The sequence below is a fragment of the Cydia amplana genome, chromosome 19, assembly GCF_948474715.1.
Source record: "Cydia amplana chromosome 19, ilCydAmpl1.1, whole genome shotgun sequence".
Lineage (NCBI taxonomy): Eukaryota > Metazoa > Arthropoda > Insecta > Lepidoptera > Tortricidae > Cydia > Cydia amplana.
The window spans coordinates 13,007,679-13,242,721 of NC_086087.1; the positions used below are offsets into that span (position 1 = coordinate 13,007,679).

Below are 235,043 nucleotides of genomic sequence, written 5' to 3' on the forward strand. Positions count from 1 at the left end.
GTCTTAGATGGCAAATGGCGGTAAAAGGGTACCTTATAGGCACTGTAAACACCATATCTTCAGCGATGTAAAACAAATTTGCAACAAACGAGGAATGATGCTCAAATACAAAAGTTTTTTAAATAAAATTATCATTCACCTGTCCTAATGTTAATATCTTTAACTGTGCTTTAACGTTAATGATGCTTAAAGGCTTTCGTGACATATTTCGAAGTGTCATTTTTGCATTTGACCATTAACAACGAAAGGGTTAATATCCCTTATGCAAGCATCACTTTTTTAAAGTATTTCTAGCTGACCTCAAATCATGCAAATTAACAGCCTCAAAGAGGATTAACAAATGTTTTATTTAAAAAAACGTTTATACACCAGCATATTTCGAAGTTATACAGCTTAAGGTTGTATAAGAGTTTTATTGCTAAAAGCACTACATCAGATGCTAAGTCCGACCACTATACGGGGGACGGTTTGTTCTGCCTTCAACAAACTATGCGTCGTTTACATTAGTTATGCTTACTACTTATCAATTATTTCCAATATTATCATTACATTTCTGTCATCGATCTTTTATATACTGATCTCGGTTACTATCGGATAATGACGCGTTTACACAAATCCCTTAAGAAACAAATTCAACGTAAAAGCCGTAACAGACTGGCGTACCGGACAGCGACTTTGGTCTGGTCAGAGGCCTGTTCGGTCGTGTGGAACGTGGTGCGTCGTACGTCCGCTAAGGACGCAGCTATAAGCGTGAGCGAGAAATGCTGACCGTACCAAGGTCACGGTCCGGTACGCCCGTCTGTAACAGCTATATGAAAGGTCCTTGATGTAAACCGAAGTCGCACTGACATTCGTAATCGTATAATTGCATATGGCGAAGGGACGAATGTAGTCGCGCCATTAGTTAACTAAATAATCTCCATTGGGTCGGGGCATTAATCCGATTAGTATAAGAGATCAGACCGACGCGATTCAACATTTGACACTGGCATTCGTGATGTCACACTGTGTAACGACGCCATACTTGTGATTGGAGATAATGTTCTGTTCTTGGGAATCTGTTCAGGACTATACCGGCCAAATTTTACAATTCCTTGTCAACACCATAAAAAGTTATTATAGAAAAACAGAATTCACATGTCTTACCACAAGCATAGCGTCGTTCCAGTGCGTTAGGTATATCCGTTAACTTCCATTTCTGACGACCTCAAGTAAATTTATAAATTATTATTTAAATTGTTATAATACTCATTTATGGCGTTGTTAATAAACGTCTGTCCAATTTAACAAACTGTTAATAATCGTTTGTCATTATTTCTCATTTGTGTTTTTCAGACAAAATTTAGCAAAGGTTTGTTTGCGTTCATAAAAATAAACACAATGTTATGTGACATAAGGTTTGGTAACAGCTTTTTATCAGGAGAGCCTTATGGCCGTTTGCCACCGTCATAGTATAAAAAAAGGAATTAATTTTTTCCCTTTGAACGCCATATATTGAACCTTATCGGAATGCACGAAGGTTGATATTGGGCTGTAGCCGCGCGCGTCATTTGACGTCTTTGCCGGTCGAAGGGTTAACTTATTCACTGTTGAATAACGAATATCAGTGTCAAAGTCGATCGCACTAACTTACATTAACCAGTTGGATATTTAATACACACACATACGCAGTCATACGCACAGACAATCATTACATTTTATTTTGTATTGACGAGACATTCTTCCACATTTTAAATTACGCAGGGAACCCGGGCCGTACATTACTGCTTTTTAAATAAATTTATCACTACACGCGACACTGGCTTAGCTATGTTATACAGGGTGACATTTGAGTCGTGATCAATTTTTACTTTTTAAATCAATATAGTTACCATGAAAAAAACATTTTAACATTTTAGTCCTTATAAGAGAAACTTAAAAAAAAATAAGTTTCTTTATCATCTTCAATGAACGTATCGTTAAAACGAACAAATCCTTTTCAATACTTGATCACGTATCCCATGTCACCCTGTTTAACTTTATTGTAAAAAAAAAACTCTTTCAAAAGAGTTAAGCCGTTAAGAAAGAAGGTCGTTAAACAAATCGCCACAGACAAGACAAATAAATACGGGGATGATGGCAACACTGACGATTTGCAAGCTCGCATGCTCATGTCTAAACGCCGAACACATTTTCCAGCAATTGTTGATCAATGCGAGCAATATTGAACTTTAAGACGGCCACAATAAAGAACAACGCAACTGTAAATAAGACTTGATTGCTAAAATTTCATTTTTAAAAACATTAAAAAAAGAATGGAAAGTCCATAAGTAAAAAATACAATGGAGAGTGCACTCTATTGACGGATACAGGTTCGAAATACGAATAAAAGTCGCCTGCAGGAGGTTCAACTACGCCGAGAGTAGGGTTTGCAATCCGGATCCGAAATGTATGCAATTATCCGGATCTGGATCCGGATCCGCGGATCTTCCCATACATTTCGGATCCGTCGTGCAAACCCTAGCCGAGAGACAGTCAACGCTAGAAAAAGACTTAGGCTCAAAGGCTAGGCCTAACGCTTATAAACTATCGGATAGTTATCCGAGGTTATATCTAAGAAGAGCGCTCTCAAAGAGGGTAGACATTGACAAATAAAATAACTTGGGTGCCACCCTGTATAATACAGGCCCCGTAGTATGCCAATCGCTAACGCTCCGTAGCGAACGAAACGCAACTGTCACTGTCACACTATTATGATAGAGGACACAAAGCAAGCGATTGTCACCTTGGCTAGGCCACCTGGTTGGCATGTGGGGTCGGTCACTCTGTATACACAGGTTAGTATGTATGGTCATCCTGTACATAGAGAAAAAAATACATAGAGTGCTCACTCCATACATCAGTTTTAGTACCAAAAAGACTATTAGCATCTAGCATCGAGTAGCGGAACTATCAGTACTGCTACTTGACAATAGATGTCGCCACCGACCGGAAAGTCTTATGCTGTTGAGATAAGACTTTCCGGTCGGTGCTACATCTATTGTCAAGTAGCAGTACTGATAGTTCTGCTACTCGATGCTAGATGTAGATACTGAAATTAATAGTCTGAACTGATGTATGGAGTGAGCACTCTATGTATTTTTTTCTCTATGCCCTGTATATACAGGGTGGTATGTATTGTCATCCTGTATATACAGCGTGGTATATATGGTCACCCTGTATATACAGGGTAGTATGTATGGTCATCCTGTATACACAGGGTGGTATATATGGTCACCCTGTATATACAGGATGGTATGTATGGTCAACCTGTTACAGGGTGGTATGTATCGTCACCCTGTATATACAGGATGGTATGTATGGTCAACCTGTATATACAGAGTGGTATGTATGGTCAACCTGTTACAGGGTGGTATGTATGGTCACCCTGTATATACAGGGTGGTATATATGGTCAACCTGTTACAGGGTGGTATGTATGGTCACCCTGTATATACAGGGTGGTATGTAGTGATTTTGTTTGTGAATGCCTAGAAGTGTAGACCCTGGTGGGTTTGTTTGGCACACGCCGGGGGTGGTAGGATGCCAGTAGAGTACACGGAGGGAGCGGGTCCATGCGGGCGCGGCGGTTAGCTGCGGGAACAATACAATGAGTATGTGATTAAGACGAAACAGGAGCTGAGATTTAAATATTTTAGGTAAATATACCCGTCTCGCTAACGGAACCGGCTCCTAAAACTAGTGCGATAAGGACAAGGCGAAAAATCCTGCGTAAAAATCTCAAAAATCGAGGTTTCGTACTCGACTGTTTCCTCCTCGAAAACTTAACCAATCGTAACCAAATTTGGAAATCTAAATGATTATGAAATTATCTGTGTCGGACAGTTTTGCTTTTTTGGCTAATTGATATCAGTTTTGAATACCACGCCTCTCATTTCGGCATAGTCAATTAGGCCATTTTGGCCATTTTTGAAGGGCTCTAGCGCCTTAAAAAACAAAAATATCAAAAAAAGCAAAACGGTCTCTAGCTTCAAAACCCACGGAGGAAACAGTCGAGTAGGTTTGTATGGAGAAATGACCACTCCTGTTGGCTCTTAAATAATGTAAAAACTAAAAGGACCAAGCAATTGTCGGGTTACTCGTTATGTTTTGTAATTGAATTCTATATTAACCTTTTCGACGCCGTGTCAAACACAACGCTATCACGCTGGCGCCACGACACCGAAGTGTCAAAACTGAAAATGAACTTTATGCATATGCACGTAGGTCTATGTTGCTCTGTGGTCTGTGACCGATTAATCGGTCTTTGGCGTTGAACCTCCTGTGCGGATACATCGGTCATTGGCGTCCAAAAGGTTAATATATTTATTCGTTTTTAAATGTAATTTAGTAAAAGAAATATGTAACTCCGACGATTGTTTGGTAAAAGTATAAAAATGGGAGGAGTTTTAATGATATAGTCTGTAAAGCCATTTCCGTCAGTAGAAAAGAGCGGCAGGGTTATCGTCCCATATAGAAGAATAAGCTGTTTCTTTAATGAATACTAAAAACAAATCAAAATAATATGCAGATTTGTTCTAACTGTCAGTAATCAGGTGAATCAGGTCGTTTAGTTCGTTTTTTTAGCATTAGAGAAGAAAAGGTAAATAATCTTGACGTGTCTTTTTATTGAAAAACACTTTTGAACAATAAGTCACGGTAAATATGTAACAATTATGAATCATATACGATTATTTAAATTCTTTTGCTTTCATAAGTAATAGTAACTGATTTTAAAAAGCGTTTTTCAGTTAAAAGACACGTCAAGATCGCGTAGTCTATTTCTAATGCTAATTGAAACAAACTATAGCACGCCGCATAACCAGATAAATACTGCCACACACGCGTATATAAGGGGTGTCCCAAAAAGGACGCAAGATTTCAATTTGCCGCCATTTTTGTATTTTAGTGCTGGTAACCCTAAAAAAAAACTATTTGACAGCTGAATGTTTAGGGTTTGTAAAAATGGCGAGTTATACGAAAGATCAACGCGTTTTTATTATTGAACAATATTTCAAAAGTAATGAAAGTTTGGCGGGTACGGTTCGAAAATTCCGTGCAAAATGTGGTCAGAGTATTGACTTGACTTTATCAACTGTGAGCCTCTTGGTTGGAAAATTCAGGGAGAGTGGATCAATTCATGATGTTCATTCCACTAGTCCCACAACCACTCATGCTTTAAAAGAGGAAATTCGACGCTGCATTGGAGAAATTCCAGCCGCATCTATGCAAAATGTTCATAGAAAATTTTGACAAAAGAGTGCGTGTGTGCCAGCAAAACCTAGGAGGACATTTTCCTGACGTATTATTCCACAAATAACCCTATTTTATGTATTTCAAGATTTTATATACAAATATATTATAACGAAAAAAAAAAAGTGTTTTTCATCCATTTCAAATCTTGCGTCCTTTTTGGGACACCCTTTACATTAAGAGTTTGCGCAAATAAACAGGGGTCTGTGCCCCCTACACGTACAATCTTGCACGTAATGTGCGTGTGGTGTACTCACTTCTTTTTGTTCTTGGGCTGCGCGCGCGGCGGGGTGTTGGGGCGGCCCATGTTGAGCCCCGAGTACAGCTTGCGCTTGTCGGCCGGCTTCAGGATCTGGAACGAACACATCAGCGTCTCGTCCACAGACATCAGCGCGCCTGGAATATCAGAAGACGTATTTTTTACCAACTCAGCACCTAATTAAACAAAAACAATTCATCGAACATAACTGACATAGCGTTAGCTATGTACGAGGATCGAGGGCGAAAAAAATCAGAACTCTCAGACTCGTCTAACAATCCACTATTTCCGTATCCACGGAGCGTGAAAAGGTAAAAGGAAAGTTATTGGGACACAAAGAAGCACTCTTCGCTGCAGATAACTAAAACTGACCACCGCTAGACCTTATATCTTTGCAACAAGGCTTATAACCGCGTGGAAGATGGTATCGGTAGTACCTGGAGGATTGATAACAAGCTTTTCTAAGATATTCTTTTATCGGCGGGCGACTGGCTATTTAGTGTAAGGCCTGAGTGGACGCTCGAAGCGGAGCGTTCGGCGGGGCGTGCAGCGTGGCGTCGAGCTCCCAAGGGATTTGAGCAGCGTGCACTAAGGCCGCTCCTATACGCTTGCATTTGTTTAACATGCACGCCGCACGCCCCGCCCCGCTGCACGCCCAACTTGAGCGTCCACTCAGGCCTTACACTTAGGGTTACCAAACTTAGAAGTGAGAGACAGTGGTATTAGAAGCGATGGCCACTGACACAAAGGTTCTTGAGTGGTGACCCCGTCGCGTACCGGAATATGCAACTGATGAAGGGTCCCTGCAAGGAAATCCGGCGGCGGACAAAATAGCAAGAAACTATTTGATGCGCTGGACTCAGGACCGAACGTTGCAGAGATACGTGGAGTTTTTAATGGATATCGGATAATTTTGGGACATCCGTCAGATTAAGCGCAGGCAGGTTGAGCAAAGATCACTCTAGATTTTTCTAATAAAAACAGAAATCATCCTTTGTCTGGCAACAACCGCCTATATACATATCTTACAGAGTTTACGGACTAACTTACAAATATAAATAGCATAAACTTAAAACTAATCACTATTTTGGCCTGTACGACGTGGCTCCGTTGAATCGTCTGCTCTGGTGTCAGATCACACCGAGAAGTTGGCGCACTCGATGGTCCTCTGCAGTCTTTATAGACGACAATTGTAGATGGTTGAATAGAACTTACCCGCGTTGTCGAACTCGCCGCAGTAGTTGGGCGCGGAGAACAGGGTGACCAGTTGCCGCTTGGCGAAGAACTCGTAACCGTCTTCGACCACTTGGTGCGCGCGGCAAATCAGGTCGAACTCGTGCTTCGACAGGAACTTGCCAACCACCTGTAACGTAACAGTGTTATATAAAAACGCGGACTTTAAATTTAATATTAACCTTTCCCACGCCGTGTCAAACACAAAAGCTGTCACTCAGACGCCACATCATTGAAGTGTCAAAACTGAAGTTGAACTTTAAGTATAAACTCAAACTCAAAATATACTTTATTCATGTAGGCCTAGCAACAAGCACTTATGAATCGTTAACATAAATATTATCTTAAGCTAATTATCAGAGCAATTTATTGATGTTATTATTCCATAATAATATTGGATTATTATACAAATCAAATTTAACACAAATTTAAGAATTTCACAAAAGGATCGTCAAACATGAAAAAAATTGTATAAAAAAATACTAGTCTAGAATGTTTCTAGAATAAAATCTAAATGTCAAATAACGAATAACAATTAATCCCGTATATGCACGTAGGTCGATGTTGCTCTGTGGTCTGTGACCGATTAATCGGTCTTTGGCGTTGAACCTACGGTGCGGATATATCGGTCATTGGCGTCCAAAAGGTTAAGGGTTTTTTGTACCTGCCTATCTATCAACGTCATCGTAGTTAGTTATAGTGTGCTTATATGCGTGAAGCGCGACATGGTCGCTTTTGACATCGACAGGAACACTTGGGAGGAGCTCGCGTCCGATCGCGATGGATGGAGGGGTAGCATCGCGAAAGGTCGCGAAATTCACGACAACGCATGGTTCCAAGACCTTGCCCGAAAACGCGCAAAGAGGCACAATCCATCTGATGGTACTGCCGACATAGCCCTACTTCGGCTGCCACAAATGCGGTCGCAAATGCCGGTCCCGCATTGGCTTATACAGCCACGAGAGACGTTCCTAGCTTACAAACGCTGCATAAATCATCTGTCAAGATGTTAAAGGCTTGATGACGATGATGATATGCCATGACAGCTTTCTAAGGTATAACTGTTGCCGGCATATTTAACGTTGACCAGTTCGTTGATAGTTTGATTGAACTCGTCCCAGGTCTTTGATCTTCGAGCCATACTCATACTTTTCAAGTCTATGGAATAGTTTCTTTCACTCAACAGCTATAAGCCAAGAGCGTCATCCAGGATCCGTCAACACTTGGCGTCAGACCACAGCAGAGTGTGACGTACCTCGGTGCCGAAGGTGAAGCTGACGCCGCGGTCGTTCTCGCCCCAGCCCGTGGTGTCCTTGTCGGGGTCGGACCTCAGCAGACTGTGTCGCCCCTGTAGTGACGTACCTCGGTGCCGAAGGTGAAGCTGACGCCGCGGTCGTTCTCGCCCCAGCCCGTGGTGTCCTTATCGGGGTCGGACCACAGCAGGTCGCACAGCAGCCCCTGGTCGGGCACGTCCGTGGGCCGCATGATCCGCCGGATCTGCTCCATGGCCTGCAGGTCCGGTGAGAGACCGCCGTGGCAACAGAAGATCTTCTCGTCAACTGGAATACAAGAGAAACCTGTTTAGTCAAGGCGAATTTAAGACATACGTGTTGTGGTTGTGACCAGATGATAGTATTGGATCAGATCATGAAATGCCATTTTAGAATTGATCACTTCACGATAGTGTTAGGTTAGGTTTGACATTTTCATGATGTAGCAAACCGATCATTTCATGAAATGATGGCCACATCATGAAATTATCAATTCCAAGATCTGGCCACTTTTCTGCTAGAAAAACTACTAAGAATCACCCATAGCTAGAGTTATTCTCTATATAAAGCGATCAACATGGTATTAAGACAAATAAAATGAATAAATTCGTTGCCAGTCTCTTACAGCTTCCTCAATCCTGATTGATTCACATATTCGTGGATCGAAAGCAATATCTAAACAAGCCATAGTAGGTCTTTAATCGGGCTTTAATTTATTGCCAGAACAAAAAACTTACAAAAGTAGGTCAGTAACCTGAGAGTTTATTAAGTACGTGTTAGGTTTCCGTTTCTGTTTGCATTTCCTCCATCAATTTCATCCTATTAATGTTGTCTAAATAAAGATAACCTTCCTTAAACATATTAGTATTCAGGAGCATGTAGTTACAATAAAGTCTGACCTAAATAAAACCCTGTAAACGTTGAGGGGATTAAGCGTCGGCTCGTTCCGGGCGAAAGGATGGGTGAACATTAATAATAACCTGTCGAAAATATACTACCAGTGGGTAGATGATAAATATAACATTAGAAATAGGTATACTTATGTACTTGTCTGCAGTAAAGGTTACAATTGTTTTCGAGCTCCCGATATTTCGACGCAGTTCGAGTAAGTCTAGTGAAACTAACCGTGAATTATTCAAAACTGTTTAGAAATATACATATAGTCTGATATGCGAATAGGAATTGTAGGAAAAAAATAAGTACGTTCTGACGGTTCCAAGCAGGGATGTTGCGAACATCCGCATCCGCATCCGCAACCGCGGAACTTCCGCATTATTTTCAACATCCGCATCCGCATCCGCATAAAATCGATGCGGAGCTTATGCGGATGCGGATGTCGAACAAGTGGGTACAAGAACGTCTTAGCGGCGGCGTAAGTGCTAGGTGATTTCGTCATTAACTATAACGAAATCGTCTAGATCCAGAAAAGTCGGCCAAGTTACTGTTTATTAAATATAACGCACCTATATTCTTTCTCAAATACTAAACGTATCGTTTTTTTTAAATAAAAAAATACTAAAAATGTAATATTTGACATTTTCTAAGTACCTAATCTTGACATCCGCATCCGCATCCGCGGATGTGAGCCTTTAAATATCCGCATCCGCATCCGCGGATGTCAAAAAATCTGCATCCGCAACATCCCTGGTTCCAAGTACAGACTGTGTTTCCATAAGAGATATGCAAGGACGCGTGCGAGGGATGCGTTTGTTAAGAATAAATAGAATCACTTCATTTACCTACTCTCGCTCAGCGCAGCTCTAGTAAACAATAAATTCTATTGGTTCTTAACAAACACATCCCTTGATACACGCCCTCTTTTAACTTTAGTGGAAACTCGGCCCAAGAGCAAATGTGTTTTTTAACTTGGGATTCGATAAACAAAGCGTTTTGTTTATTAAATACAAAGCCATAAGCTGAGCGTAAACATTATTATCAAACTTTGATACTTGACAAGTTTAGAGAAGCGTTTTGTTAAAATATACGAAATGCAATTTCATTTCAAATATTGGTAGACTGATGTAAAGACAAAGGCTGGTATAATTTGATAGTGCCCGAGGACCTCTTGCTTAAATTTAAATTACATTCAATCAAGATTTTCAATGAATCAATGGCCTCATCTTTATTAATAATTTCTCTAGCCTTCTAAGGAATTTGAACCTATACATAGAGTATTAAGTTGAGTTTGGGTGGAAATTGAACGAAACAAAACAAATGCAACTCTATTCCGATTGAAAATGATTGAAATTTCATCGAACTAAACAAGTATTATAAATAGGACCGAGAGCCTAACGAAGCTAGGGTATACGCTAGGCTTGATTGGTTGATGAATAACTTAAAATACTCTTACAGTTCTACAGCTTGCCAGCGGTGTATTGACACACAATACGAGACGCGTAAGAAACTTAAGACTACGTAGAGATGCTAAGTTATTGATAGCTTAGCCGCAAACATATCAATCTTGCCGGTATGCATCGATCAAGAAGCCCGGGGCCGGGCCGTATTGTTGAGATAGATACTAATCGTCGACCACTTTCAAATGCCGTGATAGAATAGATTGATTGGACTCTATTTTGTGATGCAATTTGCCAGAGAAATGACTTTATTGATTGTGGTTAGGCAATCTTAAAAGCCACCAGTGCACAGTGGCAAGGCGTTCTATGAACTCGATTCTTGCCGATTTTCTTACTTTAAGACCACAGATACACTTGTAAGTTTTTCGTACGTAAGTAGGGACAGTTATGCTACATAATGAGAGATGAATATCGTTGTCTCATTCTAACAAATAGCTTTATCCCTACTTACGTAAGTAAAACTTACAAGTGTATTTCAGGCCTAAGATTTTTAATAAGGAAGCCAAATTCGCTCAACCTTGCATTAAAGAAGACAAAGGAGCTTTGTTTAAAAATCTAGATGTAAATGCGTTTAGGTCATAATTCCCTAAGGCTTCTTTGTTACATAATATAAAAGAGAACTTTTTATAAATGGAAGCAGCACATTTTTCTCTCATTTCCGACGCAGCCTACTAACGAGTTTAAGTTCTCGGCTCGGTATAATCCGGATAAGCCGGAGTTTCAGTGTCTATCTTTATTCAGGATTATTACTTTTTCCGGGCATTAGATATGGGAGTATTAGATACGGGAGTATGGGAGTACTCGATATTGGAAACTTATGTACTCTTTAGGACGAACTGTCATGAGATTTACTAAAAATGTTCGCTAGCTAAGCATAAGATTCTGATACTTTCTAGATAGTAAACTCGTCAATATATAAAACAATACGAGAGAAAATTGATTAATCAAAATGAGCTTGTATTGACAGCAGCGGGAGAGTACTCGAAGCGCGAGACTAGGAGGCAAATTCGCTCGTTCTTATTCGTAGAAGTATTGGTGCGAGCGAGACGCACGGGCGAATAATAACAAAATGATATATTTTTGATATCAAAATTTAAAATGTACTAATGTACATTTTGAATTAGCCTCTAGGTTCATCTCTGATGGCAAACTTGTCAATAAAATTCGCCGCAATTCGGCTCTAAATTGTTTATACATTAAAACCTACAGTGGTACACAGGTACAGTTGTGAGGCGAATAAGGCACACTTATTTGGGGAAACATGTCATGTCAATATTACTTTAAAGGGTAAACCAATTTGATACAAGATACGCGATATTTCGTTCCAGTTTTAGCGGGCTCTTATTTATCTGCTTCAGTCGTGCACAGATTGTATCATTCTAAGAGATGCGACCTGCAACCTTTATAGAAAACGAGAGGTCAACGTACGAGGGTAAACTTCGAGATTCGTCATAACACAATGATCAAATCACGACGTTATTATAATATAACTTATGAATACCGTTGTAGTTGAAGGGAAAGTTTCAATTCTTGCTTTTGCGATTAAATTTGGGAGCTATTATTTGGAGTATATATTGTTAGCCTTAATTGGATTTCAGCATCGAATCATCTAAACGTGTTTTGTAAACACTTAAGGACAAATTTGCTCATTAGCATATTCAACTCGAAGGCGAGCAGCCATTAATTAACATATCAATTATTGAAAATCGCTTGTATCTGCCACTTCGTTACCATTGATTAGCTTTATTAAAGCAATTATAGTTTTTTTTTTTACTTTTAGAACCAATAGCTTTTACTTGAGATAATGGATCGTCTCCCTAACATCTTTAATTAATACCTTTTATCATTAACGTATAGCCCATTACTCGCAAGATGAATGATTCACTCTGTCATCAGGCGGGCAGATCTAAATCATTTGTTGTTGATAGACTCCAAATGGTCGGAGTTCATATTAGCTTTATTTATAAATTATTCACATACTATCAAGCAAAACTGTACATCCACACTATCCACAGGTTGTCTAAATCAATCAGCTTTGTAAATTTCCATAATGTATTGATTAATCATATCACGCGCGAGCTAAATAACCTCAGGTAATCTGGAATTTCTGGAAGTCGCCATGTCAAGTGTCATCAATAGCGTTAGTTACTATAATATTGAGATTAAAATGGTGAAACTGGGAGAAAATACTTCAATGCTCTTTTATTCATTCAGTAGTTCATTAGTTTTTGCAACGGATTAAGGTATTATGAAAAACTAGCTTAATTCAGTCACGAAACACGGATACAGAATCCATAAATAAATTTGCCCAAGCGTAATCGATATACTAGTTAGATATTTCAAGAGAAAACACCCCTTGTAAGCTAAGACCACGAACAGCATCACAAGTTTGCATAGGAATTTAGTAGTAATTAGAAAAGGCTGTAAGCCATAATGCGCATGAACTGGTGTTCCATCATTCCGGATTAGCGGGGTACCCGTGCAATCAGCTGTGACTCGATTATCGGAAGCCTGGATGTTGTTTGCTGCGGGAAATCGACTAGGATTGTTCGCCGTATCTCATCAATTGATTGTTGGCTTGGAGTTGGAGTCATGTTTCCAAGTTAGACAATGAGCTTGTGTGTTTGTTTTACTATCATATATGTTAAAGGAATTCAATACAATCCTTCGTGTGAATAGAATATTTAATAAAACATTCTTGGATTTAGAAAACAATATGTTATGTTCATGAAATCGATACTAAAGAACATTTATTTCACACTTAAACATTTGCGATCGGACTATATATATCAAAGGAATTGCAAGGATTCATATCCCATCTCCTTATTATTTCATGATACTGTTCCGTTTTATTGCTACGTCCGTCGTAAAATAAGAAACACGACGCTGCTGGGGCCACTTTATCAAACCCCGAGCGGACCGCAAAAACACCTTCGACTTCTCAAACTGCGAACGCTAGAATTAATTAAAGTCACAACTTAGTTGTGGACTGTTGGAATTCTGCAAAGTCAACATCGAAGTAGTGGAAGTTGAGAAAACTTTACGAGCTGAGGAATAATATTTTTGCGGAATCGCGGGACGGGAGAAAAATAAGCTCAATCTTTACAAAGTTGTAAAGTCGGAGATATATGATGAGGGAAAACAATCCCAATCGAATTGTTTTAGGGCAATAAGGAGAGGGTGGGTCGTGCCAAGTGTGACAGTAATATGTATTAAATACTCTTTCCTGAAAAAGTGTGACAAGGGGGTTTAGAAATCGATATTTTGTGCGATGTAATTAATAGACGACCCCTTTTCAAGGTCTTACTTGCAATAGTTTTCTACAAAGGAAGGATTGTTCTTATTCTTAATCACAACAGACGCCAAGTGTTCTTGAAGCGAAGAGGAGTTTGACGAAACAGTCAAAAAACTGAGACTCGGATTAATATCTGGTCCAGAAATAACAAATGTTGATTATGACGATGTGGTAATTGGACGTGAGCCAATTGTTCGTGGTGATACTGATGATTTAACCATTAACGCACGGACAGTTAACTTCATATAATATGATATATATAAATAAATAAATAAACAAGAATTGCTCGTTTAAAGGTATTAGATTAGATAGATTAGTGAAATATTCTTAGAAGATAGTCTAAATAAGGTTTTAGCGTTAGTATCGAGCGGTCTTGTAATGAATTCCCAAAAGGCACAATTGCCTCGGGTCGGGATTAGGTACTTTCTCTCCAGTCGAGCAGTAAATATAATTAATTATCTCGAATAAACAGTAAACTTTGCCCGGAGCCGAGTAAATATTGTGTTGGAGCGCCATGATAGCAGCTATCAGCGGAAATATGCTTTCCTAATTTATCCATTCATAATACCAGAAACGCACTAAACAGACGTGAAGCCCCGAAGTTAGGCTACAGCAAAGAAACGTTTAATCTAAAACTGCCACAACAGTATCTGAAGTTGCGAATCTGTTTTATCTTACAGCACATATATCTTAGAAAAGGATTTACAAAATGACGTTAATCTTTTAAAAGATAAAAGTGAAATTTTTCTAAAAGATTTAGAGTACTTTGTATACGACGTACGAATACATGCTTATTACGAGTATTTCCTTCATGCTTGTAGAAGGTCATATATTTCTGAATAGCAGTATATGAGAGCCCTCTTGAACAAAGTTGGAGAATTTCCACTCGGAAGAACATGACCGAATAATTTATTGCAAAGTAGATTAGGTTGAAGGAGTTGTGTATACCATTCGAAAACGTGGGCTATCCTAGAACTTCTTTTTCTAAACACGTTTTGAACTGTTTGCAAAGAAATTTTTTGGGATTGTCTTATTGAATTATGGTGTTTTTTCTTTGCCGTCGTCAACTGTAGTTGCAAGAGTGCATGCGGCTCCGCCTCGTGAGCTCTACACGTGCACAAACGCATTGGCTGCGATTAAACAAGAGGCGGTCTAATGGTCTCCGTAAATGGTGAGAACTGTAACTGTTCCCCGATCCGGCGTAATGACCTCCGTGTCGAGATTGATTGCTGTTAGCGACAGTTTAAAGCTTTGACAATGGTTTGTGCGATCTATTAAAAGTAGCCATAATTGAGACATTTAAACAGTTTTTCTAAACAGATTGTTTGAATAAGTACACGTGCAATGCAAGTAGCATCGTGAACACAGTTCCTAACGTTCCTACCCAATAAAAGCCAACTAAGATCCGTAGCAAATTTATAGAATGGGATCCCCTAATTTTTGTAGACAATGTTACGTCCCTCTTCCTCTCCGCTCTCCCACATCGTTTCTCAAGAAATTTACAGATATAGGAAACAAATGGAAAGAACCCGGTTCAAGCGCTTCATGAAATCACCATATTTTTTCTCATCGCCCATATAAATCTATCGTTGCTTGAATAAATCTGCGTCAACAGGGCATCAAAGATTAAGAAACGAAAATAAACTCACGCGCGAGGTTGCCCGCAGCGCGTGAAATTGTATACAAAGAAAGCAAACTGAATACGTAAACGAAGAACATTAATTCCACGACGTATCGTCTTAAATCCAATATTGAGGCTGCTGAGAACCTATCTTAGCTGTAAATGGGCTTTACATATATTATGTGTTTGCTTTTGCCGATCGACATTTTTCGATTCGGAAATTACAACGAAGTTCACTTATCGTCACAGTCTTGACGCAAAGTTATAAAAAAATATCCATTAGGTACTCGTAATTTGGCTGATATTTCTTTTTCGCCGTAGCCAACAACACTGGCATTCCATTTCATAGCGTTACTAATGGTTTGATAATATTTCGATGATCCGAACCGAATAATGTCTGAATGATCGCCTCACCTTGTAATCTACCCACGTCATGCGTAAAGTAATTGACAGACTTGACACCAAAAACATGATTAGCAAACAATTCATCAACACGATATTATGTCATTAATAGTCATTATTATAATCAGAGTATCATTTAGTTTACCATTCATGCATTAGATATAATTATTATTGCTGTCGCTGCTGACATTTCGGCATTATCTCTGTATATTTGGCAATAAATTTCAGCCTGTTCGGGTAATGTCAGACTCCGTTTTGCCGGCGTGTGTACGGAACACGTTAGCCCAGACATTAATAACTTTCATATCGCATGACGTCACTCCAATATGGTCGGTTAGATACGCAATGGACCGCGTGAAATTTTTAACGAATCGCGCCGTTAAGGATATTTTAATGTTAGAAAGAGAACATTTTAGTAAAGCGTAAAATTGCAATAATTTTTCATTTGAACGTTCTTAATAAATAAGTACTTAAAAAAATTATGGCATACAAGAAAAATACAATGTCATGTCAATGTAAACAGACTAACAACGACCTTACTAAATAATATTTATTCAGCAAACACAATTACACCAAAAAACTTTTTCCAGTGAAATGTTTGTTGTTGACGATTTCAGGGTTACCTACTACGCTATCAATCACTCTATTTTTAAACCATAAATTTCTCTGCTCTATCCCTTCTCACCCCATTTTACGGTATGTCGCTTGCATTACTAGTTTTCCGCTGAATATTTAAATTAAAATAATACAGACGAACAAGATTGTAGACCAAGAAAACTTTTTTAATTGGATTTTTCACGTGCCGTCAATTCCTTCACCAACTTTGACAGCAAAATCTCTAGCTAGACAAAAACACAAGTTGTAAATAAACACGATAGAGTCTGTGCGGAAAGAGAAGAGTCTTGGAATGTATGGGGCCCAATACATTCCACGACTCTTCCGATCAGACTCTAAACAAAATTAAACTTCGCGTTTGGGTTTTTGTTTAACTTTTGACATCACAATGATGAGTTGATTACATTTCGTTAAACATTCAAATTGTCATCATTCGTAAAACAACTTTGCAGGATCTTATTTTGCCCTTGAGTGTGTCAAGTGTACGCGTGTAAGTATCCAAGGACGGTTTGCCCTTTTGCGAGGTAGTTTCCCTTTCTTATTACATCACCCTGATTTAGGAGTGGCCTTGCATACGTATAGGTTCTCTCGACAATGTCTTGGTGACCTCATAAACTAGCCTACCCAACCATGGACCTAGAATATTACGGACGGACTGTCACCTAAGACAAACTGTGACACTGCAATGGCGGACGGTTTGAATGTGTGCGTGTAGACGAGTGTTACCATGTAACACAAATTCTCCCCTAATGGTGAAACAATTATTTTTAATATCGTCCTAGTTGTTTTTTTTAATTTAAAATAAAAAATTAGGACAGTTTTACGTTAGACAATAAAAAAGGTGTGTACGTATCTGATTTTATAGGTCTTGAAAATGCGCAATATCGCACAATTACTTTGTGCAAACATTATTTTCAATACCTAATGATATTTAGCATCGTAATGAAATCAGTTCGTCATGTTTTTTTATTTTTTCATTTAACTTGAAACATATCTGGTTTTCAACAAAAAAATTATAATACATAACAAACAAACGTTAAGTATCGCTCCTTAGTATCGGGAAATTACCATACCGACCTAGTTTGAAATGCACAATCAATAATTTAACCATTTACCTAAATGATCTCTTAATAAATAATGATTTAATAAGAAGGGTATCAATTACCCTACTTTCGGGAAATTACCCTATTCATGTTACTGGTCACACTCCTGTTTTGCAGTTTGATAATTTAAAAAAAAGCGGCCAAGTGCGAGTCGGACTCGCCCATGAAGGGTTCCGTATTTAGGCGATTTATGACGTATTAAAAAAAAACTACTTGCTAGATCTCGTTCAAACCAATTTTCGGTGGAAGTTTACATGGTAATGTACATCATATATTTTTTTTTAGTTTTATCATTCTCTTATTTTAGAAGTTAGGGGGGGGGACACACATTTTACCACTTTGGAAGTGTCTCTCGCGCAAACTATTCAGTTTAGAAAAAAATGATATTAGGAACCTCAATATCATTTTTGAAGACCTATCCATAGATACCCCACACGTATGGGTTTGATGAAAAAAAAAATTTTGAGTTTCAGTTCGAAGTATGGGGAACCCCAAAAATTAATTGTTTTTTTTTTTTCTATTTTTGTGTGAAAATCTTAATGCGGTTCACAGAATACATCTACTTACCAAGTTTCAACAGTATAGTTCTTATAGTTTCGGAGAAAAGTGGCTGTGACATACGGACGGACAGACAGACGGACAGACAGACGGACAGACAGACGGACAGACAGACATGACAAATCTATAAGGGTTCCGTTTTTTGCCATTTGGCTACGGAACCCTAATAAAAACAACAAATTATCGTGATTTTACGTACTGATTGATAAACTTAAGTATGAAAAGTTATTCCGTGACTTTTTTTCTTTCGATCGGTACAATTCTAGCAGGATTTAACTACGCATGCCGGCATATTTTATATTTTTCTTCGACATGTTTACTTCAATGACGTTTCGATTCGTCTGACGGCAAACTGGTGGATGTGGGCTGTCAATGTGTGTGTGTCACGCGTAAATACTTAGAAACTGGTGGATGTTGGAATCACAGCTGTGTTGTAAGCGAAACTCTGTCCGTAATATTATAGGTTCATGTACCCAACTATTTTTCCCTAAAGACATGACGTCACCCTAAGGTTGGAGACTTTTGCACAGAGAGTGTGTTGTTTGCACCTGGCGCTCCGTTCCTTGGGGAAGAGGGAGATGAGTATATACGTTCTGTCCGTCTCTGTGATAACGGGTGTTTGTAGGGCTGTGAAGGGTGTCTGAGGCACTTGTCTTGCAACAATGAGTTGCGGGGACACTGGCGGATCTAGGCTGTGTTTTGTTTATCTGCTGAGAAGTGTTATCTTTGTTACATTGACAATGAAGAAATAATAAAGAGTAAACATTGAGTTATTTATTACTGTTAAGGACGCCCACTGATTACCAGTCCGCCGGACGGCATCGTCCTGTCAGTTGTTCGGAACTGTCAAATTTTTGTACTAACTGACAGGCCGATACCGACCGGCGGACTGTTAATCAGTGGGCCCCTTTATTTAGTAAAAGCAATAAGTTTAGGATATTAACTCGAATGTCCTAGCCCAGAAAAATCCGTAACAAACAACGCAACCACTAGGTAGTAATACGTTACATATTTAAAAATGTCCCGAGAGTGAAAAGGTAGGTTTGTTGGCACAATCTAGTACCATAATTTGTTTATTTGATGCAAAAAGTACTTCTTAAATGAGGCACTTGTTTTTACGAAAGCGGTTGCCAATGCCACCCAAATTACAAACCCTTAGAAAAGACTTATAGTATGGTTAATTACGAGTTCCACTAATTGTCGCAGCGAAAACAAAATGACGCTGCTGTTGTCAAAGAACGCCCCTTATAAGTTAACAAGAACTTTGCTTGCAATAAATAGCGGTTAGTTAAGTAGCATGGCGTCATTTACTCCAACCCTGGCAATACCCATGGGCGAGGGAAGTGAATGTTTATGGGCTAGACATGAGAAATTGTCCCTGCGAGGAAGCGACGTTTTTTAGTGACAATGTTCTCACTCAAAAACGTACTGTAAAACCACGCAACTATAGTCCAGTATAAACAGCAACACTCTTAACTGTCCATAGGTGGACCTTATACCTTTTGTAATGAGGTTTACGAACTGTAAGTTAACAGTGTGGGCGATGGTACTACAACTATGGTCCACAAGTTCAATACGTAATCAAGTCCAATGTTCTTTCAAAATGTGTGTGCGTTTTTTTTCTTCCATTTATAAAAATATTTTGCCATAGAACTACGAAATTCTGAAATTCACCTCATCTGAACGAAGATATTTGAATTATTTTTTTACCATAGTTGGTTATATTTACGGTACAACATGAGATAAGCGCCATAAAAATATGAACTTGCTGAGCTTTACTTCACGCTTGTGTACGGTGATGGCCAATGATCGGAATAGGTAGTGCCATTTGGGGTCAATGGCCTCAAACATTGTACTTAACATGGATAAGACTCGGGATTCCAAGACTCTTTATTTTTTCACGAAAATATTTCTTGGTATGTCTTTAATAGGCTACAGGACTAATGTTCATTTATGGTATCAATCGATCGGCTTTGTTTTTAGGATCATTTGTCTATATGGGACCCATTGCATTAAAGCAACACAAAAGTCAGAAATTATAGTCAAAGTCCGATGTTGCGTTTTTGTCCGTGAAATATTGCGTTTATGTATATAGTTGCTGTACAATATTTTTTTGGATAAAATGTAAGGAATAGAATGGTACCCTTACTTTTATCGTTTTTGGAAGTTAAAAAAAACTTAAATTTTGAAACTTTCTGGTCCTGTATTTTTGCAACATTTCCGTATTTTATTTTAATATCCACATTATTATGATAAATTGCTCATTTGCTATAAGATTTTGTTATAAAATTCAACATGTGTCATCATCCCTATTGAAGAGGTAATATGAAAACTCGGGGTGAAAAGGTATATCCATACTAAGCTTACACACCGAAGTCCCGTGAAATGACACTACCAATTCCGATCACTGGTGATGGCACATCTGCCTTAAGTACCTTACCTACCCGTAATATGTTTGTGCATCTTATGTCGCTAATATGAGAATATTATGATGATAGGATATGATATTACTATGATGTCATACGTAATAAAGTTTGACGCGGTAAAAAATCGTAAAGGAGTTTATAAAACCGGAGTGATATATATGCTATAAGGAACGCTGGTAGAAAAATACGAAGACATGCAGATAGAATTTAATACTCGTACAAAGTAAAGCATAAAACTGATCCCATTTCCTAAAGAAAACAGAAAACAAAGTGGATTAATGTACACGTAGCTATAATTAACAGCGTTACCATCGCTTTTAACGTATATTTACACAAACAAGTGGAAACGGAGCGTGAAAGTGCTAAACCTTAAACAAATGGTAATACTTCCGGCGTCTGTTATTTAGGTCGGCAAAGTTGACTCAATGATAAACTTATTATTACATTGTATTTAAATACCGCGACCTTTTTTCCAACCTTCGAAGAGAATTCAAGGGGATACAATAGATGGCACAAGTGACATATAGTTTTATCTGGCCACTGATAGCGTATATAAATATTGTTATCGCGTTGATGCGAACGATTGAGAAACGTCGCAGATAAAAACTATTTGCCAAGCTACTCTACGATAAATATATAGATAGTGATATGAAGTAACAAATGTCGGAATACTTGGTGCAAATTACTTTTCTTTTTCCCCAGAACTAGCTAAAGGATAAAACAGTTTATTCTGGTTATTGGTTGTTTCAAATCTTAGCTATTTATTAGATTAGGCTATTGTGTATCTAGGTCGAGGCCCATACTAAAAATCCCAACGTCTATACGAATCTTCACACTGAATTGCCTTTTCACCTATCCATCGGGCCCAAACCCAAACACCAAAAAGTAAATAAATCTAAGTTAGTTTCTGCCGGCCTTGACCTTCCTTTATAAATGATTGTGACTTGTGACAAGCTGAAAATACGGTCGCGACGCGACAGTGGCAGACGGGGCTGCCATTACCAAGCTTTCGACAACCGGCGCCGACGTGACAGGATATTGGATGGTAAAGTCGTTTTGGAAGTGTAGAATGTCACGGGGTTCTGTTTACATAACCATAGTAAATAGTAGTAGGAGCCAGAATAAATATTTCCTATTATTTATTTGGCACGCTCTGCCACTCAAGGCTCGATAGATTTCAAATAATTTATTGGTTTTACGGTATTTAATTTTTTTTTAAATTTGAACATGTGATACCTTATACTTGCAATATTATTGTAATTAATCAGTCTAATCACGTTTCTTTTAATTTCCGACTTCCCGAAATATTTATCGCATCAAATGCTGTGATTGTCAACTTCACGATCAACAGCGCACTTAGTTGATGTATTATAGGCAGGTGCTTTATTGCGGCAGTTCCCAACCTCCGCCCAAACATTAAGTCCGCCGAAACTTGAGCAAACATCCTTTGACGTCATCGCGTTACGTGTACTTTATTAGGATACTGAAATGCTAAATATAGCCTACGTTTAGCCGCAACCAAGCTCGAAAATTAAATTTCTCCAGCCATCAAATGTTTTCACGGCTTCACACTTTCAAATTAAATGAGTTGCTTTTACGTTTATTAATAGTCTGGTTTCGCAATTGTTTAGGAGAGTGCTTAACAACCTAAGTCTAACTAAATCCTAATGATCTCTCATGCACGATAGGGATTGGGTTGTATACCCACGCTGTGTAATATATTCGTAAGCATATTAATAATGTTTCGAACATTTGTACAAATTTCTTCACAATGTCTTCCTTTTATCGTATAATATTAGTATAAGTTCCGAAAACCCCCTTGTTAGGTCTAGAATTTGAGCCCAATCACGGCGAATAGTTTGAAAGTCGCAAGCCTGTGACTGCGGCTACCAGCGTGTTTAGTTAAATGATTAATGGATAAGAATACAGAGTTGGACCAAGCTAACTCTGCATGGCATTTGCAATGACGAAGTGTGGCAATGTCATAAATAATATCAAATTTATATGAAAATGTGACGTTTATAATGACACTCATTTTCTTATGTTCAAGTCGTAGCAAAGTTAGCTCAGCCGGACTCTATAAACGAGGAATTCATTTAGGATTAATTACTTAATAAAGAACTAGCCTAACAAATGTCCGAATTGCATAACTCTAATGAACGTATGACGTGGGCGCGGGGGTGGCTTGGCTGCGTCAAATGCACCGCAGTTGACAACACGTGACCCACATACCGTTGGACTCCTCCAATTTAAGCCTGAGGACTCTGCCGAGAAGGAACTTTTCACGTCTTTCATTTCAAATGCCTTTGCCACTAAACTAGGTCTTGTTGGGATGTTTTGATGAATGGGGAATGGGGAACTCGAATGTTAAGAAATAGTGTTAACCATTTTCATGAGGTTATTCAGATTTTGTGAGATGTGACTTATTTGTTACCTACAACACTCTTATAGAAGTAAAATACCGTCGAAGCTCATGGACTTCGCCCGGGTTTTGGCACATTTCTCAATACTTCTCTCAGATTTTCACGTAATTTAGGATCGCGATGATTTTGATTTGTAAGTAAACATTGATTGCTAACAAGGACTTTTTTCTGACCAATTCACATTTCTTAAATAAGATGTTACTGTTTATTACCAAGCATGTATGTTTGGCACAGGTGGTTGTAAAGTATCGCATTTCGCAACAATTTCACAATCAACTGACGCAGCTTATCTTTGGAATTTCGTGCACTTGCAATGCAATTTATATCTCGTGAAATCGTTAAACATCTTTTGATGACATTATGTCTGCTTCGTTTTGTTTCCGATTACAAGGGTAGATTTCAGGGTTGAGTAAGAAAATACCCCCTCATGAGCCGAAAGACGTATATAAATAACGATATTTCCAAAGAATCGTTCGGTGCCCTCATCCAATGACTCCCTACGATCCTGACGGATTGTCTCTCCACTAAAATAACTCGTAAATGCGTTAAGTAATCCTGTCAATGGATTTAAATTCGCAACACGAGCGAACGATAAAAGAAATCTATAAATAGCGACAATAGTCTAAATGCGTCCAACAAGATTGTTCACGATCAAGATTAAAGCACTCCCGATCGGGTCATCAAAGGCTGAGGAAGTAATTAAAAGACTGCGTACTTTTAAATTGAACAATTGACTCAATGATGTAGCATGGTGTCGCATAGAGGTTGCCGTATAAATAAATGCAAAAATATTCTGTTGACCCGCCGGCAAACTTGCCCGTGTTGAAAATGTTAAAGCTCCGTCTGTGTTGTTTCAGTATATCTGTTTCTGATACATCATGTCTGAAATAAACATTGTATAAAGATAGATCTTTTGATATAACACACCTGGCGTTTATATTAAGAAAGTTTTAACCGAAGATATTTTATTATTAAATTAGGTATGCCTCTTGCCTAGTCCGATTAAGTAATAAGTATATTTTCTGCAGACATTCTTGTATGTTATCTTGAAGGCAACTAGATTACTAGTGGTGTGATGACGATATTTAAAAAAAACACGGCTCAATAATCTCACTTTAAAACAACAAAACAGTGATAAATATTGGATTCAGAACAGTCCACTTCTGGCAGCACAATCAAAGCTATAGTCTCCTTTGTAGAGACCAAGTAAACACTTAAATGGAGCGAATTGAAACGGTCCCTGCGGGCGAAAAAAATCAGAACTCTCCGACTCGTCTAACAGTAACAATCCACTATTTTCGTATCCACGGAGCGTGAAAAGGTAAAAGGAAAGTTATTGGGACACAAAGAAGCACTCTTCGCTGCAGATAACTAAAACCGACCACCGCTAGACCTTATATCTTTGCAACAAGACTTATAACCGCGTGGAAGATGGTATCGGTAGTACCTGGAGGATTGATAACAAGCTTTTCTAAGATATTCTTTTATCGGCGGGCGACTGGCTATTTAGTGTAAAGCCTGAGTGGACGCTCGAAGCGGAGCGTTCAGCGGGGCGTGCAGCGTGGCGTCGGGCTCAGAAGTAATTTGAGCAGCGTGCACTAAGGCCGCTCTTATACGCTTACATTTGTTTAACATGCACGCGTGCAGCGACGCCCAACTCGAGCGTCCACTCAGGCCTTACACTTAGATATACGAGGTGACCTTTGCAACCTTGTAAGGTTAAGCGCCTTGTTTAAAGTTGGAATAGAGCTTACTGACACGTGGGGCAGACAATGTTTTCGTTTATGGGTGTTGTTGGAACTTCATTAGTGAAGTGGGGTTTGACGCAAGCCGCTGGCTTTGCATGACACAAGTTTGGTTGGTTTTGTGACGTAAATAAGCTAATAAGAGACAAGATTACCCTACCGTCCTTCGCAGCAAAACTTGTATCTCCCCTTTCGGTGTGGTATGGTTTGGTCCAATATATTCGTCAATTTCTTTTCCGATATTAGTGAATATTTCCGCAAATAAGCCGAAGTATGTCATTCATGAAATGGCTCCAGTGATATTAAGAGATTGGTTGTCATTTCGATAGAGTAGGGTAGGTTTATACACTTATACAGTATGGAATAGTCAAACGTCACATCTGTGCATGTACGGAATAACGCAAACTGAAATTCTCAAGCAATAGCTATACAATGCCGTTTGTCTTGATTTAAACTTCCTTCCTTAATAGCGAAGAGCAAATAGAGACGGAAACATCTGCAATCGTCGTGAACACCCTTTTTTCAGCATCAGGCGTAATTTCGCGCCGCGGTGGCCATCGGACAGGAAATATTAATACTTGGCCAGCATTGCCGGAATCGTTACAATGAATCCCCTTCCGAAATTAATATTTTGCGTACATCCTTCCTAGTCTTTGTCCAAGCTAAGACAATAGGCCCTTGTATAAGTGTTGAATATACAAGATCTTACATCCAATCTGCTTGTAAAGCACTAAAAATAGGTTTGAGATCTTACCAAGATCTTTAACGAAGTAGAATCTTCATTAACTTGTACCTTACCTACGTAAAATAATAAAATGAACGTTTTATGGACATAAAATTTACGGCAGCGTAATTCTTGTTTTCTGTGGCTTCTCCTCTACTGATATACTTAGGATGAAACCAATTAATTCTATGTCAAGTCACGTAACCTTCACCTAAATGTGACCTTGGATAAACGCAGGACTAGTCAAATATCAAACAAGCTTCGTGAGCAAAACGCGTGTAATTTCATCCCCTCCGCTAAATTAGGCCAGATGAAATTTACGAGCTCCATTAAATTCAATCTTTGCTGAAAATTATCTGGAGTTTGCCACTAAATTGGTTTCTTGAGTGTCATAAAGGCATTTTCTTCGACAGGTACCTAACATAGACAGGACCTTGGAGAGATATTTAGGACAAGCACTCACGAGGGGCGAGCCGCGGATAGCTTCTGTTGACATTAAATCTGACTACATACATACAAATTTAAGTTATTAAAAAAATTGTAGAAGTAATCTGCAATTTAGGGAAAGAAATGGCCGATTAATGTTCTTCTAAACTTAATTAGGTAACTTTCTTGCGTAAAAGTTCAATTTAGGTACTCAAGTAGGTACTAATGACCGGAAAACGTTTAAAAATTGTTCCGTTTTCGTGTTTTGAACACAAAACAAACAAAATTATAAGTTAATCCGATTGTGAAATAATTTTAATCTCAACAAAACAATATTGTTATTAGATTAGTTTACCATATAAAATTATAAATAAGTAGGTCAATTACGAATAACTTTTATCTACCTGCAACATCTACAGATTGAACCAGTCGACCATAGACATGATTTACACAGGGACATTATGTTTATCCGATGAACTGTGTCGGTCGCCACCGCTCATTGTGGCGGTCGGCAAATTACGGCAGGCCGCGTAACTTCGCAACTATTCAGCGACGTACATGCCAATCGTTTGTAATTTCGGTGTGTATTGTGTTTTGTTGTAAAATAGGTCAACTGATGCTATCAACTAGTGCGGAATTGTGTCAAACTCTCCTGAGGGAGAGAATTTCACAGTTCTGCCTGGTTTTTTATATACTAAAGTTTTTATGCGTTGTCATGAACCGATAATATTTTTTATTAGTACCTAATAGTACCTATTATAAAACGTATTCACTATTCAGCTACGTAGCGCTACGCCGTAGCCGCTAACATGGCTTTCCTATTATATAGTAAAGAATACTTTGTAGACGCGTTACGCCAATCGGCCTGATTTTTTGTTTGTTTATGTTTGAAGAAACGTCAAATCCGGGCCATCGTATATTTAGCAAAATTAAAGTACGAATCAAGCTGAATGTGTCGTGATATTCGTGAACATTTCACACAGTCGATCGTTTCAGTCAGTCAGTGTTCTAACGTAATTTTTCGCAGGGAGTTACATTGATGTAACAATGCCATACCAAAACAAGGCAATAAGTTAACTGTACCACTTACGAACAGAACACATAAAACGTGTAATAAACATGGATTCGGGCCAAAAGCTACGACTACGAACGGCTCGACACATATGAGATGTGATGCGAGCCCTCTGGGATACGTAGGATGATTTTATAGCTGTACTACAGTACCTTTTAAATACTTTTACCGTTTCTCATGTAAACAAAGATATAAATAGAAATGTCCTGTGTAAATGTGAAATCCCTAAGCGAAGCGAGATATCACAGCGCCAGACAGATATTTATAGCTTTCTCTAACGAACTTCAATACTAATATGTACTAAACTCCCAAGAGTCCCAAGTCTGTAGGAAATTTAATAAGTACATTCAACTATTTATTGAATTAGAATCTAAAAGAGTATTAACTCATAAATTATGGACAGTTTTGGCCGTAGCACAGATTTCCTTATCGAGGTTTATATTCTATGTATATTTAGAAGCACTTTGGAAATTACAATGTTTACGAATTTCCGCACAGATTGATCAGGGCCGTTATCTGTATTTTTGATAAGATTTAAATGATTCACGAATAGTCGTGACATGATAATTTATCGGAGCAGCAAATGTCCTGCGACTCTAGCTATTTACCTTGAACGCTAAATGGTAAGTTGAGTACACTCAACCTTGATGTGATATTTAGTTGCTAACCATGACAGTGACATAAATTTCGCACATAGTGCAAGGGTTTCCAAGGGACCCCAGGCAGTTTTAGTGAACCTGGTGCTGATTCTTGGGGAAGCTCCAGCCAGCATTTCCTGTAGCAGACTAGGAAGAGGATACTACGAGGGGGAGGCGTGTTTTACTCAAGGTAAATGCTTCAGAGATACCTATAAAAGTTGAACCCCATATAAACATTCATACCCCTTTTTAACCCCTTTTGGGGTTGAATTTCTCGAAATCGCTTCTTAACTCTTGTACACTTTATAAATGTAAACTGATGTGCAAATTTCATCTTTCTATCTTTTGTAGTTTCGGCTCTGCGTTGAGGAATCAGTCAGTCAGTCAGTCAGGACACTTGTATTTATAATATATTATATAGAAGATAGATAACTCTTTGGCCGTCGCTGCTAATCTCAATTCACCTGCAGGTTCACTTTATTTGCGGTTATCGCGCATGACCTCCATCAGCACTTATATAACATCGTGCGTGATAAGCACAGTCATAATACCTACGCCTTCTGACATCGTTCCAACTATAGTAGACGCGAACCAAACTGCCGACCGGGGTCGTAAAACTTCTTATTCACGCTCGCGTGAGAGAGATAGAGATATGACGCCGGTCGTCAGTTTGGTTAGCGTCTACTATTAGTGTCACCAGGGGCATGTATTTTTATCGCCTGTCACGTCCTAACAACTATGTATAAGTGCGAAAGTGACGGGCATAGTGACAGGCGATAAAAATGGAACCAAGATGCGCCCGCAGGTTGCCGAAATGCAACGTGCGTAGACATTGAGTGGCACGATGAACCGTATGACGTGCGATAGTGAAAACACGCACGACACCTGCATAGTAAACTATTATTAAGTAATGTTTGGCGGGCGGCCAAGTTCGTTTGCCCATAGCGAGGCTCTCTCTGCATTATTAATTCAGCTAAATAACAAAGTGCCATGTTACAACGTTAGCGATCCTTATGACAGATAGTCAAAGTCAGAATGAATGAATTTTGCATGAATGCCTAAACTTATAGCCCAATTCGAACGTACACTGACAGAATGATATCTGAATGATGTCATTTAGTTATGGTGCGTCTCGCTTGGCCCATAATGTACGGATACGGACATCGGATAAGTACCTTCGAGCGGAATGCACTATAACTAAATGACATCCACCTAAATTGGTAGCATTCCAATTCTGCAGGTATATTTATGAAAACTGAAGTGAATTAATCAAATACCTACGTCAAAGTATTCCTATTTGTCCTATTTGTGAACGTCCAAATGTATGTGCCGTTTGATATGACAAAACGTTATCACAGATAAGTAATTATATCTATTCCGGAAACAGTCCGTCCACTATTGAAGTAATAAAGAGATAAAATCAGGAGATTCATAAGAAATACCAAAAGGTTTTTAAGAACCTATCAAGATTTTCACAGACAATTGACTTCTTAAGCTGAAAACAAATTATCGGACGCGGCTGACGGACGCGGCTCACAGCCGCGACTTATAGGTATCTAGATAACGAATATACACTGAACTGTGCAAACTATCGGAGGTAAGCCGTGGACGTTACCTTGAGCCTTCGGACATCCGACAGAAATCTGGCGCGCTGGATGTTCCTGACTGTGCACACTTTTATGTCGCGCGCGTCAGCCGCGTCCGTCAGCCGCGTCAGATTATTTGTTTCCAGCTTTAGACTTGCCATCATTGGCATTATTGCAAATAATACTTTGTCTCTTTTAATTAACTACTGAGGCTTATGAGATTATGAAACTTGAGGATGAAATTCTCTTTTAAAAGTAATTATACTTTATACTTACTAAGACCGTTAAGATTACCCGAGAATAAAGGACCGTACCTACATTATTTCAATATAAAAGACTGAAAAGATTAATTAGAAATTTTATCTTTCTAAACAAAGTTCGTAACAGTACGGAAGAAAGAGCTGGCCATTCGTTTCCGATAAACCTCAACCCAAGGCTTTTTAGTAACGACCTTGACATAAACTTAGGGGTGACGTAACGCAGAGGTTAGGTTCAAAAAGGCAGTAAATCAACTAGACATTGATTGATACCTTTCCCGTATACCGTGATTTTAAATTCTCGGTTAGTGATTTCCGGTGTTCTTCCTTAAAACATTGCATTCGACACACGTGTGGTCTGAAGTTGATTTACTATTCCGTTAACACATGTAAGAGATATATTTTCCTGATTGTAACAGCATTGTCAGTGTGTCTTGCATTTAACGCCAATTTTTTTCCTGTTTGGTAACAAACAACTAAGTACTTCTGTTGTACAATTAAAGGATGTCAAAATTTTAGTTGATTTTTCGTTGAAACTTTGAAAAAAAAAAACAGGTATTCTCTACGAATATCTCTAATAATCGCCTTTATCCTATGCAATAAAATATAAGACAATTTTGAGCAAGGTAACGGTAAAATCGCAATTTCTGTCTTGTCTAAGACAGTTAAAACTACGACTAATGATCTTGTGCCATGAAATGTAAGACGGAATGCATTATACTAAATTGATTGAATTATAACCCTTATAAATGTAATCTTTTAACTCTTTAATTGGTTTATTAGGGTCAAATGTAATCCTTTAATCCGTCTTTGACAGCCGCTATGTTGCGAGCGCCCGCAAGCGCACGTGCTATCTCGAAATAGAAGCAGCCGCTAACCTTCGCAGGCCTTGAACCGTTTTAGAGATACGCTATACGCGTTTAAGAGCGTGCATGAAATAGGGGACAGCACAGGAGCCGTCAGATTTTTGGCGCGAGGCGTAATGTAAAGTTTATACTTCCGATGCAACCCACAAGATGGCAGAACCTACTATGCGGTATGGATGGTAGCATTGGTAGCACTGACTTTAGCAATGTACCTAAATGTTTGTTTCGGATTCAGGCCACAAGATGGCAGACCCTCCAACGCGCACGGTCTCTATAGGCGATCCTCATAACTTTCCTTGGAGGCATTAATTCTGTGGACTTTGGCGACGCCGTTTGAATGCTGCACGTTTTTCGCACGACCGCAATTTGTAAGGGCAGCTTTATGTCCGAATCGTGGTTATATTTCCCTTTCATTCGCGACATTTCGTCTGAGCCAATCTACTTTTATCGCATAAATCTTTGTGTATTACGGTAACGCAGTTGTGATTTCAATGGATGACTTGACTTCTTTTCGGTACATACAAAAATATAAACACAATCATGAGCAAAGAAAATGGACCACTAAAGCCAAAGTCTATTTTTTTATTCGGTAGACTAAAATGACAGTTCATAGTATGAAATTACACATGATCTTCATACTATGAAATGTCATTTTAGTCTACCGAATAAAAAAATAGACGTGAAAACAAAAAGACGCTGCTAATACAAGGATCTTTCATTCAAATCTTAAATCTATATTTTCACATTTTCGTTTGATAAGAAACGCACCACAAAAGTAAAAGGTGCTAGCTACAGTAGCTACATTTCTGTTATGTCACTTTTCCCTGAATGCGTCAGAAAAGGCAACAATAGGGCAACCTATCACGGCCATAGACGTAACGTTTACGAGCAGGTGCGGTGAACGTTGTCCATGTCCAGTTATACAATAAAGGGTAACAGAATATGGCGTGATAAAGATACGCTATATTGCAATTGACCTAATTTGGCTTCGTTGCGGTCATATTAACTGACTGGGATATTGTGGTCAGGGGACGTTCATTTATAACGTAATTATTCTAAAATGAATTTATCACGGGGGGAGTCATTTACACAAATTTTACAAGCGGGAATGCGAGTTTTCCAATGTATGTAAATGTAGATAGATGGTTGGTAGTTGCCTGTATATAAATTAAGTTTTTCATCGCAATTTTAATGTAGGTAGAATTTAAATATAGGTATTATTACACGACTGCCCCAAAAAAGGAGTGTATTGTTTTTAGTATGTAATCATTTTTAATGGCAATTTAAAGTTGAAAAGTAAGACAGACTGATCAACGTCACGCGCGCCGCTGCGGCGGATTACTATTAAACATAGACTAGGAATCCTCTAGACTGAGTTTAGAGCAATTATTTCATGAAACCGATGCTGCCAAAAATACGGGGGTGCGGGGGGACGAGGTGAGCGAATCCCGTGCCGTGATTGGTCCGTTCAAAGACACGGACCAATCACGGCACGGGATTGACTCGAAGATGGAGTAAAACTACCGTATAAGTGGCAGAGGGGGTAACGTTACTACGCTCAGTCTAGAGGATGTCTTGTCTGTGCTATTAAACTTCCCATACAATTTTTGCAAACTCTTTAACGATGACAACCAGTTTGGTGCAACCGACCCTAAGTGTAGCAGAAATTCGACCTATCAACGTAGTTGTGTGGATATTAATAAAGGAGGGAATCGATTTAACGAATATAATATATAGGTACATACTTACACCTGCTAGGTACGTTTCTAGAAATTAGCACCTTGTTGTTAAAACTACCAAAACCAGTCGAGCACTTGTCTTTCTTGTAAAGGCAACTTCTAATGATAAAATGAGATCACACTTCATCTTGTGTTTTGCTATACAAACAATTCTACAAGACACTATACTTTTTAAAGAGATTTCGAACAATTCATAAATTTAATTAATAGGGTAACATTTTTCCCAATCTAATGTGACATAAGGCAAACGTTGGCATTTTAAAGATTATGGTATTTTAGCTCTTTCGCATATAGTTGATTCCTGAAGTGGAAAGTGGTAATGGAGTTAAATCGGCCATGACAGTTGCCCTTGAACCGAGGTTGTAAACACGCCCATGTGAACCTAAAGCTTTTACACCCACATAAAATGGCGGGGTAAAAGTATTGCATTACATTAGGAAGGTATGTGTTAGCCTGTTGGCACAAGTAGTAATAATAGACAATTGTAAGTAGCGTGGCTTATAAATCTTATCGTTAAGATGGTTCCATTAAGAGAAGTCTCAGATCATAGACATAGCACCGCATAGCCATCTATGATCTAGGTAACCCTTTAAAGGTACAAGGGTGTCAGAAATTACTTATGCAAAATAGAACCCCATCACTTTGAAACAAGGTTAAAAATCATGTCTTATAAAGGCTTAACGTTTTCTAAGAGCTGACTAGACTGGTGTTTCGTTGTTTTTTCTAAGCTAACAAACATACAAGTTTATGTAAAGTACGAAACAAAAATGTATAACTAGCTTAAATTTACAAAATCACAAAAATCTTAACCACAAACTGTAAATAACATTAAGAGTGTCCAGCGGCGGTAGCACGGTCGCATTTTTATCGCTTGTCACCATGCCTGTCACGTTCCAACAAGTATGTAAGTGCGAAAGTGACGGGCATAGTGACAAGCGATAAAATAGAAACATGCTGCGCCCGCAGGGGGCCTAGCCAAGATGATAATCGTTGATAGACAACTCCAATCGAAACTTGAATGATGTTTGGTATAGTCACGTGACTTTTCGAAGCAACTGTCATGTCATCCCGATACATTTTCTTCTTTTCGGCGTTTGTCGAGGTACGATTGTCATGTTGGCTAAGCGCCCTGGTATACTGGCCTTACGATATAGTACTTAAAAGGGCAAGTTTTATGACTTTGTCCTTCTGTTATGCCTAATGTTATGTGAAACGAGCGAAGCTAGTTTCATAATAGGATCACACGTGTGTTTTAATGCGTTATTATATAGGTATAGGTACAGTAACATACACTGTATATATATAGATAGAAGCATCAATTACTAATTACAAGCGTCTCATCGTCATTTTATTACATCGCTATAACAATAAATTAAAAATTACAGGCCATCACATAATTTTGGAATGATATAAAAGTTGTAAACCCGAGATGAGGACCTGATTATGTCGGGACGAGACATCGACCCAGGCAATTTAGACCCTTCAACTTTGAGATATTATGCAGAGAGGCTGTTGATAATTTACTTGTTGGAGTCGAGTCAGGCTCTCAGCCTACAGTCTATTGATCCGAGACCGCTGAATTACAATGGCTTATTTAGCATATAATTATAGTAGAACCAGTTGAATACGATAAACCGCGTCATATGTTTTTTTACACTGTGACTAGTGTAACCTAACTTGTTTTCATACATTTTTTCACGGTTGATACGCGTTGAGAATCATTTTAAGCGAGTTTTACTATTAATTTTTGGTTTTCATCATTATTGTAAGGCGAGTATCAACTACAGCCTACAGCTGCTCATTTAGGTACATCTCCTAATTTGAACAAAAATGATTTTTCTACAATAATAATGAGATTTGGTTCAACAGCATGGCTTGGAAGTGCTAGAATTGCTAGAGTTGAATATGTGAGCGCTAGAATTGCTATAGTTGAAGATTAATTCAGATTGTGACACAATTACGACAATACGTGCGTGCAGAAATATCAAACTTTGCTATAAACAATGTCTCGTGTCATAAACAGGCTACGGGAGTTGGTAGCAAATGAACACGTCAACCACATGTGACACATCCTTCATAACCGAAAACATACATAACAGGGTTGGACCGGTGTAATGGATTGTTCGTACATAGGACGAGACGGCTAACCGACGGTAAAAGCCTTAAACACTTAATAGAAAATAATTTCCGTACAATATATTTTATTGGGAACTTAAGTCACATACGGCTGACAAAGTCGCGAGTTGCAGAAAGAATCTTGATATAGATACATACCTAAATGTATGATCGGTTTCTTGAAGTTTTTTCCAAACTAATATCGAAATTGACACCAGTAGACGTGAAAGAAACAGAATGGTTAAATCTCTCTACTAGTCCATTTTCATTAGGATTATTCTTTACCTGAACGATTTCGTAAGATTACGATATCCAATAACGACCGATATGTATCGTTCGTTTATCGAAATGGAAAGCGATTGGTAGATTATTTTCGTCGGACATATCGGGCAATGACTTAAGTAGCACTTTTGAGATTCTGTTACAAGAACACTTCAGTTTCCGTACGGGAATTTAAAACATTTATTTAGAGATGGACGTTTATCTCTTATTAAGACTTATTATCTTTGTATCTTAGTTATTATAACTTTCTCTTGTCACGATTTAAAAGACAATATAAATCATTCTCATGTACGATTAATAAGTAATGTTTCAATTGTAGTATCTATACCCGTGGAACCAGATAGCTTTAGCCAAGTAGGTCTTGAGAAAAGAATATAAATATATTATATGTATGTAGTATTATCATAACAACATAACTAACCTGACAGAATTTCCGATACTCAACTGTCGCAGTAAGACTTCCTTCATTGTGTGTCATCATACAGAGATTTTATTTAATAATTTTCTTTATGATACAGGATGCAAACGAGCAGAGGAATCGCCTGAAGGTAAGCGATAACCGTCGTCCATGGACACTACAACACCGGCGGTGTTTTAAGTTCGTCACCGGCCTTGAAGGGTTGAAGGTCGTATTGGTCCGGAAATACCGCGTAATAATATTAAAAGCCTTTTATAATATTATAAGGATGTAATCCAGTATGGTTAAGGCGGCCATTAATCAAGGAATGAAAGACAGACTTCTCTGTAATTTCATTTATATTTCAAAGAACTTTGAATGGGGCTATACAAGAAAAATACTGACAAAAAAGAGCGAAATTCAGGTCATCAATTATGTATGAATGAGAGAGTATAAGAAAAATACGGCAATAATTCGTTAATTTGGACGAAGTTATGTTCGTTTATTTCAGAAGTTCACTGGACTCGTTTGATGAAAGCCGATATCTCTGTATAAATTTAGTTACCTGAATCACTAACAATGTTTCACTTTTGTACCTCTTATTTCAATATAAAGTGAAACCTATATGCGAGCTTTATTCATAGTACTGACTCTTTAATAAAACTCTTATCAAAGTATCACTATACCTTTATGTATTCATTTATGTTATTTTATAATGTTATTTATGTATTTTATTTACTTTTGGACATTTTGGTTCGTTTACTTCTAAAATGTTATTGTGTATTCCGTAAGTTTGTCTATCTAATTTGAATTCTCCCTTCATCTACTCGAAAATTAGCTGAAAGAGATCCCTTATAGGGATAAGTTCGCTTTTGTACCTTTATCTCTGTAAATTTTATGTAAATCTGTGTTGTGTACAATAAAGTGATTACTACTACTACTACTCGTATCTTTAAGCTAAGAGCTTATTTAGTTCGCACTGCTCAAAATGACTTCCACATGACTTTAGTTAAGACTATAAGGCTTAAGCAGAGTAGCTACGTCTTCTGTATGTACCTACTTGTTACTGATTAAAACAGTCAACCGACAAAATGTCATAGTCAGAATAATTATATTGTAATGTAGAGGTACTGAGTGACTGCTAATTTACCAGTGGCATGTTTATTCAACTGTTAACACGTAACAAGACACTAATTATGCGTGTTCTTGACATGAAACGATTTCATTTCGCGTGTTATTTCAGATGGCAGTGCCGGGAAAGGGGGTCGCCGACCGCGAGTAACACGGCTAAACGGCTAAGGTGGTACTGCAGTGCTTGCATACGTATGGTTGCTATGGAAACGGTTAAGGTGAGAATGTATTGAATTATCTTCAGAAGCGAGATTATCGGTAAGATTGTCTGCAGAAGCGGTATTTTTGGAAATGATGGCAGCATTCATTTAAATATATACTTAGGCAGGTATATAGTTTAGGTTAGGACCAGGGATGTTGCGGATGCAGATTTTTTGACATCCGCGGATGCGGATGCGGATATTTAAAGGCTCACATCCGCGGATGCGGATGCGGATGTCAAGATTAGGTACTTAGAAAACGTCAAATATTACATTTTTAGTAATTTTTTATTAAAAAAACCGAAACGTTTAGCATTTGAGCAAGAATATAGGTGCGTTATATTTAATAAACAGTAACTTCGCCGACTTTTCTGGATCTAGACGATTTCGTTATAGGTAATGACGAAATTACCTAGCACTTACGCCGCCGCTAAGACGTTCCTGTACCGACTTGTTCGACATCCGCATCCGCATAAGTTCCGCATCGATTTTATGCGGATGCGGATGTTGAAAATAATGCGGATGTTCCGCGGTTGCGGATGCGGATGTTCGCAACATCCCTGGTTAGGACTATGAGAGCTCATAGTCCTAAACGATCAGCTTGAAATTTTTCAACTATAGTATCTAATATTTTACTATCTGTCATAAAGCCCAGTCCCCATATCAATTTACAAATGAAACCAGTCCCATATTACTTAACAAATGAGGGTAGTTTACAATTATGAACAGTTGCCGCTTGGTATCAAAATTTAGTCAGTCTCGTTCGCATGTGCTCTTCAAAATTAAAATGTGTAATGCACATTGCTGAGGAAGCTAATATATACATTACATTCCTCACATATTCATTATATTCGTTACACTCCTCTCTATCGATATTGCATATTAGAGCTATAAAGGCAGGCAGAAAACAAATTGATTATGCAAGCTAACATCCGCGCAGGCATCACGAGCGACTTCAAAACCGCTCCGCTTGTCACAATAAGCGTAACAATAAACCCCAATGCGGTATCGCACGTGCATACTTAATGCACGGGCGTGTGTTGCAAATGAGGAGAAAACATATGCATATGCATAGGGGTTGGTGATCCGAGCCAGACCGATAATCGGCCTGATTTCTGTACAGAGATATCGTAAACATACTCGTAATTGGTCATACGGTCTTTGATTTATGTTATGTCAATTTTTTATTAGCAGTAAGAACATGTATGAAACGGCAAAAGATAGCAAGTAGTTTTTTATCTTAAAAACCAACAGCAGATGAAGCGTCACATTAGCATGTCTTACTGATCCTGTCAAATGTGCGATTTTACATATGGAGTACTAGCGTCTGTCGCGACGAGCGAAATAAATTAGACAACTGATATATTTTCAGTGTATTTTCACTATATTTATTTGCAGTAAGTACTGAAAAAGACGATAAATGACAAAACGAAGTACCTATCATTTGTTTTAACACACCCATCAATAAATGTCAATAACCTTTAAGATAATACTCTCGTAATTTGCTGGAAGCCAAACACGAACTTGTCAATATCTTCGTAAAGAGAATGTATCATTTGTTTGGGACCAACTCACTGCCAAAAACTTGTATCGAATACAGTTTCAGGTCAGTGTCCTTTGGGACAAAGGCAGCTGGAGCTGATGTACTTACCGAAACTTCGCACATTATTTAATTTGTTACAGAGTTATAAACTGAAATAGATGTCATAAAGAAAAAAGTGACAAAGCCCTCAAGTAGCAGAGGACGGATTCGAACCCGGCGTCTTTAGCGTACGCAGCTAACGCCCGGGATCACTAGGTTATCCTGTCACGGCGGCGGCGGTATGTGTAGCAATTTCTCGCAATCTTTGAAAGACTAGGCGTCTTTGACCAACTCTGAGGTCAAGCAGTACGTGCTTGCGCCTCCAATGCAACATTTAATTAAAAAAATATTCGTTCCCAAACTTATTTATACAGAGTTATAAAATAGGTATGTCATGTCATCGATATTAGTTCGTCCAAAACCTACTCAATACAGATAATACATAAATTAAGGAAAATAATGGGTTTGGATGTATTTTTACTTATTCAGAATGTGCGGAACATACTATTTCTTTATCATTTTGGATATCAGAATCACATTTATCATATAAATTAGATGGTATATTATTATACAAAATATACAAATGCGCTTTGGAATAATGTATTTATATTACGAACAAAAGAGCTGAAATTCAGCACAATTATATTAGTTTATTTAAAGAATCATATAAAGAGGTCATGCGCCTAAAAGCAGTAAAATGTGAGGTCCAATATATAAAAGGAACTTAGGACGCTTGTCAAAAAAAAAAAGAAAAAGCAGGAAAGTCATAATCGGCGTTAATCCAGTAGACCGTCATTATGTTATATAATTCCTCACTAATGAAATTCTTGAAACCCTACGTGACTTCAAGAGCCGTCATAACCATAACAAAACAAATAAAGCGTGAACTGAACAAATTACTCCGGCATATATGTAGCATTAGCATATGTTCGCCTGAGGTGAAAAGTTAATTAAACTTTAAGTTAACGCGCGTTCGCATGTCCGCAGCCAAGCAACATCACGCTATGGTTGAAACACTCAAATAACGCTCGTATTAAGTTCCCATTAGGGTCATCATCACATCATCAAGCTGATTGAGCATCATCCCATAGACTAGTGTAGGGGTGATTTTAAGAATGAGCTCAAAAATCGAAGTTCGTTATCTCCATCTTTTTGTTTGAGCCAAAATCAAAAGACAAAAAAAATGCTTTTCGGAAAACTGAGTTCGCTAGACTCCCAACCCATTAGTAGAAGTGGGTCCAAGTCACGTGTTTCCAAGATAACACTAATAATATTAGTCCGATACCCTTGGAGAAATGGGTCTCTAAGCTAGTGGTACCAGCTCATGTAAATTCCTCCAGTTGCGTATATGTGATATTTAAAAAGAAAGAATTGAATTGATGACAGTTTAGATGTGTTTGGTTGTTACATAACTCAGGGTCGCAGTCAGGTCCTGTTCTATAGTTGACGCTTCTGCTGTCTGAGCGTTAAGTTGTATATTGCTCGTTTAAAGGTATAAGATAAATGTCGCTGCCTTCCCATACACATGTACGGCGACAACCGGAGACCAAGGGCTTACACTAATTTGTCTGAGCAATCGTCTCACACGGGCTTGGTAGCAGACTGGTATAATACCCCAGTGATACTCTAAAATAGCTTTTATGTGTATTTATATTGGGTGTAACAGTAAAGAGTGAGATGGAAATGCACGCGCGCACAATCGTGACTTAAGTCCGTTCGGGTTATGTAAGAATATGCGGATTCATTCGCTTTCACTGAACGAACGCGAATATTTTGAGCGTCGCGATTAAATAACAGGCGAGAGGTTAAGCCCGGCTTAGGAAACTAGTATTCGCTTCCGGTACTAGCACTCAAGCTCATTGAAGCATATGCAGACTCGTAGTTGTTCCAGCGTATGATGGTTTTTCGAATATTTGTATTTAATCCTTATTGCAAAGAGATAAGGTCTGCCAACGATCAGTTAATGTGTCGCTGTCAAAAATTTTGGACGCTGGTATCGACAAATTGTTCCGACATGTCATGAGACTATGTAGATTCTTGTGTGGACAGGTACAGTTAATTCTTTAATTATCAATCAATACCTTAAAACGAGCAATTATTGTATATTTATTTATTTATTTATATGTATATATATTTCGGGGCCCTCAGAAACGGCTCTAACGATTTCGATGTAATTTGGTATATGGGGGTTTTCGGGAGCGACAAATCGATCTAGCTAGGTCTTATCGCTGAAAAAACGCTAATTTTTGAGATTTTATTTGTTTTCCGAGCAAAGCTCGTTCTCCCAGATATTATCAATTAAAATATGTTATGTTCAAATCAATGATTTATAAATTTCTATCTAGATAGTACCTAGTCCTAGTCCCACAGCATTCTCAAAGAGAGCTAGAGCGTATGCAAATTTTAACAACTTTTTCTTCTCACTCTACATTTTTATCAGTTTCTCAAATTGGATGGCTACCTATGGCTTCTGCCAGAGAAAGACAAAATCCTAATAAGCCATCTATTCAATTGGCCCTAATCTATCAAATTTTATTGCAGGCGATTTATGTTTTAACATTGGGAATATTCCCTAAATAACAAAGAGGTGCAATATGCTCAAAAATATGTAACAACTAGGCAAGTATTCCTTAAAACCCATACCTAGCAAAACTCAAATGCTAACCTAACTAACCAGCATAAAAGCACAATTACTATGCTTACTTCTCGTCCGACCCCCAAAGGACACCGCGGTCGACGTATCCACTTTAATTTGTGTAGAACGCTTCACGTGATGTACTGGCTTAGTTAACTTAAAGCTTGGAATGAACGGTCTTTTGGGAATTTCATTGCGTAAGAATTTAAGTGAGATTTAACTTTGCTGGCGTCAGACACGTGTGACACTTGGGTTTAGTTTACTGCACAAACTCAACTACTTACATCATAGTTCAGTGTTCAGTTGAAAGTTGGCATGTGTTTTCAAGTGAGTCATTTCTACGTAAGTATTTTTAATTAGAAGTAAATTGACTTTGTTGCTGGGGTTTACAGAATACTTTTTGTTCAATTGAAGGTTCTCCTTTAACCAATTTATTTCTTTATTTGATTTTTTATTCTGATTGAACAGTACCTATGTCACATGTCTGACTATTAAGGGGCCCGCTGATTACCAGTCCGCCGGCCGATATCGGCCTGTCAGTTGTTCGGAGCTGTCAACTTTTTTGATCTAACTGACAGATCGATATCGTCCGGCGGACTGTTAATCAATGGGCCCCTAATGACTATACATGGTTAGTTAGGAACCATTGTTTTATTTTTTCTCTATAATATATATAATATCAAAAAGATCTAATACAAATGCTTTTACCGGCCTTCGTCATTGGGGATGAAATCGCATACATTATGTATCTATATAGTGCGTCAAGCAAATCTTGTCAGTAGCAATGTACTGCAAATTAAAGTAGGGTAACACCATGTAACACTCAAAGAGCAGAATTGCGCTAAGAAAAGCAGCAATGTATATCGAACCAAAACGTGTTTATTTTTCCGCCCTTCATACGTCAGTTTGAGTGAATTATCATAACCTCAAATTTTAGCAATGTTTACCGTCAACGAGCATGATTGTACATTGTAGGCACCTTAGCTTTGATTGAGGTCATGCATAATCTTGGCATTTAATGGTGACAGCAGAAATTTCTCTTGAAATAGAAACGATTCAGAATGTAAACAATAAGATGATGGCTGTCATTCACGATCCACATTCCACAGATAACACACAGATGACACGCGATTTTGGAATTATTCGAACGCAGTGCTGCTAACCCGCGATTTTTCAAATTTGCCGCCTTTTACTACTGACAAGATTTGGTTGATCCAGTATAATAATGTATGGGCTCCTCATGATCTTAGAGATCTTCTAAAAGGTCGACCATTTCTAATTTTCTACGAACAACAATCTTTAGCTTTGTCTAAAGATGAAAGATAGACATTAGACAATGCCTTATGCCTTTATGTCTAGCTTTTATAAGCCAACATATTCTCTTAGTAAAATTATATATTTGCATTTGTTGCTTGTCAGATTGTTTATATTTCATGTGAGTTATAATAAGATTAGACGTAAAACATAGTCTTTAAGATAAGATCTTAAGCTAAATAAATCTGTTATAAATACAGTTTCGTACACCGTCTGCCTGTAGACGTTTTAATTTAAATATAGTAACACCTGTTCCAACCTTCGCATTGCGGTTAAGCGTGAACTTGAAACAAGAGTATCAAGTACACGATATATTTATAACATCTTATAGAAATCTTTAATAAAAATGTCAACAAACTGAACGGGAGTATTAAGGGGCCCACTGATTAACAGTCCGCCGGACGGTATCGGCCTGTCAGTTGTTCGAAACTGTCAACTTTTTGTTCTGACAGGCCGATACCGTCCGGCGGATTGTTAATCAGTGGGCCCCTTTATAAGAAATGACCCGTTTTAGGACGGAGTCGTGATATTAAATTTGAAATGAAATTCTTCATCGAGATTGGTTCGAAAGGTTTCATCGATAAGTTAATTTATACGAATACGAACCCTCTAAAAGGTAATTTCGATTTTTCATTCTTCGACCAATTCATCGGTAACTTCCCGTGTGATTAGAACGGAATAGATTTTTTACTAAATTTGGTCTATGGTACTGGTACCTCGATTTTTTAGCAAAATAATGTAAATGAACATACATTATGCCATATTATTATTAAAATATCTGGGAAACCGAGCTTTGCTCGGAAAACATATAAAAACTCAAAAATGCCCGTTTTCCCAGAGATAAGACCTAGCTATATCGACTTTTCGCCCCCGAAAACCCCCATATAACAAATTTCATTGACATCGTTAGAGCCGTTTCCGAGATCCTCAATATATATATATATATAAATAAATATATAAATTAAATAAATAAATATACAAGAATTGCTCGTTTAAAGGTATAAGATATTTGCTGTGAGTTATTTTTCAATTGTTTTTCAATAAAAAGACACATCAAGATTGTTTATCTTTTTTCTAATTCAAAAAAAAACGGAGTATAAAATTGCACAATAAAGTCTACTTAGCTTATTGGAAAATTTACCTACTAAAAAAAGTCTATAACAAAGTAGCCTTAAAAAGTGTTTGGATAGCACACACACATACATAGATATACATGATAGAAAATCCAGACGAATATTTGCATAAAGTTATTACTTATTAACATTTTACATCTATGTGAGAGAATTGGCTGCTCGACCTTTTCGCCTTTTTGTCATTGCATAGGGTTTGCAATTCGGATCCGGAATGTATAAAATTATCCGGATCTGGATCCGGATCCGCGGGTCTTCCCATACATTTCGGATCCGTCGTGCAAACCCTATCTTTGCAATCTTTGCATCAACAAGAGATATGTTACGTGTCACAAGGCCACATACGGTGGGCATTTCTTATGTAACTGAGCAAAATTAATTAGTCCCCTGTCAAGATTATCCTTAGATTAATGGAGCCTAGGTATTATTTCGGTAACTAATCGGAGTAAATGGTCAGCTTAGTAGATTAGTACTCCGGCCCATTTCGGATGATCGGGTGGCTAATGAAACGAGCCACTGGGCAATGCCCTAATGAGGTACTGCCGACAAAAATGTTTGCCATCGGCGCGATCAGATTTACACCGGGCCAGTGAGCGGGGAACAAACAATACATTGCTCATTTAAAAGTTCATCATCATCATCATTAACTTAAGAGTTATTATCTTGTCGGTGGAGTATCTTTTAGCATTCCCTATCTTGCGCCAGCTCTTTGACTTTTTGATACGACACGACCCCTACTTTTTCTTTCACTTGGTCTAAAAAGCTGCGTTTGGGTTTTCCTCTACCCCGCTTGCGTCCTATCCGCCCCTCCAGGATAGTTTTAAAGAAGTAGTCGTGTCGTATTAAGTGTCCAAAAATTTTTTCGCGTCTATTTGCAATAGTGTTCAGAATACATTCATTTCATTTTTTTTATTTAGGCATAAAGAGTATTTGTATTGTATTGATATTTCAAGTAGTCTTTTCTTAGTAATTCTTGTTTACATATAACATTCTTGTAGTATTTGTTCATCAGTAGATACCTCAGTCTACCTACACGGTTTATTGATATGAAAATTGAAAAACGTAATAACCCGTTAATAAATAAACCAAGTACCTATTTCTTTTGAGGCCTTCATCTCAATATATCAGTTAGTAGTTGTACACATGTATACCAAAGGGTAGACAGATTAGATTTAAGATGCTAAACTTTCTTAATTAATCCTTTCTATTGCACCTGATTCCATTTCTACTATAACGTAATTTAGTTAAACAAATCTATTGAATTTCTAAAACATTTCGCAAAGACGTACAGAATACCAAGCCAGTAGAAGTCTTCAACTTTGTTGCAACTTGCAAGTGTTCTAGCGTTTAAAAATGTTTCAAGCGCAGCAACTAGCGTAAGGGCCCTAGACTTTCCCCAGGCCATGTTTAGACTATCTAGGTCTTGCGGATGTGAAAATATTCTACGTCTAGATGTTGCCGCGATAGCCGGTTTGGGTTCAGTTGTGTGCAGACCAGGATCAAGAAATCCAGATATGTTCACGTAATAGTTTCTAAAAAACGTGCGACAATTTCTCTTTGACTCAAATTTTACTTAACTACTGTAACGAGACGCTTACCGATATTTGATCTGATCGCTTTTAGACAATTTCGCTTCTATTATCGTTTTTAATGTGGATTTATTTCAACCATATTAAGATGGTACAAGTTAAACCGTCCTTTTAATTCTTCCCTGTACAGAGGTGCGCATTAGAAGACCTTACCACGCTGTAGCACAGAATAAACAATAGTACTAGCTTAGGGTTGCCATACGTCCCGGTTCGCCGGGACATGTCCCGGTTTGAAGCACGGTGTCCCGGCGTCCCGGCCGATAAGGAAATTGTCCCGGTTTACAAATCATAGTTATTTAGTAGGGGGCTGGACTTGGTTAATAATAATATAGGTACCTACATTTCTACGTTTCATATGGTCAAAATAAAATAAAAAATGTTTTATGGTATCTACTTTTAGCTAATGTCCAATTTCAGTTTCTCAGACACACAATCATTAGATGATTATGTAAATTATGTTATTTTATAGCTTTTAAAGTCTGTAATGTAGAGCTCGAATTTCAGGCTCCCTAGGGCCTAAAATCTCATCAATCAATGGAACTTCGGCCCTCCGAGTAACTCTTGTACATATGACACATATTATTGTTGAGTAACATTTGACGATTGGTTCGTGTTAGAGTGCTGCTTTCTTACAGCTCGACCTTCGACGTCACTTAATTTTTAACAAATATAAACATTTGTTTCAGAAGCTTGGCATTTGCCTCGCATGATAGCTCACCGCGCTGGTTATAACTGTTATAAGTACGCTTCGGGCTTATTAAGTAATGTGAAGATTTCTGAGCTCGAGCTTCAGCCTCACTTTTTACCTAAATTTTTGGTTTGTCTTCCAAAAGTTCCAAATCTCCTCTTCTTCAGCTTAGCCTTTGACCTCGCTGCGCCAAGCTCGGCCTGCGGTCTCGCTTTTTAATACAATGGACATTGGTTGGCGTCTATGCTCTAGCTGAGCACGGCTTCGACCTTGCATGAAAGCTCGCCTCACTGGGAAACTTCGGATTTTTAGGCCCGGCCCGGCCTTTTTAACACGCTTTCACAATTTTGTCACAAAAAATTTCGCGCTCGCTGCGCTCGCGTTTTTTGCTGGTTGACCCTGTGAATCTATATGATAGCTTGACTGGTCAATGAATAGTCATTTGAACACATGGAAAAATTATCTCCGAAACTACTGTGCTAAAATTTTGAAAAAAAAAAAAAACACCAAATAGTTCTTTACCTATTGATGACAGGAAAACCTATTAGAAATGTGCAGTCAAGCGTGAGTCGGACTTAATTACTTAGTTTTTGATGGTACCCCTACGGGTTTTTTATAGACATTTCACTTACGTTTCACGTGAAAAAATACATTGTTAAAAATTGTGTAATGTACGGAACCCTTAGAATGCGAGTCCGACTCGCACTTGGCCGGTTTTCTTTAAATGTCCCGGTCTGAGTCCCCACACATATGGCAACCCTATACTAGCTAGGTACAGAAAGATTCACTCTCTAACAAAACGTGTCTATTACGACAGATATGACCGCTAGGTGGCGCAAGCGCGAGCAGGCGTCCGTTCCGTAGCGGTGCACGGCAACTACTATGGCTAAACACCAAAATTGGTGTGGGCCGCATGTACTTGTAGGTATTTGTAGCGACGCGACGAAATCGCGGAGTGAGCCACGCCTGGCTGTAGTAACATACGAAGGCTTAAAAATGTTCAGGTCAATAATGTGTTTCGTCAAAACCACATAAATCATGTGTCCCCCTAAGTTTTTTACCGTCTGAGTCATCGGGTATTAACAGGACCGAGGGGTTGACTCATGTAGGATAAAATATTTATAACAATCAAGTGCATTAGTGCAAGTGCAAGTCCTTATGAAGACATATTAAAAGCGAATGCAGTTTAATCGCACAAGGAAAGATGAGTGTGATAACCAAGAATGTTAAATTCCATGTTACTACTGTAATTGGGGCATACGAGGGGCGTTCAAAATATTCTCGGTATTGATATCTTACAACCTCTTCTAAAATTTCTTTCGTTACTGGCCGCTAAGGTTTATTCATTGACATTAAAAAAAAGTATAATTCGAACCGATATGTTCTTTTGTTTTTCTGCAATTGCTGAACAAACATGAACATCATGTGGGAATTGACAATGTTAACTAAATTAGAACATCGATGCGTGATAAAATTCTTGACAAAACAGGGTAAAAATCAAAAAACCATAAAAGAGGAAATGGATTGTGTTTACCGTGAGTCTGCTCCTTCTTTATCTACCATTCAAAAGTGGTCAAGCGAGTTTAAACGTGGAAGGGAGAGTGTTGAAGACGACCCTAGACCTGGCCGGCCTGTAGTAGCTACTTCACAAGAAAATATTGATAAAGTGGAAAAACTTATATTGGAAGATGGTCGAGTGAAGGTAAAATCTATAGCACAAGTAACCAATCTCTCTATTGGTACCGTACATGATATTATCCATGACCATCTTAATATGTCAAAAGTAAGTGCAAGATGGGTTCCGCGAATGCTGACTCGGCTTCAAAAAGACATGCGTGTAGCTTGTTGTTCCGATTTTATTGACCTGTGCGGTGAAAATCCTGATGAGGTGCTGCAAAGAATAGTTACTGGAGATGAAACCTGGGTTCATCATTATGACCCAGAGAGTAAACAAGAGTCCATGCAGTGGCACATTAAGGGTTCAGCTCATCCCAAGAAGTTCAAGGTCATCCCTTCAGCTGGCAAGGTCATGGCCACGATATTTTGGGATTGTGAAGGAGTATTACTGATCGATTATAAAGAAAAAGGTGTAAATATCACAGGACAGTACTACGCTAACATTCTACGTCAATTAAAGGATGCAATCAAAGAAAAGAGGCGAGGAAAGTTAACCAAAGGTGTTATGCTTCTGCATGACAACGCCCCCGTCCATACTGCTCATATTGCCAAGGCAGCTATTGTTGAATGTGGGTTTGAAACTGTTACTCACCCACCGTATAGTCCGGACTTAGCCCCCAGCGACTTCTTTTTGTTCCCCAATCTTAAAAAGGATCTGCGTGGAAATAAATTTTCCGATGATGAAGCATTGAAGGCGGCAGTGGAGGAGCATTTTTACACCAAAGATAAAAAATATTTTTATGCAGGATTAAAAAAAATAATTGATCGATCTTTTAAGTGTATGAACATAGGGGGGGAGTATATTGAAAAATAAAAATATCAAACTTTTCGTACTTGTTTGTTTTCATTCTCATACCGAGAATATTTTGAACACCCCTCGTATCATAACGATATCTCATATGTAGGTAACAAGTTCATATTATTAGATTTCCCAATTAGAAATTAAATAATTAACAAAGAACGAAAAAATACCGTTTTCGTTCCCATACAAAAAATACCGGTATCCGATCCCTGGGTAACGGAATGGAAATAAAAATCTTGGGATACTTTAATTCCGAACTTTTTTTTAGAACGCGCGATTCTGAGTATAAATCAATTTCATTCCCTGGTACTAATTGTAAGTATCGTTACTAAAAATTGTTGGTTCGTGCGACTCTCGGCCCGATCCGAACTTTAAGATATGTCAAATATTACGTCTTGATACGATATTGATTAAATATGTTAGTGTCAAGTGACGTTTTTGTTTGAAGAAACGTCACTTTTGACATTGACATATCTAATCCATATCGTATCTAGAGTATCTAGACGTAATATTTTGACGTAAAGTGTCATTCTATGGAACTTGCTAACTATGTAAACAAAAGTCACTAGTACTTAAATTCATCATTCACAGATAATTTCAATATGGCGGTTTGTTTACATAGCAAGTTCCATAGAATGACACTTTATCTTAAAGTTCGAATCGGGCCGTCTTCCTGAATTTCCATAAACTTTGCTAATTATGTTTGCAAATTGTTGAGTTGTTATTATTTAAGTTGTCGATATTTACATGTGAGATAAAATTTCGACGCAATACATTTTTACGAGTACAACTTCTCGTTTATTTTGTTAAACGACACGTGGGTGCTAGTATGTAAATAAGATTATGTAAAATAGAACAACGTGACATCGATTATAAAAATATTATTATTGTGATGAAATCATCTCCGTCCTATCGGACCAATACATCTTAATCGTAAAATTACGTTTTACATACCTTTTTTGTCTGTAAAATCTTATAAAAAAAATAATTTATCCACCAACAAATATTTGTAAGAATCTTCGAAGTGCTAATAGTTTTAATTACATTTTAGTACAGTCTGCAGCAGAAGTTGCTAAGCGGGCGAGGTGTTCAAAATTACCTCGACGCACTCTTATTCTCTTAACAATAAAGTCGCGTCAAGATCATTTTGAATACCTCGCCCGCTTAGCAACTATTGCTGCTGACTGTACTTACAACAAAATTATTAAACATTGGCACATTCAACATATATTTAATAACCCTTCGTCGAACGGACTGACGCACGTTTAGGTAATTTAGGAATAGACCAGCAAGTTTAAATATTATTAAAATATTATAGTTTGACCTAGGTACCCTATGTTATTTAGTTACTCAGACAATTAAAGTCGGCCTACTTCCCATAAACTTTGGCAGTTTGGTCGATCAAGCTAAACTTATTAGACATACCTTTTAGTTAGACCACATAATATTACCTCGATCACAATATGGAGCATACTAGCTACCCGCCCCGGCATCGCACGGGCTACAAAAACCTAACCAATTTACACGATGCTTCTTCATGAATCACTCTATTAATTGGTGAAAACCGCATGAAAATCCATTCAGTAGTTTTTATGTTTATCGCGAACATACATACACACAGACACGCGGCGGGGGACTTTGTTTTATAAGGTGTTAGTGATAGAAAGCGCGGTAGATATAGTTTGTCAAAGGACCGTCTCATTTCAAAAAAAGACAGAGTGAATCATACTATCTTTTTCTTACCCAAAAGAAAAGCATGAGTATAGTTTTCTTGGTTCTTACTGACTGACAAATTGTTTTGATAAACTAGTTTTGCCAACCCTAATTTTCAATGAATCGCAACATTGAAAACGGGGTTTGTTTATTTATAATATGGTAAGAAAGGTGTGTACCGATATATATGGCCGATTGGCCACTTTGACCGTAACTATATTCGCATTGCATAATGCAGGGTGTAGTCCGATATACGGATACGACGCAGTCCCAAGGGAGACATTGCTAATTGCCGATACCTTGCAGCGAATCGATACGCGGTGTCTGGCAGCGATTTCCAACCTTTTCTATAACGACCACCACTTGGTTTATTAGTGTGTGTGTATTTGTATTTAGTACAGAGTGGCTAGAATATTCTGAAGATAATACTTAACACGTATTGTTTGAATTGTTTCAGTTAAAACGAATGTATGTAGTTTAAATAACATTTTTCGTTTCTCATGCTCTGAAAGTACAGAGTTTAAGTCGGGTGAAAGGCATAATTTCATCCCTTGGTTAACAATCTACTATTGTAAAAGATGTGTAAATAAGAAAAATATTTGAAAAAATACACTGTGGTTCAGCAGAGCCACAGTGTAAAATGTAACAGCGGACCGACGCCTTTGATGTTTGAAGTGCCGAAATCGCACAACACAGTAGGGTTGTCATTGTCACATTACAAATCAAAGTCTAGACGGCTTCGTGTATCGACTGTATCGTTTTATAGACTGTGGCAGAGCACCGGTTGTGAACCACTGGTATAAACATGCATTATATGTGTACATACTTCATATACATACCTATAGCAGCGACGGGTAGGCAGTTGAAGCAGTCTGTGAACGTTTTCCATAGCTTGATGTTATACCTCCGTTTGCACTCGTCGTAGAATCTGCGGACAAGGGAATAATGATGTTAGAAGCCAATTTTAATTGACTTACTATGCTAAAACTATGTTTACAGTACAAATGGTGATACTTTCCCAAACTAGTGCGGGAAATAGCACTTTCCGTGCGTATGTCGAAAGTTTAAAGTGCCATATGTACTGTAAAACGTTGTACGAGACACGTGCGAATAGGTAATTCGCAACTCGTGTCGATTTAAAAATATTTTCCGCACTTGTATCGTAAATAACTATTCTGTACAAATATTGTATGAAGAATATTGTTTGATTGCTATTTAACGCAAAATAAATGGCTATACGTTAATGTTGTATTGTGTGCTAGATTTTTTGAAATGCAGCTAATTAGCAACTATGTTGTCGAGTAGGTAACACTGTGAGTAAAACGAAACGATTGCGATGACATAAAAGTCGAGGTCTGCAGACGGTTTAAATTTCCCTGATAGTTGTGTAAGGCTTCTTTCATTACGCCGTTAGGTATTTAGTAGGGTCTACTGCGAAAATCGAAAGTCGAAACTTCGTTATCTCTGTTCTTGTTCTCTGTATTCGAGCTACAACACGATTCTCTGCCGGCCTAGTAGGGTCGACTACAAAGAGATGTATCCACTTTTTCACCTTACTGCCTTGTAATAAGGTGTACATCTCTTTGTAGTCGACTGTACAAGATTGGCGCGACAGTATCTCGCGGCGAGATAGACTACCCGTTCCTCTTTTATAAACATAGTTACAAAAAGACGGGTAGAGTCGGACCAAGAAAAGTCTGCAGCGGATTTGATAGCCCACGCAGTGCAAGTGTCATTTATGCGTCATAATTAAATAGAAGTTTGACGTTTAAAATAACACGTGCACTGCGTGGGCTATCAAATCCGCTGCAGACTTTTCATGGACTGACTCTAGTCGCGTTGTCGCGCCAATCATGTGCTAGGGGTGCTGGGGCCCGTTTCACTAAAGCTGGTAACATGTAATACAAGCGAATGTCACTTTTTGACAGCTTTTGCTAGAAAGGGACTTCCACTTGTATTACAAGTTACAAGCTTTTAAGAAACGGGCCCCAGGTCTAGCTAGGCGGTTCATAAATAAAAGAATGTAAAAATAACACGAATGTAAACAGCGGCGTAATAAGGAGAGTGCACATCCCATCGATAACAGGCCGTCACAGAACACTTACCTATCTAGTAAGCAAGGCGCGGAAAAACGCCCGCCATTTTGAAAACGTTACCCTGTTCCGCTGTTACAACACAGACTTCTTTATACCAATGTCAACGATTAAATATGCCCCAATGACATCAGTAGACCGTAAACGAACACTTTCGACTCGTAAATGGATGGAAATGGATCCTAAATTATGATTTGTTTTCAAAATTACGGGCGTTTTTCCGAGCCTTGCTATTAGGTGAAGCACAGAGATGACTCAAGAATCTCGCGATCTCATAGCATTGGGTAATTGGGTAACAGAGTCGGACAAAGCTTTCTCCGCATACCATTTGTAGTGACAAAGTGTAGTATTGTCGTCATTACGTCCAGTGCTTGCGTCCAGTTTAAGGCCTTACATACCCCGTCTAGTAGGCAAATGGTCTGTGCCGTAAGCTGATGGATGGCGTAAACACAGTAGACGTGCAAAAACACGCCTACGTGATCGTTTAAAATGGAAGCACAAGTTTAAGGACTCCGCTAAATGCTTCAATGGCAAGAGCGATGTGAAAATAAATTTATACTTATAAACAAAGTGATCAATGATCATGTACATAATGTATTTATAATAATTTATTTTTAATTTGAACTTGTAAATAGGGCGCAAATGAAATGCTACTTTATTTGGTTAATGCAAGGTTCTAATTAGAATGAAACGGAATGTACAGTCAGCAATACCATTCGCTTAGCATATTTTCATACTAACTTCTATGCAGGGGGGTCACTTTTCTCTGCAGCTGACTGTAGATATTGTAATGCACATTGGACCTCTTATATAAGGTTCTCTATAAGGGACAGAGTAATAGGGGATTGTTTTCTTGTGGACTATCCAGGTCATGACCATTTTAGTCTAAGTATGCATACTTAGACTAAAATGATTTATCAGGACACCTATTGCTTAAGTATCTTATAGTGACGCTGACGCCTGTCTGGAAAGTTTTTTTTACTACAAAGTCGAATTTTAGATTTACAAGGTGTTACTTCATTTTGCTATGTGTTTAAACAGACTTACTACTAATAATGTGTCGATCTACATGTAAACACGGCTTGCACTTGACCCGTCTCTTACGTAAACAGTCTTGAACTGAATTTCATATAAAGATTAATACGATTGACTAATCAAGGCCCTTAAATATAGGTCGCTAGTGGAAATATTTCCATCTTGAAATCAGTGTTATTTTGGGTGTAAACGTACTCAGTTTGTGTTATAAATAAAATCAATATTTTAAATAACTTCGAGACCGGCGACGCTTAAATCGCTGAAACGATTGAGATGAAATTCGGTATGGACTATGGAAAGAGTTTGAGGCCCGAGAAATACCAGGATAGTGTGTATCAATCATCAAAATCGCCCCAACCATACGTAGTAACTAGTAAAGGGCTAACGCAAGTACTACTATAATCATCAGTTAAAATAGGTTTACAGTGAAAAGGCAGACAGACTAGTACATCCATTACTTTAAACAACAGTATATTTATTTATTTACATGGGCAAAGGCCTCCCTCCTCCCTTTCCACGTATCCCGGTCTTGAGCCGTCTCCCACCAGTTCCTATCAAAGGCGTCAAGGTCATCTAGCCAACACCGTCGAGGTTTGTCACGACCCCGGGTTTATGTTGAAACAATGGCATATATGTTGCTTATAAACAACGTTCAAGTATCAACAAATGTTTGTAAACAAAACACAAGTACTGTAAATCAATTACATCTCACAGGAAATCGTAAATTCGCATAAGCATGGAGTATAAAAACAGTGTTTATTATGTAAAATGCGCGATAATGAGCGTGATAATGATAATATATTGTGCACGTTAAGATAAGGAAAACGTGTAATGCAGTTTGCAATCTCCGGGTCATTCTGGTGATCATTTATGCATCTTTAATTGTTTAAAGAAAGACTGGGGTTATAATCGGATAAGACTTCGTAAACATTTGTAGGGATCAAATTGGGACGTGACGAATAACTGCAGAAATCTGTATTATATACGGTTGAGTTGTTATCAAACGTTAGCATGCCAAATATCGGCTTCTTAGCATTATCAAAAGTGTTAAAAATAGCGCCACGTACTCACGTACCAGACATTTTTTTGAAATGCCCTGCTTTTTTGAAAAAATCCGCGGAACCTCTGACAGATACCAGCCTAAACAGGCTGTGCAAGAAACCCAAATATGTAGTACCTATAACCGCTTTTTAAGGTTTCGTACTCAAAGTGTAAAAACGGGACCCTATTACTAAGACTCCGCTGTCCGTCTGTCTGTCTGTCACCACGTCACCAGCCCTAGTAGCAAGGTCGCATTTTTATCATTTATCACCATGCCTGTCACGTTCTAACTAGATATGAGCGCCGCGCCGGCACGCCGCCGCCGCCGACAGAATTGTCGCGCCGCCGCCGCCGACGCTGCGCTATCGGCGTGGCATCGGCGTGACCTTGGTAGTTATTACTACTTTCGGCATCAGATAATATATTTTTAATCGAGTTTAGATCATTAACGGCGCCACTTCGAATAGTTTATATGCATTCAAAAGGTATTTTAGGTCCATATAATTCAAAAATATCGAAGGCAAATGCAAACTTATCTGTCTAGTAACCGCGCTACTAGTCTTGGGGAAACGAAATTATTTAATATCAATTTTAACATCAATATGCTTGTAATAAACATACTGATTTCCTTCCATTTTTATTGTGGAACGTTCCACATTAATAGATTGTATATATACACTAGACATATGTCAATCACAATGAAAAAATTGACTGTGATCAACTCTGGGTAACGTGAGACTCGAACCCACATCTTTGGATTACCGATCCAATGCATAACTAATTTTGCCAGCTACCATCCATCATTTACCGCGAATTTAACCATTGCAAGCATGGTTAAATTAAAAGGTATAAAATGGGGTTAATTTTGAGATATTAAGCGTTTCCACGTCCAAATGTCCGGCCGTGGGCTACGCACGGAATGGCGTCGGAATCGGGTCTCAATTAAACTTGGCCACTGTTCAAATTTCAAGCTTTGCTCTCTCGCAGCTCAATCTTTGGCCTTGCATCGCTCGCATGGAATTAAGCCGCTATCTGAACCTGCAAGTTTATGGCCCTGTTTGGAGCTCAACTTTCGGCCTGTTTTAAAACGCTTGAGCATTGGTCCTTATCCGATCTTAGCTCCATTGCAGCTCGGCCTTTGGCGTCGCACGAATGCGCCCGCAGGAAAGCTCCAGATCTTTAACACTATGGCTTCAGTCTTTATTGGCCTGCGCCCTCGCTCTGTTCTCTTGCAGCTCGGCCTCGCACAGAAGCGCGCCACAATCGGCGCTCCAGGCGTTCGGCCGTCAGCCAAGCTTACACTTGGCGTTCGATTCTTAGCTGTATGCTTACCTGCAGCTCATCATCCTCTGCCCTCGCATTGGGAGGCGTCGAAATCAAGTCTTCAGTTACATGGAGCTCAGCGTTGGGCCTTACTTTTTGACATAAATCGGTTTTGTTGAATCGATATTGGTTAATGACGGAGCTCGATTTCTTTGGACTGTCGACAAGACGTTTCCCTGATACAGTCAATCCACAATTTTTAACTTAGCACAAAAGATAAGGGCCTCGCTAAGATCTTCCGGCCAGAGCCCCGCCAAGATTAAGACCGCCTCTGATGCCACGCGATACCGCTTATCCACAGTTTATAGAGTTTATACGATATCAATTTTTTTCGTACCATTATTCAATAAATTATCCTTGAAACTAAAAAATGCATTTATTTCATAACTTTCTTACAGCAAAAACATGTTTTTTCGGTAAAATTTTGGTTTGAATTCTTTTTTCATTAATCGAAGGTATTTCAAGGCCACGCCGCCGATTCGCCGCCGCCGCCGACCAATTTTGACCGGCGCGCCGCCGCCGGCTATATGCCTATCGGCGCTCATATCTAGTTCTAACAAGCATGTAGGTAAGTGCGAAAGTGACGTGCGAAAGTGACGGGCTTAGTGATAGTCGATAAAAATGGAACCGTGCTGAGCGCGCAGGCTGTAACTCATGAACCGTGATAGCTAGTCTTATGTAGATTAGTTAGACATTTGAGATTTTCACAGATGATGTATTTCTGTTGCCGCTATAACAAATAGGTACTAAAAAGTACGGAACCCTCGGTGGGCGAGTCAGACTCGCAGTTGTCCGGTTTTTAATATTAAATAACATTCCATTTACTCTTCTCCCGTACGTATACAATGATTATAATGAAATCAAAGTCGTCGACCTCCTATCGTTTCATTTCACGACACTTCCAATATAATAAAAGGCTTTACTTAAATTACCGAACATCAAACTATTTGCTCGGCGGCCATTACTGTTATTGCGTGCCCTGTTCTCTGACAGCTCTTCAACCTTATTGTGAAGACAATAAGGTCCACCGGTGGTCAACGCTAAACGTTGCTGTTACTCGCGATTATTGGGGGTCGTTGACATTTTGTTTATTATATAAAATGACCGAACTTCAGGTGGGTACTTTTGGTAGGGTGTGGGCAATTCATTTAAGGTTCCGTCACACAGGCGCGTTTTCCAGGCATATAAAACGCTCACGCCCCGCTCACGCACCGCCCGGAAAACGCGCCTGTGTGACGGAAACTTTAGTTAACCAATCTAACAATCTACGTGATTTGGGTAAAGTATTTTAGATTGTCATCTGACCTTAAAAATCCTGAAAAAAGGTCATGATTTGGGTAAAGTATTTTCGATTGTCATCTGACCTTAATAATCCTGAAAAAAATAAAAAGCGGCCAAGTGCGAGTCGGACTCGCCCATGAAGGGTTCCGTATTTAGGCGATTTATGACGTATAAAAAAAACTACTAACTAGATCTCGTTCAAACCAATTTTCGGTGGAAGTTTACATGGTAATGTACATCATATATTTTTTTTAGTATTATCATTCTCTTATTTTAGAAGTTACAGGGGGGGGGACACACATTTTACCACTTTGGAAGTGTCTCTCGCGCAAACTATTCAGTTTAGAAAAAAATGATATTAGAAATCTCAATATCATTTTTGAAGACCTATCCATAGATACCCCACACGTATGGGTTTGATGAAAAAAAAATTTTGAGTTTCAGTTCGAAGTATGGGGAACCCCAAAAATTTATTGTTTTTTTTCTATTTTTGTGTGAAAATCTTAATGCGGTTCACAGAATACATCTACTTACCAAGTTTCAACAGTATAGTTCTTATAGTTTCGGAGAAAAGTGGCTGTGACATACGGACGGACAGACAGACGGACGGACGGACGGACGGACGGACGGACGGACGGACGGACGGACGGACGGACGGACGGACGGACGGACGGACGGACGGACGGACGGACGGACGGACGGACGGACGGACGGACGGACGGACGGACGGACGGACGGACGGACGGACGGACGGACGGACGGACGGACGGACGGACGGACGGACGGACGGACGGACGGACGGACGGACGGACGGACGGACGGACGGACGGACGGACGGACGGACGGACGGACGGACGGACGGACGGACGGACGGACAGACAGACAGACAGACAGACAGACAGACAGACAGACAGACAGACAGACAGACAGACAGACAGACAGACAGACAGACAGACAGACAGACAGACAGACAGACAGACAGACAGACAGACAGACAGACAGACAGACAGACAGACAGACAGACAGACAGACAGACAGACAGACAGACAGACAGACAGACAGACAGACAGACAGACAGACAGACAGACAGACAGACTTGCTCAAAAATGGACTGCAAAGTCGACGTTGCCGGTTAAAAAATAGGTCGCGAAGTGCGTAGTTTATGGTCATTCAAAAAATTAAAAAGTTAAAAACATTGCAGTCTCGATTTCGGGACTGCAATGTCGCATACAAATTCCATTATTTAACGAGTTCCAAACTTTTTAAAACTTCAAATGGCCATATCAAATGAAGGCATAGGTCCCTTAAACAGCCAAACAGATGATCAGCACTTGTAACAGACTATCGCACCGCACCGCGACCTTGGAGCGTCGCACCCATAAGTGAGAGCGAGAAACAGATATCTCTTTCTCGCTCTCACTTATGGGTGCGACGCTCCAAGGTCGCGGTGCGGTGCGATAGTCTGTTACAGGCTTAATGTTGGTACCGCGACTATTTAGGTGTCTCAAATAGGTTGGCGTATTTTCAGCAGAAAAATACACTTCTTTTTTTTTTAAAGGCGGCAAGCTAATTTTTTTAATGGTTGTATTTTTTTCTGTGAAAATTAATGGAAAATTAGAACGTTGCTTCTGTAAGTTCTGTAAAATATTTCTATTTCTTGCACCATTTTTGAGAAAAGCACTATATATGACTCGGCTGGAAGGCTACTTGCTGGCTTCGGATTCAATTAAACGGACTCCCAAGGTCGTCCGTTTAAAACGAATCCTCAGCCTGCAAGTAGCTACTTCCGAACCTCGACAATAATGTACTATTATTTTGGTGTAAAGATCGGATTGATTGTATCAATTATTTTTGACACGAATAAAATAAGCTTTTAATCGATAGATCGATATACATCAATTGTGTTGACTCTTAGTATACGATAATGTACCTACCACTTACAAACTTACAAATCTACAAAAAAAAACAATTGTACCTATCCCTGCTACGTATGCAACATTTTAGCTTTACTTTTTCTACTTTTAACAACCAAAATGTATACAAACGACATTATAATAACTGTTCACACTGTCACAGATGCGCTAAACGACTGCTTAATTACTGCACGTGTCGTGTGTGTGTGTGTGTGTGTGTGTGTGTGTGTGCGTGATCCTGATCAATCATGCGAGTTTAATTGGTTCAGAAGTAATTTCAAGTTAAGACGCCGGCAACGAACTTTAATAGGATTAACATTTTGTCAAGAATAACAACCTGCTTATTACTTGAAATATAATAATGTTACGTCTAACTGTGAAGTGTGAATATAATTATTATTTTAAGCGACAGGTTATTACAAAATTTCAAGAATACATTTTATTATACATACTTGATCGGACTAGTCAAAACAATGATTATGATTTTTAAGTGTAAGTAGGTATGGTATTGTATAGTTTTTTTAAACGTTTTAGTAGAATTCTGAGTATGATTTCCAAGTTTTCTTTGTGTTATATGTTACGTCGCAATATTAATATCTATCAATACAATCACGTCAAAATGATAAAACCCAAAAATTTACGCGAGATAGCAGAGTGACGAATCTTATCAAGTTTTTATCTTTACATGAGCACTTTGAATGGCCAAAGGTATATACTGTCAGGTGACAAGCAAAAGTCACTAATTACTATAAAATATTTAAACAAAAATCAACCTTTTCGTACTAATAGGGTTCACTATGGCTATGAACGTGGTACTTAGTGACTTTTGCTTGTCACCTGACGATACCATGTTCCTGATTTTAGTTTTAGTTTGATATTGTTATTGTTTCTGTTTTTTTCTGTCAATGTGTGTATTGCGGCAAGCTAATGACGACTGTACACTAAGAAAGTTTTGACCCGGTCCACATATGTCACCTTTTTCGATATTGGATTGACAATAGTGTTTGTTTGCGGTTTTCCATCAGAGATCCTATTCTATGCACATGATGCATTTATTTTTTATGGCTCCTCTACACGATGGGCCAACGCCGGCCACTCCAAGGGACGCAGCCATGCGGTAGAATGAGATAGCAATATCACTTGCTCCCTTTAACGCATAAATGCGTCCCTTGGAGTGGCCGGCGTTGGCCCATCGTGTAGAGGAGCCATTAGCTTGTAAGATTTTTATTATTGTATGTATGTATGTTAGTTTGTAAGGTATGTATCTATGGGCCTTAGTTGCCTGTTAATAAATGATATTTGATTTGATTTGATAACGACCCTTCTCTGTTGGACAGCCACATTTTATTAGTCCCAAATGTCCCAATGTAAACAATAGGACTGCCCATAAAGTGCAGACTAGGAAACGCGAGTGCGTGAGTCACATCTCTGAATCACGAGCGAGGTCGAGAGTTTCAAGTTCGCTATATATGGGTTGCGTCATCTTACTACAATGTGCGTTTTATCAGATCATTATCTTGCTTTCGGTAATTGGTGATAAATTGGGAAGTTAAAAAAAAAGAAACGGCCTTGCAGTATGTAAAAACATGTTTAGATCAAATCATTATTGTTTAACACATTCAGTGCCGAAAACCCGACTATCGGGTATTTTATGACTTCGTTCCCCGGCCGAACGACCCGATAGTCGGGATCGTGGTACTACAGCTTTATGACGAAATTTTTGTGGCCTGGCTCGGATGTCTTGTTTGGCTGGGTGGCAATGAATGTGTTAAACTTTAGAGTTAAAGGTTTTCTATGTAGGTATTGGACATTTTTGGGCTGTTATTTACACGACTGCCCAAAAAAGGAGTGTATTGTTTTGTATTGTAATGTTTTGAAACAGTGAATCAAGAGTAGATTAGAGTTGTTAAATAAAAATATATAATTTTTAAGTAAAGAAAAATTTACAATATTAATAAACAGATATCCAAGGCCACGCATGCATTAAGCATTCCATTACTTCCATATGAAGGCAGCGACGCGTGTCTAAAAGAACTACGGTTTCGTGTTCAACTCCCATGACTGTTAAATATAATAGTTATGTATTTGGGTGTTCTGTTATTTTAGAAGTTAGAGGGGGCGGGGGGGGGGACGAAGACACATTTTACCACTTTGGAAGTGCCTCTCGCGCAAACTATTCAGTTTAGAAATAAATTATATTAGAAACCTCAATATAATTTTTGAAGACCTATCCATAGATACCCCACACGTATGGGTTTGATGAAAAAAAAAAATTTTTTTTCTATTTTTGTGTGAAAATCTTAATGCGGTTCACAGAAATCACAGAATACATCTACTTACCAAGTTTCAACAGTATAGGTCTTAAGCCCCGTCTCCATATCGCGCGGCAAACCATCGAACATTGGCTCGCGATATGGAGACGGGCCTTTATAGTTTCGGAAAAAAGTGGCTGTGACATACAGACGGACAGACGGACAGACAGACAGACATGACGAGTCCATAAGGGTTCCGTTTTTTGCCATTTGGCTACGGAACCCTAAAAATGAGGGATTGTCATAAACGTCACATTTTTATAGAAATCTACAATTCATTATGACATTGCCACACATGACTCTAGGTAGCATAAGAATTTGCTTTCACTCTGTTCACACACAATTTAATTTATGGCTAATTAATAATCTCTTCTAGTCTGGGAGATTTTCTCCAGATTTTATCAGTGTCATCTCATGAGACTAATTAGGTGTGACAGACATTTGGTAGCTTCTTAAGATTTCGTTTATGAAGTATGAATCATATTGTTTGCTCAAAGCTCATTGTAATATTTATGACAATATTTTTCCCGCCGTAAGTTTATTTGACGTTCATAAGCGCATTGTAATTATACCTACTTGAATAAACTATCCTTTATTTATCTTTATCTTTAACAAATGTAAACAAATCTGTTTACCTTACAAGTATCATAAATAAATAATAAATAAAGCACTCACCCATAAATCCTATTAATGCTAGCACACTCGTGGTTCCCCCGTAATAAGAAGAAGTTCTCCGGATATTTGATCTTGTACGCTAGCAACAGGCAGATGGTCTCCAGCGACTGCTTCCCGCGGTCCACGTAGTCTCCGAGGAACAGGTAGTTGGACTCGGGCGGGAAGCCTCCGTATTCAAAGAGCCGGAGCAGGTCATAGTACTGTCCGTGGATGTCACCTGTTGGAGAGTGTTGAGTTAAAAAGTGATGGATGCTAGTTTTAACACATTCAGTGCCGAAAACCAGACTATCGGGTATGTTATGATTTCGTTCCCAGGCCGGACAATCCGATAGTCGGGATCGTGGTACTACAGCTTTATGTGACGAAATGTTTGTGGCCTGGCGTGGATGTCTTGTTTGGCTGGGCAATGAATGTGTTAAAGTCTCAAGTTATATAGATGTAGAATTGTAGATGATATATGTAGGCAAACTGATGCACAGTGACAAATTTTGTGTTGTCATTATTTTGACATATAATGACATCGCTTAAAGCAACCAACTGAGATAATGAGATTAACAACATAATTTTGAGGTACTGGTATAATCTTGGTTACAGCAACTATCGGTTATAACCAGTTCATTGGTCCCTTCAATTTCGTTATTTAAATGGTTTTGACTTTAGAAAATGTGTAAAACTCAGACCAAACATTAAACAATTTTGTATGGATAAATGTTGGGCATTGATTCAAATAAATAAAATCAATATAAAATGCACCTGGTGTTGTAATGTTATTGTTTACACTTTTATAATTGAATAATTTGAAAAAACTAAGATAACTAAATTAATAGCTTTACACATGATTGCATTTTCGCGGGATTACAATTTAAACAGCACAACATAAACAGAAAACAAGGAACTTTGTTGATAAAACCATAACATACCTATAGGTAGGTAGGTGTAGGTATAAACACATGTTTCAGTATTTATAAAACCACTTGCAAGTAAATATTTACTCAAGAAACATTAAATAATTTAACATCATAAATTTAATGAGTATGAATGTTTTTGTATTTTTTGTACCAATAAACTCACAATTCCAGATATTTATATAAATAATTCTCATGTCAATTCCTATATTTTAAGCCAAAACTTTTATTACATCAAATTCATAAGCACTCTAAGCAGAAAAGTAATATCTAAAAAAGTTGTATGCTTTCACCGGGTTAAAATTCAAAATATTCTACATCTGTAACAGATTTTTTTAAATGGCAAGTGGAAAAACTGAAGTACCTACAAGTTCCTTTATAAAATCATATGCAAAAAGTAAACCGTAATGCTGTATTATTGATGAAATATTAATATTATCTCAGAGCAGCCATTGGGAAAGTAGTTTATGAAAGTTATGCTAGAGTTTACCGATCAAACTATACATGGATTTGTTTATGAAAACGCTTTACTCACCGCATATTTTTAGAGGGGCTTCCAATTCAAGTAATATGGGCTGTGATAAGAATATTTCTCGCGATTTTAAGCACAGCCCTTTGATCTCGATTTCCGTTAACTGTACATTCATGCCAGGTTTCTCGCCCCGGACTGAAAACAATAACCAAATATAAACACGGAACCATTTAAGCTAAATAACACGAAATACACTGCACTTTCACACACAATCCGTTAAACAAATACACAATTTGTTTATCACTTTATATTTACAAAAAACACTGACGGTTTCATTTATTTCCTGGTATATCAACATTACCTTTTAGTAATTTTTTTATGACATTGTCGATGTTTAACTCATCTGTGTCTCTGTCTGCCATCGGATAGAATGTTTGTGCACGGAATATGACTAAATATTACAAGTAAAGAAAGGAAGATTGTAAAGATTTTTGCCGATTTATGAAAGGTACAACCTATTTCAGTTCTCGGCTTAAATGAGTTTCAATGGCGGAGACATCACTCACACACGCAAACAAAAGAAACACATCATCGGTGTTCCCAGCGATAAAAATGTTGATTCCCGCATAAACGAAATCAACTTTTTATGTTATAGTTTTGTTTAAGATCAATCCGTATGCTTACGACGTTAACCATGTCTTTTTAATGAGAAATTATAATGAAAGATTTGTTTCAGTTTTTTTTTAATGTGTCAATGAATGTTTGTCTCGTTTGTTTCCTAATTGTAAATGCAGTAAATGTAAGGTCACATTAAAATCTACACTTCTAATATTTATGTCAGTGGAATAGTTTTATTCCTTTTATCAATATAATAATTGTTACCAATACATAATATTAAAAGATTTTCTAAAAATATATATTTAGCTGAATGTTACCCACATATGGGGTAAATTTAAGCTCTGGTATCCCTTATTCAATTCAGTGTTGCAACTGAAAAAAAAAACAAAATGTCAGTGTTGCCTTAAAAAATTAAAACAACTCAAGCGTTTAATATATTTATACTTGGTCAAGCAGATCTTGTCAGTAGAAAAAGGCGGCAAATTTGAAAAAAGTAGGCGCTAAAGGATATTGTCCCATAGAAAATTTGAATTTCGCGCCTTTTTCTACTGACAACATCTGCTTGACCTAGTATATATAATAAATTTGTTGTTTTTATCCTATACTTTCCGTTTATTATGATTTATGAAAAAGCTAAAAAGCAGAAACGCTGTAAATAGCTCGAAAAAATCACAAATTGTAAAATATAATTTAAAAACAAGATTTTTTTAGAAATGAAAACACAGCTACAAAGTGTCAGTGTCATTTTGGCTGTCTCTGTTGTTATTATCATATTATTGATGTATTATTGGGTTTATTTCAGTTTATTTACCTATTTAGAGATTTTAGAGTCAAAATTAATTTACTGGAATTGTTAAAACATTAAGACTTCCTGTTTTTTCTTATTAACTTCCTTTTCTTAGCTTCAGTATTCTCTTAAATACAGTCTTGTTCTAGGTTAGGTCTCATCGGCAAAACAATACCTAACAGAGAGTGGATAATACATGGATAATACCATAATATTCAAAGAGAATATAATGACAAAATACGTGAACATATTACCGATAAAAACAAGAGCATATCTACGGTGTCATTTCCAGTATACCTACTGAGCATTTATTAAGTAGAGTGGGGATAAAAATGTACAATATTTAAATGTAGGTACGCCGATGCTCAGCATTTACTATATTGAGAATACAAAATCACTGAGCTTAGTGAGCTTCATAATCCTAATATCTAATACCAATTCAACGTTCGATCGTTCGGATCTTTGGTTCTTAATAGTAGAAAAGTGAACTTGAGCAGCTTAGACGAGACAATGTCCACCTTATCCAGTCTTTCAGGATGACGAGCGTAAGTCACGTTCGTTTCGTTCAACGTTGATACGAGGGGTGATTGGAAAGTTCACGGCCTAAGTATGAAATGAAATCCAAAGATTTTATTTAATATTTTTATTTCTCTACGTAGTCCCCGTCGAGCTCTTTGCACTTGTTCCGTCTGGATTCCAAAGCCCAGTGGCGGATTTCCCATAAGACACAGTAGGCTCGAGCCTAGGGCGGCGAGATATTAGGGGCGGCAAATTGTGACAAAAAAATCGCTGATGATAACAAGAAATGACTTAAAATTAGGCCAGGCAACGAATTCTCAAAAAAATGTATAGAGGTAAATGCTTGGAACACAATTTTTGACTTCGTAACTTTGTTTGAACTAGTTAGGAGGTGAACATATCAAAAGTCCCCGGCCGTAGTGCTATGCTATGCGTTCTAACGACTGATCATTGTACAAAATGAAAGCTGATTAAATTTGCTACAAGTTTTATTTAGTACCTACAGTTTTTCGATATCTTGAGGGCCACAGTTATGCGCGAATCGCGGCGCGAAGCCGCGAACACGAGTGTGGCGTCGATTTCACAGATTGTTCACGCCTTCGCGCCTTGTTCCCCGTTTTTTGTCGGTTTTCGGCCAGCGTTAAAGGAGGCGCGAAGCGCGAACTTGCAAGTCTCCACAATACACACTATTTTGGCTCATCAGTTGCAAGATAAATATTAATTCTATTATATATAGCGGCTATATTTTACGGTTTTACAACAAAACAAAATGGAAAAATAGCTACAGCAAGTATGATGCCTTAGATAAATGACAGTTAAACTCGATTAGCTGATGCTTTTCAGCCATCTTGGCTCGGAACTAAACTGCGACCCGAGAACCGAGAAGTTTCACCGAGAAGTTTGCGAGTGTGGAGTCATACGTCAACGTCGCGATATGTTCGCTCGGCGAAGTCGGGCCGCGATTCACGCACAATAGTCTGGAGGGGGGCTTGTATAGGGCCCTCCACACTCGTGCGCGAATCGCGGAGCGAAGCCGCGAACGTGAGTGTGGAGTCGATTTCGCAGATCTGCTACACTGTTAAAATCTTTCGGATTCCTTTCCTCGTGAGAACCGTGAATATTATTGATGGAAATTCAAGAGCGGCTATCTCAAAAACTAAACAAGATACTCTAGATCAGCCATTCTCAAAGTGTGTTCCGCGGAACCCTAGGGTTCCGTGACACCCCTGCAGGGGTTCCGCAAGAATTTAGAATTATGCTTATTTAATAAAAAAATACACTTCTAAAAACTATTGTTTTATTGTAGGGTTCCATTAAGTATTTCGCTTTCCAAAAGGGTTCCGTCAAAAAAAAATATTGAGAACCGCTGCTCTAGATCGAAAAACTCGACTGTATAAAACTTGTAGCAAATTTAATCAGCTTTCATTTTGTAGGTATTTATAATGATCATGTCACAACGACGCATAGTTTCCAAGATATTATAAGCGAAAACCGAAAAATGGAACCTTCAAATCAAACCCCCCTACCCCCGCTCAAGGGCTACGGCGGGGGACTTTTGATATTTTCACCTCCTAACGAGTCCAAACAAAGTTACTAAGTTAAAAATGTGTCCCAAGCATTTCCCTCTATACCTTTTCGTTGCCTGACCTAAATGTAGTCAATATTATGGGTGCTGATGCTGAAGGGGCGGCTACAGGGTCTGAGCCTAGGGCGGCAAAGACTGCAAATCCGCCACTGTCTGTGCTATTGATAGAAATGATAGGATTGAAGTGGGAAAGCTATGTATGGCGCCATCTGTAAAAACTTCGATCGGTAAACCCATTGTGAAGAGTATTGAGTCCTATTTTAGTACCTAATATTAAATAATAAAATTGTAAGTAGTATTCTTAATACCATCAAATCGTGTTGTAACAACTCTATATGACATGCGGCGTTTGCAAGCTCGAAAGGCGAGGGGAAGTCTTCAAAGTCGATAACGGTCGCCCATTAGAGCGACTAGAGCGAGATAGTTGCGCCAAGTGTAATGCTAGAGAAAGGGACAGAAGAATAGATGCGGGCAAGCATGCGGGCACTAATGCGGGGGTTATTTTCCTCAGTCTGGCAGTTCTTTCGTCATATCATAGCGCACGTAGTGAAAATAAACTAGAGCGTAGAAAATAAATAAAATGTCGGATTTGCTCGCATGTCGAGCATGTTTGGCGTGCAAGGTTCCGGTTTACGATATATTACGAACGAGATATCAACAGGCGTTTGAGAAAATGGCGACTATATCGGTATGTAAATTTGATTTTATAACTATTTTAAGACGCGAAGGTAAAGTAGATAAGTCGGCAACGCCATCTATTGCAGCTGTCCCGGCTACAATATTTTGTACTAGGTATTTCAGGCATCTGAGTATTTTTTTCTTAAGCTAACAATATATAAATATGTACCTAGTTAAGTACCTACTGTGTTAACTACATCCTAGCCTACAGTTCGTTTTTTTAGCATTAGAAAGAACTTGAAAGAAGGTAAGCGATTTTGATGTGTCTTAATTGAAAAACACTTTTTAAAAATCAATAACTATTACTTATGAAAGCAGAAGACTATAAAAGATCGTATTAGATTCATAATTGTTACATATTTACCGTAACTTATTTTTAAAATGTGTTTTTGAATTAAAAGACACATCAAGGTTGTTTACCTTATTTCTAATGCTAAAAAAACCGGCCAAGTGCGAGTCGGACTCGCGCACGGAGGGTTCCGCACCATCAACAAAAAATAGAGCAAAACAAGCAAAACAAAAAACGGTCACCCATCCAAGTACTGACCCCGCCCGACGTTGCTTAACTTCGGTCAAAAATCACGTTTGTTGTATGGGAGCCCCACTTAAATCTTTATTTTATTCTGTTTTTAGTATTTGTTGTTATAGCGGCAACAGAAATACATCATTTGTGAAAATTTCAACTGTCTAGCTATCACGGTTCGTGAGATACAGCCTGGTGACAGACGGACGGACGGACGGACGGACGGACAGCGGAGCCTTAGTAATAGGGTCCCGTTTTTACCCTTTGGGTACGGAACCCTAAAAAACGAACTAACTATAATAGTCGATATAGATAGTAGTAATAATTGACCCCTGCTTACGAAGCGGAGGTCCCGGGTTCGAATATCGGCGAGGGGATTTATTTGTGTGTTCATCACGAATATTTGTTCCTGTCTTGTGGATGTTATCTAAGCATGTACATATTTATCTATATTTATATAGGTACCTACATATCGGCGGCCGATCGTAATATCCACCAGATCATGAAATTTCTAGGCATATCGTGAAACGTGAAGATCATTGTCCCGTTCCCGCTAGGTGAAGCTAAGGTACCTATTTATTGGTTTATTTCTACACTAGCTGTTGCCCGCGACTTCGTACGCGTGGATTTGTATATTTGTGGTTATATATTCTACATTAGCTTAGAACATTATGCAGCAAAAGATCGCAGTAAGACGGTTAATCATTTGTTAATTATTAATATTACAACGCATGATACTTGTCTTTCACAACCTACGAAGCTTCAAGCCCCTAACTGAATAAAATTGTTCTCGATATAATCCCTCTCAACCAGAAGATTTTCATGTCCTCTATTTAATAAAACCTACTACTTAACTACCTATTTACGAAGTTTGAAGTTCCTAGCTTTAAATAAAATTTGAACCCTATACAAACTTTCAACCCCTTTTTAACCATTTTAGGGGATGAATTTTTACAAACGCTGAAATTACTTTTCTTGTATTTTAATACTATGCCTATATACAAAGTTTACAACGATTAAAGTCCCGCACTCAAATGAATGTTTGACCTCTATACAAATCTTCAACCCCTTTTTCACCACCATCATGGGGATGAATTATCAAAAACTCTGAAATTAGTTTTCTTCTCTTTTGATGAAATACCTTTTTACGAAGTTTCAAGTTTGTTTGCAACTTTACAAACTTTCAACCCCCTTTCGACCCTTTAAGAGATGAATTTTAAAAACGCTGAATTTACTTTTCTCGTATTTTAATAAAATGCCATTTTACAAAGACTCACAAAAATGTTTGATCTCCATACAAACTTTTTACCCTTTTTCACCACTTTGAGAGATGAATTTTCAAAAACGCTGAAATAAGTTTTCTTCTCTTTTAATAAAATACCCTTTTAAGAAGTCTCGAGTTCCTAGCTTAAAATTTGAACCCCATAAAAACTTTCAACCCCTTTTTAACCCTTTTAAGGGATGTACTTTTAAAAACGCTGAAATTACTTTTCTTGTATTCTAATAAATGTCTCTGTACAAAAATTCAAGCCCCGCACTCACAAAAATATCTGATCTCCATACAAAATTTCAACCCCTTTTTCACCACCTTTAGATATGAATTTTCAAAAACGCTGAAATAAATTTTTTGCAGTTTTAATTTAATACCTTTTTACGAAGTTTCAAGTTCCTAGCTTAAAATAAAATTTGAAACCCGTACAAACTTTCAACCCCTTTTTAACCCTGTTAGGGGATGAATTTTACAAAACGCTGAAATTACTTTTCCTGTCTTCTAATAATATCCCCAAATCCAAAGATTCAAGTCCCGCGCTCGAAAAAATGTTTGATATCCATACAAACTTTCAACCCCTTTTTCACCAACTTAGGAGATGAATTTTCAAAAATGCTGAAATTTGTTTTCTTGTATTTTAATTTAATAACTTTTTACAAAGTTACAAGTTCCTAGCTTAAAATAAAATTTGAACCCTATACGAACTTTCAACCCCTTTTTAACCCTATTAGGGGATGAATTTTACAAAACGCTGAAATTACTTTTCTTGTCTTCTTTTAATATCCCCAAATGCAAAGATTCAAGTCCCGCGCTCGAAAAAATATTTGATATCCATACAAACTTTCAACCCCTTTTTCACCACCTTAAAGGATGAATTTTCAAAAACACTGAAATTAGTTTTCTTGCATATTAAAAATATATCTTTTTACGAAGTTTCAAGTTCTTAGCTTAAAATAAAATTTTAACCCTATACGAATTTTCAACCCTTTTTTAACCCTGTTAGGGGATGAATTTTACAAAACGCTGAAATCACTTTTCCTGTCTTCTAATAATATCCCCAAATACAAAGACTCGCTCGAAAAAATATTTGATATCCATACAAACTTTCAACCCCTTTTTCACCACCTTAGGGGATGAATTTTCAAAAACGCTGAAATTAGTTTTCTTGTATTTTAATTTAATAACTTTTTACAAAGTTTCAAGTTCCTAGCTTAAAATAAAATTTGAACCCTATACGAACTTTCAACCCCTTTTTAACCCTATTAGGGGATGAATTTTACAAAACGCTGAAATTACTTTTCTTGTCTTCTAATAATATCCCCAAATGCAAAGATTCAAGTCCCGCACTCGAAAAAATATTTGATATCCATACAAACTTTCAACCCCTTTTTCACCACCTTAGGGGATGAATTTTCAAAAACGCTGAAATTAGTTTTCTTGTATTTTAATTTAACACCTTTTTGCAAAGTTTCAAGTTCCTAGATCAAAATAAAATTTGCACCCCAAGACGAACTTTCATCCCCTTTTTAACCCCCTTAGGGGTTGAGTTCCAAAAACGTTGCAATTACTTTTTTTTGTAATCGGCTATTATGCCTTTCTAAGAAGTTTCAAAGCATTTGTAAAGGATTCAAACTTTCAACCCCTTTTTAACCCTGTTAGGGGATGAATTTTCAAAAACGCTGAAATTACTTTTCCTGTCTTATAATAATATCCCCATATACAAAGTTTCAAGTCCCACACTCACAAAAATATTTGATCTCCATACAAACTTTCAACCCCTTTTTCACCACCTTGGGGGATGAATTTTCAAAAACGATGAAATTTGTTTTCTTGTATTTTAATTTAATACCTTTTTGCAAAGTTTCAAGTTCCTAGATCAAAATAAAATTTGCACCCCAAGACGAATTTTCATCCCCTTTTTAACCCCCTTAGGGTCTGAATTTCCAAAAACGTTGCAATTACTTTTTTTTTGTAATCGGCTATTATGCCTTTCTAAGAAGTTTCAAAGCATTTGTAATGGATTCAAACTTTCAACCCCTTTTTAACCCTGTTAGGGGATGAATTTTCAAAAACGCTGAAATTACTTTTCCTGTCTTATAATAATATCCCCATATGCAAAGTTTCAAGTCCCACACTCACAAAAATATTTGATCACCATACAAACTTTTAACCCCTTTTTCACCACCTTGGGGGATGAATTTTCAAAAACGCTGAAATTAGTTTTCTTGTTTTTTAATATAATACATTTTTACAAAGTTTCAAATTCTTAGCTTAAAATAAAACTTGTTCCCCATACAACCTTTCATCCCCTTTTTAACCCCCTTAGGGGTTGAATTTTTCAAAATCGCTTCTTATCTCTTGTACACTTTATAAATGCAACCTAGTGTGTAAATTTCAACTTTCTATCTTTTGTAGTTTCGGCTCTGCGTTGATGAATCAGTCAGTCAGTCAGTCAGTCAGTCAGTCAGTCAGTCAGGACACTTGCATTTATATATATAGATAATGCGACTACCGTCAAAACATTACACAGGAACTTTACGATCGGGCAGATTACACGATCGGCTGCCAACATACAAAGATAACAATTCCAGGTTTAAATGTAGCGCAGACACAGACTGTTATTGTGCTGGTTCCATTATTGGGTACCTCATCTTTACTTATCTCCGAAATCTTTAAGGGCCGGTACAGACGGACTGCAACCCAATTGCAATTTGTATGGGAACTGCACGCCAACTGCAATATTGGCATGCAGTTCCAAGTTGCAGTCGGGTTGCAGTCCCTCGGTACCGGCCCTAAAGCCGTTTATTAAAACCTCGAAATTTTCATTTGTCCGAACGCGATTTTTCTAAAAACCGTTGAATATTTAGGGGTGTAACCAAACTAACCAAACTTATGGCTTCTATAGAACGCCTTTTGCAAAAGCTTGGAAAATTAAACGGTTTATGAATAAGTTTTTGGCAAAAATTTCATTTTTGTTACAGGCTTTTATCGCTGACTGTTTTCTTACGACAGACAACTAATACTCATCGAGACAATTCTAGAAACCCCTAACACAATTAGGTTGCGTTGTTTCATCACAGAGTTCCTATGGCCACCTCCTGTCTCCATCATCAGATTAGCTCGATGGTACCATAATATTGCATTGTCACCCGACTTACATGTGTATGCAAAATTTCAGCTCAATCGGAAACCGGGAAGTGAATCAAATTTAACTTGCAAGATTCCATTACAATTTAGTTAGAGGTCGACCTAATAAAAGCGTGTTAAAAAATAATACGTTCGGACAAATGAAAATTCGGCAAATGAAACATCGGGCAACATGTCGCAACATCATTTTTTAACTTCTGTAACACAGGTCTTTACCTAGCTCAGTCAGGGACTTCAACACCTATCTGTACCTACTTGCTTTTTCAATAAAAATATTTTATTTATTAATCATTTCGAAGTTGCGACATGTTCATTCTACCGAAACGTGCAATGTTTAATTCCAGATGGCAGACCGCATCAAGCCACACGCGCTCTGTGCCCCCTGTTTGGAGACCCTGGACAAGTGCTGCAGACTGCAGGAGAAATGTGCCATATCAGAAGGTATCCTGAACCGGTTGCTGCATCAGAACCAGGTACCTTTAGACATTTCTATTTAAAATTGTACTTACTTAAAAAAATTACATTTCTTCTACTCAGAATCTAATCATAACTCTTCATAATTTACAGCTCACCGCAGACGCCATTGCCGCAGTCGATCGACAGCAGCACAATTTAGTTGACACCCTTCCAACCTTCACAATGGGGATGACGAGGCCCAGTGAGGTAGAAAAGTCCGAAGATATCAAGAATAAGAAAGGCTCTAATACTGAACCTTGGGAGACCCAAAAGCTTCAAGGTCCGATAGATGTCACAATTAATACAAAGTCTGGTAAAAGACAAAGTTCAGATCTAACGGACGAAGCCGTGCTTAGGATTGAGCCGGATAAAACTCAATGTCTTGAAGATCTGAAACATGTCGTAGTTAAAACAGAAAATCCTACAGATAATATCATGTCTTGGATCGAGCTTCGTAAAATAAAATGTCTTGAATATCCAAGCCTGTGTCAGATGGTTAAGGGTGAGCCTGGAGTAACGCAGAGTTCTGGAGTGACTGGTAACGTGGAGCCATCAACATCAACGAGTCATTTTGTCAAAGAACCACTGAACCAATCTAACCACACCATATCTATAGAAACAGTTAAACTTAAAGAGACGCCGTATATCCAAATTGATGCAGGAAAATTATTAATAAATGTAAAATCTGAAGATGATGAAAGTTTAATGGAAATTGATGAAGAAATGAACCAACCCATTGACTCTGAATTTAATGAAATAAGCGATGATAAAAATAATATAAAAGATGTCCTAGCTTCAAACACAAGCAAAGATGCCAAGGATGTTAAAGTACAACATTTTATAGAAAAGTGCAAGACAGATGGCAGGAGAATAAAGAAGGTATCGAGTGTTAAATGCGAAGCGAAACTAAAAACTCCAAAGCATAAACCAACAAATAACTTGTATCACTGCAACAAATGCCACTACCTAACCCCATTCAGCAAGAGACTGACGTACCATATGAAGAAACACTCCGGATTCGTCATATGCGCTGTGTGTGATTACCAATGTGCTACAAAAAGTAGATTAGTGTCCCACCTTCGTGTACATACTAAAGAACGTCCATACAAATGCAAAGAATGCAACAAAGGATTCACCGAACCGTGTAGTTTAACCAAACACATGAATATGCATAAGGGAGTTAAACCTTATAAATGTTTGTGGTGTGAATATGAGGCTGCTAGTAAGAATCATTTGGACAGACATATCAAAAGGCACACAGGTGATAAGAGGTTTAAATGTGAGCTGTGTGACTACGCGTGTGTTCAGAAGTGGGATTTGAAGAGGCATGCTAAAACTCATGAGAATGAGCGAGCTCGGTCCTTCAAGAGGGTAGCTCCGGTCATTTTAAAGGCTGTTAGCATAGCTAAGGAGTGATATAATTTATTGAGAGTACCTCTACACTTAAAGCCGTATCACACTACCGCACCTTGGTTACGGCTATAAGATACCCATACTGCCCTCCTAAGCCAAATAGCGCTATCTCAAAACAAATGATTTTGAAAATGGAATTCTCAGGTATAGAAACTAGAGTATAAGTTGGTATAAGTTAGCAATGATTTTTTTTAGATATTTAGCTATTCGGCTTAGCAGGGCAGCATAGGCTGGGATCACTATTATAAATTGCAAGAACGTGTTTAGGGTTTTTCTGAATGATAAACGCAGAGTTGTAATAAAGATTTATTAAATTTAATACTCACATTTTAATTCTATATCAAAACTCTGAATCTACAGACACTTTACGTAATCTAATATTTAGAGATTATTTTGCCGTGCAGATAAAAAATCAACTATTCTCCCTTACTCTGCCTGTATGGATGACGTTTCCTGTAATAAAAGAAAAAGATAATTAGTAAAACGTGGTAGGCACTGTTGACAATGAATAACCTACCCGTATTGTGTTCATTTTATTCAAGTTTTTAACCACATCTTCATATAAATTGAATATTTTCTCAAAATTATAAAGTCAGCAGCAAGGGGCACATCGGAAAATCTGTCACACGTTGCGTTAATAAATATGAGGCTCCTATGCTGCCTTCTACTCTAATATAGGGAAATAAACAAACTGTTTCGCAGTTTGGCGAAGTTTTGTAATAGGTATCTGTTTTTTGTTTATTAGCAATAAATAAAATTAAAAAAACCGGTCAAGTGCGAGTCGGACTCGCGTTCCAAGGGTTCCGTACATTACGCAATTTTTGACAATGTATTTTTTTTGTGGAACGTTAATAAAATGTCTCGTAGGGGTCGGTTCAAAAACTAAGTAACTCCGACTCACGATTGACTGCACATTTCTAATATGTTTTCCTGTCATCTATAGGTATAGTTTGTCAAAGAACTGTCTCATTTCAAACATAGACAGAGAGAATAATACTATCTTTGTCTTACACTCTAGTACTAGCACCCAAAAGAAAAGGATGGGTAGGTATAGTTATTTTTGTTCTTATTTACTGACAAATTGGTTTGACCAACTATAAAGATCTATTTTGTGTATTTTTTATAAATTTTAAACCCAGTAGTTCCGGAGATAAAGGGGGGGGGGGAGGGAGGTTGGACTGACTGACAGACAGACGCATGAGTGATCCTATAAGGGTTCCGTTTTTTCCTGTTGAGGTACGGAACCCTAAAAAGTATACTTACGCGGGGTTGGTTAGCGTGTATATCCCGAACTTGGTGTTGATGGCCTCGAGGTGGAAGATGGTTTCCACATAATCGCGGTCGGCGGGCACGGCTAGAGTCTCGAAGATCAAGTTCATGATGTAGTCTTCCACGCAGCTAAGATAAAGGAAGGTTGGTTAAATATAGATGGTCAAGCAAATCTTGTCAGTAGAAAAAGCCGCGAATTCAAAATTTTCTATGGGACGATATCCCTTCGCGCCTTTTCAAATCTATATCTATATAGGGAATGTGTTAGGGTCGGTTGCACCAAATTGAACTGTTGTCTTTGTTAAAGAGTTCGCTAAATATTGTATGGAGAGTTTCATAGTAGACCGCCGTGGCGCGCCGGGTGACGTAGTTGATCAGTCTGTCAAGTGCGGATGGTGCAACTGGCACTTAGAAATGTGTAAAACTGGCCAATTTTGACGTAGCACGCTAAAGCTAAACCTTAACTTTTTGGATACCGTCGTTGGCACGATAGCACATATGTGATTGATTAACCACATTATTTATTGGCATTATTTAAGTTAGGTCCACCAATGGTCACGTTGGTCAGTAAAAAATCAATACCTGATGGACGCCCTAAGTTTACTTGGTGCCTTTCGGTGGGGCAGGCATAAAGTCTATTTTTTTATTCGGTAGACTAAAATGACATTTCATAGTATGAAATGACACATGACTATGAAATGTCATTTCAGTCTACCGAATAAAAAAATAGACTTTAGGTTGCCCTAACAGCGGAGGACCGAAGCAAGTGAAGAAATAAAATACCATTCCACAATTCAAAGTAACAGAAGACGAAAGAACCCTTAGGGTCCTTCGCACCAAACTCTTTGTCTTCTTTAAAGAGTTCGCTAAATTGTATTGTATGGAGAGTTTCACAGTAAACCGCCGCGGCGCGCTAGGTGACATTGATCAGTCTGTTAAGTGCGGATGGTACAACTGGCACTTACTAAGCGCAGGGCTGGTATGGCACTAGTTTCTCAATCCTGTTAGGATGCAGGGCCACAACGTAGGGATCTGCTACTAGCTTGACGCTGGCCGGCTCCACTGGTTTACGCCCTTTGGGAGTCGGGGCTGGTGGCTGAAACACATATTTCAACAGGTACCTATAGATTCAGATGAACCCTTTTATTATTATTCATTTATTTATCTTTCCTCTTACGTTAGGTTATTTATAATATGAATATAAAAGTAAAATATAAAAACACTTACAAAACAATAAAAAATACATATAAACACATTATAAAAAACCTAACCTAGAATGCCGCCGGCAGCGGGGCAGGGCCCAAGCTACCGGTGGTCAGGGCCGCAGAGAGAGGAACCGGCGGACTATCCGCGCCGTGTCCAAGATCACCGCCTTCTGCATCTGGCCCTTGATCCAACCACCTAGCGAGAGTCTCTCTAGGTGTTGGTCGAGACTCTTCGCTATTAGACCGTTCGCTGAAACAACTATCGGGACAATGATCGTCGAATCAACATCCCACATGGCGGTTATCTCGTGAGCCAAGTCTAGGTACTTACTGGACTTGTCCTTCTCGGCTTTCACGAGATTCTCATCATGGGGGATGGTGATGTCAACGAGCACGGCCCGGCGTTGCGCTCGATCTATTATCACAATATCAGGCTTATTGGCTACAATAGTCCTGTCAGTGATAATAGATCGATCCCAATAGAGCGTGGCACGACCATTCTCAAGAACTGGCACAGGTGAATACTTGTAGTACGGTACTTCGCGGTCCACAAGACCGTATAGAAGAGCAAGCTGTTGGTGAATAATCCTGGCTACGAGATTATGTCTGTGCAAGTACTCGCCGTTAGCAAGATGAGAACAACCGGAAATGATATGCCTGAGTGACTCTCCGGGACGGCGGCATGCCCGACAAATGTTATATTATTATTATTATCATTATAGCCTCATTTATTCCTTAATACATTTAAAATACATTAGAAAATTACATAACAATTCGTAAATTATTTCACGTGCAAAATAACTTAGACTGGCAATTACACAATTCATTTCTTCAGTAGGTAATCTAATCTAGCTCATTTAATTAAACAATTAGATAAGTGTAGTTACGATTTATATAAATTTCGTTATTTTAATATTAAATATGTCATGTAGTTTAATTTAATTAATTATACAGTAGTATTAGAGTTTGAATTAAGGACCTCTCTTCGAGTGAAGGCCTCCTCCATATTATTCCATACATCTCTATCGTTAGCTTTAGAAATCCAGTATTTGCCTGCTACTCTATTTATTTCATCTACCCATCTCTGCCTTGGTCTTGCTCTTTTGAACGCATGAACCCTTTACAAAGCATATAATGTTTCCCATTTTAAACATAAGCCAAATAGCATCTGGATCCCAGTTATGATCTCAGAAGCCAGTAGTAGTGAACCACGTGGCTTCACTATACAATCCCACTTCTGACACCATATTTGTTCATCATTTAAATGACAACCCAATAACGGGGTCCCGTTGTTTCCCATAAAGTTTTAAGTCATAATGTATTGTTTGTCATATTATCATTAGTCATAAAACTGAAACCGTTAACATTTCAGGATTTTCGTCAGGTTATCCTATAGATAGGTTAGGTTAGGTTTGTTTTATGGCAATCCTGAAAAGTGACGCGTTTCTGAACCAAATGAATTATGATTTAACGAAAATGCGGGCAAACAATACATTATGGCTTAAAACTATTTGGGAAACAATAGAGACCCGCTTCAAACATGTGTTTTTATTTCGATCAGTAAGACTGATATTCGATTGTCATTTTTGAATTGTCAGTCAGGTAATGGGTTAAACTGACAATACTGGGAAGATGCTGATGTGTGATATAGAGAGGTAAAATATTGCTCCACCCTAGAGCTGTCTTGATAAGACGCTATTACTAGTTGTGTTTAGTTGTTTTTTAGACAGGCGGTCTTAGGGTTTTAGAAGCCTTGAAAATGTCCATACAACTATTTATTGTATTTGCATTTTAACTTTGTGTCTATTGACAACTGTTATCATGGAAACTAAAATCTAAATCTTAAAATTATAATTCCCTGATCATGGTGAACGATGTACCAGGCAAAAAACTAAAACAAAGATAGTACAAACATAGGATATTAAATGAATTACACGCACACGAAATCGCGGGATGATGACAAAAAAAAAACAAAATTAAGACCTTGACGGCACCGTAGCAAACTTCGATGAGGCCCTTGACTTCAGCCTCTAGGATACGCAGGAACTTGGTGACGTTCCACTTGGTGGTCTCCCGGTGGTTGCCGAGAAGCGACAGGAGAGGCGTCGTGTCGCATTTAGCTAGCCTGTAAACATGGCCAAAAAAAAGTTAAACGTTATTTTCAAACTTTATCCCGTTAAAATTGTGTTTTCTATCCATTAAATAAAATTATAATGTTATACTGTGTAAGAAAGTCCTATAATATAATATTTATTTATTTATATATTTATAAGATTCAATATGTGAAAACAGGCTTATTTCTGTTCTGCGGATCCCAATACCTGACTAAATGGTCGGTTCCTTTCACTAGCACCTTGACTCTACTGATCATACCTGACTAATTCGTCGATGCCTTCCAGTAGCACGGATCCCAATACCTGACTAAATGGTCGGTTCCTTTCACTAGCACCTTGACTCTACTGATCATACCTGACTAATTCGTCGATGCCTTCCAGTAGCACCTTGACTCTGCTGATCATACCTGACTAATTCGTCGATGCCTTTCTGTAGCATCTTGACTCTGGTGATCATACCTGACTAATTCATCGAGACCTTTCAGTAGCACCTTGACTGTGCTGATCATATCTGACTAATTCGTCGAGACCTTTCAGTAGCACCTTGACTCTGCTGATCATATCTGACTAATTCGTCGATGCCTTTCAGTAGCACCTTGACTCTGCTGTTCATACCTGACTAATTTGTCAATTCCTTTCAGTAGCATCTTGACTCTGGTGATCATACCTGACTAATTCGTCGAGACCTTTCAGTAGCACCTTGACTCTGCTGATCATACCTGACTTATTCGTCTATGCCTTCCAGTAGCACCTTGACTCTGCTGATCATACCTGACTAATTCGTCGATGCCTTTCAGCACCTTAATGATGGTGTTATCCGCGGCTAGATTCAATTCTCGCTTTTCCTGCACCTTGGCTCTCTGCTGTTCTAATGCTAGTCTCATGCTGACCAGACGTTTGGTTTGCATCTCTTCTCGAGCCTCGTTGATGTCACGCTGGTCCACTGGGTAAAAATGTGCCATAAGTTATAAGTATAGAAAGAATGGATAGAAATATTTATTTATAGATGGTCAAGCAAACTTTGTCAGTAGAAAAAGGCGCGAAATTCAAATTTTCAATGGGATGATATCCCTTCGCGCCTACATTTTTCAAATTTGCCGGCTTTTTCTACTTCTACTTCTGCTTGACCATCTTTATATTCGTAAACACAAAAGAAACAAAAAAGTGCCACAAAACGGCGTCATCCCAGCATGTATCCGGAGGTTATATTATAGGGGAATTTAAAACATTGTAAAAATAATAAATATAGTGTTAGACCAAGTTAACTCTGCATGGCATTTGCAATGAAAAAGTATGGCATGAAAGGTCATGTCAATTGTATATAAAAATATGACGTTTTTAATGACACTCCACCAAGTTAGCTTAGAAGAACTCTACGAAATAATATATATCTCATATATTATATGAGCCGTGTCTCACCGTGTTCATCTCCCGCCGCAGGAAGATGGACTCCTGCAGCACTTCGTACAGCAGCACGAAGCACTGGAAGTCCTGCATCTCATGCGACACGAAGTTGTTCACGAGTCACGACGCTAAGCCAGCAGCTAAATATAATAAATACAGGAGTCTCACATATGAGCTGCCTCGCTCTAGTCAGCTCCCACCGCAGGAAGAGGGACTCCTGCAGCACCTCGCACAGCAGCACGAAGCACTGGAAGTTCTGCATCTAATTCGCTACGAAGTTGTTCACGACGCTAAGCCAGCAGCTAAATTAAATACAGGAGTCTCACATATGAGCTGCCTCGCCCTGGTCAGCTCCCGCCGCAGGAAGATGGACTTCTGCAGCACCTCGCACAGCGGCACGAAGCACTGGAAGTTCTGCATATAATTCGCTACGAAGTTGTTTATAATAAATACAGGTGTCTCACATATGAGCTGCCTCGCCCTGGTCAGCTCCCGCCGCAGGAAGATGGACTCCTGCAGCACCTCGCACAGCAGCACGAAGCACTGGAAGTTCTGCATCTCATGCGCCACGAAATTGTTCACGACGCTGAGCACACGGCTGGTGCCCGCGTATTGCTGGAAGTCGATTTATAGGTTTTCGTGCTGTGCACATTATACGACCAAGCGTCCGAAAACAACTTAAGCGACTAATAAGCGATGGATGTAAAATAGTAACGGATCGATTGTAGATCAACGCCAATCGATCAAGGATCGACTAATATTATTCTGTGGTTGATAGCTCAATAAAATAAAATAAAAAAATTATGATAATTATTAAAAATAATAAGAACACCACACCAAAAGAGGTATTAAATCTCCTCAGTCCTTTTAAAAGGATATAATCAAATCGAATCATGATGAATGGAAAAAAGGAGGTTCCAAATTTAAAACTGCAAATATGATTTTCGATGTAATAAGCATAACGGGGGCGAAAGGGATGGTATACGAACAAAGATCTCAGACAGAAGCTCGTCGTATCTCGCTATCTCGCTCTCGCATCGCTGGATCTCCTCCTGCCTCTTCACTTCTTCTACTTCATCTGCTTCGCAAATTCTTCGGGAGCCCTTTACGCGCAAAAACTCCTCCAGTTTAGCTAGGTGGTTGATCTCGCCTTCGTAGGATTGCATTTCCTGTAACGGTATTAATATCTTCACTAATGTTACCTAAGAACTACCAGTGAAAAATTGGCAGATTTTGTCTAGGAGCATCAAAAAAAAAAAGAATAAAAAGTTTTAAAGTGACTTCTCGTCTGTCTATGTGACCGAATTTTGGACGGATCTTCAGCGATTCTTAACTACAGTACGCAAGCTTCGAGGAATTGTTCGAACGCCCAATTTCTCCGTCACAAGACATTTTATTAACTTGTGAGATGACTAATACCTTAGTTACTCCTCAGGAGATATCTCGCCTGGTTAGGATGATGGAGTCTAAGTCATCTGTAGGTTATGACGGCATACCAATTAGGATTATTAAGGACAATATTGACCTATTGTCAGAGCCATTAGCTCATTTTTATAATTTATGTTTTGATTTGTGTACATTTCCTGATCAACTAAAAATAGCTAGAGTACTGCCAATTCATAAAAAGGGATCAACTAATATTCCTAACAACTACAGACCCATTTCATTGTTACCTACACTGTCTAAAGTGTTCGAAAAATTGCTAAAAGACAGATTGTTAGATCATATCAACAGATATCAAATATTAAACACAAGGCAGTTCGGGTACCGTAAGAGTGTTGGGACGAGTGAAGCTATTGATGAGCTAATTAAAGATACGGTACTTCAACTCAACACTGGGAAAAAGGTAGCAGGTATATTTTTGGACTTAAGTGCGGCCTTCGATACTGTTGACCATTCTATCTTGTTGAGTAAATTAGAACACTATGGTGTGAGAGGAAACGCTCTTAAATTATATCAATCGTACTTAAGAAACAGGAAACAGTTTGTAGAGTTGAAACACATTGAGAATAATTGCGAGACAGTTCATAAATCACGTATGATTGATATAAGACGAGGTGTGCCGCAAGGCTCCATTTTGGGTCCTATATTTTTTATATTATTTGTTAACGACTTAATTAATTATATGAACGACTCTTTTCCGAATTTGAAGCTGGTATTATTTGCTGATGACACCAACGCTGTAGTGTCCGCTGATAACATAGCTAAACTTAATGACATAATTAATAGAGCCCTTAATACATTTTCTATATGGTTTACAGTTAACAATCTCACCTTAAATAGTAGCAAAACTAAATCGATTTTATTTAATACTAGTCCTACATGCACCGATTCCTTACTTTTAAATACAAATGGAGAAATAGTTGAACAGGTAGAAGTAGTTAAATTCTTGGGCGTTTTGATTGACTCTAATCTTAATTGGAAACCGCAATTACAGGAGTTGAATAATTCAATTAGTTCAGGTTGTTTTGCTTTGAGAAGCTTACGGGAGGAAGCGAAGACTGAACAGCTTAAGGTGGTCTACTATGCCCTCATAGAATCTAAATTACGATATAGTATTAAATTGTGGGGTAACAGTTATCAATATAATACGCAAAGTGCTTTCTTGATGCAGAAAAGAGCTATCCGAATTATAGTCAGAATACCACAATGGGAATCATGCAGGGAGCATTTTAGAAAGCTTAAGATCTTGACTGTGCCTTGCCTTTATATTTTAGTTCTGCTATCAGGTGTAGTCAAAAATTTGGAGGTCACTGAATGCGAATACGACAGAGCTGTAAGACTTGCAACAAGAAGAAAAGACCTTAAAAATAGTTTAGTGCCTAAATTCAAAGTTGTACAACATTCGGCAAGCTACCAGGCAGTTCATCTTTTTAATAAACTGCCGATAGAGTATAAACAGATCTCCGACTGCAAAGTATTTAAACGCAAGTTAAAGGCTTTTCTTGTTGACAAATGTTTTTATTCTATCGATGAATTTGTGAATGGATCTTTTAATTAGTATTGCAATGGTTACCAATTTTATTATTTATTTTAATGTTTTTTTAATGTAAATGTCATACCTACCTATTAATCTATTGTTGACATTATTATTATTGTTGTAGAAGTATTAAATTTTATTATTATATCAATGAAATTGTGTATGACATATTTTAATGGGAATTGTATGTAACTATTTTAAGGCCTCGTTTTTGAATATGTACTTGGTAGAGATAAGATATATTTGACCCTAGTTTTTAATGTGTTTAATGTATGTACTAATTATATGCATGTATTACTATTCGACACAATGTAGGTATATTGTTTAGAATTAAATAAAATAAAATAAATAAATAAATATTGTTTCCTGAACTCGAATTCTGCCATCTCTGGGGCTAAATTGGAAACTTCAAGCTTGAGACTACACATCACGTCAGTAAACAGGGCCCATACAGTCGGAACTTTTCCTATAGACTCTAATAGCCGCCCAAAACTTGCCAAGACAAATGCAATATTGTTTTTTTTTAATTAAGACTCAAAATAGAATGGAACAAGGACCTTTAATTAGGTCCCCGGGCAGCTAGAGGATAGGTAATATAGGTCCTTTACTTTACTCATCATCTCCTAGCCGTTTTCGGCCACAGCGACTGCTTTCTACTGCTGAGAGCGTCGCTGGTGCGCTCTCAGGTGACTGACGTAGCCAATTTTTGCAGCAAATGTGCGGCCTCACTCGCTGCAAGTCAGCACCCCTCCGACGTAAATATGTGATGGCCACAGGTGGTCTGGCCTTTAGCTCGTCACACTTAGTGTCGAGTTCTGTGCGACACCTGACTTCAAATCAAACTGTATTCATAACTCAAGATTCGAACCGCAATATCTCTGTTAAGCTGGAACAGCCCTTTCCACTTCAACGCCTCCAGCTTCCTGATGCACTCGTCCCTGTCCCCGAAGGCGAGGGCGGCGATCTCGAAGATGTCCATGAGGTACTCCTTCCCCTTCACGAGCTTGCCGATGGTGCGGTTCCATTGGATGTTGAAGCTGTTCCTGTAAATTGAAGATAATTGGATAGACGAGTTGCTGCAATACTATGAGATGCAGAACATTACGGCCCAAAGAATCTGTAATTTTCTGTGTGCAACGGGCATAAGTAATGATTATAATGAACTCCCCACTACGCGAGGAGAAAATCTCACTTCCTGGCCAAGGCAAGACGTAAAACTTTAGACAAACCACGGGCGGCAATTCGTAAAGGCCACAAACACCTACGATCTGGAGCATTCACGAATTCACCTCCCTTGGTATGTAATGTACTATTAAAGAGTTGTCACAATAGATCAATGGTCGATGCGGCACTCAAAGGCCCATAACACCCCAATAATAATAAAATAGACGAGTTGCTGATTCGTGAATTTCTGAATGGCGGTAGGTCATCATCAATTGATACGAAACGGTAACTGCCGGTTGGGTAAGGTCTGGTAGGTAATGCTCCAAAGCTACATTTTTGATAATTCCCACTCTAAGGAGAATTATGAAGGCTTAAGTTACCTCTCAACCATCAGCCGATGGATCTCTTCACGAACATGTTTGTTGTCCGTGTTGACGACACAAAACCGCTTGGTGGCCAAGTCCAATCGATTCTCCATGCGCCGAAGACGCGCGGCTGCATCCTCAATCATTGCCAGCTCCTGCATATGAATAATTAATACGTAGGAAAACAAAAACTGTCGCTTCTGTTTCCGAAATTACGTTTTGGCAAAATCGTTCGCGAATTAAGGGCATAATCATAATAAATAGCAGGTTTAATTTCTAAATTCATGTTGTGTACCATCGCCCACACTGTTAATCGACAGTTCGTAAACCTGTGTTGTTGTTTGTACGAAACCAAGGGATAGATTTAGAATTAGATTTCTTTATTTCACGATGAAAATTACACTATAAATTTGCTATTTCGCAATTTCACAATTTTTTTGCGGAGAATGAGGAAATTACTTACATCAGCTTCCGTCGGTACTTTCTTTATCAACTCCTGTATTTGCTTAGCGGCGAGGTAGTTGAGACAGTCCAGCTCGGTCTGCTGGTTGCGCTCATCTCGCACTTCCAAGTCCAAGTGTTCGTACTCCATGATCGAGTAGCGGGTACTCTTCTTCGCTACACGGTCGCGGATGGCGTGTTGACCTTTTTTTGCCAGCTGTAAAACAAGATGAATTAAAAGTATTTTCTTTCCTTCTTTCTTCTTTCTTTCAGCCGTCCTTTTACGCACGTGCCACAGAATATTTCGGAAGTGTGCTTCTTTTTCGGAATGGTATGTCTAAAGCTATTAGATGCGCCTGTTTACGATGCTCAAGTATTGTTCCCCTCGCGTGAATTACGTACGTAAGTAGGGTTGTGAAGTGCACGTGCAATGCTCGGAGCGATTTTAGAAAAAAAAGCGCTGTTAGTGCTGTCGCCAGGTCTGAAGTATAGCACATAAAGCGGTTACTGATAGGTATAAAATATTCTGTGTAAAAGTTATTGAAAAATGGTTTCGTGTAAGCAGTTCCTTCCTCTATCTCTATGTTGTATTGCAACGCGCTATTTCATGATACTTTCTTCGTACCCATTCATTACATATATTCATACATCGTCCCTCACACAGTTCATATTTTCTTGGTCTATCTGATCAGTCAGGACATTCTACAGTAAGGGGTAAGAACTAGCAAGTCTAACTCCTTTTACTTACGTTGATACATAGCAGGGTTTCCTTAAGCTCATGAGTCAATATGCCGAGCTGTTTCTCCTGAGGAGCGAGCTGCGGTTCGCCGCCAGCGCGCTTTTCCACGCTGCACATCGGCGCGAGCTTCTTGAACTAAAAAAAAGGATTTTTGCAATAACCTATTGACAGTTTGCAAGGTACAGAGGTGACCCAGGGGTCCCAGGCTCCTAAAGTTTGTTTCCAGTACCACAAAAAAAAATACCAGGGGGAGAGCAGGGTTCTCTCCAAATATACCTTGACTTCTCGGTTAACGACCCATGCCCTTGCGCTGAAAGTTTATTCCAGTACAATCATCATGGGAACAGGGTCTCGAAGAGTAGATTCACGTCTGATTTTTCAGTAGCTTGCTCTCTTTGTCATCATCAGCAAGAGAAATTATACCAATGACAAAGTTTTTGAGTAGGTATTACGCACACGACGAGAATGTTTGGAGGAAGAGAAATTCACATAGAAAAGTTCCTGCCCCGCCTCTGGTAAGCTATAAGCAGAATAGGCTCAAGGAGTGACCATATTCGGTTGACCAACCAAGCTTCTGACGGTCCAAAGTGAAATATTGAGGAAAACCACCGTATGCACGATCGAAAACCAGCTACGTACCCTTGGCCAGAAGCTTTGTTGGTGATCGGCCGGTCACCCCTTAAAATTTACCTATATTTATAGAATGGAGACCGAGGAAGCTCTTGCCCTCAAAAAGGTCTAGGACTGAAACTGATAACATTGGAAACTTATAATATTTGTACTTACAATGCGCTGTACATTGCTGAGCTCCGCTTCGGGGTCAATAGTCTTCTGTTCCACTTGCTGTGGCATTGTGATAAAATTATAATCTCAAAATAATATGAACAGCGAAAAATATTCGTCTGAAAGAACGTAAATACAATACTGACAGAAGAATTTATAATTTGTCACTTTTGAAAAGCTTTTGAACGTTGTGATTTCATGATTTGCTTTTCGCCATGAGTTAACGCTTTTTAATGAGTTTGCGTTAGTAAAAAGATCGCTCTACATCTACATCGATGTTCAGAAATAAAAAGAGTGGGCCGATTTTTATTTTGTCAGATTTTTATTAAATTTGGTAAGTTCCAAAAGGTCCTTATTTTGGGCGGAATAAATACTCTCTCTCTCTCTTGCGCTTAAGTATTGTACAGAATAGCGAAATCTATCTATTCACCAAATTCTAATTAAATCTGACAAATAATACTCACGTGGGTACCTAATTTAACGTTTACGCGAATGTACAGTAAGCTGCAGAGGTAACTGACCCCCCCATTGCCAACTGTCAAAGGTTTTTATAGCTTGCGTTAACATCAGGTTTCCCCTCTTTCTAGGTTTGTTCTACAGGATTTGCCTTAAAAGACTAAGTAGCATCCGGGTCATCTAATTTAAAAAACAATAATTTGACACTATTAGTACAATTAAGTAGGACTAATATGGTACTTAACGACACTTTGTTGTCCAACAATAAACAATTTGTTTGTTGTTGTTGTTTGTGACCTTTGGGTAGGAACTATAGGAAGAACAATTAAACACCACGGTACGTAAAATTTCATGCTTTATTTAAATTCCACAAACAAATGAAGGTAGATTATGTAAGTACATGATTTAAACCTTAAGTTACGATGAAGTGGCATTAAGTACGTTTGCACTGAATCAGATGATCTGTGAACACAGATACTATTTTAAAATTATATCGTTTGGATCACATAAAAGCTTTCGACACGTTGGAATAACAGTTATCGATAGGTAAATTATGGGTATTCTACTGACAAGTGAATGATAGAGAGAGTAACTAATGCCTTTTCTCTTATCGACAAAAATCCCGTGTATCATAGGCCTACCTACACCAGCACCGTATCATTTATTAAAGGTGTACCTCAAGGAGGCATCATAGGGCCTCAATTTTATCTTGTCATCCCAAACATAAATATGACCCATAACGATACAATCACAATGATCGGATAAAATGGAATGACTATGAAGTTATACTCGCCATAGAAATTAAGTTTGTGCTTAAGAAATTAAATATAAAAACTATTGTTAACATTCACGGTAGTTTTGCACACATGTACATAATTATTAAATCTTATGGGAGTCTATTGTTCCATTAACTATTATGTTATTAAGTTCGAGAAGATGTTTTTAATATTTTAACTTTACATGTAAAACTTGTGAAACATAAGGTACTATCGACGGTTGATGTCTTATTTAATACTAAATGCAGCTACTTTTTGATATTTTAGAAAAATAAGACTTGTAACAAAAGCCTGTAGCGATAATTAAGTAGCTAATTGACTTCTGTCGGCTGTACCTACTCTTATAGCTAGAATATTTTATACTCATGAGCGTTACCCTGACGTAAAAAAAAACAGTATTTACATATCGAAGTGTCACGTGAAACGTCCTACAAGGTATACAGGGCCCGGTAGTATGTCCCTGTTGCATGTAGAAGTCAGCAACAATCAAAATCAAAACGCGCCAATTTATCAGCAGCCCTCCATTACTTTTCTAATGAGAGGGTTCAAAAAAACGACGAAGCGCTTGGAGAAAAGGTAGGTAGTGCCCTTGCGCTTCGCTTTGCTCGTTTGGCTCAGATTACCTCGACAGTTCGCATTCAAAAGTATCTGTAACAAATTGTCCTGTATACAGAGACATAATATATCTATTTTAGCTAAGCAAAATATCAGAGAATGGCAGATATTTTTGACCCATAGTCTGAGGGTAGGTCGCGCGGTAGGCCGCGAATCACGAAACGTTACGTACGAATTTACAAGTATGTCAGAGAGGCAAAACTTCGTTCGTGGTTCGCAGTAGGCCATCTGATACGCTATTTTTGATGCTGATTGTACTCTTTTTTAGGGTTCCGTAGCCAAATGGCAAAAAACGGAACCCTTATAGATTCGTCATGTCTGTCTGTCTGTCCGTCTGTCCGTCTGTCCGTCTGTCCGTCCGTATGTCACAGCCACTTTTCTCCGAAACTATAAGAACTATACTGTTGAAACTTGGTAAGTAGATGTATTCTGTGAACCGCATTAAGATTTTCACACAAAAATAGAAAAAAAACAATAAATTTTTGGGGTTCCCCATACTTCGAACTGAAACTCAAAAATTTTTTTTTCATCAAATCCATACGTGTGGGGTATCTATGGATAGGTCTTCAAAAATGATATTGAGGTTTCTAATATCATTTTTTTCTAAACTGAATAGTTTGCGCGAGAGACACTTCCAAAGTGGTAAAATGTGTGTCCCCCCCCTGTAACTTCTAAAATAAGAGAATGATAAAACTAAAAAAAATATATGATGTACATTACCATGCAAACTTCCACCGAAAATTGGTTTGAACGAGATCTAGTAAGTAGTTTTTTTTTTATACGTCATAAATCGCCTAAATACGGAACCCTTCATGGGCGAGTCCGACTCGCACTTGGCCGCTTTTTTCTAAATCACATCCTTAAGTAAGTATATAAAATAGGGACCCTATGTATAAACACCTCTAAAAGTAAACAGTGATACTTATGATATTAAGGCCATTCCATTTCATATTGAACAACAGACTCCGTATAAAGTAAAATGTTAGGAAAAGCGCATTTCATATTTTACATTTCAATTCAGTCTTAACAATAAATTAATAAAAATTATATTGCGAAATGTCTTTTTAATTAAAAATAATAAAATGTAGGTACATAATCTAAAAAAATCCCAAAATTGACTGTGCCATTCTTTTTTTAATCCCACAAAGTTAAGCATTAGCTCGATTTGCTATTCACGTTTTTTATCTCATTCTTTGTAAAAAGAACCTACTCATAAAATTTCAAAGTTTGGTTTAAAATTTCCTGCGTATTTCGAAAAAAGTCTTTTATTTTAATTATATCACTAAAACAATCTGAGTGTTTTATGGTCCTATTTCTAGATAACCACTTCCAAAAAAATGCTTAGGTAGGTACTTAATGTCTCGAAAACAATTATTTGAAAAATCCTCTTACCAATAATGGCAAGATTGGAGATCAAAATAATCGCATATAATCTATTGAGACACGTTTTCTATCTGCTGGAGTTCCAACAGATGGCGCTAGTGAAGTATTATTTATTGCTATATTATTTGATAGTGGCGCCACCAACCACCAAAACACTCAACGTTTATACAGTATACGTAGTGGCATAAGAATTTGCTATGGAATTCAGTGATTTGATAGAAAAGAGTATCTAAAATGTATACAAAATTGAATCTCCATTGAATTTGCCACGAATAATATTAGTTAAGCCACCACACGCCACACATTAGTTATTTCGAACTTGTTGCAACACAATAAAATTATGTTTAACATGCGGATGTAAAGATATAAGATGTTCTTTCACAAATCAAGTGTCAGTAAAGCATGTTAACATTTGTATCATTTTGTCATTGGTAATAAAATAATACCGAAGTATTGGATTTTTTCCCTAAAACTCGACGTTTTTGTACGGGTAAAATGTTTCCTAATGAAGAAAAAAGGCACCTTCCAAAGGCCAGGTACTTAATTAAGGCACAGTTCAAATATAAGTAATTAGGTATATCCTCGTCTGTATTGCAAAACAACTTCACATACCTATGTGTACATTATTAAATTACTCGTGAAATTATCTAATTTTAAAAATAATGCATATTATTTGATACTAGTGATTAATTTATTTTATTCTAGATTGCAGCAGATCATGTAATTCGTATTCTGTATTGTTTTTGTAAATAATAATATGGCTATTTCAAAATAGTGGATCGGGGCGGCAAAAATATTATCAATTTTTTTTACTAAACAATTTGACACACTAATAAGTAATTATAAATGGTAATTAGATAAAGTATTCAAATGTCGTCTGAATTAAAAGAATGTCGGATGTCGTGCATTTCTAGTAAAATATGACAAAATCAATTTAAAAACGCCGCCCCTCTCGTTTCACATAATTATTTTATTTTATTACTTTTACTACGCTATCGGTGCAACTGTTTTCACTTTGAGTGAAACGTTAAAAATATACGTACAATCTCAAAAAGATAAAATACTACATATATTTTTGAGACGATCCTCTTTACTGGACGAGTGTACCAAATAATTTTAAAGAGATACAGTACCCATGTCAGTAGTATAAAATTTTAACCTAGAGTAAACTATACTTGGTCAAGCAGATCTTGTTGATAATTTGAAAAATGTAGGCGCGAAGGGATATTGTTCCATAGAAAATTTGAATTTCGCGCCTTTTTTTACTGACAAGATTTGCTTGACCAGCTATAAATGTGTACACTTATTTAGTTCATTCATATTCCACCAGTGGCGCTACTATCTATACAATATTTTGTTTTAACTTTAAGTGGTATGATAAAGTGTACTGCCCTTAAAAGAGATCGTCTGAAAAATATTCATAAATACAATTTGTTAAACCTATTTTAAATTCAGTTATATACACATTAAATTTAATGGGAATGTTAGTTAAGGAATGGATTGCGAACGAATGGCGAATTAAGGTATTCACTAAATGTTTTAAATTTAAGTAAAAAGTGATACTTTTTAAATGCATTAGCGACATGATTTTCTTACTTAAAATTGTCATTACTGGACAACCTTAGAAAGTCAAATCAAACGCTCTTTTATAAAGGTAATTGTTAAATAACAAGCAGTTATGTTAAGTGAATTAAGTAAATTATTAGAAATTGAAAATATTATTTTAATGATACTACTACTAGTAAATTATTTTTACGGACGTAAAGATGTCAGTTCTCTTGGTTCAGTCCGTATCAAGTTGAATCTGTTGTCCCTAAACCGCCTACCATTCCAAAACTCGCATCCGATTTGCTAAGAAATAATACAGCATGTCGTTTATAAATAAAATCATTGCATTAACGTGCAAATATATGTACTCTACACTCAGTAATTTAAAAATAACGTGTACAGTTACAATTAAAAACCTAATTAAGACACTAACTATCACTGCCATTGTGTACACATCACACGGTTTGGAAAATAAAATCAGAACGCACCCTAAAAATTCTATAATGGCGCCATCTTTCAAGATGGCGGCGATGATGACAGCTGTCAGTTTCTTATCGTAAAAATTCAGGGCGAAAGCGGCGATGAAATTAAAACTAAACGGGTCGTATTGTTTGACGATTAACAATATGATAGTTGATATGGTTTTGTCTATGGCTGGAGGTCCCAAGAGCGCGCAACAGATCACCGTTGAAAAAATCCGAGGAGGCGCGAGGCGCGCGTGGGTGCCGGCGGATCCGGCAGCTTGCGGCGCTTCTCTGACGTCAGCTTGTGCTTCATCTGCTCCTCGATCAGCTCTTGCATGTCCATCTGTAATTATTCGTGGTTTTGGAAACAAGTATTTATAGGCACTGTAAATGTGTGCCCGCCTAGCGCTAAAGCGTTGTCTTGCAAATATTTTTGTGGTTGAATTGGCTTTGCTTTGCTTTTAGTACCTAAATACGTAGGTATTCTAAGATAGTTAGTAGTTAGAAAATTATGTACTCAGATAATTTTTGTTTTCAATTAACCATCCACAAACGGTACTTCATGTACCGACGTTAGAAGACATTGTCCACCACCTTCTTCTGACACACTTGGTAGACGACCCTCTATGGAAAGGGTTTATATGTTTCACAAAAAAGCATGTTTGGAGAATTTAAATGCCTAAAAATCAGGTTTTATAGAGTGATCCAGGGGAACGTAATCGTGGCTACGAGTGACAAGAAAAAGTTGATTCACCCCGACAGTCATTTAATTCAGACATTAAACTATATATTCTACTCTAAAAAAATCGCGAATGGTCGCGCTTTAAGGATGCTGTACTAACCTGCCACTGTTCCAGCTGCTGCCCGAGATCCACCTTCTGCCGCACCGCCTCGTACAGCTGGCTGTTGGCCTGCATCAGCTCAACTCGGGTCTTGGCGAGCGATACCTGGAATTATACAACACAAGATATGAATATTAGTGGTTTTTTTTACACCAAAGTCCTCATCTGACGGGAATAAAGAATGAAGCTACCGATGTCAGGCGTGGCTCACTCCGCAATCTCGTCGCGTCGCAACAAGTACCTAAAAGTACATCCATCCCACACCAATTTTGGTGGCTATCCATAAGCCGCGCGTGGCGCTTGCGCCACCTAGCGGTCATATCTATCGTAATCGTAACAGACGCGTTTTGTTAGAGTGAATCTTCTGTACCTAGTACTATTATTTATTCTGTGCCGTTGTCCGAAATTGGAAGCCTGGAGGCCTAACCTCAGAACCAAAGTTTCTTCTAAAAACTGCTTACCTCAGCTGTCTTCTTCCTCTCTATCGCCTCGTCCCTCTCCTTCCTGGCCTGAGTGACGGCCTCGTCGTTCTGGAGGCTGCTGTAGTTGGCGTCGTTGAGCATTTTGTCTCTTTCTTCAGCCGCAGCGCGCAGCTCTACTTCTGCCACGGATAACTGAAATCAAACAGAATTAGCCAGTTAGCTCGATATCTCATAATAGATAGTTCAACAGATATTTGTGCGTCATTTATTTTCGGAGACGTACTCTGACTAATATCACCAAAATTTCGATGAGTATCTTTTTCGCAGACCACAAGTTTGGGCATACCTATGCCGCGAAATCGAGGTGCGAAAAATGTGTCGGTTTCGCTTCTCAGCTTCGTGATCGAATTTATGTTTTGGGATGTCTTGACTTTAGGAGAAACAAAGAAGACTACCTAAATACTTTTTTTATCATCAATATTCAGTCTTACATCGTTTGAGGTTGAGACATAGACATGTCGTCGCCGCGATAACAAAGCATGTTACTAACAAGCATTCAATAATTGCCGACAAAAACTATTACATTCGATTCACAAAGTCTCACGCAAGAAATAAAAACCAATCGTCGTAGTTTGCAGAAACAACTTCTTTCCGCGTTGGGTGACCCAATTACTATTGTAAGGTATGCCGCATATTTACTTGCTATTGTTTGGTGCGATTGTCTTGAGACGTAACTAGTGCTTCAATACGAAAATAAATTTTACTTCCTAATCCTTTTTGGATGAGGATTGTTAAATACAAGAATTCGTTAGTTAGCAGCACTTTCCCAGTCAAACCTAGGGATTAATCATAATCAGGGTAATTTTAATATTGTTGACAAAACTTCCGAACTCTTCTAAACTCTTTCATTTACTTTTCGTATTAGGAACAGAGTTAGTTCTGGTTTTTAGTTTTTTTATTCCTGGTTAAGAGTTGGTATGAATCTGCCCTAATCTCTAGGCTAGGGGTTTATTATTTATTATTTATGCTGATTATGAAAATATCAAATAAACTGCTTAAGAACTTAATTGCCTACGCCAAAGGAATCTGAGTGGAACAGCTTTTAAATGACGATACCAGGTTAATGTGTGTGTTTATTGAACATTGCAAAACCCCCTTTAAAACAATGAAGATTATGCGACCTTATTTGAGACGTAACAAACACTGTTCATACTTTCCTTTCCTGTACGGAAGTAAGATCGTGAGAAATAAAAAGATATTCTTATTGTCAATTAAGTAGTTTATGGTAGTCATATCTCGTGCGAGATCCGCCTTTTAATATTGTTTTAATTTCAATGTTGCCAGTTGTGAATTATCGTTAATTTTAATTTTACATTGTAATAGTTGATTTAATTGCAATTGTTTTAGGTTAATGCTTCTAGAATGTAAGGATGCGTTGACCATCTCAAATATCTGTAACTGTAGTAAAATATGTCCTATATTTTGTTTTTAAATAGGTAACTATAATATTAATCAAAAATTTATATTGTCTGAGAGTGTATTTTTAAAGAATGTTGAATTATACATATTGAATTATCTGATTCGACTTAAATAATATTGTGGAAATATGACTTATGGAATAAATAAATTACCTACCTACATTCATTAATATGTAAATGTTTCAAGTTGTGACACTTACATACTCGTATTATACATGATTAATTAAAACATCTTCAATTACGATTGCATTTATTTTAGTTATCCTTTGCGTACCTAGGTAAATCAGCAATGAAATTGCAATAACTCGTAATAAATCGAATACATTCGATTCAGAAGTTAAACAGTAGGTATCGTAAAATAAAATGTCTGTCTGTGGCCTAATCCCAGGTCAACCGTAACAAATTCTCTAATCAGAAATTCCTTTCCACCATGCACACCTAATGACCTTTCACATGCAGCAATCTAGTCAAATCGGTGCCCAGAGTCGCGGAAAGAAAAAGAAAGTAGAGCGTTGCGTGCTCTATGCCCGTTGAGCATTATAAACGACTAATGTGAGAACTCTATGCTCGATTAAAATAAAAAGTGAACCTAGTTTTTAGGCTATTTGACGCTCAATTATAATAGCGCGATTTCTAAGCAGTTTCATATCAAGCATTACGTATTGGATTTTAAATTGCTAAGTTTTTAACGAGATTACTCGGGTAACTCGCGTTGTTCTTATGTTATATCTTTATTTTTTTGAATTCACTTTTATATTCACGGTCCTAGATTTTTTCATACATAGGTACCTACATCACTTTAATTTTAAGATCAGTTTATTATATCAATTTTCGATATCATAATAATTTCCAGCTGAAAAATGAACGTGGCCGGAAAGTTGCGTCCAATTTACAATCATCATCTCATCTTCTTCGCGTTGTCCCGGCATTTTGCTACGGCTCATGGGAGCCTGGGGTCCGCTTGGCAACTAATCCCAGGAATAGTTTTTACGAAAGCGACTGCCATCTGACCTTACAACCCAGAGGGTAAACTAGGCCCTTATTGGGATTAGTCCGGTTTCCTCACGATATTGTGTGCAATTTACAATATAATAAAATAATAATACGGAACTGTCTCTATATACCTACTCTTTATTAAGTAACTCTAACTCTATACTCTCTATTAAGTACTCGCAAATAGCCAAAATCCAACAAAAATAATCATCGTCAACAAAGTTTATACAATGAAATAAAATCGTAAAAAGTAGCAACACACTTTAGTACCGTGGTACCGTGACCGTGCAATGCGAGGGTTGCATGACCCGCGTGACGTAACACGGTACTCCGCCCAGATTAATGACCTGGACTGTACCTGTTTAGTATTCGCTCCGTGATTCACTCACTAGAAATGAAATAAAATAAAACAGGGCTTCTATGCCAGAAGGTTATATTCGGCAAACCTATTATAGTTGGTCCAAACAATTTGTCAGTCAGTAAGAAGAAGGAAAACTATACTCATCCTTTTCTTTTGGGTACTAGTACAGTGAAAGCATATAACTAGTACTAGTGTAAGACAAAGATAGTATGATTCTTTCTGTATATGTTTGAAATGAGACAGTCCTTTGACAAACTATAGCTTGGCACCGATAGAACAAAGTGAGGTAGTGCAATGACAGCTGACAGCTCGTTAATAATGATTAACGATATATTTTCAAGTTAAAAGCGGAAAATTCACTCTCTTGCGTGGGACAAGTTCCAAGCCACGACCTCTGGATCGCTAGCCCCGTACTCTGCCATCTGAGTTACCAAGACCTTACCCAATACAGCGAATATTTCCACCAGAGGCTTGGGTGGGACTTTTAATTTGCGAACATGTGAAAAATATTGTCTACTCTACCAACTCTACGCCATTTTCCATAATGACATACAGAGTCTTTATTCAAAACAAACACAAAGAAAGTTGTAAGTAATTTAAAAAACAAGCCGTTCCCAATGACATAATCCCGGGGTCACGCATCCACTTTCACCCTGAACCCCGAATGGCAAGCGACCCGTGCTCTTACCAACCAGAGCGATACAATCCATCAGTTGAATCGATAATGGAATAGGACGTAGAACGTCTCTATCATTAAACAAACAAAAATAAACTGTCTATAGCTTGTCAAAGGACTGTCTCATTTCAAACATAAGACGGAGATATAGTTGGTCAAACCAATTTGTCAGTAAATAAGAACAAAAAAAAAGAAACTATGCTCATCCTTTTCTTTTGGGTGCTATTACTAGTGTAAGACAAAGATAGTATGTTGCTCTCTCTGTCAATGTTTAAAATTAGACAGTCCTTTGACAAACTAGAGTCGGACCAAGAAAAGTCTGCAGCGGATTTGTTAGCCTACGCAGTGCAAGTGTCATTTATGCGTCATAATTTCATAGAATTTTGACGTTTAAAATAACACGTGCACTGCGTGGGCTATCAAATCAGCTGCAGACTTTTCATGGACTGACTCTAGTTAGTTTTCGGAATAAGGTCTTAATATTTTATACGAATAACTCACATTCGAGTTACATAATAATTGTAATAAAAAATATAAAAGTGGCATTCCGCCTCTATGACTTGAACGTCATTTTTCCCGCCGTTTTTTACTTTTTCTAATCATCTTATAATCGGCCAGCATTTGCGTGAAAGTTACAACCTTGTAATGAGGTACTTTAACTTTGTGTCACCAACCAAGGCTAATCGCTTGAACTCTGCAGTTCGTATTTTTTTATTCAGTTGATCAAATAAGAACCTTGTTTTGTAATAGTTAAGGTTAATATAGGTACTAAATCGGCCATAATGGATGTAGATGGGATTCGAGCGGGTACATTTAAAAAGGTAACCTCCAAAGAAGCGAGGGCGTTTTTTCACGTTTAAGGCTTCGCCCTTGGCAGTGCCGTATTTATAGTTAGTCCAATAATAGTGACGCGTGGAGAAAGATCAATCGAAGGTAATGAAAACAACTAAATATTCATTTATCCTTTACATTTGTCAATAATGAAGTTTCTAGTAGGTACCTACGTCATAGATTATACCATACCATAGAGTTTGTGGTTCAAAATTAATTTAGGTACAGTAAGTACATGGTGCTACTTTCCCGAACTAGTGCTGGAAATATGTACTTCCGTGTGTATGTCGAAAGTTTAAAGTGCCATATGTATTGTAAAACGTTGTGCGATACACGTGCGAATAGATAATTCGCAACTCGTGTCGATGTAAAACACTCCCTTCGGTCGTGTTTTAATTTATTTTTTCTACTCCCGTACTTTTATTTGCCATTTAAAAGGTAGTACACACACCTTTAAACCCCTATGTTATAGTTGTCAAGACAAGTCTTTAGTCTATTCCCCAAAAATGTATTTGTGCATACACGCAGTATCTTTTTGGTACTTTTACGATACTTCGTGTAATCACCACTTAAAAAATATTGTATGAAATACATTGTTGCCAACATAATTTTAATTGTCATCTCTGACAGATGAGTACTAACTAGTAGAAACAATAAAATTGCTTCAGAAGTCAGAAACCCGCATGTGACACCCGTAATATAGCAAGATCCATAGACTAAGAACACCGCTTAGCATTGCTTGTTAGTCTCCATAGGCTACTGTGGCCAAAATCGAGAAAAAAACTGTCCAAAATTGTAATTTAACTAAGAGCAAGTACCAGGGCCTCATGAGTTACAAGAAGGTGTCGCTGACCAACCGGTCGTGGGGCGCGGGGCGCGGTGGCCGGGTCGCGTATCTTAGCTGTATACTTTTGGTTTGTTTACCTACATATATGTCCTATATGATTCCACTTGTTTAAAGTATTATTTTTGTTGAATGAAAAATATTTGTAAAATTTACAATTTTTTTTCAAAGTAAATGCTTGGTCGTAGAAAAAGTATTGTATGCAACGTTGTTTAACTGAGTCAAAAAATACTCGTGGCGTCTTTAATAACAATTTTCGGCTTCGCCTCAAATTGTTACTCACGCCACTCGCCTTTTTTGACCCCTCTTAAACAACGGTTGCATAAAATACTATATCGTTACTCGTTTCGAATTTCCTCTTTTCCGCACTTGTATCATAAATAACTATTGTACAAGTGATATTTTAGGAAATTATTTCATTCATCAATGGTGGATACGTTTAGTGAAATGACCGACGAAGGCGACGAATAGTAATTCCAGTTTGCAACAATGCCATCTATACTTGGTCAACCAGATCTCGACAGTAGAAAAAGGCGGCAAATTTGAAAAATGTAGGCGCGAAGGGATGACGTCCCATAGAAAATTTGAATTTCGCGCCTTTTTTTACTGACAAGATTTGGTTGACCAGCTATAATAACAATGATATTATATAACCATAGATAGGTTATACTCATACTTGAGGAGCACAAAAAATACTTCCATATTTACTTGTCCAATTTGTCACAAGGTAAGCGCTTCAATATTGGAACGCCTATAACCTATCTTGAGTTATAAGTCATTGTCTAATAACACTTTTAATTCGTTCTGCAATTACTTTATTGAAGTTTATTGGCTATCGATAGGCTTTATCGTGTTACGAGGATCGTAAACAAACGTTGTTTTTAAAGGAACGAAGTAGGTATAAAGTGCTTGAAATTCTTGATACAAAGTATGAAAGTAACGAATCTTTGTGAGAAAATTACAAAAATGCGACTGGCGATTACTAGGCGGTGGGAGGGGGGAGCGGCTTTCTTCTCTTGTTTATGATTTATGATCTTTTGTAGTTTATGCATTTTTCCCAGACAGTCATTAAATACAGCTACAGTTGTTCATCAAAACACGCCAATATAAACTTTGACGTCACAGCTACCATTTTGAATGAAGAAATAACTCCGGTGATAAAGGAAGCGTTTAAACTTGTTCCCAACCGTTTGCTATATCCAACGAGGTTTAATAGCGACGTTAACTTCCTTTACGGCTGCTAAATATGGCTTCTAGAATAAGAGAAACGTTTGTCGGATCGATACCATTTTAAACAACTATGTACAATAGCCAGTGATCGGAATTGGTAGTGCCATTTCACGGGACTTCGGTGCGTAAGCTTAGTATGGATATACCTTTTCACCCCGGGATTTCATATTCATATTCATATTTCATATTCATATTTTTATTGATAAAAGTAATTACACGTCAAGATTTGTTACATACAATTCGATTACATTCAACTAAATGTAAATTATATAATCGTTTCAATACAAATGTCAATTTCATTATTACAAATTGAAAATCCAAGTACACAGGTACATTGGAGACATTAGAAAAATGCAATAAATAATAACTTATGATCATATTACCTACTTCAATTAAAGACATGCCAAGAAATATTTTTGTGAAAAAAACCGGCCAAGTGCGAGTCGGACTCGCGTTCCAAGGATTCCGTACATTAAGTCCGACTCACGCTGACTGCACATTTCTAATAGGTTTTCCTGTCATCTATAGGTAAAGAACTATTTTGTGTATTTTTTTCAAAATTTTAGAATCAGTACTTTCGGAGATAAGGGAGGGGGGGGGGATTATTATCTTGAATAACGGCTAAACTATTAAGCCAAAAATTATTAAAAAAAATATATTTGAAATCCTTACAATGAGCTCTTTTATTTGATATGTAACACGACACGATATAGTTTGAAAAACTATAATTTTCTCATTTACCCCCCAAAAATGGCCTCCATATTTAAAATTCATTTATTTGCGTTACACGTCCATCTTTGGGTCACAAACTTACATATGTGTGCCAAATTTCAACTTAATTATCCAGTAGTTTCGGAGAAAATAGGCTGTGACAGACGGACGGACAGACAGACGCACGAGTGATCCTATTAGGGTTCCGTTTTTCCTTTTGAGGTACGGAACCCTAAAAATAAGAGTCTTGGAATCCCGAGTCTTATCCATGTTAAGTACAATGTTTGAGGTCATTCACCCCAAATGGCACTACCTATTCCGATCATTGACAATAGCATAGAATAACTAATAGTATTTCATACAGAATGGACACGTTACAACCCGCTCCGAAACAAATGTTGGTCAGTTTGAGGAGTTCAGCCTACAGTTTAATTTATTGCTCGTGTTACAGGCTACACCCGATATATTAGTCCACGGTTAACTTTCGTAAAGGGTATAATTTAACTGGTCTGCAAAAAATATTACTTTGGTCAGCAGACAAATCAGTTACTGTTTGTATAGGTAGGTACTAAGGTATTGTGAGGCAGAAGTTCGAATATCTGTGAACATAAACAGAAACAGATGGCGTTTAGGCACTAATCCCTAAGCTTTTTACCTAAAATTTAGAATCTGAGGAATAACATGAACGCAACTCTCACCAGCCTTTGTTCTATTTCCGTAGTCTATGGTCAAATATGGCGGCCAGTCGTTAGTGTCCATGATGGTGACCACAACGGAGGCGGCGTGGGTGAGGCTGAGTCAGGCTTTATAACCCGATTCGCCAAAACAGCTTTGTTATGTTGCTCGAGTATTTTAATGACATTCTAAAACAAACGCGTCTGTACCCGTACTGGCGTAAATATAAGTTACTGTAAAAAACATACACTTTTTTATAACCTACTATGCTTCCTGCCTTTGCACGGATATCATGTATTTCTCGAGAGTATATTTGTATTTAGTATTCATGGCCATGACCTTCTAATTGAATCATCAGATCAGCTCCTTGTTAAAAACATAGTCATCAAAAATGCGAAACTATAGGTGTACCTATAGGTACTTTAGGTGCAACTACTATAACTATTATCATGCCGCGATCAGAAAGGGATTAGAAATAACAGATTTCCATAACATCAATTCCTGCCAAACCTTGGTTTGCTAAAATCTCTAGCTAATTTACACGTTACCTTTCCCTGATCCTTTCCCAAAATTCCGACTTACCCGTTATAATATCCTTTAATTCCGTTTCCCCGTTTTACTCGTCTGGCTGAATGCGCCAGGAGCGCGATGCCATATAAAGAAAAAAAAAAAAAAAAAAAAACAGATTTCCATACACTTACGTCAAAATCAATATGGATTGACAGCTATCTCAATCCCTTTCTAATCGCGATTCAGTAATACCTACCTGTAGTGTAGCATAGCATAGGAAATGTGTTCAATAAAAGTATTAGTAATGCCAGTGCCAATTTAATGCCATTACAAATAGTTTTGCCAAATGCCAAGTAATGTAAGTAACTAATTAATAAAATTTCTAAAAACAATAACTTACGTAAAATTCCTTGCTACGCTCCGAATACTCACCCGTTCGTGGTGCTATGAAACTTTATGGACATAAATTGCCAGCGTTTCGTTTCGGCAAGTACCTATTCGGCTAATAGCAACGCGTTTCGGTGATAACATCAGTAATTTAGTTTATGGCCATGGAATTATATTGGTTAGCGTATGCGGTAGGTATTGTATAATAACATCTAGTTTTTTTTTAAATTGGCCTGACTTTACGAAAATCTTGACTGTAGTTTAGGTCAAAAACAACTTTACCTAATGTATTTATGAGATGCATGAATGGTCCCAAAACATTTGTTTGTGGTGTTTACATATTATAGCTAGGTCTGTACGGATATGATGGTCGTTCTTGTCTACGTGACAGCGTGATAAAACGGTGTCCGTCACTTTCTTTCCCACGGTGTTAAACAGTGACAGTTATTTTATCACGTGGATAAAGATGGATAAAGCTATCCATAATAGGCTGGCTGTTGTCTGTTATAAGTATGTTACATACTTAAATTTTGAGTCATATTGAGTTTTTATAACATAATACTTTTTTAGGTTCCTCCTTAACCCTTTAACCGCCAGAGTCTGATATATAAAACATTACATATCCAGCTCATTTCGCCACAGTCTGATAAATAAGACAAAGATCTGATTTGGTTTTTACAGCACATTTATAACTTCCGTAACTATGCCAACCTTACTCTGCGTAGTACAATTACTGCCGGTGGCGACACGAGCACGCTCGATCAAAAATTGCTGGCGGTTAAAAGGTTAAAAGAAGCCACTGAGGTTAAATTCAAATAGCGACCACATTGTCGCGCCGCATTGCGCCGGCTGCATTACTGGGGACAGTGGAGACTTATAGGTATATGTAAGAACTGTGAGAAATGTCTGCGGCGTTGTTGCTACTGTCTGGCAGTGCAGTGCAATTGGAATTTAACCTTTATTGGTCCTCGTTGACAGACTTCGACTTTTTGCGAAACGTTATTCACGTGTCACAACGTTTCCCTAATACGGATTAACCGGACAGCCAGATTAACAAAGATCTATCGTAATCTCCTTAAGCTGTGGCTCACGTTTCGCGAATTTGCCAGTTCACCTTGCGATCCAAAGAAGCGCCATTTTTGTAAGACTCATTTAAAAAAGAATTTAATATGTTGGTAATAGAGTCCAAATTAAACATAAACTAAGTGATATCAGTGGATAGCTTCAAAGTAGGATATAAAGTTGCGTGTCGACAATGAAAGATTTATTGAGCTGCTGTTCAAATGTATGAGACTGTCCATTCATTACCCACGGTATTGTTAATGTTGTTAAGAGTATTTGTAACAAAAATATCAACTCATAGGTTTTGTTCATATGTGATTGTTACAATGTAGTATTGTTTTGTCATTACATACAATAACATTGTATGTATTGTTCGATTGAGTGTTTATCTGCCTTAGGTTTCAGGTCAAACATCACACGGCTAACATGAGTGATATTGTCTTGAGCGAGCAAGACTTTGTTTATTAGTAGTAGAGCCCTAGATACGATGTTAGGATGATAATGTTAAACACAATTACGAATTTTAATTACGAAGAGGCAACTAAATGATAGCATTCAACAGGTATCATTATTAAAAACCTCATAAAAAAATATTGTACGACTAACTATAACTAACTTATAGGTATGACTGGGTATAAAACTGCAAATATATGTGTATAATCAATTACTGCGCCTAAAATAGTCAGCCAGAAGAACTAGAACTCGGTTTCCGCGGTGAAACATGGTTACAAATCGCAATCGATTCGATACCGAGCCGATAAGAAATGTCCGACTCTCGTTTATTTTCACACGGTGGCGACGGTCTTGACTCTTGACATCAGATTTATTTAATTTGCAACGTGACATGGATGATGTAATAGTTTGTGAATAACCAAAGAAACTATAAATAATGCATTAAACTTAGATGATCAAACTGATGTAGGTACCTACACCTCTTTGTTCTCGTAGTAGGTATTGCATATAATGCACATATAGCCGGCACGGTGGGATCCATACTACGGCATCCATGCTGTGAAATAACGAATGAAATGGAAATGTCTGGACCGAGTCCCACTCGTAAACATATATAAAGGATCGACTACGCGAGTCCAAAGGTGGAAGGGCCAGCCGAGCCAACGCGCTTAATAAAAAATATCCACAAACATATGAAGAGGAAAGCGGGCAAGCTAAAGTGGGACTGGGCTGGTCATGTCTGCCAAATACGAGCGAGCTGTGGGCCAATATCGCCACAGAGTGGCAGCCCAGCCCAAAACGAGGAATTAGCAAACCAGCTAGACGCGAGACGAGCTAGACTCCTCATTAAAGGAATGGACAGAGACAGCACAGGAGTGGAAATACTGCAAAAAGTGGGGGGCCTTTACCCAGCAGTGGGTCATTATAGGCTCCCAACAATAACAAGCAACAACGGTTGCACTCCGGGAGTGCCGATAGAAGTGAAAACTCACCTCACTATGTTAGCGACGCCCGGTAACACGATACATAGCTACGTTTAGCGGAGGTATTCTATTTATTTATTATATATTATTATCATTCTCAAATAAGATCACACTTTTTCATTGACATGTTTATTTACATACAACTGCCATGACAACGTCAAATTATTTGAACATACGTAGAGTCTTGAAAAGGAGTCCGCAACATAAATGTCAAATAACATTGAGTTTTTCTTTATTGATTTAAATGCCATTTAAATTATGAGTGGCCACCTTATGGGGCTTACGGTCACGTGATTGCCTTACGCCCCTTACGGTCACATGATCGCCTTACGCTGTCTCGAGTTTATCATTTTTTCCCCACCTCAAAAACTGCCCAGCGCCGCTAAAGAAGTTTTCACTTCAAAAATAAAATAACATGAAGAGGTCCGCTTTTAAGTATCTAAAGTCTATTTTTTTATTCGGTAGACTGAAATGACAGTTCATAGTATAAACATAAAATGTCATTTTAGTCTACCGAATAAAAAAATAGACTTTACGTAACCTACGTTTATGTTTTTTAAATGAAAACTCACCTTAGACGATAGATCCGCAATCACCTCATTCTTCTCATCGATCTGCCGTTCCCTCTCCAACGCCCTACGCGCATGCGAGGCGATGGAGTCGCGCACTCTAGATCCCTCCAACGTTGCGTACGCGGCCACGGCGTCGGCGCAAGCGGCGAGTAGGGCGCCGCGGCGGAGGGTGGAGGCTTCGTCGCCGTCGAGAGACGAGATGGACAGGTCGGAGTGGAGGCCTGGGGAAGACAGAAATGGTATATTAGGTATCTTTTACACATAGGCGTGGTCATCGGCAGCCCAATTGTTTGGTTTGCATGGAGTTATTGTTGACGGTAAGTGTAAGGCCTGAGTGGACGCTCGAAGCGGAGCGTTCGGCGGGGCGTGCAGCGTGGCGTCGGGCTCACAAGTAATTTGAGCAGCGTGCACTAAGGCCACTCCTATACGTTTGCATTTGTTTAACATGCACGCCGCACGCTCCGCCCCGCTGCACGCCCAACTCGAGCGTCCACTCAGGCCTTACACTAAGGGTAACATTCCATTTCTGACCGCAGCTGCACTACTGGTACTGAACGCGTCGCTGTTACTGTCAATTTCCATAATAAAATGAACAGTAGTGCAGCTGCGGTTGGAAATGGACAGTCATCTTAAGGTAACCGTACTAGTTAGTGCTCGACATGCTAATGCCCAATATATGACACCCTGCTGTCACCTCTATGGATAATGACTTAAGTTTCAAAATGACATGTACTGGGACCGCGTCGAGCACCAGTACGTTTACCTTAATATAATTTCCACCGATTCTACATACAAGTTGTTTGAGAGATCGGTGAAAAATTATATTTAATCAACCATACGATCAGAGTTGCGGTAAATCAGACTTTGGATTGGCTCACAGACCAACAACTAATTAAAGTTTAAAGGTTTTCAAGTTATATTCTTTTGGATCAAAGTAAATGTAGCCAAACTTATCGTAAATGATACCAATGAACTGGCGCTTTTATAGCCAAGAATAACAGGTTAGCTAGTCTCCGATTTATTTCAGTGATAGAGGTAAGTAATAGAAAAGATCAGGGGCCCGTTTCTCAAAAGCTTGTAACTTGTAATACAAGCGGATGTCACTTTTTGGCAGCTTTTGTTAGAAATGGACTTCCACTCGTATTGCAAGTTACAAGCTTTTGAAAAACGGGCCCCAGGTAGAAAACAAGAGGCTTGAGTGCAGAAGTGTAGAACAATTGGTCTATTATCTGAGATCATTAAGTTTTTGATCATTTGTTCATCCTTCAAAACAACATTATTCAAACCTAACCGCGAATTAAGATTTCATAAAATACCTTATTGACCCGACTACTTAGCGATTATTTCCACTTGATCTCTCCCGATAATTGCCACGTCACTGTTGGTTCAGTTTCGCCATACTGATTAGCTCTATAAGCATGGGAATGTGGTGAAACAATGAACAATTAGTACTCAGGCTTGACCGACTTATAACAACGAGGTTATGGTGTTCTACGGGATAACTGGCGTGTGTGGAAAGTGAATTAATACGTATGTCGTTAGTGCTGCGTCATTGAGCATTATTTTTATGTAGCTACCGCATAGGCACCATGCATACGTCACTGCTGAGCATATGACTTCCTTCTTGTACGCCACTTATCCCGGTCTCTGATGGCTAGTTTCATCCAGAAGTGCCCTACGATTTTTCAAATGTCGTCTCTTTATAATAAGTTATTATTATGAAAATTGTAGATACATTTGACGCGTATTAGTCTAACCCGCTACATTTGATGATGACTGTACTAATAGTACCTAAAACTGTCCACCGATGGACCTTATGTCTTCGCAATAAGGTTCAAGTATCGTCAGTCAAAAGCGTAGACTATGGTATGGCCGAATAGTAACTTACACGTTGCCCAATACCCATTACCTAGGGGATATGAAGTGTGGGAACGCGTGGTTAACTAGTTACATTATTTGTAGCAATTGTAAAAACTTGACGTATTTCGTTGTTCTTTGATTGCGTTGCTTAAGCAAATAATGACATAATGTCTGTAGGTCTTAGGTCGGGAGGAAGGAAATATTGAGAAAACTGAACTTATCCCCAAAGTCCTACCGTAAAATGGGGTGAGTAGGCGCAAAACTGACATTCAAACCTCGATAACATTTTATTTTTACATATGCAAACTGAATGGTGTATATAATAAGTGTTCCGGACGTTTGTATTTTAGTTTTTATCTTATTTTGGGTAGTTCCATTTCATAACTTTGACGATAAAGAGGAAAACCCACCTCACCCCGTAGTGCCTCGTATTTGGGGTGAGAGGGCTTTTCATACAAAGGTGATTTTGGAAGAATGTTGGATCGATTTTTTTATTATGCGTATTACTATAGCTCCATTTTAAATTGGAATACATTATTTTTGTAGCAGTAGCCTTAAAATCCCTTCTCACCCCCCTCTCAAACCTTCTCTCCCCATTCATAACCCACCTCTCCCCGCGAAACCTACTCACCCCATTTTACGGTACTTAAAAGAATTAGTTAAGGCAGGCATAGATTCACTCTCTAACAAAACGCGTCTATTACGACAGATATGACCGCTAGGTGGCGCAAGCGCGAGCAGGCGTCCGTTACGTAGCGGTGCGCGGCAACTACTATGGCTAGACACCAAAATTGGTGTGGGCCGCATGTACTTATAGGTACTTGTAGATGCGACGCAATCGTGGAGTGAGCCACGCCTGGTTAAGGTTACCACTTCACTGTTAGAAGAAGTTCTGATGTTAAAGTATAGCAATGAATACATTTTAAGACCGAAAATGTTCATGTTGAACAGGTAGGAAAGAAATACAAAATAAAGGACAACTCACGCTAGACCAGGCCGGAGCGCCCGGCGCTTCGTTTTCTATCGAAAGCACCACGTGATCACCGATCAGATGCGGAAGAAAATAGCGGTTGCACGGGGTACTTCGCTTGCTTGTTTCGTCCTCCCCTTGTGGTAACAGATGTATACCAAGTTTAAAGGGGCCCACAGATTACCAGTTCGCCGGATCAGCCTGTCAATTAAACGCAAAAGGTGACAGTTCCGAACAACTGACAGGCTGATATCGTCTGGCGAACTGGTAATCTGTGGGCCCCTTTAGGAACAACGAAGTCTTTTCTTAGAATTATTAGTCTACAAAATGGCCAACGGGTTTCAACTTTTCACATGGTTGATTCATGTTTATAAAAGAAACCTCACACGCGCCCAGATCCGCGTCGAGATGAAACCGAAGCTCGACCGCAAGGGCGTCGCATGCGCATTGTGCAACGCGGTTTCTTTCCCGTATCGAATAATGTTGGATACTTAATCTGTGACGCAACCTGAGGTCCTGAGGTCATTGTATAGTCATCATTACTTTCAATGACGGTGCAGCCCTACCAAACCCGTTTACCTCCACCCTGCACTAGCGCCATATTCTTGTTGTTGCTCATTTCTGTTTTTTATAATTTTACATTTTTGATAATTAAACGTTTTAAAATATCTACTTATATTCGAGCGATAGGAGGCAGATAAACAAATTTCGATTTTCTTTGATTTCTAGTGTTCCGTACAAAACTTTGTTCACGGAACTCTAATATCTATCTAATAGCTTCTGCTCGCGGTTTCGTCTGCGTAGAATGATGATGTTCGTGATAGAAATTATTCTATGGCCTTCCCTGTACTCAGAATATTCCCAATTTCCTAAATCGGTGCAAGTTTAATTGTGAAGAAGTAGTAGACATATATAGTTACTTTCATAGCGTTTTAAATGTCAAATGTTTGGTCGATAAGGGTGATTTTGTATTGCATCTATTTGCCGATAAGAACTAACGTTATAGTTTTTGTACAATTTTTCAACGTCCACGCACAGCCTTTCACCCCAAACAAGTAACAATAAAGACAACATCAAATGTAGGACAGCGGCTAACAACCAACAATAAACTCCTTACAAGGTTAAGACACACTTAACACACTTTACCTGTTTCTGAGTAAACGTATCGGAATGCTTATCATATTATAACAAAAGCAAGTAGGTATATTACGATAAATACAATACTTGGGAAAGTTTTCAGGAAGAAATGTGTGTAGGTACCTACCCTTATTCATAAAACTTAGCAAAAATAGGGTTTCCTAACAAAAACAAATGCCAACAATGACGAGGACAAACTCTTTCCAATGGCTTATTAGTCCGATGTACTTGCACCATTCCACTAATCCGGGGTTAACCAGTTAAACCTGTTGTTACCATGGTTACCAGTACAATTTGATACTGGGTTAACGGTTTAACCGCTTGCACCATCTGCTAACCCGGGGTGTTAGTAGGATGGTGCAAGTGGGCCTTGCCTGGCCGCGTAGCCAACGTGCCAATCGCTAATGGTCCGTAGCGATCGAAAAGAAACTGTCACTGTCGCACTAATATGGAAGAGTGATAGAGAGACACAAAGCGATTCGATGGCGAAGCGATAGCGATTGTCACCTTGGCTAGGCCGGCTGAGTGGACGCTCGGAGCGGAGCGTTCGGCGGGGCGTGCAGCGTGGCGTCGGGCTCACAAGTAATTTGAGCAGCGTGCACTGAGGCCGCTCCTATACGTTTGCATTTGTTTAACATGCACGCCGCACGACCCGCCCCGCTGCACGCCCAACTCGAGCGTCCACTCAGGCCTTACACTTAGACTTAATATTTATAGGCGTATAATAAATCCATAGGGATTTATACCACGATTTTCAATACTCTTAGAGCGATTAATTTTCCACGACCTTATAGATAACGGAACAGGAACCATCCACAATTCATTGTACTAACCCTTCCTACAACGAAACTTCCAACACATCTACATGTTTACCAACATCGACTGTACCACCGCGAGCCATCTCCGACACCATCGCATGATTCGCATGGCATTCTGTACATTTCGGCACTACGCAGAACACCCACGGAAACGGGGCAGGTCACGAGTTGAGGGTCATGTATTGTATATCGTAAAACCACCTTATTACCATACGTATTTACGTATAGTCCAAAAGCGCACAACTATGGTCAAAACTCAATTTGAATATTTTGTTCAGGTGTAACTATTATTCGAATGTATTATTTATATGGCAAGATCAAAGATGCTAATAAAAATGGAAGAAAATACTCGGAAAAATACATAAAGTCCTTATACTTTATACTTATTTTTCATAATTATAATCATTTATTCCAACCATGGTATTATAATATATTCTTATTTAGGTACGTATTGAACTAGTGGACCATAGTTATTGTAATTAATCATAGTTGGGTGGTTTCAAAATTTTGCAGGACTCCAAGCAGTATCACAACTACTGAGTGCCGTGACCGGGCCGTGTCCGGGCCGGAGCTTCCAGCGCTTACTTTTCTATGACAGATGACAGGTGATCACGTGATGATTTCCATAGAAAACGAAGCTCCGTCAGACCGTACCACTACACCGAAATCAGTACCAGTCAACAAACGCAACAGCCATTCAGGAAGCATCGATATATCCCAAATCTAAACCGTTTTGTTACGCAAAGATTAGATCACTCTGTCGTGCCGCGCCATGCTTTATCTTTTGCTATTGTAGTCTATGGTGCTATAACGGCAAAGGTCGCAAATCTATTTGGATCACGTCATAGCTTTACTGGCCTACTAACACTCACGCAACTATGGCGGAAACCACTTGGTTAACGTCGCAACGTGTGTTTTAATTGTTTTTAATATTTTCTAGAGTACCTAAGCATGTTAGGAAGTCTTGGATTGAAGAGCTGTTAATACATATTTTACAAGTGCAATATGATGATATTGTGATATATAAATTGCTATATGATATTGCAATTTATGTATCACAAAAAGTATCAACTTAGAGCATTTAAGGGTAACATTCCATTTCTGACGGCAGCTGCACTACTGGTACTAAACGCGTCGCTGTTACTGTCAATTTCCATAGTAAAATGAACAGTAGTGAAGCTGCGGTTGGAAATGGACTGTCACCTTAAGTAGTAACTGGAGACGCCTTGTCAGTCATTTTCTGTACAAAACAGTCTGCCGATTTTTGCGGGGGAGTGGCACGTCAAATGTATGGCTATTTGTACGTAACGTACAAAGCCATGTCAGATAAACGTCAGTCCATCAATTGCAGCTCTATAAAGCGACTCTGATGGTTATGAAATGCTCTAAGACGCTCGACCATATCCTAAAAATGCGGACAGAATTTAAGCATGCTGAAAACTTTTTTAACAATGTCCTTACTGTTTCTATTCAACTCAAGAATTAAGTAACATGTTTTATTATATAATTGACTAATTGATTATTTAGTACTTACCTACTTTTAGCAATTTCATCCCTTAACGACAAATTGAAGGTAAGTAGGTATAAAAAAACAAAGGTATATGTACCTACTCGTATTTAAGTGTTACACGTTCTGACGTCACTATGTTACAGCCATGGAAATGTACGATACCATATTATCCAACTACACACTAAGGAAATGAACTTTGTAGTATATTTGCTCCGTAACCTGGTTCTTTCGGCAATCGATCGGAAACACAATAAGAGTGTGGAATGGTTTGTTGGCATGCCATATTTACTACCTACTGTTGAAACGCAACACTAAAAGTTTACAGGCGAAATAACAATTTGTGACTATGTGGTGCCTCTGCCAACCGATAAAGATATGTAAGATTGTAGTATACAAGAGTATAAGACATCAGTGCGTATCAGCGTAATATGTAGTCAAATGTAGAATCCGTAGAAGGCATTTGCAATTTTGGTCTACAATTATTGCAGTATTTTCCTTAGCTATTATTAATTAGCCTTTCGGGAATCACTGATCCCTTACAGAATCTTTAAAAAAAGACTTTGAAATTAAATTTTAATTTAAGGACACCCTAGAGAGGCAGATGGGTTTCAAAATGTGGTCACTAGTAACGATGTTTTGTGCTGCTAAGAAATGTTAGAGTTAATTTAGGGTATCCAAACTGTTTATGTTAGACATATTGCATGTAAGTACATGTATGACTGACGACGGTCCTACCTAGCTACATTGTCGTACCTTCTACCATTTAACAAAACATAGATAAATAAAGTAAAAGCGGCCAAGTGCGAGTCGGACTCGCCCATGAAGGGTTCCGTATTTAGGCGATTTATGACGTATTAAAAAAAAACTACTTGCTAGATCTCGTTCAAACCAATTTTCGGTGGAAGTTTACATGGTAATGTACATCATATATTTTTTTTAGTTTTATCATTCTCTTATTTTAGAAGTTAGGGGGGGGGGGGACACACATTTTACCACTTTGGAAGTGTCTCTCGCGCAAACTATTCAGTTTAGAAAAAAATGATATTAGAAACCTCAATATCATTTTTGAAGACCTATCCATAGATACCCCACACGTATGGGTTTGATGAAAAAAAAAATTTTCAGTTTCAGTTCGAAGTATGGGGAACCTCAAAAATTTATTGTTTTTTTTTCTATTTTTGTGTGAAAATCTTAATGCGGTTCACAGAATACATCTACTTACCAAGTTTCAACAGTATAGTTCTTATAGTTTCGGAGAAAAGTGGCTGTGACATACGGACGGACAGACAGACGGACAGACGGACAGACGGACAGACAGACAGACATGACGAATCTATAAGGGTTCCGTTTTTTGCCATTTAGCTACGGAACCCTAACTAGCAGCGACAGTAAGACCACTTCGAGCAAACAAAACGCCATCAACGCAACCGTACAATTTTAAAACGTATCAAGTACATTCCACATTCATAGTTTAACGACTTTTAAATCTTGTGCTAGTATATAAAACAATGGAATACGTACTTGAAAGAACTAACAATACAACAGCTGTTCACACTGGCACGCTACGTCAGGCTGCATTCGGCAAAACAACAGAAATACGTAAATGGTCAAATTCTCAGGCTTTCCGAAAGAAAACAAGGAATTTTTATTAGACAACAAATTGAAAAGAAAATTCTTTGCAAAAACCAAGAAAACATAAATTGGTGAGTTTGAAGTTTAATTAGGTAAAGACATTAATAAATCGGCTTATATTTATATACAGTGAACCTATACAGCCCTTTCACATGTATAAGAGACAGGAACTGCTAAAGATTAAGATTTTTTATAATTTTGTGTTATTAAAGCTAATAATTTAATGTGTTCGCGATAAACTCAAAGACTACTAAACGTAGGTTATTTTCATACGGTTTACACCTGTCTGTAGAGTGATTCTTGAGGAAGGTTTAGGTAATTTGTTAAGGTTTTGTGACCCGTGCGAAGCCGGGGCGGACCGTTAGTTTATAAATATATTTTCTATTAATAATGCTGTTTCAAAATTGATTGCCATTCGCAATAAATAAAAGTTTAATAACTAATGACTAATCATCAAGGTTCCTCGAGTGCGATTTTCATCGTCCGTGGAATCGCCGAGCGTTGCTCAATGCCAGTAATGCTACCGAATTGTCGGAATTGAAGTTTTGCAAGCTGTAAGAATATTGTGTTTAATGCCATTTCATTTTGGGAAATGGGTTTTACAATGGCAGGGACAGAGACAGAGATAGACCAAAAAAGCAGTTGGAATATCGACTTCGACACACATAGCAAATGGTGGCAGGACTGTGCTCTCTCAGGCGAATTTCAGGAAAAGGCGATGCTATTACTTCTAAAATTTACATTATAAATATGTCTGTAATGGCCTACTTACCTATAATGTAGAATGGTCTATAGTTTCCGCTTTCATTTGAGAGGTTATATTAAAATCTCGTGCCTACGTGGCCTGCGTATGACAACCTACTTATACAAAATTTACTTTGGGTCCTATTAGGCAGTCTAACGCGATTAAATAGAAGGGACGTAGTTAGGAAAATAATAGCTACTATAATATAGGTAGGTATTATGTACATCTCTCACATATACAACACACTTCACTATTAACAGATCAATACGGACGCATTATCGTACATTATACTGCGCAATCATTACAAAATCGAACAGTTTCCACGTAACGCAGTGGCGTGTACCAGCAACACCAACTGACTGTAGAAATACCTTATGTCCTTTATAATAAGGTTTACGGACGGTAAGTAACAGTATATAGTAACGATGGTACCTAGTATGGGTCGATGGCGTGACGTTCGTGGTAGGCTGACGTTATTGGGGCTGAATTTTAATCATATCATATCATTAAGAAAAATAATCTACTTATCGATAGTAAATACAGAAAGCTGTCCACGATGTTAAAATTTTTAACATCGTGGGCAGCTTTCCACTTCTTATCCATGCTAATCTTGTGCAAAGAGACCTGCTGTATTTACTATCGATAAGTAGATTATTTTTCTTAATGATATAGACGATATAGTCTTGTTTTCAATTTAATTTACTCTAAAAGACACTGCACCTACTTAATCTTTCTGGTTCGACCCATTGGTTGACTGGTAGAGAATGCCTTAAGGCATTAAGTCTGCCATTTGTACCTTCATGTATTGTGCAATAAAGATTAAAATAAATAAATAATAAATAAGAAGAAGGAAACGATGGGGGAGGACCTTTTCACCAGTAATAACTAATAAGACAGCAAACACGAATGAAAGCAGATTCGCTTAACCCTCGCAATGGTACTTAGTTACGCGGATCACGTTAGATCTTTTCTATTCTAACCTGATTCACTAATAAAGGCATTAGACGCGCTCTCAGTGATACATGTTAAATCATCGGAAAACGTAACATAAAGGTACATTTTAAATTATGTCCCCTTATTTTATCATTTCGATCATCTTCCTTGACCAAAAGGTTTACCATCTTTGGAATTCGCCTTTTGATTTAAGGTTAACAAGTATAATGAGATTGATATCCCGGACTAACCTTGAATGTTTTGAAACACAAACACAGTAATACAGAAATGCATCAATGCACAGCATATATCTTACCTGAATCATCGTCATGCCCAGTGTTCAACTGAAGCGAGAGCGACCTCAGCTGCTTATAAACTTGGACCGCCTCCTTCCTCAGCCATCCATCATCATCGTCGTCGTCTGGCTCAGTTTCCATCTCAGCGTGTAGGGACCTAGCTGATTCAGTCACGTCTGTGGCGTCTGGGGTCCCGATCCTCTCGGCTAAGGTGTCGTGTGAGCGTTGGAGGCGTTCGAGCTCTTTCAGGGTGTTGTGGTAGAGGTGTTCCTGAAAAAAACAGTTGGGTTAGTAGAATTTAACACGAATACTGAAACCATAAGCCAGAATACATGATATCGAACAAAAGTAGAAATTGTTAAACGTAGACTTGTGTTGCATATTACGTACCTATAAGAGCAGGATTTAATTTTTTCATATAAAGTATTGTCTAACAAAATGAAAGATGTTTCCATTAGTAAAAATCAATCAAGGTAAGCAAAGATTGCGAGTTACAATTTGAAGAATGATAAAAACCAAAATGCGGCCAAGGCAACGCTCAAGTTTCAGCTTCCAACCAATCAGATAACGAACTGCATAACAGCTATTAACCACAATTTCAGAACAGATTTTAAATTAAAAAAAGAACCTTATTACGATGAAAGCAAAATTGCTTTTATAATAGCATGATAAAGATGATTTTAAAGTAAGGCATAATGACGTCATTGCTTAATGTACTGTAATGTTTTAGATGTGGTTTTAATTGCAAAAAGATGGTTCTAGCGTTTTTGTTCTTTTTCTTAGATAAGCAATGATAAAGAAGTGATATATGGAGAAAAAATTAATCAATTTTTTTCGTCAATTACAATGAACGAGAAAGTATTGATTATACGTAGGAAAGTTTTTTAATAATACAGAGCACATAAAACTCAACGAAGAATAAAAGAATATAAGTATAAAGCTTGAAGATGATTACTGATACTGTTTTATAAAGGCAAACACAATAATGCAAATGATAGTAAATTACAGTCACGAACTTAGATTTTATTTATTTGATAGGTGCGATATGATGTAACTTAAATATATTATGTCCCTGATTCTAATACTCATCAGAAATAGTATTGTGGTTTTAATAAGAAGAATTAGCAGTCTACACATTACAATTACGAAATATCTAAGAAGCGAAATTAAAAAGTATCGATATGTGTAGAAATGAGCGATAATTAGATTTAACTAAACGTCATTAAATTATACAATCATTATGCTGTGATGTCAATACCCTCTATCACGATTAACAGTCTTATAATAAATACTGTACTTATTGGTTTCATAATATCGTCACTAAATCAACAGTATCTTATCAGATCTCGTCTGACAGTTCGAGCGTGGCTGTCCGTGGCTGGATCTCGAGATAAACGTTATGTTATCAGATCATACGCTACACAAATGTCGACAATTTGCAACGAATAACTATGCTTGTATTCTAATTTTTCAATTAACACCATGGCCACAAAGAAACAATCGTAGTGGTTAATAAAATAATGATTAATTTCAATTGAATTTCATTACGTAAAGTCAGCACGAGGTATTTCTGAAGTTTTTGTCATTTACCTTCCAAGATTTTTATTTGATTTTATTTTTCTAATATGAAGGAAAAATGAAACAAACTATATTTTTATAGCATAATCGCTTACACTTTCTATCCCGTTAAAGGTTAATCACAAAACTTGTTAAAAAATAATGGAATCAATCATTTAGAGACCATGCCAAACACTAAACAAGATGCTTTTAGAACTTGTTCCATAACAATTACTAATTCATTTGATATGTGACTTCGTTGTGTAAATTTATTATCATTCATCATCTATTTTCTATAAAATAACTTGCAGCGTGCAGCGTCTTAACCGTCCCTGTTAAATGAAGTTACCATGACCTGTATATTATTTAGAAGCGTTTAGCCATACTGATCTTTGAGTTGCCTCTCGAGAGCCACGATCCTGTCGTTGGCTTCTTCAAGCTGCTGCATGAGGTTATCCTTGTCCTGCAAGGACCCCGTCAGTCTCCGCTCCAGATCCTCACCAAAGCCAGCTCTGCTTTGAGACAGGCTTTACACATGATCATGTGGAGGAATGTTTAATGTTCCAAGCCATACCTGTTCTTTGAGTTGCCTCTCGAGAGCCACTATCCTGTCGTTAGCCTCCTCCAGCTGCTGCGTGAGGTTATCCTTGTCCTGCAAGGACCCCGTCAGTCTCCGCTCCAGGTCGGCCTTCTTGTCGCTCACCAGAGCAAGCTCTGCTTTGAGAGATGATAAGCTGTGTACGTGGTCCTGTTGAGAATACAAGTTAGGATTGTATTATGTAGCTAACATCAAATAATATATCAGGAAAATCACATTAGAGAACATGCTCATCAATAACCTGTCAGCAGGTAAATACATTCTATAATATGATGTGATTTAAATAAAATAAATATTATAGAACATTCTTACACAGATTGACTAAGTCCCACAGTAAGCTCAAGAAGGCTTGTGTTGTGGGTACTCAGACAACGATATATATAATATAAAAATATGTACATAAATACATAGAAAACACCCAAGACTCAGGAACAGATATATGTGCTCATCACACAAATAAATGCCCGTACCGGGATTCGAACCCAGGACCGCGGCTTCACAGGCAGGGTCACTAGGCCAGACCAGTCGTCGTCGTCGATTTAGCTTTGTTTAGTTAGAATAATGAATTTGAACATGACATTGACGAGAAGATAACCTACTCGTGTATATTGTCGACAAGGCCCTATAAGGCGTGGTTTTCGGACACTAAAATACCATTCTTTAGTATAAATTTCTTGCTCACCTGCAGACTTGTCTTCCTCATAGAACACTGATCCTTCAATCCCTCCAACTGTGCCATCAACTGCGCCTCCGTTGCAGAAGATTCCTTCAGCTGCGCTGTCAGCCGCGAGTTCTGCGCCGTCAGCTCCGCGATGAGGCTGGCTTTTTCTTCATCGCGCTGTTGGAAAGAGATAGAATTATAATTTGGTATTTTGTATTCATCATTAGTCTTTGTACATCCAATAAACAAAGGTCCATCACCATCATAATTTCTACCTCTTTTCGGCCAATGCTGTCCATATTATGCCCTTCCCTCGTAAAAGCAACGCTTTTGATGTAGTAAAATCGCTTTACACAATGACAATGTATAGACCTTATCTCGTTGCAGTAAGGTTTACAAATGATCAGCTAATTGCGTCGACTAGGGAATTTTCTAGGAAATATAAAATAACAATATAAAGTAATAAACCTAAGCTAACAATGTTTCTGTTACGCCTCGTCCAAATTTTATTTTGAATGTCCTAGATTTCTATTTACTTACTTACTTTCAACAGTCTTCTAAAATATCTTCATTAGAAAACACAAACGGCTAATGTAAAAATCTGAATAACTAATCAATAACAGGTTCAATCGACGAAAGTTCAAAGCCAAGGCTAGCTTAAAATAAAAGCTTGGCAGCAATTTGCGATCATTAAAATTTTAAAGCCTCATGTCTATAAAAAAAAAACATATTCCAACAAGGCATCATAAACTTACATAATATAATGCATATGTTAACGACGGTATTCATAACACATAATAAATTACTTAATTGTTAGTTGGTTTCCTGGTTAATGGAACACTTAGTGAAACATTTAACGCACTGGTTAACTTTAAATAAGGTGTTGACGGCTACGAAAGGAAAGATATACTTATCTAACTAATCATATCATCACATACAATAGTGTTTCTTTAAGCTGTATCTTTTTACTGTCCAACAGATAATACGAAAATAAATAGAAAGATTATTCTGTCTATATTTCATAACTACTTTAATAATAAAAAACTGACCTTTAATTTAATAAATGTGCTAATTCATGACGATTAATTAGAGGTGTACCTCAAGGTAGCATCCTCGGTTCTAAGTTCTAATATTTAAAAAGAACTATCACGAAATAATATCCCGCTGTAAACTGTTGGAATATCCCATTAAGCTTCCGCAAATGTTTCTAATTACCCAATTTAAGATAGCGTAGGCTGTTAAAAGATTTCTAATAACAGCCCTTGGTTTCAAAACATGGTTTAAGCAAGCCCATCCGAGATCCGAACCTTAAAATCTTGATCTAAACATCAAGCGTGGTTAATCGTATTAATGGGTGTAACTAATTTTTCGTTATCCGCCAGGGGAATGTAGCTTTAAAGCTCTTGTTGATAATGTTGATTTTTCTATGAGTTTGTTTTGCGAAAGAGTTTTTTAACAAGACAGTCTGGAGGACGTCGCAGGCCGTGACGGGTTGCGACATTGTCGGCACAAGATATAGACGAATTGCATAATGAGGTAAACAAATATTGTCAACGTGATAGTTTTAATTGGGATCAGATATGTACTCTTGACATACATCTTACTATTTGCAGGGTACTTGAGGTCACGTCGTAGTGATAGTGACATGAGCTAATACACTTATAATCCAACCAGAAAATAATGAGTTTGTCTTACAGCGCGTCTATAATACAGGACAATACAATAGGTTTTGATCATGACGTATGTGAAAGTGTAAGGCCTGAGTGGACGCTCGCAGCGGAGCGTTCGGCGGGGCGTGCAGCGTGGCGTCGGGCTCATTAAGTGATCTGAGCAGCGTGCACTAAGGCCGCTACTATACGTTTACGTTTGTTTAACATGCACGCCGCACGCCCCGCCCCGCTGCACGTCCAACTCGAGCGTCCACTCAGGCCTTACACAAAGAATCCAACGACTCCTTCAAATTCGTCAAAATTTAGAGCAGAGAGAGATTTCAGAGCATCTTCAACTTTAACTCCTCCTGAGGAGTAGGTAGTCTACTTTTTTCAAAAGTAGAACGAAGCCATCGAATCTACAACAACTAATCATAGTCCAACATTCAAAAATGTTCCAGTGAAATAAAGTTAAATCTCTGCCGCTCATAGTTTAAAACAAATACCGGTAGCTCTAATGATAAAGGATGTAACAGACGGAAAACAAATGTGCTAGCATCCTCTGTTGATTGTTGACTAGCAGGGACAGTCCGGTTGTTTCGACATCCAACTTGACAATTTAATAATGATCATGCTACGGCAATCAATGTTGACTGAGAAGGTTGTCGCAGAAATATGGCAACACCTAACGCTGCAATTTAAAATAAATAGTGGATATTGTAATAGAAGCTTATTAAATTAGTCAACAAATATTTTACCTATGACACTGTAAGGGCCACCTCATACTAGCGTCTTTTGAGCGTCGGCGTCTAGTCAGCGTTATGGAAAATGACGTTGCTGCGGAATTGCGCCAACGTTGCATCGAGCAGCAGCTACAGAGTTGACTAGACGCCGACGCTCGCGAGACGCTAGTGTGGGGTGGTTCATCTATAGGTACCTATGCAATGAGAAGGCAATGAGTGATTGCCTTAGAAAACATTTTGTTTCTTAAGCACTATAAACAAACGTGGAAATCAGTAGAATAGTTAGAAAAAGGTCCAAACGATTTAATTGCCACTTAATTTGTCACTGCTAATCGAAACAAACATAAAATACCTATTACGCTTTTTATTATAATTCCCAATAGTGCTGTTAGATCCAACAAGCCCATTATAAGCTAATTTATGGGTGTGTAACATTGACCGTGTGTTTTGGGAACAAATACGTGGAAATTACGCAATTTGAGTTATGAGGCTTGTCCTTGACTGAAACTGTATGTCACCTTGCGTGGAAGTTGGTGGAAGGTAAGTCATAAATATTAGGTCATACGCGCAAATATAGCTAAGTACTTAGTGATTGTACGATATTAATCGGAACACATAATTTATTAACACAATATTAAAATGAACATTCGCGATACATCCAATCACGAATGTTCATTTTAGAATTTTCCAACGTGTTTTATCAAAATTTTCTTTTTATGTTCATGATTACTATGAAAAATATAGTCATTTCTGAAATTCTTGGTGATGTTTTACATTTTACTTTGTCATTTCCGTATTCTTTTGTGTAACTATGTACACTAAAATTTCGCAGGAGACTCGTGTCGGATATAATGGCGAATGGGATTTATATAAATGTTCGTCCAGATTATGGCCACTTCTAAAACATACTAATCTATTCTTTATATCCAACCGCACTATATAGCCCCCAACAATGGCTATTATAGCTGTGTGTATTGTTGTGGCTGTTTCACTTAAGTCACTACGGCTTTCGCTATTAAGGACAGAGATGGAACGCCTATGTTGCATACAGCCTTATGTCCTGATAAAACGAGACTATCATTCATCGAAACCCATTGTCCGAAACTTGTAAACAAGTTTGGCTTCAGCAACCCCCTCAACTGCTACAAATGGGATTACACTCGCCGAAATGTTAATTACCTGGAAAAGTGGACATTTGAAGGGTTTCTTCAAGAACCTACTTCATTTACTTCATTATTGTAATCCCTTTCTAGAATCTTTGTTAACATTTGAACTCTTCGTGTCAATAGCCTTTTAATAAGATATGACTAGATTTCGGACGTAACTGGATTTCAGAATTTTTATTATTTTTCACTCTTTGTTTCAAACCTGTGACTTGTGATAAGTTTTTGTCAAAAATGTAATTTCTTAAAACACGTTGACTGTCGTTTACGCCTCCAAATATTAATCATGTCATGTCAAAACGAAGGGCAAGTAAAATCAAAATTAATCTAATAAGGCAAAAACAACGGATGAGTTCATCTACCCACCTTCTGGCTCCGTCATCAGCTAGAAGCTCATGCCGAGATAGAATATTTCTGTGCCTACGAAGAAATCTGTTATTTTTGATTAATTTTCTCATTCCATCCATCTTTGTCACACTCGTTGTTAAACATAAGGTCGTCTCTTTCTCTTTCGGTGTGCAGGAGCTCGTTAGCACGTGCACATTTCTCGCTTGTCCAGCCGCGACTAAAGGCAACTTGTCCAATTTGTCACAAGGTAAGTGCTTCAATTTTGGAACGCCTATAACCTATCTTGAGTTATAAATCATTGTACACAGTTAGCAAGTTCTATTGAATGACCTATGAATAAATACTGTTTAAAATTTACAAGCAAGATTTTATGATATTGTTAGTTCGTCACTCAGTTACAAATGAAGTTATTGCAAGTAGGTACGAGTATGCTTTTTAACACATAACGCATTGTGTCCTCGTGTACTCTTTCCATCATTAAAGTACTAACCAAAACACATAACCTCGTTTTAATATTGTCCGAAGCCAACAATGCCTGGCCTTGGCTCGGTTCGCGCGATATGGCCAGGCCACGATGCTAATCATCGGCTTTTTGTCGATGCAAGGGCCAAGGATAGAGCCTACATTGTTTTACCAGGTTTCGGACAAATTAGGGGTTATTGTAGATTGTAGTCTGCTCTTTGTTTAGAATGAATCTATTGGACGACCAAAATTACCGTGAAAAGAATAAATCCACAATTAAAATTTAGCAGTCGTGGTCTGCTTATTTAGTATTCATTAACTTACTGCCCCTCTGCCCACAGGGGACCAAAAAATCACAGCTTTCTTGCGAACCAGGTTGAAAACTAGGGATTTCTACCGAGTTTCCGCGTATATATAATAATCAGTAGTTAACTGACAATAACACCTTTGTAATAAAGTTTACGAATTGTCAGTTATTATTAGTCTTGTAATCTATTGTTAATAGAGATAAAACCGATATTTCGTGGGATCTTCAAGATGGATGTAACAACTTTTTAACACGCTTTTATTAGGTCGACCTGTATGTAACCAACATGTAATGGAATCTTGCAAGTTAAATTTGATCCACTTCCCGGTTTCCGATTGAGCTGAAATTTTGCATACACATGTAAGTCGGGTGTTATGGTTCTTTTTTAGAACTGTCAAAACGATTTTTTAGTATGGAATTTATATGAAAACAAATATATAGTGACGTCACGGTAAACTCACCTACTTTTTATATTTCAATCCGATTTATTAAATACAAATTGTGTTTAAAAATAGCTGCTATCTATGTTTTTCTGATAATTATCTGGTGCTTTATTTCGTGCACGGTTTGAAATAATTTATTTTAAGTAAAGGAAACATCCCTATTGAAAACACTATAACCATGTGGACGGTGGTATATCTTTCCACTTTATACTCCTTTATGGCCCTATTATGTATTTCAGAAAGGCTGATAAGTAATTTAATATTCGACATAAAGTCTGCACTGTAACAAGTGTGCCGTCCAGACGTAACAATATGCAATTAGGTACATATTTTTAACGTTATAAGATTTATAAGAATAATATATAAATTAAACGGTTGTACGGTTGTGTTGTTGTGTGTGTTGTTGTGCACATACATTGTAGAAGATCTATTTGTATAATTTTTATAGTTCTGAAAATTAATGTTTCGAAATTCATTTTATGAAATTTCAGGTCATATATTATTATTCCTTATAATATTAAGTTTATATAAAACTTGTTTCCAAGCCTGCATATTCATAGAATTGTGTTTCTCATTTTATTAAACTTAATATTTTAATTTCATAGAAGGCTCAGTAACTCAATACTTACTTTGTCAGAAATTAAATCATAGATGTTTGTTGCAAAGAAAATTAACACATTACAATATTCATGTCATATAATTTCAAATTATTTATTCTTTACCCGTATATTATTAAGTAAATATTACAAACGTTTTAATAAATATTACAATATTTTTCAGAAATTGAATTATTACAAAAAATCGGGAAAAATTTAAAACTGTAATTAGTCTTCTAAATAAATACATGTAAAACTGTAATCGATTCAGCTTATTATTAAAATTACATTAAAACATTCAGTCTTTTATTAATATATTTTATTGAATCTATTTAATCCAGCAACAGTTTGTTTCTGCGGTGGTCGCAGTTCTAACCTAACCTAACCTAACCTACTTTTCTGGCAACAGTTTGTTTCTGCTGTGGTCGCAGTTCTAACCTAACCTAACCTACTTTTCTAGCAACAGTTTGTTTCTGCGGGGCTCGCAGTTCTAACCTAACCTAACCTACTTTTCTGGCAACAGTTTGTTTCCGCAGGGGTCGCAGTTCTAACCTGACCTAACCTACTTTTCTAGCAACAGTTTGTTTCTGCGGGGGTCACAGTTCTAACTTAACCTAACCTACTTTTCTAGCAACAGTTTGTTTCTGCGGGGGTCGCAGTTCTAACCTAACCTAACCTACTTTTCTGGCAACAGTTTGTTTCCGCAGGGGTCGCAGTTCTAATATTACAATTCTTTGCATTGAGTTTCTTTTCAATAAATTTAAATGAAGTGAATAAGTTCTGAAATAATAATATTTGAAAAGAAAATACTCGAACTAAATGTTATATTAAACAGTTCCTATGAAATAACAATCTATGAAATCTGTGTCTACGAAACAAGAATACACGAAACATAATTCTACTGTTTGATAAGTTTCTAAATTTAAAAAGTTTGATAGTAATATTCATTCAACTGAATTTCTGTGAAATATGTTTCAACCAAGTAAATAGTCTATGAAACAATAATATTGGAACTGAAAGTATATGAACCAAATAATATATGAAATAATTTCTGAGATATTCTATGAAATTTCTGTCTGTGAAATAGGGTGACACCAAATTAAACAGAAAATTTAAAATCGCGTGTATATAATCAGTCTGGATCTAAACAATACTAAATACTGTATAAATGTTTGACTGTCTAGGGCTTGACTGAGTAAATCACATATAAGTTTGCACGAAATCATCTTGTAATCAAGAGTTGTGGTTTACGTTGCAAAAGACGATGCAAAAAAGGATAGAACCGTTGGTGGGAATATACATGAAAATGTAGGCTTCGTAAATGTGGTTTACCTACTCTTGGTTTATTTATGTATTGACACATAGTATCTGGCTAGATTATGTCGATAATGATATAGTTAAATCGTGAATGATCAGATCATGACACAATACCCACATAACGTTTAAGTATTTTTTATTAATTTATTAAAAACCACTTTCTGAAATGGCTCCATGAAAATTAAAATTCTATGCTACTACTGAGTTTTACTACGTAAAAATATTACTCTAACTAATTTGATAACCGCTCAATATTTGTAATATCGGGAGTTAACATTTTTTTTTATAACTTCATTCCTATCCCAATCATGATTTTAGGCCATACATTTATTACGATAAGATTGACTTCACGTTACATTCATTCTCCTTTTACCTCTTTATTTGTAGAGGATTTTTGTCTAAGAAAGTTTTAACCGTAAAGTTAAGCCGAATCAATTTCTTCGACCTATGACCGACACTATTGTATTGTGCTAAGCTAAATAGCCGCACGTAATATTACAAAAAATTAAAGAATTCAGTTTTTACCAACAGTCCGCATGGTCGCTGCTCTGGCGGCCTAGCCAAGGTGACAATCGCTAACGCTTCGCGATCGAATCGCTTTGTGTTTCTCTATCACTCTTCCATATTAGTGTGACAGTGACAGTTGCATATATCCATGGCTACGGAGAGTAAGCGATTGGCACGTTGGCTACGCGGCCTGCTCTTTAGGAAAGAAAAACTTAAAGAGGTTTGGTCTTGACAGCGTTTGCGCTTTAATTTTTTGTTGTAGGTAAGTAGTGTTATTATTGTGCAGTTTTGTACCAGTTATAAACGAGAGAACAGAGATTTCTATATTTTGAACAAAAACTTAATGGATGCTCGTTCGAGCAGGAAATCTACTAATTCATGGCGAAACCAAAGAAGCACAGTAGGTAGCTTTTTGCACTCACTAGTAGTAGGTAAGATACATAACAGATGCCGAATGGTACCTACTTAGATAACCCACCTTCAAGTTGTAGCTTACGTTATAGTTCGTTTTTATTTAGCATTTGTAAAAAGGTAAACAATCTCGACGTGTCTTTTTATTTGATTGAAAAACACTTTAAAAATAAGTCACGGCAAATATGTAACAATTATGAATCATATACGATTACTAGCTGTTGCCCGCGACTTCGTACGCGTGGATTTGTATATTGGTGGTTATAAATTCTACATTAGCTTAGAACATTAGGCAGCAAAAGATAGCAGTAGGGACGGTTAATCATTTGTTAATTATTATACAACGCATGAGATTTGTCTTTCACAACCTGGCTACGAAGTTTCAAGCCCCTAACTGAATAAAATTGTTCTCGATATAATCTCTCTCAACCCCCAGAAGATTTTCAAGTCCACTGTTTAATAAAACCTGCTACCTAACTACCTATTTACGACGTTAGAAGTTCCTAGCTTTAAATACAATTTGAACCCTCTACCAACTCTCAACCCCTGTTTAAACCTTTAGGGGATGAATTTTTAAAAACGCTGTAAGTACTTTTCTTGTATTCTAATAATTATGCCTTTATACAACGTTTCAAGTCCCGCACTCAAATAAATATTTGGGTTCCATACAAATTTTCAACCCCCTTTCACCACCTTGGGCAATGAATTATGCGAGCGAAACTACCGTACGAACCGATGCGCGCGCGCGACTGACTGACTTTATACAAAGATTTAAGTCCCGCACTCGCAAAAATATTTGATCTTCATACACTCTTTCAACCCCTTTTTCACCTCCTCGGGGGATGAATTTTTAAAAACGCTGAATAGGTTTTTTTATTTTTTAATAAAATACCTTTTTACGAAGTTTCAAGTTCCTAGCTTTAAATAAAATTTGAACCCTATACAAACTTTCAACCCCTTTTGGACCCTTATAGGGGATGAATTTTTAAAAACGCTGAAATTACTTTTCTCGTATTCTAATAGTATGTAAAGATTCAAGTCCCGCACTTTAAAAAAAATTTTTGACCTCCATACAAATTTTCAACCCCTTTTTCACCACCTTAAATGTTGAATTTTTAAAAAACGCTGAAATTAGTTTTCTTCTCTTTTAATGAAATAACTTTGTACGAAGTTACAAATTCGTAGCTTAAAATTAAATTTAAACCCTATACAATCTTTCAACCCCTTTTTAACCCTTTTAAGGGACAAATTTTTAAAAACGTTGAAATTGCTTTTCCTGAGTTCTAATAATATGGCTTTATACAAAGATTCAAGTCCCGCACTCTCAAAAATATTTGATCTCCGTACAAACTTTCAACCCCTTTTTCACCACCTCGGGGGATATTTTTTTTAAACGCTGAAATTAGTTTTCTTTTTTTTTTAATTTAATACCTTTTTACGAAGATTCAAGGTCCTAGCTTAAAATAAAATTTGCACCCCATGATAAAGTTTTATTCCCTTTTTTACCCCCTTAGGGGTTAAATTTCCTAAAACGTCGCACTTATTTTTTTTGTAATCGGCTATTATGCCTTTCTAAGAAGTTTCAAAGCATTTGTAATGGATTCAAACTTTCAATCCCTTTTTAACCCTGTTAGGGGATGAATTTTCAAAAACGCTGAAATTACTTTTCCTGTCTTATAATAATATCCCCATATACAAAGTTTCAAGTCCCACACTCACAAAAATATTTGATCTCCATACAGACTTTCAACCCCTTTTTCACCACCTTGGGGGATGAATTTTCGAAAACGCAGAAATTAGTTTTCTTGTTTTTAATGTAATACATTTTTACAAAGTTTCAAATTCCTTGCTTAAAATAAAATTTGCACCCCAGGACAAAGTTTCATCCCCTTTTTCACCCCCCTTAGGGGTTGAATTTCCTAAAACGTCGCAATTACTTTCTTTTGTAATCGGCTATTATGCCTTTCTAAGAAGTTTCAAAGCATTTGTAATGGATTCAAATTATCAACCCCTTTTTAACCCTGTTAGGGGATGAATTTTCAAAAACGCTGAAATTACTTTTTCTGTCTTAACAGTAAAACATCCCACCAGCCCACGCCAATTACTGGGATTAGTTGCCAAGCGGACCCCAGGCTCCCATGAGCCGTGGCAAAATGCCGGGACAACGCGAGGAAGATTATTAATAATTTCCCCATATACAAAGTTTCAAGTCCCACACTCACAAAAATATTTGATCTCCATACAAACTTTCAACCCCTTTTTCACCACTTTGGGGGATGAATTTTCGAAAACGCAGAAATTAGTTTTCTTGTTTTTTAATGTAATACATTTTTACAAAGTTTCAAATTCCTTGCTTAAAATAAAATTTGCACCCCAGGACAAAGTATCATCCCATTTTTTACCCCCTTAGGGGTTGAATTTCCTAAAACGTCGCAATTACTTTTTTTTTTAATCGGCTATTATGCCTTTCTAAGAAGTTTCAAAGCATTTGTAATGGATTCAAACTTTCAACCCCTTTTTAACCGTGTTAGGGGATGAATTTTCAAAAACGCTGAAATTACTTTTCCTGTCTTATAATAATTTCCCTATATACAAAATTTCAAGTCCCACACTCACATAAATATTTGATCTCCATACAAACTTTCAACCCCTTTTTCACCACCTTGGGGGTGAATTTTCGAAAATGCTGAAATTAGTTTTCTTGTTTTTTAATATAATACATTTTTGCAAAGTTTCAAATTCCTAGCTTAAAATAAAACTTGTACCCCATACAACCTTTCATCCCCCTTTTAACCCCCTTAGGGGTTGAATTTCTCAAAATCGCTTCTTATCTCTTGTAAACTTTATAAATGCAACCTAGTGTGCAAATTTCAACTTTCTAGCTTTTGTAGTTTCGGCTCTGCGTTGATGAATCAATCAGTCAGTCAGTCAGGACACTTGCATTTATACAGTGTGGAAAGTTAACTCGGGCCCTGGAGGGAAACTACCTTAAATCCTTGAGCTAGCTCATTTTACTTAAAGGAGACATTCCTTTATTTTTAAAAAGAAACAAAACTGCATTCAAAGATTTTCTACAACTCGCTTGCCTCGCCCGGGACTCGAACCAACTAAAATTTAAAAAAACACACACACCCTATTTTATTATACTAATCGATAGTATTAATATTCAGGATAAAATTTCTCTAACAAACATTTGGTCTTAAAAATAAAAACAATCGTTAAATCTAACATTAACTTTATTTTACTATCAATTTGTTACACTTAAATTATTTAACTGATAAATTGTTCGAAATGAGCCCCGTGGTTCCGTCTACACAAAATTAGTCGCCGTTGAAATTCATTTCTTGTAGCCTTCATCAAAGTGTTGTGGTGTATGCTCCTAATAACATTTTCTACCGCAACCCTTAGCTCTTGAACGGTTTCATAGCAAGTTTCATAAATAACATTTTTTACATGACCCCATAAAAAGAAGTCCATGGGCGTCAGGTCTGGACTTCTTGCAGGCCATCTAATCGTCCCGTTTGTACCTATCCAGGTATTGAAATGTTCATTGAGGTAAGCCCTGGCAATTCTGCTGTTGTGGGCAGGTGCACCATCTTGTTGAAAAATGATATTATTTCGTTCCTCTTCTGGTAGAAGGTTTAATTGATTTTGTAGAAGCTCTAATATTTCAATGTATTTTGCTGCAACCAAATGTTTGTTAGAGAAATTTTATCCTAAGTATTAATACTATCGATTAGTATAATAAAATAGAGAGTGTGTGTTTTTTTTAATTTTAGTTGGTTCGAGTCCCGGGCGAGGCAAGCGAGTTTTAGAAAATCTTTGAATGCAGTTTTGTTTCCTTTTCAAAATAAAGGAATGTCTCCTTTAAGTAAAATGAGCTAGCTCAAGGATTTAAGGTAGTTTCCCTCCAGGGCCCGAGTTAACTTTCCACACTGTATATATAGAAGATTAATAAGTAAGTAATAGATAAGAAGTAAGTACTGATTTAAAAAAAGAACGTTTTTCAAGACACGTCAAGATGGCGTACTCTTTTTAACACGCTTTTATTAGGTCGACCTGTATGTAACTATTAACTTGTAATGGAATCTTGCAAGTTAAATTTGATCCACTTCCCGGTTTCCGATTGAGCTGAAACTTTGCATACACATGTAAGTCGGGTGACAATGCAATATTATGGTACCATCGAGCTGATCTAATGATGGAGACAGGAGGTGGCCATAGGAACTCTGTGATGAAACAGCGCAACCTAATTGTGCTAGGGGTTTTTAGAATTGTCTCGATGAGTATTAGTTGTCTGTCGTAAGAAAAGTACAGTCAGCGATAAAAGCTTGTACCAAAAATAAAATTTTTGCCAAAAACTTATTCTAATGCTAAAAAAACGAAACTGTCAGTCACAGATCATTTCTTTCTCATTCCATTCCCAAAACATCGTTACGATTGGTCATATTTTGGAAAAGGAAAATGTCCTCCACACCTCGATTTCCGACAAATTTACGCCGGATTTTTGGACGGAGCTGCAGGAGAGCAACTTTGATTTAAATTTCTTAAATCTGAAAAGGGTCTCAACTAATATTTCCTTTTAAAAGTACTGTAGGTACCTGTTTGACAGAAGTGTCCCGTGACCCGATCTTGGTGGTGAGCTCGCGGATGTCATTCTGCAGCTCCAGTATGCGCGCCTCATACTCGCCCTGTGTCGTGTCCAGCCGACGTGTGGTATTGTAACGTACCTGTTTGACAGAAGTGTCCCGTGACCCGATCTTGGTGGTGAGCTCGCGGATGTCGTTCTGTAGCTCCAGTATGCGCGCCTCATACTCGCCCTGTGTCGTGTCCAGCCGACGTGTGGTATTGTAACGTACCTGTTTGACAGAAGTGTCCCGTGACCCGATCTTGGTGGTAAGCTCCCGGATGTCGTTCTGTAGCTCCAGTATGCGCGCCTCATACTCGCCCTGTGTCGTGTCGTGTCCAGCCGACGTGTGGTATTGTAACGTACCTGTTTGACAGAAGTGTCCCGTGACCCGATCTTGGTGGTAAGCTCCCGGATGTCGTTCTGTAGCTCCAGTATGCGCGCCTCATACTCGCCCTGTGTCGTGTCGTGTCCAGCCGACGTATAGTATTGTAACGTACCTGTTTGACAGAAGTGTCCCGTGACCCGATCTTGGTGGTGAGCTCGCGGATGTCATTCTGCAGCTCCAGTATGCGCGCCTCATACTCGCCCTGTGTCGTGTCCAGCCGACGGCGCAGCAAATGCTTCTCTTGCTCCAATTCCTGTGAAATAAAATATACGATTAATATTATATCAGGCGAAGTATTTATAAAAAAGATTGGTACGAGAAGTAACATGGAGTAAAAAAATAATGAAATACGATCGCGATGCTTTCCTTTCTTGTGTCTAATTTGGACAACGATGCCTAAAGTATATCGCGTTCTCTTTACAAAACATGGTGTTTTATTGTTATATTGTTAGACACGTGTAAATGTAAATGACTATGCATTAATAATAAAAGATTAGCCGATTTTTTAAGTAATACATCGTCAGTTAAATTGTATGGAGATTAAGTATATAAAAAGTGATCAATTGTCATTGCTCTTGTGTTTTACATAATTTATAAAGCAAAAACAAAACACAATCGTTAGAAATCACTGCATATCAACGACACATTGTGACATTGTCACCAATGTCAACATGACATTCCTGAATACTGAATACCATAACTACGAGTAAAATCTTTCTTTCCACCATAGACAATAGACGGGAAATGTACACAGAAGTTACTTCCTCTGCCGGTGCCGGTTTTTTGCTGGCAATCAATTGACGATTTGATCTGATGAGCATTTGTTTTGCGGGGAAAACGAATTAAATCAACTTCTTAGCAACTGAGGCTAATTGATGTTTCATAAAAAATTTTAAAAGTGTCCCTAGTCCAAGTAAAAATTACCCGTTTTCGCAAGTTATACCTATACGGCTACCATCAGTTTGGCACTGACATAAACGCCGTCGAGAACGTATTTACTTTCTATACCTACATCTCGCTCGTGCTCGCATATTTGTGCAAACGAGATGTATAGAAAGTAAATTAAGTTCTCGATAGCGTATATGTCAGTTTTGACACTGTCAGTGACTCATGGTACGGGCTCTGGTCTATTAGAAACATTGGTAATATTGGTGAAAAGTCATCATCAATCATCATTTCGCTTGCCCTTGTCCCATCACTTGGGGTCGGCGCAATGGTTTTCCTTCATACCTCTATAATAACGTTCGTCATATCATTATTCACCTGCTTTCTTATCATATCATCTCACACACAGTTTTCCATCTCCATCTACTTTGTACTCGGTTTACCTTTTCTCTTATATTCCTCTACATTCATTCTTAATACCATTTGCATCACATGGCTTTCATCCCTCCGCATCTAATGCCCGTACCACGCTAGGCGATTTGATCTTTGTTTTTCTGTTGCACTCCTAGCAACTGGCTCAAAATAATATTATAAAGAGGATCGAAGATCAGAAATAATTCACTTCAGTTTATACTTACTTTAAATTCTTTAAACATATACCGATTAAAGCTAAATTAAAGCTAATATCTTTTAGATAGTAGTGTTTTTTCTTTTGTATCTTTTTACTGAGGTGTGCCAATAAAGAGTATTCTATCTATTTATCTATCTACCTAACTAATAAACGAGGCATAAGTCATCATCATTCTCTTGCCCTTGTCCCATTCATTTGGGGTCGGCGCAGCATGTCTTTCTCTTCCATACCTCTCTGTCACCCGTCTACTAATCATTCACTTGTGTTCGTTTTAAAGTATGAAGCCTAAAAACACACGCCAACGTCATTAATCAAATCGCATAAGAAAGAAGAGACACTTAGTTCCCAAAGCAATTATAATAACGATGTAGATTAGATCATTCGTTAACAAGTAGCAGTTATAAATTACCGTATGCAATTACCTCACTTGAGACAAACTGGTCGTGTGATTAGTTGCGCGAGCGCATGCAGGCATTCGAAGTTTATGCATCTGATCTTGATTTGACATTACTCGCAGTGCATCAGGGTGCCTTGCCAAGACGCCAATCGTTTGCACTACGGCAACGACACGCACGCACGTCTCTCTATCGCACTACTATGTAAGAGTGATAAAGACCCCGAAAGCGTTTCGTTGTCGTAGCGCAAACGATTGGCATCTTGGCTACGCCCCGCCCCCTGTTCCGTATTACTATTACTACCTAAGTAAGTTAGTAAGTTTATCGCACAAAACATGTAGATACGAGTATGTTATGTATATAGGTACATTAGTAAAGTACCAAGTCAAGCCGAACTTATCTCTTTGAGGGATCTCTTCGAGCTAACCCGTAAACTTATAAAACGAATAGTGTGCGCGGAATGCACTGGAAGTACTGGTAAATCAGAATCAAATCATGATCAGATTCTACCAATTCGAATGCCTCTCAAGGCGAGTCGGGAGTCAAGATCCGATCCGATACACATAGAGGAGATTATAGAGGGTTTTTTCTATGATACTGCACTGATTGCTGAACATACTTGATACTACCAATAGACTTCGTTCTTGGCGCGTTTCGCTTGTGACTATTTCAGAAGGGCTACCGCGAAAACCGTATTTCGCAAATAGCGGGGATCTTTCTCTTTTACTCCAATGAAGGTGTAATTAGAGTAACAGAAAAAAATGCCCGCAATTTGCGAGCTTCCATTTTCGCGCTTATAGCCCTGTTTTTGATAGCGAATTTAATTAAAGGTAATTTACTTGTAAAATATTAATACGTAACTTGCCTACGTTTCTATTAAAATAAACAAAACTATTTTTATCATGGGCACCTTTGCACCGGGAAAGAATGAAGCGGTTTGTCTTTTAAAATTTTTAGTTTTAATTTTTATTTGCAACCTTTATTAAATAAACTTAAATGTTTATTTTTATTAGTGTCAATAGGAACATAATGTAACTTATAATAGTTATAACATGTGAACCATAACGAACAAAAGACGAAAATAATTCAAAATAACACAGTCACGTTATTTTACTATGTAATACAAGAACAATAGTTAACAAAACAATTAGAAAATAGAAAATTCTACATTAGAAATTTGCCTTCGCCTTATCGTACGCTTGAGAGACGACCCACTTACCATTCTTGCATTATCAACTTATGTGAAGATCTGAACCAGAAACTATTCTCATTGATAAACCAATATAGTAAGACCTCCACAGCCGTAAAGAGTCTACGTAGCAGTAGCTCTTACTTATGATGGTTATTTTAAGGTGACCAGAGTGACAGATCTAAGTAACCTACAAAACTAGGGCGTTTTCACAAGTCTTGTCTGTTATTTTTACTCATGACAATACGCTTTTTTGTTCAAATGTCAACTTGGGATGGGAACTGACGTGTCAAGGAATTTGAAGTCATAATATTATTGTTGTTGGGGTTATTATTGTATCTGGTTGATTGACGGGTGTTGCATTTGAAAGTACTGTTGTGTTGTAAACTTGACATCAGTATGGTACAAAATGGTGAATTACACTTGACAGCACACTTCACAGTCCAGGGATGTTGCGAATATCCGCATCCGCATCCGCAACCGCGGAACTTCCGCATCCGCATCCGCATAAAATCGATGCGGATTTAATGCGAATGCGGATGTGGAACAGGTCGGTACAGGAACATCTTAGCATCGGCCTAAGTGCTAGACTGCTAGGTAATTTAGTCATTAGCCAAAAAAACCTATTAGAAATTAGCAGTCAAGTGTGAGTGGGACTTAATGTACGGAACCCTTGGAACGCGAGTCCGACTCGCACTTCGCCGGTTTTTTGAAATAAAAATTACTAAAATGTAATATTTGACGTTTTTTATGTACCTATCTTGACATCCGCATCCGCATCCGCATCCGTGGATGTGAGCCTTTAAAAATCCGCATCCGCATCCGCATCCGCGGATGTCAAAAAATCGGCATCCGCAACATCCCTCGTTACGTCACAGTCTTCACACAAAATGTGTTAAATCATTGAAAATTGGTTGTAGCAATGTGTAAATGTGTCAAAGTGTATGCTCCTTAGCATTACAGTCGAGTTCATAAATATGTACCTATGTGTAATTTTTTTCACCTTATTGCAATGGATTAAAGTGAAGAAATTTACATACTTTTATCAAATTGACTGTACTTTGATGTTGTGTTATACGACCTACGAGGTACTTTTATTATTAATAATATCTGGTTTACGGTATTATGAAATCCTTGTAGTTTCCTAACTTTATTATCACGTCCAATACGCGAGTTTTAAAGGTTTTTTTAATATATTTCAGATATAGATTTGATAGGCAGGTACATTATTTAGCCAATACTGTCAATTTTACTATTTCCTAGTACAATGTTCTTTAAACCTTGTTTCAAGTTAACGTTTACTCAAATGTATTGTTAGCAAACATAGACAATGACGTACATATGTTCTATTGTTTGAAATCGAAACCAGCTGTTTACTGAACTACCTACACTTTGTAAGTCGTTTTAACATCTTTTACTCTACATTATGTACCTACATTGTGCGTAGGTAGAATGTTTTGTAAACAAAAATAGTTTTATGAAATATCGCATCGCGTATATTGAATTTAAAATACGCATACGCAATTTAATCCGCTTATAGACAACTAGGAGTTAATCGTTTAATCCTGTATAAACGGTTAACTCCGAGTTAGTTGGCTAACCCTAGAACGTACAAGTGGCCCTTACATAGTCTTATTTCATGAAGTAACTATCGCGGTATTGAAAGACACTAATAAAAATAAACATTTAAGTTTATTTAATAAAGGTTGCAAATAAAAATTAAAACTAAAAATTTTAAAAGACAAACCGCTTCATGCTTTCCCGGTGCAAAGGTGCCCATGATCCTCAAGTATGAGTATAACCTATCTATGGTTATATAATATCATTGTAAAGTATTAGAAAACTCAGCAGGCGAGGCGTATTATGGATGGCTTTATCCACGTGATAAAATAACTGTCACTTTTTAACAGCACGGGATAGAAAGTGACGGACGCCGTTTTATCACGTTGCCACGTAGACAAGAACGACCATCATATCCGTAGGTCATACTTTATGCTATAATTTAGTCTTCCTACATTCAACAATGATATCGATTGTCTAACAGATAACAACAATAGTCTAGTTCAGTCAGCAGCAAAAGTTGCTAAGCGGGCGAGGTGTTCAAAATGATCTTGACGCGACTTTACTGTTAAAAGAATAAGACTAGAGAGCGTCTGCTGCTGACTGTACATTTGCGAAACATGCTCTAAAAATCAAGCACATAATTAGGGTTTGCCCGACGGATCCGCAATGTATGGGAATATCCGCGTATCCGGATCCAGATACGGATAATTTCATACATTTCGGATCCGGATATATCACATGTAAAAGCTCTTATTGACTGTTTCAATAAGAGCCCCCTTACCATAAACGCGCTACAAACCTCAATTAGCTAATAATCGTTTGCCCTTATCTGTCATTTTGACGTATGCATTTGCATGAAAGGGATAAACCCTAATAATAATAATATTATTAGATGCAGAAGGCGGTGATCTTGGACACGGCGCGGATAGTCCGCCGGTTCCTCTCTCTGCGGCCCTGACCACCGGCAGCTTGGGCCTTGCCCCGCTGCTGGCGGCACCCTAGGTTAGGTTTTTTATAATATGTCTATAAGTATTTTGTATTGTTTTTGTAAGTGTTTTTGTATTTTATTTTTATATCCATATTATAAATAACCTAATCTGAGAAATTAAATGAATAAAGGAAATAATATTAATATGATAATTAACTACCTAAATCAGGCCCGTAAAGTTTTATGAATAAGGGGGTTAGTTTCTTCGTCTCTGTCACCGGCAGAAAGCAAACTCCTTTAGCCGAATTTGAACTTACATTCCAATATCAAAATGATGTCATTTTGTTATCATACGCGCCAATACATGTACGAACAATTTTATTACACCTTTTCTACCCTACCTATGCCGGCATGGAGTCCTGCCGGCACTACTGCAGAAAGGATATAGATACATAAAAGAGGACTTAGTGGAACTATATAGGGCAAGTATTGCACTAAGATACATTCCAAGGGTATGGAGAGAGGTGAGGGCGGTTTTCCTGCCGAAACCGGGTAAGAAATCATACCAAGAAGCGAAGTCATTCAGGAGCATAAGTCTGTCGTCTTTCGTACTGAAGACTTTAGAAAAAGTGATAGATAAACATATAAGAGAAAAAGTGGAAAGCAGCGGAGACCCGCTACACGGGAATCAGCATGCTTACATGGCAGGAAAGTCAACGGAGACAGCTCTACACAACCTAACGGTAAGGGTGGAAAGGGCACTAGAAACGAAACAGTATGCATTAGGCTGCTTCTTCGACGTGGAGGGGGCTTTTGACAAAGCAACCTTCGAGGCCGTAGAGGAAAGTCTGAAGAGAGAGGGCATCCGACCGACAATAGCGGAATGGATAGGGAGAATGTTAAAGGGCAGATCCATTACGGCGGAGCTGGGAGGAGTAACAAAGTCGATTAGTCCGGATACGCGGATATTCCCATACATTGCGGATCCGTCGGGCAAACCCTAATTATGTGCTTGATTTTTAGAGCATGTTTCGCAAATGTACAGTCAGCAGCAGACGCTCTCTAGTCTTATTCTTTTAACAGTAAAGTCGCGTCAAGATCATTTTGAACACCTCGCCCGCTTAGCAACTTTTGCTGCTGACTGAACTAGACTATTGTTGTTATCTGTTAGACAATCGATATCATTGTTGAATGTAGGAAGACTAAATTATAGCATAAAGTATGACCTACGGATATGATGGTCGTTCTTGTCTACGTGGCAACGTGATAAAACGGCGTCCGTCACTTTCTATCCCGTGCTGTTAAAAAGTGACAGTTATTTTATCACGTGGATAAAGCCATCCATAATACGCCTCGCCTGCTGAGTTTTCTAATACTTTACAATGATATTATATAACCATAGATAGGTTATACTCATACTTGAGGAGCACAAAAAATACTTCCATATTTATTTCTCTGCCTACGAAGAAATCTGTTATTTTTGATTAATTTTCTCATTCCATCCATCTTTGTCACACTCGTTGTTAAACATAACGTCGTCTTTTTCTCCTTTGGTGTGCCGGAGCTCGTTAGCACGTGCACATTTCGCGCTTGTCCAGGCGCGTCTAAAGGCAACTTGTCCAATTTGTCACAAGTTAAGCGCTTCAATTTTGGAACGCCTATAACCTATCTTTAGTTATAAATCATTGATACTTTATCCAAATCATTCGACGCGAGGGACATAATCTCTTGAGAAAAACCATAGGTTTAATTAAACAAAAGAATTTTCCTAATCAGTTACGTTCAGTATTAGCTAATAATTATGTCTAACGAGCTCTTTTACATAAAGCCGACAAAACCTCGACAAAACGCTAACGACATATTGTTTATCAGCAATGTTACATTTCCCATGGTTTTCTCACTTTCCACGAATCATTATGAGTGCGCGGAACAAAGAAATAATTAATGATCTCGGAACATTTCTAATGCGAGGCTTATGAGGTTGCGTGCAAAAATTCCGAAAAGTAAGGAAAGATAATCTATGGGAAATTTCACAAGAAAGGAATTTTCCGTTTTGAATGTTTTCGAGACTGTTCCATGTGAAAAGTTTCGGATTTTGAATTGTCAAATTTACAACGGAGTATTGTAAGTTACTGAGATTGAAATGGAGCAAAAATGTAAACCTTTGTAAGACCTTTATAAAAATTGTATTATATTTTGTTATTACATTATATTTCCATTCCTTAACTGGCACCAGCTTCAATAATTATGGCTATAGCTACAATGCAAAGCAATGGAATCTGGCCATTTTGCCAAAGTTACCTGTTTCCATAATTTTTGACTGTATACCAACTGTATTAGTACCGACCATACATTTCATAGCATGAAGGACGCTTTCACATTTAATGATATAAACATTATGAGTAGGTAGGTATAAAAATTAACTATTCATGCTACCGTGGCTTAGTTCTCATTATACGTTAATTAATATAATTTTAATTATGCTTTAAATATGCCTGGTTGTTATTATAAGGCGAGTGCAATGCCGAAAATATATATTAATACAACTTCTTGCGTCATTATTTAAATAATGATATTATAATGATTTAGGGTTCTGATGTGTGCGGTGTGTGCCGACGGAAAAATTCTAAAAAAAAATATAGTTTTGCAGATAATTCTATTCTAATTCCACAATGCAAACTTCTTCTATTATCTGTGATATTTTCTATTTATTTTCTGTAACTTGTACATATTTAACTACGAATTGAATGCTTGGGCACCTTGTTTTATAAATAAATATGACATTAATCTATCTAAAAGTAATAGTTTCACTAGTTCTATCACGAAATTTACCTACAGCAATTAGCTTCTGCGGTCATACTTAAAGTTAAGGAGTATAAGGCCTTGATTTCTGCCTTAAATGTACCTAGACAATATGTTAAACTTAGATGTAATATAAGGTGCATATTAGGATAACTTCTAATAGTAAAAAAACATTACATTCACTACCTATCGGTGAGTATATTTTAATATCGCATAGATCGGAACCCTTTTTACACATCACGATTCTGTTTTGGTCAATTAATATTTCAGTTTCGTATAGCCATAATTCACAGTTTTAAAACTTTTCACAAATTCGAAAAGCATTAAGTCAACCCAATTGCATTGACTCACTTAGAACTTTATGCCGTCGTGTTAAGGTTTTTAGTAGAGTGAGGTCTGTAAAAGTTAATTAAAAGTTAATATTTTAATTGCACACGCTTCTGTATTGTTAGTTTACTTGGAATGAGTTTGTACTTTGTAAAGGGTCGAATAAAGAAGAGATTTATTTAGATAATATTTCATTCGTTATGAAATATTAAAAATGATCATGATTACGTATACTTCCACTAATTCGAGATTATAAAGATATTGAAAAGAATCATTAATAAAAAACTTTTACATTCATACCAATATACAGGGTGGCCGAATAAACTTTAAGTAAACATGTTTTTCTGATGGTGTTACGTTTCAATGTTACCTATGTAAAATGTAACTATATTGTATATATATATAGGTTTATTATTTTCTGGAATAGAATGCATGAGAGTTCCTAGAAATATGTATGTTCATACATAACTCTAGTCTCTAAACTAAATGTGTTTTATTACTTGCATGTCTGACAACTTTAATCGGTATATTATTTTTAACGATCCAAGCGTTTCACGACTTAGTCTTAACGACACTTTAAAAATGTCTAAATGGTATCATGTGTGACCACAGCCATCACATTATATCTTCTACTCTATCACTATCGTTCTAAAGTTGAACTTTAATTAACAGATATATAAACTTAAACGATATATCTTAAAACTTAATAAGGCAAATTTGACTAATATATGACCCATATGACTTTAGCAGGTAATCTGCGAAGGAAAATTAACTTTAGATAATCAGTTTCAAGGTCCTTTCTTGCTTGCTATATTAGCTGCGCGTGAGACTAATGCGTAGACCCGGAACAAAAGCAAGAGTTTCCGGCTGCGACATTACTGGTAAGTGTTGTTGACAGGTTGCGCTTGACATTTTGTGTGAGACTTGTTTTCAAAATATTTTTGCATAATTGTTTAAATAACTCTCGGTATTTTTGTTGACGCTATAACTTCATTCATCCGGTACCTAGTTAGAGTCCGTCTTAGGTAACTTTACACCGACTTATAAGTGAGGGACTGTAATTATAAACTGTGACATGTAAAGATGACATGACCACACTTTGTCATTAAAGATGCCATGCCAAATTTGCTTGAACCGACTCTATCACGCTAATGCGGTTTCCGGATGCTATACGACGGTTCATGTGATAAACAGTGTGATAACATCAAAAAATGTCCGCAATATAAAGCCTGGTCAAAAAACACGCCCTCTAGCGCCTTAATAATAGAGTCATATTAGGAAATAAGAACTGAAAACAGACCAGACTTTACATTTACTCCATTTAAGCAGGCATTTAGGCAGGCATTAGGTAGGTACCTCTTTTGGCTCTTTTTATAGGTAGGTACCTATAATATTAGTTAGTTTCAGTTATGTATTCGGCACTTGCACAAAAATAACTTTAACTAGGTAGCGTAATATTAAGGTATCACGCGCATGCATTATAATTTATATAAGTAAGCTCTAAAAATAACATTATAAAACCATAAAAGTGTAATTGGCAGTCAAAGTTTACGCGGCCAGCCATAGAAGGTATATTTGCGCAACATTTTAAAAATATTACGATTTTACTACCAAGTTTACTTTTACAAAGTCCACAGTTACGTCGTAAAACCAATAAACTTATAAATAAACTGGTAAATGACTAACATTTTGTAATTGGAGGTTAATTCGTTTTTAATGTAATTGGCACTCAACAGAACGATGCGCTAAGTACTCATAAACACTCATAAACGTCCTCAAAAAGAAACAGTTGCATAATACATTTTTGTGATATAACAATCCCCTAACAATCAAATACCCCCTTTTGTTCTTGTTTAATATATTCTACACAGGTAACCGACTTATATTATATTATAATCGACTATTTCATTAGTTAGATCACACACAATGTCGAAAACAAATATCGTGACAATTACAAAAGTCGTGTCGTAAATGGCTCTAACCCTGATTATTCCATGATGCACATTAAACTATTGTGTATAATTTATGTCTATGCTATGTACCTATCACAACAATTTTTAATGTAAAATTGTATTCACGAATTTAGTGTCGATACAAACCCGATAGGGTTTCACGGCACTTTTCTGTTTGTGTTAATGTAAGTTTTTAATATCGAATAAATAATTAAAAAAAAATCGATCGCCAAAGACGTGAACTGACGCGCGCGGCTACAGCCCAAAATCAACCTTCGTGCATTCCGACAAGGTTCACGATACCGCGCCGCCCGCGCCGCGCACGATAGGCGTGGCGATGGCGTTCAAACTGTTCAAAGGGTTAATAGTGGTGTTAGTACTAGTGGGTCATTATGTCTTGATCCCACAGATCGGTGACATGTTATGACATGTGTGGATTACAGTGGCCGAGTTGTGAGTTACATTAGTGATAGCTGTAATGGTTCTTGGAATAAGTGATTGTGGAGGTATAATGGCTATTTGAAGGCTGTGTTTGTTTCTAAAGGAAATTGTACCTACGAAACATAATTATTACAATGTTTTTTTTTGCAAAGAAGGAACTGATAAAAACGGTAAAATATCGACATCCAAAAGTCTTGTAATATATATAATTTACTTTGAGTATAATGACATAATTTTAATACTTATTTTATTTTACACCCTGTATAAAGTGATGCTAGATCCATACATACCTGCCTAATCTTAAGGACAAACATGTCAAGAGTGCTAGGGGTGGCTGCTAAATATAATATATCCTATCATTTATCACGATTTATGTTTCGATAAAAAATTGACAGTATTACTTCCCTGCTCGTCAGCTTTCCGACCCCTTGGGGCTACTTCATTCTTCGAAAATGGAAGTTTCGTAGGTTTGTCTCTCTATCACTTGAATACGAATAGTTCGGGGTTATAGCCCTTTTAACCGACGAAAAAAACGGAGGAGGTTCTCAAGTCGACGCGTATATATATATATATATATATATATATATATATATATTTTATGTATGATCACGCATAACTTTTTACACAGTAGTTCGATTTTGATAATTATTTTTTTATTGGAAAGGGTATACCCCGAAGTTGGTCCCATATAAATTTGGAAAAAAAATCCAACCTTAAGGGTAGGAAAATAGGGGATGATTGATTTTTCACTCACCGATTGTAACGTATGATCACGCATAACTTTTTACAGAGTAGTTCGATTTTGATAATTATTTTTTTATTGGAAAGGGTATAACCCCGAAGTTGGTCCCATATAAATTTGGAAAAAAAATCCAACCTTAAGGGTAGGAAAATAGGGGATGATTGATTTTTCACTCACCGATTGTAACGTATGATCACGCATAACTTTTTACAGAGTAGTTCGATTTTGATAATTATTTTTTTATTGGAAAGGGTATACCCCGAAGTTGGTCCCATATAAATTTGGAAAAAAAAATCCAACCTTAAGGGTAGGAAAATAGGGGATGATTGATTTTTCACTCACCGATTGTAACGTATGACCACGCATAACTTTTTACAGAGTAGTCCGATTTTTTTTTCATTCATGTGTCGCGCTCTTAACAATGCGTTAAAACTAAAAATGGAAAAATAAAAACTTTTTACAAAAAAAACCGACTTCAAAAAGGATGAAATAAAATATTATCCTTTTTGAAATCTATGCGTTACCAACTGATATGTTTGAAGTCGGTGCCAAGCCAAGTAGTAACAACACCAGTCAAAAATAATCAGCTTTATGGCTATAAATCCCATTTTTGACTGGTATTGTTATTACTTGGCTTGGCACCGACTTCAAACATATCAGTTGGTAACGCATAGACTTCAAAAGCGGCCAAGTGCGAGTCGGACTCGCCCATGAAGGGTTCCGTATTTAGGCGATTTATGACGTATAAAAAAAAACTACTTACTAGATCTCGTTCAAACCAATTTTCGGTGGAAGTTTACATGGTAATGTACATCATATATTTTTTTTAGTTTTATCATTCTCTTATTTTAGAAGTTACAGGGGGGAGGACACACATTTTACCACTTTGGAAGTGTCTCTCGCGCAAACTATTCAGTTTAGAAAAAAATGATATTAGAAACCTCAATATCATTTTTGAAGACCTATCCATAGATACCCCACACGTATGGGTTTGATGAAAAAAAATTTTTGAGTTTCAGTTCGAAGTATGGGGAACCCCAAAAATTTATTGTTTTTTTTTTCTATTTTTGTGTGAAAATCTTAATGCGGTTCACAGAATACATCTACTTACCGAGTTTCAACAGTATAGTCCTTTAGTTTCGGAGAAAAGTGGCTGTGACATACGGACGGACAGACAGACGGACAGACAGACGGACAGACAGACAGACATGACGAATCTATAAGGGTTCCGTTTTTTGCCATTTGGCTACGGAACCCTAAAAAGGATAATATTTTATTTCATCCTTTTTTAAGTCGGTTTTTTTTAGTAATTTACTTAAAATTCCAAGTAAATTATAGTCTCTCAAATGTAACATTAAGTTATTGTTCTCTTATTTTACATTCGTTACAGAAACTGTTGAGTTCTTATTCTAATCCAGTATAGCAAGATCATCGTTGTGTGATGACGTAATAACAATACTTCGGCCTTCAGTAACAAAGAAAAGCAAAAAAATTAAAAGAACAATTTAAAGGCTATAAATAAAAATCTACTATTATATTTCAACTGTCGTAGGCTCGCTGTTATGGTTACTAACACCACTAGTTTTATGGGTCATTACTTACTAACCTGACCAAATTGCCCATTCATTGCGATTTAACTCCCGCCGAAATGATGTTACAAAACCAGACAGAAAGGGAAATCGGGTTAAATTTAATTTTATAACTGAACGTTTGTACACTAACTCGCATTCCAAAACTTATCATTCCTTTTACAAAAGGAATCTCGTCTTTAAATTTCACTGCTTTCGGTCTGAATTTGGTTAAAGCTGTGATGGATATTAGGATGTTTAGGATGGGTGTACGCACAGTTGTGGTCTGCGGTGGAGCTCAAGTGTTCAAGACCTGACTTCCATTTGGGTAATGTGACACATGTTCTGATGGATGGCCAGTTAGGTTAACCGTGTTGCTAGAAAACTAAATGCATTTATAGTGCTAGAACGCTATCTCTAGTTGCTTCTTTCATACAACTGTACAGAAACTAAATATGTACATGTAAAAATGCGTAACTTACGTATATTTTGTTATTTACCTCCAGTCAAGCAACGACCAATTTAGGTAGAACACGAAGCTAAATTGTTAAGTAGGATTTTTAGGGTTCCGTACCCAAAGGGTAAAAACGGGACCCTATTACTAAGACTCCGCTGTCCGTCCGTCCGTCTGTCACCAGGCTGTATCTCACGAACCGTGATAGCTAGACAGTTGAAATTTTCACAGATGATGTATTTCTGTTGCCGCTATAACAACAAATACTAAAAACAGAATAAAATAAAGATTTAAGTGGGGCTCCCATACAACAAACGTGATTTTTGACCGAAGTTAAGCCAGGGGGGTGTCACTCCGCAGTTTAGGTACATTTGGCCGGCGCGCCCACCGGGCAGGCGTATAGCAGTGGGCTGCCGCTCGGCGCGCACGCGCACGATAGTCGTGTCACGTGGCGCTCGCGCAAAATTGAAAATACACAATGGCTTCGAAACTTACTTCCGCGAGAATCAGACATGCTATCTTCGGATAAAAAATGTATGTTTACATAATCAACGTTTGTAATTCCTACATATTTATCTTAAAAACAATAAATCAGTGGGTATAGGTATAAAAACTTGTCAAGTGATAACCCCGTGCCGACACTCACAGCTCGGTCATAAAACTGCGGCGCGCAAAGGAGATTCACGGTTCGTGCGCGGTTATAACTGTTATAAGTTTCAATTTTGCTTGCAGGCGGCGATATAGGTGTAATTTTATACCTAAACCTGACTTTTGTGAAGGAGTGAATTTTCTGTACGGTAGTACTATTAGTTATTCTGTGGTTAAGCAACGTCGGGAGAGGTCAGTACTTGGATGGGTGATCGTTTTTTTGCTTGTTTTGCTCTATTTTTTGTTGATGGTGCGGAACCCTCCGTGCGCGAGTCCGACTCGCACTTGGCCGGTTTTTTATATCTCGCTGTTAGAGACCAGGGGGCCTAGCCAACATGACAATCGTTGATAGCAAACACAATCGAAAATTAAAATAATGTAGGAAGAAAATACACAACACCGAAGAGGTTGTTGACATAAAACTGCAAGTCCCGTAAGGTCGTGCATCGGCGCGCGTGAGCGTGACGCTCTGAGTAAGCCTAAGATCAGCTCAGCACGACGCAAAGACGTGCGCCGGATTATGACATTTGGGACTTATTGTTACACTAACAGGGCTAGAAAACAAGCAACGGGTTGCACTCCGGGAGTGCCGGCAGAAGTGAAAACTCAATGACATTGTAACAGTTTTTTGTGTCCGTCTTACGAAGCGTCTTACGTCTTACGTCAACATATTTTTTCTTGACTTTTGCAGTTTTAATTTCCTATATTTATTAAACACAATGAATGATGCTATGCATAGTACACCAAACGAACACCAAAAATTGCCAATCGGGGGAAATAATAGATGTGTAAGCGAATTTTGGCATAGTTGTAGGTAAAGGTGTCTTACACAACATACTGAAAGTACTGATGGATGGGGGTGGCGCTAACGGGCGGGGGGGTGGTTTACATGTCCCTTTTTTTAATTTTTCATAAATAACTCGTAAACGGTGGCTCATAGCAAAAAATGTTCTTATACATCAGTAATCTACATAAAATTGCCCACAAGAAAGATTCCATACATTTTTTCGCTAGGATCAATAGTAAAAAAGATATTAAAGCGGGAAAGTTAGTTATAAACAATTCTATGCTCCCTTTTTTAGTTTTTCGTAAATAACTCGTAAACGGTGGCCTATAACAAAAAATATTCAAAACATAAATAATGTGCATAAAATGTTGTACAAAAAGGATTATATACACTTTTCCGCTACGATCAGTATTTAAAAAGATATTAAAGGGGGAAAGTTAGGTAATTATATTAAATTCTACTGTAGTCAATTTTTATTATGAATGTGTTTATTATCTACGTAAGAAATACAGGAAAAGTGAATGAACTCACTGTCTCCGGCGAGATCCGTACTCATGACTCTGGAACCAACCCATCGCTCTGCCAAGCCAACTGAGCTACCGAGACTTACCTGAAGTCAGCGAAAATTTCTACTACTACATCTTTCATATGAGCCTTAAGGTACCGTTTGGATTCAGACTACGCCAGCATTACTGCTACAGTATTCCACCGGGACATTACTGCCAACTGCATTACTGTCGCAAATGACGAAAATCGCGCAGCAATATTGATTTTGACATTTGCGCTGTAATAATGTTACAGTCGACTGCACTAGTTCAGGAAACGTCAAAAAGGTAATTTTTCAGGCAGTAATTCAGGCGATTGGAGCAGTATTGCAGTGCGACATTACCGTCGACTGCATTACTGTCGCAAATGCCAAATATCTACTCAGCAACATTGATTTTGACAATATTTTGCCGATGTACGACCGGGTGTCGGGTGCGATGCGGCTGCCGGAAAGCAGGAATTTCGTGCTCCAGTGTCTGTGGTGTATGCTCTGGCTCATGCACTAACGGAGCCCCCATCGAAATCACTGTCAGCAATGATGATGATGATGAGTTTTTAGTTTTAGAAATTAATTTTTCCCCACCTCAAAAAGTGCCCAGCGCCGCTAAAGAAGTTTTCACTTCAAAAATACAACGTTTATTCTTTAAATTTTCAAAAAGGCTTGAAAAACAATTTGAATTACTAGGCAAAAACCAAATATAATTTTATTAGACATGACGAGCTTAATGATGAACACGGCTATCGATAACGCCATGATAGAGCTAAACCTCAAGTTAGTTTTTGTCAAATTTAGTTAAAAATTATTATAAGTAATGTTTTCGAAAACGGAAGCCTTTACCTACTCGTACATTCCTAATCAATCAGCATATACAAATAACCATTCAATCATTGTCGTTTACATGTTTCCAAACAAAAGCTGTAGCAAAACTGATAAGGTTCTAACAAGCCGGTTTCCATCACGTTTTACGATTCACGTGATTTTAATAGTTTTCTAACGAACTGCGATTATTTCGTCACGCTTTGAATTTTGATATATTGATTGAATATGAATATTGGTTTTATTACGGCTCTTTGTATTTAAATATTAGCGAAAAATTATTTTTTATGGAATTTCCTTCCCGATTTGATAAAATGAGTGATTTTCGGCCCCGCACTATCGTACTGCCGCGATTATTACTTTCAAAATTGTCACTCAGTTTATTAAGGAAGTTGGCAACATCATTAACGTTTCTGCAGTAATGCTGCAACAGTATTGCAGCTGCAGTTAACATCCAAATGTCACCTTAACGTACTTATGCGTTTTTATTTAACTAAAATACAGCGTTTAAACTTGCCCATGGATGCCAACATTTCCACCGCTTTATAACACTGCCATAATACACGTGATAATCTCTCTAACAGCATTATAATTGTTTAATTGCTGAGAAACCTGCGCTTTCCATCCTGCTGCGGTCTTTCCTTCCTGCCCTTGTGCGAAAATGATAACTCGTTGAACTTGTCTTGTGCGTTATTAGCTTTTACCGCACATGGGAAGTTACATGAAATCATGCGCGACGCGTACAAAGGTGCTTCATATTTCGGGGTTTAATTGCGGGTATTTTTGAGACTTAATCGCGTATAATTGTTTAAAAATTACCTCCGACGTTTCGAGGACGACATTGTTCCCGTGGTCTCGGAGAATACACCCTGTTAAAATGGTAATATATCCTTCAGCTTATCGCGACTGAACACATCTTGCGAATTTTTGTTTCGGTGTCATCTTGTATTGTTTGAATTATACTTTTGAACCACGATTTTCTGAACCGCAGCGTAGAAATAACTAAATTACAGGCAGATACCACCAGTATCCGGACCACCATTACAAACCATTACTTAACCTTGATGTAATCCAATTCTGTAATTTATATTACAGCAGTTTCCTTATACTTGATCGATGGAAGGCCGATCTAGTAATTCTTTAACCAATTTAACCAATAATATTGGCTCAAGATTCTAAATTAGATTCACTCGCTACGGTCGTGAATCTACTATAGAATCTTTCGCTTGCACGGGACTCAAAATAAGCACTCGAAGAAATATCAAACTTTGATCTCTTGTTGTACAAATAACTATTGTAAACAAAAGAATTGTAGCCGGTGATTTAATTTTGTAATGCTATGAGTATTGAGTAGGAGTCTATTTTTACGGCGTGGGAATCCAGTTACGCGTCGTCGTCCCGGGCCTAAGGAGGGCCCTTTTTGGGGGGATATGTGGGACTCTTATCGGTTACTTCCACTGAGAAAGAGGGGGAGGGACCCATCCACTAAATAAATCCACACCGACGTTACCCACAATATGCCGTTTGGGGGGTGTCCGGATCGCCTTGTTTTTTGAGCTTTCTGTAGGACTCAGTCAATTTGTGTAATAATGTCCTTTGACTCCTATAATAATAATGTCAAAAGCAAAACTGTTTTATCGGATTTCCGTAATATCAGCAGCAGTCATGGCATGGGACAAGATTTTCAAATTATGAGTATCCCTAAAATATTGTAGAAATGCGCAATAGTACGATGCCAGTTTTTATCCATTTAAAGTTAAAAGAAGAGGCATGTGAATTTGCTGACCGACTTTCTTTTCTTGGTTCTGTTAATCTGATTTAGAGTACGTCGCGATCTAGATTGCCTACATTTTAGTTACAAGCTAGGTGAACCTAATATACACTCGCCGTCAGATTTATCGGAGCGGCCATGGTGCTCACAAATGTCTGAACACGCCTCTATTGTCAAGGGGCTAGAGTGCTTGTCCAGATATTTTTGAGCACCTCGGCCGCTCCGATATATCTGAGCTCCGATGGCGACTGAGTACAGTTTAGTCTAGTGAGAGAGTTGAACAATGGTTGGAGATACCAACTCATTACTTTAGTACTAATCTAGACTGTTTATTAAATGTGGAAAAAAAACTGTTCTCCATGGGAAAGGTGGATTTCAAAGCAATGGCAAATTTTGGGCCGCACGGGTCAAACGTCATTGTTCAATGGAAGGACTAATTCACTGGAATTCACTACATAAACAAAGAATCATTATTATACAGTAAAATGTAAAAATATGGGTGCACTCGTCATACCCAAAAGTATGTCCCATAGCTCTTATGTCAGCGAATTAAGTTCGCAGATCCAGACATTATATATTATCTTACGTTTTTTTTCATGCCTTTATTAAATAAGTGTTTCATTAATAATATAACAGCTTACCTACCAAGAATTCTAGTTAAAAAAATCCTTTATTTTAACCGACACCAAAGTCAGGTTTTACCTGTAACAAAAAATAAATTCAGACTGTCAGTAAATATATGCACTTTTACCATCACATGTTTACACGTAAATCATTTACTTCACAAAGCCTAGAAACTGCCCATAATCCGTATTAAATAACCGTCCAGTAATACGCATTCCGTTGTGCAATGTCTCGCTATATTGTCTTACGGAACCGCTCGGGTTTCGTATGTAGGAAATGCTGTGGGAATAGCTTTTGCTGGATGAAAACTATTGATATGTACTCATATCATTATGATAGGGGATATAGTGTACGGAGTCGTGGTTGCACTTACATATTTGGCTTACATATTTCCTTTACAACTCTGGCCAAACCTCCAAAAACAGGCAAGCCGGTGGGAATCGACTTTTATGGACGCGCCGCCACTGCTAAGTGCTAACCATATAGCTCTCAATTCACCGTTAAAATCAAAACCAGGCCATCAGGTCTAACCTAGCCGGTTTGGTCTAGCAATTCTAGCATGCCCTAATACAGCCTAAACTGAGGAAGCCAACTTCCGAACAGGTTTTAGTGTAGATTTCTAGAACTAGGAAAATATCTGCCTTATAAGGGATGATGATGTTGTGGCGAACTTGATTTAGCTAGATAATTACCTAGTTGGCAGTGCTAATATTATGAGTATTAAGGACCCGTATTTTGATTTAAAGGCATTCTTGAAATACGATCCCAACTTTTCATTACGTATTAGGTAGGTCCTTGCTCCATGGTCCATGCTCGGCATCAAACTTCAAGACCGAGTGTGGAATGTCGAGATCCGACGCCGCACCAAAGTACTTATAGGACGTCGGATACGTCATTACCAAACTTAACGAATTTGGCAGGTCGGCCAAAATGTTAACGGAGTGGTGGCCGCTTTTAGACGAAAGGAGTGCCTGGCGTCCGTTGGCTCGTAGGGTGGACGATATTCGGTAGATTGCGGGTCACTTCTGGATGAGATTGGTTCAGGACCGGGATAAGTGGCGTACTCGAAGAGAGGCCTATGCTCAGCAGTGGGCGATAAAAGGTCAAGTCTGAGGCCAAGGTAGTTGAATAAAACGTCTTGAAGTTTTAAGAAAACCTTTAGTAATACGCGTAGGTGCTTTAATTATAAACCAACTATTTTTTAATAACTCGTTATTAAAACTGTATCAATCGCCCATTAGCAATCGGCATGCAAGAGAATGGCAATATAATAACAATAACCCTTTAATTATAAATAAATGCTAACAAACTGAGCTAGGTTGGCATTTACTTGACGCAGCGAGTGGTATTTACGGCGACTTTTCCTTTTACGGACACAAAGGACAGTAAAGGCTGTTATACACGATCTGACCGTTAAACGGTCGGGTTGATAATGCGGACCATTCGCAGCTATGTATTTATACTTAGTCAACCAGTCTTGACAGTAGAAAAGGCGGCAAATATGAAAAATGTAGGCGCGAAAGGATATAAATAGAAAATTTGAATTTCGCGCCTTTTTATACTGACATGATTTGGTTGACCAGCTATATTTAATCTTCAATCGTATAAAAGGCGGAGTTAATCTATGAGGCATTCTTTACCAGACAACCTTCTATCTATGATATACCTACTTAACTCCTTGAAAACAATGACATGCAATTTTTTTATGGGTGTGTACAAACACTCGGTCGTTAGCTTTTCTTTTCGTCTTATGTAAACATCCTAGAGTTTGTCAGTAATGTCACAGAATAAATAATAGTAGGTACTAGGTACAGCAGATTCACTCTCTAACAAAACGCGTCTATTACGACTTACGACAGATATGACCGCTAGGTGGCGTAAGCGCCGGCATCCGTTCCGTAGGGGTGCGCGGCAACTACTATGGCTAGACACCAAAATTGGTGTGGGCCGCATGTACTTGTAGCGACGCGACGAAAACGCTGGAGTCACGCCTGGTTTTACACGATCTGACCGTTTAAACGGTCGGACTGATAATGTGGACCGTTCGCGGCTATGTTTTTATTTAATCTTCATTGCATAAAATAAAATACAATCGTACAAAAAGCGGACTTAATGCTATAAAGAATTCTGTACCAGACAAGACAAAACAATGGCATGTAATTTTTTTTATGGGTGTGTACAAAAACTCGGTCGTTAGCTTTTCTTTTCCTGTATCTTCAAAGTAGTATTATGTACCTAAACATCCTGGAGTTTGTCAGTAATTATATAATTGGGTTAATGACTTGCTATTATTAAAGAATATTAGGATCCCTACTCTGAAAGATCATAGAAAGTGTTTTTGTTATAGTTTAACTTTGATACCCATAACCATGGACTAACCTATAGGACCCGCAATCGCCATTTTGAGTAGCGTGACTTTATATTTAGTTCCCAAAAGTATAGCAGATGTCTCTAGTAGTGTCAAATGTTGCAATAAGTGTGATTCTGTATCAATGCCATGTGACGGGTTGGAATGACAACTATCGTCATGCTCTCGTCTTGCCTCAATGTTGATAATATATTTCGTGAGATGGCGCTTCGACCATACCCCGTACTGAATTCGTTTCATTTGACGCATTTTTTTTGGATGTTTGATATTAAAAAAATATAAATATATTCATTCATATAAAATATAAATATAATAGCATTAGCGATGTCTTACTAATTTTAATAACTCGTAATACATTTTTCTGTCACATAATATTAATGTTACCGACGCGCGGTAACACGATACATTACATTTATAGTACATTATTGCAGAGGCCGGGAAAGAGCAATTCGTGGATGAGTTTCGATTTTGTCGGACGACGCGAAGCGGAGTCCGACAAAGAAGACGAATCCACGAATTGCTATTCCTGCCGAGGCATATATAGTGCTTTTCTCCAAACATGCGAGGAAATAAGCTCAAATAATAATTATTTAAGCATCAAGCATCACTCAAATCGAACCTTCACATCAAGAATGTCAAAAACAATTCCCCTCTAATTAATTTTTAAAAGTTAAAGGCACAAACTTATTCGGCCATTCAGTACCATTCAATATTCGTTCATTCAATATAATTGTGCAATATAGTTGGTCAAACCAATTTGTCAGTTAGTAAGAACCAGGAAAACTATACCCATCCTATTCTTTTGGGTGCTAGTACTAGAGTAAGACAAAGATAGTATGATTCTCTCTGTCTATGTTTGAAATGAGATAGTCCTTTGACAAACTATAAAAGCTTTAATATTAACACGGATTTAGATCCTTAAAAAATATATAAAAATAATCTTTGATTTTATTAAGCAGTATTCGCACGATCAGACACGAGCACAACGGTCTTGTAAGAACGAGACATGAAAGGCTTACTATCTCACTCTATCCTATAGCTTGAAATGATAGCTGATCGGGTCGTGTAGACGCGGCTCGCGGCTATAATAATTGGCTGTTTACGTTTTTTATTTTTAAAAAGTAAAAAACACTACAGTAATAAGTTATTACTGTAGTGTTTTTTTACTTCCCGTCCGCTAGAAAAGGACAGCGATAGTTTGATTTTTTTAAATTAGAGTTTGACAATAACGAAGATCTTCCCGTACTATTTTTGCTACAATAAGGTGAACATTTCCGAGCATATTGGAGAAAAGTATTTTTACCTATTTGTAATATATTTGATAAAGTTCTATTTTTTTATTGACATATTTATTTACACTGGGTACCATGACAACCTCAAATATTATACTCAACATATGTAACAAGTGCGAGTTGGACTCGCGCACGGAGGGTTCCGCACCATCAACGCGGCCAAGTGCGAGTCGGACTCGCCCATGAAGGGTTCCGTATTTAGGCGATTTATGACGTATTAAAAAAAAAACTACTTGCTAGATCTCGTTCAAACCAATTTTCGGTGGAAGTTTACATGGTAATGTACATCATATATTTTTTTTAGTTTTATCATTCTCTTATTTTAGAAGTTAGGGGGGGGGGGGACACACATTTTACCACTTTGGAAGTGTCTCTCGCGCAAACTATTCAGTTTAGAAAAAAATGATATTAGGAACCTCAATATCATTTTTGAAGACCTATCCATAGATACCCCATACGTATGGGTTTGATGAAAAAAAAAATTTTGAGTTTCAGTTCGAAGTATGGGGAACCCCAAAAATTAATTGTTATTTTTCTATTTTTGTGTGAAAATCTTAATGCGGTTCACAGAATACATCTACTTACCAAGTTTCAACAGTATAGTTCTTATAGTTTCGGAGAAAAGTGGCTGTGACATACGGACGGACAGACAGACGGACAGACAGACAGACATGACGAATCTATAAGGGTTCCGTTTTTTGCCATTTGGCTACGGAACCCTAAAAATAGAGCAAAACAAGCAAAAAACGGTCACCCATCCAAGTACTGACCCCGCCCGACGTTGCTTAACTTCGGTCAAAAATCACGTTTGTTGTATGGGAGCCCCACTTAAATCTTTATTTTATTCTGTTTTTAGTATTTGTTGTTATAGCGGCAACAGAAATACATCATCTGTGAAAATTTCAACTGTCTAGCTATCACGGTTCGTGAGATACAGCCTGGTGACAGACGGACGGACGGACAGCGGAGTCTTAGTAATAGGGTCCCGTTTTTACCCTTTGGGTACGGAACCCTAAAAAGGTAAGTAATGCATAAAGGCGTATCCAGACTAGTCAATTTTTCGCCAGTCTGATAAAATTCTCCGATCGAATCAGGCCGAGCGGACGCAAATACCAATTTGATTCCCCGATCAAATAAGCAGGTGCGGACACAAAAATGCCAATTTTCACAGTAATTATCTATGGAATGCAAATTGGTGATTTAATTTGTGTACCTACGTGTGGATGCTAAATGAGATTGGCCAATTAGTGGGTATCCAGACGGGACTGATCAAATCAGTCGATTTGTTGAGGAAAATATTTGGCCAATCTTATCTTGCCTAGCGTCCACACGTACAGAAATTAAATCACCAATTTGCATTCTACTATGAAATTTGTCATTTTTGTGTCCGCACCTGCTGATGTGATCGGGGAATCAAATTGGTATTTGCGTCCGCACGGCCTGATTCGACACGAGAATTTGATCAGATTGTAAAAAGTACGTACAGATCCTAGCATTCCATAGATACTAGCTTCGAAAATTGGCATTTTTGTGTCCGCACCTCCTGATTTGATCGGGCAATCGAATCAGTGAGCCAAATTGCCGTTTGCGTCCGCACCTCCTGATTCGATTCCCTTCCCTTCCAGATTGGTGAAAAATTGACTAATCTGGATACGCCTTTACGTATTTGACGTATCAAAGATATCTTTGAAAAATCGAATATAGGTATAGATCAGTAAATAGGAACAAAAAAAACTATACTCATCCTTTTCTTTTGGGTGATAGTACTAGTGTAAGACAAAGATAGTATGACTCTCTGTCCTAGCGAGCGCAACTTTGAGATATTCTGTCAGAAAACTTTCAAACGGGAAGTAAGTAAACATCGTAATAATTTCAATGAAATCTAATGATATTACAGTATAATTATTCGACATATTTGGACGACGGCTGTATTGACAATTACATTAGCATTGTGGTTTTCAGTTAAAATGAACGTGCTTCTGACGGGAACAGGGTTTTTCGTGCCATAACCCATGAAATTTGGTCGTTACCGGCACGTACTGGAGGTGCAAGACATCTGGCAAGGCGACAGGAGCTACATAATCAAAGCCCGAGTGGTTCGTCAAGCCTCTGTGACGGCGACAGCGTATAAGACAGCCTTAATTCGTAATATCAATCGTCATGTTACTAGAGTAACATGCGATTGTTTATAACAAAAGTGGCAAATTCAAGCAGCATTGCAGCACTAATTTACTACATCAATCATGAAGAGAGTTCCACCTAAACCAGCCAGGAACAAAAATGGGGCAAGCCAAGTGTTCGACAATTTACGAACGAAAAGTATTCCAAAGGGAGATACTTCCACGAAATGTATCCTACATCAAAGAAACACAAGTGTGAACCTTTTCAGTTCGATGTCACAGATTTAAAGGAAGATTGTGCCTTGAAACGTGTACTGGAAGTTGCTGAAATAAATTGTACAGAAGATATTGAAATTTCCGTTAGCAAGGTTGTCGGAAAATTTAGTAGAACAGACTGATATTAATATTCAAAAAGAAGAATGTGTTACATGTCTTGAAAACTTTAGTATTTTTAGAAAAGAGTTTGATGTGTACAAAAGTGAAGCTAGTCTAAAAAGTCATAGAAAAATTTTTTTTAGTCATAGAAAAAACATTAGAAAAACTTTTATGAAGCAAATGTTGCGCTGGCAGATAAAGACATTTTTAAATTCTGTAGTGACACAATAGAACAATCAATGTCTGAAGAGTGGTACTCGGCGAGGAGACTAAGAATTTCTTGTGTCGGAGTGATTGTTAGCAAAGATCAGCCTTGGTTGTGCACTAGTGTAGATGGTGTTGTTATATGCGATGAATGTGTCAGTGTTAGTAGAAGTTAAATGTCCTGTATGTTGTAAAAACCACCTATTGCAGATTTTGATAAACAAAAATGTAATGTCATAATGTGCAATATTCGCAGTTTGTGAATGATCAACCAGAATTAAAAAGAAGCAAACCATATTAACTTATACCCAAATCCAAGTGCAAATGTATGTCACTGGTATGACTATGTATGATCTCTTTATATATTCACCAAAAGGTAGTTGTATAGTAAGAGTAGACAGAGACAAAGACTTTATTAAAGCAGCAATTTTAATAAGTGAATAATTTTACTTCGCTCATTATCTACGGCTCTTGTATTCTACAAGAACAAACCAAACTTTGAGTGAGAAAAACCAGCCAAAGCGTAGTTTTACAGAAAAAATATAATCAATACAATGTTAGGTAATTAACTTTTCAAATAGTAGTATGTAGTAGTAGTATTAAGTAAAATAATATGTTTAAATGTTGTTAACTCAAAATGTTTATTACTGTTTTTTTTATATGTATAGTAAAGCTGAATATTGCAGTATCACGCTTTGTGAAAATTTGCAATACGCATACCTAGCTGGAAGGCCTGTAAGTAAGGAACTCAACATTTTTATATCTTAGAATCCTAGCATACCTAAATATTAACCTGACCTTATTTGATTGTTTTTGTTTTGTTTTAATAATCTTTAGCTTTAGACTATGTTTGATTCTGATGTATGTATTGTCCCTACCACATAAGCGTTTTGGCATCCTTAGCTGTAAGTTTATGCATGTGACTGAAATAAAGGAATATGACTAATGGTATGTACAGTAGAGTTCATAAATATGTATGCATTTCTTAACCTTAATCCATTGTACTTGACTTGACTGTACATTAGACTTATAAAAATGTTGATCAGTCCAGTGCTTGGACATATTAAACCCTAACCTGACTGACACATTTTCATAGGTCCACGGGCCCATGTTATAAATATGTGGTGGTCAATGCCTGTGGTTCCTTATGCTCCATGTGCATAAGGGTCCTTCAGGCATGAAAAGTCACATAATATTTACAGGTTTTATGTGTGAAATAAAAACAAATTTAAATAAAAATGCAATGTTTTAATAGCTTTTTAAATAATGTAAATATTGTAAAAATAACTGTTGTTTTATTTGTTTGAAAATATAGGTGGTTGCAGGTTTACTAGTACCCAACAATTAACCTTTTAACCGTCAGCAATTTTTGATCGAGCGTGCTCGTGTCACCACCGACAGTAATTGTACCACGCAGAGTAAGGTTGGCATAGTTACGGGAGTTATAAATGTGCTGTAAAAACCAAATCAGATCTTTATCTTATTCATCAGACTGTGGCGAGATGAGCTGGATATGTAATGTCTTATATATCAGACTCTGGCGGTTAAAGGGTTAAACATGTAATATATCATCAATATGATAAAATAACATACTAGAACAAATTAAATTATTTTTAGAAAATATTTTAATTTGTTATTATTTTGAGTAGTCACACTACTATATAAATTATAAACTGAAATAAATGTCATATACTCAGAAAAAGTGACCCTAGCCTCTAGTGCCCCAGGCTGGAATCGAACCAGCGTCCTCTGCTATCGCGGCAGGTGCCTGTTACCTCTCGATCTCGGTCGGTGGTCTCTGTTTTTTTCTGAGTATATGACATTTATTTCAGTTTATGATAAAATACATTTACAGGAATTTTATGTAGTATCTGATAAATTATTAAGTGCTGCATTATTCTTTCGACATGAATTCTGACTCGAGCTATTTTATAAGTTGCATCGGTCACTTCCCTTGTAAATTCACCTTTATTCTGGAGAAAAGGTGGCATAATAATAGTCTATAGGTAAATTAAACAAAAGTCGTCTCCTTCACGATTTTCGTTTTTTGTAAATAACTCGTAAACGGTGGCCTGTAGCAAAAACTGTTCTGATACATAAGTAATCTACATAAAATTTTCTACATTAAATATTCTATACGCTTTTTCGCTAGGATCAATATTTAAAAAAATATTTAAGGGAGAAAGTTAATTATAATCAATTGTTAATATTTTTTGTAAATAACTCGTAAACGGTGGCCTGTAGCGAAAAATGTTCTGATACATAAGTAATCTACATAAAATTTTCTACATTAAATATTCTGTACACTTTTTCGCTGGGATCAATATTTAAAAAAATATAAAAGGGAGAAAGTTAATTATAATCAATTGTTAATATTTTTTGTTAATAACTCGTAAACGGTGGCCTGTAGTAAAAAATGTTTTGAAACATAAGTAATCTACATCCAATTTTCTACATTAAATATTGTATAAAAAATTCGGTAGGTTCAATATTTAAAAAAATATTTAAGGGAGAAAGTTAATGGGGAAGTTAGTGCACTGAGTTGTCCCTTTTGTCCCAGGCGATGCCGCTTGACACAATTGTTCCTTGGATCATACTTAATTGATCTGAAGTCTTAACCTGGATATTAACTTTTGGCTTCCCCCCAAAAAGGGAGAGGAGAAAAGTGGTTCCGGCTGTACACTGCGCTCTGTTTGATATAAAACCGCAATCCGATGATTGATTGACATAATTGTTCTCCCAGAAGCAGGTTCGTGGGGTATTTGTCTTTGGTACGGTCGTATAGAGGGCGGCTGGGTCAGCTCCATAAAATTCCGACTTTTGGTCTACCGCTTCCGGTCAGAAAAATGTTTGACGGCCCGGCCAAACGGTCGGATTTAGGTGGGAGGTGCTCGACCAAATGTCATATTTTACCCTGGCAGATTTTGACGCCGCCATTTTTTTTTTCAAAATGGCCGACATTATTTTTTTATTTTTTCAAGTTTGTCCTAGCGCGCCGAAATTTTGGTCACGAAAAGTCGGGGTCCCCTAGATTCCTATGAAAAATTTTTTTTTTGTAAAATGTTTATTTGCGGAAAAACTGGGCACTTTTATTTTGTATGGTAACTTTTAAACGATGGATGATAGGTGGGGGGTGCTCGACCAAATAACATAGAGGGCCTCGAGGGAAATAAAACTGCATTGAAAAAAAATCAAACTGGCCGACTTTTTTTTTTTTAAATTTCAAGTTGCTCCGAGCGCACCGAGATTTGGCATGGCAGGAGGCCTACGGCCTTCGGCCCGCCGTTTCGCTTGTCTAAGCCACTTTTACTATTGGGTCGTGTTTAAGCTCCAACTTCCCCCTCTCGTGTAACGCTTCGGGTCTTCGGCCCTACGCGGAGCTCGGCCTTCGGCCTTCGCGAACCTCGACGCTTCGCCAACGCTCGCTTATCAAGACAGTTGACTTGGTAGAACGCTTGGAAGCGCTGCATTCACGCAGCTCGGTTTTCGGCCTCGCTTTAAATTACTGGGGGTTGTACGCTTGGGAGTCGGTGTGAAGGCTCCGGGCCTTTGGCCCTCCGCCGGGGTCGGCCTTCGGCCTCCCAGCCTGAAGCTCGCCCTTCGGGCTCGCTTAACACAGTTTTTGTATAGGATTTTGCTTGGTTCGTCATTCCCGCAGCTTGGCCTTCGGCCTCGCCTAAAATTACTGGGGGTAGGCCACGCTTGGACACTCGGGGTGAAGCTCCAGGCCTAACGGCCCTCCGCGGGGTCGGCCTTCGGCCTCCCAGCCTGAAGCTCGCCCTACGGGCTCGCTTAACCTACTTGGAAATTTGACTTTTGCCCGTGTCCGCCGCCATGTTGGACTTTTCCAAATAAATTTTTCACATAGTATTCTTGGGCCCCCAGGCTTGTCGCATCCAAATCTCAGCGCGCTCGGACTAACTTAAAAAAAAAGGCCATTTTGAAAATTTTTAAATGCAGTTCCATTTTTCTCGAGGCCCTCTATGACATTTGGTCGAGCACCCCCCACCCATCTCGCACCGTTTAAAAGCTGCCATACAAAATAAAAATTACCATTTTTTCCGTCATCTTGGGTTTTATAAAAAAAAAAAATTTTTTATAGGAATCTAGAGGCCTCTATCTCCTGCCATGCCAAATCTCGGAGCGCTCGGACCAACTTGAAAAAATTAAAAAAAAGTCGGCCATTTTGAATTTTTTTCAATGCAGTTTTATTTCCCTCGAGGCCCTCTATGACATTTGGTCGAGCATCCCCCACCTATCACGCACCGTTTAAAAGTTACCATACAAAATAAAAGTGCCCAGTTTTTCCGCAATTAAAACATTTTACAAATAATCTAGGGGACCCCAAGTTTCCGTGACCAAAATTTCAGCGCGCTAGGACAAACTTGAAAAAATAAAAAATAAAAGTCTGCCATTTTGACAAAAAAATGGCGGCGTCAAAAACTGCCAGGGTACCTCTATGACATTTGGTCGAGCACCCCCCCCACCTAGGTCCGACCGTTTGGCCGGGCCGTCAAACATTTTTCTGACCGGAAGCGGTAGACCAAAAGTCGGAATTTTCTGGAGGTCACCCAGCCGCTCTCTATACGACCGTACCAAAGACAAATACCCCACGAACCTCCTGGGAGAACAATTATGTCAATCAATCATCGGATTGCGGCTTTATATCAAACAGAGCGCAGTGTACAGCCGGAACCACTTTTCTCCTCTCCCTTTTTGGGGGTAAGCCAAAAGTTAATATCCAGGTTAAGGCTTCACATCAATTAAGTATGATCAAAGGAACAATTGTGTCAAGCGGCATCGCCTGGGACAAAAGGGACAACTCAGTGCACTAACTTCCCCATTAACTTTCTCCCTTAAATATTTTTTTTAAACATTGAACCTACCGAATTTTTTTATAGAATATTTAATGTAGAAAATTGGATGTAGATTACTTATGTTTCGGAACATTTTTTGCTACAGGCCACCGTTTACGAGTTATTAACAAAAAATATTAACAATTGATTATAATTAACTTTCTCACTTAAATATTTTTTTAAATACTGATCCCAGCGAAAAAGTGTACAGAATATTTAATGTAGAAAATTTTATGTAGATTACTTATGTATCAGAACAGTTTTTGCTACAGGCCACCGTTTACGAGTTATTTACAAAAAATATTAACAATTGATTATAATTAACTTTCTCCCTTAAATATTTTTTTAAATATTGATCCCAGCGAAAAAGTGTACAGAATATTTAATGTAGAAAATTTTATGTAGATTACTTATGTATCAGAACATTTTTTGCTACAGGCCATCGTTTACGAGTTATTTACAAAAAATATTAACAATTGATTATAATTAACTTTCTCCCATAAATATTTTTTTAAATATTGATCCCAGCGAAAAAGTGTACAGAATATTTAATGTAGAAAATTTTATGTAGATTACTTATGTATCAGAACATGTTTTGCTACAGGCCACCGTTTACGAGTTATTTACAAAATTATTAACAATTGATTATAATTGACTTTCTCCCATAAATATTTTTTTAAATATTGAACCTACAGAATTTTTTTATAGAATATTTAATGTAGAAAATTGGATGTAGATTACTTATGTTTCAAACCATTTTTTGCTACAGGCCACCGTTTACGAGTTATTAACAAAAAATTGATTGATTAATTGTTTGATTATAATTAAGTTTCTCCCTTTTATATTTTTTTAAATATTGATCCCAGCGAAAAAGTGTACAGAATATTTAATGTAGAAAATTTTATGTAGATTACTTATGTATCAGAACATTTTTTGCTACAGGCCACCGTTTACAAAAAATATTAACAATTGATTATAATTAACTTTTTCCCTTAAATATTTTTTTAAATATTGATCCTAGCGAAAAAGCGTATAGAATATTTAATGTAGAAAATTTTATGAAGATTACTTATGTATCAGATCATTTTTGCTACAGGTCACCGTTTAAGCGTGCAACTTCATGTGATGTTGAATAAAACTTTTCTATGTCTATGTCTAAGAGTTATTTATAAAAAACTACAAAGGGACCTTTAAATCCGATTTAAGTTTTCTAACACAACATGACTGATCAGTCCATCAGCGTCACATAACATAAATTGACCTCCGCATTGGATAGACAGCAACATTGAATGTTCCAGTATTCAAAGAAACTTAATTGCTAAATTGGGAATCAAAACAACTAAACATGTGCCAGAATCCCCAATTTTAAACTACTACGTTTTTTGCTTATCGATGTCAGTGTCGTAAGCGCCATCGGCAATAAGCTCCCTTTTCATAGATAATAGCACAAATATCAATGATGGTCGGCCGACATCTTTGCCCCCCCCCTTTTTTCGACCCGTCCCCCCCTCCATAAACCAAAACCGGTCAATTCGTATTCTAGAGATCACGAGGAACACATCCATACCAGTTTTAGGTATTTAGAAGAGATGTCGACGACTTTTCTCAAAACAGGCCGGTTTCCTCCAGTCTAAAAAAACAATTTCTTTTCCACTTTCATCAATTACATTCTTTATTGCCGGAAATCCCTTATCAGCCAAGACAATATCCCAATTTTTTAAGTAGTCTACTAATCCTGACTCGTTATTTGGGAGACACTTTTTCTTCCACCACATTCTTTTGACTTGAACGATATGAAGCCTCCCTGGAGTAATACCAATAAGCACTTTTGAGGTAAAACCCTTTTTATAGTGTGAGTAGCAATACACACGATTAGCAAAACTTGATGGTACTTCTATACTTGCTCTGTAGGTACTATAGGCAACTCTGTACTCTAGTGTTACTATACTCCGGACGGAAGCATTCTAGCCAAAAAACCAAATTTGATGTAACAGCTGCTACTTCTTCAACATACGGGCAGAATATTCTTGACACTGTTGTTCTATGAATACCGAACAAAACACTGAGTGCTGAAAATGTGACACCAAGTTTTATTTTCATCAAGAAAAGTAGAAGTCTATCTTTTTCACTCACCATATAATTTATTTGTGTAGTTTTTAATAAAAAGTTGAAGTTGTTAAGAGTAACACCTGCAAGATCTACAAGCTGCGGCCGATTGCATAACAAATTACAACTTGCTACAACTAATATTACAAGCGGAACTCCTTTTCTAATTTAACTTATTAAATAAGGAGTTCCGATTGTATTATTAGTTGTAGTTTGTTATGCAATCGGCCCCTGTTCGTTGGTTTTAATAAATTAAAATCCAGCAAAATATTTACTGTCAGTTATGGTGGCTAGATCCAGAGAAATACTTTTAGCAGTATTACAGACTTCGAGTTTTGTTATTTTAAAATGCTTAATAATCTTCGTACACTGGTACTGATATCTACATATTTCTGTTTGAACTTCGGCATCACGTTTTTTTACCATAAAATATGTACCTGTTGCACGTAAACGTCTTTCCTGGATTTTGTACACCTGTATACAGGTCCACTTGACATTCACTATCAATATTTTGAAGTCACACTAACACTATTTTCCAGCAATTCAAAGTCACTTGTATTAGTTGTATTAATAGCACTAACAGCTTCTATTTTTTCGCGTTTCTTCGTTCCATATAACGTTGGAACCTCGATATTGCCGCATTTTCGTCAATCCGTCTTGATTTGTCTCGATTCTTGGAACATAGCTGGGACTGGCTTGTTCATCACTTTCATCAGCCTTTCTACCAACAATAAAGTAAGCACTGCAAATTCTGTCGTCCGGTTTTGAGTGCCATCGGGACTATAACAAAATAATTCACCGTTAAAACTTGATACGTTTACAACATAAATCAAATTTTTGCGTATTTAAGGAAGGTATGATTTTAGAGGTTAGGTTAGGTGACTTACTTTTTTTCTCCTTACGGCAATTATCCATTTATTGCGTGTTCTTGTTTCCACACTACTTTTGGAAATCTATAAAATTTGCAGTCACTATTTCTGCTAGTGTTTACACAATTAACGACAACACATCTTGCTGTGAAGACCATTTTTATCTAAAACATATACATTTGATTGCTATCTGTGACAAAAAACGAAAGTCAGCCCTAATTATAATAATAACAACTAACTCACACAATGACACGTGTACAGATGCGCTGTTCACACATAGAAACGCAAATGATGCGGTAGTATACTCGGTCAACCAGATCTTGACAGTAGAAAAAGGCGGCAAATTTGAAAAATGTAGTCCCATAGAAAATTTGAATTTCGCGCCTTTTTTTACTGACAAGATTTGGTTGACCAGCTACCTAATATTAAAATTATTGCGCCATCTATCCATTCGTTTAAGAAAAACTAAGAACTACACCTTAACAACTACAACGTCTACAACTCTTCTAGTGGCAGCGCCCTCTTGCGGAATGGGCTACACAACCTACAGCCCGCTGAATGACCGACGCCATCTAAGTCTAATACAAAAAAAATGTTTTCTTCCGGGGTACGCTACTCAAAATGGCGATTGCGAGTCCTAATAGGTTAGTCCATGCCATAACATAACTTGATTCGGTATGACATAAAATAACAACAGCTCATATCATAACCACAACAAAACACCAATCAAAACAAAATTTGAATTTCGAATTCATGGCGTCTCACGCATTCCAATTTTAAACGTTGCTCGTTGCTCGTCAAACTTGACGCAAATACCTTTATTTTTTGCCGCATAAGAAACAAAATCAAATAAAGAATGGTCGGAAAACATTAAACAATAAGCGCAAAAGTAGGGCAGAAGGCGAAAGTGAACTGATCCATAATTAAGTTTGGATTATTGAAATCTGACATCTAAGTGAGGTAGATGCCTCAGTTTTCGTCCGGCTCTAGTTTTCGTCCACTTGATGAAATTTGAATATAAACCTACATAGCTGCACAGGATTTATTGCAATTATTAATGTCTAAACAATATATCTATCTCTATAAAAATGGTATTTCGCAAGTAGCAAATTATATATCAAATATATTATTTGCTAATCTGTCAAGTGAACGAAAACTAGAGCATTGCACCGCATATAGATGCGGTTTTGTTCGTTTTTTTTAAGTTATTACAAAAAATACGTGCGTATTAGATATTTTTTCCGTAAATATCAATGGCGCAAAGGAACACTTAAGGTCAGTTAGGGTAAGATGGGGCTAGAGGGCAAAGTGTACTTTGGTTATTGATTCGTGTCGAACTGTCTTTTGGCGTGACCTATTATATAATTTGTGGCATGACGTAATAGGTCACGAAATGTCACATTTTTATTGAAGTATCTTTATTTTGAAATATAGATGTACAGTAAGTTCCCTTTTTTACGGAACGACGCATGTGGGTATCGTCCATTAAGCTATACGACCTTGTCCTACAGTCTTTTATATCTATACTTCAACAATACACGTGATGCAACCCGTTGCAAAATCGAGCCTATTGTGTGAAGCTAAGAGTGCATTTTGCAAGGGATAATGGAGTTTATAATTGTTCCATATATGAGTCGGCCCATTTACTTTGATGTAAAATGTATGAACGAAGTACTTTGTAATTACAGTATAGTAATGGAGAATCGCTCAAGATATTGTGTTTGGTCCAAGTAATAAAATGTTAGCGAGCTGACATTTAAGTGGTGAGAGGCACCACATTGTGTCACGTTTTTGCGTAAATTGATCCAACAGGAACATTTTGGCAAATAGGGCAAATTGTGTTTCTAGAAACTTACTATGTTAGTAATATAAAAAGCTAGCTTGATAATATAGATAAAAAAAATAAAATAAAAAAAATAAAATAATAATTTGTTTATTGCATTCGGAGATATAAAGAAGAATGGTCAACCTCTTCTTCTTCTAGGGATCTCGTCATTGGCAAAATTCGATTAGTCTATGATAAATTTGACGTGAAACATCCATCAGCGTCACCTAAGTAAAACTTGAATGCAAATAGCAAATAAAATCGCTATTTACTTAAATCTCAGACCACACCGTCAGATTACTTACATTAGTAAATAAGCCACTGTAACCCGACATTATCACATTAAGTTTACCGTATGAGTGGATGACTAACCGATAATGTAAACGTAACTTACTTAGCTCGCGACAACGTTAGCTTTTTGTCGTAAAGTACGAGTATTACGTTTTGTTTGAATTGCTTTGTAACGATTATCTTCAAGATGTTATGAGACCCTATTATTAAACTAATCATGATGTTTTAGAGTTCATTGAATAATCACACGTGTAGAGAATGTTTCAAATAATCTTAAAATGAAAGTATATGTCTGGATTACTTTCGAAATAGTTTTAATTTTAAAAGACTTACCTACTCATATTCAGGCGAAATCATCAAACGTTACTTTAAAGTAAATTACTATATCTTCCATAAATTGATATAAGTAGGTCAGAAGGACTATTGTCACAAACATAAGTGTTCCCGTTGTTCCATCTGTCCCCAACTAACCTTATTCTGCAAAATATTGTAACAAACCCTTCGATTAGACCTCAAGAGCTCTTTCAAAAACAAATAAACTTGTATCTTTCTTTCATGCCTTGGTAATAAATTTCCAAAAACCAGGATTCATTCCACCCACGGCCTCAAATGTTTGAATATAAACCTGCGACCGGTAAAACCACTCGGCAAGGCACTCTTGCGCCGATTCAGCGCGTTGATGTCATTATGACTCACTGGGCTGAGGCTGTATGGGTCAGTTTGTAGTAAACAGTTTCAAAACAGTATGTATAATATGTACAAGTATATTGCCTCGAGTTATCAGCATTTTGCTTATTTTTTTATTCACAAACTTATTTACCAGATATCAAGAAGCCTACAATCGCTCATGTAAGAACTTTTCTGCGCTTCGTTCGCTCGTTCGACTAACAGTCTTACTGTTTTTTACACAAACACTGTGTTCTTAAGTTAACGGCCTAGTTTGCAAACCGGACCGGCCCAGCGGCTCAAAGTCGACACTCGTGCGCATCACCCTTCCTTATCTTCACCACGAGTGCGAAAGAGACAACACCGCACCAAATCGGACATTGAATTAGTATTTGAATTTAAACGATCTTGCCAATATGTGGGTGTAAGTTAATAGCTTTTATAGGTTATCTGCCTTAAAAAGTTAAAATGATATTGTGAAGTACATTTCCGTCACTTTTTATAGTCAAGTGTAAATGTGACGTTATCTATGAAAAGGGACCTTATTGTCGATGGCGGTTAGGCCATTATTAACAATGCTCCGATATAAATACAATGCCGCGCGACGCTGTGCGGCGTAAGCGCCATCGACAATAAGGTCCCTTTTCATAGATAATGCCCCAAATAATGATTTAATGATTGTCCAAACTGATATTCTAAATAAAATAATGATGCCAATGTTTTCAATGACCATAAGACCACGGAAGGTTATTTATTATTATTGTGTCCGCTTACGAATATTATGAGGTCAATGTGAGTCATGTACCTATGTATAGGTGATGTATGACTGTCTAAAAAAAGCGGCCAAGTGCGAGTCGGACTCCCCCATGAAGGGTTCCGTATTTAGGCGATTTATGACGTATTAAAGAAAACTACTTACTAGATCTCGTTCAACCCAATTTTCGGTGGAAGTTTACACGGTAATGTACATCATATATTTTTTTTAGTTTTATCATTCTGTTATTTTAGAAGTTACAGGGGGGGGGGACACACATTTTACCACTTTGGAAGTGTCTCGCGCAAACTATTCAGTTTAGAAAAAAATGATATTAGAAACCTCAATATCATTTTTGAAGACCTATCCATAGATACCCCACACGTATAGGTTTGATGAAAAAAAAAAATTTGAGTTTCAGTTCTAAGTAAAGGGAACCCCAAAAATTTATTGTTTTTTTTTCTATTTTTGTGTGAAAATCTTAATGCGGTTCCCAGAATACATCTACTTACCAAGTTTCAACAGTATAGTTCTTATAGTTTCGGAGAAAAGTGACTGTGACATACACGGACAGACGGACAGACAGACAGACAGACAGACAGACAGACATGACGAATCTATAAGGGTTCCGTTTTTTGCCATTTGGCTACGGAACCCTAAAAAGCACTCAATATCTACACTCTACACCTAACAAAGGAGTGGAAAAGAAGAGAGGGAACTTTTGTCTAGCACTATGGTAGGCACTACGTTTATAAGTAAATATTTTATACTTCCCATCCCTCTCACCCGTATACCCGTTTTAGTCTTACCTCCCCTACAGTATTGTTACTAAAACAACCAAAGAATCGTGATTTAAACTCAAACTCTATAGAGACAAATACTGTCTGTCGACTCTGTCAGTCATGTTTCTTTTATCAAATTCACATATATTATATGAAGGCTTAATTCCTTTGTAAATAGACAGAAAAACCTTGAAATCTGGGGTTTAGTCAGTCGACCTTCGTTCAATCGAGAACGAGATCCGGTGTAGTCGGAGTATTCTATTTCAGTTTGATGAAGGAATTTGACACTTAATGCCAAGGTCTCAAGCTATTGCTTTAAATTTAAGGACTACTGAGTGGGAAATATTAATTAGGTACCTGATATTGTCTCATTAACCTTTAATTTTAATATAGTTTGTTGTAATTTTAATTTACGATGGTCACTTGCCGCCGTTGTTCGGATCCAGAAATTAAATTACCGAGTTTCTCAAAAATCTGTATTTTTATATTTCCGTGTCCATGTTGAACTAGGCTCCAATTTTTCTCAGTTGTGGTATTTGATCTGACTGACTGACTGAATTCATTGTAGGTACTCTGTAGTTAGCAATATATCAAATAGTGCATGCAAGTTATTGAACCGTCTAAAGGATGACTCACGTTAGACCGGGCCGTGTCCGGGCCGGAGCTTCCGGCGCTTACTTTTCTATGATAGATGACTGGTGATCACGTGATGACCGGCCCGGCCTAACGTGAGTCATTCTTAAATGAGGTTCAATCATATCAATCATAGTGGCATAAATAGACCATGTCATCCCTTAACGGTTTGAGCATTCTAGTTTAAACAACAATACATTTTGCACATGTATAGGTACTGCAAAAATGTAACCGTTGCTCGTAGGGTTAAGCCCACGTTAATTAAGGCCGATGGCCACTTAAGGGCTTACATTATCCAGATGATTGGACACGTGCCCCGATAAAACCTAATTGTGGCAGATGTGACACGCGCCAAGCTGCGATCCTGACATTTCATCTTAACCTATAGAAAAACGTCTTAAACGCTACTGCCGCTAAACGCTGCGGCTTAAAGGACTTGCATCACCAGCTATCATGGTCGCATTTTTATCACCTGTCATGCTATGCGTCACTTTCGCACTTACATGTTTGTTAGAACGTGACAGCCGTGGTGACAAATAATAAAGAGCCGGCCATCTTAGCCCTACGCCATAATAGTTTAAAATAACACTACCGCTAATCTATTTACAACCTTTTTTGGATTACAATCATGTCTTATTAAATAAGTAGTAAATGCCGCTATTTTTCAAGTGTCGTGTATATGTGACGTTATCTATGAAAAGGGACCTTATTGTCGATGGCGCTTACTTACGTCATTATTAACGATGCTCCGATATAAATACAATGCCGCGCGACTTTGTGCGGCGTAAGCGCCATCGACAATAAGGTCCCTTTTCATAGATAATGCCTCATATATGTATTAGTCGTTTTGGTATGTTGGATGCAGATGCAGACTCCCTCAGCTGTTGGTGTTTAATTATGCTTGTACATGCGGACAAAGACGGCTTTTACCGTTTTTAGGGCAGACTTATTCTTATCGAATTTCCTTCCGTGGGTGGGATGCGTATGGAGAGATATGGTACCGATTTTTGGCAAAATACGAAGTAATAAATAGGTACAATGAGTTTCATTTGAAGCAAAGTAATTGGAAGAGTTCGAAGCCGAATGATTATATGCTAGTTAATCTTATTGATTGCCTTGTAAATGTCAAGCAATGAAAAAATAATAGATCTACGAGTAGGTATGTAACATAGTATGTACTACATAAATTTAGGATCAGCAATAATTTTAGCATTGTTTTTCTTTCGTACGTATTTTACAAAATGACAATAATAAACTAAAATACTAATAAAATAGGTACTATAAATACTAATCAATGATAATTACCTACTGTTTTCATTTTTAAATAACGTAGCCATACCTGCTATTATCATCGTAATATTCTCATTTAGCTACACAAACGCAATAGTAATAAATACGCCATTTAAGAAAAACTTTATTGTTGAATGTCAAGGCCATGCTCACAGAACATATTAAAGAGATTAGAATGGCTATCGCGCGCAGTTAGTATCGGAACCGGTGTCGCCGCTCGTTCCTCTCCACATTTCCACATTTCTCGCGCAACGGTAGTAAAAACTTGTGTGCCTGGAGAATGGATACGCCTCCTTTAAACAGATTTGATGTCTGGCTTCTTAATCTGAACGTTATTGTGGCGCAAAAGGCATGTTTTTCGGTCAGCGCGGGCGAGTACTAGCATGCGAGCGTTTGCTCATAACCGGCGGCGACACGTACCCTGCTCGCATCGCCATTCTACTTGTTCTGTGGCCATGCTGCTATAAATGCGGAATTAGTAAATATCCACAGTATCCGTAGTAAGTGGTACCTTTTGTCAGAAAAGTCACATAATCATTAAAAATAGTTATAGGTACCTACGCATTCGGTCAATGTAAACTAGAAGGCACTTAAATAAATTAAGCCCAACACTATGATATATCTCATGTGTGTGTTGCGCTTGACATAGATTTGTAGCTAATTGTATGCTAATATGTTATCTGTGGAGAATAACAATGATTTTTGTGGGCATACTTTGTGTTCGATATTTTAGAGTGCAAAATAAACTATAGTCTAAAGTTATGGAGTAAGAGCGGTTTCGCACTACGTCTGATGCGAATCCGACCCGAATCCGTGAAAAAATGGTCCGAAGTAGCCATAGAACTATTTCTATGGTAATTTACGCACTAGATCCGTCTGATTTCTTTCCAAAATCGGATGACGGAGTGCGTAAATTACTCAGATCATAGAAGGTACTAGATATCTGACGGAGGCGTGGCGCGTGTCGCCGCAACATGGTCAGGCTGACCTTTTTTCTTTCCGCCGTAAGACCGGTAAGACAGTCGCAATTTAGCTCGCGCTCGAGCTAGCGGCTTTGCGATAATAGAGACAATGGCCTTTGTTTGAAAGATTAAGGTTCGAAGCGAATAGTTCACCTGAGAAGAGCCATACTATACACATTTTCAATAATGCCTTAAGCCGATGAACGAATTGTTACTAACGTAGAAAAAGCACTCAAACAAAACTACAAGATCTATAATCCAGTTTAGCCCCTTATCAATAACATTGTGATGTATCACTCTTGTAAGATATATGTATCTTATGATAACACTTCGAACGTACGAGAATAACCTATTACTTCCCCTCCAGGTTTCAACATTTTTCACTGCATTAGTAAGACAATCAAAAATAAGCCTTAATACCATGCCTCAAGGAATGTGGTTGATGTAATAATATATCACTCACCCTCATCCTATTACTTACATTTCAGTTCCATCTCAAGATTAGAACATTGGAACTGTATATTTATTACCCATATTTTTGGGCGTGGTGTGGTAGGTCGGGAAATCCGCAGGTAAAAAGGTCCAGTGTGAACGGTATTTTAATGGTCGTACTTATGAAAAAATATATAAAGACCTAGCCTACTTGGTATGTAGTAACCCTGAAGTTGTGGGTTTGAATCCTTATATATTAATAATATCTATTAGCTAATTGAAAACTGTTTTTATGTCCTGTCTTAACCACAGTAGAACTCTGAACTGTACATTACACTTTTGTACGAATCGTAAGATTAGATTGACTATTGCAATTCAATTTCACAGGTTGAATAAATCACCTCTACATTAAGTACTAAATGACTTTTTCGAGTTCTATTTAGCTGAACCACCTTTCGGCCTCTGAAGAGTCTGAAGCTCACGCCGCTAACTCTTTAGAAGAATATTTAAAAAAACAAATTTAAAAGTCTGCTTTGAGTTTATATTACGCTCCACCTTTACATTACATAATACATAGTACATAGTATAAAACAAAGTCGCTTCCCGCTGTCTGTCTGTCCCTATGTATGCTTAGATCTTTAACACTGCGCAACGTATATTGATACAGTTTTTTTAGTAGATAGAGTGATTCAACAGGAAGGTTTAGGTAAAATTGGTTAACCCGTGCGAAGCCGGGGCGGGTCGCTAGTACGCAACATACTCATCTCCGTTTTTTGGCACGAGCGCGAGTACAATGAACTCAACTTCATTAAGATAAAAGCTCTCGAACTTCCGGCTTCCGTACGCCGAAAGTTCAGCTGCTCTGACAAATAGCGGAAGCTTAAAAAGCTCAACAGCTGTGGCTTTTCAACCAAAAAGGACCTAAGTCTCTGTAAACCGTACTGCAATAAAAATAAGGGCTATTTTGTCTTTGAGTGTGTAACATATTTTGAGCTAAGATTTTAATTACTTAATACCTCTTGAAATTTGATGATTAAGTTTACAACTTCCGTTTTGAGGGTGGAATTAAAACGGCATGTTTGAACAGCTGTCTTTTTATGACAAAAAATACGGTTTAGAAATAAAAATAGGACTCTATAAGTAAGAATTGGTACAGGGCGCAGTATACTGAATGAAGCTAATTTCGGATTTTTAACCGACTTCCAAATCTAAAAGGAGGAGGTTATCAATTTGGTTGTATGTTTTTTTTTATTTTTTTTATGTTTGTTACTCCATATCTCCGTCATTACTGGACCGATTTTGAAATTTTTTTTTTTGATTGTATGTATATGCATACAGATTGGTCCCGTTTTTGTCAAAACCCAGTTCTGATGATGGGATCCATGAGTAATCGAGGGAACTCCTCAAATCTTAAAGGCATACATATAGTGATTTTTGTATTTTTATCAACAAATCAAGCATATACATTTAAAAAAGTGACATTTGATGAAGTGGAACTGCTGATGATGATCAGAACGGAACTCTTCAACGACGCATAGTACACGTTTGACGATTTGTCCTCTTCGTTATATTTGTTAAGCAAGTTAAGTTTTTAAGCCACATTTTTGTCAAGCTCGAGTTCTGATGATGGGATCCATGAGGAATCGAGGGAACTCCTCAAATCTTTAAGGCATGCATATAGAGATTTTTGTATTTTCATCAAAAAATTAAGCATTTTCATCAAAAAATTAAGCATTTTCATTAAAAACTGTCGCATTTGATGCAGTGGAACTGCTGATGATGATCATAACGGAACTCTTCAACGACGCATAGCTCGCATTTGGCGATTTGTCCTTTTCGTTATGTTTGTTAAGCAAGTTAGGTTTTTAGGCACATTTATGTCAATCTCAAGTCCTGAACATGGGATCCATGAGGAATCGAGGGAACTCCTCAAATCTTAAAGGCATACGTATAGAATTTTATATATTTTCATCAGAAAATCAAGCATTTACATTACACACTGTGGCATTTGATGAAGCGGAACTGCTGATGATGATCAGAACAGAACTCTTCAACGACGCATAGTACACGTTTTGTGATTCTGAATTTCGATTTTGACTTGGACTGGGCCCCGGACTCCGGACTCGGACCCGTACTCGGACTCGGACCCGTTCTCGGACTCGGACCCGGATCCGGACACGGACCCGGACCTTGATCCGGAAAACCACTATGATACCTAAACTAAACAAACCACTATGATTACATTGATTACCATAAAATGTATACATATTACCAAATAAAGTATAAGCGCCGTTAAGTGGGTCCAGGCTAGTAGTTAGAGAAGTCGGTTTTTTTCTATTAAAGATTATACATATTGATTTTTTTTTGAGGCAGTAGAGTGTGCGGGACAGTAAGTGCGGACACGTTGTTGACGACGTGAATAAATAATATTGAATTTGAAATCTCACTCACGTTTAAATAATTTATTTATTTATTTAGAAATTTAATTCAGGCAACAAGGCCCATATTACAAATACCTTACAGACTAACATACATATGTATTTTATAAACTTAAAACTAAACACTAGTGTAGTGTAGTGTAGTGTAAATAATGTGTGCGTGATGTTAAAATATGATCCGTCTGTAAAGTTGGTCATATACTTAGTGTGTGTTATTTAATGCTTAGTTTTTAGCTATAAAGCAGTAAGTACGACCGATTTTATATGAAAATTTTATGAAAACATGTGCCTACTATTAAATCTTAATCCTGAAATTCAATTTACAAAGTTCATTTGTATTTGAGATACCGCCTTTTAGCCAAGGAGGCCAAAAATAGAGTTCATCATATGATGCATGTATGTTCAAATATATTTGAGCACTTTGGCCGCTCCAATATATCTGATGTTATCTGTAAGTACTTCATAAAACAACAAAACAAAATAGGCCCAAACTATTTTCACTTACAATTTCACTAAAACCAAGCAATTAGCCATCCTACACATCAATTGTGTCCAAATTCCCTAGAAAAGCGGTCATCTTCTAAAAGGTCGAAGTTCCACGTTCGTAAAATATCGACATATAAAGTTCGTTGGCCTCTTACTTAGTGTACACTGGCCACTTTGAATTCTCGAAAAATATTCTTTTTCTACTCCAGCACTTAAATGTGTCAATTAAATGACTGACAGTGATATCTAAAGCAATGTCATTTGAATGCTTTGTCTATAGGCTCATAAGATGACTGCTAGCAGTCATCTTATGAGTATAATACAACTGCTTTATTTTTTTTAAAGATACAAGTTCCGATCATCTTGATTGAAAGAGGTATGTTTTCATTTACAATAATAACTCTTTTTTTTTTTAAATAATAACTCTTTTTTTTTAAATAATAACTCAATTTTTTTTAAATAATAACTCTTTTTTTTTAATAATAACTCTTTTTTTTAATAATAACTCTTTTTTTTAATAATAACTATTTTTTTTTTTTTTGCTGCAGCTGTCATAGAAAAAGTAATGTATGCAACAGCTCATAATTGGTTCTTAAAATTCTCGGATCTTTTTTTACAAAACTCGACTACGTCTCGTTTTGTAACTTCGACCCTTGAATTTTAAGAACCCTTATTATATCACTGCTGCATAAACTACTATAAGATATTGAACCAAAAATATAGTTTTTAAGGCATTAAAAGCAATTGAATGCGTTAAAACAAAAAAGCGAAAGAGGTATGTCAGGATCGTAGCAGGTGGAAATCCGTGGTCTCTGCCTACCCCTCCGGGAAATAGGCGTGATTATATGTATGTATGTATGTATGTATGTATGTGAATGTGTTAAAAGCTATATTCCTTTGTGCAATCATGTTGCCCCAAACTAAACATGTAAATATACAGGGTGTCCCTAAAACCAACGCCAAGACTTTATTATATGTAGAACAGCAGACGGGCTACAAGATTGCGGTACTCGCGACGATGCTACGAAAAATCACGTGACTATTCCATACATTATTAATTAATTTTCGAATGGCGTTATCCATCAACTACTTATTGTCATCTTATGCGATTGTCAGTTACAGTGTCGATGGTACTTACTGACGTATTAGTTCATACGGGCATGTGGCATATTTACCTGAAAATAAAACATACTGTTAGTAAAATATTCATTAGTAGGTACCTACTTGTTTTAGAACAGTGGTTTCGCCGAATGGAATTAATCATGTGCTGTGATCAACAACAAACATTTTATTTTATTTTTCAAGATCGATACAATTTGTTCTAAGAAAGACTGTAATAACACCAATTATTACAGTCTTTCTTAGCCCCCCTATTAGTATTTCTAATTTTCGCATTAGGTTCTCGTTACCATTAAGTACTTATTGATTAAAACTTTTCTTTTCACTATAACAAAATTAAATTATTACATTACTATCGCAACTTTTCCTTTCCCACTGCACAATGCACGTATTGCCATAAATTAGTTGTTATCGACTCACTTTCACTCACACGAAAGCGACGAAACAATGCCAAATGTCAATCCAATTAACTAATATCCATACGTAGTCACAAATATATGAACATACACGTTTTTATATGAACATACGATTAGCTAATCTCAATATATTGTCACAAATATATGAAATAAATACACGTTTTTCACGTGCGCTGTGGTGTGGGAAACGTGGTTGAAATTTAAGTTTAGTCGTGTAATGAAAAACATGCGATTGCAATTTGTCTGACATCATTGCACCAGGTAGGTATATCTGTCTCTTATGTAACCCATTTGCAAAATATATAACATAATATATCATACATTTTGCAACAGCGAAAGAAATACGTACAGTCAAGCAATTATTTAAAGATTTTTGCGAGAAGCTTCAAGTGCCCAAATGAAAGGATTTGTATTTTTTTTATTTGTAACTTGATGTTACATCCGAGATTACGAAACTAATTCATCATTCACTAGGAACCATTTTCCTTCATTGCCGTCTGCGTAGAGCTTAGCGTGTTTAATATTAATTAATAAGATACCTAACTATAATAGATTCATCTAAATCCCTAACCTAATAATACCTATTGACCTTCTTCGTTCAAAATCTATACAAATTACTTAATTACAACACATTTAGATGAATAGCCCGCGAACTATTGATTTATATCTATACAATTAACGCCTCTGATTGAATCTATCGCTTCGCAACTATTGCTTAAACGTCACGAAGGCAAATGAAATCTATCGAAGCTAGAAATGAGAATGTGGCTAATGTAATACTGACATTATATCCAATCCGATAGACCACATTGATACATACTTGTGAAATCGATATCGATTTTCACTTTCCGTCGATATTTTGTATGGCACGTACAGGTTGGTGTTTAGTGAGATTTAATGGCGTAAATTGATGATAATGATCAAGGTTTCTTATCAATTGGGTTACATTTGGAGTTATTATATTAATGTCGATCGGAGTACGTGATTAAGGCGAAAACACACTTATCCCACGTATATATTTAGGTATACTATAAGTAGCACAACTGAACACGTTAAAATTTAAATAGCGGAGATATATTCCGTTATCTGGACCTAGGATGTGCTCCCGCGACTGGTTTTCCGTACACAAAGTCTCCAAACCGAGTGTTCGTTTCTCGTCATACAATCCCAGTACCGGGAGCATTCTTTATGGACCGTAAAAGAGGTAGGTAAAAAATTAACGGAACGTGTAGGTAAGTATCACTACATAGTATAAAACAAAGTCGCTTCCCGCTGTCTATCTGTCTGTCTGTATGCTTAGAACTTTAAAACTACGCAACGGACGCAATTTTGATGCTGTTTTTTTTAATAGACAGAGTGATTCACGAGGAAGGTTTATGTATAATTTGTTAATCCGTGCGAAGCCGGGGCGGGTCGCTAGTATTTAATATATCATTTTCAGTTCGACGAATATATATAGTAAACAACGAGTTAAGATGAAGTACCTATATTATAGATGATTCAAACTTACAAAGCTCTGGAAGGTAGGTACTCTTCTGGCTCCCAAAAGGAGAATTCCTAAGTTGAGTTGCACTTCAATTCCTAGCCTGCTAGCACACTAATTATAGGTACCAGTTGTCTTTAGTTGACCAAAGTCACCAAAGATGCCTAGGATTCATATACTTTGAAGGTATTCATATACTCTATAACTCGGGGACGGGTGCCGTGCCGCCGTGACCGCTGGTATATACTACATGAATTTTCTGACAGTTTGATGATTATTGCCTATGCTGCTTCCGGACATACCTTCATGACCAAAAAGGGCAACAATCTGAATATTCTAACGTATGACAAAGCTGTCACGGTCAGCAGGGAACTGGAACGATCATAATGCACCATGTCATTGGACTTATTGGCCATTCACTGGCCTTGGGCGACACGTGCATTCCGACCGGGTGTAAATGCTATAAATGGTTTATCGTCGTCATGGAACAAGAAACAAGTCAACCAAATGTTATATTCGATAAAGACAAAGGCTTATTACAACCTTTTGCGTCGGACACTGTTGAGAGGGAGAAGGGTATATGTTTTTTCTTGTCCCGCAAGTTTCCTGCAAACAGGAGTATGTACGCTAATCAGTCTAATGACTAGACTTATATAGACCGGGATATGAACCATGATTACCTTTAGTATTGTTTTCGAGCTCCCGATATTTCGACGCATTGACAAGCAGGAGCTAATTCGGCTTTATTTTCTTTGTGATCCGCTTTAGGACAAACAGTTTAACCATCTGAATAATACGCAAGCCGATCGAAATCGTGTGCTATACGCGCCCAGCCACTGTTGAATAGAAAGCACATAAAAGACGACACGTTTTGTATTGAATCACTGCATAGGTAATAAGTAGTATAAAACAAAGTCGCTTCCCGCTGTTTGTCTGTCCATATATATGCTTAGATCTTTAAAACTACGCAAAGGATTTTGATGCGGTTTTTTTAATAGATAGAGTGATTCAAGAGGAAGCTTATGTATAGGTAATTTGTTAACCCGTGCGAAGCCGGGGCGGGTCTCTAGTTTTGTATAAAACGTGACCTGATTTCAATGCTCTTATATATTCAACTAAATAGCAAAACGTATTAGTTCCATAAATAGTATTGGTGGAACATGGAATCAAGTACGAATCTACGAATCGTAATTGAACGGTCACGAAATTAGTCAAATCTAGGTGACTGGCAGTTTTACTTCTGAGCTCGCAAAAACACGGTCATTGACTGCTACTGCTAAATCCTGAACGGCATTGTACTATAGTTATAGTCAGCGGTAAAAGTAATTGCCTAAACGGGCGAGGAAATCTATAAAACACGGCCGCTTGACGGATACTTTAGTAATTACCTTTCTCGTCGCATGACTTTCATCCACAGAACATATTAAAGAGGTTAGAATGGCTATCGCGCGCAGTTAGTATCGGAACCGGTGTCGCCGCTCGTTCCTCTCCACATTTACTAACACTCGCGCAACGGTAATAAAAACTTGTGTGCGTGGTGAATGGATACGCCTCCTTTAGACAGATTTGATGTCTAGCTTCTTAATCTGAAGGTTATTGTGGCGCAAAAGGTATGTTTACTTCGTTTTTCGGTCAGCGCGGGCAAGTAGCATGCGAGCGTTTGCTCAAAACCGGCGGCGACACGTACCCTGCTCGCATCGCCATTCTAACTTGTTCTGTGCTTTCATCCCTCCACATCACATGCCCGTATAGTTTGTATATACTACGTAAGTACGCTAGACGATTCGCCCTTACTTTTTCTACAACTATCAATCGGGCTACCACGTGACAGGCATAGCCTAGTATCGGCCACAGTACATTATTAATTGTTAATAAGGTTTTTTCTTTTAAATAAATATTATTCTTATTCTAGCTGCTTTTTGTCTTCTGCTGAGTAGGTACAGGATACAGAGATCGGGTATAAAACTCTTAAACGCTCTGGAGTCGAGAAACAAACAGCTCTTAGTAACTAACCTGTTTGCTACGTAACTTTGATTGAGTTTCTTGATGTAAAGATTGGCTAGTCGCCACTGATGTAAGTTATATGAAATATCTTAGCCTCCATCTGAAGTTTTATTGAGACGAAGGAGGCAAAGATAAAGATTTATTTGATAAAATAAAAGTAAGTACCATATAGTTTTCACCTCAGCAGCTCGAACAAGGGTACTTTGCTACTTAAAAACAGTGAGCAAAATCGCATTTTGCTCACTGAGTGAGACAAAATGAGCAAAATGCGATTTTGCTCACTGTTTTTAAGTAGCAAAGTACCTTTGTTCGAGCTCGTGAGGTGAAAACTTAATTGTTGGTATATCTTAAGAAAACATGAGTGAATAGGTAAGTGATGAAGAAGGAATACATTTTTCGGGTTCTCTAATATGTTCTCACTGCTGAGGTGAAAAGTTTTGTGAACTACACGAGATCAAAGTTATTTACATCTCGTGCGCTTTTGAATCCCTTACTACGCTCAAGCTTCTAAATTAGATTCACTCGCTACGCTCGTGAATCTAGTATAGAATCTTTCGCTTGCACGGGACTCAAAATAAGCACTCGAAGAAATATCAAACTTTGATCTCTCGTTGTACAAATAACTATTTTATACTAATTTAGAAGAAGGAAAAGCTCTAAAATGGATCTAACTCGTTACGGCTTTGATTTTGTCGATAAATAATCTCTATATCTGGCTAATATCCAAGAAATTGATTAAATTTAAAAATACTGCCACAAAACGTCGTCATGAACCGCCTAGGCCACCGCCCTCCCTAACTGAAACTGGAGCAACTACATTCATCAGCTCATTCAATTTTTTACTTTATTTTTATAACAGCAAGGTACACAATTCATTGATGTTTTAAAAATAGTTCATCAACGCCAAAAGGTCGTAAGTTAGGTGATAGTAGTATTGAAAGTTGTCGTTTCGTGTTGTTGTGGATAGATGGCGTTGACCTCGTGCGCAGGCGCGCAAATCGCACGATCGGTTGACGTGAGGACAGAGTGAGGTTAGATATGGTTGCGATTTAAAAAAAAATGGTCAAGAGCGATTATCAACACAATACTTTGTGAGTTGAAGGGCCGGAAGTTGTATATGTCGTCGGAAAGAGTAGGTACCTAAATTTGCTTGTATGACAAATACAGCTCTTTATGGGATGAAACCGCCGTCCGCGCGCCATTTTTAACGTTAACCGCTTCATGAAACTAAAACTGGATGTAATACTATAGAACTGGATTTATTACTACCTAGTAGAAAAGCATTTACGTGCTTGTTTTGTTTTCATAGATTTCGTAGTCGTAGAGCATTACCGTAATTATTCTTCATAAATTACAAATTATTCACTAAGGAAGTTTACTTGATTAAACGTTTCGAAATACAATACCTATGTATGTACTTAACATTGAATTTCCATTAATACATAAAAACTGTACACGCGTTCTAATGCAAGGCTACAATTGTGATAAATATAGGTACGGCGTAGTTTACATAAAAAATGTCCATAAAAACAGACCGGGGTAAAAATATTGTGTATTATGTATTTTTACAGTACACATGGTGCTACATTACCGCCCTAGGGCGGGATTAAGGACAATACGTGCCTATGTCAAAAACGTAAACGGTCATATGTACCTACTGTAAAACGTCGTGCAATACACGTGCAAAAAGGTAAATCGCAACTCGTGTCGATTTAACACTCGCTTAATTCAAAAACGATTTTTTTATTTTCCAATACCAAAACTTGTTACTTGTTAGCACTGTGCAGTACATATTTTAAAGTGTTTTATGATATGAATGAAAGATGCAAGATGTCAGAGTAATTGAAAACTAATGCTTATAAATAAGTTTAACCCTACGTTTTCAAGGTGAGATCGTGACTCGGATCAGGCGGAGTCAGTGATCGCGTCATGATCGACGTGAGATCATCTGCGGTTGCGATTATCTATAAATGATTAGGCCAATAGATTGAAAATTGATAAAGGGAAATGTTACTTAAGTAAATATACAGATAAAGTTATATGTTGAAAATAACGAATGCTGCTTTGCTATAGGGATATGATGGAGTTCGTTTCGCGTTTGGCTTGTCTACAGCTATATTTTATAAATACTAATTCATTGCAAGTAGATTAGCCTAGTATGGCAGTGACCCGCTCTAAGAGATGTAGTGCATAATTATTTTCCATCGTATTTTCACGGAAATCTTGCTATTTCAGTCAGTCTCCGTACAAAAAGTACTGAGGTTGACTGAATTAGCATGACAAATGCGAAAGTTTCTGAGAAAATACGATGGAAAACAATTATGCACTACATCTGTACCGGTTAAAGCACAGAACATATTGTGGGTTAAAGCATTTGTTTTAGTGATTAAAACAAATAACTGTTCCTTCGAGTACGGACCCTGTTTTGTTCAACCTAAACCACAGGGCGGACACGCCATACATCAAAAATGATTTGCGTTTATATGTGTGCGCGGCACGTCTGTACACGCGTCATTAATTGTGTATCTGACGGACTTCTGGCATGCTCTCAGTAGAGCGACTTGCACACATTCATGTCGCGGCCACTCGCGGGGCGAGGAAATCCGAGTCGGGGCGGGGCGGTGCGTGTCGGTTCTGTATGATAATACTATTACTTATTCTGTGCCTAAACTAAAACTTCACTGTTACCTGCTGTTACTGTTAAACAGCTCCAAAACAGAATTATATTTTTTATTACAACATTTCTTAACAGTTTAAAAGCTCTCCAACGCGTTTTAACAGTTTTATTTTCTGCCACCATTGGCAGTTAACACCACTGACAAGGTCAGGGGCTAATGAAAATGTATTCCGAAGGTTGAGGGTGCGATAGTCATTAGTCGTGAAATATAGTGAACTACGACAAGGCAGGCAAGGGTGTAGTCACGTAGTACCTACCTACACGTAGGCGATGCGGTCCGTAAATCCTCAATTTCTACCTAGGGCAGTAATTTATTTTTTCATCACAATTACTAGGCGAAGTGAAATTTCGACCGGGGGCTGTTATGTACAGGCAAAGATTTTAATTTCGGACCCATTTTATACAGTCACGCTCCGTGATTGTTACGCCATGTAGGGTTCTAGCTAAATTGGACATTCCATAGCGTAAGTATGGAAGAACCAATTTGGCTAGGACCCTAAATGGCGTAACAATCCCATGTGGTGACTGCACCTTGTCACAGTGACAATAGTATGCGAGGTCTCTAGCGACTTTCATATTGATTGTCACTGTGACAAGGTACGAAATGGGTGATAAATTAAAATCTTCGACCGTACGTACGAAATTAGGCAGAAGTTTTACTAATTACCCATTTTTTTCCTCACAAGTGTGATGATCACGGGCAATACAGGAATTACGAATTCGTGTTAATCAAGCACGCGCCTTCGGCTTCGGGCTTCAATTCACACTCGTTCGTAGATTCTTGTTTACCGCCCTTAATACACAATGTACTGTTGGGGCTGTAATATTTTGCATTATTTTATGCTTCTTACTTAGGGCCACTTGCACCATTCACTAATCCGGGGTTAACAGGTTAAACATGAAGTTACCATGGTTACACTGGGTTAACGGTTTAACTGGTTAACCCCGGGTTAGTGGGATAGTGGTGCTTAGAGTTCTACTTAGTATTCCCTTGGGTTTGGTTTTAAATAGTTCAAACATCGACAAATTTCCTTGTAAAGGTCGCACTTAGTATAGGCAGCCTACTAAAAAGCCTACCTTTTTTTTATTAGAGGGGGAATTCATTACGCCAGTGATTCCCAAACTTTTTTTAGGCATGCCCCCTGCTGCCTAAAATGCAGTTACCACGCCCTTCTTTTCGCTTCGATGCAAGGAAACGGAGAACTATTTCCCGAGGCCCCGCGCCCCCCTTAAAATGTGGTCACGCCCCCCACTTTGAAACCCCATTACGCAAACCACTTAGGCGCAGGGATGGGCCTGGGCTGCTATGCCAACACCATTCTATTCAGCTTTATTAGGAGTGCTATTAAGTCGTCATAGCGATCTATACAGACCGAGACGGATCTGGTATGAGTCACGGTGAAATCACCTTTTCAAATGCCATACGGTAGGTATGATGTCAGGGCATAAAAACCTGTCACGTTGGTCCTTGAATGCCATCTTAGGTCACTTTAGTATAATACTAAAGGAGACGGTGAACCTGAAGTATAGGTACACTTTCGAGCAATAATAACAGATACCTTGAATAGAAGATGTCCTTTGAAATCGATCGAGTTTAAAGGGTACCTAGGTATAATTTTGAGTGTGTGCCTTACGAAATCTAGACGAGATTAGCTTGGGACAAGTGGCGTTTTTTGAAGAAACAAGAGTTGTTTCTACAGCTTTAAATTTGAGACCTTCAATATCATAATTATAAGGCTGCCTTTCCACTGTGGTGGCATAGATGAGCGGAAATGAGAGGAGACGTGCGGGAATCAACCAATAACATTAGGTCTCTCCTCCGCTGGATTACAACCAATGCTATTGAAATAATCATCATAATTCAATTTAGGATAAGGAGATGAAAATAATTGACTAGTTCCTACCCGAGTGGAGCAGCGGGCACAGCTAGAAGATTAACAGAGCAGTACAGTTACTGAATCACCAAGTCCTTGTCCGATTTCGAAGCATTGTTTCGACACGCAGCCCTTCCGTCCGTCGGAAATGAAAAACTCTTGAGATTACTTCAATGCCGACGCCGTCCAAATTATGCGGCGTAACGCATAGTTTTTAAACGACTCATACGCATATTATGTACTATAAGGTCTACCGCTTAACTCTGATGAGTGCAGGATTACCATACGTCGGGAATTCCTGTGACAAGTTAGACTTTTTGGTAGTTTTTAAACATGTCAAAACAGTGTCAGAGAGAAGAACGGAATCTGGATTACTCCACCGACAAGAGCCAGGCTCTTAAAATTATGATGATGATACACTAAGTCAGATTAACAAATTGCCAGCGCAAAGAGTACCTAATTCTAGTCAGTTAATCATACCTAACAGATCTTTGCGTGTCCAAGAACAGATCGGACAAGATAAACAGAGATGTATACCTATTTATTATCACATTAACAACAATATGTTAACCGTTTATGAAACTAGCAATTACCTACTTTGACAGTAATGTTCGGATAGCGGTTTATTCATACCTAGCTTTTACCTGAAGATGGCTACAGTTAACTTGCAACGTTTCGACTGTTTCGAAATTGTTAAAGCCGAGAAAATCTTGAATCAAAAATCAGTTTATTGGATTCTCTAATCTCTCTAATTAATGACCGACTCATACTACGTCAAAGTCCAAGAATTACGCAAAAAACGCAGTAAAACCCCGGAACATCGTGATCGTGAGCTATCCGTGCCCGTGTACGAGTAGGTAGGTATGTATAGCTATTATGTATGAGCGCAGCAGAGCGTGCATGACCGTCCATTTTCCACGTTCTAGGGCCATTGTGCTGCTAAAACTGTGTTTTGTGAGCCCTTTCCAAAGTATTTTAAAGTATTTAGATGCCTTTTCATTGTTTTGCTAACTTTTATAGTGCATAGGTATATATTTAGTAAAATTACTGTACATTTTTGTATAAACTAAGACATCTAGATTTGACATCATCATTCCGCCTTTGGTCATTATACTGGGTTTGCTAAATAAAACTTGCAAATAACATGATTTAGCACCGAATGCCAACTAGCCAATTACTTCAGTGTGCTAAAAAAACTACATACTTAGCAAGCATACATTTGCGTATACTTCGAGAATTATTTTAGTATGTATGACACGCTTAGTGCGGTACACATTTGCATAATTTACTGCAAATTCACGAGTACTTACACCAAAATAGTGAATTTGTGTTAGGGTTATGAAAATAAATGTCTGCAAAATAAATTTAAACGTCAAAAAGACTCCAACGCTTAAACTTTAAATTTTCTCTTATTTATTATTTATTTTCAGATTTTTACGTCTAGCAATTTTACGACATTAAAATTTTAGAATTCAAACTCAAAGCGTGGTATAAAAACATGCAACGGTAATAACGTCCAATGCAATGTATTACTTATTTATTGGATATATCGTGGGTAACATATTGTTTTTATAGTTATCTTAGTTCATCAATTTTGTTCAAGTAAGTGTAAACGTTTGCGTTTAACAAGAACAAAAAAAAAGTAAATAGGTATTTGTAAATTAACATTTAAAGTGTGTAAGATACTTACATACATACATAATAAAGAGCTATCGTTTAAAAATCTTGATTTGTAAAAGTAAAAATAAATGTTTTTTAGCTTTTTTAATATTAATGTTCTGTGCCCCGATTTTTTTTTTCTGGCTTACTCCCTGCAATTTTGCCCAGGGTGAATTTGCCAATGTCGGTGTTGACTTTCACACGTGAGGAGAATGTTCGGTGTAATAATTTTGTATTTTTGGAAGGATGTAGTTGGGAAACCCTAAAAACAAATAATTGTTATGAACATCACAGACAAACACATGACGAATACAAAAATTAGCAAAAAAAGCGGGAAGCGGGTGACAGAACGTTAGTAGTGCCAACGTGTGAAGTGTGATCGTTTGCGTTTAACAAGAACAAAAAAAAAGTAAATAGGTATTTGTAAATTAACATTTAAAGTGTGTAAGATACTTATCGCATAATAAAGAGCTATCGTTTAAAAATCTTGATTTGTAAAAGTAAAAATAAATGTTTTTTAGGTTTTTTAATATTAATGTTCTGTGCTCCGAAATTATGTTCTCAGATTACTGGATTATCAAACGTCAAACTTTGACAATTAAGTATATACCTACTTAGTTATAATATAATAGTACGGAGCACTATACACTGCCATCTACATCACCTGTCAAAAAAGTAACACTAACAATATTTTTCAGAATTTACAACTTTTCTACAAATATTAACTCTTTGTTAGAGATAAACAGAAGTCTTGTCCTTTACATCAAAAACATTACATATGGCAACGCGCACATTTCTCCATAAAGATCAAAGCAGATGGCGGTTCCGCGCCGGCGCGTGCGCTTGCGCCGATCAAAACCAAAGACGTATGTGCTTTAAAAGTTTTATGGCGCATACGACGTTTTGGCATGATGGGGTTTAACGGTATACATCTGTTTCCGTCATATGCCACCCTCGCTTTTTTGGCGTCGTTTTTTTACCTGCTGTAATGATTGGTGTAATGCCTGTAATAGAACAATTAGGGGATGCAAGGAAATATTAGCGTGTATTAGACTTATAAAAGAAATCAACTTTACTGGTTTTGGTCTTCACAGAATTGGAGTCGAATGAAGTAGGTACCTATATTAAAACTTTGAACTCCTCAAATGCATCAATAAATATATACATGTATTTGTTTTATTTATAAGGGTAAAGGGGGCAAAGATTTTGTTCAGGTAACCCCCGTAACCCCGTGCTAATATTGATTCCAGAGTAAGCGAAAAATTCCAAAATTAAACCACAATTGTAGCGAGAGTTGAGGGCGCTCAAGTCCGCAAAAAAAAAACAACACACAATCAGATCCGAAGAAATTTAACTGAATACCAAAAAGCCGCATATTTTATTCACACCAAATAATTAATAGGTACCTATAAAGAACGTTTGAAACGTAAAATTTCGTGAAACAAAGAGACCGCGCTTTGCCCACAAACCATGTAGAACAGAAATAAATCGTTTCTATAACGGAAGTGTAATGATCATTGCATTGTTGAAGGTCCATGACATGGGGTTTGTTAGCGCGCGACGAGAGCGTGCCAAAATGATCGTTGGCCTGATGATACAGTGCCTATTTCATGGGAAATAATGTTAAGGTACCGGAAAAAGGTGTTTTTATCGTGTTGTCTGCCGTATTATATTTAATTAGAAATACATATTATATTTAATAGGTTCTATAGAGAAAGCTTCTAAAAGAAGGATAAAGTTGGTGAGTTATTATCAGGGTTGTTCTCAGTTTATATGTCATACGGTGAACCTCAACTCCTCCTTCAAACTTTGATGGTGTTTACTGTTTACACACACTGGCACAAATCTGGTGAATAACCCATCAAAAGATTAAACAGACACACTCATATAAATTAGAAGTAATCTAAGCGTTTCACTTACAAAACATACCGTAAGTATATGTCAGGGTTAAATTAGGAAAGCAATCACAACGGACTGCTATCAACTATGACTGTTGACAGACAACTGACGTCATTGGGCCCTCGTGGCCAATTTATCAAACAAACAGTAAAACCCTTATCACAAACACGTAAAGACCAATTTGGACTAACCTGTCAATGCTTTAAGTTTGTTATCCTTTACCCACCTGGGTATTCTATTGATTTTCCCATTAACACCACTTTGTTTGACATTTCTTTGACTTTGTTTTTCGTATACTTAGTTCAGGTATTCATTTGAGCTTTTTACATTCAGTGATTGAATTGTACAGTGTACACTTTATGTCAGAGCACTTTTTTTAGTACGATAATGATAAATTAATGCATATGTTGGCGGCCGATCGTAAGACCAGGCATATCGTGAAACGTGAAAATCTTTGACCCGTTCCCTGAGTCGACGGAGCCCCGCTACGCGGGGCTCCTATTTCTGGGCAGTTAGCCCTTCGGGCATCTAAAGCAACCTAACGAACCTATCCTACCTATATATTGGTTCAATGACACTATCGTCAAACCATTACACAGGAACATTACGATCTGCCTGATCTTACGATCGGCCGCCGACACATATATAGTATGTGTAATGATAAATGTATATTGGTTATAGTTTTTCTATGGACAGGTGGTTACCATATTATGATATTATGCTGAAGTTTCCAAGTGCATAAGTTCTCACATGTGTTAACATTTATACCGATTTGTTGACAGCCTAATGAATGTATATGCTTCACACGACTTGTCGTTTTCTGTGTGAAAAAGAGTGTCACGGATTGTGTTAGGTGGTTATCACTCCGATGAGGTTTCTGGATGCGACGTCAGAGATAACCGCCTTAAGGTACATTTTGGATTCAGACTATAAAGCATTGCTGCTGCGGTAATGCGGCGCGATAATACTGCCGAATATATTGCTGCCGCAAATGTCAACAATCGGGCTACGATTTTAACATTAGCGGCCAAACACATTTTAGAAGAAAAAGGTTATTTCTATGGACAATACAATAAAAGTTAACGATCCGGGTGCGTATATAGGTACGAGTATCATGTGTTCTTATTTGAGTCTAAAGTACTGAAAAAATGTACGCGTGTGTAAGGGTGCAGTTTAAAAATTAGCTTTATTATATTATATTATTATACAATATTAATTAATACACTTAGCAGCTGAAAGTTGAAGCACTGCACTTGTTTTTGTTTTACGATTAATGTTCATTTTGTTAGTTGTTTTAAGTGTTTGTCAAGTCTGTTTTTGAAACTGTTCTGTTCTGTTGTCTGTTGTTTATATTCCCTTAACTTTGGGATGTCTACAGGAAAGACGCGAACGAGTAGCATAAAACATATAGCCCATGTGGTCAAATTACGTTGTGGTAAGTGGTAAGTTAAAGAACTCTTCGTGCATGCAAATGCCCACAAATTAACATTTGACAGAGTTCTAATGAGGTTTACCTTCATTACAATAATGTGCAACCTTTGGGTAAGGAAGGCCGTCTCGTGAAATCTGCGCACACGGCGCTTTAGGAAGTGTTTTGGCCTTGTGGGAGATGCTTTGTTGGGGATTAAAAAAATACTGTGTTGTTTACAGGCGCTAGTGGGCGGGAGTGGGATAGGGCGATTTTATTTTTCTGGATTAAAGGAGTTGGGTTATAAAAACAGATTTAATAAAACTTAGCTACGGAAAGGTACTGGTCTGAAATGCAGTTTTGAAAAGAATTTAGTTTAAGATGAGAAGGGTAAACTGATCATTCTAATAATCTAATTTCATAACCCGATATGATTTTATTTCATTTACGATGCATGAAAAGAAACAACATGTGCAAGCACGGAATGACATGGTGCGCAAGCGAGACAGCGCTATGCATTTGTAGAGCGACGTCCCGTTCCCACCTGTCATTCCGTACGGAAACCGAATGAAAATTCCGTGCGTGTGCGGCCAGGGTTTTCAGAACATATATCGACATCTCAACAGCAGAACGCAGTCGCTGTGGCCGAAAACGGAACGATAGATGGTGTACTTAGACTACCCTACGGGTTATATCGATAACCAACTAACGCCTGAGCCTGACTCATACACAGCACCGTTGCCTGCCAACAATCAGTTGGACTACTCCAAATCACAAATAGCCACGCTCCAGTACTTATATGACTTGTATTGTATGTCAGCGTAGTAGACTGAAAAGTTTCACACTCGCGCGCATGAAATACACAATTGCACAAATGACTTTCATCATTTCGATTCAGTTGACCCCTGAAATGACATGAATGAACGATGAATGATGAAATTACATAAACGATGAATGATGAAATTGCATTTTTTGGCAGGGAGAGCTCAATCTAAAGCCGGACCGTTAGCGGGGGAAAATTCTTTAAAAACGCATAATAATCGATGTTTTCATTTCTCTAACTTTACAGTTAACTTTTTAGTTTTACATTTGAAACCGTTATTATTTGTAAGTAAGGTTAAGTTAGAGTGGCAGCCCAGCTCAAAACGAGGAGTTGGCATCCCACGTCGGTGATGGCGAGATGAGCTAGACTCCTTTTTAAACGAATGGCCAGAGACTGCACGGATCAGGAAGGCAGAAAAAGTGGGGGGAGGCCTTTGCCCAGCAGTGGGACATTATAGGCTCCTAATAATAATAATAAGGTTAGATGGGATAAGAAAACAGTTCTAGGGAACCCTCATGATACTGTTCCTCTTGCTTCGAGCAAAATAAACTAGTTATGTCTCTCTTGACTTAACTCACATGACCATACACCTTTTAGATACATGCATGCTGGCAAATCAAAATACCTACATGTTACTGCTGCATTCATGTTCATATTTAGTTGAATAACAGTAAGTCAAATCTAAAATTAAATCCAAAACATTAAAAGCGCACTTCAGCCTCGGAGGCCGATTGTGCTTTAGCAATTGTATATGGTTGTCAGCTTATTTTGAGACGACCTTGACTGTGAGCGCCAATCAGCGTTAGCGGCTCACTGATTGGACCTCTAGGCATAGCACAGTCTAGTGTTTGCTATGTTAATTAAAGAGGGACGTGTAGGTCTATCTCACTGCGAGATACTGTAGCGACAATCGTGTCCTAGCCCGGCTGACAAAACGCAATCAGGAGTCATCTCATAAGGCATTTCGGTCGCACTTATTGGTGCACTTGAGATGCCTAATTTTAACCATGAATCAGAGTCGTATCAAAATGAGATGAAAATGTCAAATAATTAAAACAGAAACAGCCTAAGTATTAATTACTATTTAAAGAAACAAACATCGAACTGTAAAGGAAATACCTATTGAATATTAAGTATGCGTGCCTGTAGCTTCCTCTCGGAGAACCATCATTATATAATTACACACAGCGAACTGACTATTAACGTATCGATACTTGAATGAGTAGAGTTAGATTTTAGTAAGTGAAGGTTAATATATTTTGTATTTAGTTAAGGTTGTAGTTAATGAATGAACAGTGTAATGTAAATGCCATACGAACATACGATATATAAATAAATACATAAATATATATTAAGAGCGCTAATTAGTTGAGCAAATCGGTCGGACATCACAAAGTTAAGAGAATAATTTTTGCTCTGCACCCTTACCGCTGGGATACATTTTTACCTGCTTTAGACTCGAATAAGAAATAACGTGATACATATATATCACCTAGGTCGTTAACTTTTATTTTATTGTCCACAGAAGAGACTTTTTTTCTGAAATGTGTTTGACCTTTGAAGTAACCAGAAAAAGCTTAGGCTACAATGATTATTTGGCTTAGGAGAACAATGATGTTTACACTCATATCTACTTGTATGTGTTTTATAATTGAGACCATATAATATTAACTAGACGGGCCCGCAGCTCCGCTCGCGTAAATGAAATAAAGAGTCTGTCTTATGTTTAGTTAAATACCGATATTATTATGTATTGAACCCTGCCAGGGTTTATAACTGTGGTAGGGACTTCTTATTTGTAACAGATTGGTATGTCGATAACTAATTCGCAAATTCCTCAAAAAATGATGTGATTTGATAAAAGGCTTCATGAATGTGTAGTCGCCATTAGATATATATCGCAGCCACCAAGGTCGCTCCAAAATATCTTATCATGCACTTTAACTACATTATAATTTACATTGTTCAGATATTTGTGAATACCTCGGCCGTTCCGATATATCTGATGGTGACTGTTCAGCAAGAAGAAAAAATCCTACCTGGTCGAGTCGTATCGTATTACGCGAGAAAACAGTTCCCGAATTGTTTATATCTGTAAAGTCATTAAGTATAATTATCATACACACATTATTACGGGCACCATCCCTCCCGGGCTTCATATTAACTTGCTATCAACTTTGTATTTTTGGCCCATCTCGGCAGCCCGTTCCCCGGACGAATGGTAATGTTTGCCGAAGCCGTGAAAGTCAATCTGAATAATATAACTCAAAAAGCTTACCGTGGGACTTAGTCAATTTGTGTAGTAATGTCCTATAATATTTAATTTAATTTAATTTAATTTAAAAAGAAATTTAAAACAATAAAATACAAATTATTAACACGATAATCATACGATAATACTAATTTGATTGATATTATTGATAAGTCATATATGGCATAAGTCACTGGTAAGGGCATAGACTAAGGTTGAGGTAGACAGCACTTTTTATTTTACTTCGTGTAATAAAACACCGCAATAACTGTATACCAACATGACAAACATAAACATTTGGTATGTCTGTAGCACCACATCAAATAATTTTGTCTGTAGCACCACCGAAACGAAAGCAACCGAATGTTGCCGAAAATCGTCGACCATCGTAAAATGAAGATTGTGTTGAAAATTTCTTTTGGTTATTGTAAATTAAATACGCATCGAAAGCGATAGTTTTTATGCTCTAGTTCTATTCTCGGATTTAGATAATAGATTTAAATAGTTTTTTCTTATCATACGTGCGTCGTATTCGAGAAACGTGTCAAAAACTTTTTTAGAAATTTGTAAGGCGCCATCTCGCTTCTTCCCTCGTTTTTTATCCCGTTCTGGTTTTTCAATTTTATATATATAGATAGATACTAATTTTGTTACTAGTATCTGTGAGAAGCACTGCAAGGGTGGGAATGAACGCGTATCATAATATGTATTCATAATACAGCGAAGTCAGAAGTCGTAATTACAGAGAATCAGATCGAAATAATTGCTAAGATTGATGATCGTTCTGTATTCGATAAAGTATTTTTGAATATAGACATTTTTTTTGGTATCTTTGTGAACCGATACATGTATATGCAAATATTATGCTTAACCTTTTCACCTCCATTGACTTGATATAAAGTGTTATTTAATACGTCATAAATTCGTAGAAGTATGACGTTTAAAATAACACTTGCACTGCGTGTGCTATCAAAATCGTTGCAGACTTTTCTTGGCCTAACCAATTTTTGACCATGCGTTGATGACACTTTATTCATTAACGTGGCGATGGCGGCGAAAAGGTTAATCATAAATTCATTCGATTCGACTATGACAGTGTACAAACGAAATATTTATCCAAATGAAAGCGCATGCACTTATCATATGCAAATAGCGAGTGCATGACGATTGCGTGTCCTCACGATAGACCGCCAACATTATGAAAACGGTTACATAAGAGGGTCGTTCACATCATGGCCGCATTGCAACTAGCCTAATATTAAACCTGCATATCATTTGGACTAAAATATGACTCACTTATTGCGATAAATCCACGCGAGTTAAAAAACAAGCAACAACGGTTGCACTCCGGGAGTGCCGATAGAAGTGAAAACTCACCTCACTATGTTACCGACGCCCGGTAACACGATACATACGTTTAGCGGAGGTATTCTATTTATTTATTATATATTATTATCATTTTCAAATAAGATCACACTTTTTCATTGACATGTTTATTTACATACTGCCATGACAAAGTCAAATTATTTGAACATAGGTGAACAAAGAGTCTTGAAAAGGAGTCCGCAACATAAATGTCAAATATATTGATTTAAATGCTATTTATATTATGAGTGGCCACCTTACGGGGCTTACGGTCACGTGATCGCCTTACGCCCCTTACGGTCACGTGATCGCCTTACGCTGTCTCGAGTTTATAATTTTTCCCCACCTCAAAAAGTGCCCAGCGCCGCGCTAAAGAAGTTTTCACTTCAAAAAATTAATATGAATATTTCTTGGTGTAGGATTCGGTCTATTTAATTTTACTTCCCCTCTATCTCTATAATAAACTAGGTACTTATAGCTGGTCAAGTAAATCTTATCAGTAAAAAAAGGCGCGAAATTCAAATTTTCTATGGGACGATATCCCTTCGCGCCTACATTTTTCAAATTTGCCGCCTTTTTCTACTGACAGGATCTGCTTGACCAAGTATACCTATTATCCTATATTCATTCTTAGGTCTCAAGTTAACTAATTTACAAAATTTCATGAAATCGGTTCAGTAATTTCGTAGCAAAAAAGGTAATTTGTCTATACAAAGTTACTTATCCATTTATAATTTTACTTCAATAGGTTCTATATGTTTATACATATAGTAGTAGGCATAATAGTCTAATAAAACATGGTCTTCTCTTCCCAGAGTGACACAAGCCTACGTCACAATAACATTGCCACTTTATATAGCGCTGTCGCATGATGACGTAGGCTTGTGTCAATCACGTGGTCAAGGTCAAGTCGGAAGAGAGTACCAGGCGGAGTATATTATTATACCATTAGTAGTAACTGTAGGTAATATGTATATTTGGGATTCGGCCGTATGATTTCGATTTTCATTTGTCATTTCAGTTGTGTCTGTTATCTCAACTTACGATACCTTACCAATCTACTGTGTGTCAACACTCAGCAGTGAACATAAAAACTGACAAAAACGTCCAAATAAGGTACAGTCATTCCATCAAATTGATACGAACGTTGACTTTAGTTCAATCAGGCAGGCTGTGAGTGTACATATGTAGGTTAATGGCCTCTGATGTTACATTACGATGTGTCCTACTTCATGCCTCAAATTACCAGAATAATGTGATCCCACCAAAAACATTTTCATGTAAAATGTTGCCAAGACGAAACCACAAGGCTCACACTGACAAAAAGTTATCAGATCTCTTGTAGAGCCAAGCTTCTAACTCTACAAGCCCTAACTTCACAAACTCTACACCTTAGTCAAAATATGTGGCTTGACCGTTTCGCTACTGTCACATGGACGTAAGGTGAAAAATGTAGGTATTCACTATTCATTATTTTTTATAATACAATAGTTCTTGGAGTAACGAAACGGCCAAACCACATATTTTGACTAAGGTGTAGAGTTTGTGAAGTTAGGGCTTGTAGAGTTAGAAGCTTGGCTCTACAAGAGATCTGATAACTTTTTGTCAGTGTGAGCCTTGTGGTTTCGTCTTGGCAACATTTTACATGAAAATGTTTTTGGTGGGATTTCACTTCTTTTTGTATGTTGCTTCCATCCCCTAATTTAAAGGGTTGCGCGTGTGATTTAAGGTACTATTAAAAATCCTGAAATACGTACCTCGGGGCATCTTTTATACATCTGCTTTTTACTGATTCCCCATACAAACTTCAACCCTCTTTTTCCCCTAACGCCCTTTTCCACCCCCTTTTCGTCGCCCGTTTTGGGGTTGAAAACTATTCTATACCATTCCCCATTACAAAAACTATCTACGTACCAAATTTCAACTAAATCGGTTCAGCGGTTATTGATTTCCCATACAAAAATCCACCCCCCTTTTCCCCCCCTTAGGGGCAAAAAATTTCAAGTTTTTGAATTATTTTGTTGTTTGTGTACTAATACTATCTTACATACCAAATTTCAGCTTCCTAGGACTTCAGGAAGTACCCTAGAGGTTTTGATGATCAACAGTGAGTGAGTGAGTCAGTGACGCAATTGGGGTTTTTTTAGATATGAATAAAATCTTAAGTATAAGAGCTATGCAATTGAAATTTTTTATGTTTAATAAGTCTACTATTGACATCATATCCCGAGAATTTTGTTTATCTGGTATAATCCAAACCCAAGTTATGAGGGTTAAAAAAAACGACGAAGCGCTTCGAGAAAAGGTAGGTAGTGCCCTTGCGCTTCGCTTTGCTCGTCTTGGCGGGGGCACTGCCGTGCCCCCAGATTTATCAAAAAACTAGACCCAAATGTACTTTTACATTTGTATAACTTCTTACTTACATTATGTGTAGTATCGTAAAGTTACCAATTTCTTCACCATTAAATACGAGTAAGATAAACATTGCTTGCTTGGAACAAGCATCTTTAAGCGAAAATATCGTACTAATGTCACACATTAATTAGTGCTATACTTAAATACCTACGTTTTTCATCATACTTCTTCTTCTTCCTCCTTGGCCTTTTTCCTATTTACTTATTGGGGTCGGCCTTTCTTGTCCTTTTCCTCCATAATCCACGATTTTTGGCGATTTCAGCGTCTGTATTTACAACTTTCATGTCTTTTTCTACTGTCGTCAGCCAGGTGGTCTTTCTTTTTCATCATACTTCATCGATAGAATTCAACTTTACGTATTCTAGAATTGCTAACGTCTCTTCTTAGGGCCCGGCCACATGTCAGCGGTGCGGCGCCGCCGCCGCCGCGCGGCGCGGCACCGCAGAAATCTGCGGCGCCGCAAACCGCTCTGCGGCGACGCCCGCCGCAACGCAAAATTTTGCGGTGCCGCGCTGCGGCGCCGCAAAGCGGTGCGCGGCGCCGCGCGCGGTGCCGCAAAGCGGTGAGTTTCGCCGCGCGCGGTGCCGCCGAGCGGCGTGCGGCGCCGCAGATTTCTGCGGTGCCGCGCCGGTATTTTCTTTTGAAATGATTTGCATCTTCATTCATTATACGAAGATATGGGTTCACCCAAAATTTTCTTTTCTTTTGTTTTTTTATTTCTGCGCCTTCTTAATAGCGCTGGCAGTACACCGAGAAATTCAGTAAAATGCTGCAAATGATGTTAAAGGTATGAAAATCGGTACGATTGATCTTTAGGATATTTGAAACAATTTGACCCGAAGCACCATTAAAAAAAAACGAGATGAGTTAGCTTTTTTTTGTATGGAATTTTTAAAAAACTGTTTTGAAACCTATCGTGTGTGGTATTAAAGGAAAGGGCTTTCTGAGCCGATTCCAAAAATATCATATCATTACATTTTAGTCATTTTTTTTAGGGTTCCGTACCTCAAAAGGAAAAAACGGAACCCTTATAGGATCACTCGTGCGTCTGTCTGTCCGTCCGTCCGTCTGTCACAGCCTATTTTCTCCGAAACTACTGGACCAATAAAGTTGAAATTTGGCACACACATGTAAGTTTGTGACCTAAAGACGAACATGTAACGTAAATAAATGAATTTTAAATATGAAGGCCACTTTTGGGGGGTAAAAGAGAAATTTAAAAATAAAGTTTTTTAAACTATATCGTGTTACATATCAAATGAAAGAGCTCATTTTGAGAATCTCAAATATATTTTTTTTATAATTTTAAGATAAATAGTTTAGCAGTTATTCAAGAAAATAGGCAAAAAATGACCATTCCCTCCCTTTATCTCTGAAACTACTAGGTCTAAAATAATGAAAAAAATACACTAAATAGTTCTTAACCTATAGATGACAGGAAAACGTATTAGAAATGTGCAGTCAAGCGTGAGTCGGACTTAAGTACTAGTTTTTGATCCGACCCCTACGGGTTTTTAGGGTTCCGTAGCCAAATGGCAAAAAACGGAACCCTTATAGATTCGTCATGTCTGTCTGTCCGTCTGTCCGTCTGTCCGTCTGTCTGTCCGTCCGTATGTCACAGCCACTTTTCTCCGAAACTATAAGAACTATACTGTTGAAACTTGGTAAGTAGATATATTCTGTGAACCGCATTAAGATTTTCACACAAAAATAGAAAAAAAAAACAATAAATTTTTGGGGTTCCCCATACTTTGAACTAAAACTCAAAATTTTTTTTTTCATCAAACCCATACGTGTGGTGTATCTATGGATAGGTCTTCAAAAATGATATTGAGGTTTCTAATATAATTTTTTTCTAAACTGAATAGTTTGCGCGAGAGACACTTCCAAAGTGGTAAAATGTGTGTCCCCCCCCCCTGTTCTAAAATAAGAGAATGATAAAACACTAAAAAAAATATATGATGTACATTACCATGTAAACTTCCACCGAAAATTGGTTTGAACGAGATCTAGTAAGTAGTTTTTTTTATACGTCATAAATCGCCTAAATACGGAACCCTTCATGGGCGAGTCCGACTCGCACTTGGCCGCTTTTTTAAAGACATTTTACTCACTTTTCAATAAGTTGAAATTTGGCACACATATGTAAGTTTGTGATCCAAAGACGGACATGTAACGTACACAAATGAATTTTAAATATGGAGGCCACTTTTGGGGGGTAAAAGAGCAAATAAAAAAATCAAGTTATTCAAAATATATCGTGTGTGTATCAAATGAAAGAGCTCATTTTGAGAATCTCAAATATATATTTTATATAATTTTAAGATAAATAGTTTAGCAGTTATTCAAGAAAATAGGCAAAAAATTACCATTCCTCCCCTTTATCTCTGAAACTACTGGACTAAAATTTTGAAAAAATTACACTAAATAGTTCTTTACCTATAGATGACAGGAAAACCTATTAGAAATGTGCAGTCAAGCGTGAGTCGGACTTAAGTACTTAGATTTTGATCCGACCCCTACGGGGTTTTTAAAGACATTTTACTCACTTTTAATGAAGTTAAAATTTGGCACACATACCTATGTAAGTTTGTGACCCAAAGACGGACATATATGTAACGTAAACAAATGAATTTTAAATATGTAGGCCACTTTTGGGGGGTAAAAGAGCAAATTAAAAAATAAAGTTTTTCAAACTAAGATATCGTGTTACATATCAAATGAAAGAGCTCATTTTGAGAAAAGTTTGTAAATTTCTGTACCTAAAAGTGTTTCAAAATAAAGTTTTTTTATTTAATTATTAATTAAACTTTGGAATGATCATTTTAAGATAAATAGTTTAGCAGCCTTTATCTCTGAAACTAGGTACTGGGTCTAAAATATTGAAAAAAATACACTAAATAGTTCTTTACCTATAAATGACAGGAGAACCTATTAGAAATATGCAGTCAAGCGTGAGTCGGACTTAAGTACTTAGTTTTTGATCCGACCCCTACGGGTTTTTTAAAGACATTTTACTGACTTTTCATTAAAAAAAACATATTGTTAAAAATTGTGTAATGTGCGGAACCCTTGGAACGCGAGTCCGACTCGCACTTGGCCGGTTTTTTTTAATTATAATAAAAATAATTTTCAAAACATACCAAGTTTGGGCTTCTCCAGATACAATACCGTTCAATATTTTTTTGTAAAATATACCTCAAATTATACCTAATATCCTATGAGGATATTAGGTATCTAACACTAAGAAAGCAATTTTGAAAATAATTACATGAAGTACTTTTTTTTTTTTAATTTTTCAATTTTACAAAGTGTGATCTATGAATCTCTCAATTAAATATTTAAATAGAAAGCATAAAATTAATATAAGTATAACGGTTTTCCAGAAAGTCGCTTATATCTCGGAATCTATAAGTCGTAGTAAAAATTATTTATGTAAGAATTAACTGAAAAATCTCACCTATAACCCCCCCCCCCCTTTCCCCGAGTTCTCCACCCCCCACTCATGAGAACTTTTTCTTACTTAAAGCTTAGATATTACCAAAGGAACATGTAAACCAAGTTTCAATACTCTTATTTTACCCGAATGACATTATGAGTATAATTCGGCAGGGGTATTATTTAGTGATGGGTAGGACATCAATTTAAAATGAGTTTGTATGAGTACCTCATTTTCTAAAATGAGGTGTTACAATGTCTTACTTCAAATGAGGTGAGGTACTAGCATATTTTCAGCATCGACTATTCCATTAATTCCAACAGCGACAATTTTTTTATGGAAGGTTTATGTATAATTTGTTAACCCGTGCGAAGCCGGGGCGGGTCGCTAGTTATTATATAGAAGTGACTAACTTACCACCTCAGATTAATGTGATGCGCGCGAGTAAATGAGTAAAATGAATAGAGGAGTGAAGTAAGACATTTTTGCGGTACGAAGTACTGCGACAAATTAACAAAATGAGTGGTACAAATGAGGTGCCTCACGAGTGAGCGACTCAACACTAGTATTATTACACTTTGTAAAATTGAAATAGTATTTTATGCAACCGTTGTTTAAGAGGAGTCAAAAAAGGCGAGTGGCGTGAGTAACAATTTGAGGCGACTTAAAAAATATTGTATGAAATACAATACAATATTTTATGAAATACAATACAATATTTTTTAAGTGGCGATTACACGAAGTATCGTAAAAGTACCAAAAAGATACTGCGTGTATGCACAAATACTTTTTTGGGGAATAGACTAAAGACTTGTCTTGACAACTAAGTATAACATAGGGGTTTAAAGGTGTGTGTATGATGACCTTTTAAATGACAAATAAAGGTACGGGAGTAGAAAAAATTAAAACAAATATACTAAATGTAAATATTTTCAAAATTGCTTTATTAGAATTAGATATGAGGATATTAGGTATAATTTGAGGTATATTTAACAAAAAAATTTTTAACGGTATTGTATCTGGAGAAAACAAAACTTGGTATGTTTTGAAAAATATTTTTATTATAATTTAAAAAAAATGACTCAAATGTAATGATGTGATATATTTTTGGAATCGGCTCAGAAAGTCCTTTCGTTTAATACTACACACGATAGGTTTCTAAACAATTTTTTTTTTAAATTTCATACAAAAAAAAGATGAAGTCATAACTCCTCTCGTTTTTTTATTTGTTGGTGCTTCGGGTCAAATTGTTTCAAATGTCCTAAAGATCAATCGTACCGATTTTGATACCTTTAACACCATTTGCAGCGTTTTTTGGCGAACCGCTATCGCTATAACAACAGCAAGAGCAGAACACGTGTGAAGGGATCCATGTCTGATTAAACAACTGGTAGTCGAATTTTATTCTTTACTACGCAGCGTGGCATCGCACGCGGCGCCGCACGCCGCTTGGCGGCACCGCGCGCGGCGAAACTCACCGCTTTGCGGCACCGCGCGCGGCGCCGCGCACCGCTTTGCGACGCCGCAGCGCGGCACCGCAAAATTTTGCGTTGCGGCGGGCGTCGCCGCAGATTTCTGCGGTGCCGCGCCGCGCGGCGGCGGCGGCGCCGCACCGCTGACATGTGGCCGGGCCCTTACACATCTAAAGTAGATTGATAAGAAAATATAGTCAATATTTTATCGTCGCATTGCCGAAATGACAATGACTATCAAGATATGTTCTGAATGTATTCGATATCATTATCAATGTTAAAAAGAATGTTAGATACATTGTGTGACAAGCGCGCCTTCATTCTAGATCGCAAAATTTTACAAAACAAAATTATAGTCGTAAATGTATTGCATGCATTATTTTCACAGCCTATAATTTTCCTAATAATGAAGTCACTTCGGACAGCCTTTGCATACAACAGGGTATACTTTTTTAGCTAGACCTCTAGCTTGCTAACTTTTCACGTACATACGTACTTACATTAGTCTAGGTGATAATTAACGACCTAAAGGCTTCGTCACACAGGCGCGTTTTCCGGGCGGGGCGTGAGCGGGACGCGCCGCTTTTACATATAAAACGCTCACGCCCAGCTCACGCCGCGCCCGGAAAACGCGCCGTGTGACGAAGCCTTAAGTGGCGAAGTCGGAGCCCATGCACTCTCTTTATTCTCTATTCCAGCGGTTCTTAGTCCTTGTCCCATTTGTCTTGTCCCATTGTCCCATTGCCCATCCCATTTGCCAATAAAAACAGTTACTAACATTTAACTCTGTCCGATTTTGCTCTACCCAATGACATTTAACGTCTAAGGGTATTTTGGACATTATGGACGGTTTCACAGAATAGAAAAATACCTCTTTTACGTGCGTTGTTGTTAGCATTAAATTAGTATCGCTATACAGCGAGGAAACGCGGCCAGCCTTCTGGGCACCCTGCCCGTTGATGGCGATTTAGGGCAACATTTTTACCTGTAGCATAGTGTAGTAGGTTCAGTACCTAAATGTTGTATTGATTTCATTTCTATTTTTGTGTGTTAATAAACAAATTTATTTACGTATTAAATTGGTATTACATATACATTTCCGAACACGGGTGAGGATTGTGTAGAAACGTGTAAGACACGTACATTGCTCATGCTTCGGGCGGTTCTCGATTGGAATTCCTAATACGCATCATGCGATTGTAATTTTTATTAGACCGACGTTTTTTGAATACGTATTGTGAAGAAATTAAACAGAAATTTTACACATTGTACATGTACATACCAAAGTAAGTTTGTAGCTACTACTACATAGTTAACCAACTCACTAAAAGGGTATTTTTTTGGTGTGTGCATGTGTGTCTATAAATTTCTTAGTCGCAAATGGCTTGACAAATTTTAATGAAAATTGTAAGAAAGACAAATTCAATAATATTATTTAAACAAAGTGTCTGTATATCTGAAACTGTTTCGTCAAATATCTCACATAGATATCGCTTTTGTAAGAATTTCATATACCTAATTTCATACATTATTTATGTTGATAAGATGTAGTCAGGAATGAAGCATAACAGCTTTAACAGCGAATGATGTATAATATTTAATTATATTTATGTGTATGAATGAATTAAAACATTAATCACATTCGTGTATAAATCGCGTGACAAACGGGCACTAACTAAGTAACTATGCTATGACAGTGTTAACTGCGTGCGAACTGCCAACCAATTGATCATAGCAACATTAGTAACAATTAACATAGTACCTATGCATAATTCTAATCTCTTTCATTATATAAAGAAGCCCCTAACGGCGTGCATATTGATTTCAGTACCTTGTATACAATACACACATAGTCCTATAGTTAACTGCCAATTCATACACCCTATTACCAACACATAAGTTCTATCATTGGTCACGTGTTACCAGTACAGTAAGTTTATGAAGTACGTGACATCAAGTATGTAGGTACGGCCTTGATATGACCGCCATCGCTTATTTAATCAATGGAAATCGATTTTCTATGGTGGACGGTAATGGTGGCCTAGCACAGCAGGTCGAAGCGATTAGAACTATAAAACTGGAGTTCATTATTTCGTATAAATGTGTATTTATATTTAAAATACAATACACATTCATACGGAACTACGGGATGGTGTCAGAAAATATATGTATACAGCGCACACAAAAGACAAGAGATTAAACTCAACGCCAAGAAAAAATAGGTCACAATTAATGAAAACGTCTATGAAAAAAACTCCGATACCTAACAAGAAGCAGAACAACGAAAATACTATTGATAATTTTGATATTGAGTCTATTTGGACTGATTGCCTTGGAGCAAAATGGGTAACGGCGGTAGCAAGTTTTTCTTGGAATCCAGAGGAAAATCCTTATACTATCATGAATTCAAATGAGATATCAACACTCGAAAGTTTAGTTAAATAAAGCATAGCCGCCTCGTCGTCGAACGGCGTACGCCTGGGTCACAAGTGTCACAACGGAAGAACAGCGCTGGCTTTGCCAGCTACATGCTGAGTTGTGACCCTTTTATGGCAAAATGCACGTAATGTTATATATGCATTGTATATTTGTCAACAAGTTTGTGTCATCTGTGTTTGTCATAAATAAATGTATTTTCTTTCTTTCTTTCTTTCTTTCAAATATCGGGTAGGGAGGAGAGAATTATTTAAAACCATTTCCAAGTATTCCTTTCACTATTTTCTATGTGAGCTTTGACATTATAGCTATGATCCGAGGATCGCCGAGTGTGGGTTAAAGCCATATGTCACTGTCAACCCCCAGCCTTGACCAAGGGTGTGCGAGCAAGGCTACACAAATAGCTATATCTACACACTATTATCAGGAGCAAAGTAGCAATGTTCATAATAATCTGAATACCACTTTGTCGAGAGAGACACTTAGCTCGCTTAGCTAATTCTGGTCGTCTACAGATTTAAAAATGAAATGGAGAAATTAGACAACGCTCTACGTCAGAATGCACAATCCTACCATTTTTAAGTGTTAAAATAATAGTGGACTACTAAAATAAGGAAAGAAATTAGAGAAGAAGTCTCGGTTTCTACCAAGTTTCACAAAATAGGTAAGTACAGACCAATCCCCACAAACCAATGCCAAAAACTGAATGCAAATGAACGTATCCAAAGTAACGGGCAGGCTTAACCATTAAGAATCATCTAATAACCAGCCAAGAAGCCGTGCTCCCACTATAAATAAGTATGTATTCCAACGTATCACGACAAACTAATATCAATCAGTGCTGGCAAATGAACGTATCGGGTAATATTAACGCGATTATTGCGACGACCTAGAGTTAGGTAAGCCGCTAATTGGATGCGCCGGACCGGCACTTCCTTCCGATGATATGCGTACTCGTGTTAGGAAGATGCAATGTGTAGTAACTATAGGTCTTCTTGCTAGTACTTACCTATATCCACTGGAGACGAACCATCCAACAAAAGCGGTTGAGCTGATGGCTGATTTCGGAAACTGATCCTATTTTTAATTAGTCTCAAGTAAATTATTGAATAACCCTGTTCAAAAAATTCTTATTTCTGGTGTCTTTTTTGTCACCGCAGTATTTTTATAGGCGTTTTCTTCTGCAACCATCCATGAAAGAAAGAGAGTCAGTTTTTCTTAGTTTTATCACTCACTGGTGAATGATAAGCCTTATTGATAATACCTTGTTAACTTAATGCCATGGTGTTAAAACCTTGTGACCATACCATGAGTTGAAATACTTGGAAACCAAATCGCAGCTGACCTAGATTATTGCCATAAATTTAGACCAACACCGCAAGTTTACAAACATACCGTAAAATGGGGTGAGTAGGCTTATGAATGGGGAGAGAAGGGATGAAAGAAAGAAAGAAAATACATTTATTTAAGTCAAACAGAATCCAGTTAAATACATAGGTAGTGTAAAAGGAGGGTGAGATGGGATTTTAAATCTACTGCTACAAAAATAATGTATTCCAATTTAAAATGGAACTATAGTCATACATACTCATAATAAAAAAAATCGATCTAACAATCTTCCAAATCACCTTTGTATGAAATCCCATCTCACCCCAATTAAGAGGGACTACGGGCCCCGTTTCTAGGTCTACGTTAATGCAATTGAAAATGTTGGCCATTAACCATTATAAATTGAACCTTAGACCGTAACGGACGATTACAGTTTACGGTTCAATTTATAATGGATAATGGCCAACATTTTCAATTCCATTAACGTTTCGGCCAACACTGCTACGGGGTGAGGTGGGATTTCCTGTTTATCGTCAAAGTTATGAAATGGAACTACCCAAAATAAAATAAAAACTAAAATACAAACGTCCGGAACACTTATTATACCAATCATTCAGTTTGCATATGTAAAAATAATGATGAAATGTTATCGAGGTTTGAAGGTCAGTTTTGCCCCTACTCACCCCATTTTACGGTACCGGATATAAGCTGACCATAAAACCACGGGCCAACCCTGCCAACCAACGACCAAACCAAAAATTAAACTGATTTTGGGTATGAGTACAAGTAAGGCTGCCCACAAGGTGTTTACAGTTTTGCATCTCACAGAACCGGATTTTATTGCTCATCGATCATACTTTCTCAAAGTTAAGGCGCCATTTCACTCACTATTATAAGAACCTAAACCAAAACGTAAGGCCATTGTTCGTGAAATATGAACAAAATGTGACCTTCGAGTACATCATTCGTCCCGGCTCAGATCAGAGCGTATCTTATCCAGCAGGAACCAACCAGTAGACTTCCGAATATCGTCAACCCATTGAGATGACATATGACCGGCATTTCTTTTTGGATAATTTCTCAACGATCAGAAAAAAAAACCTAATCTATAAACTATTTGCACAGCAAAACAGCATTGTTGTGCAAGTAAGTATTTTTTTGATGGATGGTTAAATTGTTTGAGGAACGATTAAAAATATTTCTTTCTTTTTCTGAAACCGGTCAACAATCCGTTAAGAGGTTGGTCCACGCGCAGCCAGCCGCCGTAAAGTTTGGTAAAGTTTCCCACGTTCTGAACCTTATCATGTTCCGACTTCCTCACTCGACCATGAAGCTTAAAGCAAAGAGAATTTAGTATAGAGGCGTATTGTCAAAGTAAATTTTGTAGTCACATTAAATTTACTGCCAAGAACTCCATTCATGTTACACATGGACAGTTAAAGAGTGTTGCTGTTTGTAGTCTTCCCCCATGGCTACATGTAGTCTCCACATGAACCATTAGGTATACATGTCAGTCTCCCCATGACCACAGGGTCCCTGACCCACTGGCCCGCAAATCATCGGGTGCCCGCGCGCAAGGTCGCGGCCCCGATCGAGTTTTGGTGCGCCGGGGCACTCTCACTCCGCTAAACGCAACGCAAGTGTGGTAAGTCGGTATCTTCCAAATTAAGTTCACAAAAAGAATAGATTATGTTTTATTATTTAAGTACTGGTATGTTTTTGCAATGCAGATTGAACAAAATTCTATCACTGGGCTGTAAATCGTCTTATTTCAAATTTATTTTAATCGAAACGAAATACCTACCAAGTGGAATCTTTGTTTAAGTTTACTTTGAATTTTATTTGTCTTGTTTTATGCAGACTCAGATCATTAACTTGCGTTAATAATCTGTCTACCTCATTAGTTCGTTTGTTAATGCCCATAATCAAGTGCAAACTGCAAACCCATTAATATACCCAAAGTCTAGTGAAAAACAATTAAATATTCTTACAACGTGTGTTAAACCAACATCGTTTTTCACTAAGCCTACATATTTATTCGTTCCCAACTATTGCGAAATACGTTACGCGCATGGCGTTGCCATAATTTGCTATAATTTAACAAGATTTAAGGGCCTACCGCGAACCACGTTCGACGTGTTGCCTCTCTGTCGCACTTGTAAATTCGTACGTAAGTGTGACAGGGAGGCAACACGTCGAACGTGGTTCGCGGTAGGCCCTCTGATCAGACCGGTGATACCAGCGAGCTCTGTTATGCCATCAGCACATTAGCAAAGATAGCACCTGCATTACACACGTCATTACACAAAACATATTACATGCACATGATACAATCTTGATATAGAAAAAGAAATATGTGTACAAAAGTGATACCGAATTTAAGTATAATTTCAAATATAGAACATCAACTTGGGACGTGAATAGATATAAGAGGATACATATCTGGTCCGAATATCATCATCTTCCTCGCGTTGTCCCGGCATTTTGCCACGGCTCATGGGAGCCTGGGGTCCGCTTGGCAACTAATCCTAGTATCATAGTATCTGGTCCGAATATATTTAACTTTTTGTGTCAGTTAAATCATGAACCATTTCGGAGAAAAAACCGTGTGTATATAATACTTGTAAAATCAATATTCTGACTTCTGTAATTTTGCCGTTGAGAGTACGAATAGTGCAAATGATTGAAATGAAAATGGTTCGAATTTGGAACAATTGCGCTGTTAGATTTCTATATTATTTACGTGTTGATTGATTGGTTGATTAAATTTGACATGCGTGTATTAGTCATAAATTTCGATCTGCTTGGTTGATCGGTGAAACGAAAAAAAAACTATGAAAATGTAGGGCATCGATTAAAGCTTAACTTGGCTTGCTTTTATTGTAATTTAGCCTAGTAGTTTCACTTTCAGAAGAAACTTTTAATTTCGGTACTTTACTACTATTTGTATTGTATTTTTGCAATGAAATTGACAACTGTTTATGGGCTAGCTAGATTTCATTATAATTATCAATATTATCATGCTTTATTTGTAAAACCTGTGGTACACATACTCTTTTGCCGGTTGGCATACAAATGTCAAAGAGAACGAAAATCTAATTCAATAATATAAATGTTTCAGATTTCTTTGCTTATAAAAATTAATATTTTGAGAGTAAACGTATTTTTATCTCTAATTAACTACTAGCAACTGGTAAATTAAATATCAGTTATCAATGATAGTTCCAAAACAAGTCGGGGTTCGAACTCACGAATACTCGCCGCAATTGGCAACTCGGTTACCAGCGCCTTCTTTTCAGAAACGCAAACCCTTTTGTAGATTGGATCAATTTAAATTACTAGTACTTATACTTCCATATAATCAGCTCTCAAAGATCAATAGCTCATTTAAAATAGGAATGGCATTCAAGATTGGCATAAAAGATGTGCCGCAGATGCCGATGCCGATACCGCAGCCCAGTTATATGCGCTTGCGGCGGTGACCTCCAACTGGTTTCGGTGGCTTCCGCGAATGTATCAAAGAGGTATTAATGCTGTAGAGTGCTTTTAAAGTGCTGTTGAAACTGTTGAGAGTTTCAAATGATGAGTCAATAAATATCTAAGTATATGCAATTATTCGTCCGTCATCACAAAAATGTGAGGCATTAGGAAAATGTAACAATAATTGATATTGATCATTGGTTTGGAACATCTCCAGTGGGTTGAGTTTATTGAGTTTATTCAATGTTTATTAAAGATATTGTTGTTTTGTTTGTTGTTTTTGTTTTGTTGTGTTTGTTTTGTTGTTGTTGATCGATTGCTTGCCCTTCACTATTTTGCTATCGAATTTCTCACATAATCTTCCAGATAAACGCGTCACATTCATTATAGGACTGCTGTTTGCTGCTGCTTTGGAACCCAGGGTCCGTATTCCAACTTTTCCTTTTCTTTTCATGAGACGAACCATTAATTAATCTTGTAAGACATCCATTACAGTATCGTCATAATATTTGAACGCTACAAGACTAGCCAAGGAAGCCAGGATAATTGCGAAAACCGGTCCGACCGGCCCCGGTCAAGTCCCTCAAGTAACGTACCCAACTACCCATTGTTTTGCCAGTCTGTTGAGTACAATACAAACAGCAACACTTCTAACTGTACATCGGTGGACCTTATTACAAAAGGCATAAGGTCCATAAGTTAACAGTGTGGGCGGTGGTACTATATTCGACAGTTTGATCGTAAACTTTATTGTAAGGGTGTAAGGTTTATCAATGGGTAGATAAGTATTTGATGCATAATGTGAATTATATATCCATTTTTGCTGGTCGTTTCGATAGTCATGGCCGTGGCAAAATGGAGAGCTTTCTAAGGAGAAGCGAAATGCAAAAAAAAATGAAACTGAAGACACATGTAAAATGTACGATTATGAAATTCATGAACGTCAATTTCCATATTTTGTCTCTGCAAATTCGGTGCAGTGTTAGCCTAGATGGACTATGGAATCAACTAGTAACAATTATGTTTTTAGTGTTCTGTACAAAACATTGTTGACGGGACACTTATGGGATCACTTCGGTCTTGCAAATCAGTTAAATGCGTTTTTTTTCTGACATACTTATAATATACAATACACTGAAGCAAAGTTAATGTTACGCTGTAGTCAATTTTATTTGCAAGGTTCGCTTTAATTTCGCCATGTAATATAAACCGTAATTTCGTACTACGCTAATACATTTTTATAAAGTAACACGAATCACCTGGATTGCAAGGTTCGTGAGTCATTTTTAATTTAGCAGCATAATAGACGTCCCGCTGTTTTGGAAGTTTCAAGAATGTATTGACACAACTGTAAAGGCATTTTAGTGGGTGTTTGCATTCGTGTTATAGGTACCTATGCAAAAAGATTAGCATCGCGCTAAATCATCTTTCGTCATTTTATTTTAGAGTTGCTAATGTACTTATTATGTATGTAGGTAAGTAGTAGGAATGATACCGGTCTACGGAGTATTTAAATATAGATTTTCTATAGTATCGAAAAGATGTCTGAGATAATTATAATTAATTAATTAATTAGATTAAGTATATATGTACCTACCTAGTTTAGGGATACTAAAATAATGAAAGGGCATCTTTATTTAAGGTGGCTTATAAATAATTTAATAAATAAAACATACATATTATGTGAGTCTTTGACAGTTTCGATGTAATCAAAACTCAATTGACGTAAAATTAAATAAAAGCTATAGTGTGTACACACTATAGATACCTAATAATCTGCTTGTGAAACACATAATGAGTCACACTGACCATTAAACGACAACAACACCCTGAGGTAATTGAGATTGAGACAAACATGACAAAAGGCTACTTAAGAACGCATATTGAATTTGTACGACAATACTTCAATCGAGAGCGAAACCGCCGTAAACCGTTACTTAGATGAATCACATCAGCTACCTTGCCCACTCAAAAACTGGCACGATGGACATCAGAGATATGTATACAGTTTTACGTCTTATTGCAATGGATTAAGGTGCAATCAAACATCAAACATCAAACATCAACATTTATTCAGCAAATAGGCCACAAGGGCACTTTTACACGTCAACATGGAATTTACATACAGCAAAAAAAAATAATGTAAACATATCTTTGACGAGAGTAGCAATGCTAGTTCTGCCTTCGGAGTTCGGACAGCTATTGCACGAAGATCCAAGCTAGACGAACCAATGTAACTTTGACTTGAGGATGAGTAAATACTGTGAGTAATCGAAGATCACACTAGACTGGTTAACTAAAGCTAGTCAGTTAGCAATGGAAATTATAGTCAGAACAAAGGTTCATGTTTCATCTCCAGGTAGTAAGAGCAAGGGTATTGTAAACGCGTACCGAGAGTCAAGTCGAATCTTTAGATGATCCAGTATAACGGCCTGGCCATGAAATTGCGCGACTGGCTTCGGCTAAGGCGACAACCATAGGTTGGAGCGCGACACAGCGATCGAACCAGTCGCGAAATGTAGTGGCCAGGCCGTAAGGGCCAGTTTCACCAATTGCAAACAAATGACCGAGAAATCCTTCGTGGGCTCGTGGCTAATTGTTAAGCTATCACTTTATTAAGAACAACTATCGAATTAGCTTGGTCCAACTTTAGATACCTACATCGGTTCGCCTCAGGGTACGACTCTTTTGAGTTCGGAAGGTAAGTAGGAATGAACGGGAAGGATGGTCATTCATAATTAACACATGTTGCTCGCCCCAATTTTTTCAGTGTTGCCAATTTTTTGCAGACTACAAAATGTGCTGTTGCTGTTATAAGATTTATGAGATAAGTGTGTGTGGGCATTTCTTGGAGAGAACTGATTTACGCACCTGGTTGTAAAGCGAAATCAATATTTTGCGAATATGTCCCTCTTTTGGTGTATCTGTAAGAAATATGAGCAGTTTTCTATGATTGTGGCTCTTTGTGAAAGGAAATGTAACTTTTTTTAATGGTTCCTTAGATACCACTAAGAAAGCGCCCAATGTTTCAAAGACTACTTTGAAATGGGATCCTAAGCTGGAAGAGATCCCTTACAGGGATAAGTTCGCCTTTGTACCTTTATTTCTGTAAACATTATGTAAACCTGTGTTGTGTACAATAAAGTGATTACTACTACTACTAACTGAACCAAAACTTTCGTAACTTTTTATGGATTGGATCCTTCATCGTGAAGTTGAGTAGGTACCTATGTTCTATTAACTTGATTGATGCTCATCTATATCAATCTCCATATGGGGCATTATCTATGAAAAGGGACCTTATTGTCGATGGCGCTTACGCCGCACAGCGTCGCGCGGCATTGTATTTCTATCGGATAATCGTTAATAATGGCGTAAGCGCCATCGACAATAAGGTCCCTTTTCATAGATAACGTCACATATTTGTATAAAGGCTTCGCTTTACTACGTTATTCAAATAGTAACTAAAGCCTCGAAAATTTATCATGAACAACATTACAAGAATGTTGATTGGATATTTATTTTAAATACTTATTATTAAAGATTTTGTACACAATACTCCTATCAGTATCGATTTCTCAACAGAACAATGATCTATTAAGCAATCCGCAAAGTAATCATTATTATTCAAAGTACAGATTTGAACCGAACTTAGTATGCGCCTGGGCAGGTATGACACGTCTCTAAGGCAACGCGAATAAGGCCTGTGCGTACGAATTAGTCACTCAGGGTAACTACAGTACATAATAATAAGTTGTCAATTCTGTTCTGATCAATAACATATCATCTTTATCAGAAAGTCTAATTTATGATTTATAAAAGTCCAAAAAAATTCTGAAATATCCAATAATACATTTAAAAAAAAACACATTTTATTATTTACTGTGATTTGAAATTGACCTGATTAAAACTTGATCGTGATTTTTTCAAGGTTTTGAAAGAAAGCAACTACTTTATCGCCCCTTTTTATGTGCGACAGAAAAACCGAATGGCAGGAATTATTTTTTTCTAATGCCAGATGCAACGCCGGAACTATTATGCCAGCTGTGTAAGCTAATATCGAGTCGATGCCTACCATCGTTCACATTCGTAAACCCTATTTCTAAATAAATTAATATTATAGGACATTCTTACACAGATTGACTAAGTCCCACAGTAAGCTCAAGAAGGCTTGTGTTGTGGGTACTTAGACAACGATATATATAATATACAAATACATAGAAAACACCCAAGACTCAGGAACAAATATCTATGATCATCACACAAATAAATGTCCTTACCGGGATTCGAACCCAGGACCGCGGCTTCACAGCCCACTAGGCCAGACCAGCCGTCTAACTGAAATTTCTAAGAAATAATTGATGGTAATTTAAGTTATCTTTACAGCTGATTGTATTTATTAGGTACCTTTATTGTAGTAGGTAATAAGATAATGATATTAAATTGCAAATCAAACCATTAATGAATCATGAAGTAATCAGTAAAAACCAGATAAAGGATGAGTAACTAAACGAAAGTAATTATTATACTAAAATTATCATTAGATAAACACACCTTTTGGTAATAAATTAATGTTTATTTTTATCGATAGTGATACCGGATAGTATAGTTGATAAAGACAATGAAATAGTAAAAGGTATTGCACAAAATATTCATATCGGATCAATGTAGATAAGCAAAGATTCATTGATTAATGATTTACTCAATTTGATAGTACTACTATGTAATTAATCATTGTTTATTTTAAACAACAATAAAAATATTAGCAAACAGGTCCCAACAATCTAGAAATTTAAAATGTAATTTATAAATATAATATACTTAGCAGCTAAGGAAACATCAGCTGTTCACAAGTTGCATGATATTTATGAAGTATGTATTATAATGCAGACACAATTGAGAACTAACAAAATTTCGTAATATGTATAAGAATAAGTAGTTAATGTAGTCTTAACCTTTTCGACGCCGTGTCAAACACAAAAGCTGTCACACTGACGCCACGTTACCGAAGTGTCAAAACTGAAATTGAACTTTATGCATATGCACGTAGGTCTATGTTGCTCTGTGGTCTGTGACCGATTAATTGGTCTTTGGCGTTGAACCTACGGTGCGGATATATCGGTCATTGGCGTCCAAAAGGTTAAATGCAGACAAAGCAAGCACGAACAAAATATTCCATAGCCAACCGATTAGCGGGTCGGTGTCGCAACGTCGTCAGTATCGAATTATCACGTAGTTTCTTGCACCGCGTCACGGCTGTTTTGTCACAAGATTGTTTGAAGTAACGTTCATTGCGCGCTTCGGATTTATTGGAAAATAGTAAGTAAAAAGTTAAGCCGGAAAACTCAATCCATACTAATATTATAAATTCGGAAGAAACTCTGTCTGTCTTCACGGTTAAACCGCTGAGCCGATGTAGATGAACTCTGGTATGTTTAATATTAGTAGGGATTGCGTCATTGTTAGATAACAACAAAACATTGCAGATAGACTAGTAGGTATAGGTATTAGGTACTTATTCAAAGTACAAGATTTAAATGAATTTTTCATGTAATTTGGCTATTGTTCGGTATGTTAAAAAGTAACATGCATAAATTAGTAATTATTTATCATTAACAATAAATATTCAAAACTTAATGTTTAAAATTTAAACCTAAATGGCATAAATGACGATAACAATATTTAAAGTCACAAAAACTTGAAATAAGAAAGTTTTCAGAAAAAAAATATAACAATCCCAAATCTTACGAAACCTTTTTAAAAGCCTACAATCGCGATTACCGGCGCCGTCATAATCCTTAAGAAAGAAACGGACGCAACGAAGAAAACAGTTTTTGCAGCCAAAACCCTATTGTTGTGGGATTTCGTCACTTTCCAACCGCCGGTGACTTCCCCATAAACGGTATTTAAACCGACGGCTGCGGTTTTGTACGGAAATTCGATGAAGAATCCAAACCGTTAAAAAGTTTTTGAAAATGGATCCAAGGATCCTATTTGGTTAACATAAAAAATTGTCCTAATGTTTTTTTGTTTTTTCACTAGACTAGTAGTTAGTTAGGTATTTTTTTCACTTGACTAGTAGTTTGTCACTCTTTGGATATGAGGTGCAGGCAAATATCATCGCAGTCATGATGATTTATGTTATATTTTATTGTTTATTGATAATACTGTATAGTTTCAAGGTGTTCACTTGATAACAAAATAAGCTGATAAAAATAATACTTCATTTCATTTCATATTACCTATTACAAACTGTGAATATTATAATTTTTATGCAAAAACTAACCTAACGTTCATTAAATTTGAAACTAACCAACTATCCGCTGGTACAGTCGCCATCAGATATATCGGAGCAGCCGAGGCTCTCACAAATATCTGAACACGGCGTGTTCAGATACTCTATTGTCAAGGCGTTAGTGTGCGTGTTCAGATATTTTGAGCACCTAGGCCGCACAGATATATCTGATGGCGACTGTACTTGAAAAATAGAAGTCCGTATAAATGTAAGTGAAAATACTTAACCTCTCAAATGGCTACAAATATGTGTGGAGTGATAATTTGTTTTGTCTAAACCTAATCTAGTTATTGCCATCAAATACATCTTATCGAAATGACATAAAAGGTTTTCTGTAAAACAAATTCCATAGAAGCGTTATCAGTTATAACAAGTGCAGCGATAACGATAAGCGATAAGGTACGTCACCTCTCGCGTGTTGTTTCATGGTGGAAAACATTTGATAAGCTGTAATGGTTGACTGTTTTCATAAATCAGGCTCTTCTTCTTCTGCAGCCAAAGTGTAGAACTAGACTAGCACCATCGTAAACCTAGAGTAACTTATACATACTGTGCCATAAACTGTTTTTTGACAAGTTTTCTTTATATATGACATTGATACATCATCAAGGCGGTTTGTTTACAAAGGGCCTCTTTATCGCTCGAATACGCAAGAGTGATAAAGAGGTTAGATAACAAAATTTCGACTCTCTCGTTTGCGGTACACCCAATTGTGACTGATTGTGGAAGTGGCGCCCCCTACGCAGAGTTTCGCGTAATATTCCCTATCGTGGTATTCACACAACTCTTTAAATCTCTCTTATATTTTCACAAAAAGATACATGTTATATGTAAAACAATTAGTGGCAGCAGATACTTTTGAACACGAACTATAGATGAATCCCTGTTTGTATAAACTATACGAGTGTGACTGTTGGTATTGTTTGTCTGTCTGTATGTATGTGTAAACACCTTATTGTACACAAGACAAGTTAAGATTAATATCATCACAAAATAAATAGGTACAATGTAATTTACGGCGAAATTATCCCCGTAAGGGAAGGAACTGTTCCTACGTAACATATCAATTTCATACATAGAATGTATATTAGATTGTCTGTAACCGATTGAAATAAGGGCCGATATGGATAGCCGATATGGCTATTGGATTATAGAAGATTAGGGTTATCGTAAAACATGCATTTTACTTGATTAAGCTTGTTATAATAGAAACAAGCTATGAGTCAGGACACTCAGTTTATTTAGTAGAGTGGGTATTTATATGCCAATGATGTTATATGTACTATGTATAAGTAGGTCTTATATGTAATCCTAATCTACGTTTCTATCCTAAAGTGTGGACTGAATGAAGATGTACATAGTGACAAAAATTAAGAAAGGTATGTCGAGATGGTTTGGACACGTGGAAAGAATGAGTGAAAGAAGGCTGGCAAAGAGAGTGTATAAGGGAGAAGTATAGAAGAGGGAGTTGGAAGGGGCAGACCTCGGCGGACTTTCTCTGATCAGATCGGGGAAATCCTAAAGAAAGGCCAGGCCAAGAGCACCCTAAACCGGCGAGCGTGTATGAGGAATGTTATGAAAGTAACGGAAGCGAAAGAGGTACGGTACGAGTATGTCAGGATCGTATAGCAAGTGGAAATCCGTGGTCTCTGCTTACCCCTCCGGGAAATAGACGTGATTATATGTATGTATGTAATCTTATGTTTAGGATGTATTAAGCATTATTAGAATAGATACAACGACCCGTCATGGTCCTACAACTGTTTCCTGCGATCTTGACCACGTCCACCTTTTTGGAGGCCTTTTTATTCAATGCGCTACGCCTTCCGTTACGTGGTCACCATTCGAGAACCATTTCATACAAATAGAACCGCTCAAACCCGACAAATAGGTAAGTACCTACAGACAGATCTACAGATATCAGGCCCCGTAGACAACATGCCAATCGCTAACGCTCCGTAGCGAACGAAACACAACTGTCACTGTCACACTAATATGGAAGAGTGATAGAGATACAAAGCGATCTGATAGCGAAGCGCAAGCGATCGTCACCTTGGCTATGCCGCCAGTTATCAATGTAACCATCTAGTCTACTGTTAGTTACGCTCTCAATAAAATAGCAATTCGGATCGCAAAAACTCAACAATACACAACTGTTCACACAGGAAGAGCATTCGACTTCAAAAACATGATTCTAACAGGATATCAATTTAGGGCATTCTCACACACGAATTTACCTGATTATGAGTGCGAACGAGAGGCACCGTGATTGATATTTGATATCATGTTGGTAAAATATCTGAACATGCCTTCAATCTGTGAACGCAACTTTAATTAGTTTTCCATACACTAACGCATTGTGCATTTGACGACTGGTCTGGCCTAAAGTGTCATTCAATAGAACTTGCTAACTATGTAAACAAACCGACATACTAAAATTGACACTGAATGTCAATTTAGTAGTAACTTTTGTTTACATAGTTAGCAAGTTCTATTGAATGACACTTTACTAGTGGGTAGTGGCTCTGCCTGTGAAGACGCGGTCCTGGGTTCGTATCCCGGTAAGGGCATTTATTTGTGTGATGAGCACAGATATATTTTCCCTAGTCTTGGGTGTTTTTTACTTATTTGTGTATTATGTATATATCGTTTTCTGAGTACCCACAACACAAGCTTGAGCTTAATGTGGGACTTAGTAAATCTGTGTAAGAATGTCCTTTAATATTAATTTATTTATTGTGCTGATGGTTTAAATTAAATGCTTTAGTCACTCTTTAGTGTAATGGTACTTAATGCATTGCTAGCAATGCGTAATTGCGTAGACTAATTTAATAATTGTAGTATGAGTAGGACTAGTATAGTAAGTACTTATAGTAAATAAACGATTCTATTCAATTACACCCATACAACTAGCCAATTATTTTACGTATTTTAGTTTAATTATTACAGTCGTAGTTTTAATCACTGATTGTTAGATTGTTACTAACGTAGTTGCATGTTTAATAACAAAAACGTTAAATCAATATCTACCTAGTCAACACGCACGCTAAAAATATGAGATAATTATTAACCCTTTAACCGCCAGAGTCTGATATATAAGACATTACACATCCAGCTCATTTCGCCACAGTCTGATAAATAAGACAAAGCTCTGATTTGGTTTTTACAGCACATTTATAACTCCCGTAACTATGCCAACCTTACTCTGCGTGGTACAATTACTGTCGGTGGCGACACGAGCACGCTCGATCAAAAATTGCTGGCGGTTAAAAGTTTAAAGAATTTACTTATAATATATAATTTTTAAGTAGGTGAATAGGTTTTTCTTTAATATGATGTTAATTAAATTTGTTATTTTAGTGTCAATAACACTAATGTTATTTCTGCAGTTGCAATCACGTTGCAATACGTATTTCCTTTGTATACTTGTAAATAACATTTAGAAATATGTGCATACAAGTAGGTACCTATGTACTTCAAGGTGATGAACTGATGAATGTTTATATTTTTAGCTTAAATTAAAATGAGTTTTCAAATAATACCTATAATTATTATTGTAATTTAAACATGTAACAACATATCAAAACACTAACGTTAATATCTACCCAAACTCCTGTATAAAACGTTGTTTAACGAAATGGATCCGTTCCGTAAATTTAGGATCCAATTTCATAATATTACCAACGACGATTTTGTAGCAAAACAATGTACAGTCGCCATCAGATATATCTGAGCAGCGAAGGCGCTCACAAATATCTGAACACGCCCCTATTGTCAGGTCGTTAGAGTGCGCGTTCAGATATTTTGAGCACCTCGGCCGCTCCGATATATCTGATGGCGACTGCAAGTAGGTACTTATATTATTAAATGAATCGTATCTAAATATGTACCGGCAAAAACAAATGAGCGAGAGTCGGATTAGCGTTAGCGGGAATACTTCATTGTTTATGCAAATTTCTTCATCTACTTAGTTTTTAAGGCAATTTCGCGGTTAGAATTTCTTTGTATAAGTATCGTGAGTGTGAGGTAGGGTTTACCTATATTTATACAGGTATGTATAAACGAATAGGTACCTATTTCCTTAATAAGGCCGAGTCAGAATTCCCTTTCAAGTTCGCCTTTACGTGATACGTTTCTTTGTGAAAAGATTAATAGAAAAGTGAGAAACCAAGAAAAAAAATGCAGATTTAATAAACTTTTTATGTGTAAATTACCTTCCTCGGTAATTATCTCGATAATAACTGACCAAAAAAATACGCATTGATTGGACTATTTCGCCTTTTTTGCAAATATTGCCTTGAAGACAAGTTAAAACCTTCAAAATTTACTTAACTTTCACAAATACCTTCTATTTACATTGAATTTATAACAATCCATTCTTTTGTTCATAATTAGAAGTAGAAATTTCACGACCGTTGCGCCAATAAGGAAACAACATTACCACTATCAATTAACCAAACTATCTAACAACCTTATTAAATAGACATAAAGTTTAAATTCCTTTAATTTTTGGTTTAATAGACGCACCGTACAGTGTACAATGGAATAGCTTTGAAATGCAGAGGCGACTTTGATATTTCAGTTTTAAAGCCATAATATAGTATTATATAATGTGGGATTCCTTACAGGTAAGAAAATATCATTTTATAGTAATCTAACTAGTTAATATACACGAACGGTTATCTTACAACCGTTTTAAAATTATCAAAGTAAGCCCAAACTTTGCTAAAGTCACCCCATTGACCCTATTTACCAGTACCGTCAACCGGGGTGAATAGAGATGGTGGGGGGGGGGGGGGATTGGGACAAAACTTAAAATGTGATTTACCTGACAATTTCTTAAAAAATACCCACACAAAATGTATCATTAGTATCATTACATTGAAAATAATAGTAGTTTGTACGATACAATTCAACGCCCTATTCACCCCGGTTAATGGTACAAAAAAAAGTCTAATCTGGTCTAGTCTTACCTCGAGTTTTTTGGAGTACTCCTCAGTAATCCTCTCCTGATCCTTCTTCAACTCCTCATTTTTGTCCAAAAGCGCTTTCCCCAACTCCGCTGCCAGCAGCAAATCTGACTCCTTCTGCTGCAACTGACTCCACACGTCCGGCTCCATACTTTCCGTTGCGGTCGTCATTTCTTTCACGTAATCTTCCAAATCCTGGTAAAAATGTTCGTCGGACAAACTTAAAGGTGTCAAACGATTTGCACTTCTACTCCTACTTCTTCTATGCTTTGTGTGTGCGTGATCCTGATCTCCTTTGCCTATAAACTCTGTCTCTGATGTAAAATGGGGGTTACTTTGAACACTGTCACCAGCCATACTAGCTTTGCACTATTTTGGTGTAGCTATTCTTTTTGAACAGCTTGTCGAACGCTTGTTGCAATTTCACAGGTTTGGGGAGTTTCACTTTAAAAATGTTTCTTGGCAGGTCGAAATCCTTTTTTAGGGCCATGGTACCATTGGTAGCACTGCACTCGCGAACGCGGCAAACGGAACTGGCGAACGAACGAACGAACGAACGAGTGGCGCGTGGTTGCGTGGCAACGGGTCGGACACAACAGAATGAGTGCGATGCGGTGCCGTGGCGCGGTGCGAACGGCAAAGATTAAGGGGGGAGAAGGGGAGATAGGTAGAATGTTTTGTGGTGTTTTTTACCTGCCGACGCAAAATTTAAATGTTACATTATATAAAGCTGAAATGCCTTAGGAAATAATAAAAAAAATTCACGACTAAAAGTAGATCGAATCATCATCATCCTCGCGTTGTACCGGCATTTTGCCAGGGCTCATGGGAGCCTAGGGTCCGCTTGACCGTAGATCGAATATGTACCTATGCGTTTAGAACGTGAAGCTGTGTTGTTTGTTTGACTGTTTGTATGCTTTAACACGTGAATGATTTTTTGCAATAAAATTGCGAATAAGTTGCGACACTTTGTATGTCACAGTCACAGTGACAATATTATAATCAAACGTGACTAACGTTTTTTTTTTTAAATAATATCTACAGCCTGTTAATTAGCGTAATTTATTAGATTTTATGAAGCCCGTAAAACCTTATTACTTGCCTACCTTAAAACAACACGGTTTTATGAACTGCCACATCTGTTACTATTCAATTCTTCGTCCCTAAATAAACACGTGTATCTGAGTGAAACGGAAACAACAGGTAAATCCACAGCCGGTGCGTTGGAAAGAGACCACTATACACACTCAAGGTCATCCGAAGAGAGTGGTCAAAAATGGTGAAACAATTATTTTATTGTTGGTAAACTGCTTCGTTACAAAATTATTTTTACCGGTGGCCAAATTCGGAACTAAAATTTTCATGTACAAAATCTATATTTTTCATATAAAGTAGCGCCAATGTTGTTGAAAAATATAACTTTGTTAATTTGAACACTTGGTTACTTTCTAATCCTCGTATTCTGTTTTTTGTGTCGGATTAAAATGAACTTTATAAATAAACGATGAAGGTCGGTTTTTAAAGTTATGTTTTTTTATATATGTATTGGTTAAAATTAGAAGTTATTATAGGAAGTGATATCATTTTCTGATATAAAATCCTTTTTAACCCATTCCACAAAAAATAACCTTGATATTTTCATGGTTTGCACGCCTATCTTTATTAAATAACTATATATAATAGTCTAAAGTAGTGTAGTAGTGTTTTTAGTTAATCAGTCTATGAGCAAAAAATAATAGCTAAATCTTTGTTTCAAAATTGAATGCATATTCAACGACTTCTGGTTTATTGTATTTTTTGTACGAATGCATGAATCTAAACTTATGTATGAGAGGTAATGAATAATGGTGGTTAAGTCATAAACTAAGATAAAATGAGCAAAAAGCGTTTTTGCACGTCGGCGCGAACAAAAGACATAAACGAACGCGCAAACCCTAAGGTCCGTAGCGTCAAGTAGCGTTCACTTACTGGGGCCTATCAGCACATGTCGAGTTCCATCACTTTTAACGGCCTCCGTAGCCTAGTCGGTAGTGGCCCTGCCTACGAAGCTGGAGGTCCCGGGTTCGAATCCCGGTAAGGGCATTTATTTGTGTGTTCATCACAAATATTTGTTCCTTAGTTATGGATGTTTTCTATGTATTTAAGTACTTATATGTATCTATATATGTATTATATATATCGTCGTCTAGTACCCACAGCACAAGCCTTATGAGCTTACCGTGGGACTAGGTCGATTTGAGTAAGATTGTCCCATAATATTTATTTATTTATATTTATAAGTACCTATTAGGTACTTATTATCTATCTAATACCTTTAATCGAGCAATTCTTGTTTATTTATTTATTTATATATATATTTATTTATTTATATATATATTTATTTATTTATATATATATTTCGGGGATCTCGGAAACGGCTCTAACGATTTCGATGAAATTTGCTATATGGGGGTTTTCGGGGGCGAAAAATCGATCTAGCTAGGTCTTATCTCTGGGAAAACGCGCATTTTCGAGTTTTTATATGTTTTCCGAGCGAAGCTCGGTCACCCAGATATTTAAGTTTATGTTATAGCGCCCATATACGAGTACATGTACATACCTACTTATAATAGGTATGCCACTAGCCACTAGCAAAGAGAATAGATAGTATAGAGGGTCCTGTCATAGTAAATTTTATAGTCATAGTTATAGTCATAGGTTAAATTCGGAGTTCCGCAAGGAAGTATTCTTGGCCCCACTCTTTTTACGATATACATGAATGACGTCCTCAATCTCAAAATTCCAAATGCTGAAATTCTGTGCTATGCAGACGATACGGTAATACTTTTTAATGATACATGCTGGAAAGACGCAGTCACCACAACAGAAAGGGGCATGCAAATAGCATCTAACTGGTTCCGTGCCAATCTCCTAACCCTGAACTGCAACAAGACTAAGTTCCTCTGTTTTCACAAAACCGCCTCGTCACAACCATCTTTCAACCCTACAATAAAAATCCACTCATGTACTGACTTTCCCACAAACCCCTGCAGCTGTAATTCTATTGAGAAAACTAATGTTATAAAATATCTTGGTCTTTTAGTTGACGAAAACCTGAACTTTAAACACCATATTCATAATCTCTCCGGAAGAATCAGAAAGTCAATATATATATTCAAAAAACTCCGTAATTCAGCAGATGAATCCCTATTAAAAATGATTTACACTGCGCTTTGTCAGTCTGTGATCAGCTACTGTATTACAGTTTGGGGAAGTGCAGCAAAGACTTGTATGTTGGAAATCGAAAGGGCCCAACGCTCCGTTCTAAAAGTGATGCTCAAAAAATCCTATCGGTTTCCAACCTCTGATCTCTACGCCCAAGCTCAAGTTTTAACCGTCCGACAGCTTTTCATACACAAAATCTGTTTATACACACACAAAGTCTCTAAAACACTGCCTTTATATAACACCTTAGTTAAAAAACGCATTTTCAATCTACCAATTCCCGAAGTACGTTCCTCATTTGGAAAACGTTTTGGAGATCGCATCAGAGTGACAACTTACAATTCCATACTTAAACAGTGTAACCTTAGATCTAGCACCACCATAGAAGCAAAAAATCTCTTATTTAAATTCTTAAGTTCTCTTAGCTATGCCGAGACAGAAGCTATGTTAGATAGTGTACTTTAAAATTAATGTATACATAAGTACTTAACTATATATAATATAGTTTACTTTCTTTGTGATGCAATATGATTGTTAGTTATAAGTTTATTTTGCCAAAAGCTGGACTTTATGTTAGTAACTATCATTCTGTTGGTTAAAATGTATTCCTGGTACACCGCGACACAGGCGAAGCCTAGTGCGGAGACCCCGCCACACTCTGTAATTTGTATTTTTGGAAATAAAGATTATTATTATTATTCACTTTATTTATTTCTGATCTTAGGTTAGGTTATTTTATAATATGGATATAAAAATAAAATACAAAAACACTTACAAAAACAATACAAAATACATATAAACACATTATAAAAAACCTAACCTAGGGTGCCGCCAGCAGCGGGGCAAGGCCCAAGCTACCGGTGGTCAGGGCTGCAGAGACAGGAACCGGCGGACTATCCGCGCCGTGTCCAAGATCACCGCCTTCTGCATCTGGCCCTTGATCCAACCACCTAGCGAGAGTCTCTCAAGATGTTGGTCGAGACTCTTCGCTATTAGACCGTTCGCTGAAACAACTATCGGAACAATGATCGTCGAATCAACATCCCACATGGCGGTTATCTCGTGAGCCAAGTCTAGGTACTTACTGGACTTGTCCTTCTCGGCTTTCACGAGATTCTCATCATGGGGGATGGTGATGTCAACGAGCACGGCCCGGCGTTGCGCTCGATCTATTATCACAATGTCAGGCTTATTGGCTACAATAGTCCTGTCAGTGATGATAGATCGATCCCAATAGAGCGTGGCACGACCATTCTCGAGAACTGGCGCAGGTGAATACTTGTAGTACGGTACTTCGCGGTCCACAAGGCCGTATAGGAGAGCAAGCTGCTGGTGAATAATCCTGGCTACGAGATTATGTCTGTGCAAGTACTCGCCGTTAGCAAGATGAGAACAACCGGAAATGATATGCCTGAGTGACTCTCCGGGACGGCGGCATGCCCGACAAATGTCGACCGTACCGTCCTTCAGGATATATTTCCGATAGTTGTTCGTCATCATTACTTCGTCCGCAATTGCACAGGCAAAACCCTCGGTTTCTCCGAAGAGGTCCCCGAATCGTAACCAGTTCACCGACGCGAGCAGGTCCACATCGGGTCCCGTGAGGGCCTTGTAGAACCGCCCGTGTAGCACCTTACTCTCCCATGCCGCCTTGCGATCCGCAGTACTTAGTACCACAGGTTTGCGCCAGTTCTCGTTTGCCAAGGAGAGCGGCGTGAGGTTCCTGTCTACTGCCACCACATCACGATGCATCCCACACTCGTTGTTAAGGAAATAATTCCTGAGATTGTACACCTCGCGGTTGTGGAGATCCTTGGCGTTTAGGAAGCCTCGGCCTCCACATTTCCGTGGAATGTACAATCTCATAACTGACGAGCGTGGGTGTAGCATGCGATGTGCGGTGAGCAGTGATCGGACTCTCCGATCCAGGGCATCCAACTCGGTCTGAGTCCACCTTAGTATGCCAAAGGAGTATGTGAGTAGGGGCATTACCCAGGCGTTGAAGGCGCGCACTTTGTTGCCTCCTGACAAAAGACTGTTAAGGACTTTTGTGAGCCGACTGAAAAAGCGCTCCTTCACCGACCGTCTAATACCCTCGTCCTCAAAACCCAACGACTGTGACATACCAAGGTATTTATAGGTTTCTGATTCAGAGATAGATCTGAAAGACATTGTCTCAGAAGGTTGTAAATTTGTTGAATTTACAACCCTCCCCCGCTGTACATGCATAACCGCACATTTATCGACACCAAACTCCATGTTGATGGCACTACTGAAGACTTCGGTGGTTTTCAGTAGCTCCTTCAGGTCTTGGTTATTTGGTGCAAATAATTTGAGGTCATCCATGTACAGAAGGTGAGAAATGACTTCACCCTCTCTCCGAAGCCGGCAACCTAGTCCCAAATCCTTCAGCAGGGTGCTGAGGGGATTCAGAGCTAGGCAGAACCATAGGGGACTCAGACTATCACCCTGAAATATTCCTCGCTCAATTCTTATGAAATCCTGCGGGCCAGGGCGGTCATCTCCGCTTCCTGGTTGACGAAGGACTGTGGTCCACTGCCTCATACACGCGCTTAGAAAGGCTCTCAAAGCTGCATCAACTTTATACAGCTCTAAGACCCTCCCCAGCCATGAATGAGGCACCGAATCATAGGCCTTCTTATAGTCAATCCAAGCGGCTGAGAGGGCCTCCTTGTTCCGCCGGATTTGTTGGCAAATGGTCATGTCTATGAGGAGGAGCTCTTTAGTACCACGGGACCCAACCCTACATCCATTTTGAGCGGGGGCCAAAATATTGTTAGCGACAATGTGCGCGTTGATTTTTGTCCTCAAAATGGATGTAAGGAGCTTATAGAGTGTAGGTAAGCACGTGATGGGTCTGTAATTCTTCGCTTCCGTGGTACTACCGGACTTATAGAGCAGGAAGGTAACACCAGTTGTTAAGGAAGGTGGGAGAGAACCAAGCTCGAGGGCTTGTTGAAATTGTGCTGCCAAGCACGAGTGCGAGCATCGGAACCATTTTAGCCAGAAGTTGTGCAATCCATCCGGCCCAGGACTTTTCCAGTTCTGGGACGTGCGGATGGCACAACTTACGTCATCGGGGGTGATAGTGACTACCCCCATAGGTTCGATGGACTCGCACTCACGCTCGACAACATTCATCCAACTCCCCTCGGTGTGTCCGACAGGCACCGACCAGATGCTACGCCAAAAGTCAGTCATGACAGTAGGATCCGGCGGCTGCATGTCGGACACACGAAGGTTGGTTTCCTCCCACCTTCGGTACACCTTCCTTTGGTCACTCTGGAAAAGACGATTCTGCTGGAATCGATCCACACGCTCTCTGTAGCGGCGAATACGGTTTGCCCATGCATAGACTTTCTGCTTTAGAAAGTCGATACGCACCATAACGTTGGCCATGTAGTCGCGGGGCCTGATATCCGTCCCCGCGAACGCCTGGTTTACAAAGCGCATTACTCGGGGGCGATTGTTGCCCCCCCTGAAGCAGATCAGCTTTGCGATAAGAGTCCTAAAGGAGCTGATACGTCGCTCGATCCGTATTTGCCATGCGGGGGCACCTCCGGCGGTCCTAGGTGCACGTTCAGAGTCCGGAAACTTGACTCGTGCAACACGGCACGCCGCGATGGCTCCGCAATACATGATCGCGTGCGTATCATCTAAATCTTTACTAGTCCGTAGATATGGCTCTAGTAAAGCATTTAGGGCTCCCATTAGCGCTAGATTGCGTCTATTCATAGGCAAACGTGGTAATCGTGGCCTAGTGTTGGGAGTGGAGCGATACTGCGTAATCGCCTCATCCAGAGTCCTCCTCAGATGCTCATTGGCTGTACTACTCTCACTCTGCGCGATCTCCTCCTCGTCGGCGTTGAGATCCACCCGCGCTACCCCCGGCGCCCGGTCGGGTGTGGGTACCGGATTCGGCGACGTCGCGGGCGGGTCCTGCGCCGAGGTGGAGGCCGCGCAAGCAGAGAGAGCCTCCAGGCGAAGCCGATCAAGTGTCGAGTCATCCAACCGCTTTAGCCGCTGAATGACGCGCACCTGATCCGATAATCGTTGCTCCGACACGGTGATGGTTGGTTCAAGTGCCTGAAACAGTGGAAGCATTCGGACACGATAGGCGCATAAGTTGGTTCCCCCCTCTGTAGCCCCATAGTAGGCGCGCATGACGTTCTCATTTATGGTTTGAGACCATCGCATGCGACGCACTACACCACCGGTAGCGGGAGCCGTGGGCGGGGCAGGATGTCCCGCAGGCCCCAAGCGTGCCGGCAGCGGTGGCCGCCCTCGTCGCGCAGGTGGTCGTGGCGGCGGCGGCGGCGGCCCGCACTCGTCGCTCGACTCGCTGGTGTATTATTATTATTATTCTCTTTATTTATTTTTGGTCTTAAGTTAGGTTATTTTATAATATGGATATAAAAATAAAATACAAAAACACTTACAAAAACAATACAAAATACTTATAAACATATTATAAAAAACCTAACCTAGGGTGCCGCCAGCAGCGGGGCAAGGCCCAAGCTGCCGGTGGTCAGGGCTGCAGAGAGAGGAACCGGCGGACTATCCGCGCCGTGTCCAAGATCACCGCCTTCTGCATCTGACCCTTGATCCAACCACCTAGCGAGAGTCTCTCAAGATGTTGGTCGAGACTCTTCGCTATTAGACCGTTCACTGAAACGACTATCGGGACAATGATCGTCGAATCAACATCCTTGTATTATTATTATTATAGTAAAACTGAAATGTAAATATATATGTATTTTTTTTTATAGTTTTATACATTTTTATTTTGAGTTTTAATTGAGTGTCGATAGATGGTAGTAAATTTACTATGACTATAAAATTTACTATTTATTATTTGCTAGTGGCATACCTATTATAAGTAGGTATATATTATATATGATTTTATTATTTTAATATCATTTCGACCCATATTCTTTCACTGATACCTATGTTATTAAAATTGTTAAATATGAAACGGTGTCGTCAACGCCATTTAGCCGAGCATAGGCCAAATGTGTGTGCGCCATCTATCCAGGAATGACTTTTTCTTGATTTCCGAGGCACGTTTTTTCCTTAGGCTTTATTCATCTTTGCCACTAGTGACCAATGGACATCAGAATTAGATCGAATCTAACTGTTGTCATTCAGTTATCGTGCATTTCGCTCGTACATGTCCGTACATGTATTGGCGTGGGTAGAATAACGATAACTAAAATATACTTACTTTACTCTTTGTAACTAAATAACATGATTCAAATATCATTTTGATGTCAGTGTGCGTTTGAATTGGCTTGCGGATTAGTTCGTAGTTACGTCGTTATTGATTTAACAACAATCGACTGTTTCTTCAAGACAACACTCGTAGCTTGGATTGTTTATCAGACATTTTGTTGGGGTAAGTTTTTAACATAAATAACTAATTTATATATAACTAATAAATAGTTTTTTGTGAAGTTTTATATTCGTAAATGTAACTTATTTTATTAACAATTTGGATTTTTTTTTGAAGATATCGAGTTACGATAAACAAAATATCGAAGTAGGTATCCACAAAAGCGATTTTATGGCTAGAAGAGATCTCTTTCAGCTCACCTTTAAGCTAGCTAGTAACTTTTTTTGGCCTTTGTTAGGTTAGGTACCTATGTTTTCAAAAAGATGTCCATACGTCAAAATACGATATGTAACTTTTAACAACTACAAAACGATTGTTAAATATATTAAAACGGGTCACTCATGTACCTACCTATTTTAAGTCGAAACTAGCTCGACTTTATTCCGAATTGATTGTTACTCCATTTAGGGTTCTAGCTAAATTAGACATTCCATAGCGTAAGTATGGAACAACCAGTTTAGCTAGGACCCTGTATGGCGAAACAATCCCGTGTGGTGACTGTACAAGTGTCTTCCAGAAACCTCTGTCTGGTGCAAGATGTCGATCCCAGAGGATATGGAGATGGAGAAGATCGCAGAAGATGAGCTGTCCAAGCTACAGAGACAGGTCAGGACATTATCTATTAATTATAAACACTAGCACTACGAATTAATAATAAACTCTGATCATGCTAACTTTGCACAATCTTCGCAGTATGACTCTCCATACAAAATACTATTCCATCCATTACGTGGGGCCTCATTCGACAAGCGACTTTTGACGTCTCGTGTTGAACTCCCGTTGAATCTGAACAATCCTGTGTCAAAATTTGACATTAGCGATCCACAGTTAGGTGACATGACAACCAAACCAAACCATTATAAACCTTAAAGTAGTAATGAAACAAAGTAGATTTTTGTTGAATTATTGGTTGTATCAAATGATAGTATCCGCACTTCATGAACATGCGATTAATTCAACTGTTGAATTGAAGTGGACGCGAAATCTGACAGTTGTGCATCTCGAATAGGGGCCCACTAGGAATAGAAGAAGTAGTAACTTCTTCTTCTGCCTCGCCTTTTTCCCGTTACGCGGGGTCAGCTTTCCCAATCATGCGACGTCATTTATTTATTTCTTTCTTGGGTGTCTTGAGGAGTCCCAACACCTTCATGTCCTTTCGGACATTCATCATCCAAGTTGTTTTGAGGCCTCAATAAACAAAAGGAGACAAGGAGAGGAAGTGGAAGGCCATTTCCTCTCTTTTTTGTACCGATGGAAAGGCACTTTTTAACCACGTTATCGTCTGGTTATTACGTGGCCGTACCATCCTTAGTTTAGCCTCAGACATTTTATGGGTTAATATGAGCCACTTTGAAACTCCCCCTTATAATTTCTCGTTGCGCTTTGTCCCTTAGGGTAATCCCGCCCGCCCAGCGCAGCATTCGCATCTCCGTTGTATGTAGCTCCATTCATTTCCATTGCGTCCTACATCTTGCCAAATTTGACAAAACCCACCAAACTCCTAATTCCAGTTCCGAGTGATGGAGATCGACCGTATGTCGGTGATGACCAGCGTTCAGCCAACTCTTCGCGTGCAGAGGAACATGATCCGCACCCTGAACAACGACCTGGACAAGATCATGCTGGAATTAAAGGTTTGCAGACCATTCATTCATTCATCAATGGAGAAACGATTTGCAGACCATTCATTCATTCACCGTTCGAGAAACGAAAGCTGCCAGATTCCGATGGATCGAGCACGTAGTCCGGATGGGTGACGATCGTGCCGACAGGAGGACCTCTGAGTACCAAATGGCCGAAGACCGTCTGGACGTCCCATGTTACTGGAGAGAAAAAGTGCTAAAAGACAGTGGCGCCGTCTACTGGACAGAAACGGTGATGTACTGATGTCGGAGGCCAAGATCTACTTTGGGTCATTACGCCACAGCAGTAAGTAAGTAGGTAAGACCGATTACCTATCTATAGTAACGCTGACAAGATAGCTATATTAACTATAGGCTAGGGCCTATCTGATCTCCCTGGGATCTTCGGGTCTCACAATTAGATAAGAAAGGTTTCGCGTCCCGCCGTCTCGTCTCTGTCTGAGCCTGTCTTGCGCTCATAAGAGAAGTGCCTGACTCTTTATTCATAGCAATGTGTAGTCATAGCATTATTAGTGATTTTAATTTGACATATGTAGGTACTACTTTTATACGTATGTGCCAGCGAGGTAAACAAGACGCGATTCAAAAGGACGACAAGAAACGGAGCGGAAAAATAGCTTTCGAAAGTCCTGGCACAGATAAAACGACGATGTATCATGTAGTTGCTTATTCGTTTCATTAAAAAAATTGCATCAAATAACTCAAAGGTTGACTCACGTTAGACCGGGCCGTGTCTGGGCCGGAGCTTCCGGAGTTTCGTTTTCTATGGAAAGCATCCCGTGATCACCAGTCATCTGTCATAGAAAAGTAAGCGCCGGAAGCTCCGACCCGGTCTAACGTGAGTCATCCTTAAATGAGTAAGAATTTAACCTTCCACCCGGGCTCATCCTATCTTCAGCTGACAAAAAGTACCTCCAACGTGATGGGGAGCGCCAAGGCCCGAGACAAGCTGGTTTCCCTTCTGAAGGACCACGAGCGCTGCTCAACTGAGGTCCGCGAGCATCGCAGTACCATTCATGAGCTGAACTTCCTTCTCAAGCAAGTGCAGAAGGAGATCAAGGCATTGAGGACCAAAGGATGTGGTGCTGAAGAGGTATCTATTTCTATTTCATACTAAACCGGTAAATAGCTATAAGCGAACCGGTAAAGCGATAAAGAGTGTTATTGAAAGAGTTTTTTTTAAGTCAATTTTCCTTACTTTCTCTGTGGGGCATAGCCAAGATGGCAATCTTTGATAGAAAACGCCAAGGAAAAAGTTACTTACGTGACTTTTTGTAGCGTCTATCTAGTCATCCCAATACATTTTTGTTCCGGTTGGCGTTTGTCGATGTACGATTGTCATTTTGGCTATAGGCATCCATATTTTCCAGGCACCTCTTTCCCCTACTCGCTTTAGTTGTATCTCTAATGTACGCGTAGGAACCTACTTGTTTCATTGAGCCACCATCGACTCTTTACTTTTTGGCCAACATCCGCTTTTTCCAAACAAATAACAAAAAAATTTACAGCCTATGTGCCTATGTTAATCTGTCGATGCTAAATACCCTAGTTGTTTTCAGGAATATGCCAAGTCCCTAACAGAGCAGACCATGATCAGCCAGCTTGAGAACCGGCTAAGCACCGCCATGAAGCGCTTCAACACAGTTAACAGCGAGAACTACAAGATGAGGCTGGAAATCGACCGGCTTCTTAGAGACAGGTACCTAAAGCAAAACATTCAGATCGCGTAGCCACTGCCACGCAACTGTCACTGTCACACTTATATGGAAGAGTGATAGAGAAACACAAAGCGTTTCGTCGTCGAAGCGATGGATTGCCATTTTGTCTAGGCCGGCTTTTCGAACGTCAGACGCGAAGATAACAGCGTTGAGAAATTAGCCATAGTGTGATCCCGGTACTCAGTAGCGTAGCTTGGCGTTGGCGAAATGGGCCCTCGCTGAAAGAAAAAGGCCTCGCAGATGCGACTTCACCCACGGCTAGATTAGTTCACACTACTCCACTGCTGGTACACATTTTCTTTACAAAACAGTAGGTACCGGAACCGAAAATTCACTTGCTATATAATCAGTACCTGGAATACCTGAAGCCCCTAGAAACAGATAAATGTGGAGATAAATTAAGAATAGAAATTAGTTTTTATTTAAATCTGCTTGTCTATTCTTAAACGGCTCAAGATCGTGATCACGTGAAGTCTCTTTTGTTTTTACATGGCATGCCTGCATCGACTAACTTCACAGACTCTTCAGCTAAAATCTTGAATCCCATCAGGCAATCATTCAACGGCGTGTGGAAGAGCCAGATCAAACGTCTCCTGGACGGGAAGGCGGCTATTCTGGAGCTGGTGGAACAGGCCATCGCTGCTTATGATCAGAGGGAAGAATGGTGTTCGAAGCTGGATGGGATGAAGGAACGCGCCGCTATTGACTATAGGAAACACTGTCTGGTAACCCATCTTGGTGTTAAAAATGGTGTCAATTTTGAAGCACAAGTAGCACAACATATTTTACCTTACCATTACAATTATCTTTGACCTTACAATGGGGAAAGCCGATAAAACTTCGCTCTCGACGATAGTACAGACCTCCCTTCTATTAGTGCCTTGCCCATTGCTTCAAGTGTTGCAGTTTTGCACTATATGATTTATATGTGGTGCAGTCACTTGCATTAATATGTTACATAACGAAGGCCGAAGGAATCGGTGCTGGACAGAAAGAAGGAAGGAAGGAGATGTAGAGCCATAAGAGCGTGTCATATATTTTTGCGGCCTTCGAAGAGTAATATATTATTATATTATTGTAGGTCACTACTTAATTCTATAAGTATTATTGGTCAGCAGTAGAGAGACGTTCAATACTTTTCGCGTTTTATTATATTCCTCTGCTTATGCTTTGTTTTTAATTTAACTTTACCAATCAAGACGCACATTGGGAAGGTCTTTATTTTCTCTATGCAGGAGGTCCGTGAACTTCAAAGGCAGCTTGACCACAGCATGAAACTTGAAGAGTTCCTTCGGACCAAGGGCACCATCAGACTGACGGCGGCAGACGCCAAGGCGGAGGCCAAGCGGCTTGAGCAACAAGAGGAAGAGATGAGGACTTATAATAACTATGTCAACATCTTAGATGCTATACGGGTGCGTTACACCATCATTATTACCACCTTTTGGTGGTCTTCCTAGTAAAGACAAGTCAAGATGATCCCGCCATTGCGGTCGCCTTTAGAACTACTTCAACTTTGGTGTTTTGCTTGAATTACTTAGTAGTGAGGCTTTCCGGACTCGTTATACCACTATTGTATGCTACGCTCCAAAACTGGATTCAATTCAACACGCTGTATATGTAAAACGCTCCCTCAATAATCCTCGTTTTATTATCAGGAGTTCGCAGGAGAGGATGACGTGGACAAGCTTATTCTGGAGTTCAACAGACGAGAAGAAGAAAATTATGCGCTGTTCAACTACATCAACGAAGTCAACACAGAACTCAAGAACCTTCATGATAACGTGCGGTCACTTAGGACAACTATAGGTTTGTATCACTATCTAACAAATGTCTATCATCATCTTCATCAGCACCTGCCTATATAAATCCTCACAAAAATATTTCATCACAGTAATATTTATAGTCAGCATCAAATAGTGACGGCCAAAGTTGCCTGTGTATGATAGGACACAGACCCAATTTTTCCCTCCGGCCGTTTTTGAAACCAAGTTTCCAAAAAAGAAAAATAATTATGTTGTCTGAACTGGTTTCGAACCTTTAGCTGAAGGGGAATTTTTAGAGTCAGACCGAGAAAAGTCTGCAGCGATTTTGATAGCCCCCGCAGTGCAAGTGTCATTTTAAACGTCAAACTTCTATGAATTTATTACGTGTAAATAACACTTGCACTGCGTAGGCTATCAAAATCGCTGCAGACTTTTCTTGGTCTAACTCTTGTAATCTTTTTGTATTTCATTTGCGATTTTTTCTGTTCTATTCGGTCCTTCTTAAGGTTAACAAGTACCGAAGACTGGCTTACAAACATTAAGACCGATATCCTCAAGGTGTTTCCTTCACCGATAAACTAGGATTAAACTCCTGTTGTTGCTAGTGTTAAACAAAATCGCTATCCTGCAGACGATGAACACGCCAAGCACCAAGCAAAGCTATCCAAACAGCAGGACAGCATCCAATCCTTACAAACGACACTGGACGAGAAAAAACAAGCCACGGCCACGCTAAGAGAGGAGTATAGTCGCAGTGATGCGGTGCTGAACAGTTTGCTGCGGCAAATACAGCAGCTGGCGCAGTGAGTACTTATGCCAGTGTCATTCTATGGAACTTGCTAACTATGTAAACAAACCGCCATATTGAAAATGTCAAAAAATATGAATACTAACTTATACAGTCACTTACTATCATTAGTAATAACTTATTACTAATAAGTGACTTTTGTTGACATAGTTAGCAAATAGAATTACACTTAATCTAAGAGGGTGATGAGAGAAAATGTGAAACTTTAAGAGATTGCTAAAATTTTTGGGTTTTGTCTAGAGAAGAGAAAAAGGGTTCCAATTCAAGGGTTTCCAGCTGGGAATTAAAGAAAATCGACATATGTGACGTCCCACGGATAAAGGTACCTTATGGCCGTTGGCGCTTACGCTATTATTAACGCCGCTCCGCCGCCGCGGGCTATTATTATTGCGGCGCTATGCGACGTAAGCGCCAAGTGTCATAAGGTACCTTTTGCCGTGGAACGTCACATATTGTCTCATTAAAGGATGACTCACGTTAGATCGGGCCGACCAGGCCGTATCCGGGCCGGAGCTTCCGGCGCTTACTTTTCTATGAAAGATGACAGGTCATCACGTGATGCTTTCCAAACGAAGCTCCGGAAGCTCCGGCCCGGACATGGCCCGGTCTAACGTGAGTCATCCTCGAACGGTGCAAATCATTAGGTACGTACAGTATTCTATGATATACATGTGATGGTAGGTCAAGTTAAATTTCTGCGAGTCTATGAAGGCATACCTAATTACCCTAATCCTCCTAACCTACCTAATTATCCTAATCTAAGTGTAATGAGGTTTTTCTTTCGTTTCCAGTGCTTCCGACTGCAACTCCCTGCCACTCTTGAAGTTACTAGGGAAGTCTGTGGACGTGAACGTGTCCAACGCGCGCCTCTACATCAAGAGCTTGGAGAAGAAGATTACGGAGACCGTGGAAATCATCAAGATAGACGAGGTGACGGGAGTAGTTTCTTACAAGTCGCATGCTAAATTTCATGTTTCCAGGAGCTAAATAATAATAATAATAAATATTCTTTATTGTGCACCATACAATTAAAAATACACAGAAATTAAATACAGATTAAAAGCTAGGTAACAACAGGCGGTCTTATCGCTAAGAAGCGATCTCTTCCAGACAACCTTTCAGTAGCAGGAAACTAAGGACTAACAACATTGAACGGGTAGTGCCGATATACATTTAATAAAAAATAGAATTAAAATAAAACAAGACGAAAACCATTACATACTTTAATATAATACATAAATACAAATATAATAAATACATATATACATACACACATAAAATATTATACAGCTCAAGGTTAAATAAATAAATAATAATAAATATTATAGGACATTCTTACACAGATTGACTAAGTCCCACAGTAAGCTCGTGAAGGCTTGTGTTGTGGGTACTCAGACAACGATATATATAATATACAAATACATAAATACATAGAAAACACCCAAGACTCAGGAACAAATATCTGTGCTAATCACACAAATAAATGCCCTTACTAGGATTCGAACCCAGGACCGCGGCTTAACAGGCAGGGTCACTACCCACTAGGCCAGACCAGTCGTCAAAAACACAGGTTACACAAAGACTTTCGGCAATCGCTCGTTCTTTGCTAATTACTTCATTTCTAATTGAGCAATCTAATAATACGAAGTCGTAACCTAAAAACACAATTGAGTCCTACATTTCGAGTATAAAATAATTCGGAAAATATGGTTATTTCTAAGTTTTTGCAAAAAACCGTTTCCGAGCCCTGGGTGCTAGTACTACTGTAAGACAAAGGAAGTATGATTTTCTCTATGTTTGAAATGAGACAGTCCTTTGACAAACTATATGTTCCAGGCGCTTCAGCGAGCGGCTGAGAGCAAGGAGCGAACGCCGCCATCTTCCCGGCGCCGGCGCCGCGCCCCGCCCTCCCCGCGCCTCACGCCGCGCCCGCCCGCCGCGCCGCACCAACCAAGACCACAGCCCGCGCATGCGTAAAGGCCAGACCAGACGGGACGGATCGGCCGATTTAATCAGAAATCAAATTGACGTCAATCCCATCTAGCGTCCACACGTACACAATTTGATCACCAATTTTAGATTTATGGTCACACTAGCTGTTGCCCGCGACTTCGTACGCGTGGATTTGTATATTGGTGGTTATGGTTATATATTCTACATTAGCTTAGAACATTATGCAGCAAGAGATTGCGGTAGGACGGTTAATCATTTGTTAATTATTAATATTATACAACGCATGAGACTTGTCTTTCACAACCTA

At 37.9% G+C, this 235,043-nt stretch overlaps 5 protein-coding genes across 6 annotated transcripts; 2 read left to right on the forward strand and 3 right to left on the reverse strand.

The window, feature by feature from the left end:
* Positions 1-5,523: 5,523 nt before the first annotated feature.
* LOC134656917 (serine/threonine-protein phosphatase alpha-2 isoform) lies at positions 5,524-62,786 on the reverse strand. Of its 2 annotated transcripts, XM_063512469.1 has the most exons (8): positions 62,550-62,786; positions 62,252-62,383; positions 60,812-61,028; positions 49,978-50,066; positions 8,198-8,321; positions 8,018-8,090; positions 6,745-6,892; positions 5,524-5,666 (listed from the first exon to the last, which is right to left on the reverse strand). In XM_063512469.1, the coding sequence occupies exons 1-8, from the start codon at positions 62,608-62,610 to the stop codon at positions 5,524-5,526; spliced, it is 987 nt and encodes a 328-aa protein (XP_063368539.1). In that variant the 5' UTR covers positions 62,611-62,786. The 2 variants fall into 2 exon arrangements, with proteins under 2 accessions (XP_063368539.1, XP_063368540.1); XM_063512470.1 differs by lacking the exon at positions 8,018-8,090 and having other exon boundaries at positions 8,125-8,321.
* Positions 62,787-66,224: 3,438 nt separating this feature from the next.
* LOC134657183 (zinc finger protein 85-like) lies at positions 66,225-73,187 on the forward strand. The gene is made up of 3 exons (XM_063512737.1): positions 66,225-66,385; positions 71,660-71,788; positions 71,883-73,187. The coding sequence occupies exons 1-3, from the start codon at positions 66,278-66,280 to the stop codon at positions 73,185-73,187; spliced, it is 1,542 nt and encodes a 513-aa protein (XP_063368807.1). The 5' UTR covers positions 66,225-66,277.
* A 1,256-nt stretch (positions 73,188-74,443) lies between these two features.
* LOC134657184 (outer dynein arm-docking complex subunit 1-like) lies at positions 74,444-85,817 on the reverse strand. Its single transcript, XM_063512738.1, has 11 exons — positions 85,652-85,817; positions 84,875-85,000; positions 84,149-84,343; positions 83,701-83,840; positions 83,025-83,199; positions 80,166-80,345; positions 79,641-79,791; positions 78,544-78,715; positions 77,642-77,783; positions 75,419-75,549; positions 74,444-74,582 (listed from the first exon to the last, which is right to left on the reverse strand). Exons 1-11 carry the CDS (start codon positions 85,715-85,717, stop codon positions 74,444-74,446), a joined length of 1,617 nt encoding a protein of 538 aa, XP_063368808.1. The 5' UTR covers positions 85,718-85,817.
* Positions 85,818-90,579: 4,762 nt separating this feature from the next.
* LOC134656995 (bicaudal D-related protein homolog) lies at positions 90,580-218,806 on the reverse strand. Its single transcript, XM_063512560.1, has 9 exons — positions 218,235-218,806; positions 129,711-129,851; positions 116,659-116,814; positions 115,953-116,126; positions 113,842-114,091; positions 103,921-104,141; positions 92,194-92,346; positions 91,733-91,837; positions 90,580-91,233 (listed from the first exon to the last, which is right to left on the reverse strand). Exons 1-9 carry the CDS (start codon positions 218,586-218,588, stop codon positions 91,108-91,110), a joined length of 1,680 nt encoding a protein of 559 aa, XP_063368630.1. The 5' UTR covers positions 218,589-218,806; the 3' UTR covers positions 90,580-91,107.
* An 8,578-nt stretch (positions 218,807-227,384) lies between these two features.
* On the forward strand, positions 227,385-234,760 carry LOC134657185 (coiled-coil domain-containing protein 63-like). Its single transcript, XM_063512739.1, has 10 exons — positions 227,385-227,454; positions 228,360-228,482; positions 229,390-229,584; positions 230,051-230,190; positions 230,760-230,934; positions 231,445-231,624; positions 231,868-232,018; positions 232,607-232,778; positions 233,575-233,713; positions 234,620-234,760. Exons 1-10 carry the CDS (start codon positions 227,386-227,388, stop codon positions 234,758-234,760), a joined length of 1,485 nt encoding a protein of 494 aa, XP_063368809.1. The 5' UTR covers position 227,385.
* Positions 234,761-235,043: the final 283 nt, after the last annotated feature.

Bases quoted from the DNA above. Each gene is read 5' to 3' on its own strand.
- LOC134656917 (XM_063512469.1), bottom strand. From the start codon at position 62,610: ATGGCAGACAGAGACACAGATGAGTTAAACATCGACAATGTCATAAAA. The intron at 6,893-8,017 runs GTACGTCACACT...GTTACGTTACAG, and splicing joins GCTTCACCTTCGGCACCGAG to GTGGTTGGCAAGTTCCTGTC. The intron at 5,667-6,744 runs GTAAGTTCTATT...CTGATATTCCAG, and splicing joins CGGCGAGTTCGACAACGCGG to GCGCGCTGATGTCTGTGGAC.
- LOC134657183 (XM_063512737.1), top strand. From the start codon at position 66,278: ATGTCGGATTTGCTCGCATGTCGAGCATGTTTGGCGTGCAAGGTTCCG. The intron at 66,386-71,659 runs GTATGTAAATTT...GTTTAATTCCAG, and splicing joins AGAAAATGGCGACTATATCG to ATGGCAGACCGCATCAAGCC. The intron at 71,789-71,882 runs GTACCTTTAGAC...CATAATTTACAG, and splicing joins GGTTGCTGCATCAGAACCAG to CTCACCGCAGACGCCATTGC.
- LOC134657184 (XM_063512738.1), bottom strand. From the start codon at position 85,717: ATGCCACAGCAAGTGGAACAGAAGACTATTGACCCCGAAGCGGAGCTC. The intron at 84,344-84,874 runs GTAAGTAAAAGG...CTTGTTTTACAG, and splicing joins AAACCCTGCTATGTATCAAC to CTGGCAAAAAAAGGTCAACA. The intron at 75,550-77,641 runs GTCTTAATTTTG...TATGTGTTTCAG, and splicing joins TTTGCTACGGTGCCGTCAAG to CCACCAGCCCCGACTCCCAA.
- LOC134656995 (XM_063512560.1), bottom strand. From the start codon at position 218,588: ATGGCTGGTGACAGTGTTCAAAGTAACCCCCATTTTACATCAGAGACA. The intron at 104,142-113,841 runs GTAAGATATATG...TGTCTTCCCCAG, and splicing joins TGGGCATGACGATGATTCAG to GCCTCCACTCCGACCTGTCC. The intron at 91,838-92,193 runs GTAAGCAGTTTT...GTATAATTCCAG, and splicing joins AGAGGAAGAAGACAGCTGAG to GTATCGCTCGCCAAGACCCG.
- LOC134657185 (XM_063512739.1), top strand. From the start codon at position 227,386: ATGTCGATCCCAGAGGATATGGAGATGGAGAAGATCGCAGAAGATGAG. The intron at 230,191-230,759 runs GTACCTAAAGCA...GAATCCCATCAG, and splicing joins GACCGGCTTCTTAGAGACAG to GCAATCATTCAACGGCGTGT. The intron at 233,714-234,619 runs GTGACGGGAGTA...TATATGTTCCAG, and splicing joins AAATCATCAAGATAGACGAG to GCGCTTCAGCGAGCGGCTGA.